Genomic DNA, 288358 nt, shown 5'->3' with positions numbered 1-288358 from the left:
GCCTCACAGACGGCTTGCTCCCTCCCCGCACGACAGGGCCCGAACTCCGGCCCACCTGGCATATCCCCGCGACAAGCACCCGTACTCCGTCTCCCGACGGACCCTCTGCCCTCGGACCCCTACTCATCACGGGGTCCAGCCCCACCGGCTTCCCCGGCCGGGTCAAGCCGCCCTCTTGGGCCCTGCACCACGCGGCCGCATGGCCTCACCTCGACCCTAACCCCGGGCCTGGCCGGCCCCGACATCCCGGCACCACCATCCACCCAGGAGGTGAGCGGACCACTTGGCAGGTCAATGGGAGAACGAAGTGTCAAGGGCTCTCCCCCGCCAGGTGCCGATCGCCCCCAGCTCCCCCAGGCACTGGCTCCACCCCCTGCTGGGTGTCTGGACACCTTCATCCCGGACCCTCCGACCTCCAAGTGCGAGGGTCCGGACATCAAAGGGCACCAGCCCTATAACTGAGGCAGCTCCGGAGCAGGAAGGCAGTTGTATCCTGGAGTCGAGAGACACCGAGTGAACTCAACCTTGACGGTCTACTGGCGCTGCCGTAGCCGCTCTTGTGAACCATCGTCCTGCCTGCTGGGGCTGCCGCGGCCTTCTGCAACATTCATCTTCCTGGGACCTGCTGGCGCTGCCGCGGCCCGTTGTAACGACCATCCTCACCGGGACCTGCTGGCGCTGCCGCGGCCCGTTGTAACGACCATCCTCACCGGGACCTGCTGGCGCTGCCGCGGCCTTCTGCAACCTTCATCTTCCTGGGACCTGCTGGCGCTGCCGCGGCCCGTTGTAACGACCATCCGCACCGGGACCTGCTGGCGCTGCCGCGGACCGTACATCTTCCGGGGACCTGCTGGCGCTGCCGCGGCCCGTTGTATCGACCACCCGCACCGGGACCTGCTGGCGCTGCCGCGGTCCGTACCACCTAACCACCAAGCTCGAGGATTGTGAGCTCATCATCATCTCATCCGAACTACCTGATTGGTAAATAGACTGTCCCGCTACCCCCTTCCCTACCTTGCGAGACTCTAATCGAGGGGACCCCTGAGTCCAGACCTCCTTGTACCATTCAACCGTATCTTAAATAAGTGCTTATAAAGAACACTGAACCTTATCCGTGTGTGATATCTGTCTGTGGGGGGGAAGTTACTTGTCTGTACGATCGCTGGAGACGGCTCTCCCCGGAGACCTCTCCCCCTGACCCCGGCCGGCCCTCCCGGTCCGTCTACCTTTTCTAACATTGGTGGCCAGCGGCGCGATCCGAATCAACGCGTAATCGTACAGAGAGTAGCTCACCCCACGACATAAGCACGATGTCGACCAAAGATAGCAGCTCCACCGAGAAATTCCAAATGGAGAAATTAGAAGAATACAACCACCGCGAACTGAGACAATTTTGCATAGAACTTGGCATTGCTACCACCGGCCTGAGTACCAAGGATGATCTAAAGCGCGCTCTTGAGTCATGGACAGAAACTGGGGTCACAGGACCCTCCGACCAAAGCAGCGTCACACCAGACCAAAACAGCATCACACCAGAGGGGAACGCCACGGCTCCCGAGGAGCGGGGAACGGGCCTCTCGCAAGAGGAGATCCGAGAAAGAGACAGAGTCAGATTACACGAGTTGGAGATGGCACGACTCAAGATGGATGGGGAACTCAAGTTAGCTGAACAGAAACTCAACCTCGAGCATATGCGGCTTCGAGAGGAACGAGAAGAAAAGCAGAGACAGAGAGAGCTGGAAGAGAAAAAAATAACGCTCGAGCACGAGCGCCGACTAGCGGAAATAGAACTGCGCAAACAGAATAAGGAACTGGGGGTGCCTGAGCGACCACACACCCCGGGGCCAAGTGAGAAAAAAGTTCACATCCCCAAGGATGTTGTCCGCGAATATGTCTGAGAAGACGACATACAACAGTGGTTTAAAGCCTATGAGATCGCAATGACCTCCCACCGGATCGACCGGAGTGATTGGGGAGCCGGACTTTGGGGGAGATTTATCAACGAGGGTCGCGATGCCCTGCTGCAGCTCCCCGATCACCAAATGTCGTCCTACGACCACATGAAGGCTGCCCTCCTCACCCGCTACGGCCTCACGCCCGAGATGTACCGCCAGAGGTTCAGAGATTGCACCCGGATCCCAGGTACAACTTGGGTAGAATACGTGAACTATTTCAGCCGGGCCTTCGAGGGTTGGATCAAGGGAAGTCAGGTCACCACCTACGAACAACTCTTCAACCTTATGGTATGGGAGCACCTGTCAAACAACTGTTTCGTCGAGCTCAGGCAGCACCTACTCGACAGTAAACTGACTGACCCCCGGCAGCTCGCCGCCGAAGCTGACCGGTGGGAAAGCACCCGAGTGGGCCGGAGAGGGCCACACGACCAGAACAGAAGCAACCAAGGCCAGCACCGTCCTCGGGGAGGAGGAGGGGGCCAGGGGCAAGGGAGAGACGCCCTACCAGCAACACCCGTGGCCAGCACCCCGCCTCCGGCCGGCCGGGGCAACCCCCCGTTGCGGCCTGGGTACCGAGCCAACGTCACGTGCCACCGGTGCCAGCGACTAGGCCACTACGCCAATGACCCGAACTGCCCGCTAAACCAAACACCCAAGCCCCGCCAGGTAGCTGCCGCTGCCCTAGGGGAAGAGCAATCATCGGAGGGACCCGAAGAGTACGAGCCGGCCCAGCAAGGGTGGGAACCGGCCGCCATGGTCCTGGCGTGCTTAGGGGGAAGAGACATGGTTCCGCGGGCTCCCCTACCCGCCAACACCAGAAAATACGGTCAGTGGGTGACCATTAATGGACAGAGAGCCGAGGCCTTGCGTGACACCGGCGCCAGCGTGACGGCCGTCCGCTGTCATCTGGTGAAGCCCGAGCAGATCCTGCCGAACATTCTCTGCCCCGTCCGCTCGGCAGATAACTCTGAGAGTATGTGTAAGATGGCCTGCGTCCCGTTTGAATGGGGAGGGGTCTCCGGCCTACTGAAGGTGACGGTCCGGGACGATGCCCCCGTGGACTGCCTCCTGGGGAATGACCTCGAGAGTTCCCCGTGGGCCACCGTCGAGAAAAGAGAGCACCTGGGGATGCTGGGCCTCCCGGACTGGGCCTGCATAACCACCCGATCCATGGCCGCCCGTGCCGCCCCCCGATCAGAAGAAACCGAATGGCCAGCACCTCCGCCCCCGGTTGCCCCCGTAGAGGACAACGGCGAGTCCGACCTCCCGGACCCGACTACCGAAGAAGACGCGCAACACCAGGACCTTCCGGATCTGGCTCAGTGGCGTCAAGAAGGGGGGCCCACCCAAGAACAGTTCCGCCAGGAACAAAAGACCTGTCCCTCCCTCGAGGGACTCCGCCAACAAGCCAGTACCCAAAACGCCGGGGACACCACCGGAACCCACTGGGTCTACTGGGATAACGACCTGCTCTACAGCGAGCAAAGAATCGCCGAGCTGGGGGCCGGTCGAGTTCTGGTGGTACCGCTCCGCTTCCGAGACTTTCTGCTCAACCTGGCCCACGATGTCCCCCTGGCTGGACACCTGGGCCAGGACAAAACGTACAGTCGCCTGGTGACCCACTTTTTCTGGCCGAAAATGAGGAATGACGTCCTGAACCACTGCCGATCTTGCCCCACATGCCAAGCCAGCGGGAAGAGTGGTCGGAAGCTGAAGGCCCCTCTGCAACCCTTCCCTGTGGTCACCACCCCGTTCGAGAGGGTGGGGATAGACATTGTGGGGCCTCTGGACCCCCGCACGGCACAAGGACACAGGTTCATCTTGGTACTGGTGGACCATGCCACCCGCTACCCCGAGGCGGTGCCCCTACGGACAGTGACAGCTCCGGTGGTTGGCCGGGCCCTGATGGGAATCTTCTCCCGGGTAGGCTTCCCCCGAGAAGTCGTCAGCGACCGAGGTACGAATTTCATATCTAAATACATGAAGTCCCTCTGGCAACAATGCGGGGTCACCTACAGATTCACGACCCCCTATCACCCCCAAGGGAACGGACTAGTGGAGCGTTTTAACCGCACTCTCAAGGGGATGATTGGGGGATTGGAAGAGCCTCTCCGTCGCCAGTGGGATGTACTGCTCCCGTGCCTCCTCTTCGCCTACCGGGAAGTTCCCCAGAAGTCCCTCGGTTTTAGCCCCTTCGAACTCCTGTACGGGCACCCTGTGCGAGGGCCCCTCAGCCTAGTCAAGGAAGGTTGGGAGATGGCCCCCTTAACGACCCCTCCAGACGTCTTCAAATACATCCTGGCCTTACGAAACCAGACCCGGCGCTTCAGGGAGATGGCCAAAGCAAACCTCGAGGCCAGCCAGGAGGACATGAAGAGGTGGTATGATCACAATGCCTCCTCCGTTGAATTCGAGCCTGGGCAGCAAGTATGGGTGATGTCCCCCACCGAACCATGTGCCCTGCAAGATAAGTGGACGGGGCCCTTCAAAGTGGTCGAGCGTAAAAGCCCCGTCACTTACCTCATCGACATGGGGTCCTCCCGGAACCCCCTTCGGGTCCTCCACACCAACCGGCTCAAACCACACTTTGTGCGCTCCGAACTAAGCCTCTTGATGGCTACAGACAGTGGTACAGAAGACGACTCCGAGCCCCTCCCGGATCTCCTGAAGACTCAGGAGAAGGACGGCTCCGTGGACGGGGTCCGGCTCTCTGACGCCCTCACTTCGGAGCAACGCCAGGACTGCCGGGACCTCCTGCTGCAGTTCGCTGCCCTGTTCTCCCTCACCCCCGGGGTCACCCCTTGGTGTTTGCACGACGTAGACACCGGGGACAGTCCCCCTGTCCGGCACCGGGCCTACCGCGTACCAGATCGGGTACGGGCCTGCATACAGGAGGAAGTGGCCAAGATGCTCACGATCGGGGTCATCGAGCCCTCGGACAGTCCCTGGGCCAGTCCGGTTGTATTAGTCCCCAAGGCCGCTGCCCCCGGCACCGCACCTGAACTGAGATTCTGCGTCGACTACCGGGGCTTGAACGCTGTCACCCGGACCGACGCTCACCCCATCCCCCGAGCAGACGAGCTGATCGACCGGCTGGGGGCCGCCCGCTACCTTAGTATCTTCGACCTAACGGCGGGCTACTGGCAGATCGGCCTCACACCCAGGGCTCAGGAACGGTCAGCCTTCTCCACCCCCGATGGCCACTATCAATTTAAGGTCATGCCCTTTGGCATGAAGAATGCCCCCGCCACGTTCCAACGCCTTGTGAACCAGGTCTTGGCGGGGCTCGAAGAATTCAGCGCTGCCTACCTGGACGATATCGCTGTATACAGCCGCCACTGGTCCGACCACCTCCGTCACCTCCAAGAGGTCCTACAAGCCCTCCAGCGGGCCGGCCTCACCATTAAGGCCGGCAAGTGCCAAATTGGCCAAGGGTCTGTGACCTACCTTGGGCACCAAGTGGGAAGCGGGCTGGTGGCCCCACTACAACTTAAGATTGCGGCCATCCAGTCCTGGCAGCCCCCCGTCACCCAGACCGAGGTCCGAGCCTTCTTGGGGCTCACCGGCTACTACCGGCGGTTCGTGAAGGACTACGGCAGCATCGTGGGGCCCCTCACGGGTCTCACATCCAAGAACCAACCGAAGCGGGTCAACTGGACTCCTGATTGTCAAGCGGCCTTCGAGGAGCTGAAGGCCGCCCTGTGCACCGCCCCTGTGCTCCAGGCCCCCGATTACAGTCGGGAATTTGTGGTGCAGACCGACGCCTCCGACCACGGCATCGGAGCCGTCCTCTCTCAGTTGAACCCCGAAGGTCATGACCAGCCGGTGGCCTTCATCAGTCGACGTCTCCTGGCCCGAGAACAGCGTTGGAGCACCATCGAGAGGGAGGCATTTGCAGTAGTGTGGGCCCTCAAAAAGCTCCGACCCTATCTCTTCGGTACCCACTTCCGGGTACAAACCGACCATCGACCCCTGCAATGGCTGATGCAGATGCGGGGGGAGAACCCAAAACTCTTGCGCTGGTCCATTTCCCTGCAGGGAATGGACTTCACCGTGGAGCACCGACCAGGCCAAGACCACGCCAACGCGGATGGCCTGTCCCGCTTTTTCCGCCTCGACGAAGAGAGTCCCCAAGGAGATGGGTGACTCTCCCCGCCTTCAGCTGGGGGGGACGCATGTTGGACAGGCCTCACAGACGGCTTGCTCCCTCCCCGCACGACAGGGCCCGAACTCCGGCCCACCTGGCATATCCCCGCGACAAGCACCCGTACTCCGTCTCCCGACGGACCCTCTGCCCTCGGACCCCTACTCATCACGGGGTCCAGCCCCACCGGCTTCCCCGGCCGGGTCAAGCCGCCCTCTTGGGCCCTGCACCACGCGGCCGCATGGCCTCACCTCGACCCTAACCCCGGGCCTGGCCGGCCCCGACATCCCGGCACCACCATCCACCCAGGAGGTGAGCGGACCACTTGGCAGGTCAATGGGAGAACGAAGTGTCAAGGGCTCTCCCCCGCCAGGTGCCGATCGCCCCCAGCTCCCCCAGGCACTGGCTCCACCCCCTGCTGGGTGTCTGGACACCTTCATCCCGGACCCTCCGACCTCCAAGTGCGAGGGTCCGGACATCAAAGGGCACCAGCCCTATAACTGAGGCAGCTCCGGAGCAGGAAGGCAGTTGTATCCTGGAGTCGAGAGACACCGAGTGAACTCAACCTTGACGGTCTACTGGCGCTGCCGTAGCCGCTCTTGTGAACCATCGTCCTGCCTGCTGGCGCTGCCGCGGCCTTCTGCAACATTCATCTTCCTGGGACCTGCTGGCGCTGCCGCGGCCCGTTGTAACGACCATCCTCACCGGGACCTGCTGGCGCTGCCGCGGCCCGTTGTAACGACCATCCTCACCGGGACCTGCTGGCGCTGCCGCGGCCTTCTGCAACCTTCATCTTCCTGGGACCTGCTGGCGCTGCCGCGGCCCGTTGTAACGACCATCCGCACCGGGACCTGCTGGCGCTGCCGCGGACCGTACATCTTCCGGGGACCTGCTGGCGCTGCCGCGGCCCGTTGTATCGACCACCCGCACCGGGACCTGCTGGCGCTGCCGCGGTCCGTACCACCTAACCACCAAGCTCGAGGATTGTGAGCTCATCATCATCTCATCCGAACTACCTGATTGGTAAATAGACTGTCCCGCTACCCCCTTCCCTACCTTGCGAGACTCTAATCGAGGGGACCCCTGAGTCCAGACCTCCTTGTACCATTCAACCGTATCTTAAATAAGTGCTTATAAAGAACACTGAACCTTATCCGTGTGTGATATCTGTCTGTGGGGTGGAAGTTACTTGTCTGTACGATCGCTGGAGACGGCTCTCCCCGGAGACCTCTCCCCCTGACCCCGGCCGGCCCTCCCGGTCCGTCTACCTTTTCTAACACCCCCCAACAAGGTCTCAGCACCGGGCAATACCATGCCATGTGGAAAGAAGCAGCGGCAGGGAGTGCGCAGCGTGTACACATAAATTGGCCAGTTGGGAACATCCATTGTATGCAACAAGAGCATAGGTAGGTTGCGTGTAGATAGTTCACCTGTATCATATGCAAGTGTGCAGCTAATGCTAACTCCCTGGGTGCCATGCATGCCTCCCTCCAGTCATCATCATCAGGTTCCGCCACCCAGCCCTCCTGCTTCTGTTGCAAGGAAGTAAAGCCGTCGGGGCAGGGAGCGGTAGATTTGTTAAACTCCTCCTAGGCGGCGAGTCACCTCCCCCACCCTTCAAACTTTCCAACTGCTCCTTCTTAACGTTTGACATACACCAGTGACCATGTGCTTGGTGCCTTAAAAGGTCGCAGTTTATTATAGCATAACATATTGCCAATTTCATGCTCATACATAACATTCTGTCAATACTTATATTGTCTCTGCAATTGTAGTCCTTTTAGTCCGTTCTTGTTTATTGTCTGCCCGTAGGCAGGCTAATCTCTGGGGAGGGGCCCAACCAACTGGGCCATTGTTTGCGCGGTGTTAGGCTTCAGCTTGCTACCGATTTGGTGGGTGTCCGTCAGGACCAGCCCGGGCTGCAAGTGCCGTCCTGCTCGCCTTCGACCCCCTTCTTGGCCCCTCCCTGCTGTTCCGGGTCCCTGCCGTGTGGCATCCCAAGGACCCTATGTGAGCACTTCATCTATTCAGCCTGGTGCAGAGTTATGACATCTCGCTGCTTCTGGCACCCCTGCCGTGAGGCATCCCAAGGGCCCAGCGGGAGCATCACATCTACTCTGTCTATGGCTGATTGTCCCCACTGGCTCCCTCATTGCCCCTGCCGTGAGGCATCCCAAGGACACTGTGTGAGCCTTCCATCCACCTCTAACAATGTAACTCCTTTTTCTATCATTCTAGGGTTCTCTCCGCCACGATACCTACGGTTTCATGATTGGAGGGAGCTCCCCCCTGCTCTCCCTACTCATTCTTCTTCAAGAGAAACCCCTCTGCTCTAGGACTCAGACCTACCGCGTTGGACCATGTTCCCTACCCCAATTCCCCGTTCTGCAGCGTTGCTATACGGAAAGACTGGGGTATTCCTAACAGTTAACCGCATGCATGCTCAAGACCTTATCCTTAGGCCGCCGCTGTCGCTTTGTTACTGCCTTGGCTGAACTTGTTTCACTCAGGAATGTGGAATTCCTATTGCCCGATACCCAGTCCCTATTGTTTGGGGGGGGGTCAAGGACACAAGTTTTTATGTGCATTTTTATCCTTGGGACAAGTATGCCCAACCCTCTGCTGTACAAAACCTTTTGGCTGCTAGTTGCAGTGTTACATTATGGATCAGGGTATGGGCACTGTCTGCAAGTGCTCTAAGTAAATGTCGGAAGCTTTGGCTACCCTACTGCCAGTGGTTCCAGTATAAAAATGCTGCTCTCTTAGTATCCCTGGGAACGTAATTCATTGCCGTTGCAACTATTTATTTATTTATTTATTTATTTTGCTGTGAGGACCCAGCCTCCTCAAGTTCCCGGGAAAGGAGGAGCCACCTGCCTGGGCCTCTGATTCACGGGTCAAGGCTTCGACTTGCTACCGACTTGGAGGGTGCCCGTCAGGACCTGCCTGGGCTGCAAGTGCCATCCCACTTGCCCTGGACCCTTTAGTGGGCCCTCCCTGCTCCCAGGGGTCCCTGCCGTGTGACATCCCAAGGACCTTGCTTGAGCCTCTACTCTATCTCTCCTGAGGCTGAGTCCTTCCATTTTGCTACCTCTGTGCCCCTGCCGTGAGGCATCCCAAGGACACTGTGTGAGCATCACATCTACTCTTTCTATGGTGGTAAGCCGCCCGTGGCTCCCTCAGTGCCCCTGCCGTGAGGCATCCCAAGGATCCTGCGGGAGCATCACATCTACTCTTTCTATGCCGGTAAGCCGCCCGTGGCTCCCTCAGTGCCCCTGCCGTGAGGCATCCCAAGGATCCTGCGGGAGCATCACATCTACTGTTTCTATGGTGGTAAGCCGCCCTTGGCTCCCTCAGTGACCCTGTCGTGAGGCTTCCCAAGGGTCCTGCGGGAGCATCACATCTACTCTTTCTATGGTGGTAAGCCGCCCTTGGCTCCCTCAGTGCCCCTGCCGTGAGGCATCCCAAGGGTCCTGCGGGAGCATCACATTTACTGTTTCTATGGTGGTAAGCCGCCCTTGGCTCCCTCAGTGCCCCTGGCTCCCTCAGTGCCCCTGCCGTGAGGCATCCCAAGGGTCCTGCGGGAGCATCACATCTACTCTTTCTATGCCGGTAAGCCGCCCTTGGCTCCCTCAGTGCCCCTGCCGTGAGGCATCGGAAGGGTCCTGCGGGAGCATCACATTTACTGTTTCTATGGCGGCACGCTACACTTGGCTCCCTCAGTGCCCCTGCCGTGAGGCATCCCAAGGGTCCTGCGGGAGCATCACATCTACTCTTTCTATGGTGGTAAAACGCCCTTGGCTCCCTCAGTGCCCCTGCCGTGCGGCATCCCAAGGGTCCTGCGGGAGCATCACATCTACTCTTTCTATGCCGGTAAGCCGCCCTTGGCTCCCTCAGTGCCCCTGCCGTGAGGCATCGGAAGGGTCCTGCGGGAGCATCACATCTACTCTTTCTATGGTGGTAAGCCGCCCTTGGCTCCCTCAGTGCCCCTGCCGTGAGGCATTCGAAGGGTCCTGCGGGAGCATCACATTTACTGTTTCTATGGCGGCACGCCGCACTTGGCTCCCTCGGTGCCCCTGGCTCCCTCAGTGCCCCTGCTGTGAGGCATCCAAGGGTCCTGCGGGAGCATCACATCTACTCTTTCTATGGTGGTAAGCCGCCCTTGGCTCCCTCAGTGCCCCTGCCGTGAGGCATCCCAAGGGTCTTGCGGGAGCATCACATCTACTCTTTCTATGGCACCACACCGCCCTTGGCTCCCTCAGTGCCCCTGCTGTGAGGCATCCCAAGGATCCTGCAGGAGCATCACATCTACTCTTTCTATGGTGGTAAGCCGCCCTTGGCTCCCTCAGTGCCCCTGCCGTGAGGCATCCCAAGGGTCCTGCGGGAGCATCACATCTACTCTTTCTATGGTGGTAAGCCGCCCGTGGCTCCCTCAGTGCCCCTGCCGTGAGGCATTCGAAGGGTCCTGCGGGAGCATCACATCTACTCTTTCTATGGTGGTAAGCCGCCCTTGGCTCCCTCAGTGCCCCTGCTGTGAGGCATTGGAAGGGTCCTGCAGGAGCATCACATTTACTGTTTCTATGGCGGCACGCCGCACTTGGCTCCCTCAGTGCCCCTGCCGTGAGGCATCCCAAGGGTCCTGCGGGAGCATCACATCTACTCTTTCTATGGTGGTGAGCCGCCCGTGGCTCCCTCAGTGCCCCTGCCGTGAGGCATCCCAAGGATCCTGCGGGAGCATCACATCCACTCTTTCTATGGTGGTAAGCCGCCCGTGGCTCCCCCAGTGCCCCTGCCGTGAGGCATCCCAAGGATCCTGCGGGAGCATCACATCTACTCTTTCTATGGTGGTAAGCCGCCCGTGGCTCCCTCAGTGCCCCTGCCGTGAGGCATTCGAAGGGTCCTGCGGGAGCATCACATCTACTCTTTCTATGGTGGCACGCCGCCCTTGGCTCCCTCAGTGCCCCTGCCGTTAGGCATCCCAAGGGTCCTGCGGGAGCATCACATCTACTCTTTCAATGGTGGTGAGCCGCCCTTGGCTCCCTCAGTGCCCCTGCCGTGAGGCATTCGAAGGGTCCTGCGGGAGCATCACATCTACTTTTTCTATGGTGGTAAGCCGCCCTTGGCTCCCTCAGTGCCCCTGCCGTGAGGCATACCAAGGGTCCTGCGGGAGCATCACATCTACTGTTTCTATGGTGGTGAGCCGCCCTTGGCTCCCTCAGTGCCCCTGCCGTGAGGCATCCCAAGGGTCCTGCGGGAGCATCACATCTACTCTTTCTATGCCGGTAAGCCGCCCTTGGCTCCCTCAGTGCCCCTGGCTCCCTCAGTGCCCCTGCCGTGAGGCATCCCAAGGATCCTGCAGGAGCATCACATCCACTCTTTCTATGGTGGTAAGCCGCCCTTGGCTCCCTCAGTGCCCCTGCCGTGAGGCATCCCAAGGGTCCTGCGGGAGCATCACATCTACTCTTTCTATGGTGGTGAGCCGCCCTTGGCTCCCTCAGTGCCCCTGCCGTGAGGCATCCCAAGGATCCTGCGGGAGCATCACATCCACTCTTTCTATGGTGGTAAGCCGCCCTTGGCTCCCTCAGTGCCCCTGCCGTGAGGCATCCCAAGGGTCCTGCGGGAGCATCACATCTACTCTTTCTATGGTGGTAAGCCGCCCGTGGCTCCCTCAGTGCCCCTGCCGTGAGGCATCCCAAGGATCCTGCGGGAGCATCACATCTACTCTTTCTATGGTGGTAAGCCGCCCGTGGCTCCCCCAGTGCCCCTGCCGTAAGGCATCCCAAGGATCCTGCGGGAGCATCACATCTACTGTTTCTATGGTGGTGAGCCGCCCTTGGCTCCCTCAGTGTCCCTGCCATGAGGCATCCCAAGGGTCCTGCGGGAGCATCACATCTACTCTTTCTATGCTGGTAAGCCGCCCTTGGCTCCCTCAGTGCCCCTGGCTCCCTCAGTGCCCCTGCCGTGAGGCATCCCAAGGGTCCTGCGGGAGCATCACATCCACTCTTTCCACGGTGGTAAGCCGCCCGCGGCTCCCTCAGTGCCCCTGCCGCGAGGCATCCCAAGGGTCCTGCGGGAGCATCACATCTACTCTTTCTATGGTGGTAAGCTGCCCTTGGCTCCCTCAGTGCCCCTGCTGTGAGGCATCGGAAGGGTCCTGCAGGAGCATCACATTTACTGTTTCTATGGCGGCACGCCGCACTTGGCTCCCTCAGTGCCCCTGCCGTGAGGCATCCCAAGGGTCCTGCGGGAGCATCACATCTACTCTTTCTATGGTGGTAAGCTGCCCGTGGCTCCCTCAGTGCCCCTGCCGTGAGGCATCCCAAGGATCCTGCGGGAGCATCACATCCACTCTTTCTATGGTGGTAAGCCGCCCGTGGCTCCCCCAGTGCCCCTGCCGTGAGGCATCCCAAGGATCCTGCGGGAGCATCACATCTACTCTTTCTATGGTGGCACGCCGCCCTTGGCTCCCTCAGTGCCCCTGCCGTTAGGCATCCCAAGGGTCCTGCGGGAGCATCACATCTACTCTTTCTATAGTGGTGAGCCGCCCTTGGCTCCCTCAGTGCCCCTGCCGTTAGGCATTCAAAGGGTCCTGCGGGAGCATCACATCTACTCTTTCTATGGTGGTAAGTCGCCCTTGGCTCCCTCAGTGCCCCTGCCGTGAGGCATCCCAAGGGTCCTGCGGGAGCATCACATCTACTGTTTCTATGGTGGTGAGCCGCCCTTGGCTCCCTCAGTGCCCCTGCCGTGAGGCATCCCAAGGGTCCTGCGGGAGCATCACATCTACTCTTTCTATGCCGGTAAGCCGCCCTTGGCTCCCTCAGTGCCCCTGGCTCCCTCAGTGCCCCTGCCGTGAGGCATCCCAATGGTCCTGCGGGAGCATCACAACTACTCTTTCTATGGTGGTAAGCCGCCCGTGGCTCCCTCAGTGCCCCTGCCGTGAGGCATCCCAAGGATCCTGCGGGAGCATCACATCTACTCTTTCTATGGTGGTAAGCCGCCCGTGGCTCCCCCAGTGCCCCTGCCGTAAGGCATCCCAAGGATCCTGCGGGAGCATCACATCTACTCTTTCTATGGTGGTAAGCCGCCCGTGGCTCCCTCAGTGCCCCTGCCGTGAGGCATTCGAAGGGTCCTGCGGGAGCATCACATCTACTCTTTCTATGCCGGTAAGCCGCCCTTGGCTCCCTCAGTGCCCGTGGCTCCCTCAGTGCCCCTGCCGTGAGGCATCCCAAGGGTCCTGCGGGAGCATCACATCTACTCTTTCTATGGTGGTAAGCCGCCCGTGGCTCCCTCAGTGCCCCTGCCGTGAGGCATTCGAAGGGTCCTGCGGGAGCATCATATCTACTCTTTCTATGGTGGCACGCTGCCCTTGGCTCCCTCAGTGCCCCTGCCGTGAGGCATTCGAAGGGTCCTGCGGGAGCATCACATCTACTCTTTCTATGCCGGGAAGCCGCCCTTGGCTCCCTCAGTGCCCCTGGCTCCCTCAGTGCCCCTGCCGTGAGGCATCCCAAGGGTCCTGCGGGAGCATCACATCTACTCTTTCTATGGTGGTAAGCCGCCCGTGGCTCCCTCAGTGCCCCTGCCGTGAGGCATTCGAAGGGTCCTGCGGGAGCATCACATCTACTCTTTCTATGGTGGTAAGCCGCCCTTGGCTCCCTCAGTGCCCCTGCTGTGAGGCATCGGAAGGGTCCTGCGGGAGCATCACATTTACTGTTTCTATGGCGGCACGCCGCACTTGGCTCCCTCAGTGCCCCTGGCTCCCTCAGTGCCCCTGCCGTGAGGCATCCCAAGGGTCCTGCGGGAGCATCACATCTACTCTTTCTATGGTGGTAAGCCGCCCGTGGCTCCCTCAGTGCCCCTGCCGTGAGGCATCCCAAGGATCCTGCGGGAGCATCACATCTACTCTTTCTATGGTGGTAAGCCGCCCGTAGCTCCCTCAGTGCCCCTGCCGTGAGGCATCCCAAGGATCCTGCGGGAGCATCACATCTACTCTTTCTATGGTGGTAAGCCGCCCTTGGCTCCCTCAGTGCCCCTGCCGTTTGGCATCCCAAGGGTCCTGCGGGAGCATCACATCTACTGTTTCTATGGTGGTAAGCCGCCCTTGGCTCCCTCAGTACCCCTGCCGTGAGGCATCCCAAGGATCCTGCGGGAGCATCACATCTACTCTTTCTATGCCGGTAAGCCGCCCTTGGCTCCCTCAGTGCCCCTGCCGTGAGGCATCCCAAGGGTCCTGCGGGAGCATCACATCTACTCTTTCTATGGTGGTAAGCCGCCCTTGGCTCCCTCAGTAGCCCTGCCGTGAGGCATTCGAAGGGTCCTGCGGGAGCATCACATCTACTGTTTCTATGGTTGTAAGGCGCCCTTGGCTCCCTCAGTGCCCCTGCCGTGAGGCATCCCAAGGGTCCTGCGGGAGCATCACATCTACTCTTTCTATGCTGGTAAGCCGCCCTTGGCTCCCTCAGTGCCCCTGGCTCCCTCAGTGCCCCTGCCGTGAGGCATCCCAAGGGTCCTGCGGGAGCATCACATCTACTCTTTCTATGGTGGTAAGCTGCCCGTGGCTCCCTCAGTGCCCCTGCCGTGAGGCATTCGAAGGGTCCTGCGGGAGCATCTCATCGACTCTTTCTATGGTGGTAAGCCGCCCTTGGCTCCCTCAGTGCCCCTGCTGTGAGGCATCGGAAGGGTCCTGCGGGAGCATCACATTTACTGTTTCTATGGGGGCACACCGCACTTGGCTCCCTCAGTGCCCCTGGCTCCCTCAGTGCCCCTGCCGTGAGGCATCCCAAGGGTCCTGCGGGAGCATCACATCTACTCTTTCTATGGTGGTAAGCCGCCCGTGGCTCCCTCAGTGCCCCTGCCGTGAGGCATTCGAAGGGTCCTGCGGGAGCATCACATCTACTCTTTCTATGGTGGTAAGCCGCCCTTGGCTCCCTCAGTGCCCCTGCCGTGAGGCATCCCAAGGGTCCTGCGGGAGCATCACATCTACTGTTTCTATGGTGGTAAGCCGCCCTTGGCTCCCTCAGTGCCCCTGCCGTGAGGCATCGGAAGGGTCCTGCGGGAGCATCACATTTACTGTTTCTATGGCGGCACGCTACACTTGGCTCCCTCAGTGCCCCTGCCGTGAGGCATCCCAAGGGTCCTGCGGGAGCATCACATCTACTCTTTCTATGGTGGTAAAACGCCCTTGGCTCCCTCAGTGCCCCTGCCGTGCGGCATCCCAAGGGTCCTGCGGGAGCATCACATCTACTCTTTCTATGCCGGTAAGCCGCCCTTGGCTCCCTCAGTGCCCCTGCCGTGAGGCATCGGAAGGGTCCTGCGGGATCATCACATCTACTCTTTCTATGGTGGTAAGCCGCCCTTGGCTCCCTCAGTGCCCCTGCCGTGAGGCATTCGAAGGGTCCTGCGGGAGCATCACATTTACTGTTTCTATGGCGGCACGCCGCACTTGGCTCCCTCGGTGCCCCTGGCTCCCTCAGTGCCCCTGCTGTGAGGCATCCAAGGGTCCTGCGGGAGCATCACATCTACTCTTTCTATGGTGGTAAGCCGCCCTTGGCTCCCTCAGTGCCCCTGCCGTGAGGCATCCCAAGGGTCTTGCGGGAGCATCACATCTACTCTTTCTATGGCACCACACCGCCCTTGGCTCCCTCAGTGCCCCTGCTGTGAGGCATCCCAAGGATCCTGCAGGAGCATCACATCTACTCTTTCTATGGTGGTAAGCCGCCCTTGGCTCCCTCAGTGCCCCTGCCGTGAGGCATCCCAAGGGTCCTGCGGGAGCATCACATCTACTCTTTCTATGGTGGTAAGCCGCCCGTGGCTCCCTCAGTGCCCCTGCCGTGAGGCATTCGAAGGGTCCTGCGGGAGCATCACATCTACTCTTTCTATGGTGGTAAGCCGCCCTTGGCTCCCTCAGTGCCCCTGCTGTGAGGCATTGGAAGGGTCCTGCAGGAGCATCACATTTACTGTTTCTATGGCGGCACGCCGCACTTGGCTCCCTCAGTGCCCCTGCCGTGAGGCATCCCAAGGGTCCTGCGGGAGCATCACATCTACTCTTTCTATGGTGGTAAGCCGCCCGTGGCTCCCTCAGTGCCCCTGCCGTGAGGCATCCCAAGGATCCTGCAGGAGCATCACATCCACTCTTTCTATGGTGGTAAGCCGCCCGTGGCTCCCCCAGTGCCCCTGCCGTGAGGCATCCCAAGGATCCTGCGGGAGCATCACATCTACTCTTTCTATGGTGGTAAGCCGCCCGTGGCTCCCTCAGTGCCCCTGCCGTGAGGCATTCGAAGGGTCCTGCGGGAGCATCACATCTACTCTTTCTATGGTGGCACGCCGCCCTTGGCTCCCTCAGTGCCCCTGCCGTTAGGCATCCCAAGGGTCCTGCGGGAGCATCACATCTACTCTTTCAATGGTGGTGAGCCGCCCTTGGCTCCCTCAGTGCCCCTGCCGTGAGGCATTCGAAGGGTCCTGCGGGAGCATCACATCTACTTTTTCTATGGTGGTAAGCCGCCCTTGGCTCCCTCAGTGCCCCTGCCGTGAGGCATCCCAAGGGTCCTGCGGGAGCATCACATCTACTCTTTCTATGCCGGTAAGCCGCCCTTGGCTCCCTCAGTGCCCCTGGCTCCCTCAGTGCCCCTGCCGTGAGGCATCACAAGGATCCTGCAGGAGCATCACATCCACTCTTTCTATGGTGGTAAGCCGCCCTTGGCTCCCTCAGTGCCCCTGCCGTGAGGCATCCCAAGGGTCCTGCGGGAGCATCACATCTACTCTTTCTATGGTGGTGAGCCGCCCTTGGCTCCCTCAGTGCCCCTGCCGTGAGGCATCCCAAGGATCCTGCGGGAGCATCACATCCACTCTTTCTATGGTGGTAAGCCGCCCTTGGCTCCCTCAGTGCCCCTGCCGTGAGGCATCCCAAGGGTCCTGCGGGAGCATCACATCTACTCTTTCTATGGTGGTAAGCCGCCCGTGGCTCCCTCAGTGCCCCTGCCGTGAGGCATCCCAAGGATCCTGCGGGAGCATCACATCTACTCTTTCTATGGTGGTAAGCCGCCCGTGGCTCCCCCAGTGCCCCTGCCGTAAGGCATCCCAAGGATCCTGCGGGAGCATCACATCTACTGTTTCTATGGTGGTGAGCCGCCCTTGGCTCCCTCAGTGCCCCTGCCGTGAGGCATCCCAAGGGTCCTGCGGGAGCATCACATCTACTCTTTCTATGGTGGTAAGCCGCCCGTGGCTCCCTCAGTGCCCCTGGCTCCCTCAGTGCCCCTGCCGTGAGGCATCCCAAGGATCCTGCAGGAGCATCACATCCACTCTTTCTATGCTGGTAAGCCGCCCTTGGCTCCCTCAGTGCCCCTGGCTCCCTCAGTGCCCCTGCCGTGAGGCATCCCAAGGGTCCTGCGGTAGTATCACATCCACTCTTTCCACGGTGGTAAGCCGCCCGCGGCTCCCTCAGTGCCCCTGCCGCGAGGCATCCCAAGGGTCCTGCGGGAGCATCACATCTACTCTTTCTATGGTGGTAAGCCGCCCTTGGCTCCCTCAGTGCCCCTGCTGTGAGGCATCGGAAGGGTCCTGCAGGAGCATCACATTTACTGTTTCTATGGCGGCACGCCGCACTTGGCTCCCTCAGTGCCCCTGCCGTGAGGCATCCCAAGGGTCCTGCGGGAGCATCACATCTACTCTTTCTATGGTGGTAAGCTGCCCGTGGCTCCCTCAGTGCCCCTGCCGTGAGGCATCCCAAGGATCCTGCGGGAGCATCACATCCACTCTTTCTATGGTGGTAAGCCGCCCGTGGCTCCCCCAGTGCCCCTGCCGTGAGGCATCCCAAGGATCCTGCGGGAGCATCACATCTACTCTTTCTATGGTGGTAAGCCGCCCGTGGCTCCCTCAGTGCCCCTGCCGTGAGGCATTCGAAGGGTCCTGCGGGAGCATCACATCTACTCTTTCTATGGTGGCACGCCGCCCTTGGCTCCCTCAGTGCCCCTGCCGTTAGGCATCCCAAGGGTCCTGCGGGAGCATCACATCTACTCTTTCTATAGTGGTGAGCCGCCCTTGGCTCCCTCAGTGCCCCTGCCGTTAGGCATTCGAAGGGTCCTGCGGGAGCATCACATCTACTCTTTCTATGGTGGTAAGTCGCCCTTGGCTCCCTCAGTGCCCCTGCCGTGAGGCATCCCAAGGGTCCTGCGGGAGCATCACATCTACTGTTTCTATGGTGGTGAGCCGCCCTTGGCTCCCTCAGTGCCCCTGCCGTGAGGCATCCCAAGGGTCCTGCGGGAGCATCACATCTACTCTTTCTATGCCGGTAAGCCGCCCTTGGCTCCCTCAGTGCCCCTGGCTCCCTCAGTGCCCCTGCCGTGAGGCATCCCAATGGTCCTGCGGGAGCATCACAACTACTCTTTCTATGGTGGTAAGCCGCCCGTGGCTCCCTCAGTGCCCCTGCCGTGAGGCATCCCAAGGATCCTGCGGGAGCATCACATCTACTCTTTCTATGGTGGTAAGCCGCCCGTGGCTCCCCCAGTGCCCCTGCCGTAAGGCATCCCAAGGATCCTGCGGGAGCATCACATCTACTCTTTCTATGGTGGTAAGCCGCCCGTGGCTCCCTCAGTGCCCCTGCCGTGAGGCATTCGAAGGGTCCTGCGGGAGCATCACATCTACTCTTTCTATGCCGGTAAGCCGCCCTTGGATCCCTCAGTGCCCGTGGCTCCCTCAGTGCCCCTGCCGTGAGGCATCCCAAGGGTCCTGCGGGAGCATCACATCTACTCTTTCTATGGTGGTAAGCCGCCCGTGGCTCCCTCAGTGCCCCTGCCGTGAGGCATTCGAAGGGTCCTGCGGGAGCATCATATCTACTCTTTCTATGGTGGCACGCTGCCCTTGGCTCCCTCAGTGCCCCTGCCGTGAGGCATTCGAAGGGTCCTGCGGGAGCATCACATCTACTCTTTCTATGCCGGGAAGCCGCCCTTGGCTCCCTCAGTGCCCCTGGCTCCCTCAGTGCCCCTGCCGTGAGGCATCCCAAGGGTCCTGCGGGAGCATCACATCTACTCTTTCTATGGTGGTAAGCCGCCCGTGGCTCCCTCAGTGCCCCTGCCGTGAGGCATTCGAAGGGTCCTGCGGGAGCATCACATCTACTCTTTCTATGGTGGTAAGCCGTCCTTGGCTCCCTCAGTGCCCCTGCTGTGAGGCATCGGAAGGGTCCTGCGGGAGCATCACATTTACTGTTTCTATGGCGGCACGCCGCACTTGGCTCCCTCAGTGCCCCTGGCTCCCTCAGTGCCCCTGCCGTGAGGCATCCCAAGGGTCCTGCGGGAGCATCACATCTACTCTTTCTATGGTGGTAAGCCGCCCGTGGCTCCCTCAGTGCCCCTGCCGTGAGGCATCCCAAGGATCCTGCGGGAGCATCACATCTACTCTTTCTATGGTGGTAAGCCGCCCGTAGCTCCCTCAGTGCCCCTGCCATGAGGCATCCCAAGGATCCTGCGGGAGCATCACATCTACTCTTTCTATGGTGGTAAGCCGCCCTTGGCTCCCTCAGTGCCCCTGCCGTTTGGCATCCCAAGGGTCCTGCGGGAGCATCACATCTACTGTTTCTATGGTGGTAAGCCGCCCTTGGCTCCCTCAGTACCCCTGCCGTGAGGCATCCCAAGGATCCTGCGGGAGCATCACATCTACTCTTTCTATGCCGGTAAGCCGCCCTTGGCTCCCTCAGTGCCCCTGCCGTGAGGCATCCCAAGGGTCCTGCGGGAGCATCACATCTACTCTTTCTATGGTGGTAAGCCGCCCTTGGCTCCCTCAGTAGCCCTGCCGTGAGGCATTCGAAGGGTCCTGCGGGAGCATCACATCTACTGTTTCTATGGTTGTAAGGCGCCCTTGGCTCCCTCAGTGCCCCTGCCGTGAGGCATCCCAAGGGTCCTGCGGGAGCATCACATATACTCTTTCTATGCTGGTAAGCCGCCCTTGGCTCCCTCAGTGCCCCTGGCTCCCTCAGTGCCCCTGCCGTGAGGCATCCCAAGGGTCCTGCGGGAGCATCACATCTACTCTTTCTATGGTGGTAAGCTGCCCGTGGCTCCCTCAGTGCCCCTGCCGTGAGGCATTCGAAGGGTCCTGCGGGAGCATCTCATCGACTCTTTCTATGGTGGTAAGCCGCCCTTGGCTCCCTCAGTGCCCCTGCTGTGAGGCATCGGAAGGGTCCTGCGGGAGCATCACATTTACTGTTTCTATGGGGGCACACCGCACTTGGCTCCCTCAGTGCCCCTGGCTCCCTCAGTGCCCCTGCCGTGAGGCATCCCAAGGGTCCTGCGGGAGCATCACATCTACTCTTTCTATGGTGGTAAGCCGCCCGTGGCTCCCTCAGTGCCCCTGCCGTGAGGCATTCGAAGGGTCCTGCGGGAGCATCACATCTACTCTTTCTATGGTGGTAAGCCGCCCTTGGCTCCCTCAGTGCCCCTGCCGTGAGGCATCCCAAGGGTCCTGCGGGAGCATCACATCTACTCTTTCTATGGTGGTAAGCCGCCCGTGGCTCCCTCAGTGCCCCTGCCGTTAGGCATCCCAAGGGTCCTGCGGGAGCATCACATCTACTGTTTCTATGGTGGTAAGCCGCCCTTGGCTCCCTCAGTGCCCCTGCTGTGAGGCATCGGAAGGGTCCTGCGGGAGCATCACATTTACTGTTTCTATGGCGGCACGCCGCACTTGGCTCCCTCAGTGCCCCTGGCTCCCTCAGTGCCCCTGCCGTGAGGCATCCCAAGGGTCCTGCGGGAGCATCACATCTACTCTTTCTATGGTGGTAAGCCGCCCTTGGCTCCCTCAGTGCCCCTGCCGTTTGGCATCCCAAGGGTCCTGCGGGAGCATCACATCTACTCTTTCTATGGTGGTAAGCCGCCCTTGGCTCCCTCAGTACCCCTGCCGTGAGGCATCCCAAGGATCCTGCGGGAGCATCACATCTACTCTTTCTATGCCGGTAAGCCGCCCTTGGCTCCCTCAGTGCCCCTGCCGTGAGGCATCCCAAGGGTCCTGCGGGAGCATCACATCTACTCTTTCTATGGTGGTAAGCCGCCCTTGGCTCCCTCAGTACCCCTGCCGTGAGGCATTCGAAGGGTCCTGCGGGAGCATCACATCTACTGTTTCTATGGTGGTAAGCCGCCCTTGGCTCCCTCAGTGCCCCTGCCGTGAGGCATCCCAAGGGTCCTGCGGGAGCATCACATCTACTCCATCCATGGCGGCACGCCGCCCTTGGCTCCCTCAGTGCCCCTGCCGTGAGGCATTCGAAGGGTCCTGCGGGAGCATCACATCCACTCTTTCTATGGTGGTAAGCCGCCCGTGGCTCCCCCAGTGCCCCTGCCGTGAGGCATCCCAAGGATCCTGCGGGAGCATCACATCTACTCTTTCTATGGTGGTAAGCCGCCCGTGGCTCCCTCAGTGCCCCTGCCGTGAGGCATTCGAAGGGTCCTGCGGGAGCATCACATCTACTCTTTCTATGGTGGCACGCCGCCCTTGGCTCCCTCAGTGCCCCTGCCGTTAGGCATCCCAAGGGTCCTGCGGGAGCATCACATCTACTCTTTCTATAGTGGTGAGCCGCCCTTGGCTCCCTCAGTGCCCCTGCCGTTAGGCATTCGAAGGGTCCTGCGGGAGCATCACATCTACTCTTTCTATGGTGGTAAGTCGCCCTTGGCTCCCTCAGTGCCCCTGCCGTGAGGCATCCCAAGGGTCCTGCGGGAGCATCACATCTACTGTTTCTATGGTGGTGAGCCGCCCTTGGCTCCCTCAGTGCCCCTGCCGTGAGGCATCCCAAGGGTCCTGCGGGAGCATCACATCTACTCTTTCTATGCCGGTAAGCCGCCCTTGGCTCCCTCAGTGCCCCTGGCTCCCTCAGTGCCCCTGCCGTGAGGCATCCCAATGGTCCTGCGGGAGCATCACAACTACTCTTTCTATGGTGGTAAGCCGCCCGTGGCTCCCTCAGTGCCCCTGCCGTGAGGCATCCCAAGGATCCTGCGGGAGCATCACATCTACTCTTTCTATGGTGGTAAGCCGCCCGTGGCTCCCCCAGTGCCCCTGCCGTAAGGCATCCCAAGGATCCTGCGGGAGCATCACATCTACTCTTTCTATGGTGGTAAGCCGCCCGTGGCTCCCTCAGTGCCCCTGCCGTGAGGCATTCGAAGGGTCCTGCGGGAGCATCACATCTACTCTTTCTATGCCGGTAAGCCGCCCTTGGCTCCCTCAGTGCCCGTGGCTCCCTCAGTGCCCCTGCCGTGAGGCATCCCAAGGGTCCTGCGGGAGCATCACATCTACTCTTTCTATGGTGGTAAGCCGCCCGTGGCTCCCTCAGTGCCCCTGCCGTGAGGCATTCGAAGGGTCCTGCGGGAGCATCATATCTACTCTTTCTATGGTGGCACGCTGCCCTTGGCTCCCTCAGTGCCCCTGCCGTGAGGCATTCGAAGGGTCCTGCGGGAGCATCACATCTACTCTTTCTATGCCGGGAAGCCGCCCTTGGCTCCCTCAGTGCCCCTGGCTCCCTCAGTGCCCCTGCCGTGAGGCATCCCAAGGGTCCTGCGGGAGCATCACATCTACTCTTTCTATGGTGGTAAGCCGCCCGTGGCTCCCTCAGTGCCCCTGCCGTGAGGCATTCGAAGGGTCCTGCGGGAGCATCACATCTACTCTTTCTATGGTGGTAAGCCGCCCTTGGCTCCCTCAGTGCCCCTGCTGTGAGGCATCGGAAGGGTCCTGCGGGAGCATCACATTTACTGTTTCTATGGCGGCACGCCGCACTTGGCTCCCTCAGTGCCCCTGGCTCCCTCAGTGCCCCTGCCGTGAGGCATCCCAAGGGTCCTGCGGGAGCATCACATCTACTCTTTCTATGGTGGTAAGCCGCCCTTGGCTCCCTCAGTACCCCTGCCGTGAGGCATCCCAAGGATCCTGCGGGAGCATCACATCTACTCTTTCTATGCCGGTAAGCCGCCCTTGGCTCCCTCAGTGCCCCTGCCGTGAGGCATCCCAAGGGTCCTGCGGGAGCATCACATCTACTCTTTCTATGGTGGTAAGCCGCCCTTGGCTCCCTCAGTAGCCCTGCCGTGAGGCATTCGAAGGGTCCTGCGGGAGCATCACATCTACTGTTTCTATGGTTGTAAGGCGCCCTTGGCTCCCTCAGTGCCCCTGCCGTGAGGCATCCCAAGGGTCCTGCGGGAGCATCACATCTACTCTTTCTATGCTGGTAAGCCGCCCTTGGCTCCCTCAGTGCCCCTGGCTCCCTCAGTGCCCCTGCCGTGAGGCATCCCAAGGGTCCTGCGGGAGCATCACATCTACTCTTTCTATGGTGGTAAGCTGCCCGTGGCTCCCTCAGTGCCCCTGCCGTGAGGCATTCGAAGGGTCCTGCGGGAGCATCTCATCGACTCTTTCTATGGTGGTAAGCCGCCCTTGGCTCCCTCAGTGCCCCTGCTGTGAGGCATCGGAAGGGTCCTGCGGGAGCATCACATTTACTGTTTCTATGGGGGCACACCGCACTTGGCTCCCTCAGTGCCCCTGGCTCCCTCAGTGCCCCTGCCGTGAGGCATCCCAAGGGTCCTGCGGGAGCATCACATCTACTCTTTCTATGGTGGTAAGCCGCCCGTGGCTCCCTCAGTGCCCCTGCCGTGAGGCATTCGAAGGGTCCTGCGGGAGCATCACATCTACTCTTTCTATGGTGGTAAGCCGCCCTTGGCTCCCTCAGTGCCCCTGCCGTGAGGCATCCCAAGGGTCCTGCGGGAGCATCACATCTACTCTTTCTATGGTGGTAAGCCGCCCGTGGCTCCCTCAGTGCCCCTGCCGTTAGGCATCCCAAGGGTCCTGCGGGAGCATCACATCTACTGTTTCTATGGTGGTAAGCCGCCCTTGGCTCCCTCAGTGCCCCTGCTGTGAGGCATCGGAAGGGTCCTGCGGGAGCATCACATTTACTGTTTCTATGGCGGCACGCCGCACTTGGCTCCCTCAGTGCCCCTGGCTCCCTCAGTGCCCCTGCCGTGAGGCATCCCAAGGGTCCTGCGGGAGCATCACATCTACTCTTTCTATGGTGGTAAGCCGCCCTTGGCTCCCTCAGTGCCCCTGCCGTTTGGCATCCCAAGGGTCCTGCGGGAGCATCACATCTACTCTTTCTATGGTGGTAAGCCGCCCTTGGCTCCCTCAGTACCCCTGCCGTGAGGCATCCCAAGGATCCTGCGGGAGCATCACATCTACTCTTTCTATGCCGGTAAGCCGCCCTTGGCTCCCTCAGTGCCCCTGCCGTGAGGCATCCCAAGGGTCCTGCGGGAGCATCACATCTACTCTTTCTATGGTGGTAAGCCGCCCTTGGCTCCCTCAGTACCCCTGCCGTGAGGCATTCGAAGGGTCCTGCGGGAGCATCACATCTACTGTTTCTATGGTGGTAAGCCGCCCTTGGCTCCCTCAGTGCCCCTGCCGTGAGGCATCCCAAGGGTCCTGCGGGAGCATCACATCTACTCCATCCATGGCGGCACGCCGCCCTTGGCTCCCTCAGTGCCCCTGCCGTGAGGCATTCGAAGGGTCCTGCGGGAGCATCACATCCACTCTTTCTATGGTGGTAAGCCGCCCGTGGCTCCCCCAGTGCCCCTGCCGTGAGGCATCCCAAGGATCCTGCGGGAGCATCACATCTACTCTTTCTATGGTGGTAAGCCGCCCGTGGCTCCCTCAGTGCCCCTGCCGTGAGGCATTCGAAGGGTCCTGCGGGAGCATCACATCTACTCTTTCTATGGTGGCACGCCGCCCTTGGCTCCCTCAGTGCCCCTGCCGTTAGGCATCCCAAGGGTCCTGCGGGAGCATCACATCTACTCTTTCTATAGTGGTGAGCCGCCCTTGGCTCCCTCAGTGCCCCTGCCGTTAGGCATTCGAAGGGTCCTGCGGGAGCATCACATCTACTCTTTCTATGGTGGTAAGTCGCCCTTGGCTCCCTCAGTGCCCCTGCCGTGAGGCATCCCAAGGGTCCTGCGGGAGCATCACATCTACTGTTTCTATGGTGGTGAGCCGCCCTTGGCTCCCTCAGTGCCCCTGCCGTGAGGCATCCCAAGGGTCCTGCGGGAGCATCACATCTACTCTTTCTATGCCGGTAAGCCGCCCTTGGCTCCCTCAGTGCCCCTGGCTCCCTCAGTGCCCCTGCCGTGAGGCATCCCAATGGTCCTGCGGGAGCATCACAACTACTCTTTCTATGGTGGTAAGCCGCCCGTGGCTCCCTCAGTGCCCCTGCCGTGAGGCATCCCAAGGATCCTGCGGGAGCATCACATCTACTCTTTCTATGGTGGTAAGCCGCCCGTGGCTCCCCCAGTGCCCCTGCCGTAAGGCATCCCAAGGATCCTGCGGGAGCATCACATCTACTCTTTCTATGGTGGTAAGCCGCCCGTGGCTCCCTCAGTGCCCCTGCCGTGAGGCATTCGAAGGGTCCTGCGGGAGCATCACATCTACTCTTTCTATGCCGGTAAGCCGCCCTTGGCTCCCTCAGTGCCCGTGGCTCCCTCAGTGCCCCTGCCGTGAGGCATCCCAAGGGTCCTGCGGGAGCATCACATCTACTCTTTCTATGGTGGTAAGCCGCCCGTGGCTCCCTCAGTGCCCCTGCCGTGAGGCATTCGAAGGGTCCTGCGGGAGCATCATATCTACTCTTTCTATGGTGGCACGCTGCCCTTGGCTCCCTCAGTGCCCCTGCCGTGAGGCATTCGAAGGGTCCTGCGGGAGCATCACATCTACTCTTTCTATGCCGGGAAGCCGCCCTTGGCTCCCTCAGTGCCCCTGGCTCCCTCAGTGCCCCTGCCGTGAGGCATCCCAAGGGTCCTGCGGGAGCATCACATCTACTCTTTCTATGGTGGTAAGCCGCCCGTGGCTCCCTCAGTGCCCCTGCCGTGAGGCATTCGAAGGGTCCTGCGGGAGCATCACATCTACTCTTTCTATGGTGGTAAGCCGCCCTTGGCTCCCTCAGTGCCCCTGCTGTGAGGCATCGGAAGGGTCCTGCGGGAGCATCACATTTACTGTTTCTATGGCGGCACGCCGCACTTGGCTCCCTCAGTGCCCCTGGCTCCCTCAGTGCCCCTGCCGTGAGGCATCCCAAGGGTCCTGCGGGAGCATCACATCTACTCTTTCTATGGTGGTAAGCCGCCCGTGGCTCCCTCAGTGCCCCTGCCGTGAGGCATCCCAAGGATCCTGCGGGAGCATCACATCTACTCTTTCTATGGTGGTAAGCCGCCCGTAGCTCCCTCAGTGCCCCTGCCGTGAGGCATCCCAAGGATCCTGCGGGAGCATCACATCTACTCTTTCTATGGTGGCAAGCCGCCCTTGGCTCCCTCAGTGCCCCTGCCGTTTGGCATCCCAAGGGTCCTGCGGGAGCATCACATCTACTGTTTCTATGGTGGTAAGCCGCCCTTGGCTCCCTCAGTACCCCTGCCGTGAGGCATCCCAAGGATCCTGCGGGAGCATCACATCTACTCTTTCTATGCCGGTAAGCCGCCCTTGGCTCCCTCAGTGCCCCTGCCGTGAGGCATCCCAAGGGTCCTGCGGGAGCATCACATCTACTCTTTCTATGGTGGTAAGCCGCCCTTGGCTCCCTCAGTAGCCCTGCCGTGAGGCATTCGAAGGGTCCTGCGGGAGCATCACATCTACTGTTTCTATGGTTGTAAGGCGCCCTTGGCTCCCTCAGTGCCCCTGCCGTGAGGCATCCCAAGGGTCCTGCGGGAGCATCACATCTACTCTTTCTATGCTGGTAAGCCGCCCTTGGCTCCCTCAGTGCCCCTGGCTCCCTCAGTGCCCCTGCCGTGAGGCATCCCAAGGGTCCTGCGGGAGCATCACATCTACTCTTTCTATGGTGGTAAGCTGCCCGTGGCTCCCTCAGTGCCCCTGCCGTGAGGCATTCGAAGGGTCCTGCGGGAGCATCTCATCGACTCTTTCTATGGTGGTAAGCCGCCCTTGGCTCCCTCAGTGCCCCTGCTGTGAGGCATCGGAAGGGTCCTGCGGGAGCATCACATTTACTGTTTCTATGGGGGCACACCGCACTTGGCTCCCTCAGTGCCCCTGGCTCCCTCAGTGCCCCTGCCGTGAGGCATCCCAAGGGTCCTGCGGGAGCATCACATCTACTCTTTCTATGGTGGTAAGCCGCCCGTGGCTCCCTCAGTGCCCCTGCCGTGAGGCATTCGAAGGGTCCTGCGGGAGCATCACATCTACTCTTTCTATGGTGGTAAGCCGCCCTTGGCTCCCTCAGTGCCCCTGCCGTGAGGCATCCCAAGGGTCCTGCGGGAGCATCACATCTACTGTTTCTATGGTGGTAAGCCGCCCTTGGCTCCCTCAGTGCCCCTGCCGTGAGGCATCGGAAGGGTCCTGCGGGAGCATCACATTTACTGTTTCTATGACGGCACGCTACACTTGGCTCCCTCAGTGCCCCTGCCGTGAGGCATCCCAAGGGTCCTGCGGGAGCATCACATCTACTCTTTCTATGGTGGTAAAACGCCCTTGGCTCCCTCAGTGCCCCTGCCGTGCGGCATCCCAAGGGTCCTGCGGGAGCATCACATCTACTCTTTCTATGCCGGTAAGCCGCCCTTGGCTCCCTCAGTGCCCCTGCCGTGAGGCATCGGAAGGGTCCTGCGGGAGCATCACATCTACTCTTTCTATGGTGGTAAGCCGCCCTTGGCTCCCTCAGTGCCCCTGCCGTGAGGCATTCGAAGGGTCCTGCGGGAGCATCACATTTACTGTTTCTATGGCGGCACGCCGCACTTGGCTCCCTCGGTGCCCCTGGCTCCCTCAGTGCCCCTGCTGTGAGGCATCCAAGGGTCCTGCGGGAGCATCACATCTACTCTTTCTATGGTGGTAAGCCGCCCTTGGCTCCCTCAGTGCCCCTGCCGTGAGGCATCCCAAGGGTCTTGCGGGAGCATCACATCTACTCTTTCTATGGCACCACACCGCCCTTGGCTCCCTCAGTGCCCCTGCTGTGAGGCATCCCAAGGATCCTGCAGGAGCATCACATCTACTCTTTCTATGGTGGTAAGCCGCCCTTGGCTCCCTCAGTGCCCCTGCCGTGAGGCATCCCAAGGGTCCTGCGGGAGCATCACATCTACTCTTTCTATGGTGGTAAGCCGCCCGTGGCTCCCTCAGTGCCCCTGCCGTGAGGCATTCGAAGGGTCCTGCGGGAGCATCACATCTACTCTTTCTATGGTGGTAAGCCGCCCTTGGCTCCCTCAGTGCCCCTGCTGTGAGGCATTGGAAGGGTCCTGCAGGAGCATCACATTTACTGTTTCTATGGCGGCACGCCGCACTTGGCTCCCTCAGTGCCCCTGCCGTGAGGCATCCCAAGGGTCCTGCGGGAGCATCACATCTACTCTTTCTATGGTGGTAAGCCGCCCGTGGCTCCCTCAGTGCCCCTGCCGTGAGGCATCCCAAGGATCCTGTGGGAGCATCACATCCACTCTTTCTATGGTGGTAAGCCGCCCGTGGCTCCCCCAGTGCCCCTGCCGTGAGGCATCCCAAGGATCCTGCGGGAGCATCACATCTACTCTTTCTATGGTGGTAAGCCGCCCGTGGCTCCCTCAGTGCCCCTGCCGTGAGGCATTCGAAGGGTCCTGCGGGAGCATCACATCTACTCTTTCTATGGTGGCACGCCGCCCTTGGCTCCCTCAGTGCCCCTGCCGTTAGGCATCCCAAGGGTCCTGCGGGAGCATCACATCTACTCTTTCAATGGTGGTGAGCCGCCCTTGGCTCCCTCAGTGCCCCTGCCGTGAGGCATTCGAAGGGTCCTGCGGGAGCATCACATCTACTTTTTCTATGGTGGTAAGCCCCCCTTGGCTCCCTCAGTGCCCCTGCCGTGAGGCATCCCAAGGGTCCTGCGGGAGCATCACATCTACTCTTTCTATGCCGGTAAGCCGCCCTTGGCTCCCTCAGTGCCCCTGGCTCCCTCAGTGCCCCTGCCGTGAGGCATCACAAGGATCCTGCAGGAGCATCACATCCACTCTTTCTATGGTGGTAAGCCGCCCTTGGCTCCCTCAGTGCCCCTGCCGTGAGGCATCCCAAGGGTCCTGCGGGAGCATCACATCTACTCTTTCTATGGTGGTGAGCCGCCCTTGGCTCCCTCAGTGCCCCTGCCGTGAGGCATCCCAAGGATCCTGCGGGAGCATCACATCCACTCTTTCTATGGTGGTAAGCCGCCCTTGGCTCCCTCAGTGCCCCTGCCGTGAGGCATCCCAAGGGTCCTGCGGGAGCATCACATCTACTCTTTCTATGGTGGTAAGCCGCCCGTGGCTCCCTCAGTGCCCCTGCCGTGAGGCATCCCAAGGATCCTGCGGGAGCATCACATCTACTCTTTCTATGGTGGTAAGCCGCCCGTGGCTCCCCCAGTGCCCCTGCCGTAAGGCATCCCAAGGATCCTGCGGGAGCATCACATCTACTGTTTCTATGGTGGTGAGCCGCCCTTGGCTCCCTCAGTGCCCCTGCCGTGAGGCATCCCAAGGGTCCTGCGGGAGCATCACATCTACTCTTTCTATGGTGGTAAGCCGCCCGTGGCTCCCTCAGTGCCCCTGGCTCCCTCAGTGCCCCTGCCGTGAGGCATCCCAAGGATCCTGCAGGAGCATCACATCCACTCTTTCTATGCTGGTAAGCCGCCCTTGGCTCCCTCAGTGCCCCTGGCTCCCTCAGTGCCCCTGCCGTGAGGCATCCCAAGGGTCCTGCGGGAGCATCACATCCACTCTTTCCACGGTGGTAAGCCGCCCGCGGCTCCCTCAGTGCCCCTGCCGCGAGGCATCCCAAGGGTCCTGCGGGAGCATCACATCTACTCTTTCTATGGTGGTAAGCCGCCCTTGGCTCCCTCAGTGCCCCTGCTGTGAGGCATCGGAAGGGTCCTGCAGGAGCATCACATTTACTGTTTCTATGGCGGCACGCCGCACTTGGCTCCCTCAGTGCCCCTGCCGTGAGGCATCCCAAGGGTCCTGCGGGAGCATCACATCTACTCTTTCTATGGTGGTAAGCTGCCCGTGGCTCCCTCAGTGCCCCTGCCGTGAGGCATCCCAAGGATCCTGCGGGAGCATCACATCCACTCTTTCTATGGTGGTAAGCCGCCCGTGGCTCCCCCAGTGCCCCTGCCGTGAGGCATCCCAAGGATCCTGCGGGAGCATCACATCTACTCTTTCTATGGTGGTAAGCCGCCCGTGGCTCCCTCAGTGCCCCTGCCGTGAGGCATTCGAAGGGTCCTGCGGGAGCATCACATCTACTCTTTCTATGGTGGCACGCCGCCCTTGGCTCCCTCAGTGCCCCTGCCGTTAGGCATCCCAAGGGTCCTGCGGGAGCATCACATCTACTCTTTCTATAGTGGTGAGCCGCCCTTGGCTCCCTCAGTGCCCCTGCCGTTAGGCATTCGAAGGGTCCTGCGGGAGCATCACATCTACTCTTTCTATGGTGGTAAGTCGCCCTTGGCTCCCTCAGTGCCCCTGCCGTGAGGCATCCCAAGGGTCCTGCGGGAGCATCACATCTACTGTTTCTATGGTGGTGAGCCGCCCTTGGCTCCCTCAGTGCCCCTGCCGTGAGGCATCCCAAGGGTCCTGCGGGAGCATCACATCTACTCTTTCTATGCCGGTAAGCCGCCCTTGGCTCCCTCAGTGCCCCTGGCTCCCTCAGTGCCCCTGCCGTGAGGCATCCCAATGGTCCTGCGGGAGCATCACAACTACTCTTTCTATGGTGGTAAGCCGCCCGTGGCTCCCTCAGTGCCCCTGCCGTGAGGCATCCCAAGGATCCTGCGGGAGCATCACATCTACTCTTTCTATGGTGGTAAGCCGCCCGTGGCTCCCCCAGTGCCCCTGCCGTAAGGCATCCCAAGGATCCTGCGGGAGCATCACATCTACTCTTTCTATGGTGGTAAGCCGCCCGTGGCTCCCTCAGTGCCCCTGCCGTGAGGCATTCGAAGGGTCCTGCGGGAGCATCACATCTACTCTTTATATGCCGGTAGGCCGCCCTTGGCTCCCTCAGTGCCCGTGGCTCCCTCAGTGCCCCTGCCGTGAGGCATCCCAAGGGTCCTGCGGGAGCATCACATCTACTCTTTCTATGGTGGTAAGCCGCCCGTGGCTCCCTCAGTGCCCCTGCCGTGAGGCATTCGAAGGGTCCTGCGGGAGCATCATATCTACTCTTTCTATGGTGGCACGCTGCCCTTGGCTCCCTCAGTGCCCCTGCCGTGAGGCATTCGAAGGGTCCTGCGGGAGCATCACATCTACTCTTTCTATGCCGGGAAGCCGCCCTTGGCTCCCTCAGTGCCCCTGGCTCCCTCAGTGCCCCTGCCGTGAGGCATCCCAAGGGTCCTGCGGGAGCATCACATCTACTCTTTCTATGGTGGTAAGCCGCCCGTGGCTCCCTCAGTGCCCCTGCCGTGAGGCATTCGAAGGGTCCTGCGGGAGCATCACATCTACTCTTTCTATGGTGGTAAGCCGTCCTTGGCTCCCTCAGTGCCCCTGCTGTGAGGCATCGGAAGGGTCCTGCGGGAGCATCACATTTACTGTTTCTATGGCGGCACGCCGCACTTGGCTCCCTAAGTGCCCCTGGCTCCCTCAGTGCCCCTGCCGTGAGGCATCCCAAGGATCCTGCGGGAGCATCACATCTACTCTTTCTATGGTGGTAAGCCGCCCGTGGCTCCCTCAGTGCCCCTGCCGTGAGGCATTCGAAGGGTCCTGCGGGAGCATCACATCTACTCTTTCTATGGTGGCACGCCGCCCTTGGCTCCCTCAGTGCCCCTGCCGTTAGGCATCCCAAGGGTCCTGCGGGAGCATCACATCTACTCTTTCTATAGTGGTGAGCCGCCCTTGGCTCCCTCAGTGCCCCTGCCGTTAGGCATTCGAAGGGTCCTGCGGGAGCATCACATCTACTCTTTCTATGGTGGTAAGTCGCCCTTGGCTCCCTCAGTGCCCCTGCCGTGAGGCAACCCAAGGGTCCTGCGGGAGCATCACATCTACTGTTTCTATGGTGGTGAGCCGCCCTTGGCTCCCTCAGTGCCCCTGCCGTGAGGCATCCCAAGGGTCCTGCGGGAGCATCACATCTACTCTTTCTATGCCGGTAAGCCGCCCTTGGCTCCCTCAGTGCCCCTGGCTCCCTCAGTGCCCCTGCCGTGAGGCATCCCAATGGTCCTGCGGGAGCATCACAACTACTCTTTCTATGGTGGTAAGCCGCCCGTGGCTCCCTCAGTGCCCCTGCCGTGAGGCATCCCAAGGATCCTGCGGGAGCATCACATCTACTCTTTCTATGGTGGTAAGCCGCCCGTGGCTCCCCCAGTGCCCCTGCCGTAAGGCATCCCAAAGATCCTGCGGGAGCATCACATCTACTCTTTCTATGGTGGTAAGCCGCCCGTGGCTCCCTCAGTGCCCCTGCCGTGAGGCATTCGAAGGGTCCTGCGGGAGCATCACATCTACTCTTTCTATGCCGGTAAGCCGCCCTTGGCTCCCTCAGTGCCCGTGGCTCCCTCAGTGCCCCTGCCGTGAGGCATCCCAAGGGTCCTGCGGGAGCATCACATCTACTCTTTCTATGGTGGTAAGCCGCCCGTGGCTCCCTCAGTGCCCCTGCCGTGAGGCATTCGAAGGGTCCTGCGGGAGCATCATATCTACTCTTTCTATGGTGGCACGCTGCCCTTGGCTCCCTCAGTGCCCCTGCCGTGAGGCATTCGAAGGGTCCTGCGGGAGCATCACATCTACTCTTTCTATGCCGGGAAGCCGCCCTTGGCTCCCTCAGTGCCCCTGGCTCCCTCAGTGCCCCTGCCGTGAGGCATCCCAAGGGTCCTGCGGGAGCATCACATCTACTCTTTCTATGGTGGTAAGCCGCCTGTGGCTCCCTCAGTGCCCCTGCCATGAGGCATTCGAAGGGTCCTGCGGGAGCATCACATCTACTCTTTCTATGGTGGTAAGCCGCCCTTGGCTCCCTCAGTGCCCCTGCTGTGAGGCATCGGAAGGGTCCTGCGGGAGCATCACATTTACTGTTTCTATGGCGGCACGCCGCACTTGGCTCCCTCAGTGCCCCTGGCTCCCTCAGTGCCCCTGCCGTGAGGCATCCCAAGGGTCCTGCGGGAGCATCACATCTACTCTTTCTATGGTGGTAAGCCGCCCGTGGCTCCCTCAGTGCCCCTGCCGTGAGGCATCCCAAGGATCCTGCGGGAGCATCACATCTACTCTTTCTATGGTGGTAAGCCGCCCGTAGCTCCCTCAGTGCCCCTGCCGTGAGGCATCCCAAGGATCCTGCGGGAGCATCACATCTACTCTTTCTATGGTGGTAAGCCGCCCTTGGCTCCCTCAGTGCCCCTGCCGTTTGGCATCCCAAGGGTCCTGCGGGAGCATCACATCTACTGTTTCTATGGTGGTAAGCCGCCCTTGGCTCCCTCAGTACCCCTGCCGTGAGGCATCCCAAGGATCCTGCGGGAGCATCACATCTACTCTTTCTATGCCGGTAAGCCGCCCTTGGCTCCCTCAGTGCCCCTGCCGTGAGGCATCCCAAGGGTCCTGCGGGAGCATCACATCTACTCTTTCTATGGTGGTAAGCCGCCCTTGGCTCCCTCAGTAGCCCTGCCGTGAGGCATTCGAAGGGTCCTGCGGGAGCATCACATCTACTGTTTCTATGGTTGTAAGGCGCCCTTGGCTCCCTCAGTGCCCCTGCCGTGAGGCATCCCAAGGGTCCTGCGGGAGCATCACATCTACTCTTTCTATGCTGGTAAGCCGCCCTTGGCTCCCTCAGTGCCCCTGGCTCCCTCAGTGCCCCTGCCGTGAGGCATCCCAAGGGTCCTGCGGGAGCATCACATCTACTCTTTCTATGGTGGTAAGCTGCCCGTGGCTCCCTCAGTGCCCCTGCCGTGAGGCATTCGAAGGGTCCTGCGGGAGCATCTCATCGACTCTTTCTATGGTGGTAAGCCGCCCTTGGCTCCCTCAGTGCCCCTGCTGTGAGGCATCGGAAGGGTCCTGCGGGAGCATCACATTTACTGTTTCTATGGGGGCACACCGCACTTGGCTCCCTCAGTGCCCCTGGCTCCCTCAGTGCCCCTGCCGTGAGGCATCCCAAGGGTCCTGCGGGAGCATCACATCTACTCTTTCTATGGTGGTAAGCCGCCCGTGGCTCCCTCAGTGCCCCTGCCGTGAGGCATTCGAAGGGTCCTGCGGGAGCATCACATCTACTCTTTCTATGGTGGTAAGCCGCCCTTGGCTCCCTCAGTGCCCCTGCCGTGAGGCATCCCAAGGGTCCTGCGGGAGCATCACATCTACTCTTTCTATGGTGGTAAGCCGCCCGTGGCTCCCTCAGTGCCCCTGCCGTTAGGCATCCCAAGGGTCCTGCGGGAGCATCACATCTACTGTTTCTATGGTGGTAAGCCGCCCTTGGCTCCCTCAGTGCCCCTGCTGTGAGGCATCGGAAGGGTCCTGCGGGAGCATCACATTTACTGTTTCTATGGCGGCACGCCGCACTTGGCTCCCTCAGTGCCCCTGGCTCCCTCAGTGCCCCTGCCGTGAGGCATCCCAAGGGTCCTGCGGGAGCATCACATCTACTCTTTCTATGGTGGTAAGCCGCCCTTGGCTCCCTCAGTGCCCCTGCCGTTTGGCATCCCAAGGGTCCTGCGGGAGCATCACATCTACTCTTTCTATGGTGGTAAGCCGCCCTTGGCTCCCTCAGTACCCCTGCCGTGAGGCATCCCAAGGATCCTGCGGGAGCATCACATCTACTCTTTCTATGCCGGTAAGCCGCCCTTGGCTCCCTCAGTGCCCCTGCCGTGAGGCATCCCAAGGGTCCTGCGGGAGCATCACATCTACTCTTTCTATGGTGGTAAGCCGCCCTTGGCTCCCTCAGTACCCCTGCCGTGAGGCATTCGAAGGGTCCTGCGGGAGCATCACATCTACTGTTTCTATGGTGGTAAGCCGCCCTTGGCTCCCTCAGTGCCCCTGCCGTGAGGCATCCCAAGGGTCCTGCGGGAGCATCACATCTACTCCATCCATGGCGGCACGCCGCCCTTGGCTCCCTCAGTGCCCCTGCCGTGAGGCATTCGAAGGGTCCTGCGGGAGCATCACATCTACTCTTTCTATGGTGGTAAGCCGCCCTTGGCTCCCTCAGTGCCCCTGCTGTGAGGCATCGGAAGGGTCCTGCGGGAGCATCACATTTACTGTTTCTATGGGGGCACACCGCACTTGGCTCCCTCAGTGCCCCTGGCTCCCTCAGTGCCCCTGCCGTGAGGCATCCCAAGGGTCCTGCGGGAGCATCACATCTACTCTTTCTATGGTGGTAAGCCGCCCGTGGCTCCCTCAGTGCCCCTGCCGTGAGGCATTCGAAGGGTCCTGCGGGAGCATCACATCTACTCTTTCTATGGTGGTAAGCCGCCCTTGGCTCCCTCAGTGCCCCTGCCGTGAGGCATCCCAAGGGTCCTGCGGGAGCATCACATCTACTGTTTCTATGGTGGTAAGCCGCCCGTGGCTCCCTCAGTGCCCCTGCCGTTAGGCATCCCAAGGGTCCTGCGGGAGCATCACATCTACTGTTTCTATGGTGGTAAGCCGCCCTTGGCTCCCTCAGTGCCCCTGCTGTGAGGCATCGGAAGGGTCCTGCGGGAGCATCACATTTACTGTTTCTATGGCGGCACGCCGCACTTGGCTCCCTCAGTGCCCCTGGCTCCCTCAGTGCCCCTGCCGTGAGGCATCCCAAGGGTCCTGCGGGAGCATCACATCTACTCTTTCTATGGTGGTAAGCCGCCCTTGGCTCCCTCAGTACCCCTGCTGTGAGGCATCGGAAGGGTCCTGCGGGAGCATCACATTTACTGTTTCTATGGGGGCACACCGCACTTGGCTCCCTCAGTGCCCCTGGCTCCCTCAGTGCCCCTGCCGTGAGGCATCCCAAGGATCCTGCGGGAGCATCACATCTACTCTTTCTATGGTGGTAAGCCGCCCTTGGCTCCCTCAGTGCCCCTGCCGTGAGGCATCCCAAGGGTCCTGCGGGAGCATCACATCTACTGTTTCTATGGTGGTAAGCCGCCCGTGGCTCCCTCAGTGCCCCTGCCGTTAGGCATCCCAAGGGTCCTGCGGGAGCATCACATCTACTGTTTCTATGGTGGTAAGCCGCCCTTGGCTCCCTCAGTGCCCCTGCCGTGAGGCATCCCAAGGGTCCTGCGGGAGCATCACATCTACTCCTTCCATGGCGGCACGCCGCCCTTGGCTCCCTCAGTGCCCCTGCCGTGAGGCATTCGAAGGGTCCTGCGGGAGCATCACATCTACTCTTTCTATGGTGGTAAGCCGCCCGTGGCTCCCTCAGTACCCCTGCCGTGAGGCATCCCAAGGGTCCTGCGGGAGCATCACATCTACTCTTTCTATGGTGGTAAGCCACCCTTGGCTCCCTCAGTGCCCCTGCAGTGAGGCATCCCAAGGACACTGAGGCAACCCAAGGACACTGTGTGAGCCTACCATCTACCTGTACTCTGTAACTGTGTACAACGTTTTCAAAGTTTAGCAATATGACGCTATGTATAATGCTTCTAGAATGCTCTCTGAATATATGCCAATATTAGCAGATCAGTGTCAGTAACTACTGTGGCAGCGTGCGCCTCTCAAGACCAACAACCATTATCTGCATTTGTTTGTTATAATGGTGAAGGCCCTGCAGCTCCCTCACCAATAAGGTTTACAAAAACCCATGCCAAAACAAGTCACGTATTGACAAAAATGAAAGGCTGACCGCCAATATCAGACCTACTGGCTTTGCCAAGACTTGTTTATACTGAATACTGAATACTGAAATATTTATAGAGCGCACGAATGCCGAGGCGTCTTGGCGCTATAGAGACATTGAGAGCGGTGGAAGCGGATCTCAATCGGAAGAAAAAAGCCAGGTCTTTAATGCTTTTCTGAAACATTGTTTGGATTTTTGTGAGCGCAGGTGAGAGGGCAGAGAATTCCATAATCTAGAGGACTGGTGTGAAAAGGACCTGCCACCCCACCGCGCTCTTCTAATTCTTGGATGGCATATCAGATCATGATTGGCTGATCTTAACGTACGCGATGGTACATAGCGAGGAAGAAGTTTGGACAGGTCATCTGATCCTGTGCCATATAAGGATTTATGTACCAGGCAGAGAGCCTTGAATTGTATTCTGGCTCTAACTGGGAGCCAGTGAAGTTCCCTGATGGCTTTTGACGTTGGATGACGGTAGGGCAGGTTGAGCAGAACCCTAGCGGCGGCGTTTTGAATAGCCTGGAGTTTGTTAATTTGTTTTTCCCCTGTGCCCAAGTAGAGTGCATTACAGTAATCTACTCGGGACATTATCAGTGCGCCCATTACAGTCTTTTTTAAAGTTATAGGAATATAGGGTAACATTTTTCTAAGAATCTTGATGGTGTAAAAGCAAGTTGAGGTGATCTGGTTGATCTGTGCTTTACAAGAGAGATCTTTATCAACCAGGAAACCGAGGTTTCTAACTTTGTCAACCGGATTCGGGCAGGCGCCTGCCTCCTGAGGCCACCATAGGCTGCTCCAGACAGGTGGTTTTTGCCCAAATTCGATTATCTCGGTTTTATCCGCGTTTAGTTTTAGGAAGTTACAGCTCATCCAATTTTTCACATCCAGAAGGCAGTTTTTAAATCGTTCTGCCGTGGCTTCGATGGTCTGGGATACTGACACTACAATTTGAGTGTCGTCGGCGTAGGACACCAATTGTAGGCCATGAGATTGAATAAGGGCAGCTAAAGGAGTGACATATAGGTTAAAAAGGGTGGGCGATAATGCCGAGCCCTGCGGGACCCCGCCAGGAAGGGAGAATTCATCAGATCGTAGACTTTCCCAAAATACCTGTTGGATTCTAGAGTCCAAAAAGGAGGTTAGCAGAGCAAGAGCCGTTCCAGTAAATCCTAAAGTTTTTAGTCTGTTTAGTAGGATTGAATGGTTGACGGTATCAAATGCCGCTGTAAGATCTAATAGGATCAGGGCTGTTCTACTGCCCTCGTCCATCTTCATTCGAATGTTTTCTGTGGCCATGATTAGAGCGGTCTCTGTTGAGTGGAAGGGACGAAATCCATGTTGTGAGGGATCTAAGAGCTTATTTTGGTCAACATATTTCATCATTTCTTGATTCATAGCTTTTTCAAGAATTTTAGCTGGCAGGGGCAGGCAGGATATTGGCCGGTAATTCTTAAGTACCGTTGGATCTAATGAATCCTTCTTGAGGATCGGACGAATACATGCTTTTTTCCAGCATTTGGGGAAATCACCAGACGAGATGATGTTATTTAGTAGAGGGGTCAGAACAGCTGCAGCCGTCTGTGGAATCAGGTGTAGAATGCGTGGCGGGCATGGATCTAATGGGGATCCTGACTTCATCTGTGCAATTAACTCTGCCACCCGGGTTTCCTCTAGCAGTGGAAAGCAAGGATAAGTGGGTCCTGTCAGATGGACAGTGTCTGTGTGGTCATTGGGTATAGTCAGTGCAGATGAGCTCAGATCATCGTATACCTTCTGCACCTTTTGCTGGAAGAAGGTTGCAATATTGGTAACGAAGTTCTGATCAGGATTAAAAACAGTATCACGGGGGCTCTTGGTTAGATGCGTATCCGTCTTAAATAGCTCTCTGGTGGTATTAGAGGCTGTCTGGATTTTGTTTGTGAAATATACTGACTTGGCCTGAATTATTGCTGACTTGTACTCTTGTAGGGCTTTTGTGTATACGGATTTGTTTAGGATACTATAATCCGAACGCCACAACCGCTCAAGTCGTCGACATTTCATTTTTATATGTTTCACCTCTGCGGAATACCACAGTGCAGTTGCTGATCGCCTTCGTGCTTTTTTTATTTCAGCAGGCGCCAGCAGATTAACTGCCTGACTAATCCAGTTTTGAAATTCAATTGCTCCCTTATTAGTGTTACCAGAACCAAGGGGGGGGGATTATTCGAAAGTGTGTCAGCTAGGCTGATGGGTTCAAGTTTATTCCATGGGTGGGTTTTTTCAGGTAGTGAGCATCCTCTTCGATGATTAATCAGGTTATTTTGAGGTAAGTTAAAAAAGATGGCACTGTGATCCGACCAAGGGACTGCTAAAATCGAGGTGACATTAATAAGGCTATTGTTGGTAAAAATGCCATCAAGAGTGTGGCCCGCCGTGTGGGTGGGGCCAGATATTAACTGATTCATGCCAAAACTATGAAAGTTGTCTATTAAGGTGGCTGAGTCGGAGTCATTATTTGCTTCTAAGTGAAAGTTAAAATCACCCAAGATAGTGTAAGAAGCAGAATCCGATGTGGATTCAAGAAAAGTGAGCAATGCCGTAGTGAATGGTGCTCTCAATCCGGGGGGGCGATACACAAGGAGGCCTGTGAAAATTAGGCAGTTGTTGTTTTTGATTTTGAAGCTCATGGCTTCTGCTTCTAGACCCGGTTCTGATAGTGAAAAAACTTTTAAATGGGATTTATAAATAATCCCAATGCCACCTCCCACTTGTCCTGACCTATTTAGGAACTCTACCAGGTATCCTTCCGGAACTGCATCATTCCAGTCTGGTCCTGAGATTTCAGATGCCCATGTTTCTGTTAGAAACATCAGATCTATAGTATGATCAGTGATGAGAGTAGAAATTTCATGCTTATGTTTTGGCATTGATCTAGTGTTCAACAGAATACACTTTAAAGAGCTATTCCGGCTCGTTGGGCGGCTGGTTCCACCGTAGCCGTTAATTTTGGGCTGTGGGCAGGTGTAGGCATCACAACAGACAAGATTGCGAGATCGAGGCAGGGGGTTGTTAAGCCTTAGTCGTTCACAGGAGTCACAGCTAAATGAGGAAGGGAGGTCGACTACATTTATCGTGTGCATCCGAGTGCAGCGGAACTGATTCAGTTCTAACAGTTGGGTGTTAGAGTATTGGAGAGGGTGGGTAGAATTAAAAAGGCCAGGATCTCTGGCGCTAAGCGCGGATCTGGCGCGGACGGGCGCAGACGGGCTTGCCTTTGGCGCGCCTTTGGCGCGCCGCCGGCGCGCCCGCTGCGCACGTCCGCTGCGCTCCCTATAGAGGGGAGCCATTTTATGCTGTAGTGCGAGGGAGGGGCCGAAGACTGGACCGCAGTTAGGATTCACCCCCAAGATGGCGGAAGCAGAGGCGAGTCACACCCCCAACAGCGTCTATCCAGCTGCTAAGGAGCAAGAAGCCTAAGCAGGTAAGCACCAAATGGCGGTATGAGAAAGCGGTAACTCCCAATGGATTAGGGTTAAAAAAACAGTCTAAGTGCCCAAGAGTATTTATAGTGAATTAAAAATGCAACAGTTACAATCCTTACAGACAGCATACAGTCCCGGCTTTCCGCCTCAGGACACACTTCACACAGCGCTCGTAGTCAGCGGAGTGGGAGGGAAGTGGAGATTTTATGCTGTAGTGCGAGGGAGGGGCCGAAGACTGGACCGCAGTTAGGATTCACCCCCAAGATGGCGGAAGCAGAGGCGAGTCACACCCCCAACAGCGTCTATCCAGCTGCTAAGGAGCAAGAAGCCTAAGCAGGTAAGCACCAAATGGCGGTATGAGAAAGCGGTAACTCCCAATGGATTAGGGTTAAAAAAACAGTCTAAGTGCCCAAGAGTATTTATAGTGAATTAAAAATGCAACAGTTACAATCCTTACAGACAGCATACAGTCCCGGCTTTCCGCCTCAGGACACACTTCACACAGCGCTCGTATATCTGTGTTTCCCATCGTATTATTGAAACTGGTTACACTGATTTTCCATTATGATTATTTTTGGGGGGATCCTAGCATGCATCGCCCCATGTTATTAAATGATTCTGGAAAGAAAGGATACCTGAATTTTTACAGGAGTTTTTTAGGAACCCTTTACTTGGAGGCAAAAGTATCATCAAAGACTTCTTTGTGTGCCTTTACGCCCCGCGTGGAAGAGCAGACTGCTGTCACTCCCAGTGAAGCCTGGCGCTACAGAGAGAGAGGTAGAGTTTTTATCAACTCAAACAGTCATATTCAACGCCAGACCAAATTATGGGCCCAATCCTGAGAGAAGGGCTCAAAAGTGCACCCATGACATATGTCCTTGCATCAAGTGCAGCTATACTGCTTTCTTGAATTGCCGAGAATTTACAGAAGTAGGACCAGAAATATTATTCTTATCTGGTTCCACGGTTGCTTGACTTTCTATGACTGGGGGTGGGCTCGGCGATGTGCCCATCTCCTGTCAGCCAGTCCTCAGCCTCTGAGATCATGAGCGCCTCTTCTTGGTCTTCCTCTGCAGGAGCGGTGTGCGGGGGGGGTCTCCATGTCTCTGTATCACAGCGTTCTCCTTGCTCAGCAGGCCGCAGTTGTTAGCTCTCCATTGCCCATTCCCAGGCCTGTTCCGGGGTATCAAAGAAGTATGTGGAAGACAGAAAAATAAACTTTAGGCGTGCTGGGAACAGAAGCATGTTACAGAGGATGAGGACACAAAGTTTCTGTTTCACCTCCTTGAAGGCTCGTCGCCATTGTTGCACTGCTTTAGTGTAATCTGTGAAGATCATTACTCTGCTGTTCAGGTGCCGGAGATCCAGCTGTTTGCAGGCCTCATGCAGGATTTCGGTCTAGAATATTGAGAATCCGTAGTATCACCAACCGAGGTGAAGCTCCGGTTGGGGGCTTTTGAGTAAGGGGCCGATGTGCCCTCTCAGTAACAAACATGTTGGAGAGCTTGTTTGCCAGGACCCAGGATTGGAACCTGGCTTCCAGAGTTTCGGCTAGGGTGGAGCTCTCTAAGGTCTCGGGAAGTCCAACTAGGCACAGATGGTTACGCCTTGAGCGAGTTTTGGCGTCTTCTGCCCTGGCATCACGGGTCACAACTGATGACATTAACTTCGATACCTGTTGTTTGAGTGTAGTGACTTCATCTTCAATCATAGAGATCTGCGTCTCATTTTCGGTCACTCTTCCTGCTACTTTACGTAAGTCCTGCTGGAGCAGTGAGAAGTCCATTCGGAGGCCATCACCTTTATGCTTCACCGCCTCCCTCGAGTCTTGAACCGCCTTAAGGACCAAGCTCAGATCCACCGCCGAGGGGGTGCGGCCGAGGATGAAGAGGTCTCTGCAGCCTCTCTATTATCGTAAGGGGGGACAGTGTATTGATCCATTTCGTTTGAGCCGATGTGGACAGAGGAGGCTTACCGCAGCCCACCGCCAGTTTGTTTCCATTAAGAGGTGGCAGAAAACAAGACCGTTGGGTTTAGGCCCACTGGCCACACAGTAGCACGAGCAGCCTGCCCGAGGTACCCCTCCCCCCCAAATCCAGAGATGATCTCAGCACCGCGGCTAGGTCTTCAGATAGGAGCCAACACCGACTCTGGTGTGAGTGAAATCAGCCCCACCAACCCGCTTGCCCAAAGGCAGCACGTGCAGTCAGTGGGGGTCTGGTGCAAATACCAGAGGATGAGGATGTCACAAGTCAGGGCACACCACCGGCAGCTCGCTTCCAGCCCTCTGTGGCAACCATGGGTCTTCAATGATGTCTGGGCCCTGCTGCCAAGGCACCTCCCCAGGAGACATAGCGTCTCAGCACAATTGAGTGCATCAAGTTGTCATCCACCAGGGCAGTGCCGTGCGCAGGGGGGGTAAGTGCCAGGCCCCTGCAGAATATAGCCCGCTATCAGGTAAAGAGAGCAGCAGGAGTCAAGGGATGACCTCCCCCTGGAGGCTATGAGCTCCATCAGAGCGCTATGCATTATGGGGCAGATTTACAAGAAAGTGACGCAGCTGTAGAGATGCGTCACCTTCCCTGCGCCAACAAGCAAAACCCCTGCGCCACCATGGATGCGCCGTATTTACAACACGGCGTGCCATGGCGCAAGCATTGACTGATGCGTCAGAAATTCTGACGCATCTGTTGACGGAAAAGTCACGCATTGCTGGAGTTGTGTCGCAAGCACGACCCAACTCCAGCAATGCTCAGGGGCGCCTTATGCCTAACATGCTGTGTCACTTCTTACACCTGCTTCAAGCAGGAGCAGAGTTTTGACGCAGCATGGACGTAAAAGTGACTCAGTGAAATCATGTAGATTTCACTGCGTCACTTTTACGGGGCTTCCTGCGACGGAACGCCCACCCTGCATACATTAAACCTGCCGCAAGTTTAATGTGGCGCAGGGCTTCACAACGTGACGCATCTTCCTAGATGCGTCACTTTGTAAATGGGCCACAACTTTTACTCTGCCGCTGCGTCACAAAAATGATGCAACAACGGTGCAAAAGTGACACAAGGGGCTTGTAAATCTGCCCCTTAGTGTCTAACGCTGCATCCTCAGTAAGGCTACTGTTGGACAGGCCACACGAAGGGCTTGCTCCCTCCCCGCACGACAGGGCCCAAGCTCCGGCCCGCCAGGCGTGACCCACGAAAAGCACCTGCACCCCGTCTCCCGACGGAACTTCTGCCCTCGGACCTCCATGCATCACGGGCCCCAGCCCCCCCGGCTTCCCCGGCCGGGTCAAGCCGCCATCTTGGGCCCTGCACCACGAGGCCGCGTGGCCTCCCCCCGACCCTAACCCTGGGCCTGGCTGGCCCCGACATCCCGGCACCACCATCCACCCAGGAGGTGAGCGGACCACTTGGCAGGTCAATGGGAGAACGAAGCGTCAAGAGCTCTTCCCCCGCCAGGTGCCGATCGCCTCCAGCTCCCCCAAGCGCTGGCTCCACCCCCTGCTGGGTGTCTGGACACCTTCATCCCGGACCCTCCGACCTCCAAGTGCGAGGGCCCGGACATCAAAGGGCGCCTGCCCTATAACTGGAGCAGCTCCGGAGCAGGATGGCAGTTGTATCCTGGAGTCGAGAGACACCGAGAGAACTCAGCCTTGACGGACTACTGGCGCTGCCGTAGCCCCATCTTGCGAACTATCGTCCCGCCTGCTGGCGCTGTCGCGGCCTTCTGCAACATCCATCCTCGTCGGGACCTGCTGGCGCTGCCGCGGCCCGTTGTAACGACCATCCTCACCGGGACCTGCTGGCACTGCCGCGGACCGTACATTGACCATCTTCACTGGGACCTGCTGGCGCTGCCGCGGACCGTGTATCGACCATCTCTACCGGGACCTGCTGGCGCTGCCGCGGCCCGTACCAGCTACACCACCAAGCTCGAGGATTGTGAGCTACCCATCATCTCATCCGAACTACCTGACTGGTAAACAGACTGTCCCGCTACCCCTTCCCTATCCTAAGAGACCTAAATCGAGGGGACCCCTGAGTCCAGACCTCCTTGTACTATTTCATCGTACCTTAAGAAGTGCATATAAAGAACGCTAAATCTTATCCTTGTGTGGTGTCTGTCTGTGGGGGGGAAGTTACTTGTCTGTACGATCGCTGGAGACGGCTCTCCCCGGAGACCTCTCCCCCTGACCTCGGCCGACCCTCCCGGTCCGTCTAACATTGGTGGCCAGCGGCGCGATCCGAATCAACGCGTAATCGTACAGAGAGTAGCTCACCCCACGACAAAACCACGATGTCAGCCAAAGATAGCGGTTCCACTGAAAAATTCCAAATGGATAAGTTAGAAGAATACAGCCACCGCGAACTGAAACAATTCTGCATGGAACTAGGCATTGCTACCACCGGCCTGAGTACCAAAGATGATTTGAAGCACGCCCTTGAGTCGTGGACAGAAACTGGGATCGCCGGGCCCTCCGACCGAAACAGTGTCGCACCAGAGGGGAACGCCACGGCTCCCGAGGAGCGGGGAACGGGCCTCTCGCAGGAGGAGATCCAGGAAAGAGAAAGAACCAGATTACACGAGTTGGAAATGGCACGGCTCAAGATGGACGGTGAACTCAAGTTAGCCGAGCAGAAACTAAATCTAGAGCATATGCGGCTCCGAGAAGAACGAGAAGAAAAGCAGAGACAGAGAGAGCTTGAGGAAAAAAGAATAACACTCGAACACGAACGCAAACTGGCGGAAATAGAACTTCGGAAACAGAATAAAGAACCGGGGGTGCCTGAGCGACCGCACACCCCGGGGCCAACCGAGAAAAAAGTACACATCCCCAAGGATGTTGTCCGCGAGTATGTCCGAGAAGACGACATACAACAGTGGTTCAAAGCCTACGAGATCGCCATGACCTCCCACCGGATCGACCGGAGTGATTGGGGAGCCGGACTATGGGGGAGGTTCGTCAACGAAGGTCGCGATGCCCTGCTACAGCTCCCAGATCCCCAAATGTCGTCCTACGACCACATGAAGGCTGCCCTCCTCACCCGCTACGGCCTCACACCCGAGATGTACCGCCAGAGGTTCAGAGATTGCACCCGGATCCCGGGCACAACTTGGGTGGAGTACGTTAACTATTTCAGCCGTGCCTTCGAGGGTTGGATCAAGGGGAGCCATGTCACGACCTACGAGCAACTCTTTAACCTTATGGTATGGGAGCACCTGTCGAACAACTGTTTCGTCGAGCTCAGGCAGCACCTCCTCGACAGCAAGCTGACTGACCCCCGGCAGCTCGCCGCCGAAGCTGACCGATGGGAAAGCACCCGAGTGGGCCGGAGAGGGCCACACGAGCATAACCGAAGCAACCAAGGCCAGCACCGTCCTCGGGGAGGAGGAGGAGGCCAGGGGCGAGGGAGAGACGCCTTGCCGGCAACACCCGTGGCCAGCACCCCGCCTCCGGCCGGCCGGGGCAACCCCCCGATGCGTCCTGGGTTCCGAGCCAACGTCACGTGCCACCGATGCCAGCGAGTCGGCCACTACGCCAATGACCCGAGCTGCCCGCAGAACCAAACACCCAAGCCCCGCCAGGTAGCTGCCGCCGCCCTGGGGGAAGAGCGATTATCGGAGGAACAGGAAGAGTATGAGCCGGCCCAGCAAGAGTGGGAACCGGCCGCCATGGTCCTGGCGTGCCTAGGGGGAAGAGACATGGTCCCGCGGGCTCCCCTACCCGCCAACACCAGGAAATACGGTCAGTGGGTGACCATTAATGGACATCGGGCCGAGGCCTTGCGTGACACAGGCGCCAGTGTGACGGCCGTCCGCTGTCACCTGGTGAAGCCCGAGCAGATCCTGCCGAACATTCTCTGCCCCGTCCGCTCAGCCGACAATTCTGAAAGTATGTGTCAAATGGCCTGCGTCCCATTCGAATGGGGAGGGGTCTCCGGCCTGTTGAAGGTGACGGTCCGGGACGATGCCCCCGTGGACTGCCTCCTGGGGAATGACCTCGAAAGTTCCCCGTGGGCCACCGTCGAGAGAAGAGAGCACCTGGGGATGCTGGGCCTCCCGGACTGGGCCTGCATAACCACCCGGTCCATGGCCGCCCATGCCGTCCCCCGATCAGAAGAACCGGAATGGCCAGCACCTCCGCCCCCGGTCGCCCCAGTAGAAGACAACGACGAGGCCAGCCCCCCAGAACCAATGACCGAAGGGGACGCGCAACCCCAGGACTTTCCCGGCCTGGCTCAGTGGCGTCAAGAAGGGGGGCCCACCCAAGAACAGTTCCGCCAGGAACAAAAGACCTGCCCCTCCCTCGAGGGACTCCGCCAACAAGCCAGCGCCCAGAACGCAGGGGACTCCACCGGATCTCACTGGGTCTACTGGGATAACGACCTGCTATACAGCGAACAAAGAATCGCAGAGCTAGGGGCCGGTCGAGTGCTGGTGGTACCTCTCCGCTTCAGAGACTTCCTACTCAACCTGGCCCACGATGTCCCCCTGGCTGGACACCTGGGCCAGGACAAAACTTACAGTCGCCTAGTGACCCACTTTTTCTGGCCGAAAATGAGGAACGACGTCCTGAACCACTGCCGGTCCTGCCCCACATGCCAAGCCAGCGGGAAGAGTGGTCGGAAGCTGAAAGCCCCTCTGCAACCCTTCCCTGTGGTCACCACCCCGTTCGAAAGGGTAGGAATAGACATTGTGGGGCCTCTGGACCCCCGCACGGCACAAGGACACAGGTTCATCCTGGTACTGGTGGACCATGCCACCCGCTACCCCGAGGCGGTGCCCCTACGGACCGTGACAGCTCCGGTGGTTGGCCAGGCCCTAATGGGGATCTTCTCCCGGGTGGGCTTCCCCCGAGAAGTCGTCAGCGACCGAGGCACGAACTTTATCTCCAAATACATGAAGTCCCTCTGGCAACAATGCGGGGTCACCTACAGATTCACGACCCCCTATCACCCCCAAGGGAACGGACTAGTGGAGCGTTTTAACCGCACTCTCAAGGGGATGATTGGGGGATTGGAAGAGCCCCTCCGTCGCCAGTGGGATGTACTACTCCCGTGCCTCCTCTTCGCCTACCGAGAAGTCCCCCAGAAGTCCCTCGGCTTTAGCCCTTTCGAACTCCTGTACGGGCACCCTGTGCGAGGGCCCCTCAGCCTAGTCAAGGAAGGTTGGGAGATGGCCCCCCTAAAGACCCCTCCAGACGTCTTCAAATACCTCCTGGCCCTACGCAATCAGACCCGGCGCTTCAGAGAGATGGCCAAGGCGAACCTCGAGGCCAGCCAGGAGGACATGAAGAGATGGTATGATCACAATGCCTCCTCCGTTGAGTTCGAGCCTGGTCAACAAGTGTGGGTGATGTCCCCCGCCGAACCATGTGCCTTGCAAGATAAGTGGACGGGGCCCTTCAAAGTGGTCGAGCGCAAAAGCCCCGTCACTTACCTCATCGACATGGGGACCTCCCGAAACCCCCTTCGGGTCCTCCACACCAACCGACTCAAACCACACTTTGTGCGCTCAGAACTCAGCCTCCTGATGGCTACGGACAGTGGGGCAGAAGAAGACTCCGAACCCCTCCCGGATCTCCTGAAGACTCAGGAGAATGACGGCTCCGTGGACGGGGTCCGGCTCTCTGACGCCCTCACCTCGGAGCAACGCCAGGGCTGCCGAAACCTCCTGCTGCGGTTCGCTACACTGTTCTCCCTCACCCCCGGGGTCACCCCTTGGTGTTTGCACGACGTGGACACCGGGGACAGTCCCCCTATTCGACACCGGGCCTACCGCGTACCAGATCGGGTACGGGCCTGCATACAGGAGGAAGTGGCCAAAATGCTCACGATCGGGGTCATCGAGCCCTCGGACAGTCCCTGGGCCAGCCCGGTTGTATTGGTTCCCAAAGCCGCTGCCCCCGGCACCACACCTGAACTGAGATTCTGCGTCGACTACCGGGGCTTGAACGCTGTCACCCGGACCGACGCTCATCCGATCCCCCGAGCGGACGAACTGATCGACCGGCTGGGGGCCGCCCGCTACCTCAGTATCTTCGACCTAACAGCGGGCTACTGGCAGATCGGTCTCACGCCCCGGGCTCAGGAACAGTCAGCCTTCTCTACCCCCGATGGCCACTACCAATTCAAGGTCATGCCCTTCGGCATGAAGAATGCCCCCGCCACGTTTCAACGCCTTGTGAACCAGGTCTTGGCGGGGCTCGAAGAGTTCAGCGCTGCCTACCTGGACGATATCGCTGTATACAGCCGCCACTGGTCCGACCACCTCCTCCACCTCCAAGAGGCCCTACAGGCCCTCCAGCGGGCCGGCCTCACAATTAAGGCCGGCAAATGCCAAATTGGCCAAGGGTCCGTGACCTACCTTGGGCACCAAGTGGGAAGCGGGCTGGTGGCCCCGCTGCAACTTAAGATTGCTGCCATCCAGTCCTGGCAGCCCCCCGTCACCCAGACCGAGGTCCGAGCCTTCTTGGGGCTCACCGGCTACTACCGGCGGTTCGTGAAGGACTACGGCAGCATCGTGGGGCCCCTCACGGGTCTCACGTCCAAGAACCAACCAAAGCGGATTAACTGGACCCCCGATTGTCAAGCGGCCTTCGAGAAGCTGAAGGCCGCCCTGTGCACCGCCCCTGTGCTCCAGGCCCCCGATTACAGTCGGGAATTCGTGGTACAGACAGACGCCTCCGACCACGGCATCGGGGCCGTTCTTTCTCAATTAAACCCCGAGGGTCATGACCAGCCGGTGGCCTTCATCAGTCGACGTCTCCTGGCCCGAGAACAGCGCTGGAGCACCATCGAGAGGGAGGCCTTCGCAGTGGTGTGGGCCCTCAAAAAGCTCCGGCCCTATCTCTTCGGTACCCACTTCCGGGTACAAACCGACCATCGACCCCTGCAGTGGCTGATGCAGATGCGGGGGGAGAACCCAAAACTATTGCGCTGGTCCATTTCCCTGCAGGGAATGGACTTCACCGTGGAGCACCGACCGGGCCAAGACCACGCCAACGCGGATGGCCTGTCACGATTTTTCCGCCTCGACGAGGAGAGTCCCCAAGAAGATGGGTGACTCTCCCCGCCTTCAGCTGGGGGGGACGCATGTTGGACAGGCCACACGAAGGGCTTGCTCCCTCCCCGCACGACAGGGCCCAAGCTCCGGCCCGCCAGGCGTGACCCACGAAAAGCACCTGCACCCCGTCTCCCGACGGAACTTCTGCCCTTGGACCTCCATGCATCACGGGCCCCAGCCCCCCCAGCTTCCCCGGCTGGGTCAAGCCGCCATCTTGGGCCCTGCACCACGAGGCCGCGTGGCCTCCCCCCGACCCTAACCCTGGGCCTGGCTGGCCCCGACATCCCGGCACCACCATCCACCCAGGAGGTGAGCGGACCACTTGGCAGGTCAATGGGAGAACGAAGCGTCAAGAGCTCTTCCCCCGCCAGGTGCCGATCGCCTCCAGCTCTCCCAAGCGCTGGCTCCACCCCCTGCTGGGTGTCTGGACACCTTCATCCCGGACCCTCCGACCTCCAAGTGCGAGGGCCCGGACATCAAAGGGCGCCTGCCCTATAACTGGAGCAGCTCCGGAGCAGGATGGCAGTTGTATCCTGGAGTCGAGAGACACCGAGAGAACTCAGCCTTGACGGACTACTGGCGCTGCCGTAGCCCCATCTTGCGAACTATCGTCCCGCCTGCTGGCGCTGCCGCGGCCTTCTGCAACATCCATCCTCGTCGGGACCTGCTGGCGCTGCCGCGGCCCGTTGTAACGACCATCCTCACCGGGACCTGCTGGCGCTGCCGCGGACCGTACATCGACCATCTTCACTGGGACCTGCTGGCGCTGCCGCGGACCGTGTATCGACCATCTCTACCGGGACCTGCTGGCGCTGCCGCGGCCCGTACCAGCTACACCACCAAGCTCGAGGATTGTGAGCTACCCATCATCTCATCCGAACTACCTGACTGGTAAACAGACTGTCCCGCTACCCCTTCCCTATCCTAAGAGACCTAAATCGAGGGGACCCCTGAGTCCAGACCTCCTTGTACTATTTCATCGTACCTTAAGAAGTGCATATAAAGAACGCTAAATCTTATCCTTGTGTGGTGTCTGTCTGTGGGGGGGAAGTTACTTGTCTGTACGATCGCTGGAGATGGCTCTCCCCGGAGACCTCTCCCCCTGACCTCGGCCGACCCTCCCGGTCCGTCTAACAGCTACTCATCAGCTAGGCCCAAAATCTGACCAGTTCCGCCCAGCTCACAGCCAGCTCCCCCTCCCCAGACAGTAGGAACTCAGTTTGGCAAGTATTTCTGGTGGATCCCGGGCCTCCTGGCTACAGTGATGAGGGCCCCAGGAGGACCAACCTCAGGCCCTCGGTCCAGCACTCCGCAGGGGGGACAGCCACATGTGGAAGATAGTGCCCCCCCTGCCGCCTCTCCCCCCCGCCGAGAGGGGTTCCTGTCTTCTACTTGTCAGCTTCGCAGTCCACCTCAGGAGCAGTCCCACTGTTTCGTAATCACCACCACAGTCCCTGTGTCGGGCCGGAGGCCTGGGACTGCATGCCTCCACCTAAGTCCAGTAATGTCCAGTGGGTGTGCCATTCTGGCCCGGGCCTCACGGATTGGAGGGCCCCTGTCTCCTCCCGGCAGCCGCCATCTTGGACCAAGGCCGCCACCCACGCGAACGGCCACCACAGCTGCATCAATGTCCCCAAGGCACCGGGAGGTGCAGTGGAGACACCGCCTATGCCCAGAGTCCAGCCAGTTTTACTATATCCACTGCAATCAGGGAGGATGAGGGAAGATGTCAGTCGGGCGACAGGAGCTTTAGCAAAGTTTGACCGCCATCTTGGCCTCCCAGGCCATGCCCCATACCTTATAATATTAAACATTATATTTTGTGGTTCATAGAACCTGTAGTTTGTCATTGGTCTGGCCTGTGTATTGTGAAAGGTTATTAATAAGGCAGTGAAGATAAAAGGTAGGGTGAAGGTAAAAAGGGATGATTTAATTGTGGTCTGACTATCCACCTTGCATTCATTGACTTACACACCAACAGATCTCCATGCAAGGTATACCTGAAGGTCTTGGGTTTGCATGCCTAGGGGCACATTTGCTATTATTTCACACAAAGTGGTGCAGCAGGGGAACTTGCTGCATTTCGTTGCGTGAAAGGGAGAGAATAGAATGCTCCATATTTACAAAGATCCAGAGCATTTTGTCTCACTTATCAAAACTCTGAATTAAAGTGTATAGATGTTTTTTTTGTTACATGGAATCTCACAGATTACCTTAGTACAGAGGTCTTCAAACTGTGAGGGTGGGCCTTCCTGGGGGGGTCTTCTTGATCCCAGGGGGGGGGGGGGGTGCCAAGCTCTGGCCAAGAAGAGCATCATGCTGATAACAGTGCTTTGTTTTAAGCTTAAAACATGAGTGACAGTAAGCTGCTCTCTAATGCGCCATCACTAACATATTTTGCCATTTATATCCTGGCTGGGAGAAGATGTGAAATGGAAGGGACCCCAAATATTCCTCAAACCCCCTCCCCCCCAGCTCCCCATTTCGGAGAATCGAACTGTGGATACATGTTTACTCTTTACTAAGGTCTGGCTGACCAGAATAGTATACTTGGCAATCATGCATTTGATTGCATTTTTAAAAGGGATAACAGAACGCAAGTGCAATGTTTAAATATGTTTAGACATATTCAAACATTGCCAATTTAACAGAATAATTGTGAAAAATGGTGGGGGCCCGATTATATATTTTTGTGCACGGGAGGGAGGTGATGACATTAGAAAGTTTGAAGACCACTGCCTTAGTAGGTAAGGCTTTTGGTGTTGGTCACCCCCTCTGGCAAACCTGAGCATAGAACATATATGGCTCATGCCTGATGGTTGCCTTGATAAAAGTTATGCTCAGTACAGTGGGCCTGAATCGGTTATGGTGGCAAGCCGATGATAACAGTGTGCAGGGAAATGTCTTGCCAGTTTCTTAGATCTGGCCTGTGTATTATGAAACGTCATTGCAAAGGCAGTAGTCCTGGTTAATTGGCTGTGAAAAGCAGATGGTAAACCCAAAAGACCTCTAACAGTAGATGGTTTTATTAACCACCATTTTATGAAGCATTCAGCGTTTTAATGAGATAAAATAGAGTGAGCAAATGATGATTCATTTATCTGTGAACAGTAACTGATACTCATAGAGGCTAGTAAGTAGAATACAACAGCAATGGAGGAGTAAAAAAAAAACAGATCTGTAATTTCCATCACAGTAGAAGTCTGTCTAGTTCAGGGCTGAGCATGTATACTACAACAATATTATACTCTGTCTAACAAACTAAAAGAAAAACAGGTCTACTGGCCACACAATACACACAAGAGCAGATGTAAAGAACTGTTCTATTAATAGCGCACAAGGGGATCGCGTGGGTTCTGTGTAGTATTCAAGGTAGTGTATGTGGTTGTGGAGGGGATGCTTACAGTTTAGCAGAATTTTTACTTCACTAGTGGGGGTAAATAGTGGAACAGACATATCCGTGTCCTGTAAATGAACTGTAGTATATTTTTCATTGCTAGTCAATTATGAACAACTCGTTAACATATGTTAAATAATTAACCCCACCTCAGTATCTCTACAACAATCAGCGTGGGTCTAAGGAAACATATTATTTATTCTTTGAGGGGTGATATATACCATATGCAGGTAGTAATATTGAATCAACTTAAACCTAGAGTTCTGAGAAACCTTAGGAGTAGGTTGTAGGATTTTCAACGTTATCACCCTCACTTAAGGGAGTAGCTAGGTCTGCTACCCATTTTTAGGTCTCGACTAAGCAGCGCATGCGCTGTCTCGTTGAGAGATGGTGTACACAGTATAGTGGGGGAATCTCCGCCCACTTTTCACCCTTATTTTTGATTGGCTTGAATCACAACTTCTGCATTCTGATTGAAGCTTTGCTTGTTAATCCCGCCTCCTGACGGGCATGTTGTAATTTTTATCCTTACGAGGCTATCGGCCCCTGTACTAGAAAAACAGTGTTGTTCCCCTTGCCTCTCCCTGTTCCCTCCCATAGTCCGTAACGTCTTACACCACAACCACCCCACCACCCACTTCCATTCGTGCCTTCTTTTACGTCTGCACTTCTGTGTAAAATGCAATAGGGCTCGCATAAATACGAGCCCTATCGCATTTTCAATGCTTGTTTTAAAGTAGTGCGCATTAACACGTGTGCAATGCCTTACATTGTGCACATGCGCGCCACATGAACACTTTGTGGCTGTTAGATCTGGGAGTCTCTAGTTGGCAGAGGTAAGTACCTTTGTCCAAATAGGGACCCTTACTTCTAGTCAGGGTAAGGGGGTACACTGTTGATAACCCCTGCTCACCCTCTTGGTAGCTTGGCACAAGCAGACAGGCTTATCCCCAAGGCAATGTGTAAAGTATTTGCACCAACACCCACAATAACACTGTAAAACACCACAAATGGACACCACACAGATAGTTATAAAAATATCAATCTCTTTATATATAGTTTAGATCAAATCAGAAACGTTAGCAAAAATGCACATACATATAAATAAAAGTTCCTCTGTCCTTAAAAATGGTTCCTTGTTATGTTTCTAGCAAAAGCTCACTTCAGTAATGTTCCTTTGCAACTTTGGGCTCACAGTACACCCTTACACAGTTCACCTTTGTAACCTTTGAGCTCACACAGTTCACAGAAGGAAGATGTCTCCCGATCAGCAATGTCCCCGCTCTGTTAAGCGATGCGATGTTCTCAAGAATGCCCCCACTGCTGTTTACTTTTCCCTCAGAGAACGCGAGCTCTAGTTGTCACTGAGGATACGATCTTATCAATTGTCCCCGCTGTAGCGCGGGACGTGCTTGCTCTAGAAATGACCCCCTACTAAGAGATGCGGCTGGCAACAGATTTAAATCATCCCCGTGGTTGTCACGCGTGCGTGCTGTGTAATGCAGTTCTGGTTACCTTCGAGCAATGCGGTGTGAATCCAGCAGTACAGGCGGTTCTTTTCCTTCGGGATGCTCCCCGGCCTCAGAGCAGGGCCGTTTCTACCATTAGGCAAGACTAGGCGGCCGCCTAGGGCGGCAAAAAGGCTGGGGCGGCAAAAGGGGGGATTTTGTTTTATTTTAACCTACGAAAGTAAAGCTAGGCGGCCGCCTAGTCTTGCCTAATGGTAGAAACGGCCTTGCCCCCAGCAGATACAAGAAGGTGGCAGGGGATGGGGGGTAAGACAATGCTGAAGCCGGTTCGCAGGGCCACGTGCGGCCATATCGGGCTTGCCAGCGGTGCCCTATGCAGCCGACTTCCATCCGTTTGTGTCTGGGAGCCATCCACACCCCCTTCCAGGCGTGAGGCAGTTCTGAATAGGGCAGAGGCACCATATAAAGAACGGAGCTCTGCAGTTCCCTGTCGGCGCTCCGCCCGTTGAGAACTCACACAGGCTGCCTCCCTGTTCCTCCACTGCAGCACAGCCCCTGCTTCACCTATCCTTCGTTTTCCAGCGGCTGGGGCATCAGCCCACCGATAGCCCAGGTGCCACCTCTTGGCACGCCAGCCTGCCCCCTGGTAACGCCGACCCCCGATAGCACAGTGCCGCACCAGACTGTACCCTCAGCCCAGTCTCAGGGCCGTCTGCCGGCCCGCTACAAGGGGCAGAGGTTCTGTCCCTAAATGCAGGCGGGGAGCAGGGGTGTAATGCCACACTCTGTACTAGGGACTTTGCTCAAACAGGGCCGCAGGATTGATCAGATATTTGGGCCTCCACGTTGGGAGCTTTAACGTGGCACGTCTACGCTGCCATATTCGTTGACCACGCCACCTTCACATGATTGTTGATGTTAAAACATAACACGAGTGTAGATAAATCCTTCTTATGCATCAGGTATAAGAAAAACAGGCTCTAGCTTATTGTAGGCAAATTTATCAGAGTAAGCACAAACTCTTCAGCAAATTCAAGGACTGCATGTGTTTGATAAGGGTAATTAATTTGTGGCGGTATGCATCTTGTGAAAGTACATGCGAAGGAGGGCTGAATGTGCAGTTGACTAATTACAAAACTGCTGGAGTTAAGGTGTGTTGGGTGGGGGGGGGGGCGGGGAATCAACAGGACTACAAATCCCTGAGTGTAGAGCGAAAACCTGGACTGGACAATCTACTTTCGCACGGAAAGCTCAAAACTCTGAATAATTCCATCAGAAATAAACATAATTCGTTAATTTTAGCCAGCGCCTCTTTCAATATTACTATACAAATTAGAATTGATAATAAAATAGAAGAAAAATACATTAGTTCAGTTCATTATAAAACAAAACAAAATCTATATATACACTAAAATGTAAACGCTCTATGGTGTATTAGCACACTTAATTGATGAACTCAAAAAAAGTACTGGTGATACAAGACATCTCACAAACACGCACATTTCACAGCTAAACAAAATGTATTTCGGTAATCCAACCGCAAAGTGGATACGTATCAAATACGCCGACTTTGAACAAAAATAACCCCTCCTCTTCCTAAATTAAAAAGAAGAACCTGTTGCATCGCCAGAACCCTCAAAACTATGGAAAACTATGAATTTCCATCCAGTCTTAAGGGCTTATTGGGTCAGAGGGAGCCATGCACGAGGGGCACTGACTGGTGCAGAGAGCCCTGTAGATGAGAAAGGGGATCCGGAAGGAGACCTCCTGGAAGAGAGGCGCCGAAAATGAGGCTGCAGGGATAAGAAGGGAGCGCAGGAGAAGAAGTAGAAAAGGTGGGGCCGGCATCGGACCCGCCGATAATATGGCGGTCCTGCCGGCCCCCGATGATCCAAAGGAGGCGGGCCTGTCGCGCACAGCAGTGACGCGACAGGCGCACCACCTCTCCCATTGGCGGGCCCGGTCGTGACCCGGAAGTGAAAGAATCACTTACGGGTCACGCAAGTCGCCAGCCCCCACCCCTCTGAGGGGCGAGTCCTTTCCCAATAAAAGGCGGGGAGCAGAGGAATCTTCCTCTTTGCCCTCCGCGCTCCCCAGCCTTGTCGTGCGACCTCGCTAGGAGGTCGTAATTTTACTATTTGTCTGTTTCGCTTTTGCAGGTGCAGCGAGCCTTCGTTGTGAAGTTCTACACGGAGAGGATTTTGTGGATTTCATAATCGTTGCCAAACAAAACGAGACACGCTGGCCTAATTCTTTAAAAGAAAAAGAAAAAGAGTCACTCTGACCTAATGGTCAAGGTCTTGGACTCTTACTCTGAAGGCTAGGTGTTCAATCCCTGGTGTTGCAATGTTACTGTTTGCTCAGTCTAAAGTGTAGGCAATGGTATTTCTTTCCATAAGGTTGGGAAATATTTGATTTAAGAGCGAATAATAAATTAAACTGCTTAATTCATATAAAGATGAGGCTCATGTTCCCAGGGTTGTGTTCGTGGCTGAATGTGTTAGGATGCAATTTTAATAGAACATACAGGTGGGGCAAGCAACTGCGATTTCAGGATTAGGGTCTGAAACACTTGCGCTGCGCAAATAAGTATACTGTTTGTTCAGCATTCAAGTTTGAAATTGGTTCTACGATGGGAATGCAGCGCACAGGAGGCCATCATATTTTGGGGAGTGCGCTTCAAGCAATAGTGTTTTATGTATTGCAGTGATACAGTGCTGACAAGTATTTTATCCAGAAGAACGTTCTTACGTTTGGTACCTTTTAGGCAGGTTAGGACAAAGCTAGCATTGTATACGCGGTGTTAGTCTAAGGGTCAAAGCATTTGGCACATAAGTGGCAATGGCAGGAAAAATGAAGCGGGCGACAAGCGCTCTCGCATGGAGTATATGATGGAGACAATGATGCGAAAAATGGTTAGCATGAAATGGAAGAAGGTGGATAGATTGGGGAAAAATTTGGCAGATCTCAGGGAGAGGGTTGAGGGTCAAGAAGGGACCTTAGAAAGACCCAGGCGCACCATAGTACCCCCCAAGCCCAGAGGTGAATTGGATCCACTTCCAAAGCGGGTTAGGCCAAAGAAAGGGGGGATTAAGTCTAAAGCGACTGCGCCGGTGTCTCAGCCTAAAGAGGGGGAGGTCCCTGGACCATCAGGAGTGGTCCCGCTGGGGGGAGTCCCTTTGGGTGCCCCGGCCCGACACTGCCAGTGGGGGTGGTACCTATGGGAGAACGATTGCGTGAGCCATTACCGGTCGTCCCGGCAGGTGCAGTTCCGGTAGCCATCACGCCACAGGGCGCAGGGGTGCCAGATAGTGGGGTCCCTAAGGATAGTACAACAGGCATAAATCCGGTTCCAACAGATTTGGTGGCGCATTTAGCAGCGGTTCTGCCTTGGTTGGGGAAAGCAGGGATTTTGTCACCAACTGTAGGGGGGAAGGGCATGCAGGGCGACCCTGAGGCAGAAGCAAGGAAGTTGATTGCCCAGTTTGTAGGGCCACGAGGACCAGGGCTGGCGCCTCCTTCTCTTCCTAGCGCCATCAATGGGGTTTCACCAGGGGGCGTCACCGGGGGTGAGCCAGGCGAAAGAGAAGCTGGCAGAGCCTGCGGGAGTGACCACAGCAGGTAGGCAGGAGACACTGTCAATGCTGGGGGTGGGTGAATCTCGTACCGGGAGGGAGAACGCGGCTAGGCATGTGTCACGCGAATTGAAGGAACTCATCTGGTCAGGGTGCTATGTTAGCATGTTTTCTCTCCTAGTAGATGAGAGGGAGAGAGAGAGGAAGCTAAGAAACAGAAAGACTGGATGCTCCCCAGAGAATGGGCAAGCGAGTTGTTACGATTCAGAGTGGAGGAAAACTTGAACCACTGGATCAGGGGTTTCTCAGTATTTATGGCAGTAATCGCAGAACGTTTCCCTAACATACAGGCAGAGATGGCATGTTACCAGAACCGCATTACCATGGCCCACGACAAATACGGGGGATGGGGTTGGAAACAGTATGACATAAACTTCAGGAGGGCGAAGGCATCGGACCCTGCGCTATCTTGGAACATGGTTGACATGATCTCTTGGTTGGATCAGTTTGGCGTACCTCAGACCAATTTTCAGTTTAGCACAACGCAGGCGAACAGTGGACAAGCAATTCCAGCGTTTCAGCCTTATCAGCCCTTTCGGCCTGCGCAGAACACAGGCCCTGCCCATGGCTCAGGTGGTGGAGGGGGGCGGATGGGGACATGTTGGGATTTTAACAGAAGAACATGCACTAGGGCGCCAGGCACATGTAAGTTTAAACATGCCTGCTCTATCTGCGCAAATCCTTCCCACCCAGAATCCAAGTGTCTCAAAAAATCTAGGGATAAATGCAAGAGAAAGCAGGATTGATGGCAGGGTGCACCGAGTCACACATTCCCCCATTGACATCATAGCTATGACCCCGTGGCTAAACAGATACCCCTGTCATGATACTGCTAGGACACTGCAAGAAGGTTTCACATATGGGTTTAGGATTCCTGCCCGGGTTATGTCGGGATGCCTGAATGCAAAAATCAATTGTCAGTAAGGACTAAACCAGGAGTGACGGCAAATAAAATTGCTAAAGAGCTACGCCTGGGCAGAATAATGGACCCATTTGATCGCATTCCGGTGCATAATTTTGTTTGTTCACCACTGGGTGTTGTCCCCAAAGAAGAGGAGGGGGAATTCCGGTTGATCCATAACCTATCTGCACCTAGAGGCTATTCACTAAACGATGCCATCAGTGAGATAAGTTGTAGTGTGAAATACGCTTCCTTTAATCAGGCTGTGGAAATGCTCAGGGAGCTGGGCCCTGGCGCTTTGACGGCAAAGTCTGACATTGAATCAGCATTCCGTCTTTTACCGGTTCACCCAGAGGACTTTCACCTGCTAGGCTTCAAGTTTCAGGACAAATTCTACATGGATATGTGTATGCCCATGGGTTGCTCGGTCTCCTGCGCCTATTTTGAAAAGTTCCGTTCATTTTTGGAATGGGTTTTTAGACGTGTGACTGAGCACCAGTCTGTCATGCACTATCTAGATGGCTTTCTTATCCTGGGGTCTGCGGGCTCTCAGAAGTGTGCGTGGGCACTGCAGGAATTCTGCACACTCATGCGGGCTTTTGGGGTTCCCCTGGCGCCGGGAAAGACAGTGGGACCAACGACAAAGATAGAATTCTTAGGTATTGAGCTAGATTCAGTTCAAGGGTGTTTCCGCTTGCCGGAAGATAAGATTAAGAAGTTCAAGACAACCTTGCAGCAATGCTTAGCTAAGGATAAGGTTACCTTGCATCAGTTGCAGCAAACGGTAGGACAGTTGAACTTTGCCCTTAGAGTGATTCCAATGGCCCGCCCATTCTCTCGCTCTATCGCCCAAGCCATGACCAGGATTCAAGAAAAACATCATCACATTCGGCTGTCGACTGAGGTCAAGCAGGACATGCGGATTTGGATGGCATTTCCGCAGGTCTTTAATGGCAGGGTGGTCTGGCCCGGTCCACCCACTACCTCTGCAGAGTTAGGTTCATGGACTGACGCTGCGGGTAGTGTGGGATTTGGTGCCATACTTGGCAATGAGTGGGTAGCGCACAGGTGGCAAGACGCATGGGTACGGAACGGTCTAACGGCTAACATTGGCTTCTTAGAATTGTTTCCTATCTGGGTGGCCCTAACGGTATGGCCGGGCAGTCTGCGTAACCAATCAGTGGTATTCTGGACTGACAACATGACTGTGGTGGAATGCATCAATCAGCAGGCTGCGAGATGTAAGGTGATCCTCCGCCTGTTAAAAGAGATTGCCCTGTTGTGTATGAAGGGGAATATACTGTTTAAGGCTAAACATGTCCCAGGCGTATTGAATAATGCTGCTGATGTACTCTCTCGCTTCAAGATGCAGGTCTTCAGAACACACCTCCCTTCTGCAGAAGCGAACGCAACACCCTTCCCAGAAGTACTTTGGCTGATTGGTGCCCCCAACTAGCGAACCTCATGGCAGCTAGTCTAGCTCCCAGGAGAAAGAAAGCCTATGAGGGGGTGTTTTGGGCATATTGCACTTTTTTAGGGAGGGATTGGGCAGAAGATTGGCACACCCCAAAGGCATTGCTACGTTACTTAGGCGTATTGCATGATGAGGGACGCTCAGTGGCGGCAGCCAGGCGCCACGTGGCAGCGATATCTTTCTTCGCCCGAGCCAGGGACAAGGGGGATCCCACTGATAGCTTTACTGTAAGGAAGGCTTTAAAAGGTTGGCAGCGCATCCAGGGGACAACACCAGATTCAAGTCGTCCAATAGGAGTGGAACTACTAGCTGCCCTACTGGGGACGCTTGACGCGGTCTGCACGACGAAAGGGGAAGCTTTATTATTCAGGGCGGCTTTTTCACTAGCCTTTTATGGTGCATTTCGCGTTGGGGAATTGGTCGCCAAGAATAAACAGGATGTGAAGATACATGGCGACGCCCTACTAATATCAATTACAAAGTCCAAAACTGACCAAGAGGCCCGCGGTGAGGGGTTAGTGTTGCACAGAGCACATGGCAATAGAGATCTTCTATAAGGTGTGGGACTTTATTAATCCATGCAGACGGTACACCTCTCACCCGGTTTCAGTTTAAGAGGGTCATGGACATGGCAATTAAGCAGACAGGTTTAGATCCTGCTCGCTTTGGAACTCACTCGTTTAGAATAGGGGCTGCGACCGAGGCAACAGCGAGGGGGTTACACAGCAGCAATGTCAAGAGAATTGGGAGGTGGTCCTCCAATTGTTACAAACGTTATGTGCGGCTGCACATGTTGTAAGGGGGCCATGTGCACTGTACTGATGCGTGTCTTTCTGCTTAATCTCTACAGTTTCTCGAACCTGTCACGCAGGGGGGAAACTGGCGTCGGAACATCTGCAACAAACAAAGGAAGGACAGGCACCTCCGACAGCGTCAGGAACAGAGGTGGTTTGGATTATTGGCCATTCCTATGTGATAGGTTTGAAAGCACTTTTAATAGAATCCTTACATTTGGATATATTATTTGTGACCGAAACATGGACTACGATGGATTGTGGGCTGGAACTTGGTTGGGCCTGTCCACCAGGCTATCTTATAAGACATACTCCTCGAGATTCTGGTAGGGGGGGTGGAATGGGCTTTATTTTTAAAGAATCTATTTCCCTTGTAGAATTGGCAGTTAAAGAAGTGTCAGGGTTTGAGCTCATGGGCTTTTCTATCTTGGTCCAGGGCAGTACCTTGATTGCAGGGCTGCTATGCTACAGACCTCCTTCCTCGACCATATCTTCCCTTCAATCATTGGTTGATTTGATTTACGACCTTTCAAACTCTCATGCTAACTTTTTAGTATTGGGAGACTTTAACCTCTGGCCCTCAAGATCTGGCCTACAGAGAGCTCTGTCAAGTGTGTAGTAATATTCAACTTATACAGCTGGTCCTATTACCCACTCATGTTAAGGGGCACACGCTAGACCTGGTCTTTGCTGAGAGGGAATTGGTCGTAGTGAAGGAGGTCATGGAGCAGTGTTGGACAGATCATTCACTGATTAAGTTGTCCATTGTCCTACCCGCCCCGATAAAGCCAAACAACTCAAGTGGCTTTAAACTTAATCGCCATTGGGGTCGCCTTTTAAGAGAGCCGATTCGCCCCACTCTTTTGCCTAGGGGCTTTGTGGTAGAGGATAGCGTGGATAAGAGCTATGCTGCCCTCTGTCAGCAGATTTTGACATCTCTTGATGAGCTGGCCCCTCTGCGGAAGGTGAGGGATAGACCTAGAGGAGCTAATGCGTGGTTTAATGATGCTCTCAGACAGCACAAGATCTGCTGTAAACAGGCTGAGCGCACTTGGAGGAGAGGACCCAATGCCTCATAAGATCTGGAAGGCATTTCAAGATGAGCTGTTCCCTCCACTCTATTCTATCTGCTGTCAGTCATTGAGGACAGCGACAGTCCCAGACAGCTGGAAGTTGGCAATAGTAACTCCATTACTAAAAAAGGCCTCTTTAGATCCCTCATGTTCAGCTAACTACAGACCCATCTCGCTTTTACCATTCGTGACAAAAATCCTTGAGAGATGGGTCTCGAGAGCCCTGTCCAACTTCCTGGAAACAAACTCCTGTCTGGATGCAGCCCAATTTGGCTTCGGACAGGCCCACGGTACTGAGACCGCATTGGTCACAGTGTTAGACGATCTACGGACGCGTGTCGACAGGGGCAAGTCAGCCTTTCTAGTGCTGCTTGACATGTCGGCCGCGTTCGACACTGTGGACCATGAGGTCCTCCTGAATCGTCTCCAAAGCGTGGGAGTAACCAATCTGGCCTTAAGGTGGCTAAGGTCCTTTCTTAGTAACAGACAGCAAGCTGTGGCCTTACCTCCATTTCAATCAGCCATACGACAGGTAAATCAGGGTGTCCCTCAAGGGTCGGCGGTTAGTCCGATCCTGTTTAATCTATATCTCCGACCCCTGATAGAGTTAATCAAGTCATTCGGCATATCAGTCATCAATTATGCCGATGACACTCAGTTGATTTTCTCATTTGAAGGTAGTGAGACGGTTTCGAAGGACACCTTTCATCGTTGTATGTCGGCCACAGCAGAATGGTTGCGAGCTAACGCACTTCAATTTAATGGGTCAAAAACGGAGGTTCTTTATTGCTCCTCTGATCGCCTCCCTCGTGCGTTACCTGATGATTTTTGGCCAATTTCCATTCCGGGTTCTGTGGAAGCCGCCAAATCGGCCCGCAATCTAGGAGTGCTGTTTGAACCGGGCTTACAGCTGGATGCCTCAGTAAATAAGACCGCAGCGACTTGTATGGGCCTGCTCCGTGCCTTGCGTAAAATCTTACCTATGCTCCCTCATAGTGCGAGAGCTGAGGTAGTGCGTAGTACCATTCTCAGTAGGTTAGACTACTGCAACGCACTACTTCTGGGAGCTCCTAAGGTTCTGATCCTCAAGTTGCAGAGGATCCAGAACATGGCTGCGAAACTGGCTTTGTCGCGACCACGCTCTGTGTCCTCATCTGCAGCCTTAGCTGATTTACATTGGCTACCTTTGCAGCAGAGGATCGTTTTCAAGGCACTATGCCTTGTATTTAGAGCGCTGCATGGATTAGGGCCAATCCCTCTTCAGAGTCTTTTCTCTTGGTACCAACCTGCCCGACCTTTGAGATCTTCATCGGCGTTCCTGGTGAGGACTCCCAGGATTACTAGAGTGAGGACGGGTGGCCGTGCTTTTAGCTATACGGCCGCCACATTATGGAACTCCCTACCTCTGGCACTGAGGAGTAGTCAAGAACTGCTTTCCTTCAAAAGGGATCTTAAGACCTACCTGTTCCCAAGAGTAATGTAAACATCTTTATCTGATGGTTTGATTGGATCTCAGCGCCAGGATACCCTTTGGGTGACAGTTGCGCTTAACAAGAAATAAATGCAATACAATACAATACAATTTTTCTGTTCAGGGAACTACATGCACTGGGCAGAGCAGGCTGGTTTAAAAGTCTCATTCCATGAGAAAGGGGGCCTTTGTTTGAGTCAATGCAGGGGAGTAGAAGGGGTCCCCGTCTGGATATCATTATCTTACACCTGTGAGGGAATGATCTGGTGAATCTAGGTAGAAGAGGGCTGGTGGAATCCATAATCACAGAAGTGGGTTGGTTAGCAAAAGCATGCCAGGGATGCACCATCGCATGGTCGCAGATGGTACCTAGATGTCAATGGAGGGGGTGGCGGGGGGGGGGGGGGAGTCTGTAAGGGCACTGAACCACTCGGTAAGATGTATCAACAAGAAGATAGAGAGGTTGTTTAGGTCTCCTCAATTGCAGACTATCGCCCACGGGTGGATCAGGGGGAACCCGTGCTTCTTAAAAGACGGTGTCCATTTATCAACTGTGGGGAATGCAATCCTCTCGGAGAATCTGCTGGTGTGGTTGGTGGGCTTGAAAAGCAGGGCATGACTTCCTAGTTAGCCTGAGGGTAGGGGGGGCCAGATAGTCGGGCAACTATGCTGGCCTGTGGCAGTAAGGTCATGATTGGTGAGCAGTAAATTTAAGGTCCTTAGGGGGTGGCGCCATTCTTGAATGGGGTCGCCCAAGGTGGAGGGACAAGTCGTCAATCTTAGAACTCTCCAGGGGCAGTTACAGCCGTTGTGGCTGTATGGGTGCGGGGGTGGGGGGAGTTACGCTTTTCCTAGGCTGGTTGGCCACCCCGCACGTGCACAATGGCGCCAGTAAAGGGCGCAGAACTGCAAGGGCCCCCGATGGAGATAGTATACAGAGCGTACGGGGGTAACTGGGGGGGGGAGTACCCTCACGGTGAACGGGCCCTCTGCGCATGCGCACTCAGGCGGGAGGGCGGGGTTTAATTGATAAGGATCTGACACCAGTTATTGACCTTGCCGTAGGCTCAAACATGGATACGCAGAAAGCGATTGCCATTATGATTATGAATGATGTTATGCTTAGATTCGGATAGGAATAACTTGTATTAGAGTTATGTTAAGGATAGCCATCTGATATTTGTACATATCAAATGTAATCAAATGTCAATTATATGATTATCTGCGTAAATGTTTGTAAAAATTGTTAATATTCATTGTTTGGAGGAGGAGCCTAGCGCGCAACCAAGATGGCCGCGTAGGTGCGAAGCTCCCGAGGACCTCCGCGACCTCCTGAATTAATCCTGATTATATCCTGTCTTTGATGAGGGGACTGTGTCTGTGTACCCGAGCTGAGGCGGCACCCGTTTTCTGTTTTCGAATCGGACCCCGGACACCGGTGGGAGCATCGATCGAAGATTGCGGCCTTCTCCGCGCCGGCCCCCCGGATTGGAGTTGTGGGGCGATCCGGGGACAAAGTGAATAACAGCGGCGGGCAGGGCTGGGCGACTCGTGTACCCCGCGCTTTCACTTTCGCTTTTGCGCCCTCCTTGCCCTCAAGCGAGGTAGGGTTGCGGAGCGGGGTGCGGTGGTGTGGCCTTGTCCCGGTGCCCGGCTGACCCGCCGGCTGTGAGTCGTCCTGCGGTCCAGTGGTCACCCCCCCCCCCGGAACCCGTGAACTGGTTTATCGGCCCTTTCGAGGAGATTGGCACGACTTTGGGAGTGCGACATGTCCACAAAGCAAGATGGCGACCGGGCGAAGGTGAAATCGACCCGCCGTGGCCCGGCACATCAGTCTAACAGCATGGACCGCTACACCCTCCAGAAGGGATCTCCAGAGGCACCGCGTACATCCTCCGCGGGCCCGACTGAGGCGTCTGCTCAGCCCGCGGATCTGACCCTCCGGGACGTCATGGGCGCCATTGCCGAGATGAAGGCCTCGGTGGACCAGCGCTTTGATACTCTGGCGCAGAAGATAGACTCGGCCTTGGTGGATGTGGGCCTGGTGAGAGCCGACTTGTCTAAAACAAATGACCGGGTCGATTCCCTGGCCCACACTACCTCGAGTCTCACTACAGACGTGGTGGCCCTCCAAAAGGAGGTGCACCGGCTTGGCCAGGCGAGCGCCCTGATGGACCGTCGATTGGAGGACTCCGAGGGTCGGGCCCGGAGGAACAACGTTCGCATTGTCGGGGTGCCGGAGGGACGAGAGGAGGAGGCGGCAGATTTGTTTGTGGAAGACCTGATCCTCACCCGTCTCCAGCCCCGGGGGCTGAGTAAACTCTTTGCGGTGGAACGTGCTCACAGGGTCCCCGGAGGAAGACCTAAGGCCGGAGCCCCGCCGCGGCCTCTCATTGCCCGGATTTTTAACTTTCAGGACAGAGACGCTATTCTGCAGACTTCTAGGCTACAGGGACCGGTCAAGCTCGATAATATGGACGTGAATTTCTACCCTGACTTTACTCCGACGGTCCAAAAGCAGAGACTGAGTTTTCTCGGAGTTAAACGTCGCCTACGGGACCTGAACCTTAAGTACTCAATGCTTTTTCCAGCTAAGCTGAGGGTGGAGGTGGATGGTCGCACGCACTTTTTTGACCGTCCCGAGGCGGCTGGGGACTGGTTGGATACTCTGCCTGGGGATCGGGGCCGGGGGGGTGGGGGGGGTGCGGTTGGCGGGGAGGGCTCGCCGGATCAGAACTGAGGGGTGAATAGTAGGCCTTGCTCTGGACAACATTCCTGTTACCATTCACTGATCGTGTATGTTCCCCTCCTATGGAGGTCGTACGGGGTCCATTGGGGGCTTTCCCTCCTCCTCTGGGAGACTAGTTAGTTTTTCATCTATGGGGCGACAGGCACACTGCACTTTGGGGGGGCTGTCTGGGCTCATGCAGGGGTGCAGGGAGGGGGGAGTTTTGTTGGGATGGGTGGGCGGGGGTGGAGTGTTGTTTGTTTGCACCGCAAGGCGAACCCTTTACTGTATTGTTGTTTTCGAGATGCTCTTTGGGGGACGACTGATGGCTTCCATGTATGATGGGGGGTAGGGACTTGACTGTGTTATCATGGAACGTTAACGGACTGGGGGATAGGATTAAGCGTGGTGTGGTCCTGCAGTATCTGAAACGAATTTCACCAGATGTGATCTTCCTGCAGGAGACACACCTTATAGGTAATTCCTTTCATGCCATGAATCGGCGAGGCTATCGCTTGGTGGCCCATTCGGGCTTCACCTCGGGCTCGCGGGGGGTGGGCATCATGATTAAGAACTCGCTCCCATTGGAGATTGATGAGGTGCGCCATGATGAGAGGGGACGTTACACTGTCTTGGTGGGTAGAATGGAGGGCAGGGTGGTCGTTTTTGTATCAGTGTACGTTCCGCCGGGGTTGCAATCTACCACGTTTGCGGACCTGGGGCGCCTCCTCCTTGACCTCCCGGGTGGGCTTCTGGTAGTTGGGGGGGACTTCAATGCGGTGGCTTCTGGGTCTATGGATCGTCATCCCCCTAGGGACCTCCCCCGGGCACAGGCGTGGCTGTCCGGCCTTTTAGATACACTAGGATTGGTGGATTGCTGGCGACTAAAGCATCCCGCGCAGCTGCAATACACCTTCCACTAGGGTGCCCATGGTAGCCTCTCGCGGCTTGATTATGTCCTTGTCCCTGCGGCCTATGCTGGGAGAGTGGGAGAGGTGCGCCATTTGGCGCGGGGTATTTCAGATCACTCCCCACTACTGTTGCACTTTGATGTCTTCCCGAGGGGGGAGGGCAGGGTAGCCCCAATCAATGCCTGGTACCTGCGCGACCCCACTATTCGAGCCGAATTGATCAAATCCTTGCAGCGGTACTTTGAGGAGAATGTGGGGTCTGTCCCTTCGGCTACCTCCCTGTGGGAGGCTTTTAAGGTAGTTCTCAGAGGGGAGGCCCTCTCCTTTATCTCCCATGCCCGGAGGCGCGAGCGGGAGGAGGTAACCCGGGTGGAGGCCGAAATTACTGAACTAGAGGGTGACCTGGGGAGCGGGGTGACGGATGCCACATTGCATGTTCTACACCTCAAGCAGGCGGCCTATAGGGCCCTCGTCACGGAGGCGGCCAGGGGCCTCAGTAGAGAGAAACAGGGGCGACTGTATGATGTGGGTGATAAGGCTGGTAAATTGATTGCGTGGTTGGACAAAAAGGAGAGAGCGAGTCGTGTGGTACCGTTGATCGAGAGGATGGATGGTGTGTGTGTCACCGAGCCGGACGCCATTGTCTCCTGCTTCGCGGATTATTTCCGCGAGGTGTATTCCCCGGTTTCTCCCTGCTCGGAGGAGGATTCCCATGCCCTGCTTCGGGACATCGCGCTGCCCCCCTTTTCGGTGGAGGACAGGGATTCGCTGGACGCTCCTCCCACCTCGGACGAAATTGCCCTTGCTATCTGCTCGGTCGCATCTGGCAAGGCCATGGGCCCCAATGGCATCCCTATCGAGCTGTATAAGCTGCGACCGGATGTACTGGCGCCCCACCTGCGCGCGATGTTCCTGGCGGCCCGCTCGCGGGGTTCCCTTCCGCCGGACCAGCGTCTGGCCACGATCGTGGTGATCCACAAGGAGGGGAGACCCCGTGAGCGGGTCACATCCTATAGGCCTATCTCGCTCTTGAACGCGGAGCCCAAAATCCTCGCCAAGGTGCTGGCCAACCGGCTGGTCGGCGTGGTGGGCGATTTGGTCCACCAAGACCAGTCCGGCTTCATACCCCATCGCAACACGGCCCTTAATCTGAGACGCTTGCATGGGGTGCTCGCGCGTGTCCCGTTCGTGCGGGAACCGGCCATCTTGGCGTCCTTGGACGCCACCATGGCGTTTGATACGCTCGAGTGGCCATACATTTGGGCGATGCTGGCGAAGTTTGGCTTCGGACCGGGCTTCATCAGCTGGGTCAAGTTGTTGTATTCCGGCCCATTGGCGCAGGTGGTGGTGAATGGACGAGTTTCGGCCCCATTCGCACTGGGACGGGGCACGCGACAGGGTTGCCCCCTGTCGCCTCTCCTGTTTGCATTGGCCCTGGAGCCCCTGGCAGAGTGGCTGCGGTGGCACCCTTCCATCCGTGGCCTCCGCTGGACCCCCGAGCATGAGGACCGCGTGTCCCTCTACGCTGATGATATCCTTCTATATCTCGCCTCCCCGCGTAAATCACTGATCGTCCTAGTTGATGTTTTGCGCTCATTCGGTCGCAACTCAGGCCTCGTCATCAACTGGGCGAAATCCTGTGTATATGTGCTTGCCGGGGAGGCTCCGGTCCTACCACGGGACTGTCCGATCCAGATTGCCTCCCAGGGGTTTCGGTACCTGGGTATATATGTTACTCTGGACCCGGAGGCCCGCTACGAGCGGAATTTGCTACCCCCCCTCCAGCGCTTGAAGGAGGACGTTGTGCGTTGGCGGCGTCTGCCGCTTTCGCCGCTCGGCCGAGCGGCCTTGTTTAAGATGATGTCGTTGCCGCGCTTTCTGTACGCTCTCCAGAACACTATGGACTTGGTCCCGGCGCGCTACTTCCGTGAGGTGGAGAGTTTGCAGCGTCGCCTGTTCTGGGACGGGAGGCCACGTATTGCCTTGGCTAAATTGACGCTCCCGTGGTACGATGGGGGGGTCGCCCTCCCGGATATTAAACGGTATTACTGGGCCTCCCAGCTAGCTGCGATTAATCATGGCCTTTACGGGCCCGCCTTGAACCCGGCATTTGAAATGGACAAGATGCTCCTGCCCGGTGGCGACTACAATCGAGCGCTCTACTCTGGCGCGCCTGACCCCCGCCTGACGGGACCGACGCGTGTCATGGTGCGTGTATGGCACGCGGCTAACGCAGCTATGGGGTGGAAGGACCGTTTGACCCGGGCGTCACCGCTATATGCGTCTGCGAGGTTGGGCTCCCTGTGGACCTCGAAGGGCTTCGAGAAGTGGGACACGATCGGCATCAGCACAGTGGGAGATCTCTGGACGAGGGGGGGATTCAAAACTTTCGAGACGCTGCAGACGGAGTTTCAGTTGCAAGGCAGTGAGTACTTTCGGTACTTACAAGTCCGCCACGCGCTGGGCTCCGTCTTCCCGGATGTCGCGTCCATTCCGGAGTCTTCCCCCCTGGAGGACAGAGTGCTGGATGGCCATGTCCCAGACAGCACGATCTCCCTTATATATAAAAAACTGATCAACGACCGATCGGGCCTGCTGACTGGCCTCCGCGAGGCCTGGGTTGCCGATGGGCTGGAATTGGACGACGAGGACTGGATTTCCGCGGTGGCCTCTCCGAAGGAGGTGGCCATCCCGGCTCGCCTTCGCTTCGTCCAGCTTAAGATCCTCCACCGGGTTTACGTGACGGGGCCAAGGCTTCTACGTATGGGCTTTGCTGAGGATGGACTGTGTAAGCGTGGCTGTGGTGCTTTGGCAACTTTCTTGCATATTCTGTGGGAATGCCCAAAGGTGGAGCGATTCTGGCGTGGTGTGCACGAGGTCCTGCGAGTGGTTACGCGTGTCGCGCTGTTGCCTGAAGCGAGGAGATGCTTGCTGAATGTGTGGGAACCAACTGACTACTCGGTTCCGCAGACGCGGTGGGTGACTCTGGGATACATGATAGCTAAGCGTGACATCGCTCAATTGTGGGGATCCCAGAGGCCCCCGGCGGTGTCGGCCTGGAAAGAACACATGGATTGGTGTATGTTTCGTGAAAAGGTGGTGTATGTTGCGAGGGGTAAGCCTGGGGCGTGGGTGAAAATCTGGGGCCCCTGGAACGCCTATCGCGGGGGTATTTGCGAGCCGCCACTGCTGCCGGCTGCCTCACCAGCTCCGTCCCCCTAGCCGACCCCCTCCCCCAGCCACGGGCACGTGGTTCCCCAGTCCCTGATCTGTTCTCATTCCCCTCTTCAGAGTTTGGCGATTGGTTGGGGTCCCCCACTTAAGGAGCGCGTGCTGTCATTTGGGATTGCGGGTTGCCTTGCGGGTGTGGGGTTTTTTTTTTTTTTTTTTTTTTTTTTGTGTGTTGTTGTGTTTCGACAAAAGGAAACCGTATTGTGGGTTTGGAGTTATGTGGCCTGCACTATTGATATCTCCTGATTTACCTTTTTGCACCGCCAAGAGATTTTTTTGTATATATGTCATATGCTTCTGCCACTCTAGCGGCCGGCCAGACGGTTGTAGGCCCATACTTGTAACTATTTGAGAATGCAATAAACGGTTTCAAAAAAATAAAAAAATAAAAATAAATATTCATTGTTTGATTAATTTTGTTAATAAATACGGCCGGGGGTTATCTACGACCCCCTTTTCCAACTAATCTCTTGTTCTTGATATTCTGTGGATCTGAACAAGGGAGGAGGGGGTATAGGTAGTACCAGGCCATGTGAAAGGTAGAAGGAGGAAGCAGGGAGCGAGCGCTCCAGGGTAAGTGGGAGGCACCGTGAGAGAAGCGAGAGCTCCCGGGTGAAGGTGGGAGTGCCGGCATGTAGGATGAGAAGGGCACGAGGACAGAGAGTTCAATGATCCATGCTAGAGGGAAGGGGCACCAGTGATGCGAGAGCATGGACACTACTGCGGACTGTCACTGAGAGAGAGGTGCTGAGGGGGTGCCACCCACGGAGAGGCATTGAGGACGGGCACTGATTGAATGATAGTGAAGGGCACTGAGGACTGGCACCGAGGATTGGTACTCACAGACTGTCTTGAGGATTGGTACTCACAGAGGGGCACTGTGGACTGGTACTGAGCGAGTTGTACCGAAGACTGGCGCTGAGGACTGCTGCTAACAGAGGGGCTCTGAGGACTGTCACTGGAGAGGGATTATGCGGATTGGCACTGAGCGAAGGCCACTGAGGATTGGTACTCACCGAGGGTCTCTAAGGACTGATACACACCTATTGAGCATTGAAGACTGTGTTGAGTGAGGGGTACTGAGGACAGGTACTGACCGAGTGAGCATTGAAGACTGTGTTCACTGTGGGGTACTGAGGGCAGGTACTGACGGAGTGAGCACGGAAGACTGTGTTCACTGAGGGGTACTGAGGGCAGGTACTGGGTGAGTGAGCAATGCAAAGTACTATTTTTTTTGTTTCTGGTTTTGAAAACGAGGTGCACTTGACGCCTCGGTGGTATTTAAACACAAAGCTCTATTGGGCATCCGTGTACATAGTTCTGTGAGTGTATGGCTACCGTAACGGTCTGCCGTGGGTGTTTCGTTGAGGTCGTTTGCAGGACTGACTTTTGTGATCGTGTTTCCTGATAGTAAATGAGAATAACATAGAAGGGTTCGGCAGTAGAGGGTGTGCCTCTCTAGCCTGGATGACCTGGGGAGAGAGTGATTGATGGTAGAAAAAGGGAGGGGGCGGCATTTTTCAATTCTCACCTAGGGCGGCAAAACACCTAGAAATGGCCCTGACTGTGACAGACACACCCGGGACCATCTTGGGTAAAGGAATGCTGTGTGTGCACTCTCGACGTCCGGACCAAGTGCACCTTCCTGCCGAGACCGGCCCATCCTGTTCCGTACTTCCCTCCCTCGTGATCTCCTCTAGCTCACTGGAGGGCAAAGGCGCTATACATAGAAGCAGCGCCTCTCCTGGCACGCACGGTGGGAGATGAGCCCGCCGATGGTGCTGAAAGGGGGAGAGAACTTCAGGGCTAAATAAACCCTCGCTCTCTCATACCACCCCAACATGACCCCAATTCAAACTTCGATGGCAGGGCTAGTGCACAAAGGTGGGCGACGTGTGTAAACCCCTGGCTAGTGAACCCCTGTGACAGCGCCTGCTGGAAGCCTTCGCGTTGTAAGGCAAACCACTGAGCAGTCTGGGACTTGTAGTTTAAGGATATGAAGCCAAGTACAGTTCACTAACAAGCATTAAAAAATGCAATAGGCCTCGCCTTTTATTAAGTTAAAGCCATTTGCTTTGCTATAAAATACCATTAGCAAAACAAATTCCTTTTTTTTTTTTAGAGTTTGAGATCAGAAGAGTTCTGCCAATGTATGGGGTACGTTATTATTTATAGGCAGTACCCTGTGTAGAGTATTCAGCCTGTTGCATACTAAGGAACGAGAGGGACAATACTACCCGGGGCACACTTCAGGAGACTCTATAACCCGCTGCTCCTCACTGTGTCCCCAGACCCCCTCCTTCCCCACTAACACCTGATGCGTTGCATCACTGTGGAGCACTGCACAGAATATTAGGGGCACAGTAGCCCTCTCTGCAATAGAACTGTACAAAAACGGAGCATAGGCACACAACACGACAGTAGGCAATCTCCCTAAAGCACAAGGATGTGGCATAATGACCAGAGCTGCCGAGCGGGAAGCTAAGGAACCAGGTTCGAGTCACGGCGTTGGCTAACCGTCCTGTGATCCTGTGCAAATTAGTTAATCTCCATGCGCCTTCCAATCGGCAATGTGTTCTTGTGTAATGTAACTGGTTGTCCTGTAAATCCCTCCAATACTTTTTGGTGGACTTCGTGCTAAATATAACTGCAAAACAAAAACAAACAAAAAGCAACCAGCCAGCATACCCCATCGAGCAAGAGCTCACTACACCGGCTGATTTAGCACACGCATAGCTATGAGGGCTCTGTACACCCCAGTACTGTCCATGGCCCGCTGGCAGTGGGCAGTATCCAGACACACACCGAGTTAGTGTGCGGTCCTTAAATCCGTATATAGCCTCGGGGTCAGGAACAGTACATTGCACTCTCACAGCACTCTCACAGCACTTCAAGGTCAAAAAGGCAGACAAACTGTTAGTTGTACTATAAAGTCAGTCAGTCAGTCAAAGGCTTTATTTCGATAAAAACTTATCATAAAAGCTTCACAATTAAAAAAGAATTTGATTACATTTAACCTTAAAATCCTACTTTTTCAGTAAAAAGAACACATCATAAATAATTGTTAAAAAACAGATTAAACATTTCCTTTAAGCCTTTTACTTCTAATGCGCCAAGCCCATGATAAAAATTTGGAAAGGGCACAAGCATACAAAGGGCGAGAGTCCGACATTAAAATACGTAGCGCCTCAATGTGATGCCTGGTTCCTAACGAGCGACACAATTGCTTAAGCCATCTACTTCTTGGGTGTACATACTCCTGGCATTCAAACAAAAAGTGTGCCACAGACTCTTGTCTAAATGTGCAAAAGGGGCAAAATTCTGTGGTCTGTGCTGGGGGTTTCCACCGGGATGTAAAAGCATGAAGTGGGAGAGTCCCGGTCCTAAATTTGAAATAAAGGGTCCTGTCAAAAGGTTTCTCAATAATGTCTAGATATAATTCCCGGATCGGCAAGTCCTTGAATTTCAGAAAGTCCTCCGTGAGTCTGCCCAATGTGCAGTTAGTATTCCGTTGGGTTGCAATCCAGTTCCAGTATAAACTCTTAAGTGTTGCTTTTGGGGGGGAAGACCTATTTTCCCAGGCTACACTTAGACCCAAATTGCACAGGAGGGCTTTCATGTCTCTCAACCATTTTATCCTATGCCACCCGGGGAGTGAGATTACTTCAGAGAGACCTTTAGCATATTTTGCTAGCTCCGGGACTCGCCACAACCGAGCCCATAAAAGTAGGGGTCGAAACTTTGCCAAATCACCAATGGGACGACAACCTAAGTCAAGCATTAATGGGATCATAGGGGTACCCTGGGGAAGTGACATAATGGCCCTACAGAACTTCCTCTCAGATCTTGACAATTCGCTAGTGTTGCATGAGCCCCACTGTTCTGCCCCATAAAGAGCATAGCTGACTCCCCTTGCTGCATAGATTTCAATAACAGGGGCTATAGGTCTAATTGCACAGGAGCGCTGCTCCTTCAAAAGAGCCCCTGTTACCCTCTTATGGGCTAGCAGCATTTTACATAAATGAGGAGCCCACTGCATATTGTGCGACAAACGGATGCCTAGATAATCAAATACATCCACCCTCCCCAAAGGTACGGCGTTCAACTTTGGAGGACGCACAGATTTTTGGGGGGATTCATCACAAGATATTTAGTTTTATCGGTATTGATTACCAGGCCCCGTTCTGCACAAAAAAGCTGGAAGTTATTGAGTCGTTTTTGAAGGCCCATTGGGGATTTGGACAATAAGAGCGTGTCATCCGCAAAGAGGAGGGTAGGGATACGCTCCCCCGCCAGGGATGGTTCATCTGAGGGATCTTTCAGCAGATGCTCAACCACACCGTTGACATACAAGGAAAAAAGAGTGGGAGCTAGAGCACATCCCTGGCGAACCCCTCTCTCTACCGGGATTCTGCTAGTTTTCTCTCCCTCTGTGCCCCATCTTATCTGGGCAAAAGTATTTTCATGTAGCCTTACAATTAGCAGTAAAATGTAATGGGGTATCCCCATGTCTGCAAGGACTCTCCAAAGAGTCTCCTGAGGTACAAGGTCAAAGGCAGTCTTTAAATCGATAAACGTGAGATAGAGACTGCCCTTGCCTATGACCACCACCTTCCAGTACACTAGCAACAATCTAAAGGCTTGTTCTATTGTGCCAGTGCCTGCTCTAAAGCCTGCCTGGTAGTCAGAAAGGATGTTGTTTTCACTGATCCATTGTGATATTCTAACCAACAACACCTTGCCGACTACCTTTTGGGTTATGTCCAGCAGGCTTATAGGTCTGTAGTTCGATGGGTCGTCCCTGGCCCCCTTTTTAAAGATAGGAACAACCTCCACCCCTTTCCAAGATGTGGGAATCGGTGCACCCTTACAGATAGCAATAAGCAAGCAATAGATAAGTTTCCCCCATTTCGGGATATCTGAACGAAGCAGATCCCCGGGGATACCATCTGGACCGGCCGCCTTTTCGGGCATGATGGTACTAATGGCATGCTCTACTTCTTTTATAAAAAAGTCGGGATCAGCTAAATCTACCTCCCAGTCCTTTTGGGGCATAATAGTACCGATGGTACCAATAACATGCTCTACTCTTTTTGTTGGACGGTCAGGAGTTACTCGAGCCACCTACCAACCCTGTTCATCATTGGGATTAACAGTGGTGATATTACCAGATTGGCGAGTATACAATTTAGAAAAGTGATTAACCCACACTTGACTGTTGATACTACATGTTATAAGGTCGCTATCTGGTCTGTTTTTGGCTCTGATTGTATCCCAAAAACGCCATGAATCTTTCCCAGAGCTTGCCTCTTTTAAGGTACGCCAGTATTCTTCTTCCCACTCCTTTCGTGCACTTGCCAGTATTTGCTTGTAGTTATTCCTAGCTCCCTGTATCGTTACTTGGGATTTGCTTTTAATAGCCCCAATCAAAAGAGTTTTTGCATGGCTGCATGCAGATGTGTACCATTCATGCTTACCCCTTGGGTTCAGAATTACCGTATTCTTACCCACACACTCCTTTTTCAAAAATACATTCCCAATAGACCTAAGTGTTCCCTCAAAAATGGATGTGACCCTTCCAGAAATTAACAGGACCGGAACAATGTTATCCAACTCCGTTTGTGAGGCTGTGAGCAATGCGTTGATAGTGTTAAGTTTAATTTCATCAACTGAAACTATATTCCACTTCAAGCGTCTCCCACAAGAGGAGACAGAGATTTTGTGAGCTTGCTTAGGGGGTACTTTGGTTGTTTTATTGAACCAAGGATATTTGAGAGACAAGGAAAGCGAGTTTTGGTCGCTTTCGAGAGTAGGTAAAAACTACCATGTCCTGTACCAGGCCCCAAAGTATAAAATCTAGCAGAATGTAGTCGATCCTCGAGGTGTGGTTGACTCTATTAAATGTAACGGTACCAGTGGGGTCTGAGTTTGTACGGCCATTAGTGGCTCTTAGACCAAACTCCAACGTTAGAGCATTCAGCTGAATCGCACTTTGGGACCATTTTTTGATCGGAGGAATAGTTAGGGCTGGAATACCCCATCTAGCATCATCCTCACCCAGGTCCAGAATATCATCTGTTATGAGAGGCTCATAGGTGCAATTGAAGTCTCCCGCAACCAGGACTTGGGCACCAACTGTATTTTCTCTGAGCTCCATTTCAAGAATGGTCACTATCAGGGACATGGACCCATATTTAGTGCCTCTGACATATATATTGAACAAATCGAGGGTTAACCCCCTACGAGGGCCTCTCAAAGAGATTCCTAGAATGTCAGGGCTACTGATTTGCTTAAGTTTTATGCAGCAGTTTAGGGCAATGCTTACCCAAATGAGAAGGCCTCCCGAGGGACGACCCTTCCCATTTCTGGGGAGTGCTGCAGGGACAGAGTATGTAACATATCCAGCTCGATGGAGTGGTTCTAGACTCCAAGTCTCCTGAAACAGACAGATCTTATGCGCCTCCACTAAGGCATTCCACTCTGGTAAGCACAATTTCCTATGGATACCTGCTAGGTTCCAGCTTAGGATCTTTAGTGTACCCCTAGGATCATGAACATCGCTATTTTGAGGACCCGGATGTTCAATAGAGGGCATGGGTGCAACAGAAGACATAAAGTCAATAGAGGGCATAGACTGGGCAATATTAGGCCCTGATACAGATATAGGGCGGGGGCATAGAACTGAGACCTGCAAGATTTCTTGGTCGATTGTCTGCAAAGCTGGGGTCATATAGCTAATATCTATGCTTTTATTAGTCATAGGGCTAACCAAAGGTTGTAGAAATTTGGGACTAATGTGTTCAATGCTCTCAGGGCCATATCCTGTACGCGATAATGGTCAATCCACTGCTTCTAGGCAGCTGAATCTATTGGCAACTGGTATGCCTCTCCAGCCTAAAGAACGAGCTATGTCTCTACCCTCATAACCTGACCAATCATCCCACTCCCTTCTTCTATCCCAATTTCTTACTTGTGACCTGCTCCTATCAGGGGTGACAATGCAACGGTTTGTAGGAGGGTAGAAGAAAGAGAGCCTTCTCGTCTCTATTCCATCATCCTTTGTCCACGTACCCCAACGGCAAATATAGTCAGCCGTGCGGGGGTCGTCAAAGTTAACTATGACGCAATCCCCCGAGTCTTTTTCCCCTCATTTCCTAACCAGGGCACCCTGCGCACCATTAAGATCCTGCTACCACAATGAAGTTGAAGCGGTCTGTTAATAGTGAGCCAATGCTGTACCTTATTTTTTAAGGACCATGTCGGTTCCTCCGTGATTGGGCTTAGCTCGGGAACTCCGGTCAGAATTACAACATATGGGCCTGCTTCTAGTGGTAAATGTATGGAGTGCCCGCTCTCACCCCTATTCTTGTCCTTAATATGCAGTGACCCTGATGGTTTAGATGGTATAGCTTTCGTGTTATCGGAAGGAACTGGGGATTTAGGTGGCTCTATAGCCTTCTTCAATACGGCTGGTGGTGGCTTTGTTTTTGTATTTGGCCCATTAGGAGCTGCTTTTGGCACTTTCAGCTCCACCGTTAGATTTATGTTATTTGTTTTTGGCTGCCCTGATGTAGCCAACCCAGCACCCGGCTGAGTCTTAGAAGATGCATTCATGGAAGCTATCTGCTTTTCAATATTTGAAAGAGATAGTTCTGTGGGTTGCGTGTAAATTTGAATGAGTTCTCCTAATCTGAATAGTAGTTGATTATTTGCCTCACAAACTTTGCAACCCTCACCCAGACTACCAGGCTCGCTAGGATTAGTTGGGTTCGGGGAAAGGGTTGACATATCCGCTACTATATTAATTGAGCCGCTCTGTGTGGGTGCATTTTTACTTGGCCTATTGGTAGTGGGAGGTTTTTTGCTAGATTAAAAATTTTTTCGCTTCCTTGAGCTTCTTTCGTTTTGGGATAGCACCCTCCCTCTTCCCCCTTAAATGCTCAATATTGGGGACCTCCTGCCTCGGGCTCGCAAAAAGTTCAGGCGTCTTCTCAAGCGCCTCACTTAATTGCGTATCCGAGAGAGCCAGAGATGCCGACAGATCGACCATATTTGGCACGCTATGTGTTTCAACTTGTACTTCAATTAAAGGCCTAATCTCCCTTAGGTTTGTGGGTGTCTTGGCTAATACTAAGGAGCCTATTGATGATCGCTTGGCTAGAGAAAAATCCTGAGAAATCCTACGCTCCAAAAATGATATACCTTGATTTATCGCCTCATTAGCCCTAGTAATATATTGATCAATTGGGCCGGTTGCATGCACTGCCCCATGTACAGTTTTGCTACCCCTAGTCATCATACCAATAATATTACAATATGGACTACTAGATAGCGAAACAGAGAATTATCAGTTAAAAAAGTTATGAAAAATATATCAAAAATATATCATGTAATAGCACGAAAGTCCACAGGGCATATATAAGAGGGGGAGCCCAGTCCAGTCTTACCCGGTCTTTAACGGGCTTAAACGGGCCCGCCCTTTGCCCGGGCTTAGCCCGGCACCGCCCGCGCGCGGTCCCGCGAGGCGGAGGCTCTGCTGAAATTTATGCGCCTCCAGGCGCGAGACTACGGGATGAATGCTGTGTATGCTGGGAACTGTGGTCCCCCTCCACACGGCGGCCGCGTTAGAGTGCCGGCGGCGGGAGGGAGACGGGCAACAGCCGTGGGAATGTGCCCAGGAGAGAGATATCGCCTCAGATTTATGCCAGCTATCAGGTAGGAAAGACTCGCCCCTATAAAGAAGTCATAATAATATTGTGTTTTCATATTATTAATATTGGAAACACTAGCCAGAACTGTTGAGTGAGTTAGCTTGAAACGACGGGCTAATAATGCAACACCAATAGCTCAAACTTTAATAATGCGAGACCTATTGCATTGCAAATGTTTGTTACAAAATTGCCTGCGAAATTTCGAAAATGTGATCTTCTTTGTTTTGTTTTGTTTTTTGACGAAGGGCTGCCAAAACAGATATTTTCACCTCTCAATTCCCAACTTTTGGGGAACGAGGACCTCTTGTGGACATCTTATTGAAGCGCTCACTTTGATTGCCTGTGACTGACTCAGTCACAATCAAAAATTTCTCAAATTTCCATAGGGTGAAAAAGGAGGCTGCCTACACCAATGTCCTGCCTAGTTGTGCCTACTTCTGAATATTACTACATCATTTTATTTCCGGTCCTCTTGAATTCAAACTCTACCTACTGTGAGGCAGAGTACTGGGTGCACCGGAGAGGCTTCCTTGCAGTCATGCCTGTCCACAATAGTCTTCCTTCTGAAAAATGCTCTTTCAAAACCAGGACCGCCGTGAATACAGTATAGAAATAAGGTCTGCCATCATTACCGTGCAGCAAGAAATCCAAGTGCGTCACATCTCATCTGGACGCTAGTTAATTTCACAATTTGGTTTAGTTCTTGAAGCAGTAATAGCTCTAAATATTTAAGGGGCATATTATCAAGACAGGCGATACAATTATCGCCGCTTTAGCGGCAGAAAACTGAAGCTAAAACGGCGATAATGGGCTAGATAATATGCTCTATGGAAATCCAATCGAAGCCCATGTTAGATGTGAAGGACATCTAACCTGTGCTTCAATTGGAATTCCATAGAAAATATTATCAAGCCCATTATCGCCGTTTTAGCAGCAGTTTTCTGCCGCTAAAGCGGCGATAATTTTATCGCCTGTCTTGATAATATGCCCCTAAATATTTCACAGTTTTTGTGTATTCATTTATTTCCATTCCTCTACTGCATACATAGGCAGAGATTGAGATATCAACTACACCCAACATTTCGTAATTATTGTGTCTTGGGGGAGTGCCATTAGGCACAGATGAGAGCCCCCGCCTCCTTTACATATGTTCAATCATACACACAGACACGCCTACAAACGTACTTGCTCACTCTATTTAGGCAAAATGGCCGTCTGGTGAGGAGCCCGCAATGGGAGCTCCTCCGCTGGGGATCGTTAATCTTAACAGCTATCCCTGTTAACCCCAGCGGCCCAGCACCGGAACCATCGGACTCTCGCCGCTAAGACTGGCAGATACTAAAACTCGGAGCCGATACCCGAGTGAGGAAATCCGGGGTTTGTGGTGTGGAGCTGCACGGACCAAGTCACCCATCTTGGAGAACGGGCCAGAGAAACAAAGTGGATATTACGGCTCGCCCTTACCCGATGCGACTCTTTTCTTGTGACCGCTGTGCCACCCCCTTTAACCCCCGGCCTGGAGATGGGAAACGTCCTGATTCCACCTGGACACGTGACGACGCTGAGTTGGAAGACGCTGTAGATCTGACCAGCACCAACTTGTCCCTACTCCCGCTGGAACCAGCCACAACTCACCTGCTGAAATCCTGAACTGAATCTCCCGTGAGCGATTTACGGACCGCGCTGCATAGGCGATGATTCCAGTGAGTCCGTAGGGGGGCGCGCCAGGCCGGTGCTGCCCTACTCCCAAGTCCCCGACGTGACCCGGCTGATGCTGTTCCGGAGCCCCCTGGATCCTGACGGAGAAGCGACGTGGACAAAGACTGGCGAGGTGGGGCTGCTGCTCAGCTCGTGCATGGACGCTGCCTGCAGCTGACTGTCAACCGGGCCAGCCTGGGTGCACCAAAGCACTTTTCTGGCCGTTACTTTCCACTTGATGACGAGAGGACCTCCGCTCCTGCTGCGGGCCTGAGAGGCGTAACGGAGCTCGGCGAGGCCAGCGGTGAACGCTGTAGTTAGCACGGAGAGGAGCACGCAGCCCGAAGCTGACAGCAGACATACGCTGGGCATATGATATCAGCTGTTTATTATATAACCTACGGTTATGCCTGGAACTCTTACAAAATAGGAAGAGGTTGACTTGGCATGTCTGGGAGGCAGTATTGGCTTCTGAGACGTCCAACAGTGGGAGGGGCAACCAGGGATGATTGGAATAAAGCGATACATGCCGTCCTAGATTGGTTCCAACCACCATACTCTGCCACTATTGTACTGACTAATTGTGTAACTTCTCAACTTCATCAAAATGCGCGAGTTCTAAGCTATCCTCTCCTCTAACAATCACAGACTGGCACCCATTTTGTGCTTCCTCTTTCCACTACTAGAAATAGAAGAGGTAAGCACGCATAACTAAGTGGTCGTGAAAATAGAAAGAGGAATGATTTATTTTTCAATCTATGGTGGCCATCTTGGATAGGGCAACATTCATCATTATTTCCTACTTGAAGAATGGTCTATGGAAATAGAAAGAGGAATGGTCTACCCTCTAACTGTGGCGGCTATCTTGGATAGGACAACTCACCACATTCCACCATACTGGAATAATCGGGATCTCCATTAATGACACTCGTGCATTGACCACTGGTTTCCCCTAAAATATTCAGATGCTGCTTCTCCCCTCTACCTTCCTACCTGTTTTTAGCCTCATTAGGTACCTCCTTTTGGTCCTGATCTGACCTCACTCCTTTTGGATTATTTTCGATCGATTTTGGAAGATGCGCCCCCCTCTTATTATACTTCTTTGCGCCATTGCTACCCTATTGGCCCCTTTTTCTACCCCCCACACCACCCCATCCCCTCATCTCCTCATCATGGCTTCCACTCGAATAAAGTCTGGAGTTAACTGCTTCAAAGTCATTTATCCCCCTAATCTGTCCAAAGCAGCAGCAAAACGGTTCAAGCATAACACAATTGAACAATTTCCAGATTCCCTCTTTGTTGACCAATTTCATAATGGGCGTCTAGGGAAGATCAAAAATGACTTCATTTTCTTCACTCACGACATACCTTCCTGGTCCTCCAGCTTCTTCAATTCCTTCAACATCTCCTCCTCCTCTTCTTTCTTGCATGGGAAGCGATTAAACATTTCTCTTTAATGGCTCTTTCACCATTACACTTTATGACAATGGCACTGTCATGATCCAAGCTACAGACTCCTGTCTCTCTCTCTTTGACCACCTCTTCAACTCCCTTTGTCCCACCCCTGCGAATACATTCACCCTTGATTCTTCTCCTTCTAGCTCATCTACTTTCTCCCTTTCTGCCCCCATGACCCGCCTATATTCCTTCAGACCGCTCTCGCGGGAGTCACAGGTCTACCCTTTATCCCCCCTTCTTTTGCTCCCTCCCATTCTTCCCTCTTCCCAATTTGATCTCCCCCTTACCTCGCCTGCTTTACCTCTAACCTCCCCTCCCCACCCTGCATCTCGCCAATATTCCAATGCCATCTCCCGCCCCTAAACCCCCTATTCCCACCCATCTTCCCCTACTTAATCCACCTTTCTTAAAACCTGATCTACCGATCAGCTCTCCTTACCCTCCCCTTTCCTCCTCCCTTCTCCTCATCCCTTTCCGCTCTTCCCCTACCCTCATACCTTCAATTCTGTTGTTACACCTCCCATCTCTCTACAACCTCCACTCCCCCCTCCTATGCTTCACATCCCTGTCTCCCCTCTTGGTAATTCCATCCTCTTCCCTCCCTCTGACCTTACAATCCTTCCTCCTCCTATGCTTCACAACCATGTCTCCCCGCATGGTAATTCCGTCCTCTTCCCTCCCTTTGACCTTACAGTCCCTCACTCCTCCCACAACTACCATTTAGTCCAATCCTCCCCACTCTGGCTGGTGCCTGTCTCCCTACATTCATCTTTCATAGCCTACGGTACCTGGCCTGCACCTTCTCTCTTCTCCCCATACCTCTGGCCTTCCATTGACCCCCCCTCCCTCCCCTTCCTGTACAGCTCCTTCCCCTCTCCTCTTCCCATACCTCTGGCCATCCATTGACCCTCCTCAATCCCCTCCCTGTACAGCCCCTTCTCCTCTCATCTTTCCGTATCCCCGGCATTCCCTTGATCCCCCTCCACCTCTCGCCCTCCCCCTCTACTTCTCAAGTTTCTTCTCCTACTTATGATCTCTACTCTTCACCTCTGCTCAACACCAGTAAAAATATCACTGTAACTCCATCCACTCCTTTCCACCACCATCTTTCCCCACCTTCGACCCGTGCACCCCAACACTCTCCCCGGTCCCCCACCTCCCCCTGTCCTCCTTCGCATACTTCACTCCCTCCCTTAACCATCGAGCCATCCAACACTCCGTGCTCAGCCCACCTCTCCCTGGAAAATAAACTTGATTCTCTCATCTCTTCCATTTCCCAGTTTGAAGCGTCCATTGCACTTTTAAGTGCTAAGATATCCCCCGTCCCTAATAACCTCCCGAGGAGTTCCTTGCTCCCGCACCCCAATAAAGCCAACCACAGTCTGTCCTCCACAGACATTGCCAACCTACTGGCTAGCTACAAGACTACCAATGTCAACCCCCCTCCACTCTCCTCTCCTAAAAATTCTACTCAATTCACCATTCAGACCATCTCTTCCGTCAAAACATACCAGCCTCCCTCTCACGGGGCATCCTCATTCAAGAATCTAATCCCTATCTCCCTTAACAGCCCAAACACTCCCATCACCAAAACAGTTGCGTCAGAGCTACATTGTATGCTCCAGAACTGCAGATCTGCAACCAAACACGAACTGGAAATCACTGACACTATCACCCACCACAATCTTGACATGCTCTTCCTCACTGAGACCTGGTTTAATGAGTCCTCTCACACTTTGTTTGATCTTCTGATACCTACCGACTAATCTATCCTCATAAGCGACGGAACAGACAAGATCGGGGGAGGTGTTGCTATTATCTTCAGAAACTCCCTTCACAATAAAGCCTTTCCCTACCATCTTCTTCAGCACATTTGAATGCCTATCCCTAGAACTTCAAGTTCATTACGGCTCACCCTTCAGGTTCCATGCCATCTACCACCCGCCTGGTAACTGCTCCTCCTTCATAGAGGAACTCACCGACTTCATTAGTGACCAATATTCTCAAAGTGACAGGCAGATCTTCCTAGGTGACTTCAATTTCCACTTGGGCTCCGTGGAAGACTCAGCTGCCAACAAGCTTGCCACCTTTCTCTCAGCTAACGATCTTGTTCAACACTGCTCGGAAATTACACACGTCAAGGGCTCAATTCTGGACCTTGTTATTTCTAAATCAGACCTGCTTACCATTTCTCCCCCTATCCATGTAGACTGGTCAGACCATTCCATCATTCCCTTCTGTTTTCACCTTTCGAACGCTATAGCTCTTGGCCAACCTAAAAGAACTTCTACCTAATTCCGCAACACTAAAAACATTGATCTTGAGACTCTGTGTGATTCTGCTATGCGTTCAGTTCCTAGACTAGACCCTAACGCGGATGTCAACGATCTCACCCCCCATTGTATCTCAATCCTAGCAGTCGAAATGTCGCTACACTCCAAAGCAAAAGGAAAAGACCCACCCCCTCAGCACCTTGGTTCAATAAAGCTCTCTATGATGAAAGGAAAAACATTAGAATCTTGGAGAAACTTTAAAGACAATCTCCATACTCCTCCAATCTCTCTCTTTTACGTTCGGCAAGATCCAAATACCACAAGCACATCTTCCATGAAAAAGCATCTCATTTCAGATCCCTCCTCAACTCAGCTAAAAAAGACCCCAAAAACTTTTCGACCTCATCAAAAACCCAAACTGCTCTCCCCAAATCATCAAGCCTGAGGATTCTTCAAAGAAAGCAGCATAATTAGCTTTTCTCTTTGATGAAAAGGTCAAATAACTGGTGGATCAGGTCACCCACCCCACCCCCATTGAGGAGCGCAAATTCTTGGTCACTTGGCAGAACTTTACTGCCATCTCGGAAGCTGACCTCCTCAAATGCATCTTCGAAACCAAACCCTCCAACCATTCTTCTGACCCCATACCTAGTGTCATCGCCATTGATTTCTATACCAATACTCTCTCTCACTAGACCAGGCTAGTTAACCTCTTCCTTAGTCAAGGCTCCCTCCCAGCTGTCCTCAAAACAGGACAGGTTACCCCTCTCCTAAAAAAAACCTCCGCAGATGCGAACGACCTCAACAACTTCCGCCCCATCTCCAATCTCCCTTTTCTTTCAAAAATCAAAGAAAAATGTGTTGCAAAACAACTTTCCCAACACATTATGGACAATAATCTCCTTGACGTGTTCCAGTCTGGCTTTATTCAAAATTGCAGCACTGAAACAGCCCTGCTGCAAGTTATTGATGATGCGCTGCATATATTCGATTCTGGGGGATCATGCCTTCTGATTCTTCTTGACCTCTCTGCAGCCTTTGACACTGTTAATCACAACACCCTCCTTAACACTCTTCAGCAGAGAATGGGCGTGGAAGGCACAGTGCTTAAATGGTTTGCCTCATTTCTCTCGGACAGATCCCAAATGATCAAGATTGCGAATAGTCTCTCGTCTCCACTGGTGGATGGTCAAGGCGTCCCTCAAGGTTCTATCCTTGCACCCACTCTGTTTAATCTCTATCTGGAACCATTAGGGAACCTCCTTAGCAAATCTGGGATTCTTTACCATCTCTATGCGGATGACACTCAAATCTACCTCAAGTTGTCATCCTCACAAGATCTCTCACTACTCAACTCTACTCTCAACTGGAGGTTAGTTCACCAACTCATTCTCAATCCCTCCAAAACTGAATTCCTCCTATCTACTTCTCTCTCCCCGCCTCCTGTTCAATCCTGAATAGATAAGCTGAATTTACTCAACAATACACCCATCATTGTCGACTGTGCTAAATCCCTAGGTGTCATACTTGACAAAAGACTCAACCTAATCTCACACATCAACTCCATTGCCAAGAACGCGCGTTATCAGCTGCGCCTTCTGTGGGGGATTTGTCGGTTCTTCCCGGAGAAAGACCTAAAAAACCCTGGTCCAATCGCTAGTTCTCTCTAGACTGGATTATTGTAATTCCCTTCTGACTGGCCTACCCAAATCTCACCTCTCCCCCCTCAAATCCGTCCTCCATTCAGCAGCTCGCTTCATTTCAGGCTCCAACACTGGCGTAACGAAACTCGAGGGGGCCTCCCTGCAAGGCACATGGAGGGGCCCCCTCCGGGCTCATTCGGGAGCTCTGCAGACCGAGTGCTGTGCAGAGGGGTCCCCCTGGAGCTTGGGGCCCCCCGGCACCGCGGGGGCTGTCGGGCCTGTGTTACGCCCCTGGGCTCCAAACGAAGTGATCACATCACTCCTATCCTGTCCTCTCTTCTCTGGCTTCCCATCGAGGCAAGAACTATTTACGAAACGGCCTGCATCACCCACAAAGCCTTGCACACTTCCTCCCCTCGCTATCTGGCGAATAAACTGAAATTGTCTGGAGGCTTGAGACCTTCTCGGAATGCGGAAAAGTTTCTGCTTGAGCCCCCATCCTTCAAAAGGGAAAAAATCGATGGCTCAATCATTCTAAGGTAATGCGGTGAGAATTTGGAACTCGCTTCCTCCATTGCTCCGTGCCACCACCTCCATCCGGATCTTCAAAGCTGACCTCAAAACTCTTCTATTCCAAAGACACTTTCAGAACTAATTCCTTCATTCTCAGACCCCACCAGGAAGTTTGTTAGTCATTGTAAATTTGTGATTTTTTTTTTGTACATTCCTTGCTTGCTGTGTTTGATATTGTGTTCTTGCCTTCTATGTTTTTCCCTACCTCCTCTTGCTTGCTGTGTGTGATACTGTGTCCAGCTATTTTTGTAACATTTTATTTTGTAACATTTCTCTCATGTAATGCAACTGGTTCTATTGTACAGTTCTCTGACACCTTCGGGTAAAGTCCACGCTTTATAAAAATGCATTAAATAAAAAGAAATTTTAAAAAACTCATGCATCATCACCAGGGCCGGACTGGGAACAGAAACCTGCCCTGGAAAACTGCTCTGCAGGCCCCTCCCCCCCTTCGGGGGTAGAAGGGGGGTGCGGCCGAGCTGTTTGCAGGGCCGGTTTCATCAGATTTTGTTACAGGGGGCCGGAATTGCCGGCCCCCGGTAACAAAAACGGCCCCCCAGGGGCTAAAACTGGTCCCTAACCAGGCGCCCCACCAGGGAAACGCCTGGTGCCCGCTACGGCCAGTCCGGTCCTGATCATCACATACAGATTTAAACTGTAAGCCCCTTCCCGCCATCGCCTCTAATTAGTATCCATATTTCTCGCTGTTACTTTCCCTCCCTTTCTATCTCTTCATTATCTATAGTTATTTCCCCCTCTCGTCGCGTGCGCTTTCATAATGCCTTCCCTCCCTCCTGCCCTTCCCGCTTTCTCTTTTGTTGTCTTTTTCTTCATGGTTCTTTCTCCTTGCATATATCAATCGCCCTTTCTCTTCCCATTGACACCTGTCCTTCCCCGTCTGTTTTTCTACCTCCTTTGCATTTATTTGTTCCTTTCTCTCTCTAATGTGTCTTTATCCCCCACACACTTTCTCCACGTCTCTCCTTGTTCGGCCTGTCATTTGCACTGTTTTCTCCCTCTTTCTTCTGGCCTTTCTTTTTTGTTCCTTATTTGTTCTTTCCATATTTTTTCCCGTTTGATGGCATCTCCCTCCCCCACTCACCAGGCAGTGTACGGTGTTACGGTAACAAACATTATCTGACTTTCTGAAAGGTAATCCGGTGCTCAAGTAAAGCGTCCTAACGCCTCTAAGCGAAGTCCACGTTGTGAAAAAACTGAAAAAAAACTAGGCAGCATTCAGAGTCACAGTGAGATGACGAACATTGGGGCATATCAGCAAGGAATGGCGATGAATAACGCAAAGCGCGCTTAGCGCTTTGTTATTCATCGCCCTGGTAGCGCATTATCAACAACGAGTTGCTCCAGGGCGATAAAAATTCCAGAGATAGCGGGGGAAATTGACATCCTGCAAAAGGGAGATAACCTTGCTGAAACGACCCTGTGTTCGTAGCAGCATAATCCACCCCCTATGTTAGGGATGGGTAAGTCAGGATTTTAGCAGACGTTTTCTCCAAAAACTAACGTCTGCTAAAATGCTAATGTGTTATTTTCCTGTGTGGCGCCCATTAACCTACAATATATATACCACTATACTTATTCAGTGATTGTGTTAACGTAGGAGGCAGCCAAGGAGACACCATGACAAGCTTTATTAATGAGAAAATGAATAGAGACCGTGAGGCTGAGGATCTTTTAACAATATCTCAGGAAAGAATGCCACGACTCCGTTGGCACAAAATGGCCGCCCTACCACACAGGAAGGCCTAAAGGAAAAATGTATCAAGCTAGAGAGGCTTAGGAAGAACGAGATGTCACGGTGGTGGGATGCCACCACTCTTAAACAGTATATCAAGGTGAAAAGGATCCCAAGAGGCCTTAGATCACAGATTATACCGACGTATGAAGATCTTGAGGCAGATTTACTAATAGCTTGGGAAAAAGAACTTACTGATAATTCGAACAAGCTAATGACAATTCTCATAGAGAATTGTGAAAGAAAAGGTACACAATTACAGAAAGAGATAGACCAGACGGAATTAGAAATCAAACAACTCAACTTACCCGAGGCTACAGATAAAAACTATAAGATCCTAAATGATATATTACAACATCACCTTGCAGACATAAAGCAAAGGAAAACCAGGAAGCTTAAAAGAGACGAGCGTGATTACTTAAGTGGCAGAGTATTCACGTTCGCTAGGAAATATGATTACCTGATACCCAAAGATGATCTGCACATTGCCAATGATGGCAAATCTACTAGTTGTAGCACGGCTTCTCTTGATACAGTACACACTAGCGATAATGAGTCTGATAGGGGTGAGGGAAATAACAGTGCCAAAAACAATGAGAGCAGTTTTTTAGAAGAATTGAGGAGGATAAAAAAGGGCAACAGAGAGAACAGATGACCCGTTATGGCCGCAAAACAAGGAGGGGAAAGAGAGGGGGCTCGACAAGAAGAGCGACCAGGGGTCAAAACCAGATCCTGGAATGCGAAGAAATAAAAACTGTTAATGTTGTTAACTTAACGGATAAATGTTTGTCTGATGATGCAATTTCTGTGCATGAGTTTCTGCCCTAATACGTATATTGATGTTTGTGATTTGAAAATTGACCTGTACAAATTTGTTAGGAGAATGAAGATAAAAAAACACTTTGAAACATGTGATGAAGGCAATAAAAACTTGCAACAAAGATGTGGTGTGTTTGCCCAGAGTGAACTTTCTATTCAGGATGTTTTAAATACGAGGCTTTTGTTGTCACTCACTGACTGCGAAGATGAGGTGATCACCTCTGACGTGATCATGAGAGGTTTAAATATCATCAATGACTATAGCATCACAAGTAATTTGAAATCCAAATCCAAATGGACACCCACCCTTTTTTCTGGTAACAACATCGACATTTTCCACAAATTAGTTATCACAGACCTAGACAAACATTTTGACAGAAAAAATCCTATCAAGACGAAAAGAGACAATTTGACACATGGGGAACGCAATGCCCTCACAGACCTGATTAGTGATAAAGATATTACTATCCGCGAAGCGGACAAAGGAGGAAACATTGTGGTTATGCGTAGAACAGATTACGAGAATGACATCTTATCACAACTCCAGGACACCGACTGCTATGAGCTCCTCCCCAATAACCCAATGTGGACATTGACAGACCATATTAACAGACAACTGAAACGATGGCACGGAGAAGGCCTATTAGATGACAATGAGATAACATATCTTAGGGTGGATCGACCTAGACATCCATGTATATACACACTCCCTAAGATTCACAAAAATCTTCCCTTCCCACCTGGACGACCCATTATCTCTGGTAATGACGGACCAACAGAGAGGATCTCAGAATATGTAGACAGCTTCCTAAAACCTTTGGATGCGAAATTACCATCCTATATTCGTGACACTAAACATATTCTAGGGATCATGTCTGATCTGAGCTGGGATGAGAACATGACAATGGTTACACTGCTGGACGTGTCTGCATTGTACACCAGCATCAGAAGAGATGATGGCCTCATGGCCATCAGAAAAACAATAAATACTAGATCTGCAAGTGCGCAGAGCCACACAGAAATGATTATCGAGATGATTGAGCTCATTCTAGATAATAACGTGTTTTTATTTAAAGACAGATGGTACAGACAAAAGCAAGGAGTTGCCATGGGCTCCAGATTCTCTCCCTCGTACGCCAACCTTTTCATGGGTTGGTTCGAGGGGATGAGGGTCTGGGGCCACATGGGATCTAAATGGAACGATTCAATACTTTTTTGGGGCAGGTACATAGATGAGTGTCTCATGATCTGGACAGGCTCTACTGCCAAACTGATGAGTTTTATTGAACACCTGAACTCCAATGATTACAACATTGCCTTCACATTCCAATATAGCAGGAATGAGATCTCTTTCTTAGATGTCCAACTTTACATCAGGGACAACCAGATTTACAGCAGACTATATCGCAAACACACAGCATGTAATGCACTCCTGGATGCCTCTAGTGCCCATCCCTCACACCAGATCAAATCCATCCCATATGGTGAACTAGTCAGAGTGAGACGTAACTGCAGCTTTGAACCGGAGTATGAGGAATGTAAAAAAGGAGTCATGACTGGATTCCGACACAGGGGTTACGATAGTAACACTCTTAAGAAAGCAGATCTACCAATAGGTAGAATCACAAGAACTGACACCCTTAAAGAACGTACCAATCCAGTAATTTCTGACAGCAAATTGAGGATGGTGACTGTATATAACAACTGGTCCAGTATTCTATTACAGAGTCTCAACAGACACTGGCATTTACTGAGGGCTGACAAGGCTCTTAACAAACACATAACTGACAGACCCAACATGATATGCAGACGGGGTAAATCCCTAAGAAACATACTTAGTCCTAGTTACCCGAGGGAGGAGGCTAGGGACAACTGGCTCACAGAACGCACTAGAGGTTTCTATGGATGCGGACACTGCGCAGCCTGTAAATGGGCCAGCAAGGAAAAAACATATTTTGATGGACCAGGAAACAGGACCTATGATATAAACACTAACATCAACTGCCTTACGAAGTATGTTGTGTATGTCATAGAATGTAAATGTAAAAAAGAAATACGTGGGCAGCACAATACGAACATTAAGAGAACGAATCAATGAACATATAAGAGCTGTCAAACAAGGAGATGTGAGGTATCCCATCTCGGCACACATTGCGCAGTGTACTGCACAGTCTACACACAAATCCTTCGAGTTTTTTGGCATAGAACAAACACTACGACATCCGAGGGGTGGCAACAGAGAATTAGCCCTTCGCAAAAGAGAGGCAATGTGGATACTCAGATTGCGTAGTACTGACATAGGGCTTAACATTGACCAGGAATTGCATTATTTCTTAGGAAAATAATAGACATGGGGAAGCCACTCCCCTTTTCCCACTTTTGGGTTATCAAAATGTTTGCTATTCTGACCATGTGAATGAATATTTTCATGCTGACAATTCAGACTATTACCTTATGTAATCCAATATTGACCTTTGCTTGCTATGTTTGCTTATTGCATTTTTATCTTGTTTTCGCCTTGGTGGTTTTCGTAATATTTTTAATTACCTACCAAATTTTGGAGAGATAGGGCATATACTTTCTTTGCCTTAACATTCCTATCAGACCTATTACTTTATGATCCTGATTTTTTACTAGAAATACTAGACCGAATCTTTCAATATGTTGCTGTTACGAAGCGTTATGTTGCCCATTCATATCTTATTGACCAATAGTTTCATGTTTGGATGAGTTCAGCACCTTCCTTTGTAATAACACTACTTAAAGATGGCCGCCGCATTAGCATTGGACGTGTTAGTCCCTTTTTCATTTTCGTTGTTATCCACCGGCAATAACGTAGCGTCTCCTAGCGATGGGATTTTGGTTTCACTTCAAAAGCGCCGTTCAGAGAACAACGCCTGTTCATGGTACTCGGTTTCACGCAAAGACTGGTTGTGTTTACTCGCCTTCCTTGCATCATTTATAAGGTAAGCGCGCTGCAGTGATAAGTGTCTCACCATGATACTTTATCCGTTTTTTGGGGGGGGGATTTATGTGGACATTGACGCATGTTTGCAGACGTAGGCGCGTAGCATGTATTGTTGTGTCTCAGGTCATGTCGTTCCCTTAATGTGCTGAGAGGTAGTTGTACATCGTCATATGTAGACGTGATGTCCTTTATGTATACAATCTTTGGACCTTTGGAGTATTAGGAGGATATTGTATTAGTAAGGAGGTCTTTGTGAATATGAGACTGTTTTACTCGAATTTGGGCGCAGACTGTAGATCACGGTCTTTTTACACACGAGTTGACATTAGGCTGGTTTCATCCATTCCCTCAGCAAGTTATTTCCATATGCAGTTTGCTTTTCAAGAACCCACTTGGAGTTCCCTCTTTTAATTTCTCAGTCGTGGACGCTTATGTGTTTGTAGCGTGTAGCACATAATATTTGAGGGGCTACTTACCCTTTCACTGTGGTATCTGCTGATTGTCAATGCGCTTATTTGGATTGTACTTGGGGTTTTGGCCTTCCGAAACATTAGCCTTAGAGACTGATAACTGCACATTAATCCAGGACATACTTAGATGAAATTGCAGGTTACGGAACGGTCGCATCGGTTTTTAATTTTATGGCAAGACCGGAGGCTCCTATTATGCTTACTTTTCTTGCTTTATTCCAATAGCAGCAAGATAAAACTACCATTCCCAGAAGGCTTGGTGAAAGAACTACCAGCCAATGGGAAACAAAGAAACAATCATTATCCAATCATAACCTAGGTAGTAGTATAAGGTCTATCGTGACTGCGAACAGCCCTCTTTTCTTGCTGCTCGCAGTCAAGATAAGTACCTTTCTATCATTTAAATTAATCCATGGGAAATGTTTTCTTGAGTTATTAACATTTATTTCATTAATGTAATTACTGTTGGTTTTTTCGGCGAAGCTTCGTTGCTTCTTTCTCCCTCGCGCTCCTACGCGCGTATGTGAAATTCCCTTACCTTTCCCCCCCCCCCCCCCCTGTTTCGCACGCTTTGCCTGCTCCGCGCGCGCCTCTCTCACCGGTCTTCGAGTTACCTCAGCCGGTGGCGCAGCGTTTCCTCAGCTTCATCGACTGCAACTCCAGATACGTTTGCCTCACACGCTTCGTTTCCTCTTCCTTCGTGTTCAGACGCCTTCTGTTTTTCACACGCCCCTAGAGTGAGGGGTTTCCTCCTTTTCACACGCCCATTCTATTTCCTGAGGTTTTAACCCTTTCTCTTCTGGTTTGTTGCAAGTTATCCCTGCTTTCTTTTATTATGCAGGTTTCAGAAGAGTATAATGAAAATGAGGGGGAAGAATTTAAGGAGGATTTAAATTCTTTTATTAATACCTCTGTAGAAAATGCTGTTGAAACTTCAATGAAGCGTTTTTCCAAAACTATGGAACATTCTATTTTAAGTTTAATGACCAAAGCAATGGCCCAATCTGCGGGGGATAGCAGAAAACTTAAAGTGGTACACTCCAAGGTTTCTTCTTTGGCGTCAAAAGTGGTTGGTGAGTCTTCCTCACATATGTCAGAGGACGCGGTTCCTCCCAGGCCTCCTTCAAAGGAGGGGTTAAAATGTCCAGATGGTAAACGTAAAGCCAAGTCCAATAATCCAGAGGTACCACAGAAATTGGTCATTTCTACTATTTATGATACCGATGACGATATGGGTGACGCCACTGACCTTGCTGATCTCTTTGACATTGTGGACCCATCGTCTCCTCCTCCTAAGAAATTGAAGTTAGATGCTTTTGCATCTGAGCCGGTGCTTGACCCCGAGGGTACCCCCCTCTTCGACCCTGCTTCCATCAGACACCCAAATTCTACAGAATGGTGTCCCATTGACACCGTGGGAGAGTATATTACTGCAAGACTTCGCCTTCCTCTGGATAAGACTGTCAGAGCTAAACTAAAGTCTGAGTGCCCGAAGCCCTCTCTCCCTTCCCATATCTCCTCTACTCCCGCTATAGACCAACCTCTCATCACTTTTTTCTCAAAATTTGGCAAAGATCCGCATAAAGGGGTTGATAAGGCATGGTCTTCCTGCCAAGACAAGTTGCTTGATTTAGTGGGTCCCCTTGTCCGCATTTTTGATTTGGCAGAGACAGCTCGCCTTGAGGGCACTGATCTCAATCCAGAAGATGTATCTTTGTGGGTCCAGCGAGCCAATGCAGCCATGACTCACGAGCGCCGCAAGGGCCTCTTAATTAAGTTAGATCCCAAGCTTGCCCCTGTTGATCCTGGCGTCAAGGCTGACGGTCTTCTTTTTGGAGATTCGTTGGTGAGAGACTTGAGTAAGTTCGTCACCACCTTTGCCTCCTTGGATAAAGCGCAGCAATCCATCAAAAAAGTCTTCCCATCTCGGGTTTTTGGCAGGGCCGGAAGAGGCAGGAGTCGCTCTATCGGCCGTGGTTTCCAATCCCAAGGCTCCCGTGGCTCCTTCAACTCAAACCAACAGGACTTCAAGCCCCAGTTTTACCCCCAAAGAGGTCGGGGTTACAGAGGCAGGGGCCAACGTGGCTTCCGCCACAACTCCTCTCAACAACGTAAGTGCAGCAATTCCCGTTGGGGGTCGTTTATCTCTTTTCCTTCACAGATGGCAGTCCCTTACTGCAGATCCTTGGGTTCTCAACACCGTCCAAGGTTATCGTATCGAGTTTTACGCTCCACCTTTTCAAAAAGCTCTTCCTCCTCCTCTGGTGTTCTCCACAGAAATGTCCCTTCTGGTGACCTCAGAAATACAGACCCTTCTATCCAAAAGAGCTAATCTCGTTTCTCCCTTCGACCCCTCGGGTTTTCTCAGTACCCTTTTTCTTGTTCAAAAGAAGAACAAAAAGATGAGACCTGTGATCAATCTCAGATTTTTCAATCAGTTCGTGGTTTATCGCCACTTCAAAATGGAAACAATTCTACATTTACGAGATACTTTGCGTCAGCACGATTGGATGATTCGCATTGATCTCCAAGACGCTCATCTTTCTATCCCCATTCACGATTCGCACACGAAATTCCTCCAATTTCAATGGCAAAACGTCACCTATCGTTTTCGCTCTCTGCCTTTCGGTCTTTCTTCAGCACCCTGGTGCTTCACAAAGGTGATGAGACCTGTCGTAGCTTATCTAAGATCTCTGGGGTTCAGGCTCATCATTTATCTCGACGATATCCTCATCATGAACCTAGACAAACAGGCCTTATTGAACGATCTCAACACTACTCGCTCTCTGTTACTCGAACTAGGCTTCCTCCTCAATTTGGAAAAGTCCTCTCTCATTCCGGCTCAGAGTATGGAGTTTCTGGGGTTTCGCATAGACTCCCCCTCGGCCTCCCTTTTTCTTCCTCAGTCCAAGATCTCCACTATTCACACGGAGATTTCCCAGGTTCTGCGCCGTCCCTTCATATCTCTCAGATCCCTAGCAAGAATTGTCAGCCTTCTCTCGGCCTCTATTCAGGCAATCTTCCCAGGCCCTCTCCATTATCGGGCTCTTCAGCGCCTAAAGATCAGACATATTCGACAAGGTCTCGCGTATTCCGATCAAATAAAATTAGATCTCGAGTCCCGCCTAGAGCTGCAATGGTGGATGAACCATTTAGAAGCTTGGAATGGTCGAACCATTTTCGCTTCCGCCCCAGATCTTGTATTAGAATCCGATGCAAGCCTGTCGGGTTGGGGCGCCCGATGTGGACCAATATCGACTGGAGGTACATGGTCAAAAGAGGAGTCCAAATTGCACATCAATTGTTCAGAGATGCTGGCAGGCTCCTTTGCAATCCAGAGTCTGGCAAAGGACAAAGTAAATTGTACCATCCTCCTTCGCATGGACAATGTTTCTGCGGTTCGCTATATAAACCATCTCGGTGGCACCAAGTCGAAGGTCCTAGCGGATCTGGCAAAAAGTCTTTGGGAATTTTGCCTCTCCAACAATCTCTCACTCTTGGCGTAATACCTCCCAGGGGATCTAAACGCCATTGCCGATTGGCATTCTCGCTATCTCCGGGATTCCAGCGATTGGAAGCTTCTTCCCTCCGTGTTTCTCTCCCTCTCTCGGTTGTGGGGTCCTTTCTCAATAGACCTTTTTGCTTCCCGGCTCAATTCGCAGTTACCTCGCTTCTTCAGCTGGCGTCCGGACCCTTTGGCTCTGGCGACCGATGCCTTCCTTCAAGAGTGGTCCCTTCACCTCAATTATGCGTTTCCTCCTTTCCTGTTAATCAACAGAGTCCTGTCGCAGGTGCGTCGCCAAATGACGTCTATGGTGATAGTAACTCCCTTCTGGCAGTCCCAGATTTGGTTTCCATCTCTCCTGGAGTTGGCGGTGGACTTTCCCGTCCTTCTTCCCCCATCCCACAATCTACTCTCGGACCCTCTGGGCAATCCCCATCCTTTAATTATCGACCAATCACTGGTGTTGTCCGCCTGGAAAATTTCCAGCCATCCTCTTCTGATCTCGTCATTTCACAGGAAGCTTCAGTCTTCATTAGTCGTGCATGGGCCCCAGGCACCTCCAAGGCTTACAAATCCGCCTGGTCTCTTTGGTCAAGCTGGTGTCTGCAAAAATCTGTCGATCCCTTTTCAGCCTCTTTAAACTTTATTGTTAATTTTCTAGCTTCTGAGGCCAGCTCTGGCAAAGCCTATCGTACCATCAACCTGTACAGATCCGCCATTTCTCTCAATCATGCCCACATCAACGGAAAACCTGCGGGAGCTCATCCCTTGATCTGCAGATTGCTGAGAGGAGTTCGTTTTTCAAAACCTCCGTTGGCTAAGTATTCTAATTTATGGGATTTTAATCTGGTTTTACAATTGTTTTCTAATTGGCCTGATAATTCTGCTCTTTCTTTGAAAATGATTTCAGCTAAACTCACTATGTTGTTATGTTTAATTTCTATTAAACGAGTATCTGATGTGAAGGCCATGGATGTCTCTTCTCGCCAGTTCACTCCTACTGGTGTGCTGTTTCATATTCATAAACGCACCAAGACTAATTTACATACTGTGTTCTATCCCTTTTTTCCCTCCAATCCCAAATTGTGTGTAGGTCAATGCCTAAAAGTTTATGAAAGTAAGACCTCTGATCTCAGGACTTCCTCCAGCTCCCAACTCCTTATTTCCTTCCGTAAACCCTTTCACCCTGTTTCTTCTGCTACTCTGGCCCGCTGGGTTCGTTGGGTCATGTCCCTGGCCGGCATTGACGTCTCCGTTTTCGGAGCTCATTCCACTAGGGGAGCCATGGCTTCTAAAGCCTTTTGGGCTGGCTCCCATCTGGAGGACATCCTGAAATCAGCAGATTGGTCTAACGATACAGTGTTTCGTACATTTTATTGCAAACCTGTAGTTACTGCTTCTTCTCTGGTGGTAGATATGCTTTAAACAAGCATAATAGGAGCCTCCGGTCTTGCCATAAAATGTAGATTTTTCTAATATATTATGACGGAAAGTCTTAATTTTATTAAAGACACGGAGGCGAGTATTATCCCGCCACAACACTTCTAACTAGTGTTCTCCCTCCCCACAGGCACTCCAGCGCTGCCACCGGCATCATCCTGAGGTTATCCCGGATTCTGCCAAGATCGCTCCTTCTACTACATCACTTACCGTGCTTGGATCTGACCTTCTCTCCGAGTCTCCTCTGGTGGTCTTTGGGAAAGAAGTTTCCACGTGGACTTTGACTTTATGCATTTTGTTATCTGTTACTCCTTTATTTTTGCATTCTCTGTAATTGCTCGCACAAGAAAGAGGGCTGTTCGCAGTCACGCTAGACCTTATACTACTACCTAGGTTATGATTGGATAATGATTGTTTCTTTGTTTCCCATTGGCTGGTAGTTCTTTCACCAAGCCTTCTGGGAATGGTAGTTTTATCTTGCTGCTATTGGAATAAAGCAAGAAAAGTAAGCATAATACTCGCCTCCGTGTCTTTAATAAAATTAAGACTTTCCGTCATAATATATTAGGAAAATCTACATTTTGTGTGCTTACTTTAACTCGCCTCTTATTGGCTTTCTAATTTTGTTTTGATACGCTTATGAATAACATCACGCACTAGTGATATAGCCTGGTTTTTTCTTTCCCAGATGATTTAACTGCGTTACTCATGCTTTCCGGACCCTCAGAACATTATAGAACTCAAATTGAGCTGATTTCTTATCCCTCGTGGGACGGAATAACAACCACGATTTATGTAGGTACCTGGTTCTTTTGGTTTGGCACCATGTCACTGAGGTTTTGCTTATCGTCCTCTTTATTCATTTTCTGATAGAGTATTCATATTTCTATTCACAGAATCTTTTTTCAAAAAGGACGGAGGTATAAATTGATATCCATCTAACATCTTAATGACAATATGGGACACACATAGTGCACATATGCACAGTGTTTTGAATGATACTTTTTGCAATCGACACTTCTGCATGCCTGATTTTTCAGATATTTTCTTCACCAGCATTATTTAATACTTTGTGGACACTCATAGCTGTAGTGTTTCACCGGGTATGGTGTCTTCCAGTCAATACAGATGCTTTTGGATCAATTACACATCTTTACTCATACTTATCAATTATTACGTTTGGTCACATTTCTTTCTATCTCTTCCGGCATTCTCCATCTCTACTCGGGGTGTTTTAATCCCAAATCAGATCTTCTTTGACTTAGTATATGGCTTAATTTCATATCTATATATGCTGGCCTCTCAGACCTTTGTCTTGTTAATTGTAAAATGTTTTAGACTATGTTCTCCCGATGTTGTAAGGGGATACATTGGTGTATTTGTCTATTGCAGCCTTGAAAAAGTCGCGGGATACTGTCCCTTTTGCGACGAAACACGTGTCGGCTGTTTATGTCCCAAGGAGATTCTTTCAGCCTGAAGATACACTGGATTAAAAAAACAAGCAAACTTACATATGAGTTGACATTGACTGAGATATTTTGTGCTTACTCTTTCGCATTCTATTTACAATCTATGAAATTTACTGTTCTGACGTGTGCTGGGGATTTGTCAAGAAATTTTGAATGTATTTAATGACCTAGGTCGCAAATCTTTGAGGAGTTTGGTGGTTTCTCCTCACCCTGTTAGCACCGTTACCCAGATATTATCACTTACAATTGTAAACTTGTGTTATTTTCCTGTGTGGCGCCCATTAACCTACAATATATATACCACTATAGTTATTCAGTTAAAATGCTGGGGCAGCCTTGTAAATCAATGAATTCGAAGTTAGCGCACACAAAAAGTAAACAAACGAATCATATTTCATTCAAATGGAAAAATTGTGGCGTGCTACTCAGAAACGAGGAAGCCCACCTCGCAATTCAAACTGCAATGTAGCTGGTGAACAGTCACCAGTGTACTGGGTGCACTGCGGTGGAAAGGAACAATTGCAATAATCTTGAACAACTAGGCAAAATTACCGTAAGTATAAGCTTATTTAAACTGCAATCTAATAAACAATCAACACTTGGTTTGTTACAAATTCATTGTATTAAAGAAATGAAAACACAGTAACTGTTCAATCTGCGAACAGTAAAGCACATGAAGCAAAGTAATACATTCAATGACAAACTGCACAGAAGCAGTGAATTATATCGTCAGTTCTAGAGGAAATCAAAAGCGAGCCCAATGCATTTCGGGATGATTCACATCCCTTCTTCAGGGGCAGCTGAAAAAATGAAAAAAACATCATTGAAAACCATTGCTGTACAAATACGTAAAAGTTCTGTAATACAACATATACATGATGCAGCGTATCAAGGCACAAGGAGTTCTAAACTGGCCTGGATCAGACAGTAGCAATTCAATAGAAAAATAGAATGTTACGGAAGTAGATGAAAGAAACGAGTCAATCTTATGTGTAAGTGAAACTGAATAGTATGTGCAAAGTACCCAGAGATAACCGTTGTTTGAAGCACATTTGATAGGAGTCACCCGTGAAATGGAACTAAATAAAACGAGCAAAGCTCTATTTCTTACTGATTTTCGAAATAACGATGATACTCAATGCGGGGCTGACAGAAAGCGCCGAAGGCCACAGGACGCTGAATAGACAAAAAATAATCTAAAAACCAGCTCATGGTGAAGTGAATGAATGTATCATGGCCAAGACCGCAAACGACTTACTTCTGTGCGGTGTTGTAAAATACTGTGATACTATGGTATGGCCGAGTCAATGGCCAGACTCCTGGGTGTGGAACTACTCAGGCTAGCTGTGAAATGAAAAGAAAAGAAAAAACGAGATGTAACGAGTAACCGTGCATGGCGGAGGCTCGGGATTTGTACAGAAAAAGGGGGAACGAGAGCTTACCAATAAACCGTGTTTGACACTGCAACAAGGCATCAAATCCTGGAGTTCTATAATGGAGCGAAGATTCAATCTGCCGACGGGCTACAAACACTGTAAACCTCCGAAGAAACGGTTGTTTTCCCGACTACCGTTTCTTCGGAGGTTTACAGTGTTTGTAGCCCGTCGGCAGATTGAATCTTCGCTCCATTATAGAACTCCAGGATTTGATGCCTTGTTGCAGTGTCAAACACGGTTTATTGGTAAGCTCTCGTTCCCCCTTTTTCTGTACAAATCCCGAGCCTCCGCCATGCACGGTTACTCGTTACATCTCGTTTTTTCTTTTCTTTTCATTTCACAGCTAGCCTGAGTAGTTCCACACCCAGGAGTCTGGCCATTGACTCGGCCATACCATAGTATCACAGTATTTTACAACACCGCACAGAAGTAAGTCGTTTGCGGTCTTGGCCATGATACATTCATTCACTTCACCATGAGCTGGTTTTTAGATTATTTTTTGTCTATTCAGCGTCCTGTGGCCTTCGGCGCTTTCTGTCAGCCCCGCATTGAGTATCATCGTTATTTCGAAAATCAGTAAGAAATAGAGCTTTGCTCGTTTTATTTAGTTCCATTTCACGGGTGACTCCTATCAAATGTGCTTCAAACAACGGTTATCTCTGGGTACTTTGCACATACTATTCAGTTTCACTTACACTTAAGATTGACTCGTTTCTTTCATCTACTTCCGTAACATTCTATTTTTCTATTGAATTGCTACTGTCTGATCCAGGCCAGTTTAGAACTCCTTGTGCCTTGATACGCTGCATCATGTATATGTTGTATTACAGAACTTTTACGTATTTGTACAGCAATGGTTTTCAATGATGTTTTTTTCATTTTTTCAGCTGACCTGAAGAAGGGATGTGAATCATCCCGAAATGCATTGGGCTCGCTTTTGATTTTCTCTAGAACTGACGATATAATTCACTGCTTCTGTGCAGTTTGTCATTGAATGTATTACTTTGCTTCATGTGCTTTACTGTTCGCAGATTGAACAGTTACTGTGTTTTCATTTCTTTAATACAATGAATTTGTAACAAACCAAGTGTTGATTGTTTGTTAGATTGCAGTTTAAATAAGCTTATACTTACGGTAATTTTGCCTAGTTGTTCAAGATTATTGCAATTGTTCCTTTCCACCGCAGTGCACCCAGTACACTGGTGACTGTTCACCAGCTACATTGCAGTTTGAATTGCGAGGTGGGCTTCCTCGTTTCTGAGTAGCACGCCACAATTTTTCCATTTGAATGAAATATGATTCGTTTGTTTACTTTTTGTGTGCGCTAACTTCGAATTCATTGATAATCATACCCAGTTAGCCCGCTTTAGTTAGCAGCACCTCTTCCAAAAAATTATTTCCATTATGTCATTCGAAAGTATCTCAAACCTAACTGACAATCGAGCTGACACTCTGACATACTCATCATCACAAGTTAATGAAATCTATTCACTCATTCAAGATGCACCGTCCTTCAACGCACAAAGTGGGTCAGTATCACAACAAATACACCAACTTGAATTTGTTACCCGCAGGGCACTAAGCCAGAGACTTCATGCTTCAACACTCATTCAATACCACAAAGTTCAACGGATTCCACGGGGACTACGCCTACCTATTAAACCGTTACTTTACAAGTTCCAATTCAACAAAACTTTTATGGACAAGTGGCAAGCAGTATTAAACAAATGTTCACTGGACCTCATCTTACTGCTCATTGAAGAATTGGCCAGAACAATTCGTGAATTAGATGAAGAAATAGATTCTCTCAAATCAGAATTATCTACCCGGTGCGAAGCTGACTATTGGAAACTTACTCTTGATGACATCAATAATAAGCTTGAGTCTTACGGCAAAGAACTACAAGAGCGCAAACTACGGAAATTTCGCAGAGACACTATAGATTATAAACTTAACGAAGTTTATACATGGGCGGAAGTGTACGCCCGGAGAAGACCATTCCAGAGACCTAACACTTCATCTCAAGAATCTGTTGTTTCAGACCGTGAACTTGACGCTTCTCGTACACCTGTATCACTTGCTGAAGATTCATCAACAACGAGTGCTCCACTCACTGATAAAGACACGAATGTTCAACCAACCACTTCTTCTTCCTCTTCTTTTTTGTCCAGGGGCCCACCATCCAGTCGACCACCAGATTCAAAAAAACCAGGAGGAGCAAAAGAAAAGGAAAAGGATCTGGATGCTCGGAACCTCAGGAGCAAAGGCAAACCCTTGCCATAAACATTTCATCAATTGCTTTATCTCCGTGTCAAGAACAAGTTTTGAATAAAGGCTTGTCCTTTGTTCCTGTTTACTATACAAACCCCTTAGAGGTAGAAATTTCCTTGTTCAAATTTATGAGGAATCTCAGATTGAAGCACTTTTTTTCAAACATTGTACCTTCGCAAGATTCTTTTGAGGGACAAATTGAAGAAAGCAATTCAGATCTACATCAATTCAAACCAAAATCTACCTTTATGCCACCCATGTCTCACAAAACTCTGGGCACGTTTGAAGCACTTGTCCGTAGTGATTTGTCCAAACTCAACTTGAAACAGCAATTTCCCACCAATTTGAAAAAACATGAATTAGCCATCATCAAGAATCTAGCTAAAGACAACAGATTGACAATGCAGCCAGCGGATAAAGGCGGCGCCTTGGTGATTATGGATCGAGCATTCTACGAACACAAAGTTGCTCTCCATTTACAAGATACTAACACCTACATCAAACTTGAAGAGGACCCAACATCATCATTTCAATCACTTTTGACCCAGATTCTGGATCATGCTGAAGAAATGTCTTGGATAACAAACAAAACTCGCAATTTTCTCACAGTTCCATACCCCAGACGACCTAAACTATACATGTTGCCCAAGATACATAAAAATTTACAAGACCCACCATTCAGGCCCATTGTGTCTGGATGTGATTCAATCTTCATGCCAGCAGGTCAACTAGTGGATCACTTTCTACAGATGTTTGTACAGTCATGGAAAAGCTACATTAAGGACACCACTCACTTCTTATCTCTCCTTAATCAAGTCAACAATTTTTCAGAATCATGGCTTCTCTGTTCGATAGATGTCACAGCTTTATACACATCAATACCACTGTTAGAAGGTCTAGAAGCCAGTGAATGGGCGCTACTTCAGCTTGAAGAAACTGCCATAGACAAAGTTTTTATCATGGAGCTCCTTACTTTTTGTCTCCAACATAGTTATCTTGAGTGGAACAGCGACTTCTATTTGCAGATAAGTGGCACATCTATGGGTTTTTCTGGCGCTCCTGCTTACGCCAATACGTTCATGGCTAAATTTGAAGATGACCACATTTTTTCTGACAGCATTTGGACTGACAACTTGGCATTTTTTGCCAGGTTCATTGATGACATTTTTTTAATTTGGAAGAATACTGAAGATCTGTTGATCGAACAAATCAGTCAACTCAATCAAAAAAATCCACGTATCCAGTTCACATACAATATCAGCACAGAACAACTGCCTTTCTTGGATGTATTAATCAAGAAACAATCCAATTCTCTAGTTACGACAATTTACTCCAAACCCACAGACAGAAACAATCTCCTTCTTTATTCCAGTTTCCACCCTCCGTCATTGATTCGCAATCTTCCATATTCACAGTTGATCAGAACAAAAAGAATTATTTCCGACACTCAACTTTTGGGATCATCACTTCAAAGACAAGTTGTGAAATTTCAAGAACGTGGTTATCCAGCAACAGTTCTGGAGGCAGCTATTTCCAGAACTTCTACTAAAACGCGTGCGGAACTTCTCGCGCCCACAGAGAAAAATCCCCATGACCGTCATGTATTTGTTTCTACATTTTCTACGAGCTCTAGGCGCATTCGCCAGATCATTAGAAAAAGATGGGAAGTGTTGAAACAGGAACCGGATTTCAACGACCTCTTTTCCACCGAACCCATTTTTGCTTTCACCCGCAGTAAAAACATTAAAGACATTCTATCAACATCACCCACAACTGATCACGAAGAGTTCAAGGGCATGCAAAAATGCTACAATTGTGTCAATTGCCACAATGTAATCACTGGCTGCGTTATCCATCATCCGCGTTCAGGCAAAGCTATCAAACTCAGATACACTGGCACCTGTGACAGTACCAACGTCATTTACACCATTAAATGTCCCTGCGGCTCAATGTATGTTGGCAAAACTTCTCGTAAAATCAAAACCAGAATCTCAGAACACAAAAGTTCTATCCGCACCAACAGTCTCAAATCCCCTTTGTTTTCCCATTGGTCAGAACATCACCACACCATCGCACAACTCAGATTCACCATACTAGAGATGATGCCCCGTAACACTCAGATCAACACAGAAAAGTTACTCTCACAGAGAGAAGTTTGGTGGATCAAGTATTTACAGACCCTAATACCCTTTGGTCTCAATGACAGATTAGAGATGCAATGCTTTTTATAAACATGCACTTTTGACATCTGGGTCTTGTCCAAATTGTTCTCCTGTAAGGGTCAGACTGTGTTTACTCTGTCTTATTATCCCTCCAGTCTCATTTTTCTAAGAGCGTCATGTTTAGTCATTGCCTTTAGATTGTACGTCTGTTTTAGACTAAGCAATTCAACATGCTTTTTACTTTTTTACTTTTCTTCCTCTGCAGGTACGTTGATTCACGTTGGTCCTTTCCATTTGTTTCTCTTGGTTCATGTCACCACGTTTTTCTAACTTATTCACAAGCTTTTCCAATAGTCCTCTCTTTGCTTTATTCAGCAACATCGTTTCCTCTCATTATTATATCATTATTTTTTCTGTCAAATTTCTTTATTTGTTTGCACTTTGATTCGTTTTTCATTTCCACTCAGTTTCACCCTCGTCCGAGACAACTCCTTTCTTAGCTGTGTTTCTTTTCCCTATTACACGCCTCACATTCGTTATTCACCCAGAACACAACACAATTTTGGCAGGCTTAGCACAACAGTACTTGTTAGGTCACCGGATTCCTTATTTACATCGCAGTGTTCTCCTAGTTCAACATGACAAGCGCATTGATGTTTATTTATACTAGCGCATTGATATTTATTTATACATCCTTCTTTTTTTCCTCTTTTTTAACTTTATCGCACACAACACAAGCAGCCGTCACATTTTTATCAGAGTTTTACTGCAATCAGTTCAGTCCGCTTTTGATCTCCACTACGTCCGTCAGGACGTGCCCACGTAGCACGTCCCATTAAAATATCCGGCTAGTCAGTTTCCCGACTACCGTTTCTTCGGAGGTTTACAGTGTTTGTAGCCCGTCGGCAGATTGAATCTTCGCTCCATTATAGAACTCCAGGATTTGATGCCTTGTTGCAGTGTCAAACACGGTTTATTGGTAAGCTCTCGTTCCCCCTTTTTCTGTACAAATCCCGAGCCTCCGCCATGCACGGTTACTCGTTACATCTCGTTTTTTCTTTTCTTTTCATTTCACAGCTAGCCTGAGTAGTTCCACACCCAGGAGTCTGGCCATTGACTCGGCCATACCATAGTATCACAGTATTTTACAACACCGCACAGAAGTAAGTCGTTTGCGGTCTTGGCCATGATACATTCATTCACTTCACCATGAGCTGGTTTTTAGATTATTTTTTGTCTATTCAGCGTCCTGTGGCCTTCGGCGCTTTCTGTCAGCCCCGCATTGAGTATCATCGTTATTTCGAAAATCAGTAAGAAATAGAGCTTTGCTCGTTTTATTTAGTTCCATTTCACGGGTGACTCCTATCAAATGTGCTTCAAACAACGGTTATCTCTGGGTACTTTGCACATACTATTCAGTTTCACTTACACTTAAGATTGACTCGTTTCTTTCATCTACTTCCGTAACATTCTATTTTTCTATTGAATTGCTACTGTCTGATCCAGGCCAGTTTAGAACTCCTTGTGCCTTGATACGCTGCATCATGTATATGTTGTATTACAGAACTTTTACGTATTTGTACAGCAATGGTTTTCAATGATGTTTTTTTCATTTTTTCAGCTGCCCCTGAAGAAGGGATGTGAATCATCCCGAAATGCATTGGGCTCGCTTTTGATTTTCTCTAGAACTGACGATATAATTCACTGCTTCTGTGCAGTTTGTCATTGAATGTATTACTTTGCTTCATGTGCTTTACTGTTCGCAGATTGAACAGTTACTGTGTTTTCATTTCTTTAATACAATGAATTTGTAACAAACCAAGTGTTGATTGTTTATTAGATTGCAGTTTAAATAAGCTTATACTTACGGTAATTTTGCCTAGTTGTTCAAGATTATTGCAATTGTTCCTTTCCACCGCAGTGCACCCAGTACACTGGTGACTGTTCACCAGCTACATTGCAGCCTTGTAAATATCACGATGTGCACATCAGCGATATTTGCAAGGCTGTACTGCCCAGTGACGCCCACTTTGCATCTCATTAGAGATGCAAAGGGAGGCGTCGGGTAAAAGGGTGCTAACATGCGCTAATGCATGTTAGCACCCTCTTGTTAATAGGGCGATAGTTTTATCTCCGCTTTTTTGGATTTAAAAGCAAAAAAAGCAGAGATAAAGCCCTTGTAAATATGACCCCACAAGAGAGTGCCAACATGCATTAGCGCATGTTAGCACCCTTTTACCCGACGCCTCCATTTGCATCTCTAATGAGATGCAAAGTGGGCGTCACTTGGCAGTACAACCTTGTAAATATCGCTGATGTGCACATTGCAATATTTACAAGGCTGCCAACGCATTTTAGCAGACGTTAGTTTTGGGCGAAAACCGCTGTTTTCACCGAAAACTAGTCTGCTAAAATGCAGACTTAGGCATACCTATTATGGGGGTGGATTGTGACTGGGTCGTATCAGCAAGGTTATCGCCGTTTTGCAGGGAACATCACCGGAAAACCAGCGATGTTCCCTGCAAAACGGCAATTTCCCTGTTATTGCTGGTAATTATATCGCCCTGGGGAAACGTGTTGTAAATAACGCGCCAACAGGGCGGTACAATCCGGTGATAGACGGCGATAAATTGAAAAGCGCTTAGCGTTTATTTATCGCCGTCCTTGTAAATATACCCCGTGAAAGGTTCGTGAGGTGATCCCCAAAGTCCTCAACTTGCTCTAAACAGATATTTGATCTTTGACCAAAACCACGTTTAACTATTTTGTTGTTTTATAACTGTGTACTATTTCCCTAAAGGATTAAAATGAGTACACCCAGGATGGACAGTGTACACTTCTTTTTTACTGCCCAAAATCCCAGGCTTCACCATCTCTTCCTCTGAGATCACTGTGGATCAGTTTCAATAGATTCTTATAGAATGAGGATGTTCCAAGATACTGTTTGCAGACTCCCAGAAAAAGCAGATAATTGCTCGCACCGTGCATCAATGCCGTGGCCATCTTGGGAAAACAAATGATGATGGGTGGGGTTCAGCATTCATGGTGCCACCATGCTCTCTCGCAAAAGAAACAGCCAAGCAGTCACATCTTGCATGGATGCCTCTGCCTCTCTGGAAAGCCAACTAACATGGAGTCTCAGCATTCGGAACACCTATCAACTTTGTGGTTGTAGCCAGGCAGCTGACACTTGCCACCAAAAACCAGGTGAGCAAACCCTCTGAACCTTGAGCGGTCATCACAGGGGTGAGTTGTGGTATGCGTTGGTGGCACAGAAAGGTGTTTCTTTTTCTTCACTTGACTTCGTTCTGCCAAAAAGCCCTGCTTTACATCCATCATTCCATTGTATCCCTTCCTCAAGAGCCGGTCTCAGTTATTTATGCACAAACATGTGCTTGTGGTCACTGTCAGCATCATTTAAGGTGAAGTGCATGCCTGGTCGGCTGCTGTACTTCAATGGAATTGCAAACACCATCTAAAGTCTTTATCAAATTATTTATATATTTTTATTTATTTGAGTTTTATATAGCGCTGGCTAGACCCAGGGGTATCAGAGCGCTTTACATACGGATCCACAAAATTACATCAGTTACAAGTTACATCGGTCAGAAGAAAACATTTCAAGCGCGTCGGAAGACAGAATAAATGGAGCTTAGAAAGGTAAGGGGGTGGGGTGAAGGTATCTACAACAAATACCTCCTGTGCCACAGGATCTCGGCACCACGCCTAGAAGTAACATTTATGGGAGCAGGGGAAAAAAGAAAAATAGGAGACCAAAAGGGAAACAAGAAAATAAAAGCTTGTGGGCAGCCGCAGCATCGGTTGGGGCTTCAATAGCTGGTCCTAGACTGCTTTGGATGAAGCCATGGAAACTACACTCCACTCAGAGAGGTCTACTTAAAAAATTACATTTTAAAGGATCAAAACTATTTGGTAATGTACTTGATGACATGGAGCAAAAAGGAGTCGAAGAGTAAACAATTCTCAAACTTTTTAAGATGGGGTCTAGAAAGTAATCCTTTATGTTCAAGCGTCCTCTCCAAAATCTTCAGGACAAGATTCCCTTTTGAGGCCAGGCTATGTTTGCTCCAGTCAACCTATGGGGACTGGACCAGGTAAGCAGGAGGGGACCTCCCTGTACAATCTGTCTCACTTATTTGGATCAGTCACTACGATCCTGCGCCCTAGGGAGCCTGAGGAAGAGGTGTCCTGCCTCACGGATCCAGGAGCCAGCGGTGACCCGGCAGGGACGCATACATTGGCGCTAGAACATCCCAGGGAGGTCCCTCCTATGAGGATAGGACTGGAGCTGTGCTTCTGTAGAGCTACAGACACTTTAAACATGCCTAATTCAAGGTGGAATACTCTGCTAAAACAGGTTCCATTGATTTCAGGCTGAAAATGAATGATTATGAGTAACATAAAGTGCCGTAAAATTGCTGCTAAATTTCCATATTTGTGCCCCTAAATTTCCATATTTGTGCCTCTAAAATGTGCGAATCCATGCCCCAATATCCTGGGGTGTCTGCTTATTGTTGTTCATTGGTTCCTACCATTGACTATGGAATATCAGTTGTAATTGAAGTTAGGCCCCCACCCACATAGTGCGTCATGGTTCACCATTGGAACCTCGCATCTGCATATGGGGAATTTCCTTTTGTGATGTCTGGCATGCACACACGTGCCACAATCATGAGGAGTTAACATGTGAACCTGTATGCACTGTTAGAGAGGTGTGTCTTTGTAGTATGACCTATATGAGCAGTGATAAGTGCAGTGATCTGTGTGTATCTCGTACCTTGACAACCTGCCCTCTGCCACACAAGATCCCTAAGAAAGCTAGCCCAACCTAGCTTTGACTATAGATCCATGCTTCTGTCTCACTCGGAGTCTTGACTAACGCTGTCCGGTTGAACCTTTACTAACGCCTCCCTATGGCACTTGTCTAGAGTCAGGAAACTTGACTTTCACATACTTTTAGCTCTCTCACTGCTCTAATTTCAACTCCTTACAGTTTGCGGCAGTAAGTTGGGGGTGTCTGGGTGTATGCTGTGGCCCATTTCGTGGACAGTGTGAACATATCTACATTTGAAAAGTAGGGTACAAACCTGCTGCCAGCCTTACTTACATTTCCTTAAAAGCAGATTTAAAAGTCTAATCACCTTAGAGTTTGACAGACTGGGTACTACGTCAAAATGTGGCAAATGTCCCGCCCATAGTCATGCGCAGTGCAATGACTCTAATCACTAATAATATAGCGGACGGAGGAACCACCATTTTGATGCAGGAAGAAAGTAGCAAAGGAACGTGCTGTGTTCGAGGTGTCCAATGGGTACGAAGCCTCTTGAGGTGTCCAATGGGTACGAAGCCTCTTGAGGTGTCCAATGGGTACGAAGCCTCTTGAGGTGTCCAATGGGTACAAAGCCTCTTGAGGTGTCCAATGGGTACAAAGCCTCTTGAGGTGTCCAATGGGTACGAAGCCTCTTGAGGTGTGCAATGGGTACGAAGCCTCTTGAGGTGTCCAATGGGTACGAAGCCTCTTGAGGTGTGCAATGGGTACGAAGCCTCTTGAGGTGTCCAATGGGTACGAAGCCTCTTGACCAGGCACGGCTCACGAGCCGGTTGTGGGGTGGAGCCGCTGGGGGCGCGATGACCTATGTAGTGCTTGCGCCCATGTGTGAGTAGCGCACACACTCCTGGGTCTCTCCTTCCATTTTGGAACTGGATTTAAAATCCAAATCCAAGGAAATGGGCACCAGTGAAGAATGACGAACAGGGGCTGCAGGAATTACTCAAACCCCACATGACACGTCAGCAGCCCCGTCCCACGTCATGTAGCAGGCCCCAGAGTAGCACAAGTGAATAAAAAATTAGCTAGCATTCGCGCCAAGAATTTTCAATTCTATTAAGGACACGGAGGCGAGGATTATGCTTCTCTTTCAATTACTGCAAACAAACAGCAGCCAATGAGAATCATCATAACATATAACACAACATTCCCAGAATGCTTAGTGTAAAGAAAACAATAACCATAGAGACTAGCCCTATATAACAGTCCTCAAACCGGAACACTTCCTCTTTCTTTGCCCAACGAGCAGAGTCCAAGTCCATTAGCATAAGTCCAAGAAACAACGGCAAAACATCCAAACCACTCCCGGATGCTGGAATCACAGGAAACATAGAACTGGACAGCAAAGATCATGGATCCAACTCCTCCGAGGACCACACCATGGTCTAATCTCCTTTCTGATCAGCGCCTGAAACAGAAATATCATATTCGTAATAATTATCGACTGATAAATCAGGGTGGGTAACATGACATTATGAATCATAATTATTATTCTGTTGTCCCTGGGCGGGATAATCCTCGCCTCCGTGTCCTTAATAGAATTGAAAATTCTTGGCGCGAATGCTAGCTAATTTTTTATTCTATTACAGGACCGGAGGCTTCAGATTATGCTAGTTTAACGCTTATGTAACACCACAGAGGCTACAGGTTTATAATAAAACTGCTTGAAAGTAGAACTGGAAGACCAGTCAGCCGCTTTCATGATATCTTGTATACTGGTACCCAGCATGAATGACTTGGAGGCCATAGCACCTCTGACTGAATGTGCACCAAACACATTAACATCAATGCCTGCTTCTGACATAACAAACCTCAGCCATCTGGCAATAGTAGCGAAAGTCACTGGTTTAAACGGTTTCTGTAATGCAATAAGCAACCTGGAACAACCAGAAGGGCGAATTGACCGTGTACAATCCTCATATACTTTAAGACAATTGACCACACAAAGTTTTTCATTCAAAGGAAAAGCATTGTAATCTATAGACCTGGAAAAAGTTTTAGTGCGAGCAGTGATAACAAATGATACTCCATCAGGAGAAAAAATCCTACCCTCCAAATCAAGCACTTTAACATCGGACACCCTGCGGCATGAAGATAAACATAACAACATGGCAAGCTTAGCTGACAGTTGTTTACGAGATAATAATTCATTATGAGGCCATGCATCAAACAAAGTCAAAACCTTTGAAACATCCCACAAAGAAGTATACTTAGCCTTAGGTGGGTTGGAAACGCGAATTCCTTTCAGGAGCTTACACACCACCGGGTGCATGCCTACCGGCCGGCCATCTAGTTTTGAATGCCCTGCTGAAATGGCGGAACGAAAATTATTCACCGATCTATAAGATAGACCTTCGGCGGCCTTCTGAGATAGGAAATTCACTATGTGAGAGAGATCTGCTTCCACGGGATCCAGACGTCTCTCCAAGCACCAACCCAACCAGGCCTTCCAGGCCGATCCGTATCTCTTTCTGGTAGAAGGGGCCCAAGCTTGTTGAATAAAGGTGGAAGCTTGTTCCGAAAGTCCTGGCAACGACCACTGTTGCCGGAAAGCCTCCAGGCCATCAGGGACAGCTGCCCCGCTAGAACTAGCGGATGAAGCTCTCCCTGAGGGCCCTGGAGCATCTGAGGGAAGCAAGGGAGGCGGAGCGGGCAGTCGCACGCCATCTCCAGGAGAACTGGGAACCACGGTTGTGACTTCCAAATTGGAGTAATCAACACAATCTCCGCTCCCTGCCAAGAAACTTGATTCGCCACCCTGGGAATCAGAAGAAAGGGGGGAAATGCGTAGTGGAGGTTCAGAGACCAGTCCTGGGTGAATGCATCCGTTGCTTTCGCCAGGGGATCCGGCCTACAGCTGAAGAACGCTTCGAGCTGACAGTTCAGTCTGGAGGCAAAAAGATCCGTGTGAAAAGGGCCCCACAGCATTTGGATCTGATGGAACAGGGATGGATGGAGCCTCCAATCGCTGTAATCCTTCAAGTGACGTGATTGCCAATCCGCCACCACATTGTCTCGCCCCGGAAGGTTCTCCGCAATGACCGATATCTGATGCGCTAGGCAATAATGCTAAAAGTCTTTGGCTTTCTCTGCCAACATCGGGGACCTGGTACCCCCAGTTTGTTGATATAGCGTACAGCTGAAATGTTGTCCATTCTCAACAGAATACAGCAAGAAACCTTCCTGGGGGAGAGGGTGCGAATCGCAAACGAGCCCGCCAGGAGTTCGAGACAATTGATATGAAGCTCCAACTCCTGGCGAGACCATCTGCCCCCCGTCGTGACTTCCCCGCAACGGGCTCCCCAGCCCGACCTGCTGGCATCCAATTCTATGATCACCTCGGGGTGAGATCCGAAGATCGCCCGACCGTTCCATGCCTCCACATGGGTCAACCACCATTGAATTTCTACTCGGGCTTCCTCCGAGAGCGGGACAAGGTCTGAATAGGAGAGGCCCTTCTGGAGATGTCTGATCTTCAAGTGCTGTAAAGCGCGATAGTGGAGAGGGCCCGGGAAGATCGCCTGTATGGATGATGGTAGCAGGCCCACCAGACGAGCGATCTCCCTCGGAGACATTACCTGCCGGTCCAGGACCTTCCTCAATTCTTTCTTCAGGTCCCTGATTTTGTGTTTGGGCAGAAGCAACTGAACCGACTGCGTATTGACCACAAATCCCAGGAATTCGAGGGATTGCGTAGGAGAGAGGACCGACTTGTTCACTACAAAGCCCAGACTCTCTAATAGTGACATCGCCAGCTGCAGGTGGAGAGATGCTATATGCGCAGAAGGAGCCATAATCAGAATATCGTCTAGATAAATTATAAGACGTATGCCCTGCTCCCTGAGATGCGCTACCACTGGCTTCAGGAGTTTGGTAAAACACCACGGAGCCGAGGAAAGACCAAAAGGTAGGACCAAATATTCCAGGCGCCTGCCGCGCCACTGAAACTGTAGAAATCTGCGATGGGGGGTAAAAATGGGCACTGTAAGGTATGCGTCTTTGAGATCGAGGCGGACTAGCCAATCCCCCCGTCTCAAGAGATCCGCCAGAAGATGGATACCCTCCATCTTGAAATGTCGATAAAGGACAAAGGAAATTGAACCCCTTCAGGTTGAGAACCAGACGGAATCCCTCACCCCTCTTCTGTACGAGGAGCACGGTGCTGCAGAAGCCTACGGGACCGCCGTCCTCGCAATAGGTCACCGCGTGCTTGCGCAGCAGCTCGTCTAACTCTAGATCTATAAAATGCACGTCTTGTTGGAAAAAATATAGGGGTTTGGGAGTCGACTCCTGACCAGGAGTCTGATAGAAATCTATGTGAAAACCTTGCACTGTTTGAAGAACCCAAGCGTCCTGAGTAAGGGCCTGCCAATTGTGAAGAAAATGGCGAATCCGACCCCCCAGAGGATAAACAGACAAAGACACTGGGCTTACCTGCTGTAATTTGAGGACGGGAGTTTCCTCTGTTGCCACCACGGTGGAACCCGCGACGATTGGATCGTCTCGTAGGATAGAAGGTGCCACCTTTGGTTGAATCCTGAAAGTCTCCGCGGCCTCGGCCATAACCACCTCTCGCGGGACCCTGATGGTATTGCCGGCCTGACGAGCGGCCCCTGCCTCGCCCGGCCCTTCCAAAAAGGCCAGTGGTGAACACCCTGTTGATATTTGACTGGGCCTTGTCTAGACTCGTGAATGTCCCTACGTACTTGGAGACGTCTTTCACAAAACGGTCCCCGAAGAGTAGGCCGTCCGCCAGGGGGCCTGGTTCAGCCGCAGCCAATTCTGTCAGATTAGTATCCATGCGCACAAGGAGGGATTTCCTGCGCTCGGCTGAAATGGCGCAATTTGCATTGCCTAGGAAGCAGATAGCACGCTGGGTCCAACCTGCCAAAATGTCAGGGTCAATCAATGCTCCAGACTCTTTGGCTTTGAGAGCCATTTCCAAAATCTTAGATAACGGGCCAATCGTGTCCAACAACTTATCTTGGCATCCGCGCCACGCACGGTAGATACCCTTCTTAGGGTCCTTCTGGAACTTCTTCAGGAAGGCTAGCATGTTAGGGTCAATGTCCGGGGTCTCTGTGACCTTGTCCGGAACATCAGGGCGAGGGCATTCCGACCTTAGACGGTTCCTGACATCCCTGTCGAAACTACGACGCAAGTTCTGATGGATGTAGTCCGCCACCTCCGGCGGAGGAGCCCAATCTGAGGACCTGGGATGTACTATATCCTGCAGGTTAAAGTCAAAGACTGGGGGAGATTGAGAGCGCACCCCTGACTTTTTAGATTTTTTCTTTTCGGGCGACATAGTGTGGCTGGTGGAGTCTGTGTCCGTGTTAGTATCCGTATCCGTGACCACCCTGGACACCGCAGGCAAGGGATTAGGGGCCCCTGAATATGGATGGTCCCTGGACGCGGGGGGGGGGGTGGTGATCATTTGGGCATGAGGCCAAATGGAAGATTTAGATTTAGATTTAGATTTACCCCCTGAAGAAGTAGACGCCTGAACGGTATATTGTTGCAACAGTCCAATGCCGTTTGGCAAAGGTTTCCAGCTGCGCTGTAATAGGCTTTAATGACGCAGCCAATGCATTATTTACGGTCTTAGGGACCGCCACCTCCACCGCCTTAGTAACGGAGTCCTGGACAGAGGCGTCTAAAGCCTGCACAAGGTTGTCCTCGAGGGGGGCATGTTACTCCTCATTGTACCCATACTCAACCTCCTCAAAGTAGGCCCAGTCTTCCATGTCCACCAGGGAGAAGGCGGCACGTCAAGACTTCAAAAATATATATATAAATATATATATATAGGAATCCCAAAGGGATCAGTCAAGGGGGAGCCACCCTGGTGCAAGTACACTAGAACAAAGTCACTGTATGCTCCTCAGCAAAGCTGTAGTCAGGGCACCCAAAGGGTATAGAGAGCCTAAAAATCCTACCAGCCTTCACCCAGCTGGGGGCCTGCCACTATTTTACAACCTGGGAAGGCGTCGGTACGGAGGGCACTCACTCCGGACACCTGAAGCTCCAACGCGCGAAGAAAAACGGGTGGAGCGAGGAGGAATATGAATTAAGCGTCGTGTAGCCCAAAAGGAGCCCAAAAGGAGCCCAATTGGGCTACACGATGCGGGGCTCAAGTTTCCTGCGGGCTCAAATGAAGGGGAGCGCCGCCCGCCACAGTAACGCGGCGAAATACACCGGGCACAAGGGAGACGGCGATCGGAAGGTGAGGCGCGCTTCAAAGGTGGAACCGCCACCTTCCGATCGGCCGTTACCACGCACGAGCGCGGAGCGCTGTTCCAAAGCGAGCGCGCAAATCAATAATGCACAAACAAGGCAATGGCATCAAATAATGCACAAGCAAGGCAATGGCATCAAAAACATGGTAATCCCCCAATAATGGCTGCAAACATCAGTAAAACACAACTCAAGAGACAAAGCAAGATATGCAAAATCGAGCACTTATCTCTGTGTAGGAGCAGCAAAGAAAGAGGAAGTGTTCCGGTTTGAGGACTGTTATATAGGGCTAGTCTCTATGGTTATTGTTTTCTTTACACTAAGCATTCTGGGAATGTTGTGTTATATGTTATGATGATTCTCATTGGCTGCTGTTTGTTTGCAGTAAATGAAAGAGATGCATAATCTGAAGCCTCCGGTCCTGTGATAGAATTAAATGGCGCCTGCGGAACCCGGCCGAAAACACGATCTAGAAGGTGAAATGCATGCGTTTATTCCTTTGATCTATCAATCAGATTCGAACACGTCTTGAGAAATATTACAATAACGTCTTTGTGCTGTAAAATGTCCCACGCCACTGTGAATATTTGGCATCATTTTAAAACCTCGACTGTAACTTCGAGCCTCGGGTCTATCGAAAAAGAACCAGGTTTCCAGTCCTGGACGTTCATTTCACACCTAGTGCGTTCTGGGAGTTGTAGGCGTGCGTCGATTCCATTGTAACCATCCGGAATCACACACACGGCATGAAAAGAATTGTAATGGAGAAGGCTATGCTTGTTAACATTGTGCTCTGATGTCACCAAATTACACAGCAGAGACACTTAAGGGTGTCTTTTAATTTCTGCCCTCTGAAAAGTAAACTCTCCACCTTCAGAAGCCCAGTCAGTTACACATTTCAGTCTAGATCCATGATGGCATGTTTTGAGGTCACAGGAAGTGCGTATTCATCAATATATGGTGCTTGCACTCCTATGTCCATTTGGCCACACCCCCATGCCTTTTCTCCTATAAGTATTTTATTTATTTATTTGTTTATTTTTAGCGTTTTTATATAGCGCGGACTTTACCCGAAGGTGTCCGAGCGCTTCACAATAGGAGCAGTAATGATACATGAGGAGAAAATTACAAGTGAGCATGTTACAAAAGCAAACGTTACGTTACATGAGGCAATGGTGGCAATTCTGAAAGTATCAAGAGCAAACAAAATACAAGAGGTAGCAAACGATACGTTACAAGAGGAAAGGTGACGTGTGCAGGTTACAAAAGCGTACAAAGTACACGTAGAGGTAAAATACTGCAATAAATAGCAGACACTCAAAACACTCAAACAAACGTTCCGTTACATGAGGCAATGGTGGCAATTGTGCAAGTATCAAGAGCAAACAAAATACACGAGGTAGCAAACGATACGTTACAAAAGGAAAGGTGACGTGTGCATGTTACAAAAGAGTACAAAGTACAAGTAGAGGTATAATACTGCAGTAAATGGCAGACACTCAAAACACAAGAACACACTGGGAAGGCACTTCTATAGGCATGGAGAACAGAATTTCCTATAATGGAAGGACTTCCTTCAGATAATAGAGGGCGTGAATTAAATTTGGAAGTGTCTTTGAAGGAGGACAGCTTTGAGGTCAATTTTGAAGGCCTGGGAAGCGGTGGTGGTCCGGAGCTGAGGCGGAAGTGAGTTCCAGATTCTCACCGCGTTGCCTGAAAAGGATTGGGCCATCGATCTTTTCTTCTTGAAAGTGGGAGGTTCAAGCAATACATTTTCTGCATTACGTGATGGTCTGGAGCCTCCAGAGAGTTTCAGTTTGTTCGCCAGGTAGCGAGGGGAGGAGGAGTGCAAGGCTTTGTGGGTGATACAGGCAGTCTTGTAGATAGATCTTGCCTCGATGGGAAGCCAACGGAGGGTGGATAAAATGGGTGTGATGTGGTTGCTTCTTTTGGCCCCGTATATGAAACGAGCTGCTGAATGGAGAACAGACTTAAGGGGGGACAGGTGGGATTTGGGGAGGCCAGTAAGAAGAGAATTGCAGTAGTCCAATCTGGAGAGAACCAGCGATTGGACCAGGGATTTAAGGTCTTGCTCCGGGAAGAAGCGATGAATCCCCCAAAGAAGGCGCAGTTGGTATCGAGCAGACTTTGCAATGGAATGAATGTGGGAGAGTAGATTGAGTTTTTTGTCGAGTGTGACACCAAGGGATTTTGCGCTGTCGACAATGATGGGTTTATTGTTAAGTAGATTCATCTGATCCATCCATGATTGAACCGGGGGAGGAGAAAGTGAGGAGGAGAGGAGGAGGAATTCAGTTTTGAAGGGATTCAGGATCAGTTGATGAGTTAACATCCAGTTTTGAATGGAGTCGAGAGTAGAGCTTAGGATGGAGAGATCGTGAGTGGAGGCCACCTTAAGGTAGATTTGAGTGTCGTCCGCATAGAGATTATAGTGGATCCCGGATTTACTAAGGAGATTTCCCAATGGTTCTAAATAGAGATTGAACAATGTGGGTGCAAGTATAGAGCCTTGAGGAACACCTTGACCGACCGCCAAAGGAGATGAAAGGCTGTTCGCTATTTTGATCATTTGGGATCTATCAGAGAGGAAGGAGGCAAACCATTTAAGCACAGTGCCCTCCATGCCCATTCTCTGTTGAAGAGTGTTAAGGAGAGTGGTGTGATTGACAGTGTCAAAGGCTGCAGAAAGGTCAAGGAGAATTAGAAGACAAGACTCTCCCAAATCGAGTATCCGCAGCGCGTCATCAATCACATGCAGCAGGGCTGTTTGAGTGCTGCAGTTTGAATGAAGCCGGACTGGGAATTGTCAAGAAGATCATTGTCCTTGATATGACGAGAGAGTTGTTTCGCTACACATCTTTCTGTGATTTTCGCAAGAAAAGGTAGGTTAGTGATGGGGCGGTAATTGTTGAGGTCGTTCGCATCAGCGGTGGATTTTTTAAGCAGAGGGGTGACCTGCCCAGTTTTGAAGGAAACAGGAAGGGAGCCTTGACAGAGGGAGAGGTTGACCAGAGTGGTCCAATAGGAAAGGGAATGGGTATAGAAGTCAATGGCACTAGGGATGGTGTCAAGAGAATGGTTGGAGGTCTTTGTTTCGAGGATGCATTTGAGGAGGGCATCTTCAGAGATGGGGTCAAAGTTCTGCCAAATGGTTAAGGATTTGTGCTCCTCTGTAGGGGTAGGATGAATGACCTGATCTACAAGTGATTTCACTTTTTCGTCAAAGAATATAGCGAATTCCGCTGCTTTCTTAGTAGAATCCTCCAACTTGGAGGTTGGGGGAGAGCAGTTTGGGTTCCTGATGAGGTCGAATAGTTTTTTGGGTCTATTTTTGGCTGAGTCGAGGAGGGATCTGAAGTGCGACGCTTTTCCAAGGAAGATGTGCTTGTGCTACTTGGATCTTGCTGAACGAAGCGTGGCCAAATTATCGGTGGAGGTGTGGAAATTTAGCTTGTAACTGAACATTATCTGCGCCATCTTGCCTCTCCCCAGCGCCACGCACAGCGAACGCACGGCCGCCATTTTAGGCACCCCACTCTCTCCCCCGCTCATTGTCGATCGCCAGCACGTTCCCCTGGCGCTGCAAGCATCCCCCGCGCGCCGACCACCCCCGCTCTCTCATACACGGGCCATAAACCCTCTCCTTCTGCGCGACCCTGCCATGGAATCACACCCCGCGCCTGACCGACATCCCATACATGGTCATGCATCTCTTTGATAACCCCCTTCCTCTGCGCCCCATTGTCCGAACCGGTCCCAGGCCATCACCTAGCCCTGCGGATGCAGTTTATTGCCCCTACTGTAAGGGAAACACCCCACATCAAAGGGATTACAGTAGATCAAAGCCCCTACCCCCTGAGACCCGGCTGGTCGCACACACCCCCGGGAATTGGCGGAATGTCCAGCTGTGTGATAGCCATCTCCTACTGTGGGTGGGGTGGGGACTCCCACTGAAGATGTGTGTGGGAACGAGCTCGAAGTGGGGATTCCGAGGAAGTTCTTTCTTGTATCAAGACAATCTCAAGAATGTGCCATGTACGATAACCCTGCAATAAAGTCATAAACCTGTGTATAAGAGGCTAGGCCTCAGAGATGCAGTTAGAGCACCTCGTGACGATACCTTGCTGTCTGATCTGATGTGTTCTGCTCCGACGGAATAAAACTTTGTTTCCTGCCTTCCAGTCTCCGGCGCCTGCCTCTTTATTGGTTTAACATCGAATGGTATAAGAGGTGATTACCGCCGGGCAATACTTGAAAGGTTATCGACTGAAACTGCCGCTACCGTTTAACAATTGGCGTCCCAAGCGTGGGGCCCATCAGCGACACGTGGATCCAGTGGGAGAGGTCCTGACGACAGAGTGAACGACTGCAACGATCGGGAGAGCTCCTGCCCGATAGACCCTCGTCTGGCAGCCGATCATCCGAACTTCACTGGTTCCGAGCAGACCTCTCTCGAGTGATCTACGGTCCTGACTGGGAACCATCAGGAGTGCCGCGGCAAATACGGAGAGTAGAGGACGATCGGGCGCTGGAGGCGGAAGACGAGAAACTGTCCACGCGGTCCGGGTAAGGTCGTGAAACACGACAAATTGCGAAATAATTGATTGATTGACTGAAATACTAGTATTGCTCATTGATTGTTCTCTTTGAGATATTCGCTGTCTACAAACGGGGAGGAGTAGAAATACTCTCTCTCTCTCCCTTTGCAGATAGTGAAGGGTAGGTAACGCAGACTTTTGTCCCCGTTGTAACCCGTCGTGCCTATCTTTATCTCCCCACTGATTGATTGTCCAAACATTGATTGTTTTGAAGAATAGTGCTCTTTGAGATATTCTCTGTTTGCAAATAACGTAGAATAGAAATATTCTGTCTAGTCTTTGCAAATAGTGAAGGGTAGGTAACGCAGACTTTTGTCCCCGTTGTAACCCGTCGTGCCTATCTTTATCTCCCCATTGATTGATTGATTGTCCGAACACTAGTTGTTCGATATTGGTTCTTTGGAGGTATTCTCTGCTTACAAATAACGAGGAATAGAGATATTCTGTCTAGTCTTTGCAAGCAGCGAAAAGATAGGTAGTGCTGACTTTTGTCCCCGTTGAAACCCGTCATGCCTATCTTCTCCCCACTGATTGGTAGTTGGTTCTGCCCGGACCGCTTATTAGAGGTGAACCATCCGGCTCCTCTGGAAGGCACCCCTAATAAGGACATGTTCACTAAAATACGAACTAATCGCCGTAGTTTACAGCAAGCTATGGCATAAAATATACAAAGGGGGACCCCGAGAGTCAGTGGCCACTGGTAGGATCCTTTTTGACCCTACAAAACTAAAGAAACGCTAGGAAATAGCCCTTTGTGGGATATATGGAACTAGGGGAAGGAACCAAGCTCACGGTCAAGACGGCCACGAGGTAGCCCGGCTCCATCGCTCTCGCTGCCTAAACATGTCTACCCTACCACCCACCCCGCCCAGTAGACACGACCGAAAGCCTGTTGATACCCACCATCGACGTCACCGAACTTGACTAGGATCACGCACAATTGGACTATGCCATTTTCCGATTACACTGTAACTAGATTGCAAATATGTACAACACTCCAACAAAGTAGTATGATTAAACATTTTAATAACTTATAGGTATAACAACATTCCGACAAGATAAACAGGTTAAAACACGTTTTAAACAACTATTTACATGACAGTCTGCTGCGACCTGCATCCCAAAGCATTTACGTCCACGTGACACCGTCCTCGCCTCTCCTCCCTCGAAGTTGCAACATTGACCTGCTTTGGGCGGTCCTTTTAGTCGGCTTTGGGCTATAAAAGCCATGCAAAAATCCATTGACATCAGTGGCGGACAACTGTGCGAATAGTCCGGAAGCCACATGCGGCGCCAAGACCCTGGCAACGCCAAGGTGGGTCTGCCACGTCGTGCGGATCTTCCCATTCTCTTCTTCTTCCTTCAATAACGAAGGGTGCCCTGGCGGGGGGAAGCGACGCGGACGGGCTTCCCCCGCCTCCCCAGGTGGAGCCTCACCAGCAGATGAGGGCACCCCAACCATTTCACTCGCCGTCCAACTGAGTTGGCGCCCCTGCACTCGACCGCCGGACAACCACCCAAGCACGGGTTCACCAAGATCGCCACTAGCGCCCGACGCGAGGAGTGGGCCCCCGCAGCCGAGTGATCGGGGACCCACCCCGGTGGCGATACCATCCGAACTGCTGCTGTCGCTGCTACTGGACCCCCGGGGTGGCGGTTGATCTTTCAGATTCAGGCCCGGCCCGCTGGAAAGACGGCTCTGGACTCGGAAGCTTGTCTGCTTGGGAAAACGCCACCACAGCTTTGCAGATTCTGCGGGGGTCATTGGCCCTCGACTCCCGCGGACTTCCGGTAAGGACAAACCGCCGCCATTGTTCTTTGCCCCGGGCGGCAGCCACCTTGCCTCCGCTTGGTGCAGTGAAAAAGACTGAGGCAGGACGTCGGCAGAAAGACCCGCCTACTGTCCCGCCCTAAGAACGGATCACGGCATCACCGTGAGACCGTGGTGACGCCATGCTGACGCAAGCTTCTGTTTGAATTATCAGAAGACACCGCGGCCTATCCGCTCGGATCGGGTCCGGTGGAATCTCAACATGACCCGGTAGGAACCAAAACTGTACCTCCCCATCCCCGAATCACGATTCATGCTGTCTGTTCTTTTCCATTGATGCCAACGAAAGTTCTCGAACTACCGAAAGGAATTCTGGTCCGACAGCTAATTCATGGAAAGACTTAGACTGTACACTGGCCCGACCTCGCCCCAAAATGGCGCCGATGTAGGAGAGGCCTACAACTCCTTGTGGCGTTCCAGTCACGTGGCATTTGTGTTAAAAGGATATGTATGTGATGTTTCCACACATGATGAGCAGAGGGACGGGAAGGGTACTGACCGAGCATACGTACAACCTTACTGATTGCTGACCTACCCATTTTTTTATTTAGCGTTTTTATTCTTTTATGCCAAGATAGTGTTGCTCATGATACTCGACGCCTCTCACGCCGTGGCCGGCTTGCACGGTTGTAGGCCCGTATTTGTATACTGACATTGTTTTAAATAAAGGTCTTCTTAAAGGGATTACGGAATCAGTGTCATGACAAATCATCTAGGTTGGTAAAGGTTTTTCTTTTGAATAAACGATTGTTACTCCCAATCAATAGAAAACAGATAATGCAGACCCCATTTACATGAATCTTTTTGATTAACGGAATTTGTGCCCGTCACACCTGTCTTTTCCAAGAGTTGTTAGAAAATGGTCAAACATAGCTTAAGGTATATGCCGAATGCAAGGTATGGTATCTTGCACCATAATACACGACCGATTGAGAAATGCATGTACGACCAGGGAACCCGAATTTAGGAGATGAATGAAATAGAGCATCTTTGTCTCGGGAGAAAAGAATAATAGGTCTGTGGTATTACCCACTCCTGCGGCTAGCCTGGTACGTGGTAAGTAGAACTTTTTCGTGTCTACGCTCGCTAAGGTACTTTGAATACTGCACATCCCCTCCCCTCTTTTCCCTCTCTATAGGTCACGACGAAGTTCCGACTGAAGAATGGAGTGGACATGGACTGCACCGTGTTCAGTATCGGGAAAAACATAGACAAACGTTGTGGGATAGTGCGTAAAGTGCAGACCACCATTGGGAACATGAAAAACTGTATGGTATGATTGTGCGTGTGTGCTACGATTATACGGTATAAATGTGTATGCATTTCATGCTTGGGTCGCTTGAAGAGAGCGTCATCGTATGATTGAAGTGCTCGTCCATCGATCAAAGGGAGGAGAGTAAAAGGTCCGACACCCCCCCCCCCCCCCAAGATAAACTACAAAATACTGAAAATACGCAGCATGCATAGGAAAGCATAGGAAAGAGGACAGGAAAGGAGAGGTCCCCATACTCAACGTAGCCCTGAGTCTCCGTCTTAAGTTTCTGCGCCTGATGCATGTACTGTCACACCCTATCCGGTATTCGTGTGGGCGTGATCACCAAATTTATGTCTTTCCCCCGCTTGTGTTTTCTTACATAGAACAGACCCATGCTACTCCATGTTGTGTGTGCACCAAGTGGCCTATTATCGTACACATGTCTCTCTCTCTCTCGTTTTGTGTCGTACATATGCCAAATAGCCTACTTGATGCACACGTCTCCGTCTCCGTCTCCGTCTCTCACTCTCACTCTCACTCTCACTCTCACTCTCACTCTCACTCTCACTCTCACTCTCACTCTCACTCTCACTCTCACTCTCTCTCTCTCTCTCACTCTCTCTCCCTCCCTCACTAAAGGCTTCCTTGCCCTCTTTCTTTTTGAATAAATTAACGACACATACCTCCTCAGTCTGTGTATAATTGGCCTCAAACACGGTGGTGTTCGAACAAATTGACAGAAACAAAAACGACCGTACTTTACCACGTTACTACCTCTCCTTTCTGCAAATGTTGAGCTAAATTGGCTGAGAAAGAAAGGACAGGTAAGACGACTGATGTCTCCCAATTTGGCCCTCATCACGGGGACTATATGTCAGTGGTTTTCGTTTTAGAGCTTTAACAACACCATCTCCACCGCCCAGAATTGCCTCCACCCAATTACCCCAAACTAGAATGTCTAAACACCCCGTTCTCCCAAAATAACCCCAGCCCCGTACTAGCCGTCTGAGTATTTCGGACAAAACAGCTGATGACCTTATTCTCTAAAGGTACATTGCCTAAGCTGATGGGGGTTACCTATTGTCTCCAGCAAGAAAAAATGTTTAGCTTATGTCCCTCCCCGAAATAGATACCTGTGAACCCATGGCAGTAGCACCTCGTACTTTTTCCATAAACTTAGCAGTCCTCGGAGGAAAATATGTATTACCGAGCTTGTGTTAAAATGAACGAGTCTCTACCGGAGAAGCCGGTTCGAATTTTTGATAAACCAGAAAGTCAACAGATGTCAGGCCTCCTGCAACGATTATAGGGCGCAGGAATCGACACCTAGCAGGCCAGACGATGGACAGGGACACCCACAGAAACCTGCACCACAGCAATGATTAATAGATTAGTAACACGCACACTAACATCAGAGTTAATAGACATCAATCATGCAGCAACCGATAAAAGCATTTCCCCAACTACTCGGTGGTTGGGAGAGAGGATGAAGTGTGTAAATGTCTTCCCTGCCAACTCTCTAAGATTTTGTTTCTTGTACTCATTTAAAGATAACGTGCAGCCACCGGAAGAGAGGGGTCGGACGTGACGCACAGCCTGGCTACGGACCATGGAACATCTATGACATCGACCAAGGGGGAAGCAACGAAGCAAAAAGGGCGTGAGACGAGGCACCATTATCAGAATGATAAGCGATGGAACGAAGGCTATCTCGAGGCCCCCTACTCGCTGACCAGCGTGCCTGAAGTCCCAACCCGTCGAGCTCGATTGATGGGCTCATTGCTGGAAGATTCTGCCCCCCTTGGTCCGCTTTTTGATCCGACCCCACTCCACCCCCTCTTCCCTCGGCATCCCGAAGCACGTCACACCCTTCTCTCTCTCTCTCTCTCCCTCTTTTATATGGATTTTGAATTTGACTTAACTACAGAAGAACAAAAAGCGGGTACCCTGTCTCAAAGTACCTATGATGAACTGTGTTAGGGAACAGGACTGTGATCGGAGAACAGCGAATGGTCACACCCTGCCACGTGAGAAATTGGATTTGAGCTGGACCTTAGCTCCACCGCCGGTGCTCAACAGTGCCAACAAAAGAAGAACAACAATAAGAGCTTACCAGTGATGGCTCTTTATAATAGGACACTGGAAAGAAGAACTCATGTTAAGTTGAAATCCTCTCCCAACCACCTTTTTATATTAACTATCTTCCTATCGAGTTTTCATGATGCTGCATCAGTCACTTCCGACTGTACACTGAGAAGTTAAGAAAATCTAACTTTGTATAATAACATTCATACAACACCAGCCATGCACACGACTATACTGACTATTTTTGATCAACACGAAGTCTGGGCCTTAAGTAATGTACGAAATATCCCTTGTTTTGCCAGAAACGTCTCTCTCTCTCTCTTTTTATCCTGTTTGTGCTCAAACAAGCTCCCCTCCTCCTATCCCTGGGCCTGACATGCGGCGCAGCTGATGTAATTTTGTATGTACTACCTCCTCGCCTACTTTATCAACTGTATGTAACTATGTACAAATGTGTCAGATTGCTCCTGCCTGTCCTAAAAACTCTGTACTTTTAAGGAATGCATGAAAAACATTCACGATATTATAGCTAAAAGGTTAACGAAGGCGAATGTCGGCCAGGCAAGCTGGCGAGATATGTTAAAAGGGAGGACTGTGGAAATTTAGCTTGTAACTGAACATTATCTGCGCCATCTTGCCTCTCCCCAGCGCCACGCACAGCGAACGCACGGCCGCCATTTTAGGCACCCCACTCTCTCCCCCGCTCATTGTCGATCGCCAGCGCGTTCCCCTGGCGCTGCAAGCATCCCCCGCGCGCCGACCACCCCCGCTCTCTCATACACGGGCCATAAACCCTCTCCTTCTTCGCGACCCTGCCATGGAATCACACACCGCGCCTGACCGACATCCCATACATGGTCATGCATCTCTTTGATAACCCCCTTCCTCTGCGCCCCATTGTCCGAACCGGTCCCAGGCCATCACCTAGCCCTGCGGATGCAGTTTATTGCCCCTACTGTAAGGGAAACACCCCACATCAAAGGGATTACAGTAGATCAAAGCCCCTACCCCCTGAGACCCGGCCGGTCGCACACACCCCCGGGAATTGGCGGAATGTCCAGCTGTGTGATAGCCATCTCCTACTGTGGGTGGGGTGGGGACTCCCACTGAAGATGTGTGTGGGAACGAGCTCGAAGTGGGGATTCCGAGGAAGTTCTTTCTTGTATCAAGACAATCTCAAGAATGTGCCATGTACGATAACCCTGCAATAAAGTCATAAACCTGTGTATAAGAGGCTAGGCCTCAGAGATGCAGTTAGAGCACCTCGTGACGATACCTTGCTGTCTGATCTGATGTGTTCTGCTCCGACGGAATAAAATTTTGTTTCCTGCCTTCCAGTCTCCGGCGCCTGCCTCTTTATTGGTTTAACATCCAATGGTATAAGAGGCGATTACCGCCGGGCAATACTTGAAAGGTTATCGACTGAAACTGCCGCTACCGTTTAACAGAGGGCGCTTGTCTCCATTGTTTCTCAAGGACTCTTAGGTACTTTCTTTCTTCATAGAGGGATTTGTTGAACCAAGGTGCTGAGGGAGTAGGCCTTTTCTTTTTGCTTTGGAGAGGAGCGACATTATTGATTTCGACTGCAAGGACTGTGAGGCATTGGGAGGTGAGTTCGTTAACATCTAGGTTCGGGTCTAGCCTTGGAAGTGATAGCAAAGCAGAATCACAGAGGGTACCGAGGTCAATATTTTTAGTGTCACAGAACCAGGAAGTAGCCCTCTTAGGTTGGCCGAGAGTTATAGAGTGTGATAGGTGAAGAGAGAATGGGATGAGGAGGTGGTCAGACCAGTCTACATGAATAGGGGTAGCGATAGTCAGCAAGCCTGCTATAGAAATAACAAGGTCCAGGATTGAGCCCTTAGAGTGTGTTGTTTCTGTGCAGTGTTGGATAAGATCGTTTGCAGAGAGGAAGGTGGCCAGCAAATTTGCAGAGGTGTCTTGAGGCGAGCCCCAGTGGACATTGAAGTCACCCACGAAGATCTGATTGTCACTTTGCGAGTATTGGTCGCTGATGAAGTCAGTGAGTTCCTCCATAAACGAAGGGCTGCTACCAGGAGGGTGGTAAATAGCATGGAATCTGAGAGGTGAGCGGTGGTGCAATGGAAGCTCAAGAAATAGGCATTCAAAAGTGCGGAAGGAGCTGTTAAGAAAATCCTTAAGTTGAAGGGAGTTTCTAAAGATGACTGCAACACCTCCCCCGACTTTGTCAATCGTGTCATTTCTAAATATAGACTAGCCTGTGGGTAATAGGAGATCAAACATAGAGTGAGAGGTATCGTTAAACCAGGTCTCTGTGAGGAAGAGCATGTCAATATTGTGCAGGATGATGGTATCGGAGATTTCAAGTTTGTGTTTTATTGCAGATCTGCAGTTGTGGAGCATACAGCGCAGCTCTGTCGAGACTGTTTTGGTGACGGGGGCACTTGGGCTATGAGAGGTGATGGGGATATTATACTTAAAAGACGGTGCTCGGGAGGGTTTAGGTGGATGAGTGGTTCTGACAGAGGAGATGGTCAGAATAGTGTAGATAGTAGGGTTACTTGGAGATGATAGTGGAAGAAGGGTGGCGTTCGAGGGCTTGTGTGAGTTTGCGATGTTTGTAGACAACAGGTTATGCTTGGCTATTATGGGGTGTGGGGGCAAGGTGCAACTCATGGGAAGGTGAGTGTTTTCCAAAGGTACTGAGGTGTATGTAAAAGTGGAAATCTTGGAGCTTAAAACTGAAATGGAAGCTTCAAGTTGGGAGATGGAGGTGATAAGAGAGCCTAGCTTATTTTCCAGAGAGAGTAAGGCAGAGCACGGCATGTTTGGTGGCTCGATGGAAACAGGAGGGGGTGCACTTGGCGGTGGAAGGCAGAGAGAGGTGGGGGAATGGGAGGGAAGTAGGGGTACAGGGTTCAGAGGTGGGGAAAGGTGGTGGCTGAGAGCAGGCGTTGGTGCACCAGAGGTGGAAGGAGAGTTGTCTTTGTTGGCGTTGCAAGAAGGATAGGAATTAAGGACATAATTAGGGGGAGATAGGAGAGGAGCGAGGCGGTGGGGCGGAAGGAGACGGGAGGAATGTGTGGAGTCATAGGGATGAAGGAGGTTTGGGAGGAAAAGAGGGGAGAGGGTTGGAGAGGTCCTGTCAGCTAGGTGAGGTGGCTGTGAGGGAGCGGGCATCTGGCAGAGTAAGGGGGGTTGGGAGATAGGGAAGTTGAAGAAAGGAGGTGGTTCTGCTAGGTCCGAGGGAGGGAAAGGGTTACCAAGGGGGGAAAGGGGTAGCACAGCATTGCTGGAGGAGTGGGGGGAAGGAGATAGATGCAATGGGTTTGTGGAGAAATCGGGTTACATAGCGAGGGGAGGAGGGGGTAGGAAAGCAGAGAGGAGGAGGGAATAAGGGGAACGTAAGGAGAGTTAACTAGGGGAGAAGGCTGGAGGAGAGGTGAACTAAAAAGGGGGTGGCAGGTAGGGATAGGGGGGAGGAGATGAGAATGGAGTACTGGGACAGTGCACATTGGACGAGGAGCGTGTTAGCTAGAGGTAAGGCTGAAGTGATGAAGGGGGGCATACTGTGAGGGGGGAAGAATGGGAGGGGAGGGGGAGGGAAGAGGGTCGACCTGTGCCTCCCAAGGGTGCAGCCTATTGGAGAGTGGGGGGGTCAGGGGAGGAGATAGGGAGAAATTGGTGGAGCTAGATGAAGAGTCAAGGGATAACCCGGTCGCAGGGGAGGGGAGTAGGGAAGGGAAGAGGTGGTCAAAGAGATAGAGACAGGTGTCTTTGGCTTGGATCATGACCGTACCGTTGCTATAGAGTGAAATGGTGAGGGAGCCGTTGAAACACGCAGAGGGGGAACTTTTTAGCTGTTTCCCATGAGGGATAGAGGGGGAGGAGGTGACGTTAAGGGAATTGTAAAAGCTGGTGGACCAAGAGGGGATGTCGTGAGTGAAAAAAAATGAAATCGTTTTTGAGCCTCCCATAACAACCATTGTAAAATTGATCAACAAAAAGGGAATCAGGGAAGCATTCAATGGTGTTATGCTTGAAATGTTTTTCTGAAGCTTTAGTCGGGTTAGAAGGGTAAATGATTTTGTAGCAATCAATTCCAGACTTAACTCGAGTGGTGGCCATGTTGGGAAACTGAGGAGGAGGAGGAGGGTGGTGGGGATGTGAGAAGGGTGTTACTAGGAAAGCGGTGGTGAGGAGAAGTATAAGGACAAGAAGGGGGCACATATTCCAGACGTCGGGTGAAGAGATCTGAACTAATGTACAGTCAGGGAAGTGAGGCGATTAGTAATAGGTTGTTACTTCTGAACAGGACTGGTTCAACAAGGTAGGACTGAATATGTTGGTGCGGTGTAAGAGGAAAATCACTGTACTTAGCATCATCCTGTGACATAAACCACATTATGCACAGCATCACATTAGGCGCCAAACGCATTGTACGCCCATAATCTCAACAGCCTAATATTAGACCCTAACCTCCTAAGTATCTCCAACATTAGGGGCAAAAAGCACAGGGTGGAACATAATCTCACTAGCATAAACCATAGTATGCAAGACAACTTCATAATCATAAAAAAAACACATTTAGAGGTAGCCAGAACAGGGTCCGTAAATCATACTACATCAAATACATTTCCTAGCACCACATAAACACATTAGGGCCTGGCGCCCTACAAACCTCCCAGTCCCCCTGGCCAACTGGCCATCTCAAAGGGGCTCAAATGACATGTGTCCAGAATGTCGGGGCTGCTGCTAATGCAGAGAAAGTCCAGGGTGCGTACTCGCGCAAATCTAAACGTTGCAGCTGGCACTAAGTGCTGCGCAGCTGTGAAGAAATGTGGCAAGGAGTGCATCTCACTCCTAACTCAGACAAAACTGCCCCCAATTACCCTAAGAGTCTAGAGGAAAACAACTTTTGTCAGTTCACCCGTTGGGAGAGGATTGATCTGCCCTTATTGACCCTTCTGGGCCCCAGTCTTGTGGTTGCTCCTTCCCTACTGCACATTAATTACCTTGCACGCCGTCTCTGGCATTCACGGAGGTATTGATGCTTGTATATGTCCCCGCGGCCGCCATTTTGAAGTCAGGCAGGCCGCTTGGGGGCTTTCTTACTCATTCAGGTGCCGCGGTGGAGCCCCGGTCCTGCTGCGGTCGCAGCCGCCTGTGACCTGCGGTCACCCCTTCCAGTGTTGAGGTTTGCAGTGTGAGGAGCCCCTTCCTTTCTTCTGAGGCCGCAGTTGGAGGCAGACCACTCCCGCAGGCACCCCGCCGAGTTTCGCTCCTGCGGGCCCGATTCTTGGCACCGCACGGGACACTCTCGCTTTTCCCCAATGAAGCTGCACATCGCACTCCCTCTCCTCACGGGGCCTCACCGTGGTATGTTGCGAGCTGTTCATCCCCCAGGGCTCACTGCCGACCTCAGTTCCGATCCACCGGCTGCCTCGCGGTCTCGTCTCCTGGGGCTCCGCAACACACTCTGACCATGGATCTCTGTGTCGGGTGAGAGAGACCGCTCACCTGCCCCTCGTGTCGGTAGCCATGGGGGCGTCCCCTGTCTGTCGCTGCGCCTCCCACTAGCTTAAGGATGGCCCTAGATGGGGGATTGCCGGCGGGAGCTCGGAACTAAGCTTCCTCCACCAGCTGCCTTTCCACATGCACCCACCAAGGGGTGAAAAACAACAACAAAGCCTCGTTAGCAAGTAAGTGGTCTTTTAAAGACCTACGAAGTACTCGGGTGCGGCTGTGTGTGCGGCCGGGAAGCTGCCTCAGTGTAGGCGCATGGACCTTTATTTCTAATAGACAGGGGTACTTGTTACCCTGCCCCATATCAAAAACGATGGAATAATTAAGAAAATAATCAAACATGGGGTAGAGGAGAGTGTTGTCTTGAGAGAAAGGGATTTCATGAAAAGGAGGCAATGGGAATTCTATTTTCAAGGGGTTGTTAGGAGAGGGTGTTTACTGTCTGGTAGGCATCCCTAGGGCAGAAGTAATGTCTCTGGGGGTTTTTGCCTCCACACATCTGATTGGGGAGGCTGTGAAAGGGCAGTGGCCTGCTAATTACCAGGGTCGGCTTTAGTACTGGTGGCGCCCGGTGGAACAGTGTTTTTTGGCGCCTGCGAATGACCACCTCCGCCATGGATTCCCTCCCTTCCACCCTTTAACAGTTTCCATAACCCCTCTCTCTCAGATGCATTTAATTAATTTTATAGCGTCACTCATACAGTGATGGGTGTCAGAGCACTGTACATAACACACACATTACTACACAGTGACAATCTGCCATGGGTGTGTGAATCAGTGTATAGGAAATGTTACATCAGACAGAGGACAACAAGGGGTGGATTCACATGTCATCCATACAGGTAGGCAGGATAGTTGACGAGTACTTGGTCTGGAGAAGCACAAACTCTGAATTTAAAATGTAACACAATGGATTGGGGCTCTCTTTAATAACAAGAACTGATTTGAACCTAAATGAACCCTTTTTGCAAAATTAGAATCATGAAAGTCTGGCGAAAAAATCCAAACACTCTAATCTATACCTTGAAGTCTGCACGCAGTTCTTTGATGACAGTGAATAGCTCACTGTAAACTGCAACTAACAAAAGGAAGTTTCTGAAAAAAACAGAACCCACTGAACTTTTTGTGATGTGCATGGTACATGTTCTTTGCTCAGGTATATTAACCCTCTATGCTACCTTACCATGAATCAAAACTTCCATTAGTCACAACTAAACTCCGATGTCGCCAGGAAGAACATTAATCACCGGAGTTTTCTTGACATTTTAATTGTTTCCTGAAAATTGCTGGAGGCCAGGAACGCTGCAGCAGGTGCTTTTAAGCATGATATACACTAGCAAACAGGCACCCCCATGCGAAGTCAGCACCCGGTGCGGTGGCACCGGTCGCACCGCCGTAGAGCCGGCCCTGCTCATTACACTCCCTCTACCCCAACACTGAGCACTCCTAGACACATTTTCTCACAAATACAGTCAGCATGTAAGAGACCATCGCTATGTGTGTTCTACAGAGAGGCCAAGGACAGAATGTGCATGTACTCTTAACACATTCATGACCCACTGAAAGGCACTCTGAGAAACTCTCTCTGGCTTCAGACTTGAATTCAGAGCTCTCACTTGCACATCTTCATAAGCACCCACCTTCAACCAGAGCTCGCCCAAACACCTGGAGGTGACTCAGTTCAAAGTGTGCACTAAATGTTGGACTTGGCCCTCTCTGCAAGGTCAAACCTTTTGCCTTTACCCCTCCTGCTTCCTGAACCCGTTTTTGTTGGCTTTTAGGACTCTGTGTGCTTTATCACTACTAACTTGTGCTAAAGTGCTACGTTCACAACTTACATTGGTACATTTAACTTACTTATAAGTCACTAGTAAACTAGTACTACATGTACCAGGGCATGTAAATTAATTGCCTCTCATGGGCCTGCAACACTTATTGTGCCACCCATTTAAGTAGCCCTTTAAACATCTCCCAGTCTTACCATTGCCGCCTGTGTGCAGTTTTAAACTGACAATTTGACCTGCCTATATAAATCTACTGCCAGGCCTAAAGCCAGTGCGTAATGTAAGCCAGTGGTGCTCGACACAGGCACTTAGGGCCCGATTCACAGAACAAACTTAGGACAAAATCCTAAACTTAGTACCATTTTGGTATTCACAGAATGCACTTACTACTTCTGGTATTCACAGAATGAACTTACTACTTTTGCGATTCACAGAATAAACTTACTACTTTTGCTATTCACAGAATGGATTTACGACTACTAACTTTACGTCCGCACTCGGGCCGGAAATTCCGGCCCAGAGGCGGAGCTTCCGGCCCAGAGGCGGGGCTTCCAGGGCGGAGGCGGAGCTTCCGGGCCGGAGGCGGAGCTTCCGGGCCGGAGGTGGGGATTCCGGCCAGTGGCGGAGATTTAGCCATGGCCAAAATCTCCACCTCTGGGCCAGAAGCTCCGCCTCCGGGCCGGAATTTCCGGCCCGAGTGCGGACGTAAAGTTAGTAGTCGTAAATCCATTCTGTGAATAGCAAAAGTAGTAAGTTTATTCTGTGAATTGCAAAAGTAGTAAGTTCATTCTGTGAATACCAGAAGTAGTAAGTGCATTCTGTGAATACCAAAATGGTACTAAGTTTAGGATTTTGTCTTAAGTTTGTTCTGTGAATCGGGCCCAGAATGTTCAACACCAGCACTTATGATGCTGTGCCACATGGCGGCACTGTCTGTCCAATTTAGAAATGAGCAAAACGTATTAATTCAATATACTTTAAAAGGGACTTATACCTGCCACCCAAGCCATTCCTATAGTGTTGAAACCCTGGAATAGTCTGAATTGTCACACCTGTATCAATGCGATGGTTAGTAGTTGTGTCGGTACTGTCATCTGCAGCGCTGCCAGGGGCAATGGGTGGTGCAAGCGACAGTGGCCTCCTGACAAACGCCCTGGAAATTATGTTTATCGCAAAGTAAGCACTGCCCAAACCTACTTTAATACAAATAAGCCACCCCTAAAGTATGCCCTATACAGCCCGCAGGGTAGGGAGCATTGAATTTAAAAATGTGGGCATGTGCTCGTAAGTTTTACAAGTCCTGGTAGAGAAAAACTTCTAAATTCATTTTTTGCTGCTGTGAGTCCTCCCTCTCTCATAGGATAACATTGGGTTGCCTCGTGAGGTGGGCCTCGCAACAGTAAAAAATGAATGTAGGAGTTTTTCACCACCAGGACATGTAAAATTTAAAACCACATTTTTAAAAGTGTTGTATAAGGAAAATGCTATTTCATGAAAATGATATGCTAGATATGACCTAAAGGTGACCATGGTTGTTAAATGTGTTAAATGCCAGCTTCCAGAAGTTGTATTCATGGGGGGCTCACCTGCTAAAAATGTTGTCAGTGGGGTTTGGTATAAAAAATTTGAAGACATGTGGTCTGTTGTTCTGTCATTAACATTTGTCCTGAGCACAATACAGCATATAGCATGGGGCAATGTGTCAGCTCTCTTAAGCCATTAGATGACTTCACTCTGAGTGATAGCATTCCACATGTATTACAGGCGCTTTTATCCCGCCCTCTTCGTCTATACAGGCCAATGCTGTTAACTGAGAATGTGCTCCTTGAGGTACCGAACAAAATTGCTTGCCGAACAATTTCTGTTAGAGCATGGAGGTACTCCGACACCTCTTTCTGGGGTACACCTCTGGACTCCCACTTCACGTGGAGAGTCACAAAATTGTGGGTGCCTTGCACTACTCATGGAATAGTGCATAAACTCATAATACAGGTTTACTTGTATGGTTTGGGCAATACCCAGCTTCCCATACATCATGATCAGATATTGCTTTTTGATTCTGCAGCGTATGCTGCATTTCACTGATAACTTTGCAGAGTTGCCACAGGACCACGCAGACCAAGTCAGGGTATAACAAATCCAGGCTAACATGGAACAATTGTCTGCCACGTTTTGCAGACATTTATACTCTAGGGAATTGTACCACGTTCAACGAGTCATCGATTCTGTACAAAGGGCAGTAGATATCAAGCAACAGAGATCGTTACGGCATCAAGCTGTACATGTTGTACTAGAGTTCCGCTGGATATACATATAGTCTGCGAGGTTATATTGGGAAGGACTCCAGTATAGATTTTGCAGGTAGTCCTTCCATGTTATAAATTAGTAAAATGATTGGGAGCTTGTGCAATCACTCTTTAAGGTATAACCTTTATGTAGATAATTTCTATACACAAGTCCAGCTGTACGGCGCTGGCATTGTGGCTGGCAGTAGAATTCGAAGTCACTCCAAAGGATTCCCTCATGATCTAGTTTAAGAAAGCTCCAAAATGGTCAGGGGTGTGTGTTGTGTTTTAACAAACTGCTGTCTGTGAAATTCTTAAATAGGAGGGTGGTGCATGTGCTCGATACAATTCACTGTGAGAGCACTTCTCCGGTCACGGTTTGGGGGTCAACTGGCAGTAGTGCACAAGCACAACTTCATAGTTGATTTCAACAAGTACATGGGTGTGGATAAAAATGACCAGGTTCATCAACCATACACTGTTACTATTGGAGCAGGGTCAAGACTGATTTGCATATGCTACCCTGAGCATTTGCCCGTGGTTAGACTTACTGCAGGCATCCTCCCATCCCCTTTTGGGGTGTTTGCATTACTCGTAAAACATTCACATTATATAAGAGTTGCCTATTTACCTGATTCAGCAGGCAAAATACAACAGTATGCAATGCATATGTTGTCTATTGTCAGACTACTACAGGAAGAATGATATCCTTCCTTGACTTTGAGTTAGTTGTTCTTGATAGTCTTACTGCTGTAGAAGCAGTATCTTATACTTCATAGATTGGGGGGGGATGTTGCAGATCTGCAGGATCAGCACTTTGGTGACTGCATTCTTGTAACAGAGTTAAACATATCGCAGATGCTTGGTTTTCACTCAGCAAGGACGGAAAGAGAAGAGTCTACAGTACTATCCCCAGTGCCCATCTAAGCCAGCCCTTGTATTCCAACTTGCTTCACTTTCTACACACAAAAGTACCATTCTAGGAAACTGACTGAGCAAAGCAGTCAGGTTACTAGATACTATGCCGTAGGAAAGTGGAATATTATGTGGTGAGGAGTTTAGTCCTCAGCATGCAATATTATCACAATATCCCAAAGATGGTCCTTGGATTCACAATAATAAATCCTTAGCTCAGTCCTAGTAGTGAAGCAAAGAGCAGGCAGGCTTTACTAGAGAAACATGTGTTAAGCCTTTCAGAGTACCAACATAGACAATAAGTAAATGACATGACTCAACAAGAATCCAACACCAATTTATAAAAGTTAAGTGCATTTTTATATTAATTTAGACACCGAAATGAACAGAATAGCATACATATAACTGGAGGTATAGCTTTTAGAAGCAATATTAAATCAGTGAAAAATAATACATGAAAAACATAACATTGTGGTCAATAGGAAAAACTACTAGTGACAATCGGCCACTTCGAGGTCCAGTTATGTGGAATCATTGCAGGACTTTGGCTGTCATTGGCGCTGGATGGGAGTTGTGGTTGGTGCTGATTTTACAGCTTACACGGTGCTGCAGGAAACAGGGTGCAAAAACACACAGGGGACAATGTCGGCTGCTGGTTACATGGTGTTCCCCCTTAATGCAGTGTCGAGTGTGGGATTCGTTTTCAAGATCGGTGACCAACAAGCCTTGGCAGCAGTAAGCACAGTGAAAAGGTATAGGCACTTCAAGGGGGTCATAGCAGTGAGCTAGCAGTCTGAAACTACCGGCCAGACAGAACTACAACTCCCACAATGCACTGGACCATCTCTTTCTTGTCGATACCTCAGCGGGCCCGATGACCAGTGATTCTTTGATTCCTTGAAGTTTTTTTCCCTGCAGTGTACAGGGGACTGGCACCACCTGTGCAGGAGGGACTTAGGGTGCTTCTAGCTTCTGCAGGATTCCCAGAAGTGGGGGAGACCAAGTTCAAGCCAAGGACGAAGTTCTTTCTCACAGAGTATCCCTCTTTAGCTTTGACTGGTGGGCAAAGTCCTTGTTAACGTGGATACTACAGGAGGTCAGAAACCTGTCTGTGGTGGCAGCAGGCACGGGAAAGCTCGGGCTTGCCAGTCAGAGCACATAAAGGCCGGGACAATCAGGTGTCACCTCTAAGATAGCCACCTGGGTGCATGTCTTGTCAACTTTGACATGGGATTCATGTCAGGGGTGCGAAGGCACGTTGTTTGATACCAAACATGACATACTTTGGCTGTACCATAATGGAACTAGCAACCCGTAGAGTGTCAGGGTGCATGTCCATGTTATCCTATGGACCGCCTTTCACTTATAATGTACATTAATGGTAAAGGTTACTATAGGGACATACAAGCTTACACATACCCGTAATATACTGCACCCTACGTCCTGGGCTCAGGAGGCATTCCTTGGGAATGGCTGACATATACTAAGAGCAGTGCATTGACTTTAACACACAGGGTGAGGATAAAGTGGACTTGGAGCAGTTTGCACTGTTCTTGCAGTCTACATTGGCAGGCCTGTTGTCAGTTGTTTCCTTGGGTCACTCAGGGTGGCACAAACCTGTGCTTGAGCTCTGGGTACCCCTTTACCACCTATGTCCTGGGTACCCCGGAACCATATGCTAGGGACCTATAAGGGAGCAAAGTCATTGCCAATTCAGGATACCATTCACTCATATCAGTTTTAGGGAAATAGCACTGGCACTGGGGCCTGGTTAGCAGGCTTCAGTGTACTGTCAGAGTCGAAAACAAGAATCTAGTAGTCCAAATGGGGGCAAACTGTGAAGAAACATCTGCAAAAAGGCCTCTTTTCTCACACGTGACTTTAAATGGCAGTACATGGACTATTACTTGTCTACCGGATGGTGTCTTTCAAAATTGTTCCATATAATTTTGAAATCCTTTCTAATAGTTCTCTACCAAAGAAATACCATCTTCCAAAAGAGCATTTCCTCCTAAATCTGATTGAAGCCACTTTGCCTTTACTGAGTCCAGTACTGAGTCCAGCAAATTGGTTCACATAGTACATGCATGTGGCCTGTTTGCTACTTTCTTCCTCCATCAAAATGGTGGTTGCTCCGTCCGCTATATTATTAGTGATTAGAGTCATTGCACTGCACATGCCTATGGGCGGGACATTTGCCACATTTTGACGTAGTACCCAGTCTGTCAAACTCTAAGGTGAATAGTCTTTTAAATCTGCTTTTAAGGAAATGTAAGTAAGGCTGGTATCAGGTTTGTACCCCACTTTTCAAATATAGATATGTTCACACTGTCCACGAAATGGGCCACAGGATACACCCAGACACCCCCAATTTACTGCCACAAACTGTAAGGAGTTGAAATTAGAGCAGTGAGAGAGCTAAAAGTATGTGAAAGTCAAGTTTCCTGACTCTAGACAAGTGCCATAGGGAGGCGTTAGTAAAGGTTCAACCGGACAGCGTTGAAGAACCGGGCTCTTAGGCCTGGCAGTGTCAGGGCACGCCTGAAATCTCCGAGTTCACCTGCCTTGTTATACAGAGACATGGAACACTTCTGGATGGCGTCAAAGACCAAGTTTATTAGCTGCAGCTCGCACAGTGGTCCTAGAAGTACACAGAAGTAGGTTCTCAGGAGACTACCCACTTTACTCCGTGGGTCCCCATCTTCTATACACAATATTCACATTAAGAGGGATACGCCTACTGCACCAAATTCTAGCCAATAGCAAACGTTTAAAAACAAGTATCATATAGCAAAAATGCAATTTACAGCAGCCCAAACCCAAAAGTTAATCAACAGGTGAGTCCCAAATTCAATCTCCAGAAGCATGACAAACTTCATAATTGGGAATAGTATCCGTGTAATGAAAATAGTGTAAGAAAGGAACAGTGAAGGCTGATGAACAAGAAAAAGCAGAAAAAGAATACTTGAGGTTAACCAATAGGTCAAACATGGATTAACGAGTTACGACAAGGATCAATTGAGGAGTTTGGTTTCCGAAAACTAATTTCACTGCCGGAGAAGGACCTAGTTAATGTATACACAGGTCGAGAGGACAAGGACATTTCGTTCGCCAAGATACCTTTGTGAGCCTACGTGAAGGCAACACAAAATGGTGCTGAAATACAAAATGGAGTCAAAATTCACAGAACCTCAGACTCTCCTTTTGCCATCACGTAGGCAATAACCTAAACTCATGTTAGTCTGAGTCTAAGTCTGCATCGATATTCATGAGGTCATTAAGGTGTTGCTGTAACATCATTTTTATAGCCTCCGCTTCTTGGGGAACAGGTCTCCGAACGCACAAAGTGGCACAAAGACCACAAATGACGGGACCACATTGCACACAAAGACAACAAGAGAAAATAATAGCTAAGATCATACCAAGGAACGTTACAATCTTCCATCCCCACGTAGACAGTAGTCCCCAAAACCATCCCATCAAAGACCATTCTCCTTTGTCCTGGTGGATAGACTCAGAAATCAGGTGCAACTTAGAGATGGCTTGGTATACTGTAGGGGCATTATCAGGTATGTAAATACAGCAACTAGATCCAATCAATTTGCACACTCCACCACGGTCTGCAAGTATGATATCTAGCAAATTCGGTTCTGCAAAGTCATAAGGCGGTTAGCTTGAAGCTCAGCCGTAATATTACTAAGAGCTCCTGCCGCCTCATCAATAGTAGCTTCAACAACGCGGACAAGTCGTCTTATATGTCTGCTATTGACCATAGGAACCCAAAACGGTAGGAAACCTTTGAGAAAGTCTCCTGCTTCTTGTGCTGCGGTATCCTCCTGATCGAGGACATCTCTACTGTATCTAGTTCTGTGGTAGTCTGAAGAAGTAGTGTATGTAGGGGAAGCAGAAAAGCTACGTAATAGGTTCCTGAAAAATCAGGTGGCAACCATGTATAGGCTCTGTCATGACAAACAAAATATGTGCCCTTAGCTGGCACAAACAATGGGGAAGTTTGAGATAAATAAACATAGGTTTGGGCACACACACTCTTGCCTAACTGAGCTTTGGGATTCTGACCATTACCCTGTAAACACAAATGGCCTCGATGCGGTACTATCCAAATAGGAGGAGATCTCTTTCATCTCTCCTTTTCCGTCAGACTAGCAACGTATCCAGTCATGTTCCAACCAACGTAGGCTCGCATCTCATCTGCAGGTATATTATTATAGGCATCAATGTCTCTGATCATGGCCACTATTCCTCTTATCAGGGCATCATTACTCGGATTTGCCTTAGGAGAACGCTGGGGTTGGACCTCATACGCATAAATGAACATGGTCTGATAAGCCCAAACGGACCCATTAAAAGAAAAAGGCAAAACCAAATATGGCATTCCTTTGTCCGTCGCATGAGGCATAAGGCCACAAACCCAACAATTAGTTATGTTAACTACTAACTGGTGCTGGTGCAACAACTATATAAACGAGTTGTTGACAAACTCTGCTCTCCTTGTCCGTTCATGTTCGGGTAATGTATAAAATTGATGCAGGGAAACAGTAGTAAAAGAAAGCATAGGTTGGGAGGTAGGTGCAGGTACCTGTTGTATGGCATAAACAATCCAACCCACACAAGCTAATATGATACTTGAAAACATTAAAACACACAATATTATGAAACATCTGTTATGCAATAATTTACAACATTTCTTCTTCAAATCCGCTTTCTTAGCACTCTTCTCGTAGACTCCATCCTCTAAAGGGTTGCCCGTGGCAATCTTCCTTCTTCACTTAGGTGTGATATCAAGCGTCCTATGACACACTAGCCTGCAGACCTATTGCCACTACTCAGGTCACACCCAAGACTCAACCACGGAACACGCAACTGAACCGGCTGGTAGTTCGAAAAAAAAAGAAAAAAAAGAAAAATAGTCTCTTAGAAGGAAAAGTGCAATTAAAAAAAAAGGTTCAATCATTTATTGCTCTGGATCTCAAATTGTAGCGGACTTTATTTCACACAGTCTGGTCCTGAAAAAGTGTCTCTGAGTGACTCATATCCAATCTCAGATGTGGTGGTACAGCTTCATGCAGAACTTCATCATCTTCTCTATCAGATCGAGTCCAATCCAGGTGCGCACTGCTAAAAGGTACGAATCGGGGAACTTTCTCACCTTCCGAATCACCAATGCCTTCACGGACCCACTGGTCATAAGGTAAAGGCAAAGGTACCTTTTTACAATGCACACCATGGATCCAGTGTTTTTTTCCAAAGACCTTCAGTGCCGTACGTGTTGTCAACAGAACTTGACACGGTTTGGACCAACGAGGCTCCAAATTCTTGGACCTCTGAAAATTTCGGATCAACACAAAATCGCCGGGTTGAATGGTGTGACCCGGATCTGTAGAAGCCGAAGGTAGAGCATCGTGGACCTGTTGGTGAAGAACACGCAATGTAGCAGTCAAATCATGTAAGTAGTCAATCAACACTGGGTATTCTATATCGCTGTACTTCTTAGGTCTAGGAACTCCCCTGACATTAGCCGGGCGTCCAAAAACTATCTCATATGGGCTAAGTCCCACACGAGAATGGACAGTCGTTCTCGTAGACAGAAGTGCCAAAGGTAAGGCGTCAGGCCAAGCAAGACCAGTGCTGGCCTGAATCTTCGCAAGCTTCAGTTTCAGAGTGCCATTATAACACTCAACTAGACCTGCTGACTGAGGGTGGTTCGCAGCATGAAACTTCTGCCTGATACCCAGACCTGCACACACTTTCTGCATTATCTGGCCTACAAATTCACTTCCATTGTCACTCCAGACAATTCGAGGCAATCCATACCTCGGGAAGTACTCTTTGAGCAAAACCTTGGCTGTAGACACAGCAGTATTATCCTTTAGGGGGTAGGCCTCTATCCATTTGGAAAAGGCACAGACAACCACAAGGACATACTTCAGGTTGTTACATCGTTCCCTATAAATGTAGTCTATTTGCAGCACCTCAAACGGATACGTTGGAGGAGCAAAATGACCTGCCGGAGTTGGTGTTCCCTTTCCTGGATTATGCATTAAGCAAACTATACAATGTTTAACCAAATTCTCTGCATATTTAGGAATCCCTCCATTCTGCCATACAGGGGCCAAAAGCTTACAAATTCCCTTTGCACTAATATGAGCTGGACCATGCGCCATAGTAACCACCGGAAGCACATACGCATCTGGCAACAACCATCGTTGCTGTTCTAACAATTCTATCCAACAGCCTGTCGAATCTAACATTCCCGTACTCTCTCTCCACGTACTCAATTCCTTCTCAGTAGCTTCTGCCTGAATCATTTTCACACTTTCTATCGTATCCTCACACATTTTTCCTTCTCCAATCCATCTAGCAGGGCCTGCAACATATATGCGACTTGCAACATCTCTCGCTGTCTCTTTCACTACCTGGTCGGCAAACGCATTCTCTCGACCCACATCATCCGTAATCTTCTTATGGGCACTACACTTCACTATCGCTATTTGGGTAGGTAAAGTGAGCGATTCCAAAAGCTCACTCACCAACTGACCATGCTGTATTTTAGTACCATGGGAGGTAAGAAATCCTCTCTCTCTCCACTATCGTCCAAAACTGTGAGCCACGCCAAACGCGTATTGGCTGTCCATATAAACATTCACTCTCTTTCACGATCATGTCTCCTTCCAAACATGTGCCTGTAATTTCCTCCAGACCTATGTTTTTCTCGCTCATGTACTTCCTCTTCCCATTCTACTAAAGCCTCAAACTGTGTCGGCCTTGGTCTTGGGTCAAGACATAACATCTTTTCTCGTAAATTTCTCAACACGGCCAGATTAAATGAACCATGTTCCGGAAATGCTAGGACACCATCTTCCTTTGTATACCTAACCCAATTCTCCAACCATATACAGGTATGATACCCATATCTCGCAGCCATGAAGGATGCAGGTGTTTTCGCTGGAGGTAACAATTCACCCTCTCTTGTTTTAACATCTTTATCCTTGTCAAACCAACGCTTTATCTTTCCAAACAAAGATTTTTTCTTTTTCTCTTCTTGGTAATACATTTTAACGTTTACCAAAACTTTCTAATCCCTTCTGTATTACAACTGTACAATACGATTTTTCAACCAATAACAGCGCGACTCACACTAACGCACCAATCCTGGAGCGCCTACGTCACTAGAATACCTCTTCCAATCCTTGCGCGGCTCACACCAACGCACCAATCCTAGCGCGAGCACTGTTCCGACCCACTACCCAATCAGAGCTAGGTCTCTATGACGTCAGCAGCCGCTGCAGTCGCTTCTGTCTCCTGTCTCCTGTCACTCGTCTACCCCTCCTTTACAAAATCTCCTCAGTAGACTTCGTGTCAAATTTCTACAAAATCTATTAGTTACAACATATAAACATCTCCATTGTCTGCTTCGCTAACCATAGAATAGTAAAGAAAATCTATTTCACAAGAATCCCGTTGACACAGTAGCACATCCCTCTACTCTGCCCTTCTAACATACATTCATTAACTGCTTCCTCTAGGACTTATCCAAAGAGTTTTACAATCAACAAAATGTACAAGCATTCACGCACATTCATACAAGAAAATCTAGTACATACACACAGAATCCTGCTTCCCCGAGAACAGCGAACAATCTGTCCCGCTAAAGAATTATAACACACGTTAACCAAGCAGCTTACCTCTGCCCAGTCCTTCAGACAAGCTCAGAGAATACCTATTACTTCTCCCGCGATAAGCTTTAACGGTGAACCTTACGGATCCCTGGGACTTAAGACCAGAATTTCACAGATAACCTTCGCTATCATACGCACTCCTTTTATACCAGAAATATTTCTAATAGTAACATACGACAAATGTCACTGATTCCGAACCCAGACAATGTGACGCGCAACTTCAATTGTCACACGTTTTTCCTACAATCCCGTCTTTCCCGAGAGCAGCATATACTTCCCTCTGCCCTACTACGGAACTGCTACTAGCTCCCAAGTTCCAGAAGCACTACATATAACTCAACACGACAACTCCAACATATAGTATTAGTACATATTCCAACATCAATCAATAATCAATAAGCCAATGTACAAGCAATCTAATCAGATCAAGACAATCATCAATAACCATCAAATTCTGCTACCAGGAAATTGGTGCAGATTGGGGTGTACAAAATCTCCCTACTTCCACGGATAGAGTAATTTCACAGTTACACGCACATACACTCATCATACACTTGGGCCCATTTCACTAACATACGCTCAAATACCCTACCATCACTGTACCTGTGGAAGAAAACTCCTAAACACCCTACATCTACACTGAGGTCGATAGGACCTAGTTATTGTAACTGTCCTGAGTCATGATCTAAACAATCTATACATCAATAATCAAACAGAGTACTCAATAATTGACAAGAAATAACCACCGACACTGTAATTAAAAATTATGGTACTTTATCTAAAATTAGTCGAGGAAAATCAATCAGAGCAAATCATTTCTCTCATAATTACCTATTCTAGCTAAATGTCAGAAAGGGTCAGGACAGGTCTCTCAGCAGAAGTCTCCTGAGTCGCCGTCCTCACAGCATAGATCCTCACCAACGCAGATTTGGGAAGAAGTGGCGAAGTGGCAAAAAACCCTCTCTAGGCTAACAATATTTATAATAATTCTAACAAAAGAAAGCAACATAAAATGTTTTAGATATCCGCTGAGCCGCTGAGCAGAGCGAGCAGGAAAGGATGTAGCATCGCTACATTTGGAAAATCTCCGCTCAGAAAAAATCACAAAAATAAAAAGACGGAAAGCGGAACTAAACTTTCGAAAGTATCGCCTCATGTTCATATTTCCTCTGCACCGACATTATGATCTCAGAGTCCATTCAGTTCATTCATTATGGCTCCTTTGTCCTCCAAGGTTACTCGGATGTTCTGGATGCTGGCCCAGAACTGCTGTGCTCACGGAAAATTTCAAACCAGGCGAAGACTGTGGTCAGATGACTCTCGACCATGTTCAGCAAGGCCTTCTCATCACAAATTTATTACTCGAGCCCAGGCTGCAAACGGCAGCCATCTTATATTAGGCCAAGACATACCATCTTAATTAAAAGAGACAAAAACAACGTTACCACAGCATAGTGATTAAACAGTGTTAACCCCACTAATACCCTTATGTGTATGTAATTATCTAGCCTTTGCAACACAGAAAAGCATTAATACATAACAATCCAAAAGCGTTTTGTGCTTTAAAATAAACAGCACCCAGCAACATTTATTTAATAAAACACGCACATTACTAATAAGCAAAACGAAAGCATTCCCACGTATCGTTTTTCTCTCATTAGTACGTATTGGTTAGTTAAAACATTTACACAAAACAAATAATTAGTAATTATTAATTAATATTTTTAATTATGACAAATAGACAAACCGGAGCTTAAAAACCCAATAGATTTTCAACAGAAAACTCTGCTCCAGCAGTAACAGCATATGCCGCAGTCGTCTCACCATTCGGAAGCTTAAAACAAGAGCCATCCACCCATAGGGTACCATCGGAATGCGAAAGTGGAGTATCTTTCAAATCAGTTCTGCCTTTTGTTTCCTCCTCTGTCCGGAGAAAACAATTGTGTTGTTCCTGAGCATCTTTCTCTATAGGAATCGGCAACAATGTAGCCGGGTTCAGAGTGTTGCATCTCTTAATATGCACATGACTAGCCAAGAGCGTCAACTCATAACCTGACAAACGTGCACTCGTAAGGTGCTGAGTTTTCGTCCTATTCAGAAGGGTATCCACTGCATGCGGCACCATCACAATCAGAGTATTATCCAATACTAATCCAGCAGGTTGACGAATGGAAACAGCTGCTGCTGCCATAGCTTTCAAACAACTATGCAATGCCCTAGCTACTGGGTCTAAAGTAGCCGAAAAATACGCACCAGTGAGTTACGATGCCTGGCCTCAGTAAGTTTAGGAAATGGTGCTGTTTTTGTTGTGATAGGGATTCCCGTTTGGAGGATTCGTGTCCGATACCTCCGGTTGGAACTCCGACTTATGAGCTCTACTCAAAGCATGGCGTGGGTCCCATTACCTTTAATAAAGTATGGGTTCGCTACACGAAGAAAGATGGTGTTCTACAGTGGCCACAAAATGGTAGTTTTGAATCAGATATTTTAGACAACCTAGAGGTAGGATTGTTTAAAAAGAAAGCCCGGCCGGCTATGTTTGACTCCTTTCGCCTTTGGCGCAAGGAAGCCAAACAGAGAGAAACTAAACAGGCAAAGTAAGATAGAAGGGAAAAAGGGATGACTGTTTTACAAGCTGCTCGATAATTTAAAGATGATGAAACTGATCGTTAAATTGAGGTGTCTGACAGACAACATCGAATGGCAATTGACAAATGTTATCCAGCATTGCCACCTCCCCTTCGAATGCAGATGTTGACCCCGAAAACGATCCCTTAATCTCGCATTTGTTAAGATTCTCTCCACCTTATGTTCCTACCTATTATGGGGGTGAATTGTGCTGATACGACCACAGGGTCGTATCAGCAAGGTTATCGCCGTTTTGCAGGGAACATTGCTGGAAAACCTGCGATGTTCCCCGCAAAACAGCGATTTCCCCGCTATCGCTGGTAATTTTTTCGCCCTGGTGAAACGCTTTGTAAGTAACACACTAACAGGACGATATAATCCGGCGATAAATAGAAAAGCGCTAAGTGCGCTTTGCGTTTATTTATCGCCGTCCTTGTAAATATGCCCCCGAGTTCGCCTCACTGGCTGTTTTTCCCACATCTGTTCTGTCAGGGTATTAAAAAACAAGACATGCCCGCTCCCCAATAATGGGGCATATTAACAAGGGCTTTATGTCCGCTTTTTTGGCTCTAAAAGACAAAAAAGCAGAGATAAAACTATCGCCCTATTTACAAGAGGGTGCTAACCTGCATTATCGCATGTTAACACCCTTTTTCCCGACGCCTCCCTTTGCATCTCTAATGAGATGCAAAGTGGGCGTCACTGGGCAGTACAGCCTTGGAAATATCGCTGATGTGCACATTGCGATATTTACAAGGCTGCCCCAGCATTTTAGCAGACGTTAGTTTTTGGAGAAAACGTCTGCTAAAATCCTGACTTACCCATCCCTAACATAGGGGGTGGATTATGCTGCTACGAACACAGGGTCGTATCAGCAAGGTTATCGCCCTTTTGCAGGGAACATCGCTGGAAAACCAGCGATGTTCCCCCGCTATCTCTGGAATTTTTATCGCCCAGGAGCAACTCGTTGTTGATAACGCGCTACCAGGGCGATGAATAACAAAGCGCTAAGCGCGCTTTGCGTCATTCAGCGCCGTTCCTTGCTGATATGCCCCAATGTTCGTCATCTCACTGTGACTCTGAATGCTGCCTAGTTTGTTTCAGTTTTTTCACAACGTGGACTTCGCTTAGGGGCGTTAGGACGCTTTACTTGAGCACCGGATTACCTTTCAGAAAGTCAGATTATGTTTGTTACCGTAACACCGTACACTGCCTGGTGAGTGGGGGAGGGAGATGCCATCAAACGGGAAAAAAGATGGAAAGAACAAGTAAGGAACAGGAAAGAAAGGCCAGAAGAGAGAGGGAGAAAACAGTGCAAATGACAGACCGAACAAGGAGAGACTTGAAGAAAGTGTGTGGGGGGATAAAGACACATTAGAGAGAGAAAGGAACAAATAAATGCAAAGGAGGTAGAAAAACAGACGGGGAAGGACAGGCGTCAATGGGAAGAGAAAGGGCGATTGATATATGCAAGGAGAAAGAACCATGAAGAAAAAGACAACAAAAGAGAAAGTGGGAAGGGCAGGAGGGAGGGAGGGCATTATGAAAGCGCACGCGACGAGAGGGGGAAATAACTATAGATAATGAAGAGACAGAAAGGGAAGGAAAGTAACAGCGAGAAACATGGATACTAATTAGAGGCGATGGCAGGAAGGGGCTTACAGTTTAAATCTGTATGTGATGATCAGGACCGGACTGGCCGTAGCGGGCACCAGGCGTTTCCCTGGTGGGCCGCCTGGTTAGGGACCAGTTTTAGCCCCTGGTGGGCCATTTTTGTTACCGGGGGCCAGCAATTCCGGCCCGCTGTAAAAAAAATCGGCCGAAACCGTCCCTGCAAACAGCTCGGCCGCACCCCCCTTCTTCCCCTGGTGGGGGGAGGGGCCGGCCGAGCAGTTTTCCAGGGCCGGTTTCGGTTCCCAGTCCGGCCCTGGTGATGATTCATGAGTTTTCTTTAATTTCTTTTTATTTAATGCATTTTTATAAAGCGCGGACATTACCTGAAGGGGTCAGAGCACTGTACAATAGAACCAGTTACATTACATGAGAGAAATGTTACAAAATAAAACGTTACAAAAATAGCAGAACACAGTATCACACACAGCAAGCAAGAGGAGGTAGGGAAAAACATAGAAGGCAAGAACACAATATCAAACACAGCAAGCAAGGAATGTACAAAAAAATATTACAAATTTACAATGACTAACAAACTTCCTGGCGGGGTCTGAGAATGAAGGAATTAGTTCTGAAAGTGTCTTTGGAATAGAAGAGATTTGAGGTCAGCTTTGAAGAACCGGATGGAGGGGGTGGCACGGTGCAATGGAGGAAGCGAGTTCCAAATTCTCACCGCATTACCTGAGAATGATTGAGCCATCGATTTTTCCCTTATGAAGGAGGGGGGCTCAAGCAGAAACTTTTCCGCATTCCGAGAAGGTCTCAAGCCTCCAGACAATTTCAGTTTATTCGCCGGATAGCGAGGGGAGGAAGTGTGCAAGGTTTTGTGGGTGATGCAGGCCGTTTTGTAAATAGCTCTAGCCTCGATGGGAAGCCAGAGAAGAGAGGACAGGATAGGAGTGATGTGATCACTTCGTTTGGAGCCCAGGGGCGTAACACAGGCCCCCACAGCCCCCGCGGTGCAGGGGGGCCCCAAGCTCCAGGGGGACCCCTCTGCACAGCACTCGGTCTGCAGAGCTCCCGAATGAGCCCGGAGGGGGCCCCTCCATGTGCCTTGCAGGGAGGCCCCCTCGAGTTTCGTTACGCCAGTGTTGGAGCCTGAAATGAAGCGAGCTGCTGAATGGAGGACGGTTTTGAGGGGGGAGAGGTGAGATTTGGGTAGGCCAGTCAGAAGGGAATTACAATAACCCAGTCTAGAGAGAACTAGCGATTGGACCAGGGTTTTTAGGTCTTTCTCCGGAAAGAACCGACAAATCCCCCACAGAAGGCGCAGCTGATAACTCGCGTTCTTGGCAATGGAGTTGATGTGTGAGATTAGGTTGAGTCTTTTGTCAAGTATGACACCTAGGGATTTAGCACAGACAACAATGATGGGTGTATTGTGGAGTAAATTCAGCTTATCTATTCAGGATTGAACAGGAGGCGGGGAGAGAGAAGTAGATAGGAGGAATTCAGTTTTGGAGGGATTGAGAATGAGTTGGTGAACTAACCTCCAGTTGAGAGTAGAGTTGAGTAGTGAGGAAGACAACTTGAGGTAGATTTGAGTGTCATCCGCATAGAGATGGTAAAGAATCCCAGATTTGCTAAGGAGGTTCCCTAATGGTTCCAGATAAAGATTAAACAGAGTGGGTACAAGGCTAGAACCTTGAGGGACACCTTGACCAACCACCGGTGGAGCCGAGAGACTGTTCGCAATCTTGATCCGAGAGAAAAGAGGCAAACCATTTAAGCACTGTGCCTTCCACACCCATTCTCTGCTGAAGAGTGTTAAGGAGGGTGTTGTGATTAACAGTGTCAAAGGCTGCAGAGAGGTCAAGAAGAATCAGAAGGCACGATTCCCCAGAATCGAGTATATGCAGCACATCATCAATCACTTGCAGCAGGGCTGTTTCAGTGCTGCAATTTTGAATAAAGCCAAACTGGAACACGTCAAGGAGATTATTGTCCATAATGTGTTGGGAAAGTTGTTTTGCAACACATTTTTCTGTGATTTTTTAAAGAAAAGGGAGACAGATGGGAGGGAGCCTTGACTAAGGAAGAGGTTAACTAGCCTGGTCTAGTAAGAGAGAGTATTGGTATAGAAATCAATGGCGATGACACTAGGTATGGGGTCAGAAGAATGGTTGGAGGGTTTGGTTTCGAGGATGCATTTGAGGAGGTCAGCTTCCGAGATGGCAGTAAAGTTCTGCCAAGTGACCAAGGATTTGCGCTCCTCAATGGGGGTGGGTGACCTGATCCACCAGTTATTTGACCTTTTCATCAAAGAAAAAAGCGAATTATGCTGCTTTCTTTGAAGAATCCTCAGGCTTGATGATTTGGGGAGAGCAGTTTGGGTTTTTGATGAGGTCGAAAAGTTGAGGAGGGATCTGAAATGAGATGCTTTTTCATGGAAGATGTGCTTTTGGTATTTGGATCTTGCCGAACGTAAAAGAGAGAGATTGGAGGAGGATGGAGATTGTCTTTAAAGTTTCTCCAAGATTCTAAGGTTTTTCCTTTCGTCATAGAGAGCTTTATTGAACCAAGGTGCTGAGGGGGTGGGTCTTTTCCTTTTGCTTTGGAGTGGAGCGACATTTCGACTGCTAGGATTGAGAGACAATGGGGGGTGAGATCGTTGACATCCGCGTTAGGGTCTAGTCTAGGAACTGAACGCATAGCAGAATCACACAGAGTCTCAAGATCAATGTTTTTAGTGTTGCAGAACCAGGTAGAAGTCCTTTTAGGTTGGCCAAGAGCTATAGCGTGCGAAAGGTGAAAACGGAAGGGAATGATGAAATGGTCTGACCAGTCTACATGGATAGGGGGAGCAATGGTAAGCAGGTCTGATTTAGAAATAACAAGTTCCAGAATTGAGCCCTTGACGTGTGTAATTTCCAAACAGGGTTGAACAAGATCGTTAGCTGAGAGAAAGGTGGCAAGCTTGTTGGCAGCTGAGTCTTCCACGGAGCCCCAGTGGAGATTGAAGTCACCTAGGAAGATCTGCCTGTCACTTTGAGAATATATGTCACTAATGAAGTCGGTGAGTTCCTCTATGAAGGAAGAGCAGTTACCAGGCGGGTGGTAGATGGCATGGAACCTGAAGGGTGAGCCGTAATGAACTTGAAGTTCTAGGGATAGGCATTCAAATGTGCTGAAGAAGATGGTAGAGAAAGGCTTTATTTTGAAGGGAGTTTCTGAAGATAATAGCAACACCTCCCCCGATCTTGTCTGTTCCGTCGCTTATGAGGATAGATTAGTCGGTAGGAATCAGAAGATAAAACAAAGTGTGAGAGGACTCATTAAACCAGGTCTCAGTGAGGAAGAGCATGTCAAGATTGTGGTGGGTGATAGTGTCAGAGATTTCCAGTTCGTGTTTGGTTGCAGATCTGCAGTTGTGGAGCATACAATGGAGCTCTGACGCAACCGTTTTGGTGATGGGAGTGTTTGGGCTGTTAAGGGAGATAGGGATTAGATTATTGAATGAGGGTGCCCCGTGAGAGGGAGGCTGGTAATTTCTGACGGAAGAAATGGTCTGAATTGTGAATTGAGTAGAATTTTTAGGAGAGGAGAGTGGAGAGGGATTGACAGTGGTAGTCTTGTAGCTAGCCAGTAGGTTGGCAATGTCTGTGGAGGACAGACTGTGGTTGGCTTTATTGGGGCGCGGGAGCAGGGAACTTCTCGGGAGGTTATTAGGGACGGGGGATATCTTAGCACTTAAAAGTGCAATGGACGCTTCAAACTGGGAAATGGAAGAGATGAGAGAATCAAGTTTATTTTCCAGGGAGAGGTGGGCTGAGCACGGAGTGTTGGGTGGCTCGATGGTTAAGGGAGGGAGTGAAGTATGCGAAGGAGGACAGGGGGAGGTGGGGGACCGGGGAGAGTGTTGGGGTGCAGGGGTCGAAGGTGGGGAAAGATGGTGGTGGAAAGGAGTGGATGGAGTTACAATGATATTTTTACTGGTGTTGAGCAGAGGTGAAGAGTAGAGATCATAAGTAGGAGAAGAAAATTGTGAAGTAGAGGGGGAGGGCGAGAGGTGGAGGGGGGGGAGGAGGGGGATCAAGGGAATGCCGGGGATACGGTAAGATGAGAGGAGAAGGGGCTGTACAGGGAGGGGATAGAGGAGGGTCAATGGATGGCCAGAGGTATGGGAAGATGAGGGGAGAAGGAGCTGTACAGGAAGGGGAGGGAGGGGGGTCAATGGAAGGCCAGAGGTATGGGGAGAAGAGAGAAGGTGCAGGCCAGGTACCGTAGGCTATGAAAGATGAATGTAGGGAGACAGGCACCAGCCAGAGTGGGGGGGATTGGACTAAATGGTAGTTGTGGGAGGAGTGAGGGACTGTAAGGTCAAAGGGAGGGAAGAGGACGGAATTACCATGCGGGGAGACAGGGTTGTGAAGCATAGGAGGAGGAAGGACTGTAAGGTCAGAGGGAGGGAAGAGGATGGAATTACCAAGAGGGGAGACAGGGATGTGAAGCATAGGAGGGGGAGGGGAGGTTGTAGAGAGATGGGAGGTGTAACAACAGAATTGAAGGTACGAGGGTAGGGGAAGAGCGGAAAGGGATGAGGAGAAGGGGGGAGGAAAGGGGGAGGGTAAGGAGAGCTGATCGGTTGATCAGGTTTTAAGAAAGGTGGATTAAGTAGGGGGGAGATGGGTAGGAATAGGGGGTTTAGAGGCGGGAGATGGCATTGGAATATTGGGGAGATGCAGTGTGTGGAGGGGAGGCTAGAGGTAAAGCAGGCGAGGTAAGGGGGAGATCAAATTGGGAAGAGGGAAGAATGGGAGGGGAGGGAGCAAGAGAAGGGGGGATAAAGGGTAGACCTGTGACTCCCGGGAGAGCGGTCTGAAGGAATATAGGCGGGTCATGGGGGGAGAAAGGGAGAAAGGGAGAAAGTAGACGAGCTAGAGGGAGAATCGAGGGTGATCGTATTCGCAGGGGTGGGACAAAGGGAGTGGAAGAGGTGGTCAAAGAGAGAGAGACAGGAGTCTGTAGCTTGGACCATGACAGTGCCATTGTTATAAAGTGTAATGGGGAGAGAGCCATTAAAGAGAAATTTGTAATCGCTTCCCACGCAGGAAAGAAGAGGAGGAGGAGACGTTGAAGGAATTGAAGAAGCTGGAGGACCAGGAAGGTATGTCGTGAGTGAAGAAAATGAAGTCATTTTTGATCTTCCCTAGACGCCCATTATGAAATTGGTCAACAAAGAGGGAATCTGGAAATTGTTCAATGGTGTTATGCTTGAACCGTTTTGCTGCTGCTTTGGACAGATTAGGGGGATAAATGACTTTGAAGCAGTTAACTCCAGACTTTATTCGAGTGGAAGCCATGATGAGGAGATGAGGGGATGGGGTGGTGTGGGGGGTAGAAAAAGGGGCCAATAGGGTAGCAATGGCGCAAAGAAGTATAATAAGAGGGGGGCGCATATTCCAAAATCGATCGAAAATAATCCAAAAGGAGTGAGGTCAGATCAGAACCAAAAGGAGGTACCTAATGAGGCTAAAAACAGGCAGGAAGGTAGAGGGGAGAAGCAGCATCTGAATATTTTAGGGGAAACCAGTGGTCAATGCACGAGTGTCATTAATGGAGATCCCGATTATTCCAGTATGGTGGAATGTGGTGAGTTGTCCGATCCAAGATAGCCGCCACAGTTAGAGGGTAGACCATTCCTCTTTCTATTTCCATAGACCATTCTTCAAGTAGGAAATAATGATGAATGTTGCCCTATCCAAGATGGCCACCATAGATTGAAAAATAAATCATTCCTCTTTCTATTTTCACGACTACTTAGTCATGCGTGCTTACCTCTTCTATTCTAGTAGTGGAAAGAGGAAGCACAAAATGGGTGCCAGTCTGTGATTGTTAGAGGAGAGGATAGCTTAGAACTCGAGCATTTTGATGAAGTCGAGAAGTTACACAAATAGTCAGGACAATAGTGGCAGAGTAAGGTGGTTGGGACTAATCTAGGACGGCATGTATCGCTTTATTCCAATCATCCCTGGTTGCCCCTCCCACTGTTGGACGTCTCAGAAGCCAATACTGCCTCCCAGACATGCCAAGTCAACCTCCTCCTATTTTGTAAGAGTTCCAGGCATAACCGTAGGTTATATAATAAACAGCTGATATCATATGCCCAGCGTATGTCTGCTGTCAGCTTCCGGCTGCGTGCGCCTCACCATGCTAACTACAGCGCTCACCTCTGGCCTCGCCGAGCTCCCGTACGCCTCTCAGGCCCGCAGCAGGAGCGGAGGTCCTCTCGTCATCAAGTGGAAAGTAACGGCCAGAAAAGTGCTTTGGTGCACCCAGGCTGGCCCGGTCGACATTCAGCAGCAGGCAGCGTCCATGCACGAGCTGAGCAGCAGCCCCACCTCGCCAGTCGTTGTCCGCGTCGCTTCTCCGTCAGGATCCAGGGGGCTCCGGAACAGCATCAGCCAGGTCACGTCGGGAACTTGGAGGTAGTGCAGCAGCGGCCTGGCGCGCCCCCTACGGACTCACTGAAATCATCGCCTATGCAGCGCGGTCCATAAATTGCTCACGGAAGATTCAGGTCAGGATTTCAGCAGGTGAGTTGTAGCTGGTTCCAGCGGGAGAAGGGACAAGTGGGTCCTGGTCAGATCTGCAGCCTCTTCCAACTCAGTATCGTCATGTGTCCAGGCGGAATCAGGAAGTTTCCCATCTCCAGGCCGGGGATTAAAGTGGGTGGCGCAGCGGTCACAAGAAAAGAGTCGCATCGGGTAAGGGCGAGCCGTAATATCCACTTTGTTTCTCTGGCCCGTTCTCCAAGATGGGTGACCTGGTCTGTGCAGCTCCACACCACAAACCCCGGATTTCCTCACTCAGGTATCGGCTCCGAGTTTTAGTATCTGCCAGTCTTAGCGGCGAGAGTCTGATGGTTCCGGTGCTGGGCCGCTGGGGCTAACAGGGATAGCTGTTAAGATTAACGATCCCCAGCGGAGGAGCTCCCATTGCGGGCTCCTCACCAGACGGCCATTTTGCCTAAATAGAGTGAGCAAGTACATTTGTAGGTGTGTCTCCCAAGACACAATAATTACGAAATCTGGGTGTCTACTTTTTAGAAAATGTCTGGGTTTGGTAGCCTTCTCTGTGTGGTGGCCGAGTCCAAGCCTGAATATTGCAACCCACATCACTTGATGACTCCACATTGCGTTTTGGGACCTTTTGTTTTCATTGGGAGAAGTGTAGGTACACAAACTAGTAGAACATTTATTATTATTAGAATTTCTCTCAATATATGGCTTCCAAATACAAGCCAGTGGGCAAGAAAGAGCACATTTTCAAAAATGTCCCCTACATCACATGAAAGTATGGGTAACCACAAATTAAAATTTGTACAAATAACTAGGGGTGGGCGGAATGTTTCATTCCACCCACGGAATTGGCAGAATGTTGCTCATTTTGCATTACTCTTTAACGTGGAGTTCTGGCCAAATTCCACCATTCGCTGTGTGGTTGAATTTTTCTCACACAAGGCTATAGGAAATGCATGCTATTGAGTGAGTGCGACATTTGGTGTCACCTAGCGTGATTTTCGAACGTGGCCGTTACAAGCAGTTGCAGTCAGAGGGCTGCCGTTCGAGTAGATTTGCTGATGCTCAAGTAGATTTTCAAAACCAACTCCAATGGGCGAGCGCTCTTGGGCAAATCATGGTGCCGTTTATGCTGATTTTCAGTGCTGTTCATGCTACGGGCACTAAACTGCAGTGCGAGCAGCATGAGTTGTATATTTTCAGCCCTTTGGCGGAACTCTGCAGAATCTCACGGAGTTTTTATGTAACTCCGCGGAGGTCCACGAAGCAAAACTCAACATGTTCCTCCCACCCTTACTAATTACCACTATCCCAAAGTTTTCTTCAAACTCATTTTTCATTCCAAAAATTTTAACAATATGAATTCATGCTTGGTTGAAATCAATAAAAGCTGATGCTCATTTGCCGCTCCTAGGTATTATGTGTGTTTGGACAACTAAAAAACACCATATGTCCTTGTGACTAGTACCGTCTGATGGATGTAACTGTATATTCCTTTTTAACCCCTTCAGTGCCCATGACGAGCTGGACTCGTCATGGGCCGCGGTTGCGCTGTGCCCATGACGAGTCCAGCTCGTCATAGACCCCGCCCGCTAATGAAAGGCGCGGCACAGGGCGGGGAAAGGGGCGGGCACTGAAGGGGTTAAATCAGCTTTCAGGATAACATTTTTTAGAGTAAAATGGCTCTCCTATTTCGATTTTTTTCATTTTTTTTTTCAACCGTTAGTTTCATGGAGAAAACCGTGAGCGTTCTGCCTAAAATAAAACATCGACTATCACTTTGAAAGACGCAAATCTTGTGGTCAAACTTTATGATTTTTAATAACGTTGCCTGTTCTTAAAAGCTGCAAAGAATCTTAATCCAAATCTAAATCCGGTATTTGTAAAGCACGAACTGCTCACCCCTAAGGGTCTCAAGGCACCGGGGAGATTAAGGGGCATATTTACAAGCTCCTATCGCTACCACAGCGTCACTTTCAGTGACGTTGTGATGGCGATAGGGGTCTAGCCTTATTTACAAGGCAGCGTTAAACCACTTAATGTGGCTTAATGCTGCCTTGTGAATAAGGCCCCCTTTCACGATGTATTTAGCGTGAAGGGGAGGGCAATGGGTGTTGTGGTGGGCGTTCCACCGCAACACCCATTCATTTTGACACTGACCCCTATTTACAAGGGCAGCGTAAATAGGAGGCAGCGCCAAAACTAGGAGAAATGCTTTCTTTCGCCTAGTTTTTGCTGTTTCCATGTGTGCTGCCTAAGGCAGCACACATAGAAACATCAAATTGCCTATGCTTGTTTATGTGCAGGAAGGCCCACCTGCCTGCACATAAACAATCATTTTAATAAATGCCATTTTGCAACTTGTATGTGTGCTGCATTAAGCAGCACACATAGAAGTTACAAAACGGCATTGAAAGATTGTTTATGTGCAGAAAGGGGGACCTTCCTGCACATAAACAATCTTCCCCCCAACGCAGACAACCTAGCACTATGGTGCAAGGGTGCCTGCATTGGCGCTAGGCAGCTGGACTCTGCGCCAGCGGAAACGCAGGGGTGCGCAGCCTTCTTGTAAATACGGCACATCCATGCATTTTCAGAATGGAGAAGCTTGGCATTAGCAATGTTTACTTAACGCCACGCTTCTCCATTCTTCTGTAAATATGCCCCTAAGTGAACTATTACCCAGAGTCGCATGGTGCTGAGCTGGGCTCCTGTCGGTGCCAGGGATTGAACCGCAAGTCTTGCGCTCTGGTGTCAGCCGCCCTGGCGAATGCGCCACACCTCTGTTACGCGGGGATCTTAGCACAGCAAACCTTTCTCTGATGTCATTTTAAGAACAAAAATGATTCTTTGTTTACAGCACTTTTGCCACTTTTCAGAAAAAAGAAATTGCTTCATTTTGGTTATTTTCTAGAGTCCATTTAGTGGAATCCATAAACCATGGGTAGTTTTTAGAATCTCCAAAGTGTGGGGAAAAAAGACACAACTTTGGCCTGGACACCTTTCATATAAACAAAGTTATGAAGACTTAAGTGTGAAGTGCCCCAAACATCAAACAAGCATTGGCAATGCAGTAGGTCTGGCTTATGAATGGAAGTGCGTCTTGTGCCACCGATGGATTTAGGCATTCATTAGCTCCTCATACTTATACTGTGTCTCTCATCTTTGCACTCATGCATCCATTAATCTCACACGCTGACTCATTTCTGCATTCACCCTCTGACACAATCGCAATAAAACACACACAAATTCATAAACATAGCCACATTAAATTAAAAGAAAACAAGTAGCAAAAAGAAAACCTGCTGCTTACAATAGCAAAACTAACGATAGCGGCGGGAGTAGTCTTGCAGAGGTATTATAAATAGCCTATCGTTGTTTTAAAGTTTTCAGCATGGCCGGCGGATTTAGAACTAACATATTGGACATCTTGGAATGGTAAAACAAAGATGCGCTGTGGACAACAACATTTCATCTTGGTTTAGAGGATGTGGCCACATGGGATGGGACCCACTTCAGATGAAATGAGTGGTAAGCAAGTAAACCTTTGCACACTAACACTACAAAAATGGGTAGAAGACCTAGCTTCTCGCCTAAGCGAGGGTGATGAGTTGAAAATCCTACAACCTGCTCCTAAGGTTTCTCAGAACTCTAGGTTTCAGTTGATTCAATATTACTACCTGCATATGGTATATATCACCCCTCAAAGAATAAATAATATGTTTCCTTAGACCCACGCTGATTGTTGTAGATGTACTGAGGTGGGGGTTAATTTTTTAACATATGTTGACGAGTTGTTCATAATTGACTAGCAATGAAAAATATACTACAGTTCATTTACAGGACACGGATATGTCTGTTCCACTATTTACCCCCACTAGTGAAGTAAAAACTCTGCTACACTGTAAGCATCCCCTCCACAACCACATACACTACCTTGAATACTACACAGAACCCACGCGATCCCCTTGTGCGCTATTAATAGAACAGTTCTTTATATCTGCTCTTGTGTGTATTGTGTGGCCAGTAGACCTGTTTTTCTTTTAGTTTGTCAGACAGAATATAATATTGTTGTAGTATACATGCTCAGCCCTGAACTAGACAGACTTCTACTGTGATGGAAAATACTGATCTGTTTTTTTTTTACTCCTCCATTGCTGTTGTATTCTACTTACTAGCCTCTATGAGCATCAGTTACTGTTCACGGATAAATGAATCATCATTTGCTCTCTCTATTTTATCTCATTAAAAGGCTGAATGCTTCATAAAATGGTGGTTAATAAAACCATCTACTGTTAGAGGTCTTTTGGGTTTACCATCTGCTTTTCACAGCCAATAAGCCAGGCCTACTGCCTTTGCAATAACGTTTCATAATACACAGGCCAGATCTAAGAAACTGGCAAGACATTTCCCTGCACACCGCTTAAACCTATTGCTGTTATCATTGGATTGTCACTGTTGTAATGTAACTCTTCTGCTGTACTCTGATGTCAATGTGCTCTAGAATGTATGGTTGCCTAGGAATGATATTGAGGCATATTCTTGCTGGAGCTGTTGGCAGAGCTGGACCAAGTGCTCTGTCCTCCATGTAGCTAATAAATTACCAACTTCATCTTTCCTGCATCTGCTTCATTACTACAAAATTATGGCGACGATTTTATAGCTACATGGAAGAACCCAGAAACGCTTTGTGTATAAGGGCAATTCATCCTAACCAACACCGTCGATGTTTCCACACATTTTTACTTTTCCCGCAAGCGTTTGTTTTTATGAAGAATAGAAGTAAACCCAATGTGTTTGAAATGCATCTGCCCAACTGCCAGTAACTCTCTACCAGCTATCGCTTGTATTTACGTTTGAATATTCGGCGCGCTCACCTCAAATCGCGAGATACGTCCTCAAGCTCCACATTCTTGTTCACGCTCCAAAGCTTCAAGTCTCTTCACGTCTTCACGTTGTAGTTGTACGCACTCACGCTGTGCTGACATCATTGGAGAACAAAAGTTACCCAGCAACGCGTGACTCTCTCTCGGTGACACGCACACCGGATTACCATCGGTTTCCTCTTCACGTATTCACGCACTACGCGCTTACGCTGTGCCGACATCATTGGAGAACACAAGTTACCTAGCAACGCGTGACTCTCTCTCGGTGACACGCACACTGGATTAACATCACCGATCGCATACATGGCAAATAAGCGTACATCTCGGTGATACGCACACCTAAATATTATGATATTTGCCAATCAACAAAAACAAAAATAGCAAAGTTGTTTGACTTTCTATTACATCGTGACACACACAACATTGGGAGATTAATTTATTCAGTGGCTACGTGTTTGTCATCAGTGTCGGTGACACGCACACCATTCTCAGCAAAATCTACAGTTTCTTTTATGTGTATTGCTCATCATCGGTGACACGCACACCACAGTGATATATATATTAATTCTCCACGCATTTCACTTTATTCATTGAACCTACATTGTTATTCATATTGTAATGGTTAAATTATTTCTGTCAATGCATTTCTAAATTCTAAATTGATGGATGATTTTTATGCTTTACTGTAAAACTGGTATAACAATCCTTTGTGCAAGTTATTTTTTTTTTCTTTCAAAGAATAATAATAATAATACTTTCCAGTTTACACTAGATTTCTTTATTATCAGACATCATTTCGTTGTCAAACTTTCCAACATTATCAGAGTTGTGCACCATGCAATCTGTTAATCCTCCACCCTCATTTTTAGAATCACCAGGTGATCCTCCAGTCAGGTGGGAGATCTGGTATGATGCTTTTCAAACGTACTTAGGAGCTATAGGTGCTTTACGTTTCAGTGCTGAAAGGAAAAAATGCCTCCTTCTCCATTCCTTAGGATTTGAAGGAAGATCAATTCACAAACATTTACCACCTCTTACGCAAGAAGAGTTAAACGGAATTGATGAATATCAAGAAACTGTTATCAAATTAAGAACTAAGGGGCATATTAACAAGCCAGGCGATAAAATTATAGCCGCTTTAGTGGCAGAAAACTGCAGCTAAAACGGCGATAATGGGCTTGATAATATGCTCTATGGAATTCCAATTGAAACCCATGTTAGATGTGAAGGACATCTAACATGGGCTTCAATTGGAATTCCTTAGAGCATATTATCAAGCCCATTATCGCCGTTTTAGCAGCAGTTTTCTGCCGCTAAAGCGGCGATAATTTTATCGCCTGGCTTGTTAATATGCCGCTAGGTTTGACAAGCAACCAAGCCTTATGGTGTTGAGGCACACATTTTTTAAAAGGAAACAATCAGAGACGGAAGATGTTGATGCCTACATTTCTGTTCTACGTAGACTAGCAGCAGAATGCAAGTTTGAAAACTTCACGGATCAGTTAATTAGAGATCAGTTTGTGTGTCAATGCAAGGACAAGAGCATTCGTCAAAAACTTTTGACTCTCGGTGATCCATCACTAGATGAAATTATAAAAATTGCGAAGAGCATAGAAATTTCTTTAGTCTCGCTCAAGGAACTTGATGACAAACCACAGGACACCATTAATGCTCTCAGTTTGAACAATTCCGCAAAGAATCATAGCAAGACTACTCAACCTGTCCATCGAGTGTCAAAAACTAACTCCGAGAGTAATATTAGTTTTAAAGCTATTCCCAAAAATATTTGTATCAGGTGCGGAAATCCTCCACATGTCAAAGGTTCACGCTGTCCTGCCACTAATGTCATGTGTAACTACTGTAAAAAGATGGGACACTTCGCAAAAGTATGTTTAAAAAAAAGTATATTAGTAAACCTGCTATTTGTAGTGTGGAATCTGATGGGGACTCTGACCTAGAAGTCATTTCTGTTATCAGAAGTGAGAACGAGTTGGCTTCAGTGGAGTCTAATTCTTCTCGAGACATTGTCAAAGGTGATCCTTCCTCGTGTGTTGATCCCATTGTTGATATTAACATAGGTAGTCACACAGTAAAACTTCTAGTTGACTCTGGGGCTAAGATCGCCATGATCACTCAAAACTTGTTTGAGGAAACTTCGAAAGGTTCCCAATCATTATTTCCCCCTGACCATTCTCCTGTTTCACAAGAGGGGCGGAAAATAGATTTATTGGGTTATTTTGAAGATGAGTTGCAATTCAAAGGAAGGAGAATTGAAGGGAAAATTTACGTTGCAGTGAAAGGACTAAACAAACTTGGTTGGTTTTACCAAGGCTTGTTCGGAATGATACTGAAACCTGGTGAAAAGAAACAGGTGTTAGTTGTTGATTGTGAAGATATTGGCTTAGAGTGGAAAAACAAATATCCTGAAGTATTTAGCAAAGAATTAAGAAAGATAAAAGGGTTCCAACACAGAATCATAGTAAAAGAGGGTGCTCTTCCTATTAAGCACAAACTTAGAGGAGTTCCGTTCAGTGTAAGGGATGACTTGGAAAAAGAGTTGAAGGGGCTATGTGCCAAAGGGATTATTGAACCCACTGATTCTTCGTTATGGCTTTCTCCATTGGTCGTGGCGAGAAAAAGGGGAGGGGATCTTCGCGTCTGTGTTGACTTGAGGTCTTTGAATAAGGAGATATGGGTTGATTCCCATCCTCTACCAAAAATAAATGACTTGTTTTCTTCCACAAAAGGTGCACGTTATTTTTCAAAACTAGATTTAGCCAGTGCGTACCCCCAGGTGGAACTTGATCCCGAGTCACGCCATCTTACGGCATTTGTTTCACCTCTAGGTACTTTTCGTTACTGTCGAATGCCTTTTGGGCTCGCCTCTGCGGCAGCTGTTTTTCAGAGGATAATGAGTACAATTCTCAGAGATGTTGATGGTGTCCTTGTGTTTCTGGATGACGTTCTTATTTTTGGTAAGGACATTGCTTCTCATAATCTTGCACTAGAAAAAGTGTTGACTTTGTTCAAGAAACGTGGTGTGATTCTGAAGGAGGAAAAATGAAAATGTTTATGCTCTATAGTTGAATACCTGGGTCATGTCATATCCCATGAAGGGGTTAGTCCAAGACCTGGTCTTTTCCAAGCCATTGTGGATGCGCCTGATCCCATAGATAAGGCAGGAGTCAAGTCATTGTTGGGGTTGTGTGAATACTATTCTCAGTTTATACCAGACTTTGCATCTATTGTGCGTCCTATTAGCAATCTACTTAAAAAAGGAATCAAGTTTGATTGGTGCGAAGATTGTGCTATCACTCTTAAGGTTGTGAAGTCTGCTTTAAGCCATGGTCCTGTTCTCAAACCCTTTGACCCAAGCTTATCTTGTTGTGTCACTGTAGATGCAAGTCAAGTTGGTGTTGGTGCTACCTTGACCCAAGTTGATAGTTACAAGGAGAACACTATATGCTTTGCATCTAGGGTATTGAGAACTCCAGAGCTTCAATACTCTGTAATCGAAAAGGAGTTGTTAGCTAGTGCATGGGCAATCGAAATGTTTAGGCCGTATATCTGGGGAAAACGTTTCATGCTTTATACAGATCATAAGCCTTTAGTTAATATCCTGAGCGGAAGTGTAAGCAAATGCTGTTCTCCGAGAATTATGCGTATGGTGACAAAACTACTTCAATACCAGTTCTCGGTGCAGCATATTGCTGGTGGAAAGAATGGTAGGGCAGATTTTTTTGTCCTGTTTTCCTGTCAAGTCTAGTGAATGTGACGATATGAACCAAGAGGAGTTCTCCAGTGAAGATTGTGACGATTGTTTGGTTGCTGTTCTTGATTTACCTGATTTGAGTTTGGCCTCTGAAAAGGATTGGGTACAAGCATTGGAATCTGATTGCGTGTTGTGTGAAGTGTCTGGTTTTGTCAGAAAGGGCTGGCCTAGAGAAAAAGCTCTTGCTCTTCCTCTCCAACCTTTTTGGAAAGTTGAAGATGAGCTTTCTATTGAGGATGGAGTGTTGCTCAGGGGTGACTAGTTTATTCCACCAAGCATTTTTAGAAAAACTATCATTGAGAGGGCTCATGATGGTCATTTGGGCTTGTCTTTTACTAAACGACGTATCAGGGACACTTATTGGTGGCCGGGGATGGACGCTGAAATTGACTCTTTGGTTTCTAATTGTTGTGTTTGCGGTGCTTCTGATAAAAGCCTAAAAGTGTCTGTTCCACCATTGATGCCTATTGAGTGTCCCAAGAGCCCATATTCTAAATTGGGGATTGACGTCATGGGGCCTTATGAGGTTCTCCCAGGTGGGTCTCGGTTCATTCTTGTTTTAATGGATTATACGTCTAAATGTCCAGAGATAAAGTTGGGAAGAGATGCCAACAGTAAGGTTGTTGTTGATTTTCTTAAAGAAGTCTGGATGAGAGAGGGTTTTCCTGAGGTGTTAATTTCAGAGAATGGAAACCAATTTGTCAGTTCTGAGTTTGAGACCTTTTTAAAGGATTCTAGGGTAAAACATCATAAGAGTTCGCTATATCACCCACAAAGTAACGGCTTGGTTGAGAGAATGAACAGAATGGTGGGGGAGTGTATTAAGTGGACCAGAGCTGGAGGTCAGGATGTTGTCAAAGCACTCAATGCTATGATTTGGTTCTACAGAACTACACCCCACTCTGTCACTAAAATATCTCCTTTTGAGTTGTTGAGAGGACGTAAACCTAACACCAGTTTAGACCTGCTTGGATGAGGAATTGGGTCAGGTCTGAATCTGATGTTGGTCACCTAGTGTCCTTAGCTAGTGAAAATATGTGTACATCTCAATCCAAGCAAAAGCTATGGTTTGATTCTCATAAGAGTGTAAGGAAAACTTTACTGGTATTGGGGAACACTGTTAAAATCAAAAGTGGTGTTCATACAAAAAAAGGTACAGCAGATTTAGTCGTCCTGTCAAAATTCTTAAGATTCTTGGTAATGCTGTTATGGTTGATGGGGGAAATTGGTGGAATCTTAACAGGGTGGTCAAGGTTCGTGGAGGTGCCACTGTCCCTCCTTCCAGTGGAAGTCCCTCTTTACACCAAGTATGTCCCAGGAGAAGTTCTAGGAATATTGTTAGGCCTGCAAGGTACAGGTCATGATTTTGTTCTTTTATTTTTGTTGTTGTTTTGTTGGGGTTAGGTTTTTTTTTTAAGAAGAAGAAGAGAAGATATGTTGTAATGTAACTCTTCTGCTGTACTCTGATGCTAATGTGCTCTAGTATGTATGGTTGCCTAGGAATGATATTGAGGCATATTCTTGCTGGAGCTGTTGGCAGAGCTGGACCAAGTGCTCTGTCCTCCATGTAGCTAATAAATTACCAACTTCATCTTTCCTGCGTCTGCTTCATTAGTACAGTCACCATAACTGATTCAGGCCCACTGTACTAAGCATAACTTGTATCAAAGCAACCATCAGGCATCAGCCATATATGTTCTATACTCAGGTTTGCCAGAGGGGCTGACCAACACCAAAATCCTTACCTACTAAGGCAGTGGTCTTCAAACTTTCTAATGTCATCACCCCCCTCCCGTGCACAAAAATAATCGGGCCCCCCACCATTTTTCACAATTATTCAGTTAAATTGGCAATGTTTGAATATGTCTAAACATATTTAAGCATTGCACTTAACTCCTGTTATTCCTTTTAAAAATGCAATCAAATGCAGAATTGCCAAGTATAGTATTCTGGTCAGCCAGATCTTAGTAAAGAGTAAACATGTGTCCACAGTGCGATTATCCGAAATGGGGAGTTGGGGGGGGGGGGGGGGGGGGGTTGAGGAATATTTGGGGTCCCTTCCATTTCACATCTTCTCCCAGCCAGGATATAAATGGCAAAAGATGTTAGTGATGGCCCATTAGAGAGCGGCTTCCTGTCACTCATGTTTTAAGCTTAAAACAAAGCACTGTTATCAGCATGATGCTCTTCTTGGCCAGAGCTTGGCACCCCCCTGCCCCCTAGGATCAAGAAAAAAAACCCAGGAAGGCCCACCCTCACAGTTTGAAGACCTCTGTACTAAGGTAATCTGTGAGATTCCATGTAACCAAAAAAACATCTATACACTTTAATTCAGAGTTTTGATCAGTGAGGCAAAATGCTCTGGATATTTGTAAATATGGAGCATTCTATTCTCTCCCTTTCACGCAACGCAATACAGCAAGTTCCCCTGCTGCACCACTTTGTGTGAAATAATAGCAAATGTGCCCCTAGGCATGCAAACCCAAGACCTTCAGGTATACCTTGCATGGAGATCTGTTGGTGTGTAAGTCAATGAATGCAAGGTGGATAGTCAGACCACAATTAAATCATCCCTTTTTACCTTCACCCTACCTTTTATCTTCACTGCCTTATTAATAACCTTTCACAATACACAGGCCAGACCAGTGACAAACTACAGGTTTTATGAACCACAAAATATAATGTTAAATTTTATAAGGTATGGGGCATGGCCTGGGAGGCCAAGATGGCAGTCAAACTTTGCTAAAGCTCCTGTCGCTCGACTGACATCTTCCCTCATCCTCCCTGATTGCACTGGATACAGTAAAACTGGCTGGACTCTGGGCATAGGCGGTGTCTCCACTGCACCTCCCGGTGCCTTGGGGACATTGATGCAGCTGTGGTGGCCGTTCGCCTGGGTGGCGGCCTGGGACCAAGATGGCGGCTGCCGCGGGGAAACAGGGGCCCTCCAATCCATGAGGCCCGGGCCAGAATGGCACACCCACTGGACATTGCTGGACTGAGGTGGAGGCATGCAGCCCCAGGCCTCCGGCCCGACACAGGGACTGTGGTGGTGATTACGGAACAGTGGGACTGCTTCTGAGGTGGACTGCGAAGGTGACAAGTAGAAGACAGGAACCCCTCTCGGCGGGGGGAGAGGCGTCAGGGGGGCACTATCTTCCACATGTGGCTGCCCCGCCTGCGGAGTGCTGGACCGCGGGCCTGAGGTTGGTCCTCCTGGGGCCCTCATCACTGTAACCAGGAGGCCCGGGATCCACCAGAAATACTTGCCAAACTGAGTTCCTACTGTCTGGGGAGGTGGAGCTGGCTGTGAGCTGGGCGGAACTGGTAAGATTTTGGGCCTAGCTGATGAGTAGCCTTACTGAGGATGCAGCGTTAGACACTAAGAGGCAGATTTACAAGCCCCTTGTGTCACTTTTGCACCGTTGTTGCATCACTTTTGTGACGCAGCGGCAGAGTAAAAGTTGTGGCCCATTTACAACGTGATGCATCTAGGAAGATGCGTCACGTTGTGAAGCCCTGCGCCACATTAAACTTGCGGCAGGTTTAATGTATGCATGGTGGGCGTTCCGTCGCAGGAAGCCCCGTAAAATTGACGCAGTGAAATCTACAAGATTTCACTGAGTCACTTTTACGTCCATGCTGCGTCAAAAGTCTGCTCCTGCTTGAAGCAGGTGTAAGGAGTGACACAGCACGTTAGGCATAAGGCGCCCCTGAGCATTGCTGGAGTTGGGTCGTGCTTGCGACACAACTCCAGCAATGCGTGACTTTTCCGTCAACAGATGCGTCAGAATTTCTGACGCATCAGTCAATCCTTGCGCCATAGCACGCCGTATTGTAAATACAGCGCATCCATGGTGGCGCAAGGGTTTTGCATGTTGGCGCAGGGAAGTTGACGCATCTCTACAGCTGCGTCACTTTCTTGTAAATCTGCCCCATAATGCATAGCGCTCTGATGGAGCTCATAGCCTCCAGGGGGAGGTCATCCCTTGACTCCTGCTGCTCTCTTTACCTGATAGCGGGCTATATTCTGCAGGGGCCTGGCACTTACCCCCCCTGCGCACGGCACTGCCCTGGTGGATGACAACTTGATGCACTCAATTGTCCTGAGACGCTGTGTCTCCTGGGGAGGTGCCTTGGCAGCAGGGCCCAGACATCATTGAAGACCCATGGTTGCCACAGAGGGCTGGAAGCGAGCTGCCGGTGGTGTGCCCTGACTTGTGACATCCTCATCCTCTGGTCTTTGCACCAGACCCTACTGACTGCATGTGCTGCCTTTGGGCAAGCGGGTTGGTGGGGCTGATTTCACTCACACCAGAGTCGGTGTTGTCTCCTATCTGAAGACCTAGCCGCGGTGCTGAGATCATCTCTGGATTTGGGGGGGAGGGGTACCTCGGGCAGGCTGCTCGTGCTGCTGTGTGGCAAGCGGGTCTAAACCCAACGGTCTTGTTTTCTGCCACCTCTTAATGGAAACAAACTGGCGGTGGGCCGCGGTAAGCCTCCTCCGCCCACATCGGCTCAAACCAAATGGATCAATACACTGTCCCCCCTGTGGTAAATAAAATATCACGCTCTCAGACTTTTAAATATTAACAATAAGATCATGCATAAAGCAAGAGGCTGAGTCTGTGGTATCAGATTCATAAAGGGCTTTATTCCAATAACTCGAGTCAAAGGGAGAATATCTCCATCACCAAAAAGGATCTGGACGGGGCTGAAAAGTATTCTCGATATTCTCAAAACATTATTCACAGAGTACAGTATATATACATTTCTCAATTGTACGTAAGCAAAAGAGCAAGAGAGAATGAGATAAGAGCATGTGGGCGTGTAAGTAGGCGTGAAGGTGGGCGTCCATGTGGGCGTCCACTTGATGATAAGGGGTAAATTGTCATGTGTGGGTGGATACCTGGAGATGATTTCGCAATGTCAGCAGAAATACTTGGCAGAGATGCGCGCTCAGCAGCATGACGTGTAATTGACGTGCAACTAGGGGGTGAAGGGGACTTGACATTTAGCTCTACATGTGGAGACAAAAGTCTGGGGTTATGTCAACCTAATCCCAAATCATATCTAATATCCTATGTTTAAAGAACTATGTTATCCACAAGGGAAGGGCTCTCGGACAGAATCTATTCTATACTGACTGTGTGTGCGTGTACAAGCGTCTAAGTGTCTACACTGAATGCGAGGGGATGGGAATATTCCATGATGACAGGGCTATGAATTACTTGCATGAGGGCAGAGAAACCGGGCCTTTTGCTTGGTAACTGGAGGAATGTTTACTTAAGCTACTAGGCAGGAATGCATCGGCTGAGGGGGAAGCAGATAATTCGAAGGTGAAATACAGCTCTTGGCAGAGAATAGGCTGATGTCAGGCTTCGTGAGCCGCGCAGAGAATGAGACAAAGTTCATGGTCACAGATGCAAGCTCAAGCTGAAGCTGTCAGAGGCAGAGAGCAGGGAAAGGCTTTGAGGACAGAATCGGGCCTACTTGCCTGAACTGTAAAAATGGAGTAACTTAGCCATATAAAGTCGGTGGCCTTTCATACTTAGGAATCGAATATCCAGCCCATTCATGGCGGATCTGACAGAGGACATGTTAACGGTGGACGCACATGTGTTTGCGTCTTCGAAACTGGAACTGGAGGGAACATACATGTACTTGTAACATGCATATAGAACCGTTGGGGTCCAAGATAGGGGACATAACTGACCAGGAAAATCCACATTTCCACATTCCCTCCTTGTCCCCTACTTGCCCTTCAAGAGATATCAATCTTCATCAATCCATTGATCTGTTCATATAGCATCATTTGTTCTTCTTTCTTCTTCCGTGATCTTGAATGAAATCTTGGTGGTGGAATACACGATGTGGCACACAGACCACAGATCGCTGGTCCACATTGTAGACATAGACAGCAACTGAATAGTATGAGAAGGCCAATACCTAGGAAGGATAGGACCCTCCATCCAAAGGTAGATAATACACTCCAAAACCAACCGGACCAAGTCCAGGTGCCTGGATTCTGGTGTATCTGGCTTACAATCTTATGAAGGCGAGTTATGGCTTTATATACAGATGGCGAATTTTCTGGTATGAAAAATGCAATAGCTTGATCCGATGACCCTACAAGCTCCGCCCCTATCGGCCAGGATAACGTCAAGGACAAGACTATTTTGAAGCACAACAATCCGCATAGCAGACTGCTCTTCTGTTAAATTGCCTAAGGCGGAAATAGTTTTGTTCACTACTGCTTCAAGGGTTCTGGTTAATCTACGTATCAGCTTACTATTGGTAACTGTACCTATATAGGGAAAGAAACCTTTATTGAAATCTGTGTATTTTTTCCCATGCTGTTTCAGTGTAATTGACAATTGGGAGATCTCTCTGCTGTATATTGTGTACTAAATAAGTATTTCTATGAGAATCAGGAGGAGTTAGGAAAACAGGTGGTAGGAGGAATGCTATGTAACAGGTACCATCCCAATCTAGAGGTAAGCGTATATATGCGGTCTGGCCACATATAAAGTAGGAATGACGAGAAGCTCTAAATGTAGACTTGCCTTGATCACTGAATTTTATTACAGTGGTGCATTTACTATGGCCCATGTGTATGGAGCCATTCTTTCTTATACATAATTCCTCTTTTACTGGGAATACGGACATGGCGGGCAAGATTGGTGTAGCTTCAGATTCAACGTTCAGGATCATGAGGTTAAGTGTAAAATTACCTAATCCATATACTTCATTTCTTAGATCAGTTCCTGTTCTTTTGGGAAGTCCCTCCTTGTTAGGGTAGCAGACTTTAAGCAAAACTAAGTTCAGGTTTCCCCATACCCAGTTGTCTTGATAAACTGCGGAATTCGAATCTAGGGAATTAATCAAACTAAACCATGCTCCACAGGAGCCACTGTGTGTGAACGGATAGAGAATAAAGGGGCAAAACTCCCTTATAGTTCTGATAGGGGGGGAGTCGGCCACAGACCCAGCAGTCTGTAGCATTGCTAGTCTGATGTGAATGGTGCAGCATCTGAATAAAGGTATTGTTGCGTAAGGCAAGTCGATATGATAGCTCATAGGATGGCAGATCACTAAATGTGTGCTTTATGGTATCATTAGTGGAGGAGTGTAAAAGTGAGGCAATAGGAGGAAAAATAGCATGTAGTATTAAGCTGATACATATTATCGTGATGCTCTTAAGATATTGAAAAATTACAGTCACTATACATCTATTTGCTTCTTATCTAACTCTCTTATTTTTGCTTTATGTTATTGTCCAAGATCTTATGCGAGCCAGAATACATGTTCAACCGCTTCACCACCTAGTGGACTTAATTGATCAAACGGGTTCTGACTTTTTGAATCAAGGTTTAGCTTTGTGGAAACTTCTGGGCATTCTCCTCTAGAAAATGTTGTTCAAAATCCAAGTTCAAAGTTTTTTTTCCTTTGTAAAAGAGTGGTGAAGGTGCACTTTGACTTTAACGGCCGTCCCCGTGGTCCAGAGCACTGACTTCGGCGCCTGTCATCCAGGAGCGATGGAGTATTCTTTGACCTGGGTGTTGTCAGGGAAGGCGGCAGCAACCTGCGAACAACAAGAGAGTAGTGCAGACATCAAGGAAGCCAGGTAATCTGTCAGCATGTTACTGTCAACATAAGTAATCTTTTAGGCATTGTAGTGCCCACATATTTTGGTGGTCTACCAAAGACCACTTCATAGGGAGATAAGCCTGTTCTAGAATGAGCTACAATTCGCATGTAAAAGAGGGCAACCGGCAGGGTTACCATCCAGTCTATACCTTTGTCTGCGCAAATTTTTAATGTCTGATTATGTCTTTCTACAAGGCCTGCTGCTTCAGGATGTCGCACACAATGGAATTTCCAGGTATACCCTAACAGAAGGGACACCTGCTTCATTAGTACCAGGACATATTTGTAACCTCTACATCTGTTTATTTGGATATAATCCATTTGGAGCACTTCAAAAGGGTGGTCAGGTGGATGGAATCCACCTTGTTCCATCGGAATGCCTTTACCTGCATTGAATTGGCAACAGATCATACATGTTCTGACCTTTTGTTTCGCTGCTGCACGCAGGTGCTTGTTGAACCATATATTCTGTAAGCTATCTATCATTGCTTTCTCTCCTAAGTGTGCAGGACTATGTGCGGTATTTATAATCACTTGTACCATGGTATCAGGAAGAAACCATGTGGATTTGCCCTTTGTCATCCAACCTTGATCAGTCAGTACCCCTCCTTGTTCCGATCATTTCTTTAATTCGTCTACAGTAGCATGTGTCTGAATGTCTTGTACATCCCTGGAAGGATCCCTAACTGTCATGGCTTTGGACAGTGATAGTATCTGTGATTTTGTCATGTCTAGTGGGGTCTGAGCTGTCTGTTTAGCAGTTCGGTCTGCCAGATCATTGCCTTGGGAAATGGTATCTGTGGCTCTAGTATGTGCTTTACATTTTAGGATAGCTATGGCTGTTGGTAAATGTATTGCTTCCAGTAGGGCTTGAATAAGGGGGCCATGCTGTATCTTGGCCCCATGAGAGGTCAAGAAACCTCTTTCTCGCCAGAAAATCGGTGTAAATGTTTACTCTCAGGTGCTTAGCTCTTATGCACGCTTGTGTCAGGGCGATGAGCTCTGCTGCTTGTGCTGACAATATGTCTATTCTTTTAGTCTCTATTATTACAGTATCAGCAGTCACTGCATATGCTGCCACTAATTCTCCCGCCCCTGTCCTCATGCATGAGCCGTCAACATATAGTGTTAGCTCGGGGTCTGGGAGTGCAACATCTGTCAAGTCTTGTCTTGGTTTAGTCACGGTATGTATTACTTCAACACAGTTGTGTGGTGAAACGCTTTCTGTACTGGAGGGCAAAAGGGTAGCGGGATTCAGTATGTTGCATCGTCTGATCTCTATGTGTGGTTGAAATAACGTCAGCTCATAATCCGTCAGTCTAGCTACAGTCAGGTGTTGTGTTTGTGTCCGGTTCAAGAGAACCTCTACTGCGTGTGGTACTTGTACTGTCAGAGGGTGGCCCAGCACTATCGAGTCACTTTGTCTTATGGCTAAGGCCGTTACTGCAACTGATTTAGGCACGCAGGCAAAGCCTGTGCTACTGGGTCTAATGTACTAGAAAGATAAGCACAGGGCTCGTGTTTTCCTGCATGATCTTGTGTTAGGACAGATAGTGCTGTTCCATCCCGCTCTGTCACAAAAACATAAACGATTTGTTGTAATCAGGGTTTGCTAAAACTGGTGCTTGACATAAAGCTCTCTTTAATTCTTCAAATGCCACAGTGTGTTCTTGTGTCCAAGGGAGGACTTTAGTAGAAGCTGTATTAGGGGCTTGGACTAATTCCCCTGAAAGATCACAATAAAACATGAGAAAAAGGGGAAAACACCATACCTATTTCCTTGGCTTAATTTCTAAGGGGGCTAATTTCTAAGGGGCTTAATTTCTTAAGGGGCTAGCGGGAAGCGAACCTCCTCAGGGGCCACCCTGTGTCTTGACAATACTATTAATCCCTGTGTGTAGCTACTGGGCGTAAGCAAAATTATAGGAGATACACAGCGTATGTGAAACGGCGAGAAATCCTTCAAATTAATGTACAAACCTCATTGTGTTAGCTCATAAGCTAGCCAAATGACATCTCATATGCAAATGTCCCTATTACATGAACCTACACCAACCTGAAGTCAATATTAATGCTAGGAGGCCCTAATAGGAATGCTAAATTACCTAAATATTCGGAAAACCAAGTTTAAGAACAGTTGTTAATGTTGATAATTAATAATTTATCTGCTAAAGAAATCAGTCAATGTGCAATAATTTCCACCTATACAATAAATAGCCTAATTCAAAAACAAGTCAACTTTTGGGGCCACCACTCACAAGAATGAGCTTACTAAAGCAAACTTTAAAAAGGAAATCCTGTCAGATATTTTCTCATTACCCTAAATACCGGGCCTCATATGTCCCTCTGTGGTGGCAGTCCCTATTTAAAACAGGCCTTTCAAGAGTTAAAATGCGAGTGCACAGATCATAATTGTTCCTTAATGTCCAATCTGGAAACATATGACCGAGGCTGCCTGTCTATAAGAGAAAGGCAGTTATGTGAAAAATATTTTAGTCTTGCATAGCCTTTTTCTTTTGTTTCATTCATCTCCAACACCAATTAGACATACACTGATAACGTGTTGTCTGCTATTTTGACAGCATGATAATGGTAATATCATGTCTGTGAAATTTAGTAATTGTGCCAAGCCATCAGTATACCGGGCACAGAAAGCATAGATAATTACACTAACATATATAAATGAGCAGCGATGCGTAATTACAGTACCTACAGCTCAGATGCGAACATTCTGGCCTGCTTAATTTGTCAGGCTTATAATCAATAACTTATTTACCTGCCCTATACAACCCCATCTGGCAGTGGGTCATCCCAATGATGACCGCGTCAAGTCTGACACACAGGATCAGCAACAATAATCAAAAAATGACGAACACACGAACCTGTCTCTTTTTTTTTTTTTTTTTTTTTTTTTTTTTTTTTTATAAAAATGTGCTATGCTTCTTTGTACACAATGTACCCTCATGTCCTAGTCGAAGATGCATCTCACATCTTTCCTCACAGACCCGTAACCACTGGATCATTTATCCAATGCAACTGGTGGCAGCTTGTGGCCACAATTCAAAAATGTCTGAATTTGAAAATCGTTTTTATATAGGCACATAGCCCTTAAAATTCCAAGCAAGAGCAACATTTTACTTTCTGACCAGAAGCAATATAACAATTGCTAAAAAATAAAACAAATCTTCTCCATAGACATTTCCTCGGGGCACTTGTTTTGCACAGAATAGAACAAGGGAATCTTTCTCGACTTACATTTCTCAGCTGCCCTGTCTTATCAGAGAAGTTAAAAATAGCCCCTCAGCGCGGCCTGAGCCTGGGCTGCCAGCCATCTTTTGTTTGTTTTTCCTACTCCTGGCCCCAAGGCTCTCCAGCTGCAGGCATTACACAGATGCGATGTCAGAGAAGCCTTCTAAGCAGTGCCCTGTTCTGCTCCTCTCATCGGCCCCCACCTACACTGGCTACAAGGTCAGAATCTGTCTCCGATTTCTGTATCACATTCTGCTCTACACGGCCCCCACCTTCTCCTCACTCTGAAGCTGTCAAAGACAAAAAGACTACTCAATTCCATAAAAACTGCAATAATTCGCTCAATTGAAAAATTATTTTTACATACAATTTGCACTCAGGGGGTCATAATCTTACCGACTTGACCCTGCACATTGGCTCACTGGACCACCAAGAACACAAACCTGTATTCATGAAAAATTTGCAAATTCGAAATACCAACAATTCTTTTTCCAAGCTAAACTTGTCACTAATTATTTTTCGTTAACACTTTGTACATTAGGGGTGTCACAGGAGTTGCTCCTTCTCTAGCTGCACCCCTCTCAATTTCCTATTGCCAACGTAGTCAAATGTTGGACCATGTAAACACCAGCTATGCGCTGTTCATTTGGTGGGGGGCTCAAGAACCTTTGGGCTACTATGTAATTAATATATGTATTAGAACTGGTCTTTTTACTGGGGCCACTCTTGCTAGGTCCTCTGAAAGGACGGGATAAATACCAGCAACGTCAGTATTTCTTTTTCTGTCAGCCTACGCTCATTTTACCAGCTCAAATTCCTCCTGTAACATCTCATCCTTGGCTTTTCCAGACACCAGTCCACTCCTCTCTGCTTCGTGAAACACTTACTCTGACCTTCTATGTGACGCCTTGCGCCAAAAACTCAATGGCATCCTTCCAAGCTGGTCTACATTTTCTCTTTCATAAGAGTGTTTCGTTGTCCATCTACTTGTTCTGCTTTTACTCAGATACCTTCCTCAACTAACACGTTTTCTCGGGCTTTGTCTGAATCCTCCCTACTTTTCTCTTCTTTTCTGAGCGCTTACTCTGTGCGTCTATGCTATTCTTTACGCCATAATTCAACAGCGTCTTTCTGTGACTGTCTAGCTTTCCTCTTCCACAACTCTTCTTCGACTTTCATGATACATTCGGCATCCCAGGTCCCAGCTACGGGCCATCTCTGACTTTCTGGTAACTCTTTGGTGTAGTCCACCCATAGATCAAGGAATAATATGGCGTCTAAGCCATGCTTGTGAAAAATAAAACGTCCTGTAGTGTCCCTAGGAGGAATAGGAACTGCTTCTTCAAGCACCCCTTTTCTGGTAGTAATCTGTCTTAACTTCGAGAAGAGCGGCATATTGACAACTGATCTGATACTTACTCTTGAACTCACTTAATACGAAAAAAACACAATAATGAACAGTGAACAATGAACAATCATTCATACCACAATATTTGAACACTTTAAACATTAAACATTAAACATTTTAACAACGACCGACAATGATGACAGTCTGCCTAACTAATCACCACGCTGAATTCTTGACAATAACTGAATACTTCGGAATACTTGATATACTGCTAAACAGTACATATACACTGCTAAACAGTGCAGACCGGATTTGTGTACCCAAATCCGTCTTGACCGGCACAACCTATGTGCGCGTCAACACGCCTCCCCGGCGATGGTACTCACCGAGTAGCTCCTTGAAACGGAAGGCCTCAGAGAATGGACTGGACTCGACGACTGCGGACATCGGACCCTCTGGACATCGGGACTTTGAAAACCTGGTTGGCCTCTGTATACCTCGGACGCAGCTCTCTCGCAGGTGGGCTCTGGGTAGACAATCTGCGTTCCTCACCGCCTCGTATGGATGCCTTGTCGCAGTCTGTCCCCTTCGGTGGCCTGAGGGAGTTGGCGGGAAAAACCCGCGACGTGCACGCTTGAAGTCCATCACGGCTATGGAAGGGGGCAAAACAGGACCTTCATCTCCGGCGTGTGGGGAAAGAGATTAAACTGTTCGGGCGCCATTCTGTGGTAAATAAAATATCACGCTCTCAGACTTTTAAATATTAACAATAAGATCATGCATAAAGCAAGAGGCTGAGTCTGTGGTATCAGATTCATAAAGGGCTTTATTCCAATAACTCGAGTCAAAGGGAGAATATCTCCATCACCAAAAAGGATCTGGACGGGGCTGAAAAGTATTCTCGATATTCTCAAAACATTATTCACAGAGTACAGTATATATACATTTCTCAATTGTACGTAAGCAAAAGAGCAAGAGAGAATGAGATAAGAGCATGTGGGCGTGTAAGTAGGCGTGAAGGTGGGCGTCCATGTGGGCGTCCACTTGATGATAAGGGGTAAATTGTCATGTGTGGGTGGATACCTGGAGATGATTTCGCAATGTCAGCAGAAATACTTGGCAGAGATGCGCGCTCAGCAGCATGACGTGTAATTGACGTGCAACTAGGGGGTGAAGGGGACTTGACATTTAGCTCTACATGTGGAGACAAAAGTCTGGGGTTATGTCAACCTAATCCCAAATCATATCTAATATCCTATGTTTAAAGAACTATGTTATCCACAAGGGAAGGGCTCTCGGACAGAATCTATTCTATACTGACTGTGTGTGCGTGTACAAGCGTCTAAGTGTCTACACTGAATGCGAGGGGATGGGAATATTCCATGATGACAGGGCTATGAATTACTTGCATGAGGGCAGAGAAACCGGGCCTTTTGCTTGGTAACTGGAGGAATGTTTACTTAAGCTACTAGGCAGGAATGCATCGGCTGAGGGGGAAGCAGATAATTCGAAGGTGAAATACAGCTCTTGGCAGAGAATAGGCTGATGTCAGGCTTCGTGAGCCGCGCAGAGAATGAGACAAAGTTCATGGTCACAGATGCAAGCTCAAGCTGAAGCTGTCAGAGGCAGAGAGCAGGGAAAGGCTTTGAGGACAGAATCGGGCCTACTTGCCTGAACTGTAAAAATGGAGTAACTTAGCCATATAAAGTCGGTGGCCTTTCATACTTAGGAATCGAATATCCAGCCCATTCATGGCGGATCTGACAGAGGACATGTTAACGGTGGACGCACATGTGTTTGCGTCTTCGAAACTGGAACTGGAGGGAACATACATGTACTTGTAACATGCATATAGAACCGTTGGGGTCCAAGATAGGGGACATAACTGACCAGGAAAATCCACATTTCCACACCCCTTCCGATAATAGAGAGGCTGCAGAGACCTCTTCATCCTCGGCCGCACCCCCTCGGCGGTGGATCTGAGCTTGGTCCTTAAGGTGGTTCAAGACTCGAGGGAGGCGGTGAAGCATAAAGGTGATGGCCTCCGAATGGACTTCTCACTGCTCCAGCAGGACTTACGTAAAGTAGCAGGAAAAGTGACTGAAAATGAGACACAGATCTCTACGATTGAAGATGAAGTCACTACACTCAAACAGCAAGTATCGAAGTTAATGTCATCAGTTGTGACCCGTGATGCCAGGGCAGAAGATGCCAAAAGGCGTAACAATCTGTGCCTAGTTGGACTTCCCGAGACCTTAGAGAGCTCCACCCTAGCCGAAACTCTGGAAGCCAGGTTCCAATCCTGGGTCCTGGCAAACAAGCTCTCCAACATGTTTGTTACTGAGAGGGCACATCGGCCCCTTACTCAAAAGCCCCCAACCGGAGCTTCACCTCGGCTGGTGATACTACGGATTCTCAATTTTCTAGACCAAATCCTGCATGAGGCCTGCAAACAGCTCGATCTCCGGCACCTGAACACCAGAGTAATGATCTTCACAGATTACACTAAAGCAGTGCAACAATGGCGACGAGCCTTCAAGGAGGTGAAACAGAAACTTTGTGTCCTCATCTTCTGTAACATGCTTCTGTTCCCAGCACGCCTAAAGTTTATTTTTCAGTCTTCCACATACTTCTTTGATACCCCGGAACAGGCCTGGGAATGGGCAATGGAGATCTGACAACTGCGGCCTGCTGAGCAAGGAGAACGCCGTGATACAGAGACATGGAGACCCCCTCCACACACCGCTCCTGCAGAAGAAGACCAAGAAGAGGCGTTCATGATCTCGGAGGCTGAGGACTGGCTGACATGAGATGGGCACATCGCCGAGCCCACCCCCAGTTATAGAAGGTCAAGCAACGGTGGAACCAGATAAGAATAATATTTCTGGTCCTACTTCTGTAAATTCTCGGTAATTCAAGAAAGCAGTATCGCTGCACTTGATGCAAGGACATATGTCATGGGTGCACTTTTGAGCCCTTCTCTCAGGATTGGGCCCATAATTTGGTCTGGCGTTGACTATAACCGTTTGAGTTGATAAAAACTCTACCTCTCTCTCTGTAGAGCCAGGCTTCACTGGGAGTGACAGCAGTCTGCTCTTCCACGCGGGGCATAGGGGCACACAAAGTAGTCTTTGATGATTCTTTTGCCTCCAAGTAAAGGGTTCGTAAAAAACTCTTGTGAAAATTCAGGCATCCTTTCTTTCCAGAATCATTTAATAACATGAGGCGATGCATGCTAGGATCCCCCCAAAAATATTCAAAATGGAAAATCAGTGTAACCGGTTTCAATAATACGATGGGAAACACAGATAAACAAGCCTTGGCAAAGCCAGTAGGTCTGATATTGGCGATCAGCCTTTCATTTTTGTCAATACGTGACTTGTTTTGGCATGGGTTTTTGTAAACCTTATTGGTGAGGGAGCTGCAGGGTCTTCACCATTATAACAAACAAATGCAGATAATGTTTGTTGGTCTTGAGAGGCGCACGCTGCCACAGTAGTTACTGGCACTGATCTGATAATATTGGCATAAATTCAGAGAACATTCTAGAAGCATTATACATAACGTCATATTGCTAAACTTTGAAAACGTGGTACAAAGTTACAGAGTACAGGTAGATGGTAGGCTCACACAGTGTCCTTGGGATGCCTCAGTGTCCTTGGGATGCCTCACGGCAGGGGCACTGAGGAAGCCAAGAGCGGCTTACCGGCATAGAAAGAGTAGATGTGATGCTCCCGCAGGACCATTGGGATGCCTCACGGCAGGGGCACCGAGGGAGCCAAGGGCGGCTTACCACCATAGAAAGAGTAGATGTGATGCTCCCGCAGGATCCTTGGGATGCCTCACGGCAGGGGCACTGAGGGAGCTACGGGCGGCATACCACCATAGAAAGAGTAGATGTGATGCTCCCGCAGGATCCTTGGGATGCCTCACTGCAGGGGTACAGAGGGAGCAAAATGGAAGGACTCAGCCTCAGGAGAGATAGAGTAGAGGCTCAAGCAAGGCCATTGGGATGCCACACGGCAGGGACCCCTGGGAGCAGGGAGGGCACACTAAAGGGTCCAGGGCAAGTGGGACGGCACTTGCAGCCCAGGCAGGTCCGGACAGACACCCTCCAAGTCGGTAGCAAGTCGAAGCCTTGACCCGTGAATCAGAGGCCCAGGCAGGTGGCTCCTCCTTTCCCGGGAACTTGAGGAGGCTGGGTCCTCACAGCAACATAAATAAATAAATAAATAATTGCAACGGCAATGAATTACGTTCCCAGGGATACTAAGAGAGCAGAATTTTTATACTGGAACCACTGGCAGTAGGGTAGCCAAAGCTTCCAACATTTACTTAGAGCACTTGCAGACAGTGCCCATACCCTGATCCATAATGTAGCACTGCAACAAGCAAGAATTTGGGACTCATTAAAAGCCTTTATTCGTGGCATCATAATCGGTAAAGACGCAGAAGAATGGCGCGCTATTAAACAAGCTAGGACTTTACTCTGCTTCGACAATCCAACTTTTCTAGTGTTGCACAAAACAAATGAAATGAGGCCAAACGTGAACTCAGTACGCTTTTCTCTACACAGAGTGAACAGCAATTTCTGACACAATCTCAGCGGATTTATGAGGAGAGTAATTTCTCTGGTAAACTCCTCACGTGGCAGGCAAAAGAGCAAGCCGCCGTAAATCTGATCCGTACTCTAAAGTGTCCTGCTACTCAGATAGAAACATCACAGTCTGATGTTATTGGCACTATAATGTCGTCCCATTATAAACAGATATACAGCCAACATCAAGAGATAGATCATTCTAGGCTCTCCAATTTTTTAGCTAGATATGATATGCCCTCTCTATCTCAGGCAGACAGTGGAGCAATGATGCGTCTATTTTCTAAGTCAGAACTAGAATCAGTGGTTAAGAACTTACCAATTGGCACGGCTTGTGGCCCGGATGGCCTCCCAGCTGAATTTTTCAAGGTTTTCTTTAGCGCCCTTTCTGATTTACTATTACAATTAGTTAATTATATGCTAGTGGGCGGGCAAGTTCCAGACTCTTTTGAGGAGGGAACAGTTGTTAGCTTCCCGAAAAAAGGTAAAGATCCTAAAGACCCTAACTCATATAGGCCTATCACATTACTGTATACTGATTATAAGATCCTTACTAAATTATTATCAATACGTTTTAATTCCATTGCAACGGATCTTATTCATCTGGATCAGAATGGTTTTGTGGCAGGCCGGCAAATAGCTACCAACACACATTTTCTCACTGAGGCTTTAGATTATTTTCAGGAAAAAAGAATCCCTGCTTTAATCTTATTATTAGATGCGGAAAAATCCTTTGATTTGGTGGTATGGATAACTTTATTTGTCATTTTAAAGCACTTTGGAATTCCTCCACAAATTATTAGTTTAATCCAAAACTTGTACACGGGTGCCAAAGCCAATATAATCATTAATTCTGTTATGGTGGGCACAGTATCGGTCCAACAGGGCACCAGGCATGGTTGCCCCCTGTCCCCTATTCTTTCTGCTTTTTGTATTGAACCGTTAGCTACAGCAATTCGTGAATCTGTGAATATTCCTCCTCCGATCCCTTCTATGGCAAAAATTAAATTGTATGCCGATGATATCATGTTGTTGATTAAGATGGATATTCAATCTCAAACTGCTGCTCTACAGCTTTTTGAAGAATTCGAAGCTTTGGGAGGTTATCGGATTAATTAAAAAAAACGGAAATATTAGTTTGTGGTGGGGGTGAGGTGGATTTACATGTTGATTTACTTGGCTGCACTAATTTAAGACCGAAGAGTTATTTGCGGGTTATGTTTTCCACTCTGGTTTCCGATTTAGTTATGCTGAATTTTGATCCTCTTCTACGTAAGGTTCAATCCTTGTTTACCAGATGGGATTCGTTGCCATTTTCCATTTTGGGGCGGGTGGCACTTATAAAAATGTCTATTCTCCCGCTTTTCAATTTTTTATTTTCTGCCATCCCTTGCTTTTTGCCCAGTGGCTTTTTTTCAAAAGTGGAATCGTTATTCTCAGGGTTTATATGGGCAAAAAAAAGCCCCAGGATAGCAAAGTGGACTCTTTATGTGGAAACTGAATTGGGAGGTTTATCCGTAGCTAATGTTAGAGATTATTATAGCGCATACTTTGCACAATATTTAGAGAGATTTAAATCTGGAATGCAGAGTCCAAGTATCTTTATTAATTTCTTTTTTGACCAAATTTGTCATGAGGCACAGACCCCATTTCCGTTGCATATCCCTAAATCTCCGAAACTCAGTCGATATAAGATGATGCTCTGGTTTTTTAAGCGTTGTGACGTTTTTCTTAAAAGATATTCTCTCCCGCAGTTTAATATCAGAACTCCCTTAAGGAACGCTCTCATTTTTATGGGAATGAAAATTGGAGTGGATACTGTATTGCAATGGGAACGTGTTGGGTTTCATTAAGGGAAGGGGCTTGGTTGTTACCAGGAGAGATGCAGCTACTAATTTCGGGGAATTTTATGTTATTAGGTTCCTATTTTTCGATCTTTAAAATGCTGGAACAAGTGGAGCCAAAACTTATTGGTTCCTCTAGTCAGTTATGGGACGATTTGTTCTTGACTCCTCGGACGAGGAAGCCAGGGGCATGGAAACGTTGCTTAGCCCAACATATTGAGGTAGATCTGGCGCAGAAAGCCATTAAAAAATGGCAAGAACAGGAGAATCATGTACTTACTATTAACACTTGGAAAAGCATAAATAAGCTGAATTTTAGTGTTCTTCGAGGATCTAACTGGAGAAGAATGCTATTTTTCAGTAAATGGCTCCTGTATCGTACTCCTGTCGCCATTGCTAAAATGTACGCTAATACCAGTGCCACCTGTTTTAGATGTCAGCAATATACTCCTGCTAACTGGTCTCACATTATAGCTTACTGTTTTAAAATTGAGCCTTTTTGGAATAAGATTTTCGAATATTTGCAAAAGTATTGTGGGATCCAGATTACTTATAACGTTAAATTAGTACTGTATGGATATGACTCTGATCTCGGTTTGACAGAACAGATGGCTAAACTATTATTTATCGCAATGGCAGTGGCAAGGTGTCTGGTGGTCCAGAACTGGAAGTCAATACAAGTTCCTTTATTTAATGCCTGGCTTCAAAAAATGAGGAATGTTAGAAAGAGTGAACTGCGATATGCACAGCGAATTGGTGGGATGAGGAAGTTTGATAAAATCTGGAGTTTTTATTTTGAGTAATGTTGGACTTTGGTATTCCGTAAATAATTTTCCTTATTTTCGTATTTCCTTGTTGGTTGCCAATTCATGTTATTTTCATATTGAAATTATGATAGAAGAACTTCAATAAAAAAAAAATAAAAAAAACAAGCAGCCAAAAGGTTTTGTACAGCAGAGGGTTGGGCATGCTTGTCCCAAGGATAAAAATGCACATAAAAATGTGTTGCCTTGACCCCCCCGCCCCCCCAAACAATAGGGACTGGGTATCGGGCAATAGGAATTCCATTTTCCTGAGTGAAACAAGTTCAGCCAAGGCAGTAACAATCCAACAGCGGTGGCCTTAGGATAAGGGCTTGAGCATGCACGGGGTTAACTGTTAGGAATTCCCCAGTCTTTCCGTATAGCAACGCTGCAGAAGGGGTAACTACGGTAGGGAACATGGTCCAACGCGGTAGGTCTGAGTCCTAGAGCAGAGGGGTTTCTCTTGAAGAAGAATGAGTAGGGAGAGCAGGGGGGAGCTCCCTCCGATCATGAAACCGTAGGTAGCATGGCGGAGAGAACCCTAGAATGATAGAAAAAGGAGTTACATTGTTAGAGGTAGATGGAAGGCTCACACAGTGTCCTTGGGATGCCTCACGGCAGGGGCAATGAGGGAGCCAGTGGGGACAATCAGCCATAGACAGAGTAGATGTGATGCTCCCGCTGGGCCCTTGGGATGCCTCACGGCAGGGGTGCCAGAAGCAGCGAGATGTCATAACTCTGCACCAGGCTGAATAGATGAAGTGCTCACACAGGGCCCTTGGGATGCCTCACGGCAGGGGTGCCAGAAGCAGCGAGATGTCTTAACTCTGCACCAGGCTGAATAGATGAAGTGCTCACACAGGGTCCTTGGGATACCACACGGCAGGGACCCGGAACAGCAGGGAGGGGCCAAGAAGGGGGTCTAAGGCGAGCACGACGGCACTTCCAGCCCGGGCTGGTCCTGACGGACACCCACCAAATCGGTAGCAAGCTGAAGCCTAACACCGCGTAAACAATGGCCCAGTAGGTGAGGCCCCTCCCCAGAGATTGGCCTGCCTAAAGGCACACAATAAACAAGAACGGACTAAAAGGACTACAATTGCAGAGACAATATAAGTATTGACAGAATGTTATGCATGAGCATGAAATTGGCAATACGTATCGATGTTATGTTATGATAAACTGCGACCTTTTAAGGCAGCAAGCACATGGTCACTGGTGTATGTCAAAGGTTAAGAGGGAGCAGTTGGAAAGTTTGAAGGGTGGGGGAGGTGACTCGCCGCCTGGGAGGAGTTTATCGAATCGACCACTCCCTGATTATCAATGCCCGACGGCTTTACTTCCTTGCAACGGAAGCAGGAGGGCTGGGTGGCGGAACCTGATGACGATGACTGGAGGGAGGCATGCATGGCACCCAGGGAGTTAGCAATAGCTGCACACTTGCGTATGATACAGGTGAACTATCTACATGCAACCTACCTATGCTCTTCTTGCATACAATGGATGTTCCCAACTGGCCAACTTATGTGTACACGCTGCGCACTCCCTGCCGCTGCTTCTTTCCGCATGGCATGGGATTGCCCGGTGCTGAGACCTTTTTGAAGGGGGGTAGAATGGGAGCTCACAGAGGTCTGAATTTGTGGGTCCCTGATCCTTGAGGCTCCTTGTGGGGGTGGCCTGTCTGGTAGCCAAGAGAAATATGGCCCGACTGTGGAAGCAGTCTTTGCCCCTTTGCTGCTGCTGTGGCGAACAGGAGTCGACTACTGAGCACAGCAGGAAAAACTGACCTATGAGGTACGTGAATGCCTCCAGAAACATGATAAAGTGTGGTGGAAGTGGTGGTCCTATCATGATTTGTCCTCATGAACAGATGGATTCCTGGTGGGTTTGTTTATTGTACTGTTATGACTTTGAATACTCGACTTTTTCTGCCTGTAGTGTCGGAGGGCGCTGCTTCATATACAAAATAAAGTTGGTTATAAAAATATATATATATATATATATATATATATATATATATATATATATATATATATATATATATTATAGGATATGTCCATAAGTTTCCCATTGCAAAATCACTGGCAGGCTCCAAATATGATCTCAAGGTAGAAATGCAACTGCCTTCTCTAATGTCTTAAGGACTCGGGCATTTGTTTCTTACAAAGAGCCTTCCTAAAGGGCGTATCTAGTGAGTAAGGTTTTAGTAATAGGATATCCACGATGACTCTCCCCAGAGAGCGTGGGTGGAGCGGTGTGGGGGGCGTGGCCAAGATGGCAACTGTGACGCCGGTTGCTCGGTGGTGAGCCCTGATGAACCCCCCTGCGTAGCTTATCCTGATCCCTGCCTAGCATCAGATATAATCTGGTGTTGAGGCAGGAATCGGGCCGTGTAACGTTGCCAAATAATTCTTTATTACGAATTAAATCACAAGGTCCCATGAGAGGCCAAACTGCATTGGCATGCCCCGATCACAACAGGGTTGGCAAGTGACCGGGACCAGCGCTGAAGTCACATAAATATCCTCCGAACATTCGGACATGACAGCTCGTGACGCACAATAAACATAAACAAAAGACTTCCTAGGAAGCCGTACACTGGGATACAACTCATTTCAATACATCCTCAACATCTCCCTTTCTCAATACAACAACAGCATATCAGTACAACACATAGTCGCCATATCGTTTAGGAACTTGGATTTCCCTTCTAGGCCTCACTTGAAGACTCGCCCCTTGACATACCTCTGGTTCTTTGATCCCAGCATTTGGATATTTGCTTCCATTTCGTCGGCTTGTCCCAAGTTCTTTTCCTGAACTTAGTCTTGTCTGATTTGTGACATTGAATGTCTCTCCGCTGAGGGTGTCCTCTATTGTGCTACTACTGGTTCTAGTTCCCTCGTCATTAGGTCCACTCAATCTTCCATCAGGTTCACATAAACTTTGGTTTACTGACAAATTTTCCTCCCAATGTAAAATGCTATCATTTACATCTCCATCTTGCTCATGTCTACCTTCCATCATAATTTTCTCCTGCCCCTTCTTCAGTTTTGCAACGTCGTCCTTGCTTCGCCATCCCTTCCCTTCCAAACACACAGCACCTTTCGATGCTTGATGTACACGAACAGGATTACTAAATACAGACTCCCCTTTCGCCACCTTGAAGGGTTTTTTAACAATTACCCAATCTCCTTTTTCAATCTCTTTTACTTTTGCCTTATTTGTTACATCTGCATATGTTTTAGATCTTTCTTGTTTGGAAACAATTTTCTCTTTGACATTTACCACGTCATCCCTTATTTCCTCTGATGTGTCGCTTTCTTTGTACCACCTGTTGTACTTAGGTGTAAGCTCATTGTTACGCTCCCGTCCTCTCATTAAATAGAATGGGGTGTACATGGTGGTTTCATTTGGAGTAGTGTTATACGTGTCTATTTTTTCACACATATAATTTTTGACATTTAAATATGACGCGACTGCAAGCTGGATACCTTCTTTTATAAACTTGTTCATCCTTTCCACTTGTCCATTACTTTTTGGGCTATATAGTGGTGTTTTCTCCTGTTTGATTCCTAATTGACCAAGGAAATCAGTCATTTGTTGAGACACCAGTTAAGTTCCATTGTCCGAAACTAGTATTTTAGGTTGTCCTTCTATTGAGAAAATCTTTCTCAGAAACTTTATCACACGTTCAGTGGTTATGCAACGTACCAACTTGTAACGTACCCATTTTGAGTAATAGTCAGATAGTACAATTATATATCTGCACTCCTCTTGTAATAAGTTAAATGGTCCTGCAAAATCAATTGCTACTTTTGTCCAGGGTCCACTTGCTATTTCAACCATCTGTAGTTCACCCTTACACATTTTCCAGTGTTTGTCTGCTTTTAAACACTGTTCACATTTCTCAATGTATTTGTTCACATCGCTATTTATTCCTGGCCACCAGTAATATTTTTTCAATATGTTTTTTGTTGCAGTGCTTCCTGGGTGGCCTCTATGAGCAATTTTAATCAGTTTTTGCCTTATTTTTGCGGGCGGTACAAACAGGTCACATCTTTTCAAGAAACCATTTTCAATTGTTAGTTCTTCACTTATTTGTTGGTAGCTTTTTAATTCGTTTTCAAGGTTTTTGATTGGAGGCCATTTTGATGTTAGATGAGTTATAACTTTCTTCATTATGTTGTCCTCCCTTATGCTCTCCAACCATTCCTCTTCAGTAATCGACCCATTACACATCACAGTTGCATCTACTAACGCCACTACACACTCCGTGTCATCAAGAGAACCTTCTTCCTTCACGTTCATAGGCAACCTTGACAAACAGTCTGCCCTGCAGTTTTTGCCTCCTTTTATGTGCCTTACACTGAAATTGTACTCTTGCAGCTTGGATAATAATCTTATTAACCGTGAACTTGCTTTGCCGTTCCCACGTCCTCTTCCATCCATCATGTATGTTAATGGTTTATGGTCTGTGACTATTTCGAATTCTTTTCCCCACAAATAGCTTTTTAATTTTTGCACAGCCCAAACACATGCAAGTGTTTCAATTTCTATTGTGCTATAATGTCTTTCTGCCTCGCTCAATGTTCTTGATACAAAAGCTATAGTGTTTGTGAGAAGTTGGCCTGATATGTAGTGCTCACTATTCTAGTGATCACTGTGTATCATTCCAAACGACCCTTATTGATGATTGGTTGTAAGTCAACCTTGTAGACCAACTATCCTAGTAGCGTGGACAAGACCAGTCTTCAGGCTAAACTCTAGAGGGCGTGTTAAGCCAGCTGTTTACCATCACATATACCCCTTGAACACCAAGTGAAAGGACACCACACAAGTTGTTATGAAAATAAAGGATATTTATTTATAACAAGACTACCCTGGCTCTTTATGAGTCAGGGAGCTAAGCACAATACAAAACTCTTGGGAAAATACTCCTAGTTGCACAATTTACACAAATGCCCGAAGGGCACGAAACCATTTACACTGCAAGTGGAATGGGAGAGGTTAGAGAGTCTAAAGTTACTGATTCCGGAGGGATCCGATCAGTTGGACTAAACGGAAAAGGAGCTGGACACTTGTAGAGTGAACCTATGATGGAGCACCAAAATGCTCGAGTTACCTAGCCCAGAGGCTGCGGCTGCGTGGGGTTCAGCAAGATGTCGGGAGTCCTCGTTGTAGTCTCGGGAGCCTGAAAGAAGAAGTTGCTGGCAGGCGACCAGTGTCGATGTTCAGCGAGATCCAAGCCTGGATCGGTGAGGAAGGAAACCTGAAAGCAGAGGGGACTCAGTTCTCAACCGCTAGCCAGCGATCGTGTGGGCACCAGGAAGGTACCGGATGAAGTCACCTCGACCAGGTGAGTGGGTGACGTCGGACTCGGCTGTTCCTCGGACCAGGAGGCGCGGCGGCGACCAGGATGGAGGGCGAGCTGTCCCACGAAGGTGCCTGCTGTCGATGATGCTGGGCCCAGGAGTGGGGCAGCAGGTCTTAGCAGAGGCAAGCCCACGCGGTGGAGTCAAGATGGCGTCTGGAGTGGACCAGGAGGGTCCGAGGTACTCCTCTGTTGAAGGGGAGCAAGGACCAGTCTGGAGCAACCAGACCAGTGATGAAAAACTGTCGTGGTGCGTCGTGAAGAGGGCCACTAGCCGACGGCGAGTGGCCGGACAACGCGGTGAGCAGCAAGGAGCAGAAGGGCCCCCACGCAGATCTCGTGGATGCGGGGGAGGCAGACTTCGGTGCTGGAGCTGCTCAGGGTTAGGGCTTCTCAAACCCTAGGTGCACTCACTCGAGGGCCCCTCGGTGGTTGTGCTAGATAAGCGTCGTGCAGGTTCTGAAGATGGCCGGTCCCGCAGGTCTCGTCACACCTACGAATCTCAGCTGGGCTGACGATGTAGGTAGAGGTCAGAGATGGCGGGGAATCCGGGTCTCGTCGAGCTGGGCAGTCTTGATCCGTAGGAGAGACGTACAGCAAACCGCAAGCGCTTAGGTGGTGCCTGCTGGTGCAGGGTGGCTACTCCTTAGCCACAAGGGAGAGTCTTCAGAAAAAGTCAAGAGTTCCTTTCGTGGAAAGTAGTTCAAGATTCAGAATTATCCAATTTGGGAAGGGGACTCGCTCCTACCTTTATACTAGGAAAAGGGGCTGGCCCGTGACTAGGTCCTACCTATGGGTGGGACCAGGAGGGGGGTGGTTACACCCCTATCCTTTGTCCGGCTTCGCCCCAGCTCAGGGGCTGGGGTGCCCCCGAAACTGGTTTGAGCCGGGCTATGCACAGTGAGCACCGGGGTGCCACTTGCAATCACCTTCCTTTCAGCCCTGCCTACCTGGGATACACAAACCCTGTCTGGGATGGTGCTAACACTGCCCTCGACAGGAAACCCTTTGTCCAAGCTCCCCTCGCTGGAAGGTCTCCCAGCAGCAGGAGGTCAGACTTGTGTCTGGTGGCAGCATCCATTTTGTGATGCTGAGGCTTGAGTCAACTTTAACCGGGGTTCAAGGTTACTTCCATGTCATGTCGCTCTAGAAGGGTGGAATGCTAACCCCGTCGCCAGAGTTGGCGAGGGGTTCGTATTCCAATTCGTATGACACCTTACTCGACATGTGTGGGTGATGCGATGCCATAGTTAGCAAATAACCGCGAGGATTATAATACATTTTAAGGTAGGTGGCACGCGTCACCAAGGAACAGCTATTAGGACTTGGTTCCGCAAGCCGTCGACGGGCTCAGCTTGCGCCAGAGCACCATCTCACATGATTCCCAGCACTCTGCCTTCAGGATTGATAAGGCCTGCCATAGGAGTGACTGATAGGAATCCATGCGTCCATTTTAGGGTTAGGTATAGGAATACTACACCTACAGCAACGGGTGATTACACCACCTTGCCCCAGCTGTCGTGCAGCCAGTTGTGTCAGATTTGGGGTGGCCATCCAGGGGTGGCATAATACATGCTGCAGCCCCTGGTAGGCCCTGGGTACGCCGATACCCTGGATACCTGTGGTATGCTGATACAGGGACTGATAAGGCGGCCCAGTTCCAATTAGTGGATGCACCTAATGTACATGTGTGTTAATCTGGAGAGAGAACAGCTAGGCTGTGGGTCTGATTGGCAGGCCCACAGCCAGGGAAAGTCGTAAACCAATGAAGCAAAAGCAAAAAATCTGGGTGATCATAGGATTGCAGACCCTACTCTCCTACATGACCCCCCCCCCCCCAAACTTTGGTACAATAAGCTAACCTTGCCCAGGTGAGTCTTCTTGCTCTAAGTGGAAATACCTGGAGAGCCCATCTGCATTGCCATGATCAGTGCCAGGTCTATGCTCCACTGTGAAGTCCATCCCCTGTAGGGAAATGGACCACCTAAGTAGTTTGGGGTTTTCACCCTTCATTTGATTTAGCCACAAGAGGGGCTTATGGTCGGTCTGAATCTTGAAGTGAGTGCCAAACAAGTATGGCCTCAACTTCTTCAGGGCCCAAACCACAGCAAAGGCCTCCCTCTCAATAGCTGACCAATTCTTCTCTCTGGGGGTCAGCCTCCTGCTAATAAAAGCTATGGGCTGGTCATGACCATCAAAATTCAGCTGAGATAGAACAGCTCCCACACCCAACTCCGAAGCGTCTGTTTGGACAATGAATGTTTTGGAGTAGTCTGGACTCTTTAGGATAGGTGCTGTGCACATGGCCTGCTTTAGGTCATCGAATGCCTTTTGACAGCTTGCTGTCCACTGAACTTTTTTTGGCATCTTTTTACTTGTCAGATCGTTTAGCGGGGTCACAATGGATCCATAATTTCTGACAAATTTCCGGTAATAACCAGTCAGGCCCAAGAAAGCTCGAACCTGAGTCTGGGTGGTTGGAGGAGCCCAGTCCTGGATGGCCTGTATCTTGCTCTCCAATGGCTGAACCTGCTCTCCAATGGCTGAACCTGGCCTCCACCTACAAGGTGGCCCAGGTATACAACCTGTGTCTGCCCTATCTGGCACTTAGTGGCCTTGATAGTGAGGCCTGCCTTTTGCAGAGCCTCTAACACTTTCCTCAGGTGGACCAGGTGATCCTCCCAGGTGGAGCTAAAGACAGCGATATCGTCCAGATATGCCGCACAGAAGTCGTCCAACCCAGTGAGAACTTGATTCACCAGCCTTTGGAAGGTGGCAGGTGCATTTTTCAGACCAAAGGGCATTACCACGAACTGATAATGCCCACCCGGGGTAGAAAATGCGGTTTTGGGCTTGGCCTCCTCAGCTAACCTGATTTGCCAATACCCAGCTGTCAGGTCAAATGTACTTAAGTAGTTGGCCGAAGCCAACCGGTCTATAAGTTGATCTGCTCTTGGTATTGGGTGGGCGTCAGTCTTAGTGACTGCATTGAGGCCTCTGTAGTCTACGCAAAACCTCATTTCTTTCTTACCGCCCTGGGTGTGATGTTTTGGCACGAGAACTACTGGACTAGCCCAGGGGCTGTCCGAGGGCTCAATGACTCCCAGCTCCAACATTTTCTGCACCTCTGTCTTGATGCAGTCTCTGACATGATCAGGCTGTCGATAGATTTTACTCTTTACGGGCAGACTGTCCCCAGTGTCGACCTCATGGGTACACCAATTGGTCTGACTGGGTGTCAGAGAGAACATATGTCGGAAGGATTGAAGAACCTGTTTACAATCCTTTTGTTGATGTCCAGAGAGGCTGCCACAAAAGACAACACCATCTACTGACCCATCGTCAGGGTTCTGAGAGAGCAGGTCCGGGAGAGGGTCACTCTCCTCCTCCTGTCCCTCATCTGTGGCCATGAGCAAGCCCATGCCCTGCCTGTCGACATATGCTTTGAGCCTGTTTACATGGAGCACCCTGTGGGGGCTCCGGGGAGTTCCCAGGTCTACCAAGTAGGTGACCTCTCCCTTTTGCTCAATGATCGTGTGGGGCCCAGACCATTTGTCTTTGAGTGCTGCTGGGGCCACTGGCTCCAGCACCCACACCTTCTGTCCCGGCTGATACACAGTCAGGACAGCCTTTTGGTCGTGCCAAGCTTTTTGTAATTCTTGGCTCGCCTCAAGGTTTTTAGATGCCTTTTCCATGTACTCAGCCATCCGCAAGCGGAGACCGAGCACATAGTCCACAATGTTTGATGCCGGCTTTTTGAGAGGTCTCTCCCATCCTTCCTTTACCAAACAAAGGGGTCCCCTTACAGGATGTCCGAACAGAAGCTCAAAAGGGCTGTAGCCAACCCCCTTCTGCGGGACCTCTCTGTAGGCGAACAAGAGGCAGGGTATCAGGACATCCCATCTCCGCCGAAGCTTTTCAGGTAGTCCATGAATCATCCCTTTCAGGGTCCTGTTGAATCTCTCAACAAGCCCATTGCATTGTGGGTGATAGGGTGTGGTGAACTTGTAGTTGACACCACACTCCTTCCACATGGCAGTCAGATATCCCGACATGAAGTTTGCACTTCTGTCAGAGACAACCTCCTTAGGGAAGCCCACTCTGGAGAACACTCCAACTAGGGCTCGTGCCACAACAGGTGCTGTAGTGGTCCTAAGGGGAATAGCTTCAGGATACCTGGTGGCGTGATCCACCACCACCAGTATAAACTTGTGCCCTGATGCTGTCTGGGGTTCCATTGGTCCGACAATGTCGATCTCCACTCGTTCAAAGGGTACCCCCACCACCGGCAGTGGTATGAGGGGGGCCTTTGTCGTGCCACCTGACTTACCACTGGCTTGGCAAGTGACACAGGAGCGACAAAACTCCTTCGTATCTTCGGACATGTGGGGCCAGTGAAAGTGTGGAACAATTCTGTCCCAAGTCTTATTCTGGCCTAAGTGACCTGCAAGGGGAATCTCGTAGGCCAAGGTAAGAAGGAAACCTCTCAGAGACAAGGGGACGACCAGCCGCCTGGTCGCGCCAGGCTTGGGGTCTCTTGCCTCGGAGTACAGGAGTCCATCGTCCCAGTACACTTTGTGGGTACCTGTGGCGTTCCCTGCAGCCTCAGCAGCAGCTTGCTGTCTGAGGGGTTCAAGTGAGGGGCAGTCTAACTGTGCCTTCCCCAGGTCTTCCCTAGAGGGTCCCCCTGAGCCCAGAAACTCAACCTGACCAGGTTCAAGCTCTTTTGGCTCCGTTTCCCTCAGTTCTTTAAGGTCAGCCTCCTCAGAGACTTGATCCACGACCTGGGGCAAGGGGGAAGGCGAGGCCTTACCCTTACTGCTCCTTTTCTTGGATGGTGTCTGGTCCGTTCTTCCAGGATCCAGCACCTGTTCAGTGGGGCATCTTTTGGCCTGTAACCTGGTCACAGCAAGGACATGTGCTGGCAAGCCTAACATTTCCATGTGAGTCCTCTGCTCCACTTCTGACCATTGTGACGTTTCCAAATCATTGCCCAACAGACATTCTACGGGGAGGTCTGAACTAACCACAACTTTCTTTGGGCCACTTACCCCTCCCCAGGAGAAATCAACAACTGCCATACTGTGATTGGTAGTGACATTGCTGGCATTGGTCACTAGGTAATCGGTACCTAGCATGATCTGTCCAGGGTCCACAAAGTTAGGTGTCACCATTGTGACACTGGCACAAGTGTCCCTGTAGGCCTGAGCCACTTTTCCATTGATCAAAGGCGTCTGCCTGTATTTGCCCAAAGTATTGGGACTGGCATCAGGGGACATATCCATATCCCCTGTACAGACAAGGACGGCCTGAGTGAGCGTGCCAACTAAGTCGTCACACCCCTCAGTTCCCAAGGTTAACCCAACTAATGCCTTGGGAGGCGCACTACCACTGCTGACTGTACTAGGGGGTGCAGGTGCCTTAGGGGCTGCAGTGGCAAGAGTTTGCCCTCCTTTCTTGGTGCACTCACTAAACCAGTGAGTCTTACTTTTACAGTATTGGCACCACCTTTTTGACTGGCCTTCTTGAGTCTTCTTCTTCTGTGAAGCCTGACCCCCACCCTCTTTGGTTTGTTGGGGACCTGTCGAAGACTTCTGGTCATTTTGTTCGTTCTTGTTACTACCCTTTTGGTCTGCTTTCTTCTGACCACCCTGGTTCTGAGTCTGGTTCTGCTTGACCCTTGTTCTGACCCATCTGTCTGCCTTCTTTCCCAATTCTTGGGGAGAGGTCAGCTCCGAGTCGACAAGGTGCTGATGCAACAATTGGTTCTGACAGTTGTTTAAAATCTGTTCTCTCATGATAAGATTGTACAATCCTGTGTAATCAGTAACCTTGCTACCCAGCAACCAGCCTTCCAAAGCCTTAGTGGCACAATCGACAAAGTCAGTCCAATCCTGAGACTGAATTTTCTGGGTGTCTCTGAACAGCAACCTGTACTGCTCAGTGGTTAAGCCGAACCCATCAATCAGTGTATTTTTCAGGACTTGGTAGTTGTTAGCATCCTCAGCTCTCGTAGTGAGGAGCTTGTCCTGTCCTTTACCTTCAAAGGAGAGCCACAGTATAGCTGCCCACTGACTTGGGGGGACGCACTGGACAGTGCAGGCCCTCTCCAAAGCAGTTATCCACTTGTGGATGTCGTCCCCTTGTTTAAAGGGGGGCACTATTTTACTCAGGTGTCTAGTGTCTATACCCCTGTCTTTCTCTCTAATGAGAATGCTGCCACCAGTGGGGTCTAACCCACTCAATTTCTGCTCTCGGGCCAAGGCAAGTCTTTCTTTGGCGAGGGCAAGTTCTTCCCGCTCGATCCTCAGATTGACTTCCCTCATCTTCGCTTCGTGCTCCCTTCTCTGAGGGGACGTCATTCCTCTCTGAGAAGATGCCTGAGAGACATGTGTTCAAACAAATCTGTTAGAGCCTCTCGAGAGAGACCTAGCTCGTCCGTTCCCAAGGTTAAGCCTGCTTGAGCGTGGGCCCGGGGCTCCCCCAGTTTCATTCTCATGCCTGCTTAAGTTGGTCCTCGTGAGCCTGCCGACTACTACTGGACCTTTGTCTGCCTCGTCTCCTGATAATTCCTCCTCTTCTTCCTCCTCTGTATGGAGGCCGAGGTCTGGGTCGCCAAGGGGGGCATGCTCCCATCTGAGTTAGAGGGGCCTACGTTAAGAGCCCTTCTAGCATCATAAGTCTCTAAGAGACCTTTCAGGAATGGGACGGTAGGGTTAGAACCCTGTTTTAACTTCCTGGAGGCACACAGTTGTCTCATCTCCGTGAAGCTAAGAACTGCATATCGTGACATGACCTGTGGAGGGTCAATGACCACTAAGGGAGTCTCTGCAGACTCTCCGCGGACCGACATGCTTTCTAGTGAGGTGTAAGTGATGCACCTACCTATACTATGTGTTTCCCTACTGATCCCTTGCTAAGAGTTATAGTCAGGGTGTGCTAGTCCCTGTTTCACTATAACAGCTGGTTCAGTAGAACTCCGAGTATTCTAAGTTAAGTCATATGTACCTGGGTACTTATGTGATCTTTCAACTTGATATTCTTAGGATACGTGTGTGGTAAAACAACAGCAAGCTCAAATCCCAACCGCTGCTCACCAATGTGAGAAGTTGGCCTGATATGTAGTGCTCACTATTCTAGTGATCACTGTGTATCATTCCAAACGACCCTTATTGATGATTGGTTGTAAGTCAACCTTGTAGACCAGCTATCCTAGTAGCGTGGACAAGAGCAGTCTTCAGGCTAAACTCTAGAGGGCGTGTTAAGCCAGCTGTTTACCATCACATATACCCCTTGAACACCAAGTGAAAGGACACCACACAAGTTGTTATGAAAATAAAGGATATTTATTTATAACAAGACTACCCTGGCTCTTTATGAGTCAGGGAGCTAAGCACAATACAAAACTCTTGGGAAAATACTCCTAGTTGCACAATTTACACAAATGCCCGAAGGGCACGAAACCATTTACACTGCAAGTGGAATGGGAGAGGTTAGAGAGTCTAAAGTTACTGATTCCGGAGGGATCCGATCAGTTGGACTAAACGGAAAAGGAGCTGGACACTTGTAGAGTGAACCTATGATGGAGCACCGAAATGCTCGAGTTACCTAGCCCAGAGGCTGCGGCTGCGTGGGGTTCAGCAAGATGTCGGGAGTCCTCGTTGTAGTCTCGGGAGCCTGAAAGAAGAAGTTGCTGGCAGGCGACCAGTGTCGATGTTCAGCGAGATCCAAGCCTGGATCGGTGAGGAAGGAAACCTGAAAGCAGAGGGGACTCAGTTCTCAACCGCTAGCCAGCGATCGTGTGGGCACCAGGAAGGTACCGGATGAAGTCACCTCGACCAGGTGAGTGGGTGACGTCGGACTCGGCTGTTCCTCGGACCAGGAGGCGCGGCGGCGACCAGGATGGAGGGCGAGCTGTCCCACGAAGGTGCCTGCTGTCGATGATGCTGGGCCCAGGAGTGGGGCAGCAGGTCTTAGCAGAGGCACGCCCACGCGGTGGAGTCAAGATGGCGTCTGGAGTGGACCAGGAGGGTCCGAGGTACTCCTCTGTTGAAGGGGAGCAAGGACCAGTCTGGAGCAACCAGACCAGTGATGAAAAACTGTCGTGGTGCGTCGTGAAGAGGGCCACTCGCCGACGGCGAGTGGCCGGACAACGCGGTGAGCAGCAAGGAGCAGAAGGGCCCCCACGCAGATCTCGTGGATGCGGGGGAGGCAGACTTCGGTGCTGGAGCTGCTCAGGGTTAGGGCTTCTCAAACCCTAGGTGCACTCACTCGAGGGTCCCTCGGTGGTTGTGCTAGATAAGCGTCGTGCAGGTTCTGAAGATGGCCGGTCCCGCAGGTCTCGTCACACCTACGAATCTCAGCTGGGCTGACGATGTAGGTAGAGGTCAGAGATGGCGGGGAATCCGGGTCTCGTCGAGCTGGGCAGTCTTGATCCGTAGGAGAGACGTACAGCAAACCGCAAGCGCTTAGGTGGTGCCTGCTGGTGCAGGGTGGCTACTCCTTAGCCACAAGGGAGAGTCTTCAGAAAAAGTCAAGAGTTCCTTTCGTGGAAAGTAGTTCAAGATTCAGAATTATCCAATTTGGGAAGGGGACTCGCTCCTACCTTTATACTAGGAAAAGGGGTTGGCCCGTGACTAGGTCCTACCTATGGGTGGGACCAGGAGGGGGGTGGTTACACCCCTATCCTTTGTCCGGCTTCGCCCCAGCTCAGGGGCTGGGGTGCCCCCGAAACTGGTTTGAGCCGGGCTATGCACAGTGAGCACCGGGGTGCCACTTGCAATCACCTTCCTTTCAGCCCTGCCTACCTGGGATACACAAACCCTGTCTGGGATGGTGCTAACACCGCCCTCGACAGGAAACCCTTTGTCCAAGCTCCCCTCGCTGGAAGGTCTCCCAGCAGCAGGAGGTCAGACTTGTGTCTGGTGGCAGCATCCATTTTGTGATGCTGAGGCTTGAGTCAACTTTAACCGGGGTTCAAGGTTACTTCCATGTCGTGTCCCTCTAGAAGGGTGGAATGCTAACCCCGTCGCCAGAGTTGGCGAGGGGTTCGTATTCCAATTCGTATGACACCTTACTCGACATGTGTGGGTGATGCGATGCCATAGTTAGCAAATAACCGCGAGGATTATAATGCATTTTAAGGTAGGTGGCACGCGTCACCATGGAACAGCTATTAGGACTTGGTTCCGCAAGCCGTCGACGGGCTCAGCTCGCGCCAGAGCATCATCTCACATGATTCCCAGCACTCTGCCTTCAGGATTGATAAGGCCTGCCATAGGAGTGACTGATAGGAATCCATGCGTCCATTTTAGGGTTAGGTATAGGAATACTACACCTACAGCAACGGGTGATTACACCACCTTGCCCCAGCTGTCGTGCAGCCAGTTGTGTCAGATTTGGGGTGGCCATCCAGGGGTGGCATAATACATGCTGCAGCCCCTGGTAGGCCCTGGGTACGCCGATGCCCTGGATACCTGTGGTATGCTGATACAGGGACTGATAAGGCGGCCCAGTTCCAATTAGTGGATGAACCTAATGTACATGTGTGTTAATCTGGAGAGAGAACAGCTAGGCTGTGGGTCTGATTGGCAGGCCCACAGCCAGGGAAAGTCATAAACCAATGAAGCAAAAGCAAAAAATCTGGATGATCATAGGATTGCAGACCCTACTCTCCTACAGTGTTCTCAGTTTTTCCATCAATTTGACAAAACACAGCTCCTATTCCTTTTCCACTTGCGTCCACAGTGATGACATTTTTTAAACTTGGGTCGTAAGGTTTTAGTGCAGGCGCTCTTGTGATATAATTTTTGATGGTTTCAAATGCACATTCTTGTTCATTCAACCATAGGTACTTTACATTTTTACGCAATAATTGTCTTAATGGCTCCGCCTTATTTGCATATCCCTGTATGAATTTTGCGTAGTATTCGCTGAGGCCTAAGAATGATTTTAAGGAGTTTTTATCATCTGGTTTAGGTGCATCCCTTAGCACTTGTATCAAGTCATCCTTCTGTGTTATTCGTTCTGAAGTCAGGGTATGCCCAAAATATTCTATTTTCCTTTCCATAAATTTACATTTTTCCTTTGAAACTGTCAGTCCCTTGTTTCCTAATATTCTCAGTACTTTACTCAGTAAACTTAGATGTTCTTCCTGACATTTTGTATGTATTAGGATATCGTCCTGGAATGCCTCAACACCCTTTATGTCTCCAAACAGTAAGTCCATTAGTTTTTGAAAAACTCCTGATGATGAGGCAAGCCCAAATGGCAGTCTTACATATCTGTAGGCTCCAAAAGGCGTTATGAACGTTGTTAATTTTTTGGATTCATCAGTTAGGCACACCTGGTGGTACGCAGATTTTAGGTCTATCAAAGTGAAATACCTTGATCCTGCTATAGATGTTAGTATTTCCGGTATTTTAGGAAGTGGATGTCAGTTCACCAAAATATTTTTATTTAATGATCTGAGATCTACACATAGTCTTATATCACCAGTTTTCTTCTTTTTAGAAACTACAAATGCCGATACCCATTCAGAAGTATCTGCTTCCTCAATAACTCCTTCTTTTTTTAGTTTGTCTAATACATTTCTCAATTCTTTTCTCACAGAAAGTGGTACCGTTCTCACCTTATGCTTTACAGGTATTGCCCCATCTTTTATTTTTATGTCATGTACAAATCCTTTTACACATCCAATTTCATTTTTGAAAATATCATCAAATTGTTCTAATACACCCTTTAATCCTACTTTTTCTTCCTCAACATGTACTGTATTCACCATGTCTTCTCTCGATACTATTGGTTCATTTGCCCCTGGTACAAGAATTACAACCAGTTTAGCTAGGTCTTTTTATCCCACTAAATTTCTACCTCGCTCTGCTACATATACTTTTGTACTGATTTCCCTTTTTTGAATGTGAGTTTATCATAGAAATAACCCACCATATCAAAATCCTGCTCTCCAAATGCTTTTGGGTTTACATCTGTTTCCTTTAATTTTACATTTTGCCATTTTTCTTCGAATATTTTGTCGGATATTAATGTTATAGGTGACCCTGAATCCGCTGTGAATTTTAACTCCACATTACCAATCAATACTGTTCCTATCGGTCCCTTTATTCTTCCATCTACGATATCTACTGACAATACTATGTTTGCACACATTTCTTGTTCAGAATCACTTAATGCACTTATTCTCATACCTCCCACTATTCTTTTTGTTTTGCATAGCGCTGAATAGTGACCACATTTTTTACATTATATACACTTCTTACCTATCGCAGGGCATGTTTTGCAATCAGCTAAATGTTCCTGTGAACCACATCTAAAACAACATAATTTTTTTCCTCCTACCTTCTTTTCGCCCCAACTTTTATCGACATTTTTGTGTTCTAATTTCTTTTTGTCCTGTAAATAAAACACGTTAGAGTTACTGCATGTACTCGACAATTCCTTAGTTGATATTAGTGACCTTTCTATACCCTTAGCAATATCCGTCACTTCCTCTAGCGTCCGATTTCTGCATGTTAACAACCTCTCTTTTACTTTTTTAGAATGGCAGTAAAACACTACTTGGTCCCTTATATAGATATCTGTCATGTCCTCAAACTCACAGTCCTTTGCTAGAACTCGCCAACATGCTATATACTCCTCAATAGTCTCTCCCTCTTCTTGCCTTCTCAATGCGAATTCGTGCCTTCCTACCATTATATTACTTTCTTCCGAGAATTGTTTTTCAAGTCTTTTTATGGCTTCTTGGTACTCATCTATCGGTATGAACACCCCTGGCGGGCTTTCATACTCTGGTAGGCTGTCAAATATTTCTTGTCCTGCTTTTCCTAGAAGTCCAAATAAAAGCGCTTTTTTTCGTTCAGCTGCATATTTTTTCCCATCAATTGACACTACGTAGTTTTCAAATGCTCTCAGCCACCCTTTCCATTTCATTATTGGCTTTCCTGGTTCTTCGGGGAAAAGTGGTGCTACACATATATTATTACTTTGTGCCATGTTTTCTGTTATTTACCTCCTTTGTTTCTTTTCCTTTTACCACAGTAGCTTTTATATTCGTTTGTCACGTTACTAGCTTATGCACCACTCTATACAGTTTACTTGATCCACACAATTCCTTTTAATAGCGGTTCATGTGTTAATTCATATTTATTTCTCAATGTGCATTTCCCTTTTAACACACACACCTGCCTCATATGCACTTATTCAATTCTCTGCCAACACCTCTTTATTTTACTTTCTTTTCCCCAATTGCTTGCTTATGCACGGCCTTTGCACACTTAGTTCTTTATCGTGCACCTTTTCATGCATACGCAAGAGAGCACACCATCGATCTCCTGTTTATTTCCTATGCGCAGCCTTCCTCAGTTAATTGCATTCGCGCGCGTTATTTTCCTCTCAGGCAAATGGTGCGACACCTAAAATGGCGGCACGCTCACTGCGCCAGTCCGACGTGTCCGGCGTTGCTCCAATAATGACACGGAGCTGAGCCATACGTCATTCCCGACATTCAGTTTGCTCTCCTGACAGGATATTTTCATCGACGGCAACCACGGTACTTTTTTACATTCCTCATGCAACGTTTCACTTACTTCCTCACGTTGGTCGTTGCTTTTAATTTACTGTGTTCTTTCTTTCCGACTTCCTTCACGTATTGTATGCTTCCTCATTTCACGATTTTCCACTCGTGAGCCCGTTTTCGGATCCCATAACTCCTCGCCGGTTGTTGAGGCAGGAATCGGGCCGTGTAACGTTGACAAATAATTCTTTATTACGAATTAAATCACAAGGGCCGACGAGAGGCCAAACAGCATTGGCGTGCCCCGATCACAACAGGGTTGGCAAGTGACCGGGACCAGCGCTGACGTCACATAAATATCCTCCGAACATTCGGAGATGACAGCTCGTGACGCACAATAAACATAAACAAAAGACTTCCTAGGAAGCCGTACACTGGGATACAACTCATTTCAATACATCCTCAACATCTCCCTTTCTCAATACAACAACAGCATATCAGTACAACACATATTCATTCACTGCCGATGGCCACCTGTGGTCGCCGGGGCCCCGTGTGCGGGAGCGCAGTCCTGTTCTGGATTGTGGCTCGGGCGCGGTCTAGCGTGGGCGTAGGGACGGGCACCCCCTGCCGTCGATGCGGCTCATGGCAAAGCTGTCGCAATGTGCGGGGAGAGTGATTTGCTCTAAGGTGGAGGTAGGTTTTAATCAGACATGTCCCCGCGCTTCCCCTATGGGTAGGGAAGACAAAGATTGGGCACTACACCAGTTTGCGCATCAGCCTGGGTTTGGAAGTCGGGGAGTGGTTCAATGGTTGGGTATCACATCTAATGTTTGTTCATCCATCGGCGACTTCCATCATTGGCCTCAAAAAGGGCACATGTGAGGCCTCTGTGGGGTTGAGGCTCACGAGGCGAACCTGCACATCAAGAGCTATGGGCGACACCGCTAACTCTTCCTTGTACCCCTACAATGTCTGACGTGGGATGTTTGGGCATGGCAATGCGTGGTTCGCCTCAGAGGTTCACATCACGGTGCAACATCCTCAATAGATCCGTAGGGTAGGAATGTAGTGTTTGGGGGTCCATTGGATGAGACCCCGTTGTTGCTGGTTGTGCTTTATGGCCCTAATATGAATCAAGGCACCTTTATGGGAATGCTCACACACACCCTCACTACCCATGAACACATTTGCTCCATGAATCTGAGGTGGGGACTTCAATATTCTTCCTGATCTAGTTCTCGACAATTGCTCTCCTCTGTTTTTGGGAGCCCAATCAATATTCACATCGTAAACATATGATGCCTTTTAGATCCAGTGATGAAGGAGTACTCACACTATTCCTGGGTATGCAACCTTCCCAAAAGAACTGATCTCTTCTACTGTAGCTCTGAAGCGGCTAAATATTTAGGCCATACCTTATACAACCATAATCCCCTCAAATTGATTTTCGACCAGGAGGCAGGCACCCGGCTATACCCTCACGACTTCTCTCCACATGGACACTTCACGATGAGGTATTCCGTGCATCACTGTCAGAGGGTGTGGGCCTTATTTTTGGTAAAAATGCAGGCCCAGCTTCTAACATACTACTCAATGGGAGGCCTTTAATGTGGTTCCTGGGGGGTGTATTTAACCTATCTATGGGAATGCATTTGGTGCTCCTCAGAAAGCTATCGACGCTAGAAACCAAGATTAGCACCCTGGAAATTAACTCTGCCCTCAACTAGTTAGCACAGGGAAACCTGGATTACAAGGCGGCTTTAACTAGGTCACGCGCCCTCGATTACACAGAATACGAGCCCTGACAACGTATGGAGCGGGACACGGCTGGACATGGCTTCTGGTCTCAGAGACTGCAAGGACCCCAGTAGCAGCAATACGTGCCCCGCAGAGTGAGATATTGAACACTCAGGCAGAGATCAATAAGATATGTTGCTCCCACTACAGTAGGCTCTATGCTGCTCAAGCAAGGGGTGGGGGCTCCTTGCATTGAGGGGTACTTGGGCAATCTAGGTCTGCTGGAAGTGACCCCTCTTCAACGAATTGAACTGGACACTCCACTGGCAGTGGATGAGATACATTTGGCTGTCCAACAAATGGGGAGGGTTGAGACCCCAGGCGCTGACGGGCTGCCTGTGGGGTTTTATACCACGTTCGACTAATAACTGGCTCCCACACTGATGCAGGTGTATGCTGGGAGGCTCCCTCACACATTGAAGGAGGGACTTACTGTGCTCTCTGAACCCGATAGGGACCCTCTTTTGGAAGGGTCATACCCTCCGTTATCTCGGTTGACTACAATATATTAGGTAAAATAGAAGCTAATTGACTGGTTCCTATCGCACAAACTGGTGGACCTAAAATGAATTAATTCCGGGGAGGAATACATTCTTAAACCTATGTTGCCGAATCAGGACTATGGATTGGGCCCGCTTGTCTGAGACTTCCCCATAGGTAGTGTCACTGGACATGGAAAAAGCCTTCGACACACTGGGGTAGGCCTACCTTCTCACAGTACTCCGCAGTCTGGGGTTAGGGCCAGGGTTTCTATCTTGGATTGAACTTCTTTAAAGCTCCCCGATGGCTAGAATAAAATCAAGTAGTGTCGGAACCCATTCGGAGAGAGAGGTGCACATCAGGGATGTTCTCTCTCCCGCATGATATTTGCGCTCGCCATGGAGTCCCTGGCATGTGGGTTGCATGCTAAGGGGCCAGATGGGAGAATACAGGTGGATGGAAGGTGGCGCATAGTGTCTCTATATGCTGATAATGCTTTGATTTACCCCATCTGATAGCCTCCTAGAGGACTTTGGTAGTGTGTCCGGCTTTAAGACCAACTTTGATAAGTAATTTAATTTCTCCCTAACCCCATTGACCCCCCCCATGATTCATGACAGTGCCTCACACCCCCTCACTTGGCAGTTTGATACCATCAAATATCTGGGGGTCTACCCAGCGCCGGGACACTCCTTGGAGTAGCCGTGCGCTGTATAAATCACATATAACATAACATAACACCGAAAGTGATCCGATAGCCGGTAATTTGGGACAAGTATTGACTGCTATGAGTGCCTTAACTCCCTTCTAGTGTAGACTGTCGTTATCTCCCATGGGGCGGGTCGCAATCTCCAAGATGTTAGTACTCCCTCACTTGCTTTATTGTTTTATCAGTGATTCCTGTGGCATTGGGCAGAGGTTTCTTCAGGGATCTTCAATCTTAAATAATAATCCTTATATGGGGTGCAGATAGCTGTAAAGCAGCCATTTCCAAATAATACACTCCCCTGCGGAGGGCTGATTAGGGGCTCCGACCTATCAACACTTCTACGTTTCAGCTCAACTCCTGAGGCTGGCACAGTGGTTGGGTGGTGATTGCCTTCAGGTGTTAGGGAATTCGTTAACTGCCCAATGGGGGAGAGATATATTAGAGTGGCTTCCGGGATCGATTTCAACAGTGGCCCATAACAAAGAGAACCCGCTTATGTGTGTGGCGTGAAGGTGCTGGAGGACGCGTCTACACTCCAGGGGCAGGTGGGTTCTGTACTTCTTAGAGCTCCCTCTACGGGTGGTACCTGGGTTTAGGGAACTCGGTCCCTGTACAATGTCCATCCATCCTTGGGCAGTAGTGAGGCTGCTCACTTGGGGGGACTTGTTTACAGAGGGGTTGCTGAGGTCTTTCAAGGACCTAACGGAGGACACGGGCCCCCCACAGTCATTTTCTCCTTCACTCTGCCCTGACGCACCAGCTTTCTCTACTTTTGAACAGAACTCATGATGCCCCCGAGACTTCCCCCTTACTGCAGACCCTGTTAGTACATGGGTGGACCAGGAAGACAGTAACTTGCCCCTGTAGTGCAATACAACACAGGGGAAGGAGGCCGATGTAGGACACAAATGGAGCCCAATGGGTACAATGTTTATCCAAGGTTAAAAGTATCTCTCTTAACACACTTCTTAAATATGGAATTTCAACTCCCTACGCCGCACCTGCCTGTCTCCTGTGAGGGTAGGCCGCATGTTACCGGGTGTAAACCATACGTACCTGAGGTGGACGCTGACTTTTACCACGTGGTGCATCTCTGTCTGACCACTGCAGTGTACCTGGATGCAGTGTTGTCAAAGTTATCAGATATTGTGGAGATTCAGATACCTAAAGTGGCCACACACTACTTGTTAAGACTGATGTACTGCTAAAATAAAACACTAAAAAGATGCAGATTCCTGGACCACACCTCAAATCTGGCCAAACGGTGCATAGCCGGTGCCCCTTGGCCCTCCCACTGACGAGTTGGTTTAGAGAGCTAAGGAAGGGACTGTGCTGTAATTGGGTCTTGGGCCATCTCCTGAACGTGTGTTCTCGTCAATGGCTGGAGGCCTATTACCACCTCCTCTCACCTGTCTGATGTTCAATTTGTTTAATGTACTGTTCGTTAAATCTGTTAACCCCAGTGTACCACTGGCTATAATCCAAGACAGTGGGCTGTTACCCCTGTGTTGAAGAGATATGTTGTAGTGGGAAGACAAAGTCATGTTGGTTGAAAACCAAAAAAGAAATACCAGGAAAAAAGAAGCAGAAGGCCCAGCTGTGAGGTTATTTCTGTGAGCAGCATCATTGAATTGATATCTAAGGCGAAGTAGGAGGCTGCGGGGCATATGTACAGGCCCCTATCGCCACGGGAATGTCACTTTTTACGACGTGGTGGCGATAGGGGCCTCGCCTTATTTACAAGCCCCTATCGCCACGGAATGTCACTTTTTACAACGTTGTGGTGGCGATAGGGGCCTCGCCTTATTTACAAGCCCCTATCGCCACGGAATGTCACTTTTTACAACGTTGTGGTGGCGATAGGGGCCTTGCCTTATTTACAAGCCCCTATCGCCACGGAATGTCACTTTTTACAACGCTGTGGTGACGATAGGGGCCATGCCTAATTTACAAGCCCCTATCACCACAGGAATGTCACTTTTTACGATGTTGTGGCGATAGGGGCCTTGCCTTATTTACAAGGCAGCATTAAGACACTTAACGTGACTTAACGCTGCCTTGTAAATAAGGCCCCCTTTTACGCTGTACTTAGCATGAAAGGGGCGTGCAGTGGGTGTTGCAGTGGGCGTTCCAACCCAACACCCATTCATTTTAATGCTGCCCCCTATTTACAAGGACAGCGTAAATAGGAGGCAGCGCCAAAATTAAGACCAGGAAAAACCTGGTCTTAAGTTGGTGGAACGAGGAGAAATGCTTTATTTCTCCTCGCTTTTTCCATGTGTGTTGCCTTGTGAAGCACACATGGAAAAAGCTAAAAGCCGTGGATTGTTTACGTACAGGAAGGTTCCCCTTCCTGTACACAAACAATCTAAAAATAAAATAAAATTTTATGTCTCCCATGTGTGTTGCATTAGGAAGCACACATAGCAGTGACAAACTGACATTTAAAGATTGTTAATGTAAAGGAAGGAGACCTTCCTGTACATAAACAATATTTATCCTGCACGCAGACACCCTTGCACAATGGTGCAAGGGTGCCTGCGTTGGCGCTAAGCTGCTAAGTGTAGCACCAGCACAGGGGGAAATGCAAGGCTTCACCATATCGTTGTAAATATGGTGCAGTCTTGCGTTTCTGAAGTGGCGGAGTGAGGCGTTAAGCCATGACGGCTAACGCCGCGCTCCGCCACTTCCTTGAACATATGCCCCTGTGTGTTGAGTCTGGCTAGGGGCAAGTATTGGGTGAAGCAGACTATGTTTACCTGGGTTGTAGGAATGTAGGGCCCGATTCACAGAACTAACTTAAGACAAAATCCTAAACTTACTACCATTTTGGTATTCACAGAAGGCACTTACTCATTTTGGTATTTACAGAAGTTAGGAGTCCTAACTTTAGGACTCCTAAATGCCTTCTGTGAATACCGAAAGTTTTAAAGTTAGGATTTTTTTCAGTTTAAGGGTAGTAAAGTTAGGAGTCCCAAAATGGTAGTAAGTTTAGGATTTTGTCTTAAATTAGTTCTGTGAATCGGGCCCGTAGATACCAGTCTAGCTATCACTGCTCCTCCTGCCATCCTATGCTGCTGCCATATAGTTTTAAATTCTGTTTCTCAATGAATTTCTGAGGCGATTTCACTGGTATTTTACTACATTGCTTGTCTTTGTACTCTATCCTATGTTCTGTGGAAATGAATTGAGTTTGTATCTTAATTTGCTTTTCATGTAATAATTGTGTGTATATTTTATGTGGACCTCATTGGAGATTCAAATTCTTTTAAATATATTAATTTGAATTGAATTGTGTTTGCTAAGTTGAAAGCTCCCTGGGGATCCCTGACTTAAATTTCTAAGAAGGAGATGATTTGGTTGGTTTATTTATTTTGTTCGGAGTATAGTGCCTCAACATGTCCACAGAAGAGGCATCAAGGCACTTCACATGGTAATAAAAATACAATCAGAATAAAAACAATATAAAGAATGACCGACACAATCATGGAAAAAGAGCCATGGTACATACAAGAGTCAAACGGATGAACTGACAGTGACTCAAACTAAAACATCATATAATGAAAGAGGGACTAAATATGCCCTCCAAAGAACTGCCAGTGGGACCGTTTGTGGGTCTTGACATAGAAAACACATCAACAAATAGTTCTTTAAAAGTGCTCCTCGAGTTAAGGGTGGTTTAGTCTAGAAGAGTCCTGATTTATTTTTTAAAGAGAGTACGTGAAGAAGGAAGCTTGATGTGAGTTAGTCGGGCAAGCCCAATGTTGGGGGCATTGGCATAGAAGGATAACTCCATTCAGTTTGTAAAAGTGATTTGCTCCCCAAACCTCTCCCACAATAGTAGAATTTCTGCATTAGATATTTGGGATTGTCCAGGTGGGGGGCTCGATAGGTGAGGCCAGCCGTCTCGAATGTGCATCTGGATTCCAGAGGTAGGCATTTGAGAGAAGCAAGAACAGGAGTTTGCAGAGAACTTCTCTGAATTGAATACATGTCGAGCTTGGAGAGGGCCAAGAATTGATTTGTGAAGACAGTTTTGTAACAAGACTTGAGCCCCCCACCCCACCTTTGGACTCATTCAAGAGCTCTCAGGCAATGGTACTGTGCTGAGGGGGCCCCCTGGAGCTTGGGGGCAGTGGGGTCCTATGTTCTGCCACTGCATGAAGAGCAGTGAGTGCACCTCCATAGTCAATTTAAGAAATAGCCATAGCTTTCAGTTGCTAATTTTAGATCAGCTTTAGAAGGAAATAGGGTGCCCTGGTATCCCGCATTGGCCAGGACACTGCAGGTTTTTCATCATCTGTCCTGGCAGATTTAACTGAATTCAGCACATGTCGTAGTATTTAGAGCCGGTCGGCTGAATATAAAGCAAGCCACGCTTTTATGTATTCCAAAGACGGAATAGTTGCCATCCCAATCAAAAATCAATTTGATTGACACATATACTATTTATAAAGTTTGCTGTTAATTTGTTTCCCTTAGTGCCTCAGTGTCTTTGTTTTCTATGTTAGTGAGTGTTGTCTTATATCATTCTGTGCCCCTTGGTGGATGTGACATTTTAGTCCTACTTCAATGTTTGTGGAATGTCCCAGTTTTTGGTTTTCAAAATCTGATCACTGTAGTAGAAGTAAATGATTTCAACCCAAATCAGTTTACGTTGATAGTGTGCGCTCTTCTGGCTCTACTGTCAGCATTGGCTTAATTCCAGGGTCTTCTGTTTTCTGAAGGACCTACCCCGGTGTCTGCTGGCTGAACTCTGGAGGGTAGATCTATCTGTGTTGTTCAGGCAGAGTTTTCTAACATATTAGATTAACAAAACTCTCAATCCTACCACCCGATCCATGATGGTTGTGTACACTGCTTACTCTAAAGATCATGGGGGTGGGTCGGCCACTGTAGACCGGGCAGATCATCCGTCACTACCCTTCGAGGACTGAACCCCGCCAGTTGGCGGATGCAATGGTGGAGATGGGACATTTGTCATGGACGAAGATCTAAATGGGGCGGCTAAACGGTCACAGAGGAGTGGGTGGATTGACTGGCTGCATAAATTGTTGTAGTTTGGCTGTGGTCTTTTTGGAAGTTAGTTATTGATTTTTCTATGGTTAGAAAATGGCTGACTTGTGGCTGCATGGTATGACACATACATTCTTGTTGGGACATTCCACTTATTGAAGAGCCATAAAACCATGCTTCTTTGCTATGACGAGATACTTTGGGGGTGCATCTCACTTAGGTTGTGGGCACTTCCAAAAGAGTGGATGTCTTCACAAAAGCTAAGGTCCACTTCTCTTTCAGATTCCACACTCCAGTCATAGTTCCTTTTGGCCTGACAATATCGGTTGAGTGTTATCTTGATTCTAGCTCTTCGCAAAAGGCTTTCCACGAACGCTCTGCGAATGTATCTGTCTGGAATATTACCCTCCACAGGGAACAGCACCTGTGCGATGGACGTGCTTTGGCCCTGCGGAGGCCTATTGATCTGAATCTGGTAGTTGTAATAGCGGATGCCCTCAGGTTTCACAATCCCCTGCAGATCCAGGCGCAGGTTTTTGGATTGTATGATATTGGATGTTGCCTGAGGTCGTAGGCAACCATTGTTCCAATGCGCAATCACCTTGAAAGCTGCCTCATCATAGGAATATCCTACATCAGTTAAATCTGTGGTGGGTTCAGCTTGGAACTGAGTCCGAACCCTGTTGCCTTTATCAGTTTTCTCACAAACAATTTCAGTAGATGGATTCATCAATATAAGCCACCCTGCAGGCTCCAACGTGCATTCGTTGGCTCTTAAAGGTCCGCAGTAGTCCCAGGAACCCCCACTGTAGCACCAGTAATAATTGTACCCGTACGTGTCGTAGGGGTGGTCTTCATTGCACAGCGTATTCCTGGTTGTTACTCCAGACAGTGGGGAGCAGTAGTCCCACCCTGATGAGGTGTGGCACCAGAAATAACCTGTGTCCCCTTCTCTACCACACTCATTACGACAGACGCTTTGATAGTTGGAAGTCACGTGGGATAGAACTTTCATCTCAACTCGCCCACAGTAGCCCCAGCTTCCATCTTCTGTGTAACACCAGGAGTAGGATTCTCCATGGAGTTCACAGGGATGATCCGCTTTGCACCGCCTGTCCTTATAGTCCCAGCCTGATGTGGGAGAGCAGTAGTCCCACCCATAACGTGTATTGCACCAGAAGTGTGATGAGGATCCTATACCGCAGTCCTTGCACTGTACGTCATAAGAGGAGGAAAAATAGTCCCAATACACTCCATTGACTCCAGCTTCTGGGAGTTTAAGGCAAATCATTGCAGCCAACGTCAGCAGTAACATGTCACCGAGCCGCCACCCCATCTTGTAGTGGAGGCTGTAACAGAGACAAAAACAAAACATATGAAGCCAGGGGGCGATAGAGAGGAAAGAGCATGTACAAATCCTTTTTTATTCCTAAAAAACGTCATGAAGGTATAATATAACAATAATGTTATTCTTAAAATATTTGTTAACAATTATCTTGTGTGAACATAATTACACAACTTTGTAAAATGAGCAAAAATACTATAAAAGAACCTAAACAATACAATAGCATTCTAGGTGGGGGGGGACGAGAGAACTAGGACATCGCCTCAACTGTAATGACTGGGACGAGGACGAGGGACGCTGGGGTAATGCAATATTCAGATCTGTTAGCGCAGTAATATTGTGAGCTTGAACCTAGGTTGGTTAGGTTCGCGATTTACTGACTTCTTGGCTTTTCTTAAAAAACAGGTTCTAGACTTTGGATAGGCTGGGAGGGATTTTTATTTGACAAATCGGCAGTGGAAAGAAATCACATATGGTCAGGAATTGCGAGCAATCAAAGGGGAATCCATGCATTGAAGACACTACCTGGCTGGTTCTGAACACACTGGGGCATATTACCAAGGAAGTGGCGGAGAGAGGCGTTAGCCATCTTGGCTTAACATCTCTCTCCGCCACTTCTGAAATGCAAGGCTGCACCATATTAACAAGGATATGGTGCAGCCTGGCGCTAAGTTACCCAACTTAGCGCCAGCACAGGCACCCTTGCACCAGAGTGCAAGGGTGTCTGCGAGTACGGAGGGTTGTTTATATGCAGGAGTTCCTTCCTGCACATAAACGAACCTAAAATGCCATTTTGTAACTTTCATGTGTGCTGCTTCGTGCAATTACAGAATGGCATTTTGAAAAACGTTTTGTTCATGTACAGGAAGGGACATCTTCGTGTACATGAACAAACCATGGCATTTTGCTTTTTCCACGATTGCTGCACAAGGCAGCGCACATGGAAAAAGCAAAAACGAGGAGAAATAAAGCATTTCTCCTGGTTTTGCCACCTTAACACCAGGATTTTTCCTGTCTTAAGTTCGGCGCTGTCACCTATTATCGCCAAACTTGATAATAGGTGGCAGTGTCGACTTCAATGGGTGTTGCAGTGGAATGCCCACCGCAACACCCACTGCATGCCCCCTTTCATGCTAAGGGGGACATTCTCAAGAACAGGCGATAATTATCACCAACCTAGGTTAACGCAATTTTACATAACGCCGTCTATCGCGGAAAACTAACGCCGTGTTAACGGCGTATTCTCAACATGCCGGCAACAGGAGATAGTTTCCCGATAACGCGTCAAATGTCCGCGTTAAAATTATTGGGACGCCGATAAAAAAGGAAACCAGAACGTGAAAAAAGTGGAGATGGGCCCAACAGCGATAAAAATATCAGCAATAAGCAGCACCAGGCTTGCTATTCCCACGTCAGGCGGGAAAAATCACCATTAAAGCTGCAAAAAAATACAAAATAAAAAATGTGAAAAAACTCACAAAACCCAAACAACTGAGAAGCACCATGGAGGAAGCTGGAGCAACTACAGAGGCCAACCACAACCCCACAAACACCCTGGAGGACCAGCCATGTACCTCGGGGAAGGAGAAGAAGAGGAACCTGCAATTCAGTCCGCAAGAAAACAAGATCCTGATTAAGGAGGTGATAGAACACCACCAATAACTGTTCATCACCTCCATTGGGTCATTGGCAACTAAAAATGCAATATGGCAGTCCATCTTGGCCAAGGTGAATGCAGTCGGAGTGAAGTGCCAAGAAGCGCTGGAATGATGTGAGGCGCGAAACCAAGCTGAAACTCGCTAACAACCGGAAAGCAGCAATGCAGACTGGATGTGGGAGTCCAGCGCCAGAGCAGGAGATGGATGAGATGGAGGAAATGGTGTCCACAGTCATCAGTGTGAGGACGGTGGCAGGAGTTGGGGGACCGGACACTGCTCAACATGACCTGACCCAACAGCAACAGGGTGAGTAACGACCAGGGATTGGGGGACTGGGTGAGATGACACAATGGCACACATGCACAATTGAGTATAGCAAAGTTCACACCCACAATAACTCTGGATCATGTCCCTGATCTCCTTGGCATACTGCAGCATATGTAGAAACAGCAAGTAGGCCCCCGTCGACAATATGCCAAGAGGGGGCCCTACCCACACATCACTAATCTCACAACAAACCCATGCACATGTGCTGAACCCAGCAAAGCTGTGGGTCCATGAGCCACACTGACAATGCAAGTGACACTGCATGACGATTAGCATGGCTGCAGTCCAATTATCATGACTCGGTGCACGCGACGACACTGACACATCCACGTGCACAAACAACCCCTGACGTCATCCCCCTTAAGTCCATGTTGCTCATATTGTGGGACCTGAGTCACAGGATGCATCTCTGCATCAGGGTGGTTCATATTTGACCCCAAATAACACCCGAAATGTCATAATTGACCCCAAATGACACCCTGTTGTCTTTTTTTAACACCAATGACAGCCTTCATGTCATGTTTTTATACACGTGATACACTGATGAGGGGGACTACGTACTACATTTGACACCCTGCAATGGCATTTCGAATACGTGACACCCTAAACAGCCTCTCTGTACAGAGGTGACATACCCGCCATCTATTTGCTATTCGTGAGGTTGTTAGCACTTAATGTTGCACTTACACTTGTCAGAGTGATGTGATAATGCAGAGGACTGACATGCACACAGGGAATGTGTGTTGCAATGCATTTATTTGCACATGCTGTTCATGTGGTCATTTTGTACTGTTCCATGACTGCAAAGGACAGTCACAATGTGACATGCTCATGCGAAGCAATTGTTAATGATAGTGTTCCTTCGGGCTATTCCTGCTGCTGCTGCACTGGGGTGTGGTCCACCCGCCTCATCATCATCGTCCGGTGCATGTGGCACTTGGATCCATGAGGCATTGGTGTGTACACATATGTTGTGCAATACACAACATGCAACGATCATCTTGCACACTATTTCTGGGCTGTACAGGAATCTTCCACCTGTGATGTCCAGGCACCTGAAACGTAACTTTAGCATCACAAATGTGCACTCAACAATGCCCCTGCTGCGTTTGTGGGCCTCATTGTACTGTCTCTGGGCCGGGGTGTTTGGGGCTCGGAGGGGTGTCATCATCCACGGGCAGAGTGCATATCCTTGATCACCTGTGAGAGGTAAGTGAGATTAGTGTAAATTGGTGGTTCTGCATGCTGTGTTGGCAGACTTACAAGTTTTGTGGTGTGTCATTTGTGCGACTTTGGGATTCATGTTTGCTATGTATTGCTTCTGGCAAATGTGCGGGATCAATGTATATTACGTAGCCTCACAGCTGCTCCTCCCTCCCCCTGAACCTATTTACTTGTGTGCACTGCGCGGTTGTTTCACTTGCACTCCTACGGCACACCATTGTCATGCCTGTCTGCACATGTCCGCAAGCCTGACAACAACACTGTAATGTTGGCCGTTGAAGGTGGGCGGCCACGTGTGTGTAGGCCTATGTTAAGGATAGGATGGACACAGATGTAGAATTCAGGCCTGGCTGAACTCGGGCTGCGATTGAGACTAGGCCTTTGGCTCATGCTGCGTTGATGTAGATACACACACAACAGTTGGCATGTATGAGCCAAGACCTCGAGCGGTTTTGCACTCCTTTATTTATCCATTCGGACGAACCCGCCCTCCGGGTGCATACTACATTGCAACATTGTCGGTTAAGGGCCGGGTGGCGCCGACACTTCAACAGAGACACACGCCATAGTTACTTTTGTGGCCAGCCCGGAACTGTACCACGCCCAGAGCCCAGAACTGAACCACACCCAGAGCCCCGGGCCATTTCTTCACACTCCTCACACGCCTATGCCTGGCCCGCCGCCGCTGCGCTGGAATGTTGTGCGCTTCGGAGTACGTCTCCAGATGTTCCACCCAAGTTTTCTAGTGGCCTGCCTGGGACGGGGGTGGCCCCGTGACTATGAAGAGCTTCAGTGGCGTTACCGAGGACATGCTATTGGCTGCTGGAGGTGGACTTGTGGAGTAGCCCCACGGGACGATGACTTGTGGTGCACAGAGGTAGTGGCACCTGAGGCACTGCGTCCGGCACAGGCCTACCGCCACGTGGCGATGACTTGCGGTGCACTGAGGTAGGCCCACCTGAAGAGCTGAGCGGGTGTGCAGCCTGCGATGATGCAGTAGGCCTGGAGGTCCAGACTGGAATGGGTTGTCTGAGACCTGCTGGACCGCAGTGTAGGCCGGAGGGAGCAGTCAGAACCCACAGAACTCCGGGCTGCGGTGCCACTGTGGTCCTGTTGCGAGGAAGCCAGCGATCGGCTGAGGAGGCTGCCAAGCTCGGGGGCCTCGGGCTTGAAGATTGCACCGGCACGTGGTGGGCCCTCTTGGAGACACGCTGGTGGAGGCAGGTGAGCAGTGAGGCCTGGGTGCGCAGGGGAGGGCAATCACTGCTGGGCACCGGACGAGTCTGGGAACCAGCGGGCTGGGATGCAGCAGGCACACAGGATCGTGCAGGCACCACCGGTCACAGCGGCGGCCTCGTGGCAGGGTGATGGGCAGGGTGATGGGCACCACCCTGGCAGACATGCACCTGCAGGCAATGACAAGATGTGCGCCAGGTGGCGTGTGACATAGCCACCTCGTCGCCGGTGTAAATTTGGCCGTTGAAGGTGGTCGGCCACGTGTGTGTATGCCTATGGTCAGGATATGGCGGACACAGAGACACACACAGTAGCTACTTTGGTAGCCATCCCGGAAGTGAACCACGCCCACAGACCTAGGCTATTTATTCACACTCCTACGCTGGACTGGCGTACGCAGGCCCAGCCCACTACACTTACGCTTACAGGGGGGGCGACATAGCTTCATGTCCAAGGTCTTCCCCACTGCCGGAGGTAACATGGTTGCGTCCACTGTCCACAACACTACAAACACCAGCAGTAATATGTCCACATGGACATGTCTGTGCTCTGCATACTCAAGACTGTCCAGCACATCACCACCACACTTGGCATTGTGTACATTCTCATTCATGGGTCCATTGCCTCCTTCGCACATTCTTGGTTCCCACCTCTCCTCGCATTCTGCAATTGTGTGGCAGAGGGGCTATGCCTTTGTGGATGGCTTTCTACATGTCTGGCCCCTGTTACCACAGTTAGTTGTGTTGACATGTCTGGTAGGTGGGCATGTTGGTTGGCATGTTGTATGTGCTTTTGTTACATGTGCATTCCCACAGTTGTGAGTTGTATGATTGTGGAGTTGAGGTGTGTGGTGTGTTCCGTTGGTACTTACCAACGAGCAGTGCATTTCCATAGGTGCCATCCTGAAAGAGCTGGTTGATGATGGACTGTCGGAAGATGAGGGAATCATGCACACTGCCTGGGAAGTTGGCAATGACATTGGTGAACAGTCCCCGGTGGTCCACTATTGCCTGCACATTGATGGAATGTGTGTGCTTTCTGTTGCGGTAATTGTGTGCAGTGTCGACAGGGGGCACAAGTAGGACTTGTGTGCAGTCAATTGCCCCCAACACGTGCGGGAAGCCAGCTATGGCGTAGAAGCCTTGCTTGGTCTCCAGCTGTTCCTGCACAGTATGGGGGAAGTGAAGGTGCTGGGGTATCAAGCTGATGATGGCATCCAAGACAGGATGTTTGTTGTCCGCTGTGCTGGTACCGTCAGCCTGTGGGCAATGTGGGTCAGGATGCGGAGGATGGTTGTCCTTTTGAGCCTGTAGTGGGCAATGACATCCTCTGGCGTTAAGTCTCTGAGGCTGGTGCGTTTTCGGAAGGTCCGCTGTCTTGTTATGCACTGCCTCGGTGGCAGTCCGGGGGGGGGGGGTGATCTGGGGGTGGGAGTGGTCCTGAGAGGGGTGGCGGTGGGTGTTGTGGCCCTCTTGGGTCTCCAAGCTGCATGATTAGTCAATCAATCAATCAATCATAGGCATTTGTATAGGTGGGTGGGCTAGTGGAAGGTCAGGCGGCTGTTGAGGAACTTGGGGCCCAGTTCGTGGAGGGCTTTGTGTGCGTGGGTGAGGAGTCGGAACGTGATTCTTTTGTTGACGGGGAGCCAGTGCAGGTCTCTCAGGTGTCCGGAGACGTGGCTGTGTCGGGGGATGTCCAGGATGAGTCGTGCTGAGGCGTTCTGGATCCGTTGGAGTTTCTTCTGGAGTTTGGCGGCGGTGCCGGCGTAGAGGGCGTTCCCGTAGTCCAGCCGACTGGTGACAAGGGCCTGGGTGACCGTCTTCCTGGTCTCGGTGGGGATCCACCGGAAGATCTTTCGAAGCATGCGCAGGGTGTTGAAGCATGAAGACGAGACGGCGTTGACTTGTCTGGTCATCGAGAGGGAGGAGTCCAGGATGAAGCCTAGGTTGCGTGCGTGGTCCGTTGGCTTGGGGTGGCTCCCAGGGCAGGGGGCCACCAGGAGTCGTCCCAGGCGGAGGGTGATGATCCCAGGATGAGGACCTCCGTCTTGTCTGAGTTCAGTTTCAGGCGGCTGTTCTTCATCCATTCGGCGACGTCTTTCATCCCTTCGTGTAGGCTGGCTCTGGCGGCGTCCGGGTCGCTGGTGAGGGAGAGGATCAGCTGGGTGTCGTCGGCGTAGGTGATGATCTTGAGGTTGTGTTGACGTGCGATGGTTGCGAGGGGGCTCATGTAGACGTTGAAGAGGGTGGGGCTGAGCGATGACCCTTGTGGAACGCCGCAGATGACTTCGGTGGCCGCTGACCGGAACGGGGGAGGCGGACTCTCTGGGTTCTTCCGGCGAGGAATGAGGTGATCCACTCCAGGGCCTTCTCCTGGATGCCGGTGTTGTTCAGGCGCTGTACCAGGGTGCGGTGGCAGACAGTGTCGAACGCTGCGGAGAGGTCCAGGAGGATGAGGGCCGCAGTTTCCCCGTTGTCCATTAGGGATCTGATGTCGTCTGTGGCTGCGATGAGGGCGGTCTCCGTGCTGTGGTTGGCTCGGAAGCCGGATTGCGAGTGGTCGAGGGATCCGTTGGTCTCGAGGAAGGCGGCTAGCTGTCTGTTGACGGTCTTCTCAATGACTTTGGCAGGAAACGGGAGGAGCGAGATGGGGCGGTAGTTCTTGAGGTCGGAGGGGTCTGCAGTTGGTTTCTTCAGCAGGGCACTGATCTCGGCGTGTTTCCAGCACTCCGGGAAGGTGGCGGTGTTGAAGGAGGCGTTGATGATGTCGCGGAGGTGGGGTGCGATGATGTGGTCGGCCGTGTTGAAGATGTGGTGTGGGCAGGGGTCCGTAGGGGATCCGGAGTGGATGGTGTTCATTGTGCGTGTTGTGTCTTCGGTGATGACTGGGTCCAGGTGCGGAGGGTGACGGTGGGGGGCATCGGTTCAGTGGTGGGATTCGTGGTTGGTGGGCCGAAGCTGTTGTGAATGTTGGTGATCTTGTCGTGGAAGAAGGCTGCGAGGGAGTCGCAGAGGTCTTGCGAGGGAGTGATGTCATTGTTTCCAGCGTCGGGGTTGGAGAGCTCTTTGATGATGCTGAAGAGTTCCTTGCTGTTGTGGGTGTTGTTGTCCAGTCGTTCCTTGAAGGCTGTCTTCTTTGTGGCGCGGATCAGTTGGTGGTGTTTGCGGGTGGCGTGTTTCAGGGCCGTCATGTTGTCTGTGGTCTGGTTGGTGCACCAGGTGTTCTCCAGGGAGAGGCAGTTCTTCTTGGAGGTGATGAGCTCGTCGGTGAACCAGGAGGCTTTCTTGCTGCCGCGTCTGCTGGGGGGGTTCTTCTTCAGTGGTGCGAGGGCGTCTGCGCAGTTGGTGATCCACTGTGTGAGGTTGTTGGCGGCTTCGTTGGGGTCCGTTGAGCTGGTGGGGGGGTTCTGGCTGAGGAAGGTGGTGAGCTGGTCGCCGGTGATCTTGTTCCAGCTCCTGCGGGGGGCTTGTTGAGGGTGGTGGTGGGTCGTCGTTTTACTGAAGCTGAAGTGGACGCAGCTGTGGTCAGTCCACTGGAGATTGGTGGAGTGGCTGAAGGTGACGTATTTGCTGGATGAGTGGTCCATTGTTGTTCTTTTGGCCCTCTCCACTGGTGCATGATTCTCCAGCAGTCAGACTTGAGGGGTTCAGAAAGACCACCTGCAACAGCCGCTACTACACTGAGCACACAGATAGATAACAACAACACTTGTTTTCAACATCTACTGTGCTGTGAAGCATTTAAAAAGCAGCTAGAAATCTGGGCCAGGCTCTCCGCGAACCAAACACATAGTACTGAAATAATTGCACACCCGCTGTAAAAGTGAATTATAAACCACACAAAGGTAGGTGAACACCGTCAGGTGTAATTGTTGAACATGAACACCATCTACTGCCCATTGTTATGTATATAGTATGAGTCACTATGGATTAATTCGGATTACTGAAACAACATATACGCCCCAATTTTGTGGCAAAATTACAGCACTCTCTGGTCAAAGTAATAGATGCCTGAAAATTTTGTCACAGATCGCCTAAAAACACAGCAGCAGCTTCAGTGCTTGACACACACGCACGCACGCACACACACGCGTGCACACACTCTCTCTCTCTCTCTCTCTCTCTCTCTCTCTCTCACTCTCTCCCCCTCTCTCTCTCGCTCTCTCTCTCCTTTTCTCCATCTCGCTCTCTCTCCCCCTCTCCTCGCTCTCTCTCCCCCTCTCCGCTCTCTCTCTCCCCCTCTCCGCTCTCTCTCTCCTTTTCTCCATCTCTCTCTCTCTCCCTCTCTAGCCCTCTCTCTCTCTCTTTCTCTCTCTCTCTCTCTCTCTCTCCCCCTCTCTCCTTTTCTCCATCTCGCTCTCTCTCCCCCTCTCCGCTCTCTCTCTCATTTTCTCCACCTCTCTCTCTCTTTATCTCCCGGTCTCTCGCTCTCTCTCTCACTCACTCTCTCTTTCTCCCCTCTCTCTCTCTCGCTCTCTCTCCCCTCGCTCTCTCTCCCCTCGCTCTCTCACTCACTATCTCTCTCTCTGTCTCTCTCTCTCTCTCTCTCTTATTTAAAGGATGCATTGTCTCTGCACCATGCCCCATCTTAAACTAGCTGTTCTGTGTGCAAACAGATACAGTGCACCCTATTAGAGATAACATACTGCCCACTGGGCAAACCAGCAACTCCCCTGGGAGCAGCGTATTAGTGAAAGAAAAACCCTTTGAAGCAGCTAGTTTGTCCTTCACAGCACAAGCAGCTTGCAGTACGCGCGAAGGGGCAGAGACCCTTTGCAGGGCCGCGATACCTGCAAGACGTCTGGGCGCATGTACGATACCCTCTTACAGAGGTAGCCCGCAGGTCACTGTTGGGGTGCCACCTCCTTCATATGGCATGAAGGCAGAGGCTAAGGGCCTGATTACTAGTGATATATAACGCCATAGCTCATAATCAGGCCCTAAGAGTTTCCCACATGCAAATGAAGAAATGGCCTCTTAGGATTGGTCTGGAGCTATATGTGAGTTAGCACAATCTGTCCTACAGAAGGGGCTGCTCAAGAATCTTGGCCCTTTCCATAATATCAAAGTGCCCACGCTGCCTGAAGGCACCTTGTGTAATACAGCCCAGAAGTGCAGGTTTACTTCACACACAAAACAAATAGACAGCACGCAGCAGCATTGCAAGCTTCCCACATACATAACAAGCATTTACAATGCAATGGTCTCGGCATTGTTAAAGTTAGAGCTATTGGCATTGCTCATGACATTATTTTTGTTTGTTTTTGTTTTTAAAACAGCATTGTTATTTTCAATGTCAATAGCTTAATCTCTCTCAAATGCGAGACCTATTGCATTTGCACCCACACACAGAGCCACACACACAAAGCCACCTACACAGAGGTATTCACATAGAGCCACCTACACACAAATAGAGCCACCCACACAGAGCCACCTACACACACACACAGTTACCCACACACAGACAGAGCCACCCACGCATAGAGCCACCTACAAAAAAAGCCACCCACACAGAGGCACACACATACACACACACACACACACATAGAGCCTCCCACACACACACAGAGCCACACACACAAAGCAACACACACAGAGCCACACATACATACACAGAGCCACATACACATACACACACAGCCACACACACACACATACAGAACCACACATGCTGGAGCAGGTAAAATAAGCTAAAGTAAAGCTCCTGTTCCGTTTTCGTATGTTTATATTAAAATTACTAAATATTAATCGTAATAAATAATTGTGTGATGTCGTATTCATTAAATCAACCTTATTAACAGAAAGAATATACGTGGGAATGCATCTGCATGGCTAAAATAATAAGTAAACTAATTTTGTACGCATACTGACTAAAATATACGTTGCTTATGTGCAGTTATTGTGATTTGCGCTTAAATAAACATGCACCAATGGCTTTAAGTGTCGCATATGGCTAGATAAATGCATACACATATGGGTATTAGTTGGGGAATAATACTGTTTTAATTATTTCCATGTATTAATTATGATTTTTCGTTTATTCTGCTTAAGTTGACCATTGTGGCCTGCTACAAGATGGCCACCATCCGAAGCCCTTATTCGAGTAGATGATTTGTAAAAGAAAAGCGTTCTGCACTGACTGCAACCCTGCCCTCAAGTTGAACCAAAAGACATGTCATGGTGACTGTCTGGGAAAAGTGCCAAGACGACCCTGAACATGCAGAAATGACAAAGATAAAGAACATTCAGAGATGTAAAAACCGGACCTGTGCCGTCAAAAGAAACATTTGCTAGGGTCGTGTCCCTTCTGCTTGCAACATTTGTTGTTACATTTGACAAAGACAATCAAGACTTTACGTGAGAATGTGCCTGAGAAAATTTGCACATGTTGCAGTGAAATCCGGTCACAAAATTTGTGTTAGCCAATAGGATTTACAAGAATTCGGAAAGGTAACTTTAATATTGTAATTTTCTGTATAAAAATGAGTAGCTCAGAGAGGTTAGTAGTCGTCGTCATCCAGAAGAAGTCCCTTCCTGAATCTATGTCCCGACGCTGACGGAGAGGACGGTGACGCATATGACAGAGCCAGAGATGCTGACAGATGCTTTGAGGACCAGTTCTGACTTAGAAAACGACAAATAGCCAGAATAGGTAAATATGACAAAGATGATGCTGCATTTTGCTAGGTTTAACTTGCAATTGATTTAGATAAAGAGAAAGCATTATTTTAATAAATGTGTCGGGTGATTATTTTAGTAAATGATTTATTTGAATATTTGAGTGTATATTTTATTATCAAACCAGCAACTAGACGGTCCAGTCGACCCATCTGAAGGAGGGACTGTTAGGGTGATTTAGAAAGGTGGTTCTTCCTCCAGATTTGATAAATGCAGATCGGTAAGGTTATTTCCCCTTTTGCAGGCACGGATAGTTTGATAGAATGAATGTTGGTGATATGGGCCCCACCAGCGTATGATGTGTGAGTGTGCGTGTGACTGTGAAATTTTTCCGTCCGTGGAAGTAGAGGGGATTTGGAAGCTCAGATCTGCATCAGTTTCTTGGTAGCAGAAGAATGGTTGTCTATTGTTTGGTTTGGTGATTTGCGTGTAAATAGGCTTATTGATTATTGATTTGTATTGATATATGTACTAACATTCTATGTTGAAGTCGTCTTGAGTTCTATGTGGTGTGTACGGCTTCTGGGATGTAGGAAGTCGGTGACAGTTCCGTAGTAGGGCAGAGGTAAGCGCTGCTCTCGGGAAAGGCGGAATTGTTGGCCCTGTACGCATGCAGGGTGAAAACGTGTGACAAGTGAAGTTGCGCGTCGCATTGTCTGTGTTCGATTCGGTGGCACCGCCGTGTGTTGCCATTAGAGACATTTTCGGGGTAAAAGAAGTGTGTATGATAGCGAAAGGTTATCTGTGAAGTTCTGGTCTTAAGTATCAGGGATCCTTTTGGCATTCTGATAACGCTTTTCACTGGAAAGGTAATAGGTATTCTCTGAGCTTGTTAGAAGGACAGGGCAGAGGTAAGCGCTGCTTTGTTAACGTGTGTTATAATTCTGTAGTAGGACAGACTGTTCGCTGTTCTCGGGAAAGACAGAATTCTGTGTGAATGTACTACATTTTCTGGTGTGGAAGTGCGTGAATGTATAGGCATTTTTGTTAATTGTAGGACTCCTAGGAGCATTCCGGGAGGAAACAGTTAATGGATGCTTGCTAGAAGGGCAGAGTAGAGGGATGTGCTACTTTGTCAACGGAAGTAACGATTCCGTAGTGGAGCAGAGGTAACCGCTGTTCCCGGGAAAGGCGGGACTCTCGTGAGAAAGGTCTTTTACTATTCTGTGGTTAGCGAAGCAGACAATGGAGATGTTTATATGTTGTAACTAACAGACTCGTAGAATCTGAAACAAAGTCTACCGAGAAGTTTGTAAAGGAGGGGTAGACGAGTGACAGAAGACAGGAGCAGGAGCTGCTGCAGCGACTGCTGACGTCAGGAAGACCGCGCTGTGATTGGACAGTGGGTTAGAACAGTGGAAGTGCTGTGATTGGTGCGTTAGTGTATGCCGCGCAGGGATTAGAAGGAGTACAGGGTGACGTAGACGCTCCAGGATTGGTGCGTTGGTGTGAGTCGCGCTGGGATTTGTGGACTGAGACAGTGACGTAGACGCTCCGGATTGGTGCGTTGGTGTGAGTCGCGCTGTTATTGGACAAAAGATCGTACAGTTGTAGAAAGGACTAGGAAGTTGCGGTAAACGAGAAAATGTACTACCACGTTGAAGAAAAGAAGAAAAAGTCCTTGTTTAATAAAATGCGAACCTGGTTCGATAAAGACAAGGAAGTAGTGACAAGGGAAGGGCAATTATTGCCTCTGACAAGAACCCCCGCATCCTTCATGGTTGCGAAATATGGGTATCATACCTGTATTTGGTTGGACAATTGGGTGAAATATACCAAGGACGATGGAGTTTTAGCTTTCCCAGAACATGGCTCATTTAATCTGGCCACGTTAAGAAATTTGAGGGAAAGAATGATGTGTCTAGAGCCCCGACCGAGGCCGACACAATTTGAGGCATTGGTTGAATGGGAAGATGAGGTGCATGAAAGGGAAAGACAGAGGAGTTGGAACAGGTACAGATATATGTTCGGACGGAATAGTGATCGCGAAACTCATCATGATCGGATGAGACGGTGGCGAGACGCTAGTATGACTGAAGGGCTGTTTCCTGTGAGAACTGAAGGGGAGACAGAAGGGGTATAATGTACAGAGAAATGAAATAATATGGAAACTAGGAGGTATGGAGCGAATGAGTCTGATGATGACCTCTTAGAAGATATGTTTTCCAAGAATCCACCTCCATATAGACGCGAACCAGAGGTAGGAATGCCGAGTGCCCCAATGAGAGATACCCTAAGGACAATAAAAACAGAGGTTATGACACCAGAAGTGAAAGGAAATAAATCAAATAGAGAGAGAGAAGACGAAATCGAGGATGAAAAGACGAGGGAACTAGCCAGAACCACACTAGAATTGACAGAGAAAATAAGAGAATTGACCAAAAATCTTGAAGCGGTTACGGTTCCTGTAACAATAGGTCCCGTTATGCCTGTTTTTGATACGCAGAAAATTTGTGAACATGGTCTAACAGTTCCATATGTGAACACTAGACAAAATGTTCAGCCAGAACAGACCCCAATAAGGACAGGAGAGAATCCGTGGAGACACACAATATGTGAAAGCGGAATAAATGAGCAGAATGACCCGTTTATGAGTTCCGCATGTATGGAAAGGAACAGGGTGATTGGAGGATCCATACTAGAACCCCAAAAAGTGACAGAACCAGTGAGTACAGAAAAATCCCTGGGAATAACCACTGAAGAATTGAATGAATGGTTGAAAAGCTTGCAGGAGAAAGAAAAGGAATCTCAAATAATGGATGTAGCTAAATTACGCATGGTGCTAGAAGAACTCATAGTAGGAACGATCCCTACAGAAACGCTGAAAAATTACCAGGATGAGGAATTACTGTTCCTTTGTAAGAGCATTACATGGAGAGCAAAAAACACACATGACAGACTGATTGAAATAGCGAGTGAAATGGGAATTGACATAGACCGAATAAAGGGTTTGCAAAAACCTTACCGGGTGGATTTCACAGATAAGGACATTGAAAACTTGAACACCATAGGCCGAATAGGGCATATTAAGGACATAATCACTTTGTTAAGAAAATGGGGAGATGCTGAAAAATGGAGAAGTAGGTGGGGTAAAAAGCAAGAAGAATCATCAGGCAGAGCTTTCCCTACGAGAGAGAAGGAGAAGTCAGTGACAGCATTTCCTATGAGAGAAATTCCAGGAGGAGGATATGTACATGTCCCGTGGACCAGACAAGACATTTTGTCATTTACTAATGAGTTCCCTCGATTGAGAGAAAAGCCCGTCGAGTGGTACAGACAGGTAGACAGATTTGTGAAACTGTCAAAGGTGTTGTGGATTGACCTGAATAGTCTGTTTGATATAATTGTACCAGCAGACTTGTGGGCAGAATGCAAGATAGTCATAGGCTGGCCGACAAAAGAATACCCCAGAGATCCCAGAACGGGAGCACCAGACCCCGAGGTCATAAAAAAATATGAGCAGGTTATGGTTTTCCTGAAGAACAAGGTACCTCCAAAAGAAACAGACTGGGTTAAAATAGACAGAACGCAGCAGGAAGTGAAAGAATCAGTTCATGCCTATTATGAAAGACTAATACTGGCTTTTAAGCAGTTTAGTGGAGATGAACATCTAGGTGAGAAGGATTTGAGCCATTTTGTATACAGATTTGTATATGGTTTGCGTCCTGAGATTGGCGAAATGATAAGGCAGCACACAGTGGACTGGCAGAGTAAAAAGATTGATGAAATCCTGAGACATGCTAAATATTTTAGTGATGAAATTGAGGCAAAACAGAGAAAGTTGAAAGAAAAGGCAATGTGGGCACAAGTGAAGGTTGCAGAAAGGCAGGAAGCTCAGTTAATTGAACAAGCCAACAACCCAGGAAATAGACAAAGATTTGGTCCAGGAAAAGGAAAGGGTAACATTGAGGAAGCGAAGAAAAAGTTCCCGTGCCACAACTGCGGAGAATTAGGGCATTGGAAATCCGAGTGTAAGAATCCTCCGTGTGCTAATACTGGAAATCAATCATTGAATCCACAGGTGCAGAGTGAGGGGAGTGGCCAGCAGCAGCAACAGCAGAAGGCTGTTAAGCCGCAGAATCAGGAGCCAAAGCCGCCCTTGCCGCACAACAAAGGTCCTCAGAAGTATAATCAGGAGACAGGATTTTACAACGAAGGACAGGTAAACAAATCAAAACGTGCGAATGCTGTGTCACAATATTGGCTGAGGAATGAGGGAAGTGACACTGAGGAGGAAGTTTGACGGTGCCGAGGGGAGGAAGAAGAGTGCGTACTTGGCACATCTCTAGAAATAGACCAGACAGGACCTTTTGTAGATGGGAAAATTAATGATGAAAGCATCACTTTCTTAGTTGATACTGGTGCTACACGATCTACTGTCAGGTCAGCTGATGTTAAAAACCTTCCTCTCTCGGATGAAACAATCCAAGTAGTTGGTGTGTCCAACACACAGATTAAGACTTATCTTACTGAACCAGTAAGGGTTAGAATAGGGAAATTTTCAGACATGCGCCGATTTGTGGCGTGTGATACCAGTCCTGTGAATCTGTTAGGCAGAGACATATTGTGCAAGATGAACTGCACCATTTTTTGTACACCAGATGGAATAGCTTTTGAGACACCAGATGAGGATGTCCTATACAGAATGACCATAGACAACAGAGAAAGTGAGGCTGTTGGGACATATGCAGTATTCAATCCTGATGAATTGTCCCCAGAATTAAAGCAGACTGTGAAAGCATCAGTCTGGGATTTTACAGGAGAAGATGTAGGCCTGATGAGAAATGTTGATCCAGTAAAAATTTCTGTAAAAGAAGGGATAGCCTACCCAAATATTCCACAGTATAGATTGACACCTGAAATAATTGAAGGAATAACCCCTATAATTGAGAAAATGATCCAGCAGGGGGTGTTGAGAGAAATATTGAGCAGTCCATGTAATTCACCAATAATGGGACTGAAGAAACCTAATGGGAAGTTCAGAATAGTGCAGGATTTGAGAAAAATTAACAAAATTGTTGTGCCATGTTGTCCTATTGTACCAAATCCATCAGTAATTTTGTATCAGATTCCCCATGATGCTGAATGGTACACAGTAATTGATTTGTGCCATGCTTTCTTTTCAATTCCGTTGCATCACGACAGCCAACCGATATTTGCATTTCGGTTTGGACAGCGTATTTTGGCATGGTGCCGAATTCCACAGGGGTACACAGAGAGCCCCTCCATATTTAATCAGTTGTTAAAGAAATCTCTGGAAAGTCTGACAATGCCTGAAAATTCAGTATTGGTTCAGTACATTGATGACCTGCTTGTGGCATCAAAAACACGTGAAGCTTGCGAAGTGGACACTATTGCTTTGCTGAATCACTTGGCAGATGGAGGATTAAAGGTATCTCCATCCAAATTGCAATTCTGTAAGAAAGAAGTTCACTACCTAGGACATAACATTGAGAAAGGCCTGAGGAAAGTGACAATTGACTGAATCAGAATTATCAAAGGAATGAGAGCCCCGATGACACAAAGAGAAGTGAGAATGTTTTTGGGAATGGTTGGCTATTGTCGTCAGTGGATAAGTAATTTCTCCCTGATTGCCAAGCCATTAATAAAATTGACCAAAAGTGAAGTAAAGGACCCTTTTGAATTAAGCAAAGAACAAATGGCAGCGTTCAAAGAATTGAAAACCAGGCTGTGCGAAGCACCTGCCCTGGGTATGCCAGATTATGAAAAAGAATTTGAATTGTACTGCAGTGAAAGAAATGGTTGTGCACTCTCAGTGTTAATTCAGAAACATGGACGTTTGAGGAGGCCAGTTGCGTACCATCAACACTTGACCCAGTAGCTGTGGGATTACCAGGTTGCCTAAAAGCAGTAGGTGCTACATGCAAAAGTCTGGAACAAAGTGAGGGAATCATAATGGGATATCCTGTACGGGTATTCCTACCTCACGATGTGGCAATCCTTTTAACAAGGAGCCGGACACAGTTCATGTCACATAGTCGACTGACTAAATATGAGAAAGTCATTCTAGGAGCATCAGATGTGAGTCTGGAGAGATGTGTGAATGTGAATCCAGCAACGTTGTTGCCAGATGCTGAAAGTGTGCAGGTAAGAGATGAAATTGATCATGATTGCTTGGATGTGCTTGACTATTGTACAAAGCCCAGACCAGATATAAAAGATTTGCCACTGCCTGAAAGTGACCATGTGCTTTTTGTGGATGGATCTTGCTTGAGAACGGATGAAGGTGTGTTGAGTGCAGCCTATGCAGTATGCACAGTGGATGGAGTGGTGGAAGCATCACCCTTGAAAGGAGTTAAATCCGCTCAAGTGGCAGAATTGATGGCATTGACAAAAGCCTGTAAAATTGGAAAGAATCTGAGAGTGACTGTGATGACTGACAGCCAATACGGATTCGGAGTTGTCCATGATTTTGGCCAGCTATGGCTACAAAGAGGTTTCCTGACCTCAAGTGGAACTCCCATTAAGAATGCTGAAGTGGTTGGAAGATTGCTTGAGGCGATACAGCTGCCTAAAGAACTGGCTGTTGTTAAATGTGCTGCTCACAGTCAAGGAGATGATTTTATTTCCATAGGGAATAGATTCGCAAATGACATGGCTCAGTATTGTGCGAGGAACAATTACTCAATCAATCGGGGAAAACAAAGAGAACTGTCTTCTTGCTCTTTAATGTTTACTAACGTTGTAGAGACATGGGAAGAAGTGAAGCAGTTACAGGATGAGGTAGGAGATGAGGAAATGAAACAATGGGTAAAATTAGGTTGTGCACCAAGAGAAAAAGACCATGTGTGGGTCTATAGAGATGGAAGACCAGTGATGCCAGACAGCATGCTATCTACCATGGCAAGGATGTATCGTGGTCAAGGACACCTGGGGAGGGATGCTATGATAAGAGCCTTTAAGCAAACTTGGTGCAATCCAAAGTTCATAAAACAAAAGAGCCACCAACGACAGACAATGGTTAAGCACTTGAATTCCCAGGTACAATTCTATCTGAAAAGGTGCATCCACTTCCAGCATCCGTCGTTGAAAGATGCTCTAATGGTTCCAAAAGTTCACAAACAAAAGGAAGGTGCACTCAATATAAAAGTCATTCAGATTCACAAGTTTTATCCGTTGTGATTTCAAATTTATTCCAAATTTAATCGGCAAACAGCCAACGCGTTTCGTCCCTTTTGCCAGGGGACTTCTTCAGGGCTAAAAGTCAGATGAGATAAGGCTACTTATCGCCATTTCAGCTCAATAGATAACCAGAAACAGTCCGAGAACCGCGCAATGTTCATCATATATGTATCCCAATATATTCATCCAGGGTATGTAGCAGCACAATGAATATCGTCTTTGGTAAGTTCTAGATCAGAAGGAGCTTCATAATTATTGCACTCCCACTTTGTCAGTAGGAGTGGAGCAGCAGCATGATAACTGGCCTTCTGTGTGCAATCCAAAGTTCAGGTTAATAGCAGAAAGTCTTTGTCAAAGATGTCTGATATGTCAGCAGTACAATCCTGGAAAGAAAACAGTGGTGAGCCTAGGAACAATAGGCAGGGAAGGAGGACCCTTCACCAGAATGCTAGTAGATTTCATTGAAATGCCACCAGTCAACAGGCTGAGGTATGTCTTGGTGGTAGTTTGTCTGTTTTCCAGGTGGGTGGAGGCTTTCCCCACAAGAAGGAATGATGGGATAACAGTAGCAAAGCTATTGCTGAGAGAATTCATCCCAAGGTACGGGTTCCCAGTGACCATTGAATCAGACAGAGGGGGGCACTTCTATAATGAGATCATGGGTTTGATCTGTAAAGCATTGAGCATACAGCAGAAGCTACATTGTGCCTACCGACCAGAGGCTTCTGGTGTGGTTGAACAAATGAATGGTACCATCAAAAACAGAATTGGTAAAATGTGCTTAGCCACTGGAATGAAATGGCCTGATGTCTTGCCTCTAGTCTTGATGACGATTAGATCTACTCCCGACAGAACTACAGGTTTGAGTCCACATGAAATTATCATGGGACGTGCCATGAGACATGCATTTGTACCTGTCAACAAGCTGATGACAATAACTGATGACATGATTTTGGATTACTGTAAAGGCCTGGCTGACGCAGTCCATTCTGTGTTTCACCAGGTTGGAGAAGACGCCACCACACTTGAAAAGAAACCAGCCCATGATTTGAGCCCTGGGGACTGTGTGAGAATAAAAGTCCACAGAAGAAGAAATTGCTTGGTTCCCAGGTGGAGAAAACCAAGGCAAGTTGTCCTGACCACAACGACTGCTGTGAAGTGTGCAGGAGTGAAAAACTGGATACATGCAAGTCACACTCTGAGAGTTCCAAGCCCAGGAGAAGGTATTGGAAGAGAGTATTTTGATGATTCAGATTCAAGTGACGACTCAGACAGCGAAACATCCAGAAAAAGAAGAAGAAGAAATCCTGAAAGGGGGGAAAGAGGACAACGTTCGGTTTCCCACCCACCAAAAGGAATTCTGAAGAAAATATTGCAAGTTCCAGAGACTAGACCAGATTCTGAGGAATTGCCTGAAATCCCAACTATCAGTAGTGAGCACAAAAAGAAAGAAAGAAAAGAGAAGAACATTACAACAGAAGTGACCCTTGAAGCAACAAGGAAACTGGAGAAGTCTCACCTGAGATAATCATTGTAGATGAAGCAGGGACAGAAGTAGAAAGAGAGGGACAGATTTCTGCGGAAAACCCCCGAGGAGGTATAGGGAACATCAACACTGAGCTAGGTGAAGGGACAAATAGTCAGAAAGAAGATTGCGTGCCAGAGAACCGAGGAGGGACAGAAGTAGGGCAATCTCAGGTTGGTGAAAAAGAAACTGTTACTGAAAAGGAAACAGTAGTTGAGAAGAAGACTTCTGTTGAAGAAGAAATTGTTGGTGAAAAAGAGGCAATCGAGACTGAATCTGAAGAAAGTGAAAATGAGACACCTGAAGTTCGAGTTCTGAGAAAGAGAACTTGGATCAAAGAGAAAAACACCAAAGAAGGTAAACCAAAGAGAAATGCTAAAGGAGACCTTTGGCCCAACAAAATAAAAAGACTGAGATATCGATTGACACGAGGTGAATCATCCAAAGCTGAACAAGTGAATGAAGTGACAAGTCAAACCCAAGTTAAAGAAGGAGAAACAGATATTGCTGAAGAAAACAAAAGAATCAGAAAACCCAACCAGAAGTACAAGTCACCGGAATGGACATATGCGGTACTGCCTGAACAAGAAGAGGCAGACAGTCAAGGAAATCCAGAGGAGACTTTACTATGAGTGGTTGAGGAAGAAGAAGCTGTGGGAATCCTGAGAGTTATCTTGTCCGATATTGGAGAAGAAACGGAGGTTCAGGACCTTCTGCAGTTTGATGACAATAATGAAAGAGTGAAAAGTGATGAGAGACCAGATTGAGAAATCCAAAGAAATTGTTTGGAAAATATACTGAAGACCTAAATAGAGAACTAAAAGATTGTAATAACCTGTTGGGTACTTGCTGCCCTAGAAATACAGTAGTGGAGTAGAAGAGGCTAAGTCAAAAGACACGGTCAGATTGACCAGATGGCTAACACAGAGAATAACCGGAATAGATGTACCTTCATGAGAAGATGGTGCAAGATGTGCTGCTGTTGTACAGGATTATTAATGCTTTTGTGGAGCGTGCTTGCTCTACTAATTTCTTTCAAAGTAACTATAGACACTTTAGGAGGACATACTGAGAACACGACTTACATAGGGAAAAGTTTCCAGAAAGTAGTTCCAACTAGTATAAGTAACACACATGTACATAAGGATAGGTCTAATAATGATTTTTCTAGCAATGTGTTTTCAAAATTGTTGTACGAATATGTCAAGACAATGGACGTAAGGGATTGCTACGTATGTATGCAATTACCTGCCTCTGTTTCAGAAGGAGTGACTTATCATCACCTTCCAGCTACGTATGGAATTTCATGTAGTGTATTACTTAGTATATTTTATCAATTAGGGAAAGTCGACTATAATTTATCTAATATAGATAACACTATAGGGCAATTGCCAATGAACAAAGATTTGAATCCTGCTAAGGAAGCTAACCTTTTAGGTGAAATTTTTATAGAAACTAAGGAATTAACATTAGAATACATTTACAGAAACAATTTGTAGTTTGAAGGAGGAAGAGAAAACATTTCTAGACATGGTTGAAGAAAGGAGATTAGGGATGCACAAGAATGCTGAAGGGAAAAGAATAAGTGACCCATTATGGGTTACAGGGAAAGAGAAAGAATTGAAAAGTGGAGCCAGTCCAACTTTGGCCATAGATGCATCACAGAAAGGAAAACTATGTATCACGAGAAGGAAATCCCAATATGACACATATTTTGTAGGGACTAGTGAGTGCCATGATACATATTTTATTGCAACTGGTTGGGGATTTAGAGGAGGAGAAGATCCAGTCTTTCCTGGATTATATTATATTTGTGGGAATAAGGCTTATTACAGGTTGCCTGACCATTGGTATGGCACATGTTATGTTGGCCTGGTCTTTCCAAAAATCTTTCACATGGATAGAGTAGATAACACTGAAGAAACTAACATACTAAAACGTGGTAAAAGAGAAACATGGACAGAAATTATAGGTGATATTTTTGGAGCATTGATACCCGCAGTGGGAATAACTCTGAATGCACTTAGTATTCGGAAATTGTCAACAGTTGTGGATCGTTTATCCACAAACACAGCAGGAGGCTTCCTATTAGTAGATACTGAACTGGTTGCCTTACGTGCTATGGTGATGCAAAATCGACTTGCCCTTGATATTTTATTGGCAAAAGAGGGTGGAGTCTGTGGAGTGCTGAAAGTTCAACATTGTTGCACTTACATTCCTGACGAAAGCAGAGACTTAAAAGTCTATATCAAAAATATTACTGAGTTGCATGAAGAATTAGTACCACTGGAAGCTGAAAATATTTGGACTAGAATGGCAAATAAAATGATTGCTATTAAGAATTTCATAGCTAAAGTAGGTAGTACCATATTTGGTAAAATATTATTTCCATTAACTTGTGTGATTGTTGCATTATTAATCCTTAGATTAGGATGTATGTGTTGTAGATATAGAAGAAATAAAAAGAAAACTAAAAGAGAAATAGTAAGAAGAAGAGAAAAGAAAAATGAAAGAGAAATACACGAGATTGAATTAGAAGAGTTGAGAGAAAGTATGTATATAGAAGCAAAAAGAGAAGATGAAAAAGAAACTAGATTATAAAATCTGAGCAAAAAGACATGTTGAATTTGACAAAAGGGGAAAGAAAAATGTGAAATTTTGGGGTATTATTTGGTGATAAAATCACCAAAGGGGGATTGCTGGAGCAGGTAAAATAAGCTAAAGTAAAGCTCCTGTTCCATTTTCGTATGTTTATATTAAAATTACTAAATATTAATCGTAATAAATAATTGTGTGATGTCGTATTCATTAAATCAACCTTATTAACAGAAAGAATATACGTGGGAATGCATCTGCATGGCTAAAATAATAAGTAAACTAATTTTGTACGCATACTGACTAAAATATACGTTGCTTATGTGCAGTTATTGTGATTTGCGCTTAAATAAACATGCACTAATGGCTTTAAGTGTTGCATATGGCTAGATAAATGCATACACACATATGGGTATTAGTTGGGGAATAACACTGTTTTAATTATTTCCATGTATTAATTATGATTTTTCGTTTATTCTGCTTAAGTTGACCATTGTGGCCTGCTACAAGATGGCCACCATCCGAAGCCTGTATTCGAGTAGATGATTTGTAAAAGAAAAGCGTTCTGCACTGACTGCAACCCTGCCCTCAAGTTGAACCAAAAGACATGTCATGGTGACTGTCTGGGAAAAGTGCCAAGACGACCCTGAACATGCAGAAATGACAAAGATAAAGAACATTCAGAGATGTAAAAACCGGACCTGTGCCGTCAAAAGAAACATTTGCTAGGGTCGTGTCCCTTCTGCTTGCAACATTTGTTGTTACACTTGACAAAGACAATCAAGACTTTACGTGAGAATGTGCCTGAGAAAATTTGCACATGTTGCAGTGAAATCCGGTCACGAAATTTGTGTTAGCCAATAGGATTTACAAGAATTCGGAAATGTAACTTTAATATTGTAATTTTCTGTATAAAAATGAGTAGCTCAGAGAGGTTAGTAGTCGTCGTCATCCAGAAGAAGTCCCTTCCTGAATCTATGTCCCGACGCTGACGGAGGGGACGGTGACGCATATGACAGAGCCAGAGATGCTGACAGATGCTTTGAGGACCAGTTCTGACTTAGAAAACGACAAATAGCCAGAATAGGTAAATATGACAAAGATGATGCTGCATTTTGCTAGGTTTAACTTGCAATTGATTTAGATAAAGAGAAAGCATTATTTTAATAAATGAGTCAGGTGATTATTTTAGTGAATGATTTATTTGAATATTTGAGTGTATATTTTATTATCAAACCAGCAACTAGACGGTCCAGTCGACCCATCTGAAGGAGGGACTGTTAGGGTGATTTAGAAAGGTGGTTCTTCCTCCAGATTTGATAAATGCAGATCGGTAAGGTTATTTCCCCTTTTGCAGGCACGGATAGTTTGATTAGAATGAATGTTGGTGTTATGGGCCCCACCAGCGTATGATGTGTGAGTGTGCGTGTGACTGTGAAATCTATCCGTCCGTGGAAGTAGAGGGGATTTGGAAGCTCAGATCTGCATCACACACACACACATAGATCTAGACACATACACATTGATCTTGGGAACCAAAGCAGAAGGGGCACCGTTGTTTCTAGATCTTTGCATTTATCACTAACAATTAAGCATTTAAAAAAAATAAATGACTAATAAAAATTGACAGATTATCTGAAAGGTGGAAAAGACGTTTTGAGATTCATGATTTTTGAAGCAGCGAAATAAAAAGGAAAGAAAAGTGTGCGTCTGTGTGCGACACTCAGAGAAGGAAATACATATCTACAAGAATGGAAAGGAATTGAGAGGATGAAAGAAAATGAAGTGGGAAAGAAAAAGAAATAAGAATAATATATGAGAAAAGAGGATAAGAAAAAGCGAGAAAAGGAAAGAGAAGGAAAGAGAAGGAAAGTATGTGTGTTCGGGTGAGACTCACTGGAGCGTCATTTTTCATGTGCACAGATCTCTGTCCTAAACCTGTGCGATGTCTACTCCCGGTCGGGTTTTCAGCCACTCACTGGGGCTCTAATAACGGCTGGTGCAGCTGTGCAAGTGTTAGCGTGTGGTGAGACACGACGCAAGACACACCCTCTCAGTGAAGGGGGGGAGGGGCGGCTCCGGGGACACTCGTGCATGAGGCAAGGAATCAATGTGCTGCCCACCCGCAGTTCCCCAACGATTTTAAGAAGTGTAAACAATGAAAGCGCTTTAACTGGTCTGGGGACAGACTTTGCCAAAACACTGACGAAATCTAGAATTAATACTTGTTAACCATCTGTATGTGGCACAGCGGCCTGCAACACGGGGCGCAGGAGGCGCTACAACAGCCCGCACAATTTGTAAGATTTTGGACAGAGAAGAACAATTATATATATGCTCAAAATCTAGATGGGACTCAAGGTTACTTTGCCTCCGCCATTTTAAAAGCCATTTAAGAATATCAATTTGTAATGCAATAGGTCTCGCATACCTTTTTTAAACATGCTTCAATGACGCCCTGCCGCACAGGAGAGCTGTCAATGTCCATCCCTGGTGTATGTGTCATTCTGTCCAGCTGGAGAAGCGCTGCATTGACGCAGACGACCTGAGTGGCTCACAGACCTCTCCTCCCCCAGCCCGTCTGCAGAAGCCGAGCAATCCTGCGCATTCCAGTGAAGCACCGAGCGCCTCGGGGACTCGTGGCGATACCCTCTGCTAGTCTATTACACAGGTATATTAGGGCAAGATTGGGAGCCGGTCTGGAGCGACTTTTTCTCTCCTCGGCTGCTGTAAGAGCGGACGGCACCGAGGAACCCGTGAAATCCTTAACCTGGACGTGGGCAGGAGGCAGCGGGAGCGGGCGTCGGGGACTGTTACTGTCGCCCCCTCGCTCCTCCGCCGCCTCAGTTAACAGCAAGCCTGGTTGTGCCCAGCTTATATACATAGCTGTGCAGCTTGCTACTTACATCTTGCCTTTGGGAAATGTCTGCGGTCAGGGTTAGATTAGAGTAAGGGCACGAAACTCATCGAGCCTAACTTGGAAAATGATTCTAAATACGATTCAAGAGCGGACAGGAAAGGGATGTTCCCACGGTCACACAGTGAATCAGCCAGGACCAAAAGCAAGCCACCCGAAACGGAAAAGGAGAAAATCGAGTGGAAAAGAGAAAGGGGAAGAGAGAAATGGGAAACGGGAAAGGAAACAACGAGAAAGTAAATTAAAAAAAGAAAGTAAAAATAGAAGCGAAAGTAAAGACGAAAAACTATTTGACTTGACTTGAATGGAAGACATTGGAAAGTAAAACCGTGTAAAACGGGGAAACAGTGAGAAGTGCACGAAGGAGACACGCAAGTAGAGGTGCCTCCGCTTGTCGTCCAGGGAGTCACTGGTGCCAGTGAGCCCGGCCACCAGGGGAGGCTCCAGACGGTGAAGTTCACTGGCTTACGACAGTGCAGATATGTACACTGGCCAGCCACTAGGCAGGGCGAGATGCTGCATATTCCGACTCGCCACTGAAGGGTCGTCCCTGCTGATGCCACCCCCGGCAGATCACCAAGCTCTCCCCACTGGGCTGTGGGCAGGACCACTGGAATTATGTGGCGGCAGATGACCACCTTATGCGGTAGGAGTAATCACCAAAAGAAAGCCAAAGTAGCACAAAGGCGAATTATGAGGCACAATGTGGAACTTGGACATTTCAGTACACGTTGCACAAAAGGCGTCTCCACCTTTAAATGAAAGGGGATTTTGTCTGGCATCGAAGCACTTCATGCCATTCGGTTTATACTGCCCAGCCTGTCGCCCGGAAAAAAACAGTTTGTGCTATCCTGCTGCCATTGGGGGCGCTGGCAGTGACCTCACTAACTTCTCCGTGTAGCGGTGCTGCCTTGTATACGTACCTAAAGCTTCTGTGAACAAGTCTTACGTGCTGCCACGGCGAGCGGGCCCAGCTGCCAGTCGTTGAGGGAATCGTCCTGAACACCACCATGTTTCTCCGAGGTCGAGCAGAAATGCCTCGGAGAAACGCAGTGGCATTTTCAGATTCGGGGGCGTGTTTTTCTTTCTCTCCTCTTGCCATTGGCTGGAATGTTTACATTCCAGAGGAGAGAAAGAAAGTAAAAAACACGCCCCCGAATCCGAAAAAGACGGGGCTTGTTTGGAGAGACAAAGCTCTTCTCCAATGGCTGACCAGCATTTAAGAGGCCGGCCAATGGAGAAGAGGGGAGAAGAGGGGCGGGTTCAAGCCGTTCTTCTGAAAAACATTAAATCTCGGAGCGAGACTGCGCAAGCGCAGCCTTCGCAGCCAAGACCTAAAAAGTTATCACAGAGGCATCAACTGTGCTGGTTTTCCTTGTGCACTCAGTGGTGTGCGAGGGTGCCTGTGTGCATGCTGGTCTGTGTCTGGACATGAAAGGCTGTGCACATGTTTCTCTGTGTGTACTATTCAAAACCCAAATATTGACTTTGCCAATGCTTAGTTAGACATGTGAGCCCTGGTTTCTGGGATCCCAGGAAATGCAGGGCTATTGGATTCCAATTATAACTTTGGACCACAGTACTACTGGACACGATACTAAAATAACCAAGTAGCACTCGATTCTTAGTGGTAACAAGATAGAGTATCTCAAAGTTTACTCAAGGAGGTGATGAGGATCAGACACTAGAAACAACGTAAAACACAGCAACATCCTTCTTTAACTGATAGTCCAACTAGCACTTTTAATTTATTTAAAAAAAAAACTCTCATGCATGTAGGAAACAAGCAATGGCAAAACCAACAGGTTGTGCCAGTGAACCCTATCAGCTTTACAGATGCTGTTTATACTGTAGATATCAACTGTGCATGTGCCCACAGGCGTGGCAGGACTGCCTCCCTGCTTGGTATATATTTGTGTTCCTCTGCCCTGAGTGCCCTACTGCAAGTATCTGGTATTGTGATTGTTGAATTTTGCCCCATTTTTCACACTAGTCTAGTTTGTCCTCGAATGCCTGGAAAAGACCCTTGACATGAGTGTGGTCCTGGAACTGTCTTGGACCTGAAGGGGCGTACAAAGTACGCCCTCATTTGGATGCTTATCATAGGTTAAGAATCCAGGTGGTCTATTCACAAAATGCATTTTGTAGTAGGTTTAGTAGTATGAGAGGACATAACTCACGTAATTTTGGGTAGCATAATTCCTCAAAATGATAGAAAAACTATGTAAAATTACGTATAATTATGCAAACTGCATTTTGTACTGAGAAAATGAACCGAAAGATCTGTTTGGGTAAAAGTTAAACTCGTAAATATAATTTCAAGTTGATTTGTGGTTGCTCACATTCAAAACACTGCTGCTCGCATTCTAATGTGCAGTTTTGCATTTAAAAATTACCCTAACGGTCCGCAGGGGAAATTAAATCTGCCTGTAATGTTTGTTGACCACCCACATTAACTGAACTGCCAGTCACATTCAAAACACTGCTGTTCGCGTTCAAATTTGTAATTTTGGGTTAAACAATTACTGAGGTTACAAATGTGCCTGAAATGCAACTCACATTGAAAAATTACCCGGACGGTACATCATTTCTCCTCAAAATTACACTACGTGGAGTAATGGTGTAATCTCTGTACTAATAATGTACCAGAAAATGCTGTTCACAAAACTAAGGGCCTGATTACGATTTTGGGCGGACTGCCAAAGACAGCCCTTCAGTGGCAGTCCACCCGACAAACAGGCCATTGGTCCAACTGCCACATTACAATGCAGCCGTTCCAACCGCAGCGTTCGGGAGGAAAGACCACCACATCTGACATGATCATCTAATCCCTACGGGGTGGTGGTCGGAGTCGTACTCCTGACAAGAGGCGGTGCAGAGGTAGGCACCGCTGTCGGGATTACGATGCTCCTTTCCAGCAGCCTTTTCATGGCAGTCTGACCACCATGAAAAGGTTTTCGGAAAGGGACTTTGGGGTCCCAAACATGGGCCCACATTTCTTGGGACACTGCAAAGTGGTCCAGGGGGCACGTGTAGTATCCCCATGCACATCCATGCACCGTGTACCATGCATGGATGTGCAAAAAGTGCTCATTTACGCTGCGGCACAAGCCGCAGTGTCAATGAGCGCTTTCCGACTACAACCACGGCGGTCATATCATAATTGACTGCTTGTCAGGTGGTCTCCTGACCGTCACAACAGAGGACGACGGACCGACTGCCCGATATCGTAATCGGGCCCTTAAGGCTGCTTCTCCACCTCTCATGTCATTGACTGTCTCAAGATCTCCACCCAACTGTGGACCCTCCACATAAATAAGTATATGTTTTTATAGTAAATGTGGGAGGGACGGGGGGTGACTTCAAAATGAGGAATACTTAAAAATATCCCTCCAACATGGGCGTGGTTCCCCTTGGTCCTATAAATGAACGCACTAACACTAAGCCATTCACTGAGGGCTTGCAATGGTCGATTCCCATCCGATAGTCCCGGGAATTTCACCTTTAATAGACCCGGGCAGGCATCAATCCTAGATTACATCTTGGTAGATGTCGGGTTATGGCACAGGGTCCTTGACTTAAGGTCACACCTCGATATGAGAGTGACCATAATCCCCTGGTTCTAGAAATATTCCTCCCACTTACCGGAGGCCATCCTAACACATCCCCAAAATCTAATTTTAGCCTAGTATTAGCTAAAAGAGGGAGGAGAGTACGCTGGGGGGAACTCGATCAAACACCGGATAAAGTAGCCTCCCTATTCCAACAAATCATCCCCTTTCTAGAAGCTGCGTTTCAATTCTCCGCGACCAGTGGCACTCTATCTTCCCAAATGTCAGTTGCAAAAAATCACCAGGACCTGCTTTCTGCCCTAGCACAATTTTTTTATATTAGTAAAAGGTCGAGGCCGAACTCTGAACCAAGGCACCCATGGTTTAACAAACATTGTAAGGTAGCCAAGCAAGCCCCTCTAACTTCCATCAGCATGAATGATAGGCCACGAATTAGGGAAGCCAGGGACCAGTATGGAAGCACTGTAGCTAGAGCCAAAATCAACTGGGAAAGTGATAAATGGGAAGCAATATAAACAGCACTGGAAAATCACGACATGAGAACCTTTTGGAACCTAGTTAAGACAGGGAAATCTGAAGACCAATTGGCGATAGCACCAAGTGTAGGGGAAGAAGTCTGGTGAGCCCATTTTAAATCTTTATACTCAAGGGATTCAGAGGAAGTGGGAAGGGTAGAACCAGTCCCTTTAGACGCGGAGCTCCCAAATCTAGATGCTTCACTTTGTACAATAAAGGAGATCACAGATGCACTGGGTAAGCTACTTCCAGCTAAAGCACCGGGGTTGGATAAGATCCCTGGCGACCTTTATCGTTCCGAACCTTCAGTTTGGGCACCCTACTTGTGGTAATTATTTAATGCCGTTCTGCAAGGTATGGCACTGCCCTCTACATGGGCTGGGGCAGAAATGACCCCATATATAATAAAAAGGGCTCACCCTCAATCCAGCTAACTATCACCCCATAAGCCTTCTGGATGTCACCCAAAAAATCTTTGATCGTGTCCTCTTGGGGCGTTTGCAAGTTTGGATTGAAGAGACTAATGCATTAACACCTCTACAAGCAGGGTTTACGGCCAAGATCTCCACCATTGACCAGATCTTCAGATTACAACTCATCCACTGGAAAACGGTGGTTCTAGAGGGTGGCAGATTCTACCTCACATTTGTGGATCTTAAATCCGCTTTTGATCCGGTCCAGCGAGATCAACTGTGGGGTATTCTTCTTGATTTGGGAGTTCCAGCGTATCTTTGCCACCAGTTCAAACGTCTTCACCAGGATAACTGCGCGCAAATTAGATATGGCAAGAATGGTGAACTTTCTGCCCCTTTCCCTGTCGAGAAAGGGGTGCAACAGGGATGCGTTCTGGCCCCGACACTCTTCTCCCTTTTTTTAAACAGCCTAATTGAAATTCTGTTGGATGGGAAAAATATTGACGCACCCAGGCTGGCGAACCGCAAAATTCCAGCTCTTATGTTTGCGGATGATACTCTCTTACATTCCAAATCTGCCATGGGCATGCAGAGGGTGCTTGATGTTTTCAGCACTTTCTGCAAAAATCGGGGATTGGAGATTAATCTTCAAAAAACCAAGTATATGGTTTTTAATGCCAAGACCACGAATTGCCCACACCCCCGATTAGATGGAAGGGCCCTAGAGATGGTGTCCGTTTTTGACTATTTAGGGATCACATTAACCGATGAAATGGAATGGGGGACACAAATAAAGAAAGCCAACTTAAAACGGACCCAGTCCACAGGAGGCATCACAAAAGTCTATAAGAGCTGTACGCACAAAGTGATAGGTCCTGTGGCAGAAATTTACAAGACACAGGCCAGGGGAGTGTCACTGTATGGGGCTGAACTATGGGGCCACTGCACAACCACTTCCCTATTAATGTCAGAGAACCTATTTCTTAGGAAATTGCTGGGCCTTCCTACAAGCTCTCCATTAACACCTCTCAGGATGGACCTAGGGATTTGCCCTATAACAGATGTAGTCTCTTCCAGACCCCTCTTATATTGGCGTCGCCTTTGGAGCACACCCGAACTAGCAGGATACAAAGAGGAGTTGAAGGATATTATGAGCCTTCAAGGTGCAGGGAAACTCCCTTGGCTAGCTTATATCCAGAACATCTGTCAGGCCATAGGGAGGGCAAATATGTGGACAATCCCAGAAGACATCTGCTCTACGATCTCTAGAATGGCATTACTTGACTCCCACAAAGAACTTATATTGACCCTACTATGGCGGGGAACCAAACCCGGTTGTTTAACCTCTAGGTTTCTGGAAATTAAGCAGCAATACAGGCTGGAAGCAGCTTTAGATTATATCCAACTGCTTCTAGCAAAGAAACTTTTCCTCCAATTTAGACAGGGGGTACTGCCGCTCCGCGCATTTACTAACAAATGGCAAGGCGCCCTCACACTAGATTGTCCAGGGTGTGATCGAGCTGAGGAAACTGAAATGCATGTCCTCTTTTTCTGCCCTGCCTATGGAAAGTCAAGGTCTCGGTGGTTGCTACAATTGTGTAGAAATATGGGGATTAGACACTGCACCGAGGCGTTCAGGCTCTTTAAGTATGAAACCGAAACACCTATTGTGTTTTCCATCTCCCGGTTCTTATGCTCCATGTGGTCTACCTGTAGAGCTATCCTAAAGAAAACCCTCTCACGAAACCCTTAGTTCCACTGTAATTGTATCTACGCTTTGTTATGCACCAACAGGGTTAATGCGGTTTTGCACATATGTACTGTACTATCTCACCCATTGCAATGAATTCTTTCCCGAGATGTTTTAATTATATAAATATAGTTGTCCTAATCTGGACCTTTCAGTTTTTTATAAATACTTGTTAGATAAAGTCATTGTTTTTTACCAATTGATAGGATTTTTATCTATTAATGAATTAAACATTTGCTATATATCTTTGCCACTCTACTCCCTCTTGTATCAAACGTAGAAACTATAAACTCTGTCATACATCGTATTATATCTAACATTAGAATCATGAGAAGGCATGAGGGAGCCAATTCAAGAATGTATTAAAAACGTGTACATTTGAAGTGTTTCTAAAACACAGAAATAATGTATATAGCTTTTATGATGATATACTGTATTGTTTTTTAAACTAAAATGTAATGTAGTGCTTTTTTATGTGCTTGTATGGCATGCATGGTCGAAATAAAGCTTTCTTTGACTTGACCTGAAAATAAAGGGGAGAGTTAGGTCTGGAGTAAGTAGGGGTATAGGGAAAGTTTAGAGAAGGACGTGCACCCACCGAAAAACAGTCAGTCAACTGCTATTCAGAAATAGCATTTCTAAAGTTACTATAGCCAACAAGAACACAAAGCAGTAGTAAATATACTCCAGTTTAGACATATAGTAAGTCTAGCACCAAACATGGCTAACCACTGGTGCTGCACCACCTTCCCATAGAAATAAATGGAGGTAGACACTTAACATAAAACCCCAAAGGAAATTACGTTATAATTAAATTATATTACTTAAACTATTTAGCTATGTAATCTTGTGATCTATGGGAAGGCACAGAGACATTTATAAAAGGTTATTAAACTGTAAAGAATTGGTAAAAATATGTGTATGTTAAATATTATTGTAAATGTTATATATTTATTTTAAATATTTAAAAAAATACAAAAATGCTACAACACTTAACTAAATACTGGATTAAATATTTAATTCACATAGCTATATTAAATTAAGTATAAATTCATTTTTAAAGATTTATTACAAAAACTCTCACCTAAAGTGAAATGTTTGTATTTACTTATTAATCAAAAATTACAAAAAGTTATGCATTGAATTAATTGATATTAGGTTAATTATTAAAAAGTTAGATTTATCTTTAAATTAAAGAAGGCTATTAAAATATTCCTTTCACTAATATATATTTGTATTTTAAAAAAATATATAAATCATTTTTAACATTTCATTTATATATATACATATGTTTAAAAAGTTGAAATAAATAATATGAATTAAACATTATTTCCTTTGGGGTTCTATATTAAGTCGCTACCTTCATTATTTTCTACGGGAAGGTCTTGAACTAGCAGTGGTTGGTTGTGTTTGGTGCTGGAGTTACTGCTACTTCTTTTTGGCTGTAGTAACTTGCAATCGTACATTTGGCTCCATCCACTGTTTCAGAGGGTCGGGTACATTGATATTTAATATTTGAGTAACGTTATACTTGTAATTGGTGAATGGCCAAAAGGTATTAAGTTACTCAAAAATGTAAGTGTAAACTTACACATATAAATTACACACAAGAGTAAGTTAACTTTGTGACTCGCCCAAGTGGTGGTGGAACTGTTCTATGTTTTGTTTTGACCAAACCTTTTCATATGTATCATGTGGAGGTTTACTGCTCACTTGTATGAAGTACCGCTGCTACACACTAACACAGGTCCTAGCAGCAAAATCCTAGGGCATGTTTGCATATATGTATGTGTGTGGCATGCACAGTGCATACGTAGCGTGTATGAGTGAACCAGAGTACTTGGAGGCCTGTGCTTTCCATTTTAGCAGCCCCTGGCCAGCGCATGTGCTCACGATGGAGGTGAGGTTGTTTCCCCAGACAATGGAAGTATATGACTGTTATTCCTGAAGCTTGAGGCAGGAGACCGAGGCACTCAAGTGGGGTAAGAGGACACTGGTCTCCCTTTAGGAATTCAATGAGGGCCTTTTGCTGCAAAAAGCAGCTGTTTAGTCTTCCTAAGCACTGCTGCTTGGTAGATGGTGGGGATGAAGGGTGCGACTGAGCCGGCCTTTTGTCTCTCTTCCTGAGAATGGGGTAGAATGCTCACACCTAGGAGAGATAGGAGGCTCAATGCCTCCACCTAGCCTCAGGTGACCACTGCTCCTCCCCTCAGGAATGGAGCACACCGACACGCTAGTCGGGAACTCGGAGCAGAGAACGAATTCCGAGGGGTGAGCTGAGCAGTTCCTTCATCGTTGCTCACTGGCGTGCGGATGAAATCATCGAGCGAGGCGAACTCGGACGGGAAGGTCCGGTTAATCTCTGACAGTGGAGCTGAGCGGTGAGTGGCGAGATTCCGGATTTAAAACATGTGCATTTCCTTGCAAGATTGAAAGCTTACGGAGTCTACGGAGCTTAGAGCACAAGATCGCGGTGGAACTCTGAGAGCAGCGTCCAGGCACAGGAGTGAAGAGGAGAGGGACGCGAGGCTGCGCTCTACTGTTTTGCTGGTCGATGGTTGCTGGATGCAGGTGAGCGGCATTTTCTGTGCAGCAGAATTCGGGGCGAGTGGTGGAAGTTTTGCAACAGTGTTGGATTGAATAGCGCCACAGTGATATAACAAGAAAAGAAACAAAGTGTCTGCAGACTGCTTTCCTATAGAAAAATCAATGCTTTGAACCGTAGCACAAAAAAAAGTTACTAAAATGAGGAAACAGCTAAAGATAGCGGCAACAGCTGCCAAAATGGACGCTGCTGCTGCTAAGACTAAAAAACGCTTTGTCCAAGCCAAACTTAATCAGCAGCTAGTTGAAGCAGGCAATAAAATGCTTCGTGGGGAGTTGAGCTCTAGCTCTGAAGGCTCAGAGACGGATACCTCTGAACTGCAGCACACTTTGAAGGATTCTAATGAGACACGATTGATTGAGAGCGTTGAGCTGGAGAGGAAATATAAGGAACAAGACACTTCACCTGGGGTTCTTTCAGGTGGAAAAAAACAAGAGTTACAAAATTCTAAAGATTTTCCTCTTTTTGCTAAAAAGAACCTTTTACCTTTTTCCGCTCAAGTACTCATGTAGCCAACGCAAGGTTCACTGGGCAGATCAACATTTGAACCATCAGGGATTACAGTACTGCTCTCTAACTTACTATCTCCCCCATTAAGGTCTATGTCACCACCGCCAATATCTCCATCCCTCTCCGGTGTTTCAACGCAGGTTTCGAAAATGGAAGAGTTATTGACTGGAGAAGGTGGTTCTGTTCTCGTTCAAACCAGTCCACGGGCAGTGGCAGCCCAACCCTCGCATTCTTCCATCAGCAAAATTCCAATACAATATATCAGCCTGAGGGGTCTCTTTAGGCCCAAGTCCAGCCACAAGCACAGAAGACTCCACTAGCCCCGACTAAGGAGAAGACTCCACCAGTTCCAACCAAGGAGAAGACCCAAGACAAGGGCAGTCTAGAGCCACCAGAGCTGCCAGCGCCAAAAGATAAACGAGGGGCCCAGCCAGGACTGGTGGAACTTGATTCCGAAACCCAAAATGATATGGCCAACACACGCCAGATTGACATCAAGACCATGCTCAATCTAATACTTGAAGAGATTCAAGACATGAAGAAATCTCAAGATGTTGAGATAGCGGCATTTCATATCCGATTGGGCAAAATTGAAGAGGCGGTTGCAAGTTTTCCTATTAGAATTCAGGAAGCTGAATCAAGAATATTCCAACTAGAGGATCAAATGAATGTCATGCTTCAGCAAGTAAACTCAGCGGCTCATGATAAAATACATTTTGAGAATAAAATCGAAGAACTCGAAAATCATTCACGCTGGCCAAACTTGCAGATAGTGGGGGTCCCGGAGGGGTCTGAAGGAGCCCACACGCACCAATGGGTGGAGTCATTTCGTAAGCAAAAGGTGATTCCAGAGTTTTCTGGAGATTTAATATTGACCCGGGCACATTGTGTTCCAGCTCATCTTCCACCCAACATGAAGTTTCCTCTCACAATATTAGTCAATTTTGCAGACTATCATGTCAAGGAGAATATACTGACCAAAGCAATCCAGTTGAGACAATTCGACATTAATGACGGGAATAAATGTAGAATCTTCGCAGACATGTCTGTTGCAGCTGCACGTAGATGCAAGGAGTTCGTAAAACTATTATATCTTTTTAAGGCTCAAGGAGCACAAGCTTCCATTGCACAGCAGTCGAAACTCAAAGTTCTTGTGCAGGGGAAGTTTCATATGTGTACACGAATTGAGGAGGCACAGGAACTTCTGAAAGTAATTCCAGTAGGGAAGTAATCAGATACTGTTCTTTTTTATTTTCCTTTTGTCTCCTTTTTTTCTCTTTTTGGGACGAGTTTTCCTTCTGTTGGGTAGATAGATCCATTTGAGGGGGGGTAGGACACCCTTGGTGCAGTACCAGGGTACCATTAGCTTAGAAAGGAGGGGGAAATGCGGAAAGCAGGGGAGGACGCATTTCTCAGGGGCGGGGCCACCTTGGGGTGGGAGCCTACGGCTGCAGGGTGTTGGGTTGGGGGATGGGGGGAAAAGCTGAAAACATGAGCAGTAGCAAACAAGAAAATGAAGCACTGAGTAGAACATTGAAGGTTAAGATGTTGTTTTCAATACCGGGATAATGAGTATAACTAGTAAATGACGTATTATTTCATTGAATGTCAACGGCATATTGAATAGACAAACATATGGAGGATTAATAAAGTGGCTCATTACGTTAAAACCCCAAATTCTTTTTATTCAAGAAACCCATTTGAAAACCAACTCACCTAAAAAATTTTTACCGGGAATGTTTTCCAGAGCTATTTTTGCTACAGCGAGGGTTGCAATGAGAGGGGTCGCAATTTATTTCTCCCGAGAATTAGATTGGGAATTTTTACAAGAACAACAAAATCCCCAGGGTAGGTGGATCTGGATTAAGGTAAGACTTAATGTACATATTCTTAATTTTATTAACTATTATGGGTCTATAATGGATGATGCATCCACACTACTGACAATACATAAGCTCCTGATTGGGGTCTCTGGTCAAATTATGTTAGGGGGTGACTTTAACTTTATACAAGACTTGAAAACTGCTACCTCAAATAGGAACAAGAAACAATTGAAGCCCAGACAAAAAAAGTTTTAGACACTTTGATAGAGGATCTGCAGTTAATTGATGCATGGCGAAAGCTTAATTCGACCGCCCGGGAATATACTTGTTGTTCTCGCCAATTTCAGACAGCTTCACAAATTGATTTTCTATTGATTTCACGATCTTTGGTGCTTAGGGCTGCAGTAATTGGTGTAAATGCTTTCTCTGATCACTCTTATGTTCAAGCTGATGTAGAAATTGGGGGTGGGAGGAGGAGGAGGTCCAGGCGCCTTCTTCTTCAAGACCCTTTGTGGCTTGAGCGGTTTAGGGAATGGATTTTAGAATTTTTTAATATGAACGAAGATACGGCTGAATTTTTCTCAGTTTGGGGCGGATTTAAAGCTGCGGCCCGAGGCCAGATGATTGTAGCATAAGCAGGAAAGGCGAGAAAACGTCTAGAAAAAATTGCAGAACTCCAGCAATCTCTTGAAAGCGCCTCTAAATTTTTTAATTCTTCATCACAGGGTCAGTGGGAAGAAGCAAAGAAGACATTGAGAGATTATTTTGTTCTAGAAGAAATTAATAGCTCTCAGACCTACTTACAAAAGGTATATGAAGAAAGTCAAATGGTGAGGAAAATGTTCAACAAAAGCACGACAGGAATCTGATTGTATTTTGGAGGTAATAGACCCTAAGTCTAATGTAACGGTAACTGATAGAGCTGCTGTTGCTCGGGTCTTTCTTCAACATTATCAACAATTATATAACACTAGGTGCCATATGTATCAAGCAAAATTGCGATCGCAAACGCCGGAATTCGCCGAATTTCGGCATTTGCGATCGCAATTTTGCTAAGGGGTATGTATGAAAGCAAATCTGCGTGCAAAATAAGGAATCGCAAATTTGCGATTCCTTATTTTGCAATTGCATTTAAGGAATCTTAAATTTTGCGATTCCTTAAATGCAATGTAAGAAGCACCAAAAAAGTGCAATTTGGCCTTAAGGAATCGCAAATTACCACCAAATACAGGTTGGTGGTAATTTCCGATTTCTTTCAAAAATGCACATTTTTGCATTTTTCAAAGTGGCATGTGGCGCACACACATGCCCTTAGGGCATGTATGTGCGCCACATGTGCACCCATGCTCATTTCAGGGGTGCAACAGGGTGTTCTTTTGACACCCTGGCACACTTGAAATTGCATTCTCAATTTGCGATTCTCTAATTGAGAATCGCAAATTGAGAATGTCTTCCCATTCATTCCTATGGGCCTCTATGCCCATTGGAATGAATGGGGAGGTATTCCTTAATTGCGAATTGCAATTTGCAATTCGCAATTAAGGAATATGTAGGCTTCGCAAAATGTATTGCAAATCCTACATGCATAGCGTTTTGCGATTCTTAAATAGCGATTCCCAGAAATTCGCTACTTGAGAATCGCAAAACCTAACATTGATACATATGGCCCTAAGTATACGACCAGCATGGACGCAACCCATGAATATTTCACTGAAGTGCAACTACCCAGGACATCACTGAATTCAGCTGTTCAGCTTCAAAATGAAATAACAGGATCAAAGATTTTGGCAGTTATAAAATCTTTGGCAGGGGCAAAAGCTTGCAGGGAAGATGGAATTCCCATTGAATTTTATAAAACCTTTGCCAAAGAGTTCACACCATTTCTGTATAAATTTAACCATATAAAAACTGGAGGTTCTGTTTTATTGGAGTTTAAGAGGGCGATCGTGGTTAGCTTTACAAAAAAGGGCAAAGCACCTAATAATGTGAATTCATATAGACCGATTAGCCTCTTAAACACCAACCATAAGATCTTGATGAAGATATGGGCACAGCGATTCACTCCTTTGGCTCAAGAAGTAATTCATGTCGACCAAACAGGCTTTGTTGCTGGGCAAACTATGTCATCTAATACAGGATATTTGATACAAGCACATGATTATTTTAACATTAACATGACACCAGCCTGCATCACAATGGTGGATAGAGGAAAAGCCTTTGATTTAGTTAATTGGGATGCTTTATTCTTTGGGCTTCGAAGGTTTGGGATCCCGGTCCAAGTAATTTCAATGCTACAAAACATCTACCAAGGGGCGCAGGCCCAGTTAATAATTAACAGGGATCAAATAGGGTCAGCTGATATTAATCGGAGGACCAGGCAGGGCTGCCCCCATCACCTTTATTGTTTACCTTTTTTATAGAACCACTAGTGATTAAAATACGAGCTAACATGGGTATTAAAGAACCGATTGTTGGCATGGCAAAACTAAAACTCTTTCCTGACGACGCTGCTTTGTATTTGTCTCCTGATAAGCCAGATCTAGAACAGACTCTGGCTGAAGTTAGACAATATGAATTACTAGGGGGATATAAAATTAATCCAAGCAAACCCGAGATTATAATTCTAAATACTAGGGCTGAGTTCTTGCCAGAGAATTTGAAACAATAGGCTCTAAAACTGATCCTATACGTTACCTGGGGACTTTTGTTACAGGACAATACGGCCAGCTCTTTAAATTGAACTATGAGGCAACTAGCACTAAGATTCAGAAATTACTTTAAAAATGGGCCAGTCTTCCGCTAACTTTGATAGGTCGAGTGGCGCTTATCAAGATGTCTATACTACCCCTTTTAATATTTCTTTTTTCTAACATCACAATTAAGATTAATGCTAGTTATTTTAAAGGGATCGACTCTATGATTAGATCATTCATTTGGAACAAAAAGGTCGCTAGAGTCAAACTCTCGGGTTTTACAACTTGATACTGATTTGGGTGGCTTAGCACTTCCGCCTATTCGTTCAAATTATGAATCAGCATTTTTCGATTTTACAGCTTGTTTACTATCTAATACAAAACGGATAGATATTTTTTTTTATAAACAAGATGATCCAAGAAGCTGGAACTCAAATCCCCACATTCCTTAAAAGCTCTAAACTCCCCCCAAAAAACTAGGTGCAAAACGATTTTGGATTTGTCAAATAGACTTTCTTCCGTTTTTAAAAAGAGCGGTGTTTCTGGTTTCTACTCTTTAAAATTGAATGAGTGTAGAGATCTGGGCCTCCATATTCATTCTACCCATTTGAGAACCTGGCAGGATTCTGGCTTGGGGGCAGTTAATCAGTTTTTATTCAGGGGAGGATGATCACCTGGGAAGAAGTTCAGACCAGGTGTTATGGCCGCAACAAGCCATTATTTGTTGAATATTTACAAATAGTTCATTTCTTAAATAAATATAATTTTATACTAAATAGTTCCCCCTCAAAGGCAGCCACAGCCTTGTATTCCTTATAAATGATTGGGGCGGGTAACTGGTATCGCTTAATGTGAACCCAAGACGAATCTCCTTTGGTTCAAAGGTTTTTGGAGAAAGTCGCCTCAGAAACTCAATATGCTTTTTCTTATCAGGAATGGAAAACAATATCCAGTACAGCAAATAGGACCCTTAGAGCTGTCAACTTTAAAAGAATGGCCTTTCTTTCTCACTGGATGGCCTACTATACTCCAAAGGCCCTAAGTAGAATCTATCCTGAGGTTGAAAATATGTGTTTTCGCTGCCTCACGTCATCGGAAGGGGGATGGAGGCATATATTTTTCACCTGCCCTAAACTGGGAGTGTTTTGGGAAAGAAATGTTGGGTATTTTAGCCGGGCGATCCAAAAACCTTACGCTCCAATAGCAGAAGCTGTCCTGTTCGGTATAACCTATCGGGAGGCCATATTGTCTAAATCCGAGGTTTTTTTTCTTGCTATTTCAATGTTGGTCGCTTGTTCTCTAATCTTACAAAATTGGAGAGTACAGGAAGTACCTTTGTTTGACAAATGGCTAAACAAAATGATACGTACTAAAAAAATCGAAGAAGCTTATGCTAAACGTGTGGGGGCAATTAAAAAAAATTCTTTGACTTGGAAATATCTTGTTGAATGTTAAATTGAGGGATGATAAAAGTAATTTTGTTTGGTTAACGATTCTAAATCGAGGTTTTTTTTAAATTTCTTCAATTTTGTTTAACAAGCTGTAGAATGAGATATACTAACCAACGATTTTTGTCAGTCTGTATTCAAGGAAAGCCACTTTTCTTTCTTTTTTGATTTAATGTGTAAATATGTATTGTCTTTCCTGAAAGCTCTGCTCAATAAAAATCTTTAAAAAAAATAAAAATTAGAATGCTCACACCTTTTTGTGCCTCTTTTGTCTGTACCTCAAACTGGAGAAGACCCTGCCGTGAGGAGCAACACTTTACACAAAGTTTGTCTGTGGAAATAGCCTGAAAGAACACATGAAAGAAGAACCGACCATAACTGGTTCTGATGGTGGGGACAAAGAATACATATTTCCTATCTGAACTTATATAAAAGGAGGAGCTGTTGGCCCACATGTTATTCAAGTTCCAAATTCTCTTTGGTCAAGGAAAGAGGTTCTCTGCAGAGTATCCAGAGTACTGCTGTACACCCACAGCAGGTGTTTGCTTGCAGTCAGCTTCCCAGAGGTTAGGGGATATCACCTGAGTCAGACCTGAAAGGAAAAGCTATGTATTTGTCCTGAAGTGCCTGCAGGCCGACCTGTCTGTGAAGAATAGGGAAGGAGTGAGCTACGAGTGAGCACCTATAAAGAACTGACTACTAGGGTGAACAGAAGAAGCTGACCACTGGGCTGAGGGTCCACTAAAGGCTCACAAAAGCCTGATTGCGTGCTCCCGGACCGGAGCGTAGTCGCTCTCACGGAAGCAGCTAGCTGTGGCACTGTCCTGAAGTGAGCAAAAGCTCTACTGTGACCTGAACTGATGAACCTCAAAGCCGCTTGAGCCACTGCAAGTCAGAAGTGTGGCCAAAGCGGACTATGCGTCTGCCTAGATTGAGCACACTGACTCACCCTGCGATCGGAAGAGGTACTATGAAGCACAAGAGACTACCAGACACACAGGAGGATGCTGTCCACCAGCCTCCGAGGAGGGGTCCTCCATTCGCTGCTGCAGGCTGGTGACTGGACACATCCACAACTGGCATGTCTTCCACCTATAGGAAGTCACTGATGCATGCTACAGCCCGACTGCGACCAGCAAAGAAGACTCCCATTGGTGAAAAGGTTAACAATGGAAATAAGACTGTGGAACTGAGCACACAAAGGCTCCATGGGAGGAGTAGCACTGCACCTGTGGTTGAAAACTACCATACATACTACCTTGGGATGAAGGAAGGTGGGAAGAAGCGAGGCAGGCCTTCAACTCTGGGCACAGAGGGCCTGCCCCAGTCATTATTCGTAACTGCATTTTGTAGTGTGCAGAATTCGATTTTCAAGTGTTTTAAAGAAATGTCATTTATAAAAAGACTAGCGCTTGACTAGACAATCACTTATCGCGTTGCTGGGTAACTGTTGAGCGATGAGCTTGGTGCGCCCCTACACGACCTCAATGAGCGTTCTGTAACTGTGTGCCATCGGTACCACTGAAAAGTCAAGTGCTGAAGAAGTTGTACTTGGCCCTGTTTGCAAAGCCATAGTAGGACGGACACTGGGCCATCAGAGGCAAATGACCCTAGCCCCCACTATGGATGCCCCATAGCCCCTCCTTGCCCTGTGGCCCCCAAAACTCAGTCTGTCATAGATAGAAAAATAATTCCAAGTTGACCACCACATAAATCTGTGCCCGCACATCAGATATCATTGTTATGTCATGTTATGTTATGTGACGAGATTTGTAAAGCGCTTGGCTGCCCCAGTGACGGGGGTCCCAGCACTATAAACCCAGATATAATGTAGCAGGGTGGAAAAGACAGAAGGCAAGGACTAGACCGGGAAGAGCCAGGTTTTTATGACCTTTCTAAAAGCCAGATGATTCTGAATACTTCTGATTGTCGCAGGTAGTTAGTTCCAGAGTGCTGGTGCCAATGCCCGAAAGGACCGACCCTCAGCTCGTGCTTTTTTGACTCGGGAATGCATGCTAAATGGTTGGAGAATTTTGTGGGCAAAGCATAAAGTCTTGAAATTAACTCTCTTGGCAATTGGCAACCAGTGTAATCTAGGCAAGTGCTTTGATACCGAGCAAAATTTAGGGATCATTAAAATATGTCTACCATACAAGCAGTGGCCATCTTTAAATGTTCTTTTCTTAGAAAAAAAATAATAATTCAAATATGGCCACCATACCTTGACCACGCAACAGAAGGACCGTTCCTGCAACTTAAAAATTCATACAAGGTCTAGTTCCTAAACAGGATAATTATATTCAGAGCTCTATACAAACTTGGAGAAATATAAAATGGTTGTGGGTAAATCGGCCTACAAAGAAGCATTCATTACTGACTTCAATATTGAGGGAATATATAGTGGAGACCCTCTATTTGTGGTTTTCCTTTCGCCCTGAAGAAGTCCGTAAGGACGAAACGCGTTGGCGTTTTTAAAGAAGAAATTGAATAAAGAATCTTGAAATCGGACCTGCTGCTTTGACTAATATTGTTTGAAATACATGATGTTCATGTGGTGTGCTGGATCATAGTGTTTTTGCTTATGGCCACCATACATGCCCACACAAACGCAGCAACCATGTTTTTAGTTTATTCTTAATTTACCATTCCAAGATGGCTAACTACCATCTCAGAATGGTTGTTCCACAGACTGGCAGTGTAAGCACCAATCCTCTCACTGTAGAATCGCTGTTTGCACAGGGCTATGCATTTGCACTTCTTCACTCAGTTTACCTCAAAATCTGTGATCGGGAAGGATGGGTAACCTCTCGCAGCACAGGTCGTCCCTGAGATGCTGTCATTGCACAGTCAGCTTCTTCTGTGTGTTCCACACACCAGGGATGGAACTATGCTTCTCTTCCTGGACAGTCCCTCTTCCTAGCGGGGTAGTTACTCTCCTTCCCGCTCTAACGAAGCATCGACAGGCAAAAACGCAGGCCCCTCCTAGGAACTTCCAGTAGCCACACTCCTTTCAGACACAGAAAATAGGTCTGGTCAGGACTATTAATTCACAAACGTTGGTAATTTGCCACCACCACTTTGTGTCAACACAGAATATTCTGGACTTTGGCAAGAGCAGGCCTAGGGCCTCAGCACACATGCTGGATTAGTATTGGTACTGGACTGGTAGAGATCAGAATGCTAGATTGATTCACATGCAGGTAGGTTTCAGGACAGCGGCACATGCCCAAATACCACCCAGGGGATATTCCCTTCCCAAGAATGACTCATATGTAACTGTCACTGTCTCTGCCCTACTGGCCTCTTCAGAGGTATTCCTGACATGAGGCTGACTCTGCCCTAATTGATCGGCTCTTCGGAGGCCAAAGCCTGTGTGGAGCACTCCCACTGCAAGGGGCTCAGTGGCATCTGGTATTAATGGGCACAATGCTTGCTGTCCTACCATCCCGAGGGGAGGAGACTAAACACAAAGCAGCTGTAAAGTAATAGCTACTTGCTGCTCGGCAATGACTGGTTTTCTATGGAGGGTAAGGGGGTTGGACTTTGATCGTAGCCTGGTGCGCTTGTCCTGAGCTGGGGGAGGTCTCCTTTGGCCTGGAGGCACAAGCTAGACCAGTGACATCACTGTGGAGGGCATGTGTAGGGTTTCAATTAACCCTGGGCAGAGTTCGCGGAGTTGCGCACAGCAGACCTCCGCGAACTGCAAAAAAAAAAACCTGCCGCGCTACGCAGCAGAATGCGTTAGAAAAATGCAGTTTGCTGTGATTTTCAGAGCCAGGTGCTTGTCTGCACTGTGCAATCATCGTGAACGGTACCATGCACAGCGCAAGCGGGCACTGCTTCCTTTCTGCCACTCGAGTAGATTTTTACTCGAGCAGCAGCTTTCTCAACGCAAATGGACGGTTTCTCAACGCGAGCAGTTTAGAGCATACACGACCACTCTCAATGAGAAATCTGTGCGTATGCGTTGAGAAATCTCACCGGCAGGTGGATTTTCCTCGCTCGCCCTCGCCAACTTGACGTTGACGAATGCAAGTGAGGAACAAAACTCCGCTACGCTACGTGAAGCAGAGTTTTTGAGAACTCCGCAAGCTCTGCGTAACGCGGAGTGCGGAAAAATCTGCAAACTCCATGAGGAGAGCGGAGTTCACCACCCAGACTTTGTGGGGTGTTTATGTTTATAGCCCAGGGTGGACTTAATGGGGCTCAATTCATTTAAATGGCCGGGACAGGGTAGGCCGATGTATAAAATGTAGGAGTGGGTGGAACCATTGTAGGACATCATTAGGGGGGGAGGTAAGCTGAAGTTTGGAAGAGGAGTCCAATAAGTCAACTAAATTAAGCAAACTTAATGACTGAGTAAGTGTCAAGTGCATGTGTTTTCACTTCTACAGCTCAGTGGTCTGCTTTGTGAGAGTGGTAAGTAAGACTCTTGCAGAGAGGAACTCGGAGCCTTGTTGGTAATGGTACATGTCAATGATTAACCTGTATTACATATATTGTTCTGAGACATCTGGTCAAGCGTCTATATTTGTTCTCCGCAAGGTTGATCCAAAAGTCGTGCAGATCTTTTGCTCTCTTGAGTCAAGAACAAAGGGAGAAATATGTGCAAATAGTGTCCAGATTTGTAGTACACCAGAAAAATGTCAAAAAAGCATTCCATTCACTGAGTATGTATGCCTAGTTTATGCTGTGCATAATTGGTACTTATTTAGGTCCTAATTTATTTATATCGATCGATGCAATAGTTCTAGAATGTTTTATCCCCACTCAGACATGTTTTGATTTTAAAGACAGGTAGACGCAGAGGCATGCAAGATGTTTGCGGTTGCGTAAATCTGGTATCTGGTCCTGTTTTAAAGAATTAACTTTGTTTAGCATTATAGAAGGCCTGCCTTATTTAAGAAATACATGCACACATATACAAAGATTTAATGCGCAGAGTACAGCATACAGGAGCTGAGTTTACCTTGCATGAACCTTGTGCCTTCATAAACGATCTGCACACAGGGCTTTAAGTCGACTGGGTCCCTTCGGGTCTCAGACCCAGTAGTAAATAAAACAGGCGTTAAAACTGCTTCCTGTCGGGCCCTATATAGTTATGTCCATAAAATTATTGGTAAAAACACTGATTGATGTCTGAAAAATGAATGTTAAAAACTTTAAGGCAATGCATGTCGGAGATTTATAGCGCCTGATCTAGAGTTGGACGGACAGGTGACGGCTATCTTGTCCACCATTCTACAAGTGCTCTTGGATATGATGCACTTGTAATACGGCGGAACGGATGTCCATCACTTATGTGACGGAGTAACTCATCTGCCGAACTCTAAATCAGTCCCTTAGTTCCTGTTTATATTTCACATATTTTACATAATCTTGCATTCCCTAAGAGTGTCAACTATTTCCGGGATGTTGCATTTCTGTCTTTTTTTCGTAAAGCTTATTTCTCTTTTATAATGAATACTTTGAACTGAGTCGCACCAGGTGTTTATAACAGCCCCATGGTCGAGGCTGAAGGCAGCATGAGTTTCTCACAGTGACTGTCAGTGGAGCAAAACGGTGTTCAGACTACATGGGCATTCAATCCTTGGCCTCTCAGCAGAGCGAACAAAGCAATTTTCACGTATCCCGGTTGCAATTGAAATTCTGTGTAAAGAGGGCTGTAGTCAAAATATTGACAAGATAAAAGTAAATGAAAATGCAGTGCTTACGTGTGAGTGAGTGCATTGTATGTTTGGGGGCTGTGAAGTGAAGGGGATGTGAGGAAGTGTATTTGAGGGAAAAGAGGGTCATGAAAAGGAAAGAGATGAGGGGTTAAGATATGCAGATTGACACGATGTGGAAAGGAAAAGGACATGCATTTCCGACATAAAGTGCAGATAACAGGTGTGATTAAGACACTTTGAAGACCAATAGTCCTACCACAGGCGTCAGTAATATTTAATTCACAGTATCACAATTGAAACATTTTCAATATTAATTATTTTCAACGAAATCCTTGTTGCTTCTTATTTATCTTAAACAGATAAAAGTCATTGACAAAGCCAATATTCCTGCATTTTTTAACGCTATGTCAGTTATTGTGTTGTAAATCTGTAAGCAACAACAAAATTCTCAGCGACAAACCAGAATAACAGTAGGATGGCAAACTATGTGAATCATAGCAGTGTAGTTTCTATGTTTAAACCACACCGCATTGATAAATTATTCACTTTTTTCATCCCACTTAAAGCCCTGTCGGCACATATTTCTATATGACTGATTGGAGCCAGCAGCCGTGGGTGCTTCCCGAAGCCTGGTTAGAATATGTTCTTCCAAAGTTGATGGGGCGCACAGAGCAAGACTCAGGCCTGAAGTTGTCGCAATGTACAATTTGCACAGTACAGTAACTGCTGAACATATTTAATGCAGTAAGATATGGGGCAGTTTTTAATGTGTTTAAATAGTTCAAGACAACATGTACACAGTTGCTTTATAAACCTTTTTCCTTTCTCACTAAATAGTTTATTAAAATGTACTTTATAATGCACCATTCCCCACACTTTTATCAGAATTTTGTCAAAGGAGGAGTTCCTGAGATCCCCTTTTTTCAGCCGGGCTCGCTGGCTTCGCTCGTACGTAAAACTCATCCACAATTGTAAGCTGCACCACTTTCAAATGTCACCAGCCGCCACTGTGCTATTTGCCTACTGCACTCTCTCTGATCACATCAAAGGACAGATGTTAACAGAGCCAGATGCTGGCTGTCTGATCAAAGAAAAACAGTAGATTCCTGAACATGTTTTCTTAGCTCAGTAAACTAAAAACACAGTTGCATTAAACACAGAAAAGAGAATGTCACTCACTAATTGGACTAAACTTGCTGCTGCACCACCTGACCATTTGCCTGAGCCCAATGACAGGGATCACTGACACAATATTGTGGCAAACAATATTGTTTACCACAATATCCTGCTCTTATGCTTTTAATGCTAAATACACCAATATTGGAAACAAAATATGATTGACACTATTATTGTCTAAAAATATACAAAATATAGATTTGTTTTCATATAGAGTTTAAAATATTAAGGGCCCCATTACGATGTAAGTCGGAAAGCCTCCGACCTGTGGTCCAACTTACATCATTCGGTTCAAATCCAACAGCCTTATTATGATGAAGGCTGTCGGATTTGAAACCGACCAGTCAGACCAACTGGCTTCCGCCGGGCTCAAGGATCCCGTCGGGCCACTCATAATAACCTATATACGGCGTTTATGCCCTGGGGATTATGATGTCGGTTTCCGACAGGCTATTCATGCCAGGCTTTCCGACATGAAAAGCCTGTCGGAAAATGGCCCTAGCAGGGCCCCCTTGCCACAGCACCTCCGGTTGAGGGCCTGGGGGGCACCTATGGTGCCCCCTGTCAATCCCTGCACTGAGTGGTGGGCACCGCGAAGTGCCTGCCATGCGTTGCAGGGATTAACAAAAACTCGCATTTCTCTATGGGTGCTTGTGCCACGGCCGGGGGAGGCAGGCCTTGCAGTAGTGAAAACCTAATTTAAGAGTTTTTCACTACCAGGACATGTACCATATAAAAGTACATTCCTTGCATTTCAAATACATGGCACCTTGCTCTCTGTGCTGTGTGGGGCCTACCCTACGGGTGGCTTATGTGTATTAAAAAGGAAGGCTTAGTTTTGGGCAAAGGTTTATTTTTAGTAGGTCGAAATGGCACTTTAAAACTGCACACAGAGGCTGCAATGGCAGGCCTGAGGCACATTTTGAAGGGATATTTAAGTGGATGGCACAATTAGTCCTGCAAGTCTACTAGTGTATTTAATTTACAGGTCCCTGGGTTCCATGTAGCACCACTTTACCAGGCAATAGAACATGGACCAATGTCCTCCTATGCAGTGGCTCCTTTCAGTTCTATGACCCTCTGAACCCAGTAGGATCCCTCTGTCTGGGAACCGGGTACGAGTCTTGGCAACAACGCTCACCATCCTGTGATTCTGGGCAAATCACTTAATCTCCCCGTCCCTAACAAAAACAAGCATTGGCATAGCCAGTAGGTCTCGCCTTTGGGACCTTTTAAGTGTTTAGCCATGCAACAGTTGCATAACTAAATACTTATAAGGTCCCAAAAGAGAGACCTATTTGCTATGCCAAGCGGCCGTGCGGCCGCGAAAGTGATCGCGATCAAACATCAAAGCGGCGTGCGGCCGCGAAAGTGAAAGTAATCGCGGTCAAGCGCGGCGCGCGCGCCCGCGCACATGCACTGTAGCTCTAGGCTGGCCTGGTAGCACTTTTTGGAGCCCTCTCAATAAGTGTCGCCAGACCAGCGCATGCGCTGGGTCAGGCGAGACCTAATGAATGTGTCCTTGTGTAACGAAACTGGTGCTCATGTAAAGCGCTCTGATACCTGATATCTTCGGGACTAGTTTGCGCTATATAAAACTCTTTTAAAAAACTTTCTATATCTCAAACCTAGCAGAGTTCAACATCCTAAGTCACTAGTGCCTAGTCCCCATTGGCTAAAAAGCAGATAGTGCACAAAGGTTTCACACAAGCCATGGGGGGAGGCAGTTTGCATCTTTGCCTCGAGCTGCCCCTCACTTGGCCCCCACCTTGGAGGCGGGTACTTGCCAGCTGTGACACTCTAACTTTTTTGCCGCTTCAGCCCCGCCCTCTCTGCTGTGTAGCCTTCGGCCACGGCTCTTCTGTCTGCAGCCGCTATCCACCCTGGGATGCCTCGGGGTAGCTAGGCGCTCTATAAATATGTTTCTATTTCTATTCACCGGAGGTCACGCGCCCCCGCACTCTTCCTTGTAGCGGCAAGGCTTCATTGCCTACACGCCTCTGCATATTAGGAGAGTAGTCCTGGCTGTTGCAGTGCCGAGAAGCAGCTGTGTTTTATTGAAAGGGCTATAGCAACGAATAATCCATAAATAAAGAGCGCCTCTGGGTCATAAACTTTTGTCTTGCAGTTTGAATGAAGCGCCCTGCTGTGAGTTCAAGCAGTTCTTATGTTTTGTTTAAAATAACAAGTGCTGGAGCCCAAAGTGTTCCTTAGAGCCTGCCGCTGGTGATGGCGAATGCGAGGATGGCGGGAAACTGAGGCCGCCTGGCCTTCATCCACCTCCTGCTGCTTTCTGCGAGCACGGGACACTCCCTGCCCCTTCGCCTCACTCTAGCAGATTTGCCATCCCTTCTTCCTCCTTTTGACACTAGTCTTTCCATCTTTGTCGTCCTCCTTTTCTCCGCTTGTGCCTTTCTCTTTCCTGCTCTGGGTGGTCCTCCGACCCAAACCTGAGCGTCTGGTGACCGGGCATTTCTGGAACCCCCATTTGCTCCGGAGATTTTCAGTTTCTCGTTCAGATAGGAGGTTGAGGAGGACTTGGAGGAAACACAAGAATCTCTGCAACAAAAGCTGTAACCCACTGAGCTACCTACATGAAGTACAACGCGCTGCGGATACTCGATTCGGGGGAGTCTTGTCTTCTAATTCTTCTTGACCTTTCTGCAGCCTTTGACACAGTCAATCACAACACTCTCCTTAACGCTCTTCAACAGAGAATGGGCATAGAGGGCACTGTGCTCAAATGGTTTGGCTCCTTCCTCTCTGATAGATCCCAAATGATCAAAATAGCGAACAGCCTTTCATCTCCTTTAGCGGTCGGCCAAGGTGTCCCTCAAGGCTCTATACTTGCACCCACACTATTCAATCTCTATTTAGAACCTTTGGGAAATCTCCTGAGTAAATCCGGGATCCATTATCATCTATATGCGGACGACACTCAAATCTATCTTAGGGTGGCCTCCACTCACGATCTCTCCTTCCTAAGCTCTACTCTCGACTCCATTCAAAACTGGATGTTAACTCATCAACTGATCCTGAATCCCTCCAAAACTGAATTCCTCCTCCTCTCCTCATCACTTTCTCCTCCCCCAGTGCAATCATGGATGGATCAGACTAATCTACTGAACAATAAACCCATCATTGTCGAGAGCGCAAAATCCCTTGGTGTCATACTCGACAAAAAATTCAATCTACTCTCCCACATCGATTCCATTGCAAAGTCTGCTCGATACCAACTGCGACTTCTTTGGGGGATTCGTCGCTTCTGCCCGGAGCACGACCTTAAATCCCTGGTCCAATCGCTGGTTTTCTCCAGATTGGACTACTGCAATTCTCTTCTTACTGGCCTCCCCAAATCCCACCTGTCCCCCCTAAAGTCCGTTCTCCATTCAGCAGCTCGTTTCATTTATGGGGCCAAAAGAAGCGACCACATCACACCCATTTTATCCACCCTCCGTTGGCTTCCCATCGAGGCAAGATCTATCTACCAGACTGCCTGTATCACCCACAAAGCCTTGCACTCCTCCTCCCCTCGCTACCTGGCGAATAAACTGAAACTCTCCGGAGGCTCCAGACCATCACGTAATGCAGAAAATGTATTGCTTGAACCTCCCACTTTCAAGAAGGAAAGATCGATGGCCCAATCCTTTTCAGGCAATGCGGTGAGAATCTGGAACTCACTTCCGCCTCATCTCCGGACCACCACCTCTTCTCAGGCCTTCAAATCTGACCTCAAAGCTCTCCTCCTTCAAAGACACTTCCAAATTTAATTTACGCCCTCTATTTTCTGAAGGAAGTCCTGCCGTTATAGGAAATTCTGTTCTCCATGCCTATAGAAGTGCCTTCCCAGTGTGTTTTTGTGTGTTGAGTGTCTGCCATTTAGTGCAGTAGTATACCTCTACTTGTACTTTGTACTCTTGTATAACATGCAGACGTCTCCTTTCCTTTGTAACGTATCGTTTGCTACCTCTTGTATTTTGTTTGCTTTTGATACATGCACAACGGCCACCACTGCCTCATGTAACGTAACTTTTATTTTAGTGTTTTGAGTGTCTGCCATTTATTGACCTCTGTGTACTTTGTATGCTCTTGTAACCTGCACACGTCACTTTTTTCCTTTTGTAACGTATCGTTTGCTCCCTCTTGTATTTTGTTTGCTCCTGATACTTGCACAAATGCCACTATTGCCCCATGAAACGTAACGTTTGATTTTGTAACATGCTCACTTGTAATTTTTCTCCTTATGTATCATTACTGCTCCTATTGTGAAGCGCTCTGACACCTTCGGGTAAAGTCCGCGCTATATAAAAACGCATTAAATAAATAAAAAATAAATAAATAAATAAACTCCTACCTGCGTGCTACACATACAACCCCTCTCTGGTGCATTGTGACAACACCGCACGCATCTCTCCAGCAAGTGCATGAACCAGCAGAGTTACCTTGCTGCATTGGTGCTGAGCCCACATATATCTCTGTAGCAGCGCCAGTGTTTTTGCACAAATAAGCTATTCGGAAAAGCTTTACAATCGCATTTGTCCGTGTGATCAATTTATTTGAGAGCAGACATTTTTTTGTACAAATAAATGTGGGGTTGGGTGTTAGCCTCGCTCCCTTTCTATTGACACTCCCTAAAAAGGAGGGCCCTTTAAAATGGCTATATTTTCCATTTTCAGCCCTGGGTGGATGAGGTTTGCAGCGGTGCACCCTCTTCTATAATAGTGCACCCACCTGTTCTGTGCAGTAAGGTGTTGGATCGGACCCTGTGTTCAGGGGTCCTCTCTGTTCCCAGCCCGCTCGTAGACCTGTCTGGTCTGTGGCCCCACAGGCTGGCCCTCTCTTCAGTCTTAAACACACCTCAACGCCCCCGCCCCCAGCGCTCACCCCACCCTCCAAAACCTTTCTGCAGTTCCTCCAAACCAGGCCATTTCCAAGAAATCACAGGGTGCACTGAAGGAAGCTGGGCATGCAGAAGCCAGCCCCGTCCCACCAAGAGCTCGGAACTTGAGGCTTCAGTGCGCCTGCGCCGGACGGCACTTCAGCAGATAAACTAGAAGTCCGTGGACCGCGCTGCAAATAAAACAAGCATTGAAAATGCATCAGGTCTCGCCTTTGGTTAAGTTAAAGCCATTTGCTTTGCTAATGGTATTGTATAGCAAAGCAAAAGGCTTTAACTTAATAAAAGTCGAGACCTATTGCATTTTTAATGCTTGTTTCTTTTTGTTTAAGAGCTCCAGGAGAGTGCATGTGTTTGGAGCTGGAAGTGGTCCCCTCCCTAAGCCCACCCCCTGCACTACCAACTCTTTCCCCCCTCAAGATATTATCATGGAATATTGCGGGGCTCTCCAACAAATTGAATAATCCGTCCTGGTGTTCCTTTATTGAGCAGAAAGACATCTGTCTCTTACAAGAGACTTGGGCTAGAGAAAACATCGCTCATAAGGGGTATGCATCTTTTTCCATACACGCAACGTGGGGGGGGTAGAGGGCGTCCCTCAGGCGGCCTCACAACATGGGTGGCCACCGACTTAGGCTGCAGGGCGGATGTACTACCCACTAATTCAGCAGATATTCTTGCTGTGCTGCTGGAGTGGCCGAATACCGGTAGCCTTCTGTTGATTAATATCTATTCACGGCCAACAAATATCACTCAGGAGTCTTCCACTATAACGGAGCTTGCTTTGGTTGTGAAGGATATACCACAGGGCACCGCCTATCTCATAGGCGGGGATTTTAACTGCCACTACGAGCCCCTCCCTGGCTTTATGGAAGGCTTGGCCACGGAGGAGGATCTCCTTTGGCACATCCCTCCCACACAGGTTCCGGCCCCAAAGATATGGTCCCCCTTGGCTCTGCAAATTAATTCCCTTTTGCTGAAACACGGACTACGTGCCTGTAATGGCAGGTCTAAGTCTGATACCATGGCAAGATGCACTTTTAACAGAATGGGCAGTGAGTCCAGACTGGACTATGTATTAGTCCCGGTGTCTTCTTGGCCTTTTGTTGAAGATTTTTGGGTCACAATCAGGAACGATAGCGACCACAATGCCCTTGAATTAAGCTATAGTCACCCCGGCGCCCCAGTTAGGGGAAATCAAGTGGCCGACTCTACAGATTGTCGGGGACTTGAGTCTAATAGACGCAGAATAAAGTGGGAGCATTTATCCTCTCATCCGGATAAGATTCATAATTTATATGCTCAAACATTGCCTCTTCTCGAGAAGCTTCAGGTGTTAGCCGAGAAAGCCACCAGCGAGGATATTCACTCCGACCTGGGACAGTTACATGCCGACCTCCTTAAAATAGTCTCTGAATTTTTAACCAAACCGATAACCACGACTAATAGGAAAACTCTCGGTCCATCCTGGTACAACGGCGCTTGCCGTAAGGCAAAAGCCGACCTTCTGGAATCAATCAAGGAAGGAAGGGGTGCCGTGGATATTAGGGCCAGACGGAGTGTCTATAAGTCCTTGATCTTAAACGCCAAAAGTGAATGGGAACATGATAAATGGACTAAACTCACTAACTTCCTGGCCCGTGCAGACTCGCGCAAATTTTGGCGCTGTGTCAACACGGGTTCTGAGGAATTGCTACCTGCCTTAGAACCTAATATCTCAGCTAAGGTTTGGGAGGACCATTTCCAGTCTCTTTATAAACTACCAGCCGATGCTGAGGAAAGTTTTAGCTTTCCCCACTGCCCCCTCGAGACTGGCGAACCATTCACACTAAAGGAGGTACGAGCCGCTTTGATCGGTCTCGCCACAGGAAAGGCACCTGGTTTAGATGGTCTTCCGGGTGATCTGTTTAAGCAGGAGCCAGACGTTTGGACCCCCTATTTCCTGACTCTCTATAACGCCATCCTAGCGGGCATGGCTATTCCGGGTACTTGGCTGGGAGCAGAGATTATCCCAATTTTTAAAAAGGGTTCGCCTCTGCTCCCAGCCAATTATAGACCCATTAGCCTAATAGATGTACCGCAGAAGATTTTTGGTAGGCTCATTTTAAATCGCCTCCAGGACTGGATCGAAGAAACTGCGATTTTGAGCCCCTACCAAGCGGGATTTCAACGAGGTATTTCCACTACCGACCAAATCTTCCGCTTAAATCTTTTATACTGGAAGACGGTGCTGATTGAGGGTGGCAGTCTCTACACAGTCTTTGTGGATCTTCGTGCCACCTTCGATGTGGTGCCTAGAGACAAGTTATGGTCGGTGTTAATGAAGACGGGGGTCCCCGCGGATATTCTCTCAATTCTGAGAAGGCTCCACCAGGGGAACTATGCCAAAGTAAGGTGTGGACGGGATGGTACCTTGTCCGACGCTTTCCCTGTCGATAGGGGGGTCAGGCAGGGATGTGTCCTTGCCCCGACCCTTTTTTGTCTCTTTGTCAATGGGGTCGTAGATCATCTTTGCACCCTGAATGATATTGATGCTCCCAAGTTGGATGGCAGCAGGGTTCCTGCAATCTTGTTTGCGGATGACACCCTGCTGCTTTCCAAATCCCCTATGGGACTCCAACGGGTTTTGGATGGGTTCGTAGGTTTTTGTGAGGAACGTGGGTTGGAGATCAATGCTGCTAAAACGAAATTCATGATCTTCAACCCCCCTCCGATTACACGTGCGTGCCCTAGTATTGGGTCCTCTAGGTTGGAGAGGGTCTTTACCTTTGAATATCTGGGTATAGTTATTAACGAGCGCATGACTTGGGAATCCCACAAATTAAGGGCTAATATGAAACTGACTCAGTTGGTGGGAGGAATTGGCAGGCTGACAAAAGGCCTCACATATAGGCCCCTAGGCCCACGTATACAAATATACAAGGTCCAGGCTAGGGGGGCAATTGTCTATGGTGCAGAAATTTGGGGACACACGTCTTCACAGAAGCTCCAGGTAACGGAGAATACTTTTCTCAGGCAGCTGACAGCGCTACCTGCTAGTACCCCTCTCTTGCCCCTTAGACTAGATTTGGGCTTAAGACCGATTTCATTGGAGCTGGGCTTAAAACCCCTGACTTTATGGTGTAAGATATGGTCTTCCCCTGAACTTTCTAAATACAGATCAGAGCTGCAAGAGATTCTGCGCCTTCGCAAAAATACACAAATACCTTGGCTAAGTTACATAAAGCATACTTGTGAGACACTGGATCGACCAGACTTATGGCATGACCCCGAGGCTGCATGCCTCAGGGACTCACGTAAAGTCATCACAAAGGCTTTTCGTGAGCACCATTTGCAAGATGCTATAAGGAATGCGAAGGAGGGCTCTCACACTGCCTACTTCCTGGCTTTCAAAGACTTTTACCACCTGGAGTCGACTTATAATGATATGGGTCCCACTCTCACAAGAAAGCTTTATATGCAATGGCGCTATAATACTCTCCCCCTGAGGGCATTTACTGCTCTTTGGCCACATTCAGAACATACGGCCTCATGCCCCTTTTGCAAGCACACACAGGAGACTGACTTGCATGTCATATTTTTTTGCCCGGTGTACAGAAGAGCAAGAAAGCATTGGCTTTGTCCACTACTTAGAAACATGGGATTTAATCAGTACTCCCCCGCTTTTAGATTACTTAAGTCTGACATTTCGCCCCCAATTGCATTTGCCAAATTCTTAACGTCCATGTGGTTTACACGATTACGCCTTCTTAAAACCATATCAAGTATTGATGTTTTATTGAGCTAATATTTTTTACAACTGTGCAATGTTTTTATACTGTAAATGTGTCTTGTATTATGATGTATTCTTTTATGGTCTTAACGACCGAATTAAAGACATTTGATGATGATGTTTGCCAGCAACCTTCCCCGTGTGCTTCCCTCCCCCTCCATTTCGCTCTCTTTCGCTCTTGTTGCATTTTCCCCATCCATCATGTGGCTTCACCCTTACTCCGTCCCCCAACCCGCTCACACAACCGAGTCATACTTAAAAAGCTTTTCTGTAAAAAATGTAAGCATTTTCGCACTGCGTTTTTAAGCAAGGCTTCCTTACTCATTTGTAGGCATGCGCGTGCGTGTTGAATGCACGCCCAGGTCTACAGAGGACGCAGGGTTTGCACTTTGCACTTGTTTCTCGAATAGCCATTCTGCGCAGCTGCGGGTATATTGTGCAGCATGGCTGAAAAAGAGGACCACATCCAATATCTAATAGGTGAGACATTGGCTTTGCCAATGCTTTATGTGAGTGATTTCCGAGCGCAGAGAAGATGGAGCCATCTTGGAATGAAAGATGACTGCAGTGAGTACAGTGGATTGTGAAGGAGAATCATGAATTATGATTTGTCCTTTTAACATAGTTTACAGAAATCGAAATTCACTCTGTCTCAGTAATAAACAAGTTGGAAACTTTAAAATGGAACCTGGAGCAGCGAACCTTAAATCAAACAAGTGTGATGGCGAGTAAGAAGTATAACTCAGACGGGGCAAGATGCCTAATGAAGTGGCCTGCTGTCCCTGGCACTGCGGTGGTTTCAGCGCGGTGCAGTGGTACGGGGATAGCCCCATTCGCGGTTCGGTGGGTTTCGGGGTTAGGTACACAGACCATGGGAAGCAGGGTGTTTTCGTAGAAGTTGGGGTAGTTGGTGAAGAGCAGGCACTCGCCTCTTGTGGTCTGGATTAAGGTGCGGGGACTTCTGAAGGGGAGCTCGCCTTAACCAGTTTATGTTCGATGTTGGGGTCTTAGAACGCGGTAGCAGGGGCATTAGAAAAGGGGGTAGTTCCTTCCAACTGTGGCCGATGTAGGCTCAGTACGACTTGGCGTACGCATGAGCCATTCTCTAGTTATTGTTGTGGGGGTCCGCGGGGCGGGCTGTAGTATTCCCAATGCCTGAGCTTCTTTCACTCTGTGATCGATGTGTGGTGCAGTCGTGTCTTGGCCTGAGCCTCGTCCAGGCTCTGAACTTGGCAAGGGAGGTGCAGTAGGGCTCCACGGTGTGGTTGGGGCGGGTCATGGGGGTAATAAGCATATCAATAGACCTGCTACTTACCCATGTTCTGGTTGATGTTGGGAGGCAGTATGGGTGGGGGAGTCTGCAGGCCTGCGATTCCTCCACGCTTTGGACTGTTGAGGACAGTAGTACGGTAGGGGGCTTGTCCAGAGGAATAAGCACTTACCTGGAATGCGTGTCACCCAAGATCTAGGAGGTGTTCGCCGGGGCGGGGTGCGGAGTGGGTCTGGGGGTAAGATGCAAGTGGGGCATCGGAGGAAGAAGGGCGAGGTTGGATAACTGAGTAAGGGGCCCGGATTGGAGGGTGCCCCCAGAGCGCACTATGGAGTGGAAGACCAGGGTGATATTTGGGGCGAGGATTAGAGGGTGCAGTTGGGGGTAGGGTTGGATTGTAGAGTTGAGGGAACCAAATGAGGACTAGAGAGTACACAGTAAGGAGTTCCTGCTGAGGGTAGGAAGGTGCAATACGGGCCTTTGGGTGGGAGGGGGGTATCGGGGTTGAAGAGGGCACCAGGCAGTCACCCGGGGGAATCACTCACTTGGCTTGCGCCTCGTCCAGGCTCTGGTCCGTGATAGTCATGATCTGCTGCAGAATGTCCCCAATGTTTCGCTTTTGGGCAGGCTCCCCGTTATCCTGGGGTTCATGCCTTGCATGCCCGGGGGCCCCTGGTGCGGGAGGTGCCCTGGCAGGCCCACCCCCCGGCCCAGCATCAGCCGGCCCTGCTCGTCCATGCTGCTTCCCAGCGATGGGGAGCGCCCTTCCCCCTCACCCGCCACAAATAAAGACTCTCCTTCGCTTCTCTGGTGGCGGAAGCTGAAAGGGGCTGAAAACCTTCGAGTGAATCCACGGGCGTCGCTTGGTCCTCTACCTCCCTCCACGCGGGCCCTGGGTCTTCTCCCCCATCCTCAGCACCGGGGCTAGTCTCGGGCATGGCGCCGCTCCCCCACGGCTCTAATTCTGAGCCTGCTCCCCCGCAGGCGGCCCTCGGGCAGGCGCTGGCTGAGGTAAGATGGGGGACGAGAAGGTAGTGGTGTGCGGGAGGAGAGCGTGTGTTGGGGGAGGGCTTGGAAACTCATGGCTTCCTCTCCGCTCCATACTGATCCAGGAGGAGGCGAGGTCTGGGAGGTGAAATAAACAAACAAGCGCTCGTAATGACGTTTTTCTCTTTCACTTTTCTCTTTTACAGCCGTCCCAGTTGGACTGGCTCTCCTGACTTCCTTTTCTTATCTTTATGGGCCATGTGTTTGGCCCCATAAAGATAAAAAAAACTTTTACGCCAGCAGTAAGTCGGGGCAGCCAGTCCAACTGGGACGGCTCTAAAAGAGAAAAGTGTACATCACTGGAAGCTCTTTTCCAATGGCTGGCCACAGTTTAGCATAAACGGTGATGCCAGCCAATGGAAAAGAGGGGCGGGGCTTAAAGCCCACTGTAGGAGAGTAGGGTCTGCTATCCTATGGTCACCCCAAATTTTTGCTTTTTGCTTCACTGGTTTTTGACATATTGAGGCTGTGGGCCTGCCAATCAGACCCCCAGCCTGCTGTTCTCTCTACTAAATTAAAACTATGCACCCTAGGTGCATAACCAATTGGAAGTGGATCACCCTGTCAGCCCCTGTACCAGTGTACACTAGGTACCCAGGGCATTGGTGTACCCAAGGCCTGCCAAGGGCTGAAGCATGTATTATGCCACCCCAGGCTTGGCCTAACAATTTGACACAACTGGCTGATCACTCAGCTGGGGTAAGTTGGTGTAACCACCTCTTACTTAGGTGTAGTGTACCTATACCTAACCTTAAATGGGACACCTGGTAACCTATAAGTCACTCCTATGGCAGGCCTTAACAATCCTGAAGGCAGAGTGCTTGGTTCCATGTGAGATGGTGCTCTGGCATGAGCTGAGCCTGTCTGCAGTGGTCGGAACAACTTCCTTCTACTGTTTCCAGATATCGTCATACCATATACTCTTAAGTGCATTATGAACCTCGCGGTTAAATGCTATCTTTGGTTTGGCTTTATCAAAACATGTCGAGTAAGGTGTCATACGAATTGGAATACTAACCCCTCGCCAATTCTGGCGACGGGGTTAGCATTCCACCCTTCTAGAGGGACACGACATGTACAGTACCTGAAACCCGGGTAAAAATCAGACATAGCCTCAGCTCCACAAAATGGATGCTGCCACCACAGACACAAGTCTGCCCTCCTGCTGCTGGGAGTCCCTCCAGCTTGGGAGGTGTGGACAAAGGGTTTCCTGCCAGGGGAGGTGCGTGCACCACCCCAGACAGGATTTTGTGTATTGGTCAGGTAGGGCTTGAAAGAAACCAGACATGCCTGTGGCTCACAAGGAGCCTCGGTGCATATGCCAGTTCAAACCGGTCCTGGGGCACACCAGTCCCGGGCCTGGGGCGAGCTGGACAAAGGATTGGGGGTGTAACCACCCCCCTTCCTGGTCCCACCCATAGGGAGGGACCTAGCAGGTAGTCCGGCCCCTAGAATCCGCTTAAAGGTTGGAGCTGTGTCCTAAGACTTCAGACATCCTGGAATCAACTTAACACTAAGAAGAAGACGGGAACTTCGACGCTCTGTAGCACAGAGGACTGAAGCCAATCTCCCCTGTGGTCAGGGAGTGACCACCTTGCTAACGCAAGCACCATCCAGCGAATCAACGTCTGCTTTGCCGCCGGCTCCCGCCGGAGCCCGAGCCCAGAGACTGACAAGACCTGGACCTCCAGACCTCTCACCGCCCGATCCACAGTCCCTGTGTCAAGACACCACGTCGTCTCTTACCTTACGGAGTTTTCACGACGTAGTAATTTCGCAGGGATGCAAGAGACCAACCTCCCAAATATCTAATTAATACCTGTATACTTTAATTCTCTACTAGATATGGGTTAGAAACCTAGGAGGAGGGCCGGATACTGGACGTGATGCGGAGCTTCTCGGTTGACGACCTGGTAAACAATAAATGTACAAATTTACTAAATTATCTAGACCTTTTTAGTGTCTTCCTATTGTTTCTTAATTACATGGTTTATTCAGACAGTGCTTCTGCCTACCTGCGTACAACTCTTGTGAAGCCTACGTCCCAGTATATTCTTGAGTCGCGTGAAGAGGGTAGATTCGGCGAGATGAGTGGAGGAAAGCTGTGTTCCTGATGGGTCTTTATGTTGAGCGCCAATATTCTATGTTCTATGGTTAAAAATAAACAACATCATGATTATGCCATCCTTTCCTTGTCGATTTTACCACACCACAAAATAGCTCACTTTCTCTGGGTACTCACTTTACTCCTCGCGCTGACGCCGAATGTTAAATACTCCTTAGATTCTTCTCTCAAATCAAATGTTGACCTGTACTTTAAAAATATACTATGTACATATGTAGATTTCCTATTTCACTCACGCACTAACAATAATTAACATTTCTTTCTATTATCACAGTGTTAAATGAAAATAACCAAATAGTCCATGCTCTTTGTCTTGACTGTAAAAGTTCCTGTAACCTTCCTTGTGGAAAGCTTTCCAAAAATTGTTCTGTCTTTATCTTTGAAAGAACCTTTCTTTCGTTGGGCGCCTTTTAAATAACAAAGTACTTATCTCCTCATCTTTGTCTTTTCTCTCTAGGGCCTGCCGTCGAGGAGAAGAGATCCTTCAGCTCCGGAGATCTGTGAAGACGTTCCGCTTCCAAAATCAGGTAAGGCTTTGTCAGGAAGCGGAGGATTTCTAACGCGGTCCGATGCGCTAGACGGGAAGAAGGCAAAGCGCCTTCCAGAACACTGGGTGCGGTTTAAATAGGAAAACCGCACCCGGTGTTTTCACGTGCTTCTCACGTAGCCAGCAAACGTGCACTTGGAGGCAATGCGCGAACCACTCCCAGCGCTTACACGTGCCTCTCATGCCCCCAGCTACTGCATCTTTTCTAGGAACGGGCTCACTTATACAAAACATAACGGTAGCACCAAATCCTTATGTATGAAGGCAAAAATCCTAACAGACGTTACAAGTGGCAAAACACATGATAGTACAATACATATTAGATCTTACAATAAATACAATACAGTGTCAAGGACACAGTCATATCACAAGGTTGTGCTGGTGCACGGGTCAGGGGTGGGTTTTTCCTAGGGGAAACATGTGTGAGGGAATACAAACGGATCAGTGGTCATGAGTATCGTGACAGTACTCCCCTCTCAAGATCCCCCCTAAGATTCTGGCTATTGGTCTCGGTTTCATTGGAAATCTAATGTGAAAGTTTTTTATCATTCGTGGAGCATTCTTTAAATTGGTTAAAGGTTCCCAGGATCGTTCTTCTGGGCCATAACCTTTCCAATCAATTAAATAGAATAATTTTCCACGCACTCTTTTGGAATCTAAGATTCTTTTGACTTCAAATTCTGGATTACCCTCTACAACAACTGGAGGAGGTGGACGAACCATTCGAGTATGGGGATGAAATGGTTTGATTAATGACACATGGAAAACTGGGTGACATTGATATTTTTGAGGTAGTGCAAGTTTAATACAAACCGGATTTATCACCCTTTCTACTACAAACGGACCAATAAATCGTGGGTGAAACTTTTTATTTCCCTTTAGCCGTACATTTCGTGTATTCAGCCAAACCTTATCTCCTACTACATACGTAGGTTGGATGGTTCGATGTTTATCAGCAGCTTTCTTTTGACTCTCTTTAGCCTTTGCTAACTGGTATTGAGCTTCCATATGAATGGTGTTCAATTTTGAAATATAGTCATGTATGGATGGCACCTCGGAGGAATCTTTTATCTCACAAGGTATGTTTCTTGGGTGAAATCCATAATTACAGAAAAAAGGTGACATACCTAAAGAAGAATGTTCTAGATTATTATATGCAAATTCCAACGCACTTAACAAATCTGACCACTCTTCCTCTACTGTTGTTAACATACAACGCAAAAACTGTTCTAAAGTTTGATTGGTTCGTTCAGTTAACCCATCCGTTTGAGGATGATAACCTGAAGACAACCTAACGTCCATATGCAAAAGTTTACTTAACTCTTTCCAAACATGCGAAATAAATTGAGAACCCCTATCGGAAATAACCACCGATGGAATTCCATGTAATCTTATTACATTAAGCATAAGAATGTGAGCTAATTCCAAAGCGGTGGGGAGCTTCTTTAAGGGTATGAAGTGGGCCATACGGGTCAACTGGTCTACAACAGTGAGTATAGTAGTAAAACCTTTCTTGGTGGGAGGAAGCTCTACTACAAAATCTAAAGAGATAGTGTGCCATGGTTGAGGTGGTATGGGTAAAGGTTTCAGTAGGCCACTAGGAGCTTGATGAGATGTTTTATTTTGACAACAAATATTACAAGTTTTTACAAATTCTTGTACATCTTTGAACATTGAAGGCCACCAAAATTTTCTTTTGATGAGCTCAAATGTCTTAGTTATACCTGGATGAGCTGACAACAAAGTATCATGATGAAGACGCATTATCGTTTGTTGATTTTCTTCAGAAGGTACCAAAATTTGGTCGTTTACAAACAACAAATCGTCTTTCTTTTGGACACATGGGTATTCTTCTTTCCATTTGTCAAAGTCTTGTTTCTTAAAAGTTTCCTTTAACTCAGTAATTATATCACAAGTGCTTAAACAGGCCTGGAAACAAGTTGCTGGTAATACTGGTTTTTCTATGATATTGTTTTCACAGTCTTTTTCACCTATTCGAGATAAGGCATCCGCCTTCCAATTCTCTTTTCCTGGTCGATAGGTGATTATAAAATTATAGTCATTGAAAAACAAAGACCATCGTAATTGTCTAGCTGAGAGGGCCTTGACAGATCTTAAGGCTTGTAGATTGCGATGATCTGTGTAAATTGTTATTGGATGTCTGGCTCCCAACAAGTAATGGCGCCATTCCACAAAAACTGCTTTTATAGCCAATAATTCCTTATCTGCTATGGCATAGTTTTGTTCAGGTGCAGACAATTTTCGGGAATAATAGGCGATAGGATGCATTTGACCAGTGTTTTTATCGCGTTGCGATAGGATGCCTCCTAGAGCAAACTGAGAGGCATCCGCCTCCACAATGAACGGTTGCGAAGGGTCAGGATGACCCAAAATAGGGGCTGTGGTAAATTTAGTCTTCAGTTCTTGAAATGCCTTTTCGGCTGAATCTGACCACTCAAACTTAACCCCTTTACGTAAGAGCCGTGTAATTGGAGTAATTATTTGAGAAAAGTCTTGAATGAAACGGCGGTAGAAATTTGCAAAACCCAAAAAACTTTGTACTTGTTTCACAGATATAGGTTTAGGCCATGATCTTACCGCTTCCACCTTTTTTGGATCCATTTCTATGCCTGAAGGGCTAATTATGTAACCAAGGAATTCTACATGGGATACATGAAACAGGCTTTTCTCCAACTTTACATAGAGGGAATTAGAAAGCAATTTTTGAAGAATGGCACGAACTTGCTTTACATGATCTTCTTTAGAATTTGAATAAATGAGTATGTCATCGATGTAAACGACACAACAAACATCTATGAATTCATGCAATACTTCATTTATGAAAAATTGGAAAGCTGCTGGAGCATTGCAGAGTCCGAAGGGCATTACTTGATATTCGAAGAGGCCGAATTTTGTGCGGAACGCAGTTTTCCATTCATCGCCCTCCCGAACTCGTACAAGATGATATGCTCCTCGCAAGTCCAATTTAGTATAAATTGTAGCTTGTTTTACTTGGTCCAATAAAGTTGGAATTAGAGGTAACGGATACCGATTTTTAATTGTAATGTTGACCAGGGCTCTATAGTCAATACACGTGCGTAACTCCCCCCCCTTCTTTGGTATGAAAAAAAGAGAAGATGAGACTGGTGACTTAGAGTGCCTGATGAACCCATTGTCTAGATATTCATCCAAATAGTTTCGTAAGTGTTCATTTTCTTTTTCGGTCAGTGCATAAATTCTACTACAAGGTAATGTAGCTCCTGGAGTTAAATCGATTCGACAGTCAAAGTCCCTGTGAGGAGGAAGAGTATTTGCCTTTTTTTTGTCAAAAACATCAATTAAATCTGAATACTCAGACGGTACCCCTTCCAATAAAAGAATACTTGAGGATTCGATTGGAAAATCATATCCTTGTACTAGATTTTCTTGGTGATTCTCGTTAAAACATTGCTGTTGACAATGTTTTGATCGAAACGTAATGCTCAGTGTTTCCCAATCAATACTGGGATTATGTAGTTTTAACCACGGTATTCCCAGAATTAACCTAAACTGAGGTGCGTCTATGATGTCAAATATTATGAGTTCATTATGTATGCTAGAACTCGCCATGGTTAAACATTCCGTCTGTTTTTGGATGGGACCTGATGACAATTCTTTCCCATCTACTGCCCTTACAATTTCTGGATTTTTCTTACTCTCTGTTTTAAAACCCAATTTCTCCAAAAAATGAGTATCAACAAAATTGCCAGTGGCCCCTGAATCTATCAGAGCGTCTACTTCCCAAGAACTCCTGGGATCAGATAAGGCTGTTAATTTTACTTTAATACACAAATGACGACTCCCTAAAGGAGGCACTGTAGAGGCCAGGCTGGAGATTGCACCCGACAAATTGACCTCCTCTTTCATCGAGTGTGCTAGTTTTCCGATTGAGGTTGAACTAATGCTACCTCTGAAGTTTTAGTTTTCCACTTATTTGGACGTGTAGGGCATTCCTTAACAAAGTGACCTGACTTTCCACAATAAAGACACTGATTGAGTTTCCGCCTCTTCTCCTTTTCTTCTTTGGATAAAGGGCCACAAATTGAACCTATTTGCATGGGTTCTACAGAGTCGTTTTTAGGCGGTGCGTCTTTTACTGTGGTGGCTCTTTCTTTAAACAGGAACAACTTGTGATCTGATTTCCCTCTTTCTCCCCTTCTCTCAGACAATCTGTGGTTTAATTTAACTACTAAATCTATAAAATCATTTACATCTTCTGGAGGTTCTAGAATTTGCATTACCATATCCTTCAACTCCTCTTTTAACCCTCTGTAAAAGAGCGATACCCTTTTATTTTCTGGCCAATCTGCCTCTAAGACCAGTCTATTAAAGACTGAAATATAATGAAGCAAGTCAGAATTTCCTTGTTTTAAATTCAGGAGCTCATTATCAGCAGATTGAACAAATACATGCTTGGCAAAAAGTTTTTTCATAGCGCGCTCAAATGCCTTGAAATTATACAGAATAGGGTCGTCTCTTTCTACCAAAGGTACAGACCAGAGAGCTGCGTCTCCACCCAAATAGGATAGCACAAAGGCTACTTTAGAGGAATCATCAGGAAAGGCGTTTGCTTTGGCTATAAAATGTAAATGGCATTGATTCATGAAAATGGAGTATTTATTATTGTCTCCATAAAATCTCTCTGGTTGTGCAAGTGGTATTGGAACTGGGGTGACTACCTGAATCTGAGTTGGAGTACTAGAAGATGTGGTTGCGGAATCAGTGAATGCCTTAGGAAAGGTTGCTGGTTTGAGGAGAGGCTTTTGAATTGCGCCTTGTAAGACTGACAGATCTCTGCGTAAAGCAGCATTCTCATTTTTAATTTCAGTCAAAATTGTTGCAATGTCTTGCAGTGAGATTTGCGCGGTTTGGTCCATTGCGTCCAGGCGAAATGTTTTACGTGGGCTTTGCCTTCTGTCAAGACACCACGTCGTCTCTTACCTTACGGAGTTTTCACGACGTAGTAATTTCGCAGGGACGCAAGAGACCAACCTCCCAAATATCTAATTAATACCTGTATACTTTAATTCTCTACTAGATATGGGTTAGAAACCTAGGAGGAGGGCCGGATACTGGACGTGATGCGGAGCTTCTCGGTTGACGACCTGGTAAACAATAAATGTACAAATTTACTAAATTATCTAGACCTTTTTAGTGTCTTCCTATTGTTTCTTAATTACATGGTTTATTCAGACAGTGCTTCTGCCTACCTGCGTACAACTCTTGTGAAGCCTACGTCCCAGTATATTCTTGAGTCGCGTGAAGAGGGTAGATTCGGCGAGATGAGTGGAGGAAAGCTGTGTTCCTGATGGGTCTTTATGTTGAGCGCCAATATTCTATGTTCTATGGTTAAAAATAAACAACATCATGATTATGCCATCCTTTCCTTGTCGATTTTACCACACCACAAAATAGCTCACTTTCTCTGGGTACTCACTTTACTCCTCGCGCTGACGCCGAATGTTAAATACTCCTTAGATTCTTCTCTCAAATCAAATGTTGACCTGTACTTTAAAAATATACTATGTACATATGTAGATTTCCTATTTCACTCACGCACTAACAATAATTAACATTTCTTTCTATTATCACAGTGTTAAATGAAAATAACCAAATAGTCCATGCTCTTTGTCTTGACTGTAAAAGTTCCTGTAACCTTCCTTGTGGAAAGCTTTCCAAAAATTGTTCTGTCTTTATCTTTAAAAGAACCTTTCTTTCATTGGGCGCCTTTTAAATAACAAAGTACTTATCTCCTCATCTTTGTCTTTTCTCTCTAGGGCCTGCCGTCGAGGAGAAGAGATCCTTCAGCTCCGGAGATCTGTGAAGACGTTCCGCTTCCAAAATCAGGTAAGGCTTTGTCAGGAAGCGGAGGATTTCTAACGCGGTCCGATGCGCTAGACGGGAAGAAGGCAAAGCGCCTTCCAGAACACTGGGTGCGGTTTAAATAGGAAAACCGCACCCGGTGTTTTCACGTGCTTCTCACGTAGCCAGCAAACATGCACTTGGAGGCAATGCGCGAACCACTCCCAGCGCTTACACGTGCCTCTCATGCCCCCAGCTACTGCATCTTTTCTAGGAACGGGCTCACTTATACAAAACATAACGGTAGCACCAAATCCTTATGTATGAAGGCAAAAATCCTAACAGACGTTACAAGTGGCAAAACACATGATAGTACAATACATATTAGATCTTACAATAAATACAATACAGTGTCAAGGACACAGTCATATCACAAGGTTGTGCTGGTGCACGGGTCAGGGGTGGGTTTTTCCTAGGGGAAACATGTGTGAGGGAATACAAACGGATCAGTGGTCATGAGTATCGTGACACCCTGAAAAGAGGAGACCCGTGGAGGCACCGAGACACGTGGAGCCAGCCATCTTGGATCGACTACGACAAGCTGACAAGTGCAACAACCGAGGCTCCCTCCAAGTTGTGCTTTGGGATCTGAGAAGCCCAACTCTCGAGCAGCATTTGCACCAAAGGTGAGCCCTCCAGCATCTCCACGATCTGCGTGGGGCCCTTCTGCATTTTGCCACTCGACGCGCCTAACCGGTTGCTGGCCCGCTGGCTAGTGGCCATCTTGGCGACGAACTCTACGAAAAACACCGCTGGTCTGGTTGCTCCAGACTGGCCCTTGCTCCTCTCCAAAGGAGCAATCCCCCTGACCTTGCTGGTCAGAACCAACAGCTGATTTCCGAATCCTCCTACAATTGCTTTTGCCAAGGCTTGTTTGCTTCGACCAAGTCGCCGACACCGCCGACAGCGAGAGCCTGCGTGGGACAGCTCGTGAGCCGACTCCTGGACGTCGTCGACCTTCAGGGACCACGTGGCTGCGGAGACAAGCTACCCCTCATCACCTGTTTGCACCCGACATCGCCTGGTACCTACCTGGTGCCACGCCGGTCACTGGCTAGTGACTGTGAACACTGTCCCCTCTGCTTTCAGGTCTTCTGCAACTCCGATCCACCCTTGGATCCACCGCATCTCTCCCGGACCGACCGCCTGCAGCATCTTTGTCCCAGGCTCAACGGAATAGATAGAAGAAACCCGACGCACTTTGAGGCCTATGCACCCGCTTCCTGTGGGTGAGGTAAAGCTAGTACTCCGGTGCCCAAGTGTAGTAATACATCTCTAGTGCCTGTGTTCCAAATCTTAAGTTCCTAGTTAACCTGGAAGATCTCCTTTGCAGTAACTTTGTACTTTTTACGCACCCATTGAAACCTATGGGAGCACGCGTGTGACTATTTGCTCTGCACACGCCACCCGTGGACCTCCTGGTCACTAACTGACGTTAGCTCCTTGTAGGCCCAGCGATTCTAGAGGCCTTAGGCCTTTTTCCTTTTCTGTTCGTGGTACTTATACCACTATTTTAGTATATGGTTCGAGTGGCCACCAGGGCCTATCCATATAAAGTGCAACTTCTGTGTATTCTGTGATAATCTTGTTTGACGATTTGTGCTCCTGTGCTCATAAAGAGACTAGGGGTTACTTTGAGAAATAAATACATATATATTTTGAATATATATCTGTGTGGTGTCCTTTCATTGGTATAAAAGGGGGTTGCATTTGGTAAAACAGCTGGCTTAACACGCATCACGAGTTTAGCCTCAAAGACTGCTTAGCCTACGCTACCACTAGGGCAGCTAGTCCGAAAAGGTTGACTTACAACCACACCATAAGGGTTGCTTGGCATGGTACAAGGTGGTCACTTTAACTAGTGAACATCATATACCAGGCCAACTTCTCACACCCACTAGAGAAATCTCCTCTAAATCATTAAATCTCGCAAGCGGGACTGCGCATGTCTGTGCAGTCTTACACCAAGTGAGACCTAAAAACATTAAACAAAATAGGGGCATATTATCAAGACAGGCGATAAAATTATCGCCGCTTTAGCGGCAGAAAACTGCAGCTAAAACGGCGATAATGGGCTTGATAATATGCTCTATGGAATTCCAATTGAAGCTCAGGTTAGATGTCCTTCACATCTAACATGGGCTTCAATTGGAATTCCATAGAGCATATTATCAAGCCCATTATCGCAGTTTTAGCGGCAGTTTTCTGCCGCTAAAGCGGCGATAATTTTATCGCCTGTCTTGATAATATGCCCCATAGTGCTCACAGCCAAGATAAAGCAGACTGTGTAAAACCAACAGTAAAAAATTCAGGGGCATATCTTCAAGGGCCATATCGCCTCTTTCCTGGCTTTAAAAGCCAGAAAAGCAGCGATATTCACATCTAGGCCTTGTTAGCGCTATTTTCCATGAGTTTGCTCCCGTTTTCTAATCGCCCTGCATGTCATCGCTAATGACATGCAAAGTAGTCGTTCAGGAGCAAAATTTCATGGAAATGGACGCTAACAAGGCTGCGCTTTATTAACAAGCCTGCAGCAGACCCGCTTAGCGACAAGATTAATCGCGCTAAGCCCCGTTATCGCAGGCTCTTAACACCTGCTTGAAAGTCAACTAAGCAATCTACATAATAGGAGGTGGATTGTAGGGTTAAGGTCACCGGGGCGTATCAGCAAGGATCTCCTTATCTCCTTCAATTTAACTCTTGTTTTCAGGCGATACTGGCGTTTTTCGACGCTATTGCTAGATTTCAAATCGCCTCAGAGATAAGCCTTGATAATAATGCGCTATCTCAGCGTTGAAATCCAGCGATAACTGGCGCTAAAATAAATAGTGCTAAGCGCGCTTTGCGATTTTTATCGCAAGTTCTTGTTATTATGCCCCTCAGTTGTTATGGGAGGTAACAAATGGAGACAAGGCGGTACCCAGGAGGGACTACCAAGCCTCATAATAAATCAGAAGCCAGCATTTATGAAGGACAAATATGCCAACCAATTAAAAATATGGGCGGGGAGTGGGCGAGACTTCCACTGCATAGTGTACTACAGCATGCCTCGCAAAGCGAGCAGCCCATGCGCGCTGCCGCTAGGCTCGACCTAAAAAGAAGCGGGAGGGTCTCTCACAGAGACATGTTTTCTTAACTTTACTTAGTTTTAAAAAATGGATGGATTCGTTCACACGTGAAACTCACCTGAAAGTAAGTGAGGCCACTTCTGCTCAGGCCCCCTGCCCCAGCTCAATATGCATACATTAATGGGCCAGCCGGTGAGAGAAAGGGAGTGACACTTCTGCCCGTTGGTAAAAGGGAGTTAATGGACACCCATCTGCCTCCAGAGTGTCCACTCAGGCACCCACTGGGCCACTGAGGGCATCTGAAAAACACAGACACACCCCAAATCAGCCCCCCAGACTGCCCAAAAAAGCAGCCCACAGCTGGAACTTTGATACCTGCTCCTCGGCCATTGCCCGAGTGCCCGCCTTACCAATCCGACCCTGAACCTCAGACCCTCGGGACTCAGCCGTGGCCCCATCTGGGCGCAGCATCCTGGACATTGCCCCTCCCCTCCTTAATAAAGGGGTTCTGATGTCACAAGGAGGGACTTGAGTTGGCTAGTGTACATAGCAGTGCTGGGATTGGAAACACGTTACTGTGGGAAACCATCAAATGGTGGTCAGTGTGAAGCAGAGGAAAGGGGGTGGTGTCATGAGCGGCAAAGTCGCCAAAGCTGAGTCTGACAGCCAACTTACAAATTTATTTTAAAAAAACTGCTGCAAAGAAATGGACAAGAAGGACAAATATGACAGAGGAGTCAGATGTTCGCCTCTTATTCGGCCAGCATCTTACTTGTAGTCATTTTATGGAAGATGCATTCTATTTAGTGACACTTAAATAATTCAGCTAACTTCATTTTATTGGACTTTGCATTTCCATACTATGAGTATGTTCTTTTTCAATTAAAAAACATAGCACTATTATTTCTATTCGGGCATGGGTACTCACAAACATTTTCCCAGAGGTCGAAAAGTTTGGTCTGTGATGTGATGGAGGGCCGCATTGATGCCAGCAGGGTGGCAGGCGGGGCGGGGGGGAGAGGTTGGGGGTCTGGGTGGAAAGGTAAGGGTGAGAATTGGCTGTAAGGTGGGTGTAGGGGAAAGGATGCATATACAGCTAGGGGCATATTTATAAAAAAGTGACTCAATGCAGTGCAGCAAGTCACCTTGCTGCACTGCATGACAGGGAAAGGGCAGGAATGCACCATATTTAAAAAGAATACAGCGCATTCCTCCCTTTGTCCGTGTGCTGGAGCCATTTCGGCTGCCTAGCACCAAAGCAGGCACCCTGGTAAGGAGGATTGTTCTTGTTCAGGATGGAGCACCTCCATGTACAAAAGCAATCCCAGAGGTATTTTCCTCTTTCTATGTGTGCGGAAGTAACGTCGAGAAATAAAAATATTTCTCCTTCTTATGCCTCCCCTGGTAAAGGTGCAGCATTTTGGCGCATTCCAAGGTCTACCACTTTAGGTAAATCTGGGAATGCATCAAAATCCATGGACGTGGCGTGGGAGCATACACACAACACCCATGAAATGCCTCCCTGGAACAGAGTAATACAACGCAGTGATTTGAGCTGCGTTGCATTACTCCAGATTTATGAAGTCACTAAGGGCCAAGCAAGGTGGTCTTGCCTTGCTTCATTAATCACATTTTGGGCTTGCACTGTGCATGCACCACATTGCGTGGTGCAAGAGCGGTGCGATCCCAGTTATAATTATGCATCCTAGTGCTGAATTGCACAATGCAAAACCAGAAAACCTGGGATTAATCCCAACTTTCCCACTTTACCTAACTCTGTGATCCTAGGCAATTTTTCTATTTCACTTTCCCTCCTTTTTCTTCATTATCACCTATAAGAGTATGTCGAAATAAAAGGTTTAAAGGATATGCGCTGTACAGAACCTTGTCCTCTGTTTGATTTAATAAACTATTTTGTTCATGTATAATAGGAACCCTGGCCACCTAAAGAGTGCACATAACAACTGAACTGCCTCTTTAGTTCACATTGGCATTGTTGCCAGGGTGGGGGGTAGAATTAATATTTCTAAATTCTTGCTTTAAAGCATTTTCAAATTAATATTTTTGCTTACATTCAGCGCACCATGCGCACTTTCTCTTTTCAAGCAGCCAGGACAATGGCGGCCGATTCTTTCCAATGCCATAGGTCCCGCATTTAAAAGCGAGACCTAATGCATTGCAAATATTTTTTGGGTAGGCAGGAGAGATTAAGTGATTTGTGATTTGCCAGAATCACAGGATATTGAGCCGACACTGAGGCTTGAACCTGGTGCCCCAGCTCCAAAGTCGGCAGTTCTGGCATTTAGGCCATGTCCTCTCCCCTTAGGAGAAAAAATACGAGAAATATATTCACTCTGAAATTGAATTACACATTTTGTTTTGTTCCTAAACTCACTTATCGTTATTGAGGAAAAAAATGGATTTGATTTTTAAAAAGTAATCAAATGAAGAAAAAAAATGTTTCACATTGAGGTTAAATTTTTGTGTTTTTATAAAACGTGGGCTATTTCTCAACAGTGGAGACAACACAGACAAGCACAAACCTCATGCACTATATCATATTTTTAAAGTATCCCGACATTTATACACTTACACTATCATCCCCGGCACCAACTAGATTCTAAATATAAATTTGAATTTTAAGAGCATTTATCTTACTATCTTCGTCGTGTTTTCCTGTAAATATGTTTGCACAGTTTGCCTATTAAACAGAGTACTGACCACATTTCATTGTTGGCAGTAAAGTCCCCTTTTAAGTAGTAGCTGTGCTACGTTTATGACGTCACTTCATGGATGGGTGGGGAGGGGGAGATTGCTTCTGTGGCTCTCAACCATTTGTCTTTGCTAATTAGACCCTAGCTGTGTTTTTAGGTCGAGCCTAGAGCAGCGCACATGCGCTGTTCTATGGGAAGCTTCTTGTGAGCACTCCAAACTTCCCCAACACTTCTCCGTGTGGGTCTGGCAACTCCCACACATTCTATTGGCCTTTGCGTGTGGCTTTCAATAATAAAAGCACGCAAATGGCCAAAGGCGGGCACATGTCCCACCTTCTTTGGCAAATGTTCACTCCCACAGCGTTTTGCTTGCGGGAGCGAGCAGCGGTGCACATGTTACAGCCGATACGGTGCAAGAATGGATGGCTTTACCCCCCCTGCCCACATTGCTTGAAGGGGGAGGGATGCACGACAAATTGTGTGCACAGCGCTTCTTGCCTGCCCCTGCGGACACAACAGCTCAACTGTGAACATTTCACACCAGAACACCACACACACACACTTGAGCACAGTTACAACACACTTGTGTTTCAACTTTACTCGTGTTCTGATGTACGCGTGATGGAGCGGGTTGTACAAAATGTTGTATACCCCCCCAATTTGTATGCTCATACTAAAAGGAATAATGTATTAATTATAATAATATTAATAAGTTGACGTGAAAACCCTAACCAACCATATTAATAAGTCTATTACACGTGGGATTGCATTTTCGTGGCTAAAATAATTATTTAACTAATATACGTATGCATACTAATAATTAGAAAATAGAAAATTGCATGATATATGTTGCTTTGTGACGTTCATTGTATGTCGCACCAGATGACATCACTGGGTGAATATAAACGCTTTGAATGTTGCTATCATGCTAGATAATTACATACACATAGGGGTATTAGTGAGGGTAAAACATTTTATTTGTTATTTCCATGTCTTAATTACTTTTGTGTTTGTTTTACTTAAGTTGACCATTTGGGCCTTCGTTAAGATGGCTGACGAGACGACTGCCTTTCCACGAGGTTTCCGATCAAATGCGCATGTCCAAGCTCATGGACAAGTGGCCTCAAGATGACCTGACTATTCTGTGCTCAAGCAAGGCCGAGACTGGACTACCGCCAAGAACTTTAAACAATGGACAAGTATGACAAACCGGATGGATCATGTCTCACAGTATGACATCAGTGGCGATGGGAAACTGAAACGGACGATCCTAACTAACCAATCAGGAGTGTTTAAATTGGCTTTTGCTACATTTTGACATTAGAAATTACTATAAAAATGATCGTAGAACAGTTAAAAGAAAAAACTTCTTTTCTTTTCCTGACGTTATGCTGACGGAGAGGACGGTGACACTGCTGGACAGCTGTTTCCCTGAATCTTTGATGGACTGAATTGCTGCCCGATTCTTGATGGACCAGAGATTTCCTAATTGATGGGCAATAATTGATATGCACGCGCTTATGGTCCAGGCTCAATCTTTGGGACTGTTGCGTGTGGCATGACAAATTGATTGACTTAGAGGACGACAAATAGACAGATTAGGTAAATATAATGTTTCGTGGTTTGAATAACAATTTTATTGAATTTGCAATTTATTAGATAAACAAATTATTGATTTACAAACAGATGTGTTGGGTTATTCATTAGAAGAGGATAGAATAAGATAGAGTGTGAATTAAAAGTATTGAATCACCTTATCCATCTCAACTAAATTGATCCATCGACTAGATGAAAGGGATATCTCAAGAACTTATGAAGGGTGTTCAATGTTATTTCCTGTAAGTATTTTCTTTAGGTCAAAAGGTATTCCTTCCATGTCAGCGTTTGGAACATCTATCTCTCCTGTATGAGCAGACCAGAGGAGTGTGAGTGTTGGTGTTATGGGCCCCACCAATGAATGAATTTGAGTGAATGTGTTAGTGTGATGTTTGGTCTGTAACGAAGGGAGGATTTGAGTTTCCACGCTGCAGCAGTTTTTCTGGTAGCAGGATGATGGTTTTTATTGTTTTGGTGATTATTGCTTGTAAATTGCTTATTGAATATTGGTTATTGATTGATATTGGTTTATGTACTAACACTCTATGTTGAGTCGCGTCGAGTTCTATGTTGTTTGCACGGCTTCTGGGATGTAGGAAGTCGGAAGTATGTAACGGTTCCGTAGTAGAGCAGAGGTAAGCGCTGCTTTCGAGAAAGACGGAATTGTTGTTGCCCTGTAGGTACACGGGGAAAACGTGCGACGATTGGAGTTGCACGACGCATTGTCTGGGTTCAAATCGGTAGCATCGTCGCGTGTTGCCATTAGAGACATTTTCTGTATGAGAGAAGTGTGTATGATAGCAAAGGTTACCTGTGAAATTTTGGTCTTAGGTACCAGGAGGCCAGAAGGTACTCTGATAACGCTTATCACTGGAAAGGTAGCAGGTATTCTCTGGGCTTGCTAGAAGGACAGAGTAGAGGGAAGTGCTACTTTGTTAACAAGTGTCATAATTCTGTAGTAGGACAGACTGTTCACTGTTCTCGGGAAAGACAGAATTCTGTGTGAATGTACTACCATTCTCCTGTGTGAAAGTGCGTGAATGAAAAGGCATTCCGGTTAATTGCGAAACTCTGGTTTTATTTCTCAAGAGCATTGGGTCTCCAACTAGGTGTCTTAATTCTAGAGAAGAGGTTAGTTGATGCTTGTTAGAAGGGTGAAGTAGAGGGATGTGCTACTTTATCAACAGAAGTAACAATTCCGTAGTAGGGCAGAGGTAAGCGTTGCCCTCGGGAAAGACGGAATTCTTGTGAAAAAGGTCTTTTACTATTTTTGGGTTAGCGAAGCGGACAATGGTTGTGTTTTAATGTCGTTACTAACAGATTTGTAAATTTAAAAATTTGAAAAACTTACAGAGAGAATTTTGTAAAGGAGGGGTCAACCGGAGCAGGAGTAGGAGCAGCAGCTGCAGACGTCAGAAAGACCGCGCTGGGATTGGTCAGTCAGCTAGAGACGTAGACGCTCCGGATTGGTGCATTAGTGTGAGTCGCACTGGGATTGGAGAATTAAAACGTGACGTAGATGCGCCGGATTGGTGCGTTAGTGTGAATCGCGCTACCATTGGTCAGAACAACAGTACAGTCATAATGAAAGACTAGTGATACACGAAAAACAACAAAAGATGTATTACAATTCACCAGAAAAGGAGAAAAAGTCCTGGTTTGGGAGAATCAAGAAATGGTTTAAAAAGGACAAACCGATTGTGACTAGGGAAGGACAGTTACTTCCTCCGCCAACAACCCCTGCATCCTTTATGGTTGGGAAATATGGTTATCATACTTGTTTTTGGTTGGACAATTGGGCAAAATATAAAGAAAATGATGGAGTTTTGGCATTTCCAGAGCATGGCTCATTCAATTTAGCAGTTTTAAGAATTTTAAGAGAAAAAATGATGAATCTAGAACCAAGACCTAGGCCAACACAGTTTGAAGCATTGACTGAATGGGAAGATGAGATGCACGACAGAGAAAGACAGAGGAGTGGCGGAAGATATAAAAATATGTTTGGTAGATATCATGGACATGAGAATCATGACGACAGAATGAGAAAATGGCGGGATGCGAGTATGACTGAAGGTCTGTTTCCTATAAGAACTGCTGAAGAGATTGGAGGTAGAAAATGTACAGAAAAAAGACATAATGTTGAATCGAGAGGGTATGGAGTGAATGAGTTGGAGGATGATGTTCTTGATGACTTGTTTTATAAAAATCCACCCCCATATCAACCAGAATCAGAAATGTTAACACCAAGTGCCCAAATGAGAAAAACTTTATGAATCATTGAGTCAGAACCAATGTCCCAAGATTTGGAGAAAAATAACTCTGTTAGAGAGGTAGAGAGAAAGTCAGATGGCAAGGTTAATGGTGAAAATTCAGCAGAATTAGCAAAGATGAAGTTAGAATTAACTGAAAAGATAAGGGAATTGACCAAACATTTAGAAGCCGTAACTGTACCAGTGACAATAGGTCCAGTGATGCCCATTTTTGATAAACAAAACAATAGAGAAAACTGGCTAACGGTTCCTTATAATAGTAATAAACAGACAGAAAAGACAAAACAGAGTCAAAATGAAAATCCATGGAGACAGTCAACGAACATAATGGAGCCAAGCGTTTTGAATAACCCATTTGTAAGTCAAAATATAGCTGAAAGGCACACTATGACTATGGAATCAGAGGCCCCAAAGGATTTAGAACGAAGCAATGTAGAGAAACCAGTAGGTCCGACTTCAGATGAATTAAGTGAATGGTTAAGAAGCTTACAAAGAAAAGACAAAGAATCTGTCAATAGATGTAGCCAAATTACGAATGGTATTGGAAGAAGTAATAGTAGGAACTATCCCCACAGAAAAACTGAAAACTTACCAGGATGAAGAATTGTTATTTTTGTGCAAAAGCATAACATGGAGAGCGAAAAATTTACATGAAAGATTAGAAGAAATAGCTAATGAAATGGATATAGACATTGAAAAAGTAAAAGCTCTACAAAAACCATATCGGATAGACTTTACTGAAAAGGATATTGAAAATATGATACTACAGAACGAATAAGTCAAATTAAGGAAATAATTATTTTGTTGACAAAATGGGGAGATGTGGATAAATGGAGAAGCAGGTGGTATCGAAAACGAGATGATGCCCCAGACAAAATGTTAGCAGCATTCCCAGTGAGAGAAAAAGAGAAGGTAGTGACAGAATGCCCTATGAGAGAAATTCCAGGAGGAGGATATGTACATGTTCCATGGACAAGACAGGATATTTTGTCATTTACAAATGATTTCCCTCGACTACGCGAAAAGCCTGTCGAGTGGTATAGACAAGTGGATAGATTTGTGAAGCTGTCCAAAGTATTATGGATTGATCTGAATAGCCTATTTGACATAATAGTGACAGCAGATTTATGGACAGAGTGCAAATTGATGATTAATTGGCCTACACAAGAATACCCTAGGGATCCAAAAACTGGGGCCCCAGACCCCGAAGTAATGAAGAAGTATGAACAGGTTATTGTCTTTCTGAAAAATAAAGTATCCCCTAAAGAAACAGATTGGGTAAAGATTGATAGGACACATCAGGAAAGTAAGGAGTCGGTACACGCATATTACGAGAGGTTGATCTTAGCCTTTAAACAGTTTAGTGGAGATGAGAATTTGAGCAAGAAGGAT

At 48.3% G+C, this 288358-nt stretch overlaps 2 protein-coding genes and 1 long non-coding RNA gene across 4 annotated transcripts; 1 reads left to right on the top strand and 2 right to left on the bottom strand.

Moving 5' to 3' along the window:
* Positions 1-111913: 111913 nt before the first annotated feature.
* Positions 111914-114786, bottom strand: LOC146830143 (uncharacterized). The gene is made up of 3 exons (XM_085605075.1): positions 114282-114786; positions 113426-113619; positions 111914-111928 (listed from the first exon to the last, which is right to left on the bottom strand). Exons 1-3 carry the CDS (start codon positions 114784-114786, stop codon positions 111914-111916), a joined length of 714 nt encoding a protein of 237 aa, XP_085461201.1.
* A 16231-nt stretch (positions 114787-131017) lies between these two features.
* On the top strand, positions 131018-233832 carry LOC146830142 (uncharacterized). Of its 2 annotated transcripts, none has more exons than XR_014961371.1 (5): positions 131018-131558; positions 153414-153469; positions 220778-221176; positions 225426-225566; positions 233154-233832. It is a non-coding gene; the product is annotated as an uncharacterized LOC146830142 (long non-coding RNA). The 2 variants fall into 2 exon arrangements; XR_014961370.1 differs by having other exon boundaries at positions 220778-221378.
* LOC146830141 (uncharacterized) lies at positions 207280-262611 on the bottom strand. The gene is made up of 2 exons (XM_085604391.1): positions 262491-262611; positions 207280-210286 (listed from the first exon to the last, which is right to left on the bottom strand). The coding sequence occupies exon 2, from the start codon at positions 210271-210273 to the stop codon at positions 209122-209124; it is 1152 nt and encodes a 383-aa protein (XP_085460517.1). The 5' UTR covers positions 210274-210286; positions 262491-262611; the 3' UTR covers positions 207280-209121.
* Positions 262612-288358: the final 25747 nt, after the last annotated feature.

This window comes from Triturus cristatus, chromosome 5_1, assembly GCF_964204655.1.
Source record: "Triturus cristatus chromosome 5_1, aTriCri1.1, whole genome shotgun sequence".
Taxonomy (NCBI): domain Eukaryota; kingdom Metazoa; phylum Chordata; class Amphibia; order Caudata; family Salamandridae; genus Triturus; species Triturus cristatus.
This window is presented reverse-complemented; position numbering and strand designations above follow the sequence as displayed.

Coding starts and splice junctions, on each gene's coding strand:
- LOC146830143 (XM_085605075.1), bottom strand. CDS start 114,786: ATGGCTCTCAAAGCCAAAGAGTCTGGAGCATTGATTGACCCTGACATT. Junction 113,620..114,281: donor CCGTCCTCAAATTACAGCAG/GTAAGCCCAGTG, acceptor CTGCGCATATAG/CATCTCTCCACCTGCAGCTG.
- LOC146830141 (XM_085604391.1), bottom strand. CDS start 210,273: ATGGGGTGGCGGCTCGGTGACATGTTACTGCTGACGTTGGCTGCAATG.